Source organism: Tetrao urogallus (assembly GCF_951394365.1).
Source record: "Tetrao urogallus genome assembly, chromosome: 2".
NCBI classification, from domain to species: domain Eukaryota; kingdom Metazoa; phylum Chordata; class Aves; order Galliformes; family Phasianidae; genus Tetrao; species Tetrao urogallus.
The window spans coordinates 65,672,493-65,960,850 of NC_136814.1; the positions used below are offsets into that span (position 1 = coordinate 65,672,493).

The 288,358-nt window shown below is 39.2% G+C and overlaps 7 protein-coding genes across 7 annotated transcripts; 5 read left to right on the plus strand and 2 right to left on the minus strand.

The window, feature by feature from the left end:
* Positions 1-4,912: 4,912 nt before the first annotated feature.
* WASF1 (WASP family member 1) lies at positions 4,913-35,150 on the plus strand (the record flags this gene model as incomplete). Its single annotated transcript, XM_079550127.1, has 9 exons — positions 4,913-4,953; positions 8,407-8,567; positions 20,768-20,902; positions 27,204-27,357; positions 28,019-28,136; positions 29,001-29,173; positions 31,293-31,472; positions 32,780-33,417; positions 34,993-35,150. The coding sequence occupies 9 exons, from the start codon at positions 4,913-4,915 to the stop codon at positions 35,148-35,150; spliced, it is 1,758 nt and encodes a 585-aa protein (XP_079406253.1).
* A 20,057-nt stretch (positions 35,151-55,207) lies between these two features.
* GPR6 (G protein-coupled receptor 6) lies at positions 55,208-56,194 on the minus strand (the record flags this gene model as incomplete). The annotated part of the gene is made up of 1 exon (XM_079550005.1): positions 55,208-56,194. The coding sequence occupies one exon, from the start codon at positions 56,192-56,194 to the stop codon at positions 55,208-55,210; it is 987 nt and encodes a 328-aa protein (XP_079406131.1).
* A 27,942-nt stretch (positions 56,195-84,136) lies between these two features.
* FIG4 (FIG4 phosphoinositide 5-phosphatase) lies at positions 84,137-145,666 on the minus strand (the record flags this gene model as incomplete). Its single annotated transcript, XM_079550487.1, has 23 exons — positions 84,137-84,314; positions 95,302-95,391; positions 97,750-97,832; positions 99,522-99,717; positions 105,025-105,108; positions 105,930-106,077; positions 106,669-106,727; positions 108,800-108,938; positions 114,358-114,524; positions 118,487-118,635; positions 120,065-120,110; positions 121,617-121,733; positions 122,817-122,950; positions 125,388-125,485; positions 126,056-126,218; positions 126,483-126,583; positions 127,526-127,654; positions 128,878-129,026; positions 130,769-130,819; positions 131,936-132,092; positions 133,658-133,781; positions 134,845-134,943; positions 145,598-145,666. 23 exons carry the CDS (start codon positions 145,664-145,666, stop codon positions 84,137-84,139), a joined length of 2,730 nt encoding a protein of 909 aa, XP_079406613.1.
* Positions 145,667-146,490: 824 nt separating this feature from the next.
* On the plus strand, positions 146,491-203,170 carry AK9 (adenylate kinase 9; the record flags this gene model as incomplete). The annotated part of the gene is made up of 36 exons (XM_079532590.1): positions 146,491-146,607; positions 148,827-148,890; positions 151,008-151,060; positions 151,146-151,242; positions 155,773-155,885; positions 158,048-158,221; positions 158,649-158,774; positions 159,155-159,229; positions 160,592-160,690; positions 161,885-162,024; positions 162,106-162,286; positions 162,730-162,889; positions 164,298-164,431; positions 165,095-165,251; positions 169,200-169,308; positions 169,663-169,736; positions 175,131-175,235; positions 178,908-179,114; positions 180,620-180,741; positions 181,707-181,919; positions 182,529-182,789; positions 185,816-185,934; positions 186,396-186,615; positions 187,332-187,394; positions 187,996-188,202; positions 189,026-189,244; positions 191,853-192,066; positions 192,963-193,164; positions 193,597-193,743; positions 195,275-195,495; positions 197,277-197,473; positions 198,079-198,248; positions 199,563-199,661; positions 199,743-199,845; positions 200,776-200,890; positions 202,968-203,170. The coding sequence occupies 36 exons, from the start codon at positions 146,491-146,493 to the stop codon at positions 203,168-203,170; spliced, it is 5,280 nt and encodes a 1,759-aa protein (XP_079388716.1).
* A 1,963-nt stretch (positions 203,171-205,133) lies between these two features.
* Positions 205,134-211,551, plus strand: ZBTB24 (zinc finger and BTB domain containing 24; the record flags this gene model as incomplete). The annotated part of the gene is made up of 4 exons (XM_079550355.1): positions 205,134-206,106; positions 206,526-206,693; positions 209,963-210,044; positions 210,969-211,551. 4 exons carry the CDS (start codon positions 205,134-205,136, stop codon positions 211,549-211,551), a joined length of 1,806 nt encoding a protein of 601 aa, XP_079406481.1.
* Positions 211,552-218,538: 6,987 nt separating this feature from the next.
* Positions 218,539-227,486, plus strand: PPIL6 (peptidylprolyl isomerase like 6; the record flags this gene model as incomplete). Its single annotated transcript, XM_079549869.1, is given in 10 exon segments — positions 218,539-218,625; positions 218,998-219,063; positions 219,067-219,069; positions 219,167-219,262; positions 221,576-221,794; positions 222,910-222,972; positions 223,117-223,285; positions 224,313-224,366; positions 226,021-226,156; positions 227,375-227,486. Coding segments are annotated over 10 exon segments (1,005 nt in total).
* Positions 227,487-233,103: 5,617 nt separating this feature from the next.
* On the plus strand, positions 233,104-241,879 carry CD164 (CD164 molecule; the record flags this gene model as incomplete). The annotated part of the gene is made up of 6 exons (XM_079549981.1): positions 233,104-233,224; positions 235,043-235,126; positions 236,739-236,816; positions 239,420-239,548; positions 240,778-240,861; positions 241,719-241,879. The coding sequence occupies 6 exons, from the start codon at positions 233,104-233,106 to the stop codon at positions 241,877-241,879; spliced, it is 657 nt and encodes a 218-aa protein (XP_079406107.1).
* Between the last annotated feature and the right edge of the window lie 46,479 nt (positions 241,880-288,358).

Sequence of the window (288,358 nt, forward strand, 5' to 3'; positions counted from 1 at the left end):
CAAAATAGTCTTTAATCAAATGACCTGACAACAGCTTGCTAGGAGGAAAAAAAAAAAAAAAAAAAGTGCAAGGTAACCTGAATAATATTTAGTAATGCTGACAGCAAATTTTGCAGCTCTTACTTCAAATATTTTATGTAATAATTTGAAAGATTATCATTTAGAGCTATCACTATGTATGTGCCCATATATATAATGCAAATGCATGTTTAATTACACACATGCTTTATATTTTTAAAATAACTGCTTAAAAGGTTTAATGGAAATACAAGAGCAGAAGATGTTTTTTTTCTTGTGAATAATGTCCTAACAATAAAATGCAGTATGGCTCTACATGACTTCAATATTTCTGCATTAATATGTGGAAACACACAACGGATTTATTTTTTCTTTACTAAGATATCATTAGAGCTTGCAACTGGTTGAAGACAATGCTTCTCTTCTGTACCTATTCACAAGACTGGTTTTGTGAGTCTCCTTGTAGCTTAATACTGTATTTTCAGTACTGGAAATTACAATTCTTAAAAGTTTTTAAAACTACTCAGAATTGCAAGAGATAAGCTAGTACCAATTCATTCTACTCTAACACCTGGAAATCTTTGGAAATCTTTAATTTTATTATTTTTATTTCATGTAATTTTTTAAAGTAAGAATTTTTATTCTTACATGTTTTTTCTTATATATATATATATACGTATATATAAATTATGGTGTTGCACTAAAGCACACTTTTAATTTTTGTTTTTACTTTAATTATTTTATGTAAAGTAAATTTGTAAGTGTTAATTTTTCTTGCTATGCACCTGCTTTGTGTCACATCTATCTTAATATATTGAATTTTTTCTATGAGCCAGAAATGCAACTGTCTTAGAGCCTCACAGCCTCCAGTAGCCTGACTGTTTAGGGTAGAAACTGTTGAACTTGATATTTTGTAATAGCAGTTCATTAAATTAGTTTCTTTATTAAGATGAGTGGAAACAATTTTGCATTTATTAGTAAGATGGGCATCAGCTAAATGTGCACTTACAATGGCTGGATTATTTTGCGTGCATGATTTTTGCAGTGAATTTTTAAAGTTTGATATGAACAATTTACATTTGAAAAGCATTGACCTTAACAAGATGGATGCTGTTGGTGGTGGGAAAATTGATGTGAACAACATGGTTAAGATCATTGATGCTTAACAAACTGACTAATCAGTAGGTACTGGTTTATATTACAGAAAATAGGAGGTGAAAATAAAGGAAAAAAGATAAATTATGTGAAATCAAGCTGATTTTAGGATTGTAGGAAAAAAAAAAAAGGCATGGTTTGCAAACTGCTTATTCTCAATTGTTTGTGTTATTCATAGTACTGAAGTTTAATTCATTTTAACATAAGGTAAGAGATTGGCTAAAGTGGCATGTGATTCATGTAACCCTGTTGTGTTTTGCACCTGTGCTGGGAAAAAGAAGCAGGTATTGAACGGAATGTTTTCTCCTTTTATTTAAGATAGCTTGCGATTTTGCTCTTTACACGTGATCAGCGTGAAATCTTCCATTAGGGCTTGAAGGCAGGAGATAATTGTGTAAAAGGAATGGTAAGTGCCGGTGCCATCAGCATATTGAAGCAGCCGTGGTGGGCAACAGCCCAAACAAAACACAGAAGAATTTCAGATAAGGGTGCAGAAGCCCCCGCTGCATATGTCTAGTTGTTGGGCCCGGCCCAGCCTTCAGGAAGCCCATAGCCATGTAGTAGGCTACAGTTTGGTTCAGGCCTTACCTGACTTAACAAAAAAGCAAGTGGTCAGAGAGTCCTAAGAGACTTTCTTCTGGGCTCTTTCAGTAGAAATGTTTTGCTGCCTGCTGTTGTGCTCTGTTTTGGGACATGCAACTCATTGACTTGACTCAAACTGCAGCATTTCAGTCAATGAAAATCAGCTGTTACGCCTTTAAAACTTGAAGTAGCCAGTTTATTATGAGTTGGTATGTCTGCTTTCTACCATGGAAGCTTACTGCTGTTTGTGTTAATGAAGTTTTACTTTCCACATCAGCAATGCTACTGCACTGTTGCTAGTGTTGCTTATTGCAGGGCTTGCTACCATCACCGGAGTTACCTCAGGGACATTAAATATTTAAGATCTTTGAAAAAACTAGTCTATTATAGGTAAGACTTTTAAAAATCAACATATAAATAACTCGTGGCTTCAGTTGTTCTCATCCATAAAGTAACCCATAAGATTGTCTAGTCCAGCTGCCCTGCAATGAACAGGGTCACCTACATGTAGGTCACGGTGCTCAGAGCCCTGTCCAGCCTGCATCCACCACCTCTCCAGGCAACCTGTTAGAGTGCTTTGTTATTGCTTTGGTCATCACATTGCACGTTGGCCAAATGCGTACCAACTATTTGGAACAATCTAGAGTAGAAGATATTAAGATGTAAAATGAATTGTTGACATTTAGTCATTCTTAAACAGCAGTGATACCAACTTCATTTTCTAGCAACATCTTCTCCATTTGTTCTCTTTGACACTGATTTTTAGGTACAATAAGCTCATCTTTTTGTAGTCATCTGCAGTCAAAAATATTTTTCAGAGCAAGTTGCAGATGAGGGAGATACAAGGAAAATATTCCAAAGAGAAAGGTCTTCAGTTTGGTAATGTAATTCATTATATGAAGATTGCAAAACTGTAGCTTTAACAGCTTTCTGTTAAATTGTCAATTCAGGATGCAGTTCATCAGATGAAAGTTGATGTCACCTGAAAGAGACGTAAAGTACTTTTAGGGTTTTAAAAGTCACTGCATTGCCCTGGTAGTGTCTGAGAGTGTCCTGCTTTGCTGAAGGACCTCATGCTGCTGGGTGATCCTTGGGGTTTTACCTGCACATTGGTCTTGCAGTGAGAGCTACAGGGGAACAACCTGCATGAAGTCTTTGCACATTTGCCTGTTCATACCAGAGGTGTATATGGATCTTTTTTTTCTGTATCTAGTATAACAGTAGTACAATTCTAAGAAAATCTGACTGAGAATGAGCTTGATTTGTACAGTTTAGATAGTTTAGTTAGATAGTTTCCAGGATTCATTTTGGTGTTCACTGCTCTTTTTGATAGTGTTGGAATGTCTGATGTCAGTACACTCAAATCGTGGTGTCATGAGCAGCAAAATAAGTTTGGACCAAAATTCTCATTTGATTTTCACTTCACAGTTGATTTGTGTAAATATGTTTGATATCAAATTTTTACTAGAGTGTGGAATGACATTCTTCTAAGAGATTAAATTCAAGGAAATGCTCTCTGAATGGAAGAAAATTAATTGAAAAATAACGTAGAAGTCATAAACAAAGATGTGGGAATTTGATGAAAATTAGAGGCTGTTAAAAAATGAGTTAATGATTTTCCAATGGTAGCTGGGGATGCTATTGGTGCAGAATATTTTTGTGGAAACTTAGTTATGGAAATTCTGGTGATAAGGTTGGAATAATTTTATGGTAAGTTGAAGATATGGAAGCAAGTGAGAGAAGGATTTTTGTTAGCTGCTTTAATTCTGTTCTGAAGTCTGTCTGTTTAGCATAGATGTGGTTAGTACATGACTACATAGGCAAATAGAAAAGCTATTGCATAATCTGTTTCTTCTTCTAAGGAGGAAAAAAGTGTTAAATTGACATTTCAGACTGATCTGTTCTGCCAGCAGCTGGAATGGGATCCATTAAATCAAGGAAATGAAAAGCACTGCTGTTGTATGTTGTTAAAGAAATTACTAGTATGGTAATACCAAGCTGTAAAGATACATTATAGAAATGGTTGGAATTAAATTTAACCCCATTAAAGCAAGGGCATTCAGTGCTGCATTATTGATATGCATAAAAATTACACAGGAATGTTTTTCATTACTGCTAAGAAGTTTAGTAATGACAGAGTGTAACTCAATCAAAAGTAAACCTTCATTAAAGAAGATACTGTGATTGTGAAATCTTACTAGTCTTCTGAAAGTTAAATTGAAGTATTGTTTAATTACCATTTAAACTGCTGGGCAGATTAATTAGCTGCTTTTCCCCACTTCAGTGGTGTGCTTTCATTCTTGGTGGTCTCAGTGTGCTTGCTGGAAAACCTGAGTTGTCACTGTGACAGCTGACGCTATGTTTTCTACAAGCTACTTCTGGTTTACCATTTCCCACACATCTTGCTCTTCTGAGATGTTTCCCTGAAGGAGCGCTGGAGAGGAGATGATGATTTCTGACGGCAGTGTCACTGACTGGCATTGATCCAGCAGTGTTGGGCAGGTGCCCTGTAGCAGGTCCCTCAGCTGCAGCCAGCACTGTGTCTGCAGGCTGGGAGTGGGTTTCCAGCTGGATTCAGGGCGCTTCAAAAGATGTATAGAGAACAAGGGGGAGGAGATTTCAGAAGTGAATCTTCGAGAGATCTAATCCCTCTGAGAAGGTGCACTTCCTATTAACATCTCCATGGAGCGGAGTGCTTGCAGTATACACCAGTGCCAGTGCTTTCGAGCTGGCTCGCAGCTCTGCATGGGTGAGCGGGGAGGAGGGAGAGCTGGACTCTTAAGGCAGCCAGCCCAGCCTTCAGAGCAAGGAGGGGAGACCTGCTCCAGGCTCAGATGGTGTCAGCTCTCCTGCCTCACAGCAGGGATGCTCAGCTGTACAGGCAGGCATCCTCTCTTATATCTGGCCATGGCTATTGGCAGTTTTGTGGGCTTGAGTGGGAGCAACATGCTGACAGTCTGAGGATGAGTTTCTTTGCTGCCAGAGTGGCTTGGTTAACATAAGATTTGGGAGCAGAGGGGGAGGCAGTGTGGGATTTTTTGTTTAAAATGAGAGGATAGACTAGATAGTGATGTTCCTTTTTTTTTTTTTCTTTACTCTTTCACAGCTCCAAATCTGTATAATATGTCCAGGCATTTCAGAATTGTTCAGCTTGTGGATGAGAGCTGTATCTTTTATAAGAGAGAGGAAATTGTTTAGGTGCAGTAAGGCTCTGTTTGTTCTCCCATACTGTCCCATACCTTGTTTCATAAGCAAGGATTCCCAGTGCTGGGATCACTGAATGCCCTGGAGAGGAATTGACAGGGCCTGCTGGTGGTCACCACAAACTGCAAATACCATGTGCCCTGCAATGGGCGTATTACCAAGACACTTCAGCTGTGTGCAGCTCCTGTGGCCCAGGGGTCCACCGTTTGTTAAACATCATATGAAATGCATTTCCCTTTATTTGAAGCATGACTGAGTGGTATCTTCCTTGGTTGCCTCCTATTTCTTGTTATTGTGGGGAACAGAGAAATATTCTTTATTCAGTCTTTGTGTAATTTTCAAATATGAAGCATAATTTGGAAGGCGTCAGTTTCCTCTTCTGTCATCTGTTTCCTTTCCAAGTTCATCTGTAGTTAAAACTGGTACCTTCTACCAGATTTATGTTCCCTGTGCTGCCTTTTATTGTTCCGCAATATCTTTGGGTAGGACAGCCAGCGCTGCATTAGTCAGATATTAGAAAAATGATGTATGTGTCTTTGGGAGGAAAAAGGATGACAAGTGAATTCTCTGCTAATTCTGAAGAGGTTAATGTGAAAGAAAATAATTAAAATCTGTTGTCTTAAGTAGACTTTTATTCAGGTTCAGAGTTGTACATTCTGAGGGCCAAGGAATTCTGGCCTATTTTTTTGCTAGTCCAGCTTCTTTTTGTGCCCACTGGAGAAAACATTTGGGCCAGTATTGAATCTTCTCAGCTTTTTTGTTACATGTTCTATCCTAGAGGCAAATCAGATACTTAAGGGGCACTACATAAATGCTGTTACTTGAAATCTAACTAGCCATTGATTTAAGACTTTTTTTTTCTTGTTATTACACAGTTTTATAAAGAATTTATCACTTCAGCATATGAATATTTACAATATGCATATGCTACATACATTTTTTCATGTAGACATAAAATAAAGGAGAGCAGTATTATCACAAGATACTGTTCTGATTAAATTATGCAAAAAAAAGAACATAACCCATTAACTACATTTATTCTATTTAGTGATTATTTTTTTTAACTCTTGTAATTCATAACTGCATTAGATAAAAGGAGATAAGTAAAAATAGACATGTAAAAGAAGATGAAATTTTTTTTTTTTTTTTCCTGTGCATGTTTGGATCTCTCTGTGAAGACATACCTTCTTTGCTGTTTATACAGCAGCATCATTGAAGTAGTAATCAAGAAAGGGCTTAACTTTGGCATCAATATTTAATTGCTTCTGGAGAACATTGCTCACATATCACTTGCTGCATTACTTTCCCAGCAACAGAATAGTTCTTTTATTTTCTGTTAGGGTACTGTGATGATGAGCCTGCAGCTCAGGGTTCTTTGTGTGCTCACTGCTCCTCAGGGCTGCATGCTTCGAGGACTGCAGAGCTCAGCTGGTGGGACCTGCTCAATCTGCCTCACCTTGTGCTGCTCCCGCATATTGCACCGGGTGTATAAAGTCTCACTTTCACTGTCAGCACCTTCTCAATGCCTCTGTCAGAGGCTGTATTCATATTTGCACTTTTTAGCTTGTCTAGTAGCTAGCTTTTTAGTATGTAGGTATTTTTGTACTTGAAAGATTCGGGATATTCCTGGAATTTAAAAATATTTTTGTTTAATTTACCCTACCATATTCACACTTTTTTTTTTTTTTAGATTTTAGATATATGTTTTTAAAGTCCCTCAAAAGCATGAAATATTTGTTATCTTCTGAAGAAAATTGAGGAAGTAGGCACATTGTTGAAATGCTGTGAATTATGTCTAATCAGATCCTGGAAGCAGAAGGGACTTTCTTATGTGGACTTCAGGATCCTTCCTTGGTCCCTCAGATACAAGTTTGACCCTCAGTGATAGAATAGGCTTGTAGGAAAAGTGGCAAGGAGAAATCTAAGCAGTGAGCAAGAGGAAAGAACTCTATTACAGAATCACAGAATGGCCTGCGTTGGAAGAGGGACCTCAAGGATGATGAATCTCCAACCCGCCTGCCACCTGCAGGGCCACCAACCTCCCCATTTAATACCAGACCAGGCTGCCCAGGGCCCCATCCAATCTGCCCTTGAACACCTCCAGGGACGGGGCTTCCACAACCTCTCTGGGCAGCCTGTTCCAGCACCTCACCACTCTATTACAATCTTCTTTGAGTCTCTTAATTCCCTATTGCGTTCTAAGTCAGCAAAATTTCAACTTTACTACCGCTAACTCTAACCATCTTCATTCATATCATCAAAAAATGACTTTATTTCAACCAAGCAAAGATTCTCATGGCTAAATATATATGGTAGGGAAGATGTATTTTGTGGTGCAACATGAAGCCCTAGCTTCAGAGGTGAAACCTCTAAGCAGAGTCAAATGATCCCACTGAGGGCATAAGGCCATATAGCACCTTGTGGGTGACTTGTCCTCGGAAAGAGCAGTCTCTTCTCCAATGTTAAAGGAGGCTGAGTTGTGCCGATGCTAAGTATACCTGTTTGATAGATATCATAAAATCATAGAATGGCTTGGGTTGGATGGGATCTTGAGGATCATCTAGTTCCAACCCTCTGTCATTGGTCATTCAGAGTTGTACACAACAGATCACTGAAAAAATTTCAATTTTAGGAAATCTGTTTTTCACGAAGAAAATATTTAGTATATGATCTTAAAAATCAGCTCTAATAAGATGAGATGATACCATGCGACTTGCCCACTGGAAAACCCCTTCCAGTCAGTGCTATAGGTGCAGAAAATTGCAAGTGATTGCAGATCTGGTGAAGGCTTTTGATTAATTAAACATGGTGAAGAGGTGTGCAGGAGTAGGGTTTCTCAATCATGGAGGCTTTGCACCACAAATTTACCAAGGAGACTTTTGTACTTGAAGATGCATTCTTAGCTCATCTGAATTTATTGCCAGGAACAGCAGAGGTGGAAGGGAAAACTCCTCTTTTTCGTTACTTTGGTTAGGCATGATTTATAAGTAGTGCATAGAGAAGGAGGATGATTCCTGCTAGCAATACAACATCGGATAATGAACTGAGCATATTTGCCTTTCAGATGGAATAGGAAACAACTTTGACTTTGACTGCATAATACAAGGAATGTGAAACTGGACTTTGCTTGGCCTGAGTAAGGAAGTACTCCATCAAGAAATATAGGTGTTTTTTTTTTTTTTACTGTGATTTTTTTATTTTTCCCTGAGGGGAAAGGAAGAGTGGTTTTTTTTAAAAAAAATCTGTCATTTCACTGGCATCTGGCTAAAAAGCTGTTAAAGCTTTGAAGATAGAGAATGGAATAATCTTTCATTGGGTGAAGAAAAGGTTTGTGTACTTACAAAGCAATGAATTCCATTAATACTGTGGAGGGTTAGTAATTTAAATTGGGCAGTATCTGAATTTAAAATATAATTTATTACAATATTTTGTCTTCTTTCTTTATAGGTTTGCTGATCCTCTGATACATTTCAGAATGCCGCTGGTAAAAAGAAACATAGACCCCAGGCATCTGTGCCACACAGCTCTGCCCCGAGGAATCAAAAATGAATTGGAATGCGTCACCAATATCTCCTTGGCAAATATAATCAGACAACTGAGTAGCTTAAGTAAGTACCTTGTCTCAATATACCTGAGCTGATACATTGTACGTTCGCAGTTTCTGTGGCTGAAATATGAATTCTTTTTTCAAATTCCTGGTAGAACATTCTGGCTGAGCCTTCAATCTGCTCCTTTCTGACTAGCAACTAGCACTGACTTCTGTGGAAGGAATTTTACAAGTAGCATATCTCAGAACTGTTGAGCTGTATATTTCTGTTACCGGTGGAAATGACAGAATATGATATTTGGTAGCTAATAAAGTTAGTAATTGTTAATTTTGGAACAATTATTGACTAAGGAATATGGCATAATGAGGAATATACCACTGTTTTTGTTTTTTTTTAATGCTCTTTGTTGTCAGGTTGATTGTGTTGTGGTCATTACAAATAAAAAGTACTAGTCTTTTAAAATTAATTCAATTAAAATTAAAACCAGAAACATAGTTGTTACACAGGATATCAAGCAGCTAAACATTTTATCTCCTTATTTGTCAACAATTTTTCCCTCACTGCATCTTTTAAAGGATTGAATTCTTCTCAAGCCCTGCAAGTCTGAGGGAGTTTTTCTGCAAAGGGTGGTTTTTGGTTTTGTTTTGTTTTCTTAAAGTTACAGCAACTTTAAAAACATGTTAGGTGTACCAGCATAGTAGTGTTTTGAATTTCCAGTACTGCAGTTGTTTTTTAATCAGTAGGACACTAGTATTTTCCAGCCTACCAACACATTAAATATTAAAATGTGCATGCATATACATCCATAATGTGAAAAGCCTTTCAGCTCCATCAATATCTTAGGACCATAGGTGATGTAGCCTAATTTGTTAATTAGATTGATTTAGTTATTGGTTTGAGGGTATACTGTAGAGTGCTGTGCTTTGGCAGCCTTTCAAAGCTGTTAGTCTCTTCAGCCTAATAGGACACTCACTGAGGACACTGAATTATGTAATTGAGACAGGAATGCTTCCAGCACATACATATGAACATTATTAATGCAGCTGCTACAACAGCAAAGAAAAAAATAGCTGTTTAAATTCCTTTCAGTGAACCAAGAACATATCAGATTGGGATTCAGTAGATGTTCACCATGCATGGTCTTAAACAACCAATCGCTTAGCTTTTCAGTTTTAAAGAACACCAACTTCCGACTCAACAGAAGGGGTGTCAGTGCTTAGCTTTTTGAAATTTGGCTGCATTTGCTGTGGTTTCTTGATCTTTACAAAGGTCATGCCTGACACTGTTTTTACAACTATTCAGAAAGAAAGTGGGGTGAAAAGAACAGTTTCAGTTGTAAGGGACCTACACAGATCATTGAGTCCAGCTGTAAGACTGCTTTGGGGCTGACCTGAAAATTGCAGTATATTAAGAGCGGTATCTGAATACCTGTTAAACAGTACCTAAAGGTAGGTACTGGGCATAAAACACTTCTCTAAGAAGCCTGTTCTAGTGTTTAACTACATTTTTGGTGTCCAGAATGAACCACTCATGACATAGCTTTGTGCCATTTCCAAGTGTCCTGTCACTAGATATAAGAGAGAAAAGATGAGCGCTTCCTTGTCCACTTTCCCTCCTCAAGAAGTTGTAGAGAGCAATGAAACCACGACACAACCTCATTTCCTTCAAGCTTAACAAACCCAGTGTTCCCAGCTGCTCTTCATAAGAAGCAGTACTGCAGCAGAATGAACTTGAGGAATAAAATTAAATCCACATGTATTGCATTGTTAAGGATAGCACTTTCAAGGGAATGTAACAGTAATTATGTAAACTTCTTTTTTTTCTAAGAGGAGCGTGTGTCTACATGAAGTGTGCATACATAGTGGTGAGCCCTAAATTAGCTGTTCACACCTGGGAGGGGTTCCTTTTGTGACCTTGTGGCTCAGTAGTGGTCAAAAATACATGGAATGCTGGAGATAGCAAGAAATGCAAAAGAGGAGGGAAAAGGTACTAGTTTACAGAAGCAAGACCAGTGCAGGTCATTCTGATTATTATTTTTTTTAATACATAAAACTGATGAGCATGAGCTGTAATTCAGCTTCTTGTTCTTCTTTTGAAATAGCATCATGTGCTTATAGTTTTTTTTTTATGGCCAGTATGTATACTGACTGAATTATTGAATTATTAATGTTCCTTTTTGCAGTTTAATACAATCAACTGATTCAGTTTTTCGAAGCGTAAGTTTTTGTTTTATATTGTGTGTGTCTTCAATAAAAACATTTTAACTCTATAGTTAAATAGAAACCGTTCGGCAGAATTAACGTTATTTCTCAGCCACATTAAGAATTGCTCTACAAAAACAGATGTCATGTTATAAAGGTATGAGTACTTCTGAAAATATGTTAATCCAGAATTCTTTTAGTTTTTCTGACTGTTTGGGCTAGTAGTACTATGGATTCAAAAAGATTTGAGAGTCCTTCTGGCTTAGGAACATTGTCTCTTACTTGCTTTAATCCAAATAACCAGTCTGTACTTTGTTTTTCACTGTTATTGGTATTCAGGGAGGCCTGCTGACATGCAGGTAAATTCTAGTAGCCATCTGAGTCGTAGCCAGTGACATAGTTTTGTAGCAATGCCTTGGCAACCAGCTTCTCTGCAGTCCTTTCCATCTTGTTTTCTGTTGTTGACAAAGCTAGATTTCTCTCTGAGAGCTGAAACGCTGTGTTCTGTAGAGCCTCATCTTCTTTAAACTAAAGCTGCTTTTGCTTTTCACAGTAAAGTTTTGCAAATGGAAATGAATGTTCTTTAATCTGATTGGCAGTTTTTCATTTCTGCCTCTAAGATTTTTCTGTTACTGACCTTCAAACAGGATTAATCTTCTGCCATTAGACTCTCAGAACAAAGCATTATTAACCTTTCTTCTGATATGATTTGGACAAATAGCACTATGATGAAATCAGAGATTTCAGTGCTTATATGATATAGAAAAACAGTATTTAGAAAAGCCAAGTGTATAATTTCGTCATTTATGCAGTTTAGTCTCCATTCCTAGAGATGTTCACAATAACTCAACTGAATTAATCCAGCAGGTGGATCTCATTAGACCTACTTTTCTGCTTAGTGCCGGTGAGGCCTCATTTGGAGTTCTGCATCCAGATGTAGAGTTCTCAGTACAGGAGAGACATAGACATGTTGGAGTGCATCCAGAGGAGGGCCGCACAAATGATTCATGGAATTGAATGCCTCTACTAAGAGGGCAGGCTGAGAGAGCTATGGCTGTTCAGCATGGAGAAGAGAAGGCTGCAAGGTTACCTGATAGCGGCCTTTCAGGATCTAAAGGGGAGCTACAGGAAAGAAGGGGGACAGAATCTTTAGCAGGGTCTGTGGTGACAGAACAAGGGGAAATGGCTTCAAGCTCAAAGGGGGTGGATTTAGGTTGAATAAATGGAAAAAATATTTTATGGTGAGGGTGGTGAGGCATTGGAACAGATTACCTGGAGATGTGGTTGAAGCCCCATCACTGGGGCTTCACTTTCAAGGTGAGGCTGGATCAGGCCCTGGGAAACCTGATCTAGCTATGGTGCCCTCATTCATAGCGGATGGCCTTCAGAGGTCCTTTCTAACTCTAAGGATTCTGTTATTCTATTTTGAGCAGTGTGTGGGATCAGCTGACATTCAGAGGTCCCTTTCAGCCTCAACCATTCCATAGTTTTGGATGCTATTTGCAAGTAGAGCATGCCTGCAAAAACAATTCCTGTAAAATGACTGGAGTTCTGTGAGGTTGTTTTTTGTTTTAATATAAAATTAAAAGAGCTTTACATCAGTATGTGCCAGCTGCTGCGCATCTCTGTGCAAATTCTTAATCCTTTCATAGTTTGTTAGTTGTATTGCTTTTAATTGTTCAAGTTGAGAAAACTTTTGACCTTAAAAAAAAAAAAGTAGAAATGAATGAACATAAATAATTGTATCTTCTTTGAGTGATAAGCCCTGCCTTTCTCCCTGGAGCATAAAAACACATCAGTCTGCCTTGATCCTATAGTCAAGATTGCCAGCAGGTAATTTTTTTTTTCTCCTGTCTGTTCCCAGCTTTCTCTAACTTCATAAAAAGATCTGTCTTCTGACAGCTTTTCTGAGTGCTGTGGCAACAGAAACTCTCTGGACAGCAGCAGTAGCTGTCTGTTTCCTATCTGTTCCTTCCTGTATTTCTTGCTTTCTGATCATATCTGTTTTAGATAAATGCTTACCTACTTTTTTAGCAATATTGCAGATGTGTTAGGACTCCAGTACTGCCTGTGTTGATGTATGTCAGCCTATCATGTGTGAAGCACAACTGATATCGCTGTGCAGCTGTGCTGTTGTTAGAAGATGGATAAATCTCTTGTGTGGATGCAACTTTCTTGTTCCATTTGCAACTACCAGCCAATCTTGTTTTTCCTTTTATACAGCTGTTCTCTGCAGACAAAATGTCTGTATCACATAAGGAACATAACTGATAGTGTGTTCCCAGTCTGACACTCCCATATGGGGAGTGAAGTGTTTCTCATTTTGAGTATTTTATGTGTTCACATTATGGATATTTATATTGCAGGCATTCGGACTGGAGCTTCTATTCAGTCATAGCAAGCTGTCAGTTACCTTTTAATCTTCTACATGTGTATAAAGAAAGAGGATGCTGCTTAACACTGTTTGCTAAGTTGGAGTGCACTTTATGTTAGTGAAAACGGTTTTCAATTAATGTTGTACTTCAGTAGCCTTTCCCCTCTTCCTATCTTTTCTTTTTATTGTTTCCAAGTTTTACCATGTTGTCCTAATCAGTTATTTCTTTTTCTTGCCCCTTTTCATAAATTTCTTAGAGTAAAATGCTTAATTTGAACATGTTCTTTCTCCCCCATTTCTTTCTCTGCTCAGATTCTGACCTGCTCCAAAATTGGCCTTTGCTTGTGTTTGATACTTTTGATACCCTGGTTAAGTTGTCTGATAAATGCCTGTAAGATATTATTCTTGGTCCAGATTTGCTGGCTACAGGAACCTGATTGTCTCTTCATAATCAGACTGTCCCATTACAGTCCTTACAGTAAGTCCTTGTGGACTGCTTTTACATCTTCATAATGATAGATCCCTAATTAGCAGAGATGAAATATATGTAGTATGTGGTTTTCCAGACCGTGCTCATTCACAGCCACTGAAGTTTTCAAGGAGCTACTAACAATCTAATCTCCAAGCTAGGAAGGCAGTTCAGTCTGTTAACTTCCATGCTGTCTCCTAGGCAAGGTTGGATGAGGCCCTGGTCCTAGTGCATGATTTGGTGGTTGCAACCCTGCCTGTGGCAGGGGAGATGCATCTAGAGGATCTTTGGAGGTCCCTTCTGACTCAAACCATTCTATGATTCTGTGACTTCTAGCCACTGAGCTGAGATTGAAATGATCCTGATGAGAGGCAAGCCAAGAAAACTCGAATACTCCTTGCTTTTTGCTAAAGCGTTTAATTAAAGGAAATTAATGGAGTGAAGATCTGAAGTTGAATTAACAGCCAATGAATATATTACATTATGTGTCAGAATTAATGGAGGAAGAAAAAATACATTAATAGAGAGAACAACTTTCTTCTTCTGCTACATAAAGGGACCCTGATTATAAATGCTATGGCTTATGTAGTAATTAATTATCCTGAAAGACTATTTTCTATACTAAATTGTGTAAGAAGGAACTGTTCAGTACCTAGTGATATAATTCTGCATAGTGTGAAATATTGGGAACGGATAGAGAAGTAAGACATGGGTTTTTACTTCTGTTCTTGTTCTGTGCTTCTCTTGTTACAAAACTCACTAGACAAAAACATTGCTTACTGTGAGAATGGAATTGAAAGAAAAGAAATCAAGGGATAATAGCATGTAAGTGGGTAACAGACTGAATTCTGAGCTTATTCTTTCTGATATTTTATGAATTTCTACATCCTTTTCAAAAATCAAACACTCGGCTTGGGGTTTACTAGTAATCTTCTTGTATTTGCAATTATGGTGATGTGTTATGGTATTGAGCACTTAAAGTGCACAATTTATTTATTTAGTCAGATATCTACTTAAAAGTTAGACCGTGGTTCCTGAAGGCTGCTTGTATCGTAATGCATCTGAGGGATGCTGTTTCAGGTCTAGGTGCAGTTGAAGGGCTTAGGATGTCTTTACTATCCTTTTGCATTTCTGAAGAAAAGAAGTGGCTTCTTCCACAACCCCTGCATAAGGATTCACGTCTCTCTCTTTTCTGACAGCCTGTAACTCCATCTGAAGGTAACTGATCTAGTGTTGTAAAATGATTAATTAAAACACCCTTTCCATAAACTTTACTAATGGACACCACAAAGTATACACTAATTCAGGTGAATTTAAGGACTGGAATTTTGAGTGAGACTGCTAATTTATACCCTGATACAACAGTGTACTTAGGTGGTTCCATAGGAATTTGTATAACACCGTCTATTACTTAAACTAATCCAAGCAAATAGAGGTGTTTAATTAACTTGAAATATGTTTCAAAACATTACGTGGAGACTCGAGTTGATTTCAGTTCATCTGATACATCCTCCAGTCTTAAGAACCAGACAAAACCAGTGTTTTTTATACCATGGTATCCCTTCTTGCTACTGTACTGGCTTTGTAGAGATTATTCATCTGTGCAGAAAAGCCAGTTCTGGACAAAGGTTTAAGCAATTATAGGGGAAAACCAGGAGAAGAATGGTGAAAGATGAGAACTGTAAAACTGGTCCATAGCCTTTTCAGATTTTATAATCCATTGTATACTTACTGCCATAGTGATGAATAGGAGTTGATGATGCATGTTTTGGTAAGTTTAATTTAAAAGAATGAGGAAGGCAGTATTGTTACTTTTATTCTATTACAGTTAGTAGCTACTCACTAGTATGCAATTTTCAGCTTGTAAGTCTGTTCTAAATGTCAGGAAAAGAACTGTCCAAAAAAGGCGATCAAAACATGTACACCTTCTTGGAGAGCAGAAGGACTATGTGTCACTTGCAGGACATTTTATTTCTCTGTCACAAAAATGGACACTGACACCAGAGGGAGCTGCATTCTGGTGTTGCTTTCTTACTGCAGGTTATTACTGAGCCAATTATTGCAAGAGAAGTTGCAAAAAAATTAAGGTGTTATAATACATTCCCAAATTAAAGATTAATTGTGGTATATCCTCTTATTTAAGTGTGCTGTCTTAATGAATGGCAAAGTGATAGACTGAGAACAACAGTAAGTAGCATTTGCGGCAATGTGACTTGCCTTTTCAAAATCACAAATCTAAGCATACTTCTGATCAATAAACTAAGTTTTACAAATACAATAAAAATAAGCTTTTCACAGATGCTGAAATAATTTATTTACAGAAATCTGTTGTAATTTAATAGCCAAACAAATCACTGTTTTTTTTTTAATCTGGTATTATGTATCCAGCTGTGACCAAGACCTCAAGGCATTATTATTTTAATTGTCATAGTCATCTGTCATTCTCTTTATTGTACTGCATGAAATATGAGTAGTGCTTTTGAGCAAACAGTCCCATAATGGTGTAAGTGTTCTGTCTGTTAACAATACTTTGGTAGTACTAATTTTATGAAATTGAATTAGTTTTGATTTCTTGTTATTCTAACCTGTCATCTATAAGTTAAGTGGCATTTGAGCAACTTTTTTTGTTATTGTTAAATACTGGATATCCTACTGTTGGGTTTGAAACAGTGGGTGTTTTTTTTTTGTTTTTTTTTTTTTTTTGTGGGTTTTTGTCATGTTTTGTCATTGTTATGACTTGTAATCATATCTTTTGTAAACCATTTGAAATTGAAGATACATTCAAATGGAGTACACAAAAAAGAACAGTAAAAGAAATACTGTATTAAAAGTGTTATATATGTACTATACATAGTACTCTTTCAAAAAGGAAGTTATACATTTCTCTGGAAGCAAACATTGTTTTGCTTAGAACATTTAGTTCCGTATGCTTCAAGGTTTAAAAAAAAATAATAAATTGGCAACAGGATTGTAGGTAGAGACGTTATGGTTGCATACCACTTCAAATGTGACAGGTTGCTTTTAATGTATTTTCCATTTGAGAATTAATGTTCATAAGCATAGGCAATTATTCTGTGCAGTATGTTTATATTTGTGTGCAACATTATAAAAAGATTTTGAGACATATTATTTGGAATTGGAGCTCATTAATGAGAGATGAATTGTAAGCCTGATGAAATGATGCAGATAAACTAGCCTTAAAATACATCTGTAAAAAGTAAGTCAATGAATTTTAGAGCTTGCAATTTACTTTTTATTTCATACATGAAATTTAATAGTTGATATTAATATGTATGTCTATGAATATTACATGAGTTGTCTAATTAAGTTGAATAATTGGATATATCTGAATATATTATCAAGAATAGATTAAACCTGCTTATAGTAAATTTATATTAAAAAATTTAGTATTCCTGCTCATTTTTAAGTAATTTCTCTTGCTTTAGATACAGGTTAAAGAGCTTAAGCTTTTCAGAGTTTCAAGACGTATATAAGAAAGTCTTGTGCTAAGCGAGTTGCTAGCTAAACAGACTTATTGTTAACTTTCCATTTCTTTTAATGTGGTGTAGAACTTCAAGAAATATGGTTCCCAGAATGGCTGTGCCTTTGATTTCTTCTTACTGTGTCTAGTAACAGATGCCTCAAGAATTGTAAGAACAAGATAAGAATGTGTGATACTTTTTTCATAGAATCACCAAAGTTGGAAAAGACCTCCAAGATTATCCAGTCCAACCATCCACCTACCGCCAATATTTCCCCACTAAAACCATGTCCCTCAGTACATCATCTGAAAGTTTCTTGAACACCTCCAGGGATGGTGACTCAACCATCTCCCAGGCAGCTTGTTATGGCGCCTGACTGCTGGAAGAAGAAGAAGAAATTTTAAGAAATTGGAGAAGAAATTTTTCCTAACATCAAATCTTAATATCCCCGACAGGGGAGATGGGGAACTTGGGCTATAAAGTCTCCTGAGCCTCCTCTTCTCCAGACTAAACAATCCTATTTCCCTCAGCTGCTCTTCATATGAGTTCTGCAGAGTTCTGCAGAACTCTCACTGCTTTGTTGTCCTTCTCTGAACATGCTCCAGGGCCTCAATGTCTTCCTTGCAGTGAGGGGCCCAAAACTGAACACAGTGCTCGAGGTGTGGCCTTACCAGTGCTGAGAGTACAGAGAGATGATCACTTCCCTACTCCTGCTGGCAATGCTATTTCTGATACAAGCCAGTATACCATTGGCCTTCTTAGCTACTTGGGCACGCTGCTGGCTCATGTTCATCTGAGTGTTGACTACCATCTCCAGATCCATTTCTTCTGCACAGTCTCCCAGTCATCCTACCCTAAGCCCATAGCATTGCTTGGGATTATCATGGCCAAAGTGCAGGACCTGGCACTTGGTCCAGAACTTCATCCCACTGGCCTCAGCCCCCAGTGATCCAGCCAGTCCAGATCCCTCTGAAAGACCTTCCTACCCCCTGGCAGACTTCCAGCCAACTTGGTGTCATCTACAAACTTACTGAGGGTGCACTCAGTGCCCTCATCCAGGTCATCAACAAAAATACTGAACAGGACAGGCCCCAGTACCGACCCCATTGGGGGCACCACTCCTGACCAGTCATCAGCTGTGTTTTACTCCATTCACCACCAGCCCTCAGTCCAGTCCTGTACCCAGCAGAGTGTACCTGCCCAAGTTGTGGGCTGCCAGCTTCTCCAGAAGAATACTGTTGAAGGCAGTGTCAAAGGCTTTGCTGAAATCTAGGTGGACTGTGTCAATAGTTTTTCCCTCATCCTCCTCCAGGTAGGTCTTCTTCTAGAAGAAGATCAGATTGATAAAAAGCAGGACCTGACTTTCGTGAACCTATGCTACCCGGGCCTGATCCTCTAGTTGTCCCACACATGCTATGTGATATCACTCAGGGTGATCTGCTCCATAACCTTTTCTGGCACAGAGATCAGACTGATGCACCTGTAGTTCCCTGGATCCTTCTTACAGCCCTTCTAGATGGGAGTCACGTTGGCAGGCCTCCAATCCTCTGGGACCTCTCTGGTTGATCAGGAATGCAAATAGATGGTGGAAGGTGGCTTGGCAGTCACCTCTGACTGTTCCCTCAACTCTCTTAGATGGACTGCATCTGAATCTTTGGACTTATGACAGTCCAGGTAGAGTAGTAGTAGGTATCTTAATTTTTTCCACCTGAATCGAGGGTGGTTTATTCTGCTTCCCATCCCGGACTTCCAGGTGAGGGGGTAGAGTACCCCAAGGATAATTGGTCAGAGTTTTAAAGGCAGATGTAAAGAAGGCATTGAGAACTTCAGCCTTTTCCTTATCCTCACTGGTCACGTTCCCCATTTTCTACTATTCTCTTAGCCTTCAACTGCTTCCAGTTTGAAAACCTCTTCAACTAGCTGGGGTTTCTATGCATTTGCTGATGATTGGTGGGTTTCTTTTCCATAAGCTAGTGCTGTTGGAAAGCTTTGGTCTCTCCTGATTCAGGTCATTTATGAATATCTAAAATAGCATAGATCCCAGTACAGAAGGCAATGAAACCTCCCCTTTCGTACCTGTGAAGACCAGTTTATTCCCACCCTCTGTTCTATACCATTTCAGGGATTACTTATCCTTGCTGTGGCTCTACTTTTTACATTCTGGCTCAGTTTTTTGAAAAGCTTTGCTTAGGGACTTTCTAACTCTTGGAACTAATCTAGGTCATTGCACTCTATCCTCATGCTTGTGAACCTGATGAGGTTTCCCTTTATAAAAGCCGTGTTGACTCTTCTCTAACAAGTCATCCAGGTGGCTACAATTCAGTTTTTATAATAATTTGTACTAATTTGCCTGAATGTCAGGCTTACAGGCCTGAAGTTTTCAAGATATACTCAATGACAAAAATTTGAAACTTAGTATTGTGCTTGCCACCTTCCAGTGTGTATTATGGAGATTTTACAAATTGTTACTGATTCTGTACTCTTTGTTTTGTTAATTTATTTCGTTGATTTGTATACAGTCACTTCAGTTGCTTTGACAGGTCTCCCACAAAGAAGAGTTTTGGTGTGAGGATGTCTCTAGTTCATTGCCACACTACTGGAAGGTGTTAATTCAGCTTGCTTGCAGTGATCTTGTCTTCTCTGAGTATTCCTTTTATATCTTTGTTATCAGCTGACTCTACAGATTCCTTTTCAGGCTTTCTTATTCTTCATATGTTTGAAGGAATATTTGCTAGTAGCTTGATAGTTGCTCCTTGGATTAATTTTCATATAAATTATAAATCCCCCTTTTATAATCTGTTGTATTTATAGTTGTGCTTTTTTTCTCCTATTACTTAAGTATTAATAAATGATATGCACTAGCCTCGTGCTGACCACGTGCCATCCATGTGGTATCCTTATATAGTTGACACACCACCTGTGGCAATTTAACTTTTCCTCCTTATGTCTTTGTGTATTCATTTTTATTTATTCATCTAGACCTATTGTGCAGTGAAGGCAAAGATTTCATAAAAATATTTTCCTCAAACCAGGGAGCATTAGAAGCACTCTGTGAGGCACTCCGTCTGCACAAGAAAAATAATTACTGAGCCTTTTTCTCAGACTTGAATCTCCTTGTCTGCTGGACTAAATGTGTGATGTCCATTGAACTGAATGAAAGAAATTCTTCTTCTTTTACTTCAGTGTAAAGTAATCAGTTACTAGAATTTTGACCTGCCAAAGTATAATATATTATTTTAATGTGCGTTTTTTAATACATTGTTTCTAATGAACTTAGTTGTAGACATCTGATGTTTCATTTTTGAAAGGTCTTTTGAACCGCGGGAGAGGGAGCTGTGCTTTAAGAAGTGTTGAGATTGATTTCACATGGAAAGTTCAGTTAATGCTTATACAGAAGCAGCTTTAGATGCTGTAAATCATCCTTTTATACAAATCCAAGAAACAAATTGGTCTAGTTCCTTGGATATCTGCATAGTTCAGTCAGTTTAAACCAGCTGAATGTCTCTCTTGTAATGTATTAAATAATTCATTTATCATAAATAAATTAGAAATTACTATTTAACTTTTATTTACGTTTTTGAAGCATTCTGAACTAGCTTAGTAAGTATAGACTGTTGCAACTGATAATCATGCACCTTAAATTTACTTATTCAGTAATGATTAGAAATCTTTCTAAAGGCAAGCTCATTTTGTTTAGTATACTTGCTTATCTTTTTTTTCCTTTCCTGTTTTAGGTAAATATGCTGAAGATATATTTGGTGAACTTTTCAATGAAGCACACAGTTTCTCATTTAGAGTCAACTCCTTACAAGAACGTGTAGATCGCCTATCTGTCAGTGTTACACAACTTGATCCAAAGGAAGAGGAATGTAAGTTAAGACCTGTGTTAAAGACTTCTTATTTTGTCACTCAAACATCACCAATATGGATGGTGATTATTTCATGAAATTCATTCCATAAAATGAAAATAATAATAGTTTAAATTACATTTATAAGAACAGAGCAAAATATGACAGTGAGGATCATTTGAAACTTTAATACTATTGTGATTCATATTAATAGTATTACTTTGTAACATCATGGGAATTCCTGGGAGTACAGCTTCATTTTATATTTTTAACCTTGCTAATGATTGCCATGGTATATAACTGTTTATTCAGGTAGGGTTTTTGCATTTAACTTGCTAGCATCTTAGATTGTGTATGAAGTTATACTCCTATAGCTCCATTTACAATGGATGAATTATTCCCTTGAATTCTTCCTAAATTGCTTTAAGTAGTGTAGAGATTGGTGGCTCTGAGAAGACAAGTTACTTCTGACACTCAATAGGATGTGGCTTGTGCTTACAAAATAGAAATTTTATTGGATTTAAATAGTATGTGAGCTTTGTGATGACCATAAGAATATTGATTAGCTAATATGCAAATATGGAACTTTTTTTGCCTTTCTGGATATCTTTTATTACAGGTGGAATAATGGAAGATCCTGTAACCCCAGTTTTAAGGGTATTCTAGACCATGTGGTTAAGATGTGGAAAATAGAGCAACATCTGGTCATGAAAAATAATTTCAGATGGATTGTGAGATCCAGTTATAAAATGTAGAAAGATGTTTCAGTTCTGAATGTTTAGGTATGATAGTGATGTGTAATTCAGGAAAAATGAAGTGTCAAACCAGTAACGTGGTCTTTGGCTGTGTTCTTTTACCTATGTTGAAATTTCAGTATTAACAAAAATCAAATTAAGGAAATTTAGATTCTGTACCTTGCGTGACAGTTATTTTAGAGCAGCTTTCAAAAGACAGCTGTTAACAGCTAGTAGCAGATTTTCCACAAAACCATGACTTGCCTAGGGGAATTCTTACATAAAGGGGATTTTCCAAGTCTCTTGACAGCTGAGCATTAATCATACATACTTGTTTTTCCAATAAAATGCCATATTTACTATGATTGGATAATGGCAAAAATCCTTTTTGTGTACAGTAATAGATTGTCAGCAATTGTAATCTTTTAATGGCTATAACACACCAGATTGTTAATTTCACTTCCACGTTTACCCTGGACAACCTAGTTTCTGTTATAATCAGAGTAGGATTTACATTGATGTAACTGGTCTGGTATGGCAACCATTCACATTCCTCGAAAATTTGGAGATCATACAGTTAAAGTGTCTTAAAGATGTCACAGGACAGCAAGATGGAAATTTGTACTTTCCAGTAAGTGGCCTTTGACAAGTTTGGTTGTAGGTTTCATTACTAAATATTCATACCTATTTGATGCTAGAGAATCGCCAGAGATATTTTTAAAGACAATATATCCCTGATGTACTGGTAATAACTTTTCAAAGTACTGCATATATTGTAAGATGTATTTATTAAAGTGTATATATAAGAAAAGGGACAGACGTTGCAATTAAAGAAAACAGGGCTGCAGAGAAGTCTACTTGATCCAGTCCAGAGTGAATAAATGTGACTTGAATCTGATACCCTGGATTTGTCTCTTGGTGATTCTGTGATTCTGTGATTCTGTGATTCTGTGAGTGACAGCTCATGCATCAGAAGAACACATGCAATCCTCAGTGTCAGGAGCTATTAAATGACTGCTTTTATTAACCTAAGAAGTCCTTGAGCCATATCTAGTCTCCCTTATTCACAAATGTCTGCCCTGGATGAGGAACAGATGAGAGTAAAGAAGATGAGTAGAAAACAGTGTATTTTCTCAAAAACCAGGGATCAGGATACCTTTTCACTTTCAGTGCCCTCTTTTGAGCTTGAAATTTACAAGTTTATCACAAATGATCTTGTGTTAGCCCTGGCCTGTGCTGAAATAACTGGAGAAAGGTAATGCTTAAAGATTTGGGGAAGGCATTTGAATTTATCTCGCATTTTCCTTACTCTCTATGCAAGAATTAAGCAATTTTCAGTATTTCTGTTCAGCTAACAGCATGTGCAAAATGGGCTATACTTACAAAATGAGTCTCATTTGATAGTTCTTTGCCAGCAGGCAGTAATAAAAGATGTAATGGGTTCCTTTGGGCCCAGTGCTATTACACAAGAGGAAAATAAAAAGATTCATTTAAAGCTAAGCAGCATGAACAAGACCAGCCCAAGTCAGATTCACTGAAAAAGGTGCAGATACTTGACAGGTGTTTCTGATAGAGAAGATATAGATTTTTCTGATAGGAAAAAAGCTCTGCATGTTTAAATAGTCTGTGCGTTTTCTCATTGTTTTCAGTTAATTTAATATCTCTGTAAAGAATAAAATCAAATGAAAGTAAGATTAGAATTGTATCCTGAAGAAACTGACTCTTTGCACACAACCCTGTCACAGAAAAGCAGTGAAATAAGTGTGGTCTGTATGGACATACAGAAATTGGAGACTAGGTTAACTTCCAGATCAGTGTAGTCAGCCCACTGTGAGATTCAGAGCAAAGGATACAGTAAATCCCATTTAAAGAGGCAGCTCATTTAGGATCTCCAGCCTCCTGAAGAGGAATTTGGTGAATTGTTCTAAACTCATATTTCTATACATGGAACACATGAAATTCATCCAAGACATTACATTCATGTAATGTTTTAACGTGAAGAATAATAGTGCTGTAAATTGATTCATAATTTTGACCAAAGTCAAGGACTGTTAAATAACATTGCACAGTTGCTCCCTTTCCTAGGAACTTCGCTGTGCAACTCAGTGTTGGATTTGAGCACGTGTCCCTCTGATGGCTGAGTTCCAGCTGCTTTCTTTTTCTTCCTTTTTTTCTTCCAGTTCTTAGTCCTCAATTCATTTTGTGTGTTATTTTGTAAGTAAATCAATTTTAAATTAGTGTGTCCAAAGCTCAATAGCTCAGTGTCAAAGCCATGATTTCGCATAATTTGTGGGTGTTTTTTTGTATATAAAGAGGGATCTGGACAGAATGTCATTTGTTAAATAATGTAAGGGTTTTGTTGAGACCCACCAGCAGATTCATTGCTTGATGCAGCTGGCTGATTGTGTTCTCTCACGTGCTGCCCTGGGCTTCCTAGTGCTGTGTGCTGCATTTAAAGCAACTTCTGAGTCCTCTTAAAATGATTGCTATAGTATTTGTCTTCTCTTTATTTATTTGTAATAGTTAAGTTACACAAACTCCCTATCCAAAGATGACTTAATCTGCTGCTGTTTTTAAGAATATTAGAGAATATTGGCATTGCTCATCTTGGGGGTAAACCCAAAAGTGAGCACGATCTGTTCTGGAGAGGTGATCTCTCTGCTTAGCAAGTATTAGATCTGTGGTGAGTGGTCAGAATGAGAAACCTGGTAAGTGTTTAACTAAAGCGTGAGGATCTCAACTTTTAAGGCCACCAAGATGCTGTTTTTTGTTGTTGTTTTTTTTGTACATGGCAGTAAACACAAGTGGTGTAACACACTGACTTTTTGAGAAATGTAGGTATATGAAATTTAAGATCACAGGCCATACAAAGACTACGGTGCTAATTAGATGTTAGGCAACTAGAAGTTTAATTTTATTGGCATCAAGTTAAATCCCTGAATCACTTCCAATTCTTTCTTCAGCATCCTATGTCTTCCCTCACCTGAATTCACGTGTACAATTTGTTTGCTCTCTTGCTGTGCTAATTTGTCACTTGACCAAAGCTAAATGGCCATATGACCAGCAATGTTTCTGTGTTTTTCTCACCCCGGTGGGAAGCCACATGCATGTTGCTGCTGTTCCTCAGCCAGCTGGCAAGCTACATGAATGGCTTTGTAAGCCAAACTGTACACAGCCCAGAGTTATATGCTGTGTTTTTAACATGCAATTTAGGCAATCATTTTTTTCTGTAGGCTAGTTATATCAGTGTCATAATTCTCAGTATTTTGTGTTCTGTGTCCTTGCATTTCCTTCATAATGTAATAATATATTCAGTTGTGTTGAATGATTGCATTGAATACTGTTCATTGAATATCAATGCAGGGAATGCTTTCGGCCTCCTGAAATTCAGTTTTCTCTTAAGACCTTTGCACATTAGTCTGGTTTTAGAGAGAAAGTAATCTGCACACACTAGGTAGAGATTGATTATCCTCCGGTGTGATGTTCCCTTGTACATGATTACAAAAATTGGAAATTAAAACAACAAAATGCAGGTTATGAATTTGACCAACTGTATTTGCTCACTTGAGATTAAATAGGGAATGTGAATAGTTTATAGGGTAATATATATCTCAGGAATATGGTGCTGCATACCTCATGCGCATTTTAATATTAAAACAACTGTCTTTATGGCAATGTTCTTTTTTTATTACTTTCAGAACATATGCGGGTTCTAAGAAATACAGCAATTTATTTCTTTTAACTGACATAGTTTCCAATAAAAGAATAGTTAAAGACCTGTGGAATTGTCAAGCAACTCTGAACACGTACATTTGGTGAAATTTGTAAGACCAACAACCTAAAGGAGAAGCAGCTGAAGTATAAAAGAATCTAAAAATGGCATTTTAGACTAGGCAAACCCCAGTCTTTTATTTTAAGCGTGAACTTTTGGCAGCAAATAACAGTGCATACTTCATGACAGGTACAAAATATATGTTGTTATTTGTGAGTATAAAAGTACCTGAAGAAACACAACCTCCTAGCTGATATCCATGCATTATAGTACTTCTTTCATGTAGCATGTAAAAAGGCTTCTGAGCAGCTAATTAAAGGTATTAAAACAATAAAAAAATACAGTAACAAAATGGAATCTAAGGATAAACAGGAGCAAACTGTTCCAGCACATATAACCTTGCCAACTGCAATGAACCTCAAACAGCAAACTGAAAATCAAATAAAACCTATCTTTAGCCTCACAAAGAATACTGCCAATATGCTTAGGTAAGAAGAAAGAACATGTCAGGAATTGTAAGCTTGCTGGAAAAAATCCTGCCCCTTTTTTGATCATAGAGTAGAACCTCATCTCTGTCTGTGTATATGTACATACACTTCTATGTGTTACAGGAAAGAAGAGTAAAAGCAGCTTTCAGCTTAAACCAGTGTGATCTTAGAAAACAATTGCCAAAGGCCTTCATGATTTTCTCTAAAGCAGTGAGACAGGGAAGGCGTTCTCTCATCTTGAGTACGCAGGCACTACGGTCAGCATAAATGTGTTAGTATGTATGTATAAAATTTTGTGGGTTTTTTTTTTTTTAATAATATCTGAATGGATGAACAAAGCTGCTGATTTATTTAGTGAAGGTTTGACACAGGCTGCAAAATCCGTTTTGAGAAATGCCAGGGGCTTCACAAGTATAGTAATTGACCATCAGGGAGGAAGGCTAAGATGGACTGAGAAGGTACACTGTTCCAGAAATGGAAGGTGCGAGTTTCACTGGTCACAGTCACTTCCCCATTATTTTTTATCTAAATTTTAATGATTGTGAAATAGAAAAAGATGAAGAGGCTTTAACAACAGTAAGTCAGTGTGTTTCAAATCACTGTTTAATCTATTGAATTCACCTAGTGTTATTTTTCCTTTGAATCTTGCATAATGATAATTGATAAGTGCTTAAAAACTCCAAGTGACTCACCTGAATTAAACAGAAGAGCCTTATCTCAACTATTCAGTCTGATAAAAGCCAACACTTGACTGCTTTGATGTGTTGGAACACAGTATCACCTCTCATTAAAACTCTCTGATAACAGTACAGCGAGCTTAAGTGATTTGCCAATTTGGTATCTCAGTGGGCCTTCTTAGGAACTGCTACCTACATGCAAGGAAGAGAAGTCCTAATGACAGATAAAGGTAAAATCTATAGCTCAAGATGAGCACCCAAAACATTGTGGAGTGGGTGAATGTTATTAGGTCCTTTCAAGCTAGAGAATTATTTTAAACTACAGAAAGCAATTTGTTGAACTACCTTGGAGAGACAGAGAGAGGGTTCTGATGATCTGTCCAGGTAAGCAGAAGTTTCCTGCAAAACTAAATTCAGTGTGATATGCTGGAACATTTCAAACGTGTTTTTCATGTAATCTGACAACATCTTGTCATGTTACTATTACTAGATGAATTTATATTTGTTGAACATGCATTTGTACTGGGTGTACAATATTAGTAGTAATGCTTAATATTGATGTTCTAACTAGCATTTAGCAATTCCAGATCAAATCAAATAAAGTGTATTTAGCTTTTTTCTCTCTTTTTACATGGCCGTATCCCCTTTCAGTGTCATTGCAGGATATTACCATGAGGAAAGCTTTCCGCAGTTCCACAACTCAAGATCAGCAGCTGTTTGACCGCAAAACTCTGCCTATTCCTTTGCAAGAAACCTATGACATTTGTGAACAGCCTCCTCCTCTTAACATTCTCACCCCTTACAGGTTAGTTAAAAAAACAATCAAAACTAATTTCTAGCTAGTTATATGTAGTAAAGATTCTATATTAAGTCATCATGCTCATGTTGAGTAGTGCTGGAAGAGCCGCACTGGAAAACAGTGAAGCTGCTTGAGGAGTACAGATAAGAGAAGACATTGAACGTGTTAAAACCTTGTTCTAGTTTACTCAAATTTTACTCTAACCTAACAATGGTAAGAAAAAGTATTTTCGATTATCTGTGCCTATTAAGCTGAGTAATGCTCTTGAATAAGAACAGATGAAAACAAGTGATAGAATACATAGAAAGAAATGTCTTCAGCAGAGGTGAATATTCTTTGCTACATCCAAATCAGTCTGAATCAATAGTTGCAACACTAGCCACTCAGATTTACTTTTGAATTGTTGGACTAAGAATTATCTTATTAAGGATACTCATTTTATCTTTACCTTGTGTTAAAGTCACTTCTCTAGAATCTGAACCTTGATACAAGGAAAGATGATAAAGAGTGATGTCGTAGGAGATCAGTTTTTAACTTCTGTCTGTTCATCTGTGGCAAAATATTTCCAGGCGTGAAATAGCACATATTCTTGAATAAGCCTTTATTTTTTGTGTTAACGCTTGTTGTCGAATAAACATTATATCCTGTTTGGGTCATTGTATTGCAGGGATGATGGAAAAGAAGGTTTGAAGTTTTATACCAATCCTTCATACTTCTTTGACCTCTGGAAGGAAAAAATGTTACAGGACACTGAGGACAAAAGAAAAGAAAAGAGGAAGCAGAAGGTATGTATGTTAGCTTTGTGTAGTTGGTTGTTTTTTGTGTTGTTTTTTTTTTTTTTCCTGGAAGTGGTTCACTTGCTTATACGGTGAATTTTGGTTATGGTATTAATAACAATACAGACTTTACAGAAATATGGTCATCTTCATTCAACTGAAACTACTTTTGTTCATTCAAATTCCCTTGACTTAACAAACAAATATTTAATAATAATATGAATGTGCCCAAAGGTTTCATATTGCCTTAAAGTAAATAAAAGCAGGTTTGCCAGAAGCTATAAGAACCTATAAATCACCTACAGTGACTCAAGAAAGAGCAAAAAAGAAATAAAAAATTTTGCTAGACCACTTTTTTTTTTTTTTTATGGTACAAAACCGTGACAGTCTCACAGATGGGAAAAAAAAAAAAACAACCACCAACTGCAACAATACCCAAATGAAATCCTTATGCACATATTTACTCTAAACAAGGCAGAAATTAGCAGGAATTGAGCAGTTTGTATATATTTTCTTAAATAAGCAGTTTTGAAAAGATAGTGCTGCTTTTTTTGTTTCTTCATGATTCTGTATATTTCATACGTAAAGACAATAAGTATAACTGATTCAGCGTTTCATTTCAAGCAGTATAAAAATCTACCTAGGCAGTTATTTTCCCCTGCCTTATAAGTAACTTATGCATTAGAGTGAATCTTCTGCCTTTTACAATGCTTTTTGGTTTATATATTTGTATTGTCCAAAATTTAATTTTTGTTGTTTCTTCTTGCTCTTGAATTGGGATTGTTTTTCATTGTTTTATGCATGATGTATAAATGCAACTAGTTGAAAAATGTTGTCTTAATTGTCACTTTTGTTTGCACAACTCTCCTACAGCAGAAAAATCTAGATCGCCCTCATGAACCAGAAAAAGTGCCAAGGGCACCTCATGATAGACGGAGGGAGTGGCAGAAGCTAGCCCAAGGTCCAGAGCTCGCAGAAGATGATGCAAACCTCTTGCATAAGCACATTGAAGTTCCTAATGGGCCAGCCTCACATTTTGAATCCAGGTTTCTTTTTCTTTTTATTTTTCCTATCCATTATTAAGTATAGTTACTTGTAATGTACAGCAAATATGCTTGAGGAGTGGTAGATGATGAGATGCTACTGCTTTTCTTGAAACACACTGAAAATTATTGACTTAGTTCTATCAAAAGTCAGTTTTAAAATTCTCAGTCGGTGTATCTTTACAAGAGTTATTATTATCTTGTTATTGAAGTAATCTGTTTGTGACTTGAAGGAAATATAGTCAGTATATCCCAGTCTTGACCTTCAAAAATCCCCATTATTCCAAGTGCTTGATTTTTCTTACAGCAGACACTGCCAAGATTATATGGTGGGTGTGATGTGAACAAATGTCCATTTGGAACTCGAATGAGACCGCTGAGCTTCTCTTTACTCATGAACAAATCCAAGATTTGATTGATACTTCTGGTTATGATCTATTACAAAATCCAACCTGTTGAATTTTCATTTCACAGCACATATTTGCAGGTGGCTAAATGCAGCATTTTACATAGTATTTCTCCTGTGTTTCCTTTGGTGATGCTTGTGCAAAACCAATTCTATTTTATCAGCTGAGAAAATTATGATAAGAAAGAGGGCTGAAAAGTAATGTCAGCATTGGAGGTGTTTTTTTTTTTTTTGGAGGTGTGGTTTTGGTGTGATTTGGTTTGCTTTGGGCTGGGTTGTTTGTTTGTTTGTTTGTTATATTGTTGGTTGTTTGTTGCCCTATACAACAAAATAAACAAATAAATGAATCCTGCCCCATCTTTCACTGGCCAAGCATTTTGTTTAACTTAATAGGGCTTTCAGATACACTTAATAGTAGCAGTGGATAACTTACAGCATCTGTTGGAGATAATGTTCTGTGTCTGAGAAGTGGAAAAAGCTACTTGTAGAAAAGCTAGCTGTTTGAATTCATAAAGGAAAAATGATCTCAGTTTAGCCAGTAGGGTACTACTTAAGCTGTGGCAAAGAATGTTTTTGTGGGAACAACTTTGTAGTATCTTATCTCTGTAAACAACTCTGTTAAATAGTTAGCAGAAACATCTGCTTTCCTGCTGTCCTTTTCTTTTGTTGTACTGGATTTCATATTAGGCATACTTCTTGCAGGACTCCTTTTATAGCCAGGACCCTCACCAAGACCTTGATTATCTCAGTAACACTAGTGAAATTATGAATAATGCAGTAGTGCTTGACGGCACTGCGTGTGCAGAAGATGTTATTCAGATATAGAAGAACAGAGTGCTTTTGAATAACAGAGTAATAGTTTTGCCCTCTGATTGTTTAATAGTCTTGGATATTACACTGGTAGCAGTACGTATAAAGGTGAAATACTTCTATAAGCATTGGGCAGTGTTCTGCAAACACATTTCATCTATATTTCATTGAGACATTTAAGCAGTTATTAATATTTTTAGTTAAGTGATTAATTAAAATTTTCTAGCAGATCAGGCCCTCAAAGGGTGTCTAAATTTGCAAGTTGAATTATTTTATGCTGTCTTTATTTGCATTTAGCTGTATTTGATGTTACTACTCAATAGTAAATCTTCTTTAGATTACCTTCTTTGCATCTATTATATAGCTATAAAATACTGGATCTAAAGTAGTGTGTTCTCCAGTATAGAGAATGCTGGAGTATGGATTAAAATACTGGAATGAAGATCCTCTGACAAGATCAATTAAATTATTCAGTTGTAAATTCTACCACTTGATGGATGTTATGAAAGAATGTTACAAAAGAATGTGTTTGCTCATATGCTGGGTTTTAGGAGCTGAAACTATTACAAATATAATGCCTGTTGCATAACATACTGCTGTGTGCATATTCCTGGTTGTATTGATATGTGTACCTAAATCAAAGTAACGTGATTCGTGAACTCTAAGATCAGGCATATAATGTAGAAATTGTCTGATATACCTGTCAAAAGCACTGAGCCTTTGAGCTGCTAGAAGCAGTGGCATGGGAAATTGGATATATTATTAAAAAGTCATTAAGTATATAATATACAACATTAGTGAAGAGAAGATCTTGGAATTCAGAAACAAAACTGAAATATAAAACAGTAACAGAGAGCAATAATACTTAGATTTAACAAAGGATCGTTTTTCACTGCTTTCCTACAGATCTCAAGCATATGTGGACCATATGGACGGATCATATTCTCTTTCTGCATTACCCTATAGCCAGATGTCTGAACTTCTGAACAGAGCTGAAGAGCGAGTGTTGGTCCGACCACATGAACCACCACCACCACCTCCAATGCACGGTACAGGAGATGTGAAACCTGTGCCTCCTTGTGTTAGGTAGGTAAAGAGCGGTCAAGTCACATGCAGTCCTGTTGGGAAATTTGTTTTCTACTACCCCACTAACAGTTATGAGTGTTACTTTTGTGTGGCCCGGGTGGTACGTACACTCTGTGTCAGTCCAGCAGCCTGACTTCTCCACAGCCACAGGGCCATGTAGGAGTTGGGGAGAAGAGTTAAAACCTAAGTCTCACAGTGTGTAGTTTTGGAAACAGATGCCACCTAGCTATTGGTATTTTACCTGTGTAACCTTCTGAGGATAACTGTTTGGAAAATGTTTCTTTGAATGATGTTGGAATCTCAACATTCAGTTTTGGAGTTTTGAAAATCCGGAAATCTGACATTTGTACTACTGAGCTGTGTTTCATCATACATGGAAGGAAGAACGTACTGTGGTAAGAAGGTTAGCTGACAAAACTACGCATTCATTCCATGTGCTAACTTACAGTGACTTTTTTTCCCCTCTGTTATTTTAATTTTCATTTCTCTGCCTTTCCAGAGCTGGATACATACTTAAAATATTTTCACCCCGCTAGTACTTTTGTATCAAAAATCTTAGTTTAGGGTCAGGTATGTACAGTTTGGAATAGAGGACAGTTGAGTTGTTTCGTCCATGAGATATTCTTCTCTCAAGAAGAATGTCTTTTTACTCCCCAGGAGAATATATGCAGAATGGCAACAGTTTTAAAATTAATTTTACCACAGCAGCTGAAAGAAATCCTCTAGTGGTCTTTCTGGAAAGTAATTTTACTGTTCCTATTTGCATTTGATTCACATATTCATTGCACTGTAATGAATAGTTAGCATATAAACATACACTTCTGTAGATAAAACTGATGACCTTTAATATAAGCCTCACTCACTCTGTCATCAGACCCTAAATGTGCATTTTGCTTTTACTCATTGCATTTAGTGTTCTGGAGGGTTTGGGTTAATTGGTTTGGTTTAGGTTCTGTTGGTTAAAGCAGTTAATCAACCACTAGTTCCCTTCAGGTAAATAACTTCAGATAAATAACTTTGATTTACTCAGAGTTGAGAGGATAGAATAATACTCACCATAGGAAACATCTGATAAAGATGCAGGTTTGCATAAACTTGATTAATAGTTGGATGTGAGCAAAGGTCTGTTGGAAGACTGATGCATACTGCATACTGAGAATTTACATGTATTAACGGAGGTTACCTTGAAGTCATCATAATACATAACATTCTTTAATGGCCAGTGCTCAGTATTCTTTAATTGTAGAAATTAATCTATTACTATTTTTTTCACTCTGCTACTCAATAACTTTGTCATGTTCTTTCAGTTCTACTACTGGATTGGTAGAAAACCGTCCTCAGTCCCCAGCGACAGGCAGACCACCGGTGTTTGTGAGCCCCACTCCTCCTCCCCCCCCACCACCACCTCTTCCATCTGCTTTGTCCACTTCATCACTACGAGCTGCGATGACTTCCACACCGCCTCCCCCAGTCCCACCTCCTCCCCCACCTCCCGCTGCTGCTCTGCAGGCCCCAGCCGTGCCACCTCCGCCAGCTCCTCTCCAGATAGCTCCTGGGGTCTTACATCCAGCTCCACCTCCAATTGCCCCTCCCCTGGCACAGCCCTCCCCGCCTGTCACTAGAGCTGCACAAGTGTGTGAAGCGGTACCAGTCCACCCAGTTCCTCCTCAAGGTGAAGTACAGGGACTTCCTCCACCACCTCCACCTCCTCCCTTGCCACCTCCTGGTATTCGACCCTCTTCTCCTGTCACAGTTGCAGCCCTTTCTCATCCCACTCCTGTTCTTCACCCTCCTCCCACAACCATTGTCCCTGGCCCTCATGCTCCTCTCATGCCTCCATCTCCACCATCACAAGTGATTCCTGCTCCTGAACCCAAGCGCCACCCTTCAACTCTTCCTGTAATCAGTGATGCTAGAAGTGTGCTGCTGGAAGCAATACGGAAAGGTATGGAACAAAAAGAATGATCTCAGAAACTTAATAAATCCTCATTGGCTTTAAAAGATGGAATATTTAACATGTAAGAAGTTAGTTTAGAGAAATGCGTCTTAGCTCTGTTTTTGTTCTCTGTTCTCTCAGCGTGAAGACTGCCAAATAGACAGATTTTCTTTTTTTCAGTTTGTAATTGCACTTATCAGATCTCTAGTTTGGATGGCAAAACTGATTCTCTGTTAAGTTAGATCGGAAGAAGTGTACATGTGTTTATAGATCATCTTTGGAGATTATCTCTTCATTTCTGTCTGCCTATTTCTCATAGCCTGCAGATTGTGTAGAAGACAAGAACATTTATTTTCACAGACTTCTAGATAAAAGCAGAGCAGTTCAATGAATGTTTTGATCGTATTATCAATGTACTACGGTAACATCTAAAGGGCATCAGAAATCGCTGCTAAAGACCTAAAGGTGTTTAGATTATAGTCTGAACATGTCTCCACACAGTGGTGTTAAACAGAGCAGTTGCACTTTCCCAGCTGACAAAGTGCAAGTGAATGGCAGAGACCCAGGGCAATGTTTCCTGGTCATCCAGGGGAAGGAGTTGTCAGATCTACAATCTGACAAATCCCTGCTGCACTCTGAGTGCTGCTGTTGGACTTTGTGATATCTTTGAATAGCGGTTCTTTCTCAAATATTCCTTGAACTACATTCTTCTACTTTTCCTGTGCCTCTACAACACAGTACGGAATCTGTATTGTACTGCAATATCCATAGTCTGTAACACTTATTTGAGGTAATTTTTAATGCACATGAATTGATAACATTTGAATAGAGTAGTATTGTCTGTACCAACAGTAGTAGAGAAGACCAGCAAAAAAACTAAGGAGGGCCTGTTGGTGCAGTTTAGCTGATCCCTGAAAAAGCTTTTGACCGAATCTTGCATAAGAAAGAGGCCCAATTGCCATAGCTTAAATTCCACCCCAGTACATGTGCTATCACCTGACAGTGGAGGGGGGGGCTATTAAGTACAGGATTTAGGTCAGTCTATGGTGTCATGAATATAAATCCCCAAATACACAATCTCTGTCTTGTTTCAAATTGTGTTACCAGCATTTAGCTTTCTTATATTATTAGTGTACGTTATTTCAGCTTTGTATTTGACTTACATAATATTTTATTATAAAACAGGCTGTTGCACGTTCAAAACTGAGTTACAGGGAATTGTATCTTGCTAGGATACCCAAATAGCTTTAACTTTTAATTGAAGCCATGAAGAGAGAGTATAAAAAGTGTTAAAAACGCTAATAGTAAGACAGCTTAATCACTTAGAATGGTGCTAAAAAATATGGATGTATCTCTAATTGGAAATCAAGAACAGGATGTTGTAGTAGGACTGGTGGTCCTATCTGCAGCAGTAATTCTGACATTCCCCTCTCTAAGAGCTGACAGAGAACTTCCCCCTGAGGAGGACAGTGCAGTGTCCTCAGTCTTTGCTTTGCTGGCAAAGCACTCAGTGATTCATGAGCTAAATACTTTGTATAACGATAAAGCAGGGCAGTAACAATTCTGTGATTTGATGTTCTTCAGGTATTCAGCTGCGTAAAGTTGAAGAGCAACGCGAACAAGAAGCGAAACATGAGCGCATTGAGAACGATGTTGCTACCATACTTTCTCGTCGCATTGCTGTAGAGTACAGTGATTCGGAAGATGATTCAGAATTTGATGAAGTGGATTGGTTAGAGTAAAATTAATACATTGCTGTACGCTACAAAATCGAATGCTAATGTCCATTGTGGTGCTTGTTCTTTGGAAGTTTGATGGTCATTTCTAGTGTTTTTTGTATTCTTTTCTTTACACGATTAATCCATGTTTTTCTACTTTTCAGTTTACAAGCAATTCCTAGTGCATCTTTTGAAACTAAATGTTTTACAGTGGCTTTTCTTACACATCTCTTTCTTTGGAAGAACATACTTTGTTCCAATAGACCACTAAGTATTAAGCATGGGCAGCTGTTGGTAGAGTAGCAGTTTCAATTTTTTGGCATATCTTAACTGTGCACTTTGTGAATTTTAAGTTAATGAAGGCAACTGAGATTGACATTCCGAGGGCAGCTGTATGTACTAATGAGCCTTATTCCACTTCTGTAATGTTTTAAAAACATTAAACCTAGCTATTGAGATATCACTGCCTCAGTTACATCTGTACAATAGAAGTACATATAGTTAGCAGCACTGAACACACTGAAAGGAAAATTGATCTTTTGGGATTTTATTATTGTTTTATTGTTGTTTTTAAATAATTATGGCCTTATTTGAATGTTTAGAGATCCCCTTTCCCTTCTTCCCTCCCAGGTACATATTGTGTGGTACTATTTTTGCCTGCATAATACAAGTTTAATTTTTTTCTTCGTGAAATCTTCTGACTTAAACATGCTGTGTAACTTATGTAACTGTTAAAATAACAGTTTGATTTAATAAATGGTTCATTTTAAATGTTCCTGGTTGTTGCTCTTTCAGTGAAGCCTGCTTTTTACTGCTACAACTGAGGCATACCTGGATATCACAGATTCAATCTGTGGCCTTCAGAGGTGCAGTAAGTATTCTCTTGATTGAAGGACCTATGTTAAACAAAAAAAACAACGTATGTACTCTTATCATCAAGTGATACAAGAAGATGAAAACTTAATGTGATCCATTAGTTAAAGAAAAAAAAAGTGAGAACTTGTGGTCAATATGGTTTAAGTGTTTTGTTGGTTTTTTTTTAGAAGCTTTGGCATTGTATTTTGAGAAGTGGAGATACAGCGGTCAAAATCACAATCAGTGATAGATTGCTAAGAATATGGGTAATACTGCAAAGTGATTTTTTTAAGTACTGAGAATGTTGTGTATGTTACAACATTGAATAGTTACAGGGCTTTTGTGTTTCCATTCTCTAGAATAACTTTCTCGAGTGTGAACATAAAGTCAAAACTCTTTTGATAATGGAAGCATGAGAAGCTAAAGAGTGCTCTACTTACTTAGTCCTGGAAAATGGAATTACCAAGTAGTGGGAAAGCAATGTTTAAAGTTGGAACAAGGTTTCTGAAGGTGAGATATGAGATGTGAAGAGGGTGGATTTAGATTAGATATCAGGAAGAAATTGTTTACTGTGACACTGGAACAGGTTGTCCAGTGAGACTGAGGGTGCCCCCTCCCTGGAATCGTTCAAGGCCAGCCTGGATGGGGCTTTGAGCAGCCTGGTCTAGAGGACGGTGTCCCTGCCTGTAGCAGGGGGCTGGAATTAAATGATCTTAAGGGTCTCTTCTAACCCAAACCATTCTGTGATTCTGTGTTCTGTAGGATGCAGAGCAATTTGCAGAGGCATGTGGCTATTAGCCTGTTTGTGGGACCGAGCAAATCTCCAGAAATGCAGACAAGTAGGACTACAGCAGCTCTTCCAGCTTCTCTGTCACCTTCAGAGGTTATGCTGTAATTTTATCTAATTGAAGAATTTTTCCATTGCAAGGGTAGTGCCTTTGTTACATTTGCAGTTTTCCTTTTAGATATTCTAGATGCAGCCTGCACTGTCACTTGAGCTGAACAGCATCATGGTGCCTTGGCTGGCACTGCTCAAAGCTGATGGTCTCAGTGTGCCACCACATCTGCCCTGTAGGTGTGCTGACTGCATCTGGTATCTATGAGCTGGGTGTGTTGCATAGCATCAAGAAAGCCCAAGGGCTAGTGTGGGGAAAAAAAATTTACATAACTGCAGTTATCACATACTTGGCTTGAATATATTAAAAGTCTTGATTGATAAATGGTTGCTATTGACCTGTTTCACTGTCCAGGTGATTAATAGTACCTCTTCCCAACTGGTTCCCAGGGCAGACAAAGCACTCATTTCATCTGGTGGAGTCACAAGTTAATGAACCTTGTCAGAGAAAAGTCAGGAGTTAAATTCAGGCAGGAATTCAAAGACAGGATTCTTGGCCTTCTGCCATCGCTACAGCTTTCTGCCATAGCAACTGGTCTCCAGCCAGCGATAGCATGATTCACGAGGACTGAGAGGTGATTGTTGGATTTGAATATTTGCATGTACAGATATACTCAAAGTCAGGCCTCTGTAGTTGCTGTGATTTGTGGTCCTCTTTCTGGAGGTTCTGTCTGCCCTTCTCATTTGGTGGAATGCTGCTTGGGGGCTGCTTGTGCCAGCTATTAGCTGTGTAAAAGATTATTGATCGCTGTGTCTTGGAAGCTGCAAAATCAAGTCTCCTGTATTGAACTGTTTATAGGTTCTGTATTTACAGAAGTTAGTTAAAATCAAAGGCTCAAAGTCTGCCATGGAAATGTCTCAGTAGTGCTGTTCAGTGCAAGTGAAGAGAAAGCTCTGTAAAACTTCACACCTTTCTTGAGCTGTAAGATTATTGTTAAAAATGATCTCTCTTAAAAAAAAAAAAAAAAAAAAAAAAAAGAGGGAAAGCAAAGAACAAAATAAAAGCACAGAAGCAGTATTAGATACTGGGGGACAGAACTGCAACAGAAGACAGAGTTACAGAAGTGATCATTTAAGTGTTACATCAAATGGTAAAGTAACAGTGGAGTAATCATGGTAACACGAAATAAATAGATGAGTGGATGAGAACAAGTACTGAAGAAACCAAAATGACAAGGAGATGTAATTCTGATTCTTTTTTAGCATTACATTGTGAACAGCGCCTTTAAATATGAAGTACCATTAAGGGATTATGTAATCTCCTGTTACATTGGAACCAGACAAGCAGGAGGCAGATTTAAACCCTTTGAACTGTTGCTGGCAAAACCATCCCTTTGTGAATTCTGCAGAGGGGTGCCATGCCCAGCTCTCAGGGTTGTTGACACTGTCACAGGGCTGAGCTTTGGCATGTGCTGTGGAATGTGGGCATACTACCAGGTACCTGTGGCCCCAGCTGTGTTGCAGCTGGTTAGATTAGGTCCCTGCCATACTGGGACCAGCTCAGTTTGCCAGCTTGGCAAGCACAGGGTGCTGCCGTGGTGTAGGACTCATGGAAAGCACAAGGGCTTCCTCTGCAAGGTGGGAGAAGCCTCTGGCCCATTGCTCAGACCTGGCTGTGCCACCTGTGTCCGTCAACTCCTCCAGCCCTTTGCCATGTCTTTACACAAGAGTCTTCACGTGCTGCTTTAATGCATTACCATCTGGGGTACTTCCACCATGGTCCACACCCTCATTGCACTGGCAGGTGAGGCAGAGGGACAGCATGGTCTTTTTACCAAATCACTTGCACGTTCTCAGTAGACAGACTTTGTTACTGCTGAAACCCAGTGGTTTCAACACAGCTCTATGAAAGTATTATTAAAAAACAAAACAACAACAACAACAAATCCTAACAAAAACCCTCCAAAATTATCCCTGTTTACTGTTTTGGTTTTTTTTCTTTTTAGTGACTCCTTTGCGAGCCATTTCCTTCATCACAGATTGACAAGACCAACACATGGTTCCTTTGGGCTCCCCACATTGCTTCTGCTGTGCCTCACGCAGAGCTATGTTGCTTCTACTTTGGCTCCGCACTTCCCAACCAGCCTGAAATAACAAGCTGCCCAGTCCCCTACCCTCAACAAGAGTAGCATAGAGTCAGGGAATTTGCATGCTCGTATAGCTTAATGCTGACTCTTGGGCTGAATCTCTTTTTATGTTTTGGCAACCTTGCCCGTGGCAGGGGTTTGGAACTGGATGGGCTTTAAGGTCCTTCCAACCCAAACTGTTCTATTATTCTGGTGTTTGAAAACATGATTGGTAGGTAAAACTGAAGGGGTTCTTCCTACCGTTGCTTGTGCTCATTGGTTCTTTATTGGGGCCAGCCACCACTGCAGCCCCAATAATACCATCTGTGAGGGCTGCAGCTGAGGCTGCCCTGGGTGCTCACAAGCAGCCATCTGATGTCCTGGCTATGTATGGCCAAAAGTCCCAGGATGCAGCTCATGAATTGTTCCTGTCATTTACTTTCTGATGGGATGCTGCATGCTCTCCTTGTTGTTTTAAATTATTGGTTTTGTTGTTATTGCTGTTGTTTTTTTTTCCCCACAGGTTTAGCAAGCAAACAGTGGGAGACTGAAAAATTAAAGCCATAAAGTAATCTGCATATTATCAGCAATTACCATGAATCAAAAAACCACTTCAGCTGGTTATTATTTCCCCGATAATGTAATTCTCTGTGCTGACAAAGGTAGGAAACACTCATTTTCACCACAATAGCAAATGATTTCCTGCTGTGAGCATAATACTCTATCAAGCAGTTTAGTGACCACATAAACCCAGCTAATGAAGTTGGCATAAGATACAAGGGCTCTTGGAACAAAAAACCTCAAAAGAACTCACGTGTGCTGGGAGGGAAGATGGCCTGAAAGTTAAGCGCAACTCCCTCAACCTTTCTTCATAGGAGAGCTGTTTCAGCCCTTCGACCACCTTTGTGACCCTCCTCTGGACTTGCTCCACCAGCTCTGTGCCTTTCTTTTGCTAGAAGCCCCCTCACCCGGGTGCAATACTCTGAATGTGGCCTCACAAGGGCAGAGCAGAGAGGAACAATCCCTTTCCTCTCCCTGTTGGCCTCACTTCTTGTGATGCAGCTCAGGATGCAGTTGGGCTTTCCAGGCTGCAAGTGCAGACTGCTAGCTCATGTCCAGCTTCTTGCACATCACAACCTCCAAGTCCTTGTCCTTGTGCTTACTCTTAAGTGAGTTCCCACTCCGTACTTGTGTCTGGGATTGCCCCCACCAAGGTGCAGCACTTTGTACTTCCGTTCACGCGGGTCCTCTTCAAAAGATGAAGCACAAGCTCTGAACTACATTGGACAGAGAGCGGAGCATGCGGTTTCTCAGCCGCTCAAGCCTTCCTGAAACATCTCCACCCATCTTTATGTTTTCTGCAGCACCCCCCAACAGCCCTGCAACCTCCTGCATGTCTGTGGCCTTTCGGTCCAGGCTGACCCCTCGGCAGCGCACTTCGGGCCGGGCCGGGAGGGGGCAGCAGCGCCCCGCAGGCGGGGAAGCTCATCTCTTTCCTGCGGTATTTTCCCGTGGGGTTTCCCAATGTTTCCAAAAATACCGTCTGAAAAGAAAAGAAAATCGTGAATGCTGGGAGGTTTGCTGATGTTGCGGGCAGAGACTGGAGCGTGTTGGGGTTTGCAGAGGAACAAATCGCTGTGTTCACATCAGGCTGCTCCTCCGCATGGCGGTGGTGGTTCTGCAGGGGCTCTTACTTGCAGGAAAGCTGCATGAGAAATGCAGGGTGTTACAGGTGTCATTCCTTACAGGTCGGTACCATCCTTAAACAGCTTCAACAACTTCAGTATTTTAGTTGTGCGAAGGACCCGCTTGAACTGAACCCCTGAGAATCCTTTGGGAAAACACACAGAAGAGCTCAGCAGGGAAGCCCTGGGGCAGGAGGGGAGCAGTACCTCTGTGGTTACTTCCCTCCCCCTAGGAAGCAGCAGGCAGATGGCAGGAGCCGTGCTGAGACCTCAATGAGTACTGTGAGTCTGTGGGCTCACAGGGGCAGTGCTCTTTACAAAGGTTTGGACACCATCAGTGCAGATGTCCAAACAAATCCCTCATTTTACAAAGTCTCTTATGGTACCGCTTGATGGGCTCCTGCCCACAGGCCGAGTAAGGGCAGGTCAGGCCCGGAGCTGAGGCAGGGTGTGGGCTCTGTGCTGAGCACTGCAGCCATGTCCCCTCCTCAATGGCATTGTCCATGCGGCCCCATGCCGTGGCCTCAGAGCACCTCTGGTTCCCATTAAATTCATAACAAGCCGATGCCCACCTCGTAAAATTGCTTCTGGTAAACATTGGAACCTTCATCAGCAACCGGATATTGAGGCACCTGTGCCTGCAATTTCCTCAGCTTGTTTGGGCACAGGTGCCTTTTACAGGCTTCAATAAATCAGACTGGTTACGTTGGTTAAACTGCTGCTGTTTTGTTTTGTTTTGTTTTGATTTGTTTGTCAGTTGTCCATGGATTAGGATATTAATGTTGTACATTACTCTGTCACACGCCTTCCTAACAAGAATATTCTTAGCAATACAGTAAGAAAATGCTGTGAGAATCTCCTTCCCCTACTCCACAAGGAAAAGCCACAACAGGCAGAAACATTTCTGTGTTCCCGCAGCCTCTCTGTGGGCCCTCGCTGCAATGTTCTGCTTGTCTACCCCAGGGACAGGCATCTCTATGAACATCCTCACACGTTCCTGGTGCCGAAAGAGCCTTCCATCTTTCCACCTTTCCTTTCTCCCTTCAGTTCTTGTGTTGCTTTGCACATTTTGTCCATAGGATGGAGCTCACATGTACGTGGAAAGGCAAATCCAAATTATATTCGTCTCTATGAAATCGTTCTGCTACCACACAGAGCCTTGCACTCTACAGATATTTAGGATAGGAATGAGTGATGATTCTGCGTGGGGTAACCAGCTCCTCCCATAAGAGCTTGAATATCTTATCCTCAGTGCCTGAACATCTATGAACCCTAGCAAACACAGGTTATACAAGGCAGTGCAAGCCTGTAAAGCTAAAGAAATCCAAGCACTAGTGCAGCAGCATAAAGTAAAGGGGTTTTGGAGTTCCTTTCTTGCACAGCTCCGTAGGTATTAGGCAGCATCTGGTCCATTGTGCTTACTAAGATGCATCCTGTACAGTACTTCTCGGAGGCTCCAGAGAATGGAATATTTGGGTTTTATTTGTCTAATTTAAACTCAATAGCATGAACATCCGAACAGATTGCCTCCCTGCAGATTTTCTGCAAGACTCTTTGTCCAATGTTGCTGTAATTTAGATAAATGCCAACTTGTCTTCACCAACCTTATAACTTTGACAAAAGCAACTATTGATTTTGCCTGATGTGATCCATCCCATATGAACACACTCAGCTTCTCACTCATCAGCTTGTTACCTGCTGCATTATTACATATTGATTCGCTTATTGGCTGTGTATATACCACCTGTAGAAGCTAGTTGAGTTGTTTGCCAGTTTAGGGGATCAATCTTCTCTCTTTTACTCCAGTTTTCTCATAGCAAAGCATTTCTGTAGTCTCTCAGAGCATTATTTTTTGTTGGGTCTCATAGGTTTCCCAAATGACCTGAGCAGAAAGAGACTCAGATGATCTCTTAAAATCCCTCATATCCTGACCTCTCTCAGAGCCACAAACCCGGTCTTCTAAGGTTACAGATGCTGACTTGTGCAGATATATACATGCACAACCACCTTAATTCTGCTGCCAGACACCATTACATTACAATTACCATTGTTAATGGGAGTGTCCTAATAATATGGACTAGAGTTTGACCCCATTTGTTTATCCCATCATTCCTGATTCAATTTGCAGCCTCTACAATGTGAAGCTGATTGGAATAGAGCATGTACAGTGACCAGACTTGAGTTTCTCCAGGAGATTGCCTTCCACTTCCTTAAGTTTTGCCAGTATCAATCCCTGCCCAGCAGGTGACCACTTACACTGTGTAGGTGGGAAGTGCTCAGTCCAGCAGCAATCACCCTCCCAGTGGTCATAGATAATTTGGAATAAAGAGCCCCTCCGTGGAAATTTAGGGAGATTGAAGTTAGATGTTGGGAAGAAATGCTTTGCTGAGAGAGTGGTGCGGCACTGGCACAGCTGCCCAGAGAAGCTGTGGGTGCCCCATCCTTGGAGGTGCTCAAGGCCAGGTTGGAAGGGCCCTGGGCAGCTGAGTTGGTAGGGGGCAGCTCTGCCCACAGCAGGGGTTGGGGCTGGGTGGACTTTCAGGTCCCTTCCATGCCAAACCATTCTGTGATTCTATGATTCTATGACTATGATTCTACGATTCTTTGTTTCTATGAAATCACTTCAGATATTTTTCCTGTTTGCTGCCAGTTTCCAAACCCAGATTTAGCTAAAGGACAAAGTCTGTTCGTTCCATACTCTTTTTGCACAGTGTCTCCCAGCAAGCCCTCAAGCCCAAGCAACAATGCTGCAGACACAGCTCTCCTCAGGCGACTTCAATTTCTCTGTGACAGCCTGGAGTTCATCTGGGTGCGATCGTTAATAGGAAATGTGGCAGAGCCCCTCCTGCTGCGATGGATGATTGGTAGTGCTGTGCATGCAAGGGGGGCCAACAAAAGAAAACTCAATTTGAAAAAATACTTGTGTATACACACACAAACTCAGAGTTCAATGTTTGATTAGGAGGATGCTGACACTCTGTAGAAAATGCTTCGGGGGAAAAAAGCCCTCAGTATATTTATTCACAGGCAATTCTGCATATATGGACTTTGTTCTGGAGTGCAGATTCTGTATGAGCTGGAGAAGAATCAGCACCTGACACAGCTAATCACAAAGTTACTACAGAAGCAATGAATTGTCTGTATATCTGATATATCTGTAATGTCTAAGCACCTGCCATTTCTTTATTTGCACAGAGCAAATACAGAACAACAGTTCTGTATGTAAAGTATGTTAATAACTGCAACAGTGGCCCAGGAAAGCAGCACTGAAAGAGACCTCAAGGGTTTACTCAACCTGTCGCTCCCCTCAAGCTCACAGTGTTGCTCCCAGGAGACTTTGGTGACTTGCTGTGGAAGGCTGCCGGTGAAGCAACATTTTCAAAAATCAGAGATGGCAACCACAGGATTACAGCACAGAGGAGCTTGTGGAAGGAGTGATGAATGAGATGTCTCTCACTCTGGAGACATGCATCTTGATAGGGTGAGGTGAGGGATGGGGCAGGTTGTCCATGGCCTTGTTGCTTATTGATGTCCAAAGTGCTGGAACATCCGAGAAATTGTGATGGTTTTAAGGAGGGTAATAGAGAAATAGATATTAAGGCAAGGCTGCCTGGGAGTAATCTGAGGAAGCAAGAGCAACAACTTTTCTTCTGTGTAGAATCAAACAGAGGTGATGCCAGGACAGAATGTCTGAGTGTCATAGGGTATTGGAGAAAAGAATAGAGGCAGGATGATGTAAAAGCTGGCTTGGACCATTTAAAAATGTTTCTTTTGCCTGTGGGCAAGACAGTCATGGAGGTAAGCGTGGACATGTCAGTCTCTGTTTCTGATTAACAAAAAAAGAAAATTGCAGACCACAAAGAGAGACTGTCTGAGGGTGAATCGCCTTCACACACAAGTGAACATGGAGAAGTACCCTGTGGAGAAAAGTTGAGCATCAGCAGAGTAAGTTTGCATCCATCTGAGGTATCCATCTGTGTTTATGCCCGAAGTGCAAAACCCAAGATTTTAGGGACATAATACCCTGGGACATAACACAGAAGATCCCTGCCATTGTGTTTTTTCCTCTTGAAGGGCTTTCCAGACAGACAACAAAAGCTGCCAGTAGCTTACAGATGTCTGGATGAGCAGCTACGAGATATGCTTGTGGTAGCAATGGTAATGGGTGGACGGTTGGACTAGATGATGTTGTAGGCCCTTTCCAACCTTGTGATTCTATGATTGCAGATTCTTCTAAGAAGCAGCAGGAGACAAAGAAAGCTGCAGTTATGACAGACTCCTCGTTTTTGTTTGCATCTCTACCAGATGAACTCACACAACCCTCTTATAGTTTTCCGAGGTGCAGCAAAGGGAGAAGTAGAACAAAAGCATTAAGGGGACCAGTCTCCTGTGAGTCGACATCCTCACAGCTCCTCACAAGTGAAATCCCACTGAGAGAAGCAGGGTAAGGGTCAGGTTTTTCATAAGGACACCTCTGCTTCCTGCGTGATGAATAAGCTTCATTGACACCAGATATTAGACATGCTCTGGTAAAGCAATGAGTGGTCATTTTAGACCAAGAACAGCAGGATGGAAGTGCATTATTAGGAAGCTTTTACCAATAGAGCAGGCATCCTACAGTTAGGTAGAAAGTCCCCTCTATGAAGGCAGAGCCAAAGCATTTCCTAGTTTCTAAAAATGCCCTATGAAAGAAGAAAAATGGAGACTTTCTGGGTGGCACAATAGCTGCCAGTGTAAGGGTAAGTCTCAGCGCAAAAGTGAGCAGTTGGGCATTCACCTAAATAAGGTGAGAGGGTGGCTATGCTTTGCAGAGCTGCTGGGCCTCTATTTCCTTCAAAAACATCTCACAGCTGAGGTAGCCTGTAGAACTGATGCTGCTGGGCAGCATGGCAACTGCAGCCAAGTTGGCTAATTTTTCCAGTTCCATTTCAGATGAAAATAATGCAATTAGCTGTTCTAGTTCGCAAATAGGCAGCAGCCAATTACTCTTACAACCCTCTGTTTAAACATCATGAGTGAAACTTTATGCAATGGGTTGCTCTGCACATACCTATCTCCCAGAAGACTGTCTTTGACTGTAAGGAGCAGATCAGGACACAGGGAGAGGAGTCACATCGAGCTGAGAGGCTGCTCAAAGTCTTGGGACTGTGCTTGGCACACTGATCACATTTAATCCCCAAATTCTCCCCGCAAAAGTCTTTCTGATGTGTTTATTTTGGCAGCGTAATTCAATCAACTTTATTATTTTCTGTGGGCCATTTATAGAACACTGAGTGTACAGAAAGGTTGAACCCTAAAGTTATTTTTCTCTCGTTTTCCTTATTTGCCACTGCACATGTACATTTAAGACAAAATACTGTACTGTTTGGAGAAATCATAAATACTTTAGAAGAATCTAACTTCCTACAAATTAAGAAGAATTAGCGTGGTGTCAAAATTCAAAGATTGCTATTGAAAAGGAGAGCGGTCTGCAGATTTACTGTTACACTTGTCTTCAATTTCCAACAGAAGAAACTTCTTTTGACAACACCTTAATATTACCTAGATGCACTTCTTTCTATAAAAAGCAACACCAACTAGAAGTGACAAATTATATCTGCCTGCAGGTATAAAATCACATCTCACTGTGACGCAAAGGATAACGTGTCGCTGACGGTGATGATTAGAAAAAATCAATCATTCAAAGCGTGTCATAGTTCTAATTACATTTTATAGAAGATTCAACCTTAATTCAGACAATCTTCATTTTGGAGAATGCTTCCAGAGCCTCTCTTTCTGCCTCAGTTTTAAACGTAATTATTAATCTGCATGTCATTACCTCATCAGTGAGAATGAGAATATGGATCCATGGATATGATATGGATATGGTTATGCCATATCTCAAGAATGACAGAAGTTTCAAGCTTACTTTCAAGAGTTTTTTCCAAACTTGCCCTGAAGAACCTCAGTCTTTCAACTCACCAATAAACTGAAGCTGTCAACCAACGATCAGGCCACTTGGATACACTCCTCCCCCAGAAAAAACTCTATATTAAAAGAGCCTGGGGGTGGACAGTGAGAGACAGGAAAAGAACAGGAGAATATTCCTTCAGTTATGATTTTTCCTTTCTTCCCCTGAAGCTGCTTTATCTCCTGATTGGGCCCAGGCTGCTACCAGTAATCCTCACCCTCACAAGAGGGGCAGCCTGCAGGCTGGTGCCTGGCTCTAAGTGCTTTGGGGATAAAAGCATGAAGCAAGCCAACGCCTTGGTACTTGTGGCCAGTAAGAAAGATTTCTGAGGAGACCACATTTAGGAATATAGATGCTTAAATCCTTATTCTAATTCTGATCCTAAGTATCTAATTCTCACTTTCATGCACAGATTCATCTTTAAAAATCTGACCCTTGGGGCTGCCATCCTGAAGATTTTACATAATAAACAAAGGAAATGAATAACTGTCTTTCCCTTCCGAGTAAAGGTAAACATGCAGATATGTTCAGAATCAGGAACTCAACTAACACAGAACTATTCCTTTTCCTTGATTACATAACCATAACTCCTATTTACATGTTTATGAATAAACACGGGGATACAACTTAACTATCAAGAGATATCTCTGTCAAGAGATAAAGCTCAACTCAGAAAATGTTCCCGTAACACTCACTCAAATTTACTGTTTCCACTCAACACAACTAATACTTACGTGCACTAGCAATAGGCAAAAGCTGTGAAGCGAAGTGCGTGCAAATATTGGCAGATGTTTTCCCAGGTATTTTCCTGACATGATCATCAGCCAGATTATGAACACTTGCACAGCTGTGAATGAGATCAAAAGGAAGCTCATATTGAATAACACTTTTGCAGGGAAAAGCACCTCCAGAAAATGCTCTAGTAACAGAAATATACATTACAAAATGAAGCTTTCTGGGAATGTAGACCAGAACCATAGCTCAGATCATATCAAGCAGCATGGGAGCAATCTGTTGGTGTGGATGGCAAATAGCACATGGAAAGACAGAGGAAAAACAACAAATATGAATAGAATGTAACCAACTCACCAACAACGTCTCTTGGTTTGTGTAGTATTGGAACATTAGAATTATTGTTTCTTTATTTTAATGGTTTGGGTTTTTTCTGTGAGTTTGATGCACCATGATTAATGAGTTTCAACGTGGCAAAGGGCAAGGTTTTGCACTTGGGCCGGAGGAATCCCAGGCATTCATATGGACTGGAAGGAGTAGCCCTGCAGAGAAGGACCTAGGGGTCTTAATGGATGAAAAGCTTAACATGAGCCAGCAGTTTGCTCCTGCAGCTTGAAAAGCAAATGGTATCCTGGGTTCCATCAGAAGAGGGGTGGCCAGCAGGGACAGGGAGGTGACTGTCCCCCTCTACTCTGCTTTTGTCAGGCTCCATCTAGAGTACTGTGTCCAGGACTGGAGTCCCCAGCACAACAAAGACAGAGAGCTGTTGGAGAGGGTCCAGAGTAGAGCCACAGAGATGATCAGAGGACTGGAGCACCTCCCCTACAAAGACATACTGAAGGATCTGGACTTGTTCATGCTGGAGAAAAGAAGGCTGCGGGGTGACCTCATTGCAGCCTTTCAGTACCTAAAGGGAGCCTACAAACAGGAGGGGAATCAACCCTTTGAAAGGGTAGATAACAGCAGGACAAGGGGAAATGGTTTTAAGTTGAGGGAGGGAAGATTTAGGTTGGATGTCAGGGGGAAGTTCTTTACTATGAGAGTAGTGAGGTGTTGGAACAGGCTGCCCAGAGAGGCTGTGGATGCCCCGTCCCTGGAGGTGTTCAAGGCCAGATTGGATGGGGCCCTGGGCAACCTGGTCTAGTATTAAATGGGGAGGTTGGTGGCCCTGCATGCGGCAGGGGGTTGGAGATTCATCATCCTTGAGGTCCCTTCCAACCCTGTCCATTCTGTGATTCTGTGATTGAATGTGGAATATTCCTGCCTGCAGCCCAAATGCGTATCATAGAAACACAGAGCCTGTGTTTCCTTTGTTCAAAAACAAAAAGGAAACATCTGTTTCTAAAGGAGATGTGAAAGGACCATGGATTGTGATAGGTAACAGCCCTGTTCTGCCCCACACTTTGTACCATAAGGCACAGAGAGGTAAGATGAGTAGAAAGGGCACATCGTGCTGTTGGAAATGTCCTAGAGGTGAATACCAAGCCTGGCCTTGTGAATTATAAATTAATTGCACTCAAAAGCAGGATGAAAGATGGATCTTGACTATGCGTTATTCCTTCACAAGGACACAGTTACAGCTGTCCAACAAGGTGTCTAAGATAACCACAGCATGATTTTGCAATGAAGAAATGCTTATGGCTTCCCTTGTGGAGCATCAGCACATTGCTGGAAGGGTGCACCACATCTAGCTGATAAATCCATGTTGTAGTATGGGATACCTTGAGCCACTGCACTCTCCACCTAGTGCGGACACAAGCATGTTCTTTTCTATTTCTCTCTTTCTCCCACTACTTGTATTATGACACCATCAAAGTAGAAAGAATAAAATATATATTAATCTGCAGGAAAAAAAATACCTTTGCCAGCAGCATTTGGTGTGGACTCATCACACACACACCACACCATGGCTGTGGCTCCATCCTCTTTCTGTGTTTTTGCAGCAGAATTGTTGACATGGGCAGGCAGACACAGTGAGTGTCACTGCTGGCTCAGTGCTTACAGCTCCCCAGGCACTACTGGTAGCAGCTTGGTAATTCTAATGCGGGGTTAATGCCCTCTGTAAATGCAACTTCCCCTGGGGAGTGTTTTCCATGTATATTCAGAGGAATAAGGTTAAACACGAGGAGGGCACAGGAATGTGAGCTGGTTTGCCACCCAGGGGAGATTCGTGTTGCTCTATGGAGCATCTGACAGGAATCCAAGAGATGACTCCCACACTTCCAGCTGTCCTAGCAGCTTCCAGATGTATTAGTTTCAGCTGCGATGGAATTGTTTTCTTCAGAGTGGTTGGTATTATGGTATTTTTTTGGTTCTAGGATAAAACCAATGTTGATAACACAATGATGTTTATAGCTGCTACTAAGCAGTGTTGTATGGAGCCAATGCCATTTGCAGCAAAGAGCCCAAAGAGCTGGCAGTGAACAGAATTAGGTTAGCTGACTTAGACTGGTGAAGGGATTATTCTGCATCATGCAGAAGGAATTTTGAAAAGGATGAGAATTCATTGTTCTCTTCTGCTGCCTTGGGGGGCTAGCTGGGCACTGGTTGGTGGGTAGTGAGCAATTGCATGTGTGTGACTTGTTATGTACATTCATACATACATATATACAGATATACATATTGTCATAACTATTATCCTTTTCTTTTTCTCTATTGTAGTAAATAGTTTTATATCAACCCACGAGTACTACTGTGGCTTTCTTTCTCTCCAGTTTTCTCCCTCATCCCACTGGGAAGGGGAGGAGTGTGTGCACTGTGTGGTGCTGAGCCACCAGCCGGCTTAAACCACATCACCAAGGAAATGCTTACTCACATTACCCCAGTGAGTAACCTGCAGTGCAGAGACAGCTCACAGCCCAGTGTTCCCCACAGCATCAGCCCCACAATGAAGAAATTTACACCCAGTGGTGAGCTCCAGATGTTCTCAGCATCCTGGCAGAGCTGAAACACAGCTGCTTGGTTGCTGCTTTCCCTCCAGTGTGCACATCCCTGCCGTGAAGCAGCAGGAAGGAGAAAATGTGGTGTTTTTTTCTCCTAATCTTTTCCTTTTAAAGTGAATGTCAAGAAAAATGGCTGAAGAACTTACAAGTAGCTGTACTATCAGAAATTATTTGTAGTTCATTAAAAAAAAAAAAAAGTCCTTTAAAAATTACTGCAGCAGAATGGAGATGAGAGCTTTTATTACCTCTCTGTGTGTGATTTAGTACCTGTGGTTCATTACATTCATAAAAATATGCACATATTCAGTTTTTAGGTTTAAAAGTATTTTGTCATTTTGTTTGGCTAGCTAAAAAAGGGGTTTTGTTTGACCTGTGATTTTGAATCCTGCTGGTTTTTTTAATATACAATGATTCATACACAGCAGCCTGCGGAGTGGTTCTCATTCCATTTGCAGTGGTGTTATACCACTGATTGCAGCAAAAAACCTACAGGAAACCAAGTGCTGTGTGCTGCTTTTAGACCAGCCCCAGACCAGCTCTTGCTCACCAGAGCTGTGCTGCTCTCTGCAATTACTCCCACCAAAATTATGGAGCTGAGCACAGAGACCTTCACATATGTAAAATTGCCATAATCTGGCCTTTAGAGACATTTCGAGTCTCATATTATTTTCAAGTTAAGTAATAAAATATTGTTCAGTAATGAAAATTGGAGCTGAGGCTGAGGACTTCCCGTCTCAAAATTGTATGGTTTTCAGTGAGATGCTGTCATTATGATGCAGCCATTATTCTATGATTATCTTGGCTCATTTGCAATAGATAGAAACACAGTTTTAGTGAGCACAGACTTGTAACTTTTTGACCAATGTTGATGTTACCTACCTCAGAATAAAACAACGAAGGAATTTTTAAGGGTATTGAAGTTGGAAATTTCATTTTCTTTTCCTTTTTTACCTAAGACTGCACATCATATATCATTACCAAATGTTGAGCCTGATCCTTGTACCTAACTCAGCATACATTTTCTCCCCTGGAAGATAATACCACTGAGTTGAGGACATGAATAACAGTAAGCACATGGGCCCACAAATACAAGGAAAGATCTGTGCTCACTGGTGGTAACGGCAATTACTGCTGCAATTGTGCAGCCCTTGTGTAGACAAAATTGCCCATTGACTTGTGGAAATACAAGATCAGACACACAGTACGTGATTGTCCTCAGCAGCACTACAGGCAGTGACAGCAGAAGGACAGCTGATGTTAAGTCTGTGTGAGGATTAAGGGAGCGTGTCTTGCAGCGGACTGGCACTGGGGATTCCAGGAATTCTCGTTTTTGTCTTCCAAGACTCACTACATGAGTAAATTAGATGTCATTGGTCTGGCAACATGAGAGTCTGTGGATGCAGATAATGCAAATATAATACCATTTTCTCAAATAAATGTCTGTTGTTTCATTTGTTGTTGTTGTTTCAGTAAAAAACTCAGCAAGAAAAATACAGGTATCATGCCACACAAAATTCTCAGGCTTGCCCTATCAGGAATTGTGGATACTACCAGGGGCTGCAGCTCCTCTTTTTCTAAAGTGAGATGTTACACTGGGAGACAGAGATCACGTTGTCTACTTTCTCTTATTCTGCTCAGTTACCCCTACAGACTAGCTTTGGAAATGAAAGGCTGTTTTTACTGTAATGAGGTTGATGCCAGTACCACTCTCAGGGATGACCAAAACCGAACAAAATACCCTCTCCCCTTTTGCATTAGCCTTTCTCAGAAATTATGAGACAGCAAAAGCTTTATGAAGAGAGTATGTAGAAAAGAAGAACATTTGTACTGTCCCAATAAAATAAATGGATAACCTTGCTGAAAACAAATATGTTTCCTAGTAGTGGGGAAGAATTCTCAGGAAAATACCTTGAAATTGTTGTGTTTTTAACAGGAGTGATTCAACTTTATTTTGTAGGTAGAAAAAAGTCACAGGGAGAAGTACTAAAATAAAAGCATGGTCATGTATTTAAAATCAAATCAAAGCTAGTGTACGTTGTGCAAAACAGCGGAAAATCATGTAAGTTTTCAAGTCTTGGATTAAGTCGTTTATTGCCAAAGTAGAAATCTAAGATTTCCACAATTAATTTTTACATGAGTTGTAGCTGCTTAATGGATTTGTGGTAAAAGTAAGTTCCTGGTAAAGTCAGTGGAGGGACGTGGGCATCCGTGCTTTTCTCCAGCAGATTTTCTCTCCTTAACTTTAGTGCTCAGAAGTAGACATAAGAAGCTTCCTTCAGTAGTTTTTTCGTTTGTGACAAAGACTTACGAAATTAAAGCCTAGGAGATGGTAAGTTTTCCAGTTTTACCATACATTTTTATCAGATTTCACTAGTCCAAAGCTCTTGTTGGTTTTATCTCTCAGCAGTTAACATTGATGGTAGAGCACCTTGGGCCAAGTCTATACAAGTTGCTAGAGCAGGGCCAGGATGAAGTCTCAGTGTTCTCTGCCATCACTGTTTGGTCAAGTTGCCAGTGTAGTGCGTTGCATATGTCAGTGGATGTTTCCAGTCCACAGTTTAGTCACAGTTACCCTGATTTTGCAGAGGGAAAAGTATTCAGATGTGTTTTGTGACAGGGCTAGAAGCAGTCTTTGCTTTGTTTCATTCAGTAGTTCAGATGTATGAGATGAAAAATTCTGGGGTTTTGTTGCTTTTGACAGCAGAAAAGAGGGGGAAAATATTGCTTCTCACTAACAGTTTTACAGTTCTTAATCTTATAAGCATTTGGGCCTGTCATAAGATCTGTTTTATATCACATCTGTAACAACACTGCAAGGGTACTGTGAAGAACAATCGCAGAATCATAGAATTGCAGAATAATTTGAGTTGGAAGGCCACCTAGTCCAACTTCATTGCAATGAACAGGAACACATACTCCTTGAGTAGGGTGCTCAGAGCCCCATCCATCCTGACCTTGAATGTCTCCAAGGATGGGGCATCCACCTGGGCAGCCTGTTCCAATGCTTCTTACACTTCTCATAAAATTATTTTCTTATATCCAATTTAAATCACCTTTTTTTTAAAGTTTGAAATAATTTCCCCTGTCCTACCACAACAGGTCCTGCTAAATTCTGTCTACTTCTTTCTTATAGCCCCCTTTTAGATACTGAAAGGCAGCTACCAGGTCTCTCCAGAGCCTTCTCTTCTCCAGGATGAACAGCTCCAGCTCTCTCAGCCTGTCCTCGTAGGGAAAGTGTTTCATCCTTTGAACATTTTTTGGCCCTCCTCTAGTTCCTTTTAACAAGTCTATGTCTCTCCTGATGCCTGAATGTGCCTGAATGCATCCATCAGTTTGAACTGGTAAAAATAATGGTGATTCCTGAGTCTGGAATATAGTTTTCCAATCAGGTCACACCTAAAATGAAATATCTTTGTATTCTCTGTTAAATTTTACTTATCTCATAATACCTGTTTTCACAGTAGTACAGTATTTCTCATTACTTCATTACTGTAATACTCATACAGTATTACAGCCTTCCTGTTGTGCTGGCTGCTCCAGCAGGGAGGTGCTTGATGTATTGCCACTCATAAGCTGGGAAACTCACTAGTCCAAACTCTTTATACAGCACTATGCACACTAGATTAATCTTAAATACAAACTGAACTGAGAGTGACAAGATATCACATAGCCATAATGGGAAACGTAAGGTAACTATAAATAAACAAGCAATAATACTGCTTTTGAAATATGCTGTGCATCTTCTTGCTTCAAACAAATGTGTTGTCTGTGAATTTGAATTTGAACCTGAGTGAAGAAATGTTTTCCAAACTCTGAACAGTATTGACCTCTGATGGACTCTTTGAAGCCGCTAGCTATGGGATTATCTGAAAACTGTGTACTGCTCTGAGACAGGGAGACAGCAAAGATGCACTTAAATGATTTTTTCTGCAGTGCACTGTCAAAAAAAGGAGGGGGAGGAGCAATTCATATTACCCACAGAACTGCAGATGATAAGGAAAGTCAATGTATTATGATGTTATACAGGCTTTTAGGAAAGGAGAATTTTTTCTCCTTTTTTTCTTTTTTACTGTGCAATGTTAGACTGTAAGAAGAGCACAGTGTTGAGTTTGATTTTCCCCCACAGTTTAATAACTTTTAAATATGGCATCATCATAAATGGCTAGCTTATAAATTGAAAATGAAACCTACATGGAGGCCTGGAGAATAATTGTGATTTGTAGCCTACTTGCCTGGGTCTTTTGTTACCTTTTCAGTAGAGAATAAAAAGGAGTTTGTTCTCTTCTTTGTTCTTTCTTTGTCTAAAAGAAGAACAGAGCAAACAAACAAGCAAGCAGAAAGGTTCCTTTCTTGGTACAATATTTCATCTCCATAGTAAATGATGATCTCTATAAGTGGAATTACATGGTAAGCTTTCAAAAGTAAACAAAGGAACATTGCTTACCTGGAAAGTTTTCCATCTCACTTATTTCTAAAATCATATGAACACACAAATTTTCTTACATCTTAAATGCTTTTATTTGTGTACAAAATGTTATAATTTATCAATATTATGCAGCAAGGTATTGCACACATTCACACATACATTCCCTCCCCACAAAACATACACAGGTACAAATATAACACAAAAACCAACTCTCTTTCTCTCTGCCCTTCAGAAAGGCAACACTGTTTTGGCAGATCAGCAGCTAGAAATAAGGTGCTATAATTAAGCAGTATCAGAACATCTTCACTTTACCAATGTGATGTGCAAATTTATGTACAACCATTTTTTTTTTCCACAGAACTGAAAAGTTTATACCCTGAACACTTTCAAAGATACAAACATGTATAAAGTGCTAATATTTAAGCATGTTTTCAATGACTTCACAACAGAGTTTGAAGTTTATAACAGGCACTGTAATAATTCACTAAGTGGATTGTCAGTTGGTGCAGTACTACAAAAAGAAAAGTCACTCAGACATCGCTAGGGGACCGGGAGCGAAAGGACACTTTAGACTGAAAGCAGCCACAGAAGAGAACCCACATGGACCTCTGAATTTCTTGGTTTCTGTAGGCGTAAATAATAGGATTGATCATGGAGTTGTAGGTAGCAGGTAGAAGCGTGGCATAAGTGTACACAGAAGGGTAGTTGGGATCCCCAACCACACAGTAGATGGCAAAAGGTAGCCAGCTTGCTCCAAAAGTCCCGAGAATTATAGCAAGAGTAGACACTCCCTTTTTGGTAGCAACATAGTGTGATGCAGTCAGAAAATGTTGCTGGAGAGCTATCTGATGGGCATGTCTGCAAACTATTTTACAGATTTCAATGTAGAGATGGAGCATGATGATAAAAATGAGAAAGAAAGAGGCAGACAGCAGAGTCACATTGCTCTTGGTCAAGGGTTTGACAATGCTGCAGGCAGCGTGGTCATGGAGGCAGTTCCAGCCCAGGACTGGCAGCAGCCCCAGGCAGAGGGAGACCCCCCAGGTGCACACCAGCATAGTGTGGATGCACAGCACCGTCCTCTCTGAGTAGTAGGTGAGAGCATTGTAGAGAGAGAGGTAACGGTCGACCGTGATGGCCAGCAAGCTACTCACAGAGGCAGTGAAAGAGGCAACGAGGAAGCCCACGGTGAGGAGGCTGACTGTCTCGGAACGGATCACGTACTGGAAAACAAAGTTGAGGATGAGGCCGATCCCGGCCAGCAGGTCGGCAGTGGCCAGGCTCCCGATGAGCACAAACATGGGGGTGCGCAGGGTGGGCGAGTAGCAGATGATGGCCACCACGATGGCGTTCTCGCAGGCGATGGCGGTGCCAGAGACGCACAGCATCACGTCCCAGGGGTTGATGGGGGTGGGCGCGGGGGGCCGCGACGCCAGTTCCAGCGAGGCGTTGCCGGCGCGGGCGGGCAGCCAGGGGACCGCAGCCGAGCTCTCGTTCAGGGCCGCCGTTGGCTCCATCGCCGCCGGGGCCGCCAGTGCAGGGCAGTAGTTGTGAGCGGAGGTGCGGCGGGGCGCGGGGCGCGCATGCCGGGCGGGGCCGCCGCCCTGTCCGTGGTGCCGACCACCTCTGTCCGTGGTGCTGAAGCGCTCTGTCCGCGGTGCTGAACGCCGCAGCCCGCGGTGCCGCGAAGCTCTGCTCGTGCGCGGCTCCGCCGCCCGAAGTTTCCCCGCCGTCCCGGCCGCCGCCGATCCCCGCGCTCCGCTCGCTGCGGCTTCGGCGGCGGCTTTGGCGGGAGCGGGCGGCCGACGGGGCGGGCCGGGCAGCACGGGGCTGACGTAAATGGCGGCCCGCCGCCGGGGGCAGGGCGCTCGCCACCGGCCCGCCGCCGGCTCCTGAAGGGGCGGGGGCAATCACCACCGGGGGCGGGAGCGGCTCAGCGGGAGGCGGGGCGCGGAGCGCGGGCCCGCCGTCGGGGTTGGTGGGCGCTAGCGGGTCGGACCTTCGCTGTGCCGCCGTGCGTGCGGAGGGAGAGGTGCCGAGGGTTTCAGAGTGCAGCCCGGGGTCGGAGGTTCTTCACTGTCGCAGAAAAAGAGACGCCTTTAATCACAGCTCCCCTCCGGCTCTGCCCTCTCATGAATGTACAGAGGCTGCTGAACAGCCTCTTAGGCAGCAGTGAGGTCGTCTTGGTGTTCCCTCGCGTATTCCTTGCACCCCGTTTTTCACAGCTCTTGTGTATGAATGCTCTCAGTCCCACACTCTGAAAGGTTCGGCACAGAGCTGGACTGGGGCTGTGGGAGCATAGGAATGAACATTTGCTGTTGCAGCTTGCTCAGGAGGAACAGTGTTCCTCCTCTCTTTCATTTCCCTCTACTTCTTTGTTAAGACAGTTCTCTGCTTTGAAAACTAGCTGCAGTGTGTTTATAGGGAGAATATGGTAAGTTTTATTTCTGTGCTGCACTCACTATACTGGCTCTGAACCTGGCTGTGAGCTTCGTGTGCTGTTGAATATAAATGTTGAAGAACAGTTCTCAAAAACACTGTGCAAGAGAACCCCTACCCACAGTTATCAGTCTGTTTACAGGCACAAGCACCTGTACTGCCTTCCAAGGTATCTTCTCTGAAGTATCTTAATAGATAAAACCAAGAGTAACTAAACACTCCATGCCACTCACTATCACAGCCAATAGCAAACACATGCAGCAAGCAGAGCATATCTGTGATAGAGTGGCTTTTTTTGTTATTAAGGGAACAAGCCAAAAGGTACCCAGGTCCGGAAGAACATGTCCTGTACCTACTAGTCAGAAGAATGCGGAAATACAATCTCATCTTTGTTATTGGAACACCATGCAAACCATTTAGACATGATTTTGAAAAAATCATTAGAAGAAAATGTGCTTACTGTCTTTGACAATCCAAATGAATAAGTCACACAGGCCTTACCACATTAAAAGCGAACACTTTTCAAGGGAATTAGAATGTCAGCTTTCATTACATTCAATACTGATCTGCATTCTGAAGGATAAATACTATTATCCAGACAACCTGTGAACACTTCGTATTTTTGTAGACAAATCAAGGCATTGCTTCCAAGGATTTCTCAAACACGGAGTCTCAGATAATTTAGTTTAGAAGGGTCAAGTCTGTGCTATCTTTAAAGGCTTCATTTGGTCATGTCTGAATAACTTTGAGGCAGCCTCTCCAGGCAACCTGTGCCAGGGCTTCACCCTCACTATAAATACTATATTTCCTTTTGTGTAGTTGGAATTTCCTTTAATATAACTTGTGCACGTAGTCCTTCCTCCTGTATAGTGTCCCACACATTCTACTATGCCTAAGCAAGAATTACAATATCATTTATAACTGCAGCAAACTCACTGCCAAAAGGTTTAATAAAGATTTGCACATGTACATGGCTGAAGCACTTAGTCATGGACCCCCACTGAAGTACAGAAAATATAGTGTTACCTTATTCCTTTTTGCCATATAGAGGACAAGATCCTTATGTAAACAGCAGCTTGGACTGAAACTGAGACTGAGAACACTGGCATACTACTTCAGTAATGGATGCTACGGAGGAGAGTGACAGGAGGCAAAGTAACATCTGAGGTAGAGTGCAAATTTGGAATTGATCAGAGGAAATCCTTCAGTCTAGTCCCTAGACAGAGATGGCTTATTGCAACATGAATTAAAATGACTACAGCAGAATAAATTACTCCAAACAAATTTCAACATGGATTTTAAAAGACACCATTCAAACTTAGCAAGTAAGTTTGCGAATATGAACCAAACAGGTTCCAAAACAAAACATTAAAATCTGTAGCACTTTGTGGCATTTATAAAATGAAGAGAGAAACAAGTAATTCATCAGCTTTTTGGTAATGAAATGGGGTGTGAAACTTCTTGGTTGTAGCTGATTTGTCAAACCTTTAAACAAAATATTACTTCTGGGAAACAGATGTGTGACAGATACTTTCTGTAGCAGTCTGTATGTTATAAAGGTGTGAGACTCCAAAGGAGGTCTACAAAGATGGGAAATGGTCCAAAGAGCAAAATGCGTAAGGAGCGGCTGAGGTCCCGTGGTTTGTTTGGCCCAGAGAAGAGGAGGCTGAGGATATTCTGAGTTCATCAGGCAGGCTCTTTACTCCATGTATTTCTCTAGATTTTAACCCTTTCAAGAGGAGGATATTTTTACAGCTTATGTCATGCTCTCATGCACTGCATTTTGTGAGCACTGCTCCATGTCTTTCCCAGCTGAATTCTACACAGTGCCAAGTGTCATTTGGGATAAATATTGACCAACTCCTACTTAAATAAATGGTTGCATTTCTCCAGGAAGTATGTTACCAAAACTACTGCTAAAGATCTTTTGTCTTCCTAGTGCAGCTTCTTGCATCAATCATTCCAAGATCACTCATCAAAAGCTGAGCCTCTGCTGTGGTCTTAATTTTAATTGTTTGTAGCAAAAAGGGGATTCAAAAAGTAGGTAAAGATGTCATAAAATATCCAGGCTTGAGCCAAGTGCATTTCATTATTGAAAACTTAATAATAAGTTGCAGTAGGCAGTCATTCAGAATAATAGTTAGCCTATAGAAAAAGTACAGAAACAAAACATTTCGTTACTCCTTAAGGTTATCCCATAGACAATAGGAGGGTGAGTACATGTAGGGTATAAATGAGGTTCCCCAGCTGTTTCTTCCTGCAGTTGCATTCATTTAATATGTCAACATAAGAGCAGTGGGGAGAGAAGATAAATGTCTCACATTATTATCAAGGTGTTTTCACCCTGACTTCCTATCTGAGACTGGATCTGCAGACGTCATGGGAGAATCTAAAAAGAAAAAAAAGAAAAAAGTTATGTTCTGACAGTACACACCTATACAGAATGCATAATATAATTAAAGATTTATCTTAGAAATTTTCTGAAAATTTAACGGAATTAACATTAAACAGTTGCCGAAATAAATGGCCTAAAAATCTTTGCTTGAATTCTTCCATCTGTTCTTAAAGCTGAGCAATATTGCAGTGTAATTTTAATATGTGATTACTTAATTTCAGTTAACTATGGATTATTTTGATAGCTGATATTCTTTTAATGATTAATAAGTAGGCTGACTAAATGTTAAGCATTATTAAACATGCTTTACATAGCATGAGTTAGAACAAAAAAGCCCTTCAAAAATTTATCTTTCCAATAACATGCTGAAAATATTTAGGAGTCATTTTTCTTCTGGCAACATAAAGAAACCTTAAAATAAAAGAGGGAAGAGAGAGTGGGGATAATACAGATGGTAAACTAAGCAGTGCTGACATTTTAGAGCTTTCTATACAGCTGGTGTGAAAAGATGTTTTAAGCACTTAGGAATGCATTTAGGCACAACTTCAAGTTTATCAGTTTCCTGACTTGGCAAACTCAGCCATATCACCTGGTATTGCTGATGATTTCATTAACATTACTCCTATCTGACTGGTCAGATTTAGGCAGATATCCACCTGCAAACACTTACAAAAGCCACTGACAAAGTGAACTGCAGAGAGATTCAGCTGACTTTTAGAATCTAAATTTAATCCTGTATAATTCTTTTTCCTTTTTTCTTCCCCAGATTCTGTTTCTTATGTGGTTCTTAACTATGCTTCATGCTAAGAATGCACTGCACGTTCAGTCCTTTTTGATTAGTCTTTCAGCTGCTTGTCTTCTTGGGCCTTTACCAAGGTAAGATCTAGGGAAGTCAGTCTACTAGCATGCCCGTAAATTATTCTGCTTTGTGGTATCATGTATACAGGTTATATCTGCTTTAAATAGTGTAATAAATGCTTAATATCAAGTTTCAGGTTGAAACTCAGGTTGAAACCTGAGGAGTTCTTGAACTATTTGTTTTTTTTTTTTGTTTTTTTTGTTTTTTTTCATTAAGAAGAAAGTGTAACTGTGGTTATGTGTGGAAATGTAGAAGAACAGGTAGTGCTTTCAAGAGGTTTAATTAATGGTTCTCAAAGGGCTTTACAGCAGCTTAAAGCCAAATAAAGAAGGAGGTCACCCTGTGACAGCAGTAGTGTCTTGGAAGCATCACAAGTCGTCATTAAAACTTCCAGGTAAACAGAATCTCTTAAATGTACTCTTCTACAAACTTAACACACTGCTGACTGAACAAAGTGTTAGAAATAGTCTAGGTAGCACAGAAGAAACAGAGAAAGGGCAGACACGAGTTCTCATTAGTTCTTCCAGATGGACGGACTGTTAGAGCTCAAACCAACATTTCAAATATATTTTACACAAGCTGTATGCAATTTGAAAGCTCACACAGTCACCCATTTCTTTATCTTGGATTAGACTGTATAAGAGTGTATATCACTGAATATTTTATATATATATATATATATATATATATATATATTCTCTGTGTGTGTGTATATATATATGATATATATATAAAAATATATAAGAGAGTGTAATCACTGAAATAGAAAATATCTCATTCAGTCATTTCTACTTCTGCTAGTCCACCAGGTGTGTCTTCTCCTCCATTCCCTTTGTGTGCTGGGCTGTCATTTCCCCTAGCCTTCCCTATTCTTCCCCCATTCCATTAGTTTTGGGAGCTGCTGGGTCTGCTTATAGCCTAGGGCTGACTGTGGCATAGAGCCAGGTTATGAGCCCTTCTGTCCCTGTTCACTACCACTTCCCATGTGTTGAGGTTTCATGCTCAGTAAGGCAGAACCTCTGCCCTGGGACCACATCTTCTTAATGTTCATGACTTGAAGATGTTTATTCCCTGGGGGTTTTTGAGTGTTCTATGAGTAGCATAATCTTATATAGATGATAGATAGGTGAATGGTGAGCTGGTTTGAGAACTAGCTGAGAGGCAGAGGTCAATTGCTATCATCAGCAATTCAGAGTCTGTTTGGAGGATTATAACTAGCAGTGTTCTCCAGGGACTGGTGCTGAGTCTAGTCTTGTTGAACATCTTCATCAAGTTCGCTGATGATATGAAGCTGGGAAGATTGGCAGACTCACCTGAAGGTTGTGCTACTGTTCAAGACCTGGATAGGCTGGAAATGTGGGCAGGGATAAACCTGACGAGGTTTAACAAGAGCAAGTGTAGAGTCTTGCACCTGGGGAGGAACAACTTTATGCGTCAGTACTGGTTAGAGGATGCTGGAAAAGAGCTCTGTGGAGAAGGACCTGGGAGTTCTGGTGGACTACTGGTTGGCCACGAGCCATTAGTGTGCCCTTGTGGCTAATCATGCTAGTGGAATCCTGGGGTGCATTAAAAATAGTGGACAGCAGGTCAAGGGAGGTGATCCTCCCCCTCTACTCTGCACTAGTGTGAGCATATGTGGAGTATGGTGTCCAATTTTGGGCTCCCCAGTTCAAGAAAGACAGGGATCTTCTAGAAGGAGTCCAGTGGAGGACCAAAAAGATGACAAAGGGCCTGGCGCATCTCTCCTATGAGGAAAGGGTAAGTGAGATGTCTGTTCAGCCTGGGGTGGAGAACACTGGATGGGGGCCTGATAAATATTTATAAATATCTAAAGAGAAGTGGGATGCAAATAGATGAGGTCAGGCTCTTTTCGGCGGTGTTAAGTGGTAGAACAAGGAGTAATGGCCTAAAACTTGAGCATTAGACGTTGCGTATTACTGTGTGGAAAAATTTCTTTACTATGGGGGTGACAGAGCAGTGGAACAGGCTGCCTAGAGAGGATTTGGAGTCTCCTTCTATGGAGATATTCAAGACCTGTCTGGACATCTACCTGTGTGACCTATTGTAGGCTGCCTGCTTTAGCAGTGATGTTGGACTCAATCTCTTGAGGTCCTTTCCAGCCCGTCCAATTCTGTGAATGTAGGACACAATGGATGTGAAAGTGATCTACACCTCTGTATTGCATGCCACATATCTTTCAGTCCGCTTCATCAGGCGGCCAGACTAAGGGCTTCAGAGGAACTGACTTAGTTTCCAAATAAATCTGTAAGTTACATATGGATGCTGAAAGTGTTGCACATCGGTTTGTACACAGGCTATTAGGAAAAGCACAGTGTAGTTCACCTTTACTGAAAAACACATTTTCTGTTCCACTCTGTGTATTACTGTGGATTAGTGATGAATATACTGAAGTAAGATAAACATTTTGCAGCTTTTCCTTTCCTTCTTTCTTGCTCTGATGAGGGAAAGAAACTATCAACAGCAAATAACAGAGTGGTTTGAGTTGGAGGAGACCTCAAAGCCCACCCAGTCCCAACTCCTGCTGTGGGTTGGGCTGCCATCCCCCAGCTCAGCTGCTCAGGGCCCAACCAACCTGGTGGTCTTGAGCATCTCCAGGGATGGAGCACCCACAACTTCTCTAGGCAGCCTGTGCTAGTGCCTTACTACTCTAAGATCTAAACTGAAAAGAGAATAAGCTCAGCATCTACTTTGACGTTGGTGGAACTGTTGAGGGATGGGATGAGGGAGGCAGTGCTGTCTCAAGCCAGCAGAAACCTCTGAATGCAAAGGGTCTGCATCAGAACTCTCTCCCTAAACCCAGTATTATTTTTTTTTTTAACCTAAGCAGTGCTTTTTTTTTTTTAAAAAAAAAAAAAAAAAAAAGGGAAGATTTGACCAGATGCAGCCATTTATGTACTCACCTATTGTTTACCGTTCCCTTCCTACCCCACAACTCTCAGAGGAATAAACTACTACATACCCTACCAAATATTTGGATAAACAACTGCATGACATTAAAGAGCTACTCTTCGTAATGTAGGAACAATATTTTGAGAAATGACCAAAATCTACATCTTTCCTCATCCGCAGGCATTTTCTCTTGCATGTGCTTGCTCTGGTCCTTCTCCACACAGTCTAAATATAAAATAACCATGCTTAATCAATCCCTAATAGGTGAGTGTCCAACTGGCCCTTAATGCCCTCTGTGCTAGAGTTTGCCTCATCTCCTTAGACAATTTCTTTCAGGGCTCAACTAACCTCTCAAATTGTGCAGTTTTGTCCAAGAAATGCTGGATAGATGGTCTTGTCTCAATAAAGTTTACAAGACCATAGACACCGTAGAAAAATCTGTACTGAAAAGTCACCAAAGAAAACATAGGATCTGGTAGTTTGTGGCAGGAAAATGGATGTGAAAATACTGAAGGGAGAAAGGCTGCACTGACAGTGGTAAGACCAATTGTAAGACAGACAAAATCCCCAGTGGGAATGTTGCTCAGGGTGCTTGGTCTGGGATTTAGGCATCACAGCCAAATGTATCATATGGCAAATTAGGCATTACTTACAGACATTAACAATTCATACTTAAGCCAATAGGACCTATGATTCTTATCATGTTTCATCCTCTATGTGTTTTGAGTGCTCTAAATGTGATAAAGTCTTTAAAGAAATCTAGTTTCATTTTTCTTGACATGCCTGCTTGACAACACTTAGCAAAGACATTTCTAAGGGAATGAATTGAAGTAACTTCAAAACAAGTCTGTTATTGCTCAGCAGCCTGGGTTCATGCGAGCAGGAAACAAAGTGATGATTCTTCAGTTGAAGTAGTAAATAAGAATTGTATATTCTCAACAAATGTTGACTTGGTGTGTTATTTTATTTTTTTTTCCCCCAGTGGTGTCAACTTTATTATAGAAGCAGTTTAAAAGTAAAAGTGACAGGGTTGAAGTCACAGTGTTTACAAGGCAGAATTGAGGGATGTGGATAGCTGCATTTCTCAAGGTGAAAGGAACAACTGTGAAAAATCCAGGGGTAAAGCAACACTCAGGTTCTGGCATGCAGCAAAACCCATTGCCCTACTATCACCATCACCCTTTAAGTGTGGATGTGCTCAGCTTGGCTCAGTAAGCAGAGCCCCATATCCATTTTGCCCCATATGTGGCAGTATCCTTATGTCTTGTCTTGAAAACAATGCACCCTCTTAGTGATATAGATTACAAATTAGTGGTTGTTCAGAAAGAGGGATGATTGCTATTAAGCAATCCCTGTATTTCTGTAAACGGTTATATTTCCTGCAATGACCACTACAGTGACATTTACCCATATGCATTAGAGGTCGGTTTTCACTAGTTTATCCAAAAGTCTCAATATGTTGGCAAAACAAATTTGAAACACCATGCTGGAATACAGAAGCTTAAAAATGAAAATATGTTTTGAGTCATTAACAGAAATGACAGTTTGGAGATCAGAAAGCAGCAAAGTTTTCTGAAGCAGCAGTGAAGAGGTACAAGGTAAGGTGAGTGTCAGTATTTTATGAGCTGTTCATGCGTGTACTAATTGGTAGCATCTAGTTTTTATCTAATCAAGGAAGTGTGAATATGTGCCATATAAATTACACATCAATTGCTTCCTGCTATTGTCACAAAGATAGCAGTGTGGCAGGAGGCAGCTGAACTGCTCTTCTGGTACAACATCTTGGGAACTGAACCCCTGCAAAAGGGGCAGTCTCCACAGCACCATTCCCATTGCCAAGATCCCTGCAGCAGGTGAAAATACAGCAAGCTTCACTTGCATCCAGTGAACTGACTGAGTATCTAAAAATAACAGGTCCCTTTTTATTATTTTTTTTTTAATCCAGAAAGTGCTATATTCAGCAAGAGATAATTTGATGGTAAATTACATTGTGACAAAGAAGAGTTAATCACTGACCTAAAAATTAGCTGTTGCCTAGGTATCCCTGGTCAGGCTCTGTTGACATTTATGTTGTGCAAACAGAATGCAAAACCAACCAGGCAGATATATATTTAGGGCTGGCTATTTTATGGCCAGTTTTCCAAAGGCTAAAGTAGTGACCAGGAATATAAATGTACTGGTAAAAATGCTGATGCCACCTGGATAGCATTCAAATTCATTCTGTGGTTGCCATTGAGGATTCAGCTTTACAGATATTGTAAAAAGCTCGAAATAAACCCTCAAATGCCGCACAGTACACTTTACTGGAGAGATGCTATCCTGGTAAAAGGAAGATTCCATAATTCTATGGACAGGTAGGATGGAATCCTGTGCACCCTGTACTGGTGGCTGGTGACAGCTGGTGACTTCGTCCGTGGCTGGGGGGCAAGAGGGGTTGAACTAGGTGATCTTTAGGGTCCCCTCCAGCATAAGCCATTCAATGACTCTACAAAGATGCAAAATTAGCTCTCTCCACTGGGTGCGACATGCTGAAAACCTAGCTGATGCGGGTAGAAGGTAAATCACATTACAAAAAAACATACATTTTTCCTTTTTTTTTTTTTTTTTTTTAAATGAGACGAGATGGATGAGCATCCCTGTGTAGAAAAACACATTTCTCCAAAGCATTTGACTTCAAACTGTGTGACGTGCTGTTTAAATATTTGTGTAATGCACTGTTAACTGGGCATGCAGTGGAGGGCTGATAAACAGACTCGCAGTCAGATGGCAACAAGGAGTGCAGGGACGAGGAGGGGGAAAGTCAATGGCTCTTGCTGTCACTGATGTCTCCTAATAATTTTTTCTTTTTTTGAATCATTTACTATCAACAACCCAGAAAAATGATAAGAAAAAAAAAAAAACAAAAAAAAACCCAACAAACCCACAACTGTTCAGAGGCAGCATGAAGATTAGTAAATCTGTAATGAGCAGAAAAACAAAGTACTGTTCTAGGAGAAGTGGGATCATCTGGTTGAAAGATTGCGAGCTGATAAAATGCGTTTCAATTACAATTAAAGGCCAAGTGTGCCATTTGGGAGCAAATTGTAGAATCTCAGCCTAAAGAAGGAAGCTGTTTTATGGAAGATGCAACTTAGAGGAGTGTGGATTTGTCACAGATAGACACGTTTTCTATCTATGTTATGGGGAAAAAAAAAAGCTTTGTTAAAATATAAATTAACAGTCATTTTAAAGACATGATAAGCCAGGCTCTGGGCAGCGTGGAGGAATGAGTAGGACTAAATTAGATGAGTGCACTGGAGTGGTGGGTCTTTCCAGCTCTTGAGTTTCTTGAAGAACCACCTGGACGTGGGTCTAGGTACTCTGCTCTGGGTGTCGCTACTTGGGCAGCGATTGGATAGATGGATCCAGGGGTCCCTACCAACCTCAGCCATCCTATGATTCTGAGTCACTTCATACCTTTCCCATCAGTTCTGCAATGACACCAATGCCACAAAACGCTCAGATAGCTTCATTTCTGCATCAAGGCAGTTGCCTTCAGACCTCACTCTTCAGCTTCAGCTGCTTTCAGCAGGCAGCTTTTCTTTCTCCAGAACGGTGTCTTAAGGAATTATGTTTCCCTGATACACCTCTGACTTAATTTTAATTTTTTGTTATTACTCATGAATCGTTATTTAAGTGCAGGCTGTGTCCTCTGAGATGACATGGTGTTAAACTGTGGTCCCTTGTGGTGGAGGCATGGCTTTCTAGCTGATTGCAGGGCAGATGTGGTTCATGCGCTGGGAACACCTCCCTTTGTCAGTCCCCTACCACTACCAGAGAGTAGCTGACACCAGGGGTTTTACTGCCTTGTATGGGGTTTGTGAATTAATCACTGCTTGTTTGCTGATTATCTCGCTGCCTGCAAATAACACAGTGCTTAAGTCCTCACAATTTGACTCTCTGGGCTATGTTGCTTCCAAAAGGGCTCCCACCAATGAGGAGGCAATTTGTTGCCCTTTCTCCACCTAGGCAGGGGATATGGGTTTGGGAGCAGAGACCGGAAAAATACCAGTGCCAACTGTTCCCGGAGTGCGTCAGCAGTATTTGTATGGGACAATAGGCAAACTTGCAAGCTTCTGATCCTCAGCGGGTTTGGGGCTGGGTTTTTTTTCCCCCACACAGATGAACCCATTACTGAGATGTGTCTTTGTGTCATGAGCTTTGTGTCGTGCTCCCACTGCCCAGTTCACTTACCCCTCACCTCCTTGAAGTGCAAGACTGACTGAGTGCAAGGTGGTGGCTTCACATCTCAGGTGTGAATGCTGGTTAGTCTGTACACTGCCTTCAGGTCAGTTTTTTCCGCTGTCTGCTTTGAAAAAGAAAACGTGTGCTTGATAATGTACTTCCGTGCAAGTGTTACAGTCTACATCTGTTGCATACGCTTGCTGTGTAATGGTGTGTTCCCATAGCAACAAGAATTAATTTAATGATGTTATTAGGCCCTATTTACACACACAGGAAAAAGAACAAGCCCAACTCTTCAAGAAGACCCCTGTGAGAACATGATAATATGTATGAATTTCATTGTGACTGCAAGACCCTGATTTTCACCTTACAGACGCAAACCCAGAAGCTGATAAATCAACAAATTCACCACAATATCGAGGCCCATCACTTTGGCAGCATTGCAGTGGGAAGCAGGAAGCTTTGTCAAAAGAAAGCCTCCATTTCCCTTCCATGGCACGTCAGCTAAGAGGCAAAGCTGCACTCAGATCCCCTTGCTCTGCAATAGGGTGCTAGGCACTGCACTCTTCAGTGTTTTGTCTGCTTCATCTCATTGTCAGTGTCTTTTTAACAGCCTTTGTTTCATCAAAAAAACTCCTCAATCACAAATCAGGGGTTTCCACAGGACCCACTTCTTGTTTATTGCCTTTCTGGCAGTCCCAGCCTGCGTTACACGTTAGTCAAATGAACTTCAGTTAGAGCCCATCTTCCATCTGCATGTTAAAACACTAATACTCAACTTTAAATATCTCATAAGGATCTATTCAGTGATACTAAGGGTAGCATCGCTTACTCAGAAATCACTCTGAGCAAATTGTTTGGTGACTTCAGATTCAAGCTTAGCTTATCATTCACATCTTGTGAATTCCCAGTGGGAGTTAAGATATGGGAAAACAACTCCTTTGTCTTTATAGTAGCCACCAAAAAATGACACTCTTTTGACATATTTTAAACGTGGCGTGACAACGCTCAATGGGTTTTATCCTGCATGCCAGTAGCTCTCCAGCATACAGGCACTGCTGCGAGTGCATGTGCCCCCTTCACACTCAATGTGACCACTGACATGTCCCAAAATCAGCCACAGGGACTTCCTTTTGTGTAGCACTGCTAGATTAGAGCAGAATTTTCTGTATTAGTTGTAATGATTAAAACATTTTTTTCCCCCTATATGTAGTAAGGATTGCAATCAATCTAAATTCTCTTCACTGGGACACACCTGCACTACATGTCTGACAGTCATCAGAGTGGTGGTCCCAGTACTGCTCTCATGAGCAACACTACCCATTACATGCCTCCATTTCTAACCACTCAAATTCCCTCTTCTTTCTGTCTTTTGCAGCAGAAGAAACCTTTAAAAAAAATCCTGGAAGTGAGCAGCTGAATGATGTGAGAGGAAAGGGCACCTGCTGAACATGGGAAGAAGGTAACGGGAAAGCAACTGGGAATGATGAAGCCTTTTGCTCCCCGTGGGGATGTGAGCTTTTCCCCTTGGGTCCCTCTCCAAATGCAAGGACTGCTTCCTGGCAGCTAGTTATGGATACAACTACCTGAATTTATAAAGCTCCCTGAAAGGAGGTTGTGGTGAGGTGGCGGTCAGCCTCTTCTCCTGAGTAACAGTGGCAAGATGAGAGGGAATGGCCTCAAACTGTGCCAGGGGAAGTTCTGGTTAGGTATCATACCAAAGGAGCAGAGGTGGCCATGGGGGATGCTGGCTTTGGAGTTTTCTCCCAAAAAGAATTCCAGAGGAGTTAGACTGAGCTTGTTGCCTCTTGCAGCAATGCCCCCAACCCAGGTGAAGCTCTTTTCAGCTTGCCTCAGCCAGAACACAGGATGCTATGGCAGAAAAGAAGGGATCATTTTCACCAAAGCAGCTGATACAAATTTGGCTTTAGTTTGGTCACTTTCCCAATGTGCTGTTATCTCTTTTATCCTGTCTAAATTGAGATTTAATACTTGGAATGAATCCACGCACCAAAAATATCCAGATACAGGGAGAAAAGCACTGGGTGAGTCACCAAAAATCCAAGCTGAAGAATTTGAGAATGCATTTTAATTATGTATAACAATAATTCAATGCTACCTGCAATGCCTTTAATTACATGGTCTTTTATTTTTAGCAAAAAAAAATAGACTTTCATTTATTTTGGAGTACTTTGTTGTTAGCATAAGCAGCATTCAAAAGGGAGGCTGAGCTGTAACCATTAGAACACTATTTATGATTTTATCGTTCCACAAGTTTTGTTGGTTCTTGCAAGGTCAGAGATGGGACGCTGAACAGAAGAACCAAAGTGATTATTTTAAAGAGATTGCTGTGCTGGGAAGGAACAGCAAGATCTGAGTGGCTCGGTGCTTAGAAATGCACTCTGGTCCTCAATCTGATTAATAAGAGACACCATACGGGGCAGAGGCAAAACTGCTGAGTGTTGAAAAGCTGTTTGCAGGTCATGTCCATTTCCAAAAATCTGCTTTTGAACCTGATGGCTTAGCAAATATTCATTTCATATTAAATATCCCTTTCAAAGCCTTAATGCTGGAATATGAAGATCTGATATGGCTGAATATAAGCACTTAAATAAAGGTTGTTATTTCCAGGTCTGCAGACAAATAGAAAAAATCATCCATGTGCTAATATAGGGTAGCAGTGTTCAAAAGATGCTGAATGAACTTATTAAATGCTGATATGGTGATCTGTTCCTCTCCCTTAGATTGCTGCAGGCCCATCTGTCACAGCTTGCTCTGACACTGTACTGGGCAGACCTCTGGAAAGCCCTGTCCCTCTGTGGGGATGCCTGGCACCTACTAACTGCTTTCAGTGCAAGTCCAAGCCTAAAGCGACAGATTTTAAATACACTCACATAGTTCAGTGAAATCAGGTTGTTGTGCTCCAGTCTTTCACTTTAGTGTAGGTGAAAGAAAAAAAAAAAGTAGTTCTGATATTGCGTATTCCCTGTAGTCAAAAACAGCTGCTGAGGTTTTTTGTGCTTCTATCACTTCAAGCAATTAGTGTAAATCACACGTTCTGTTGAACACCCCTGAGGTCTGCCAATGGTAGGGTTCTTGTCTCTCTGTCTGGGAAATTGTCTCCAGAAACACTTATGCTGTGTGCAGGGAGTCCCACACAAGCCAAACACAGTGGCTAGGTGCCTAGGCACTTGTTCTGATGGCCAGATGGTCAAATTGTTTTCTTCTGTTCCCACAAGGTTCAAGGAACAGACAGAGAAAATGATGCACTCACATCAGGACTGCCATCCACAGGAATGATCACGTGCATCGGTACAGGTTAGGGGCTGACCTGCTGGAAAGGAGCTCTGAGGAGAAGGACCTGGGTGTACTGGTAGATGACAGGTTGGCCATGAGCCAGCAGTGTGCCCTTGTGGCCTTCAAGGCCAATGGGATCCTGGGGAGCATTAAAAAGAGTGGCCAGGAGGTCAAGGGAGGTGATCCTCCTCCCCTACTCTGCCCTGGTGAGGATGTGTCTGGAGTACTGAGTCCAATTCTGGGCTTACCAGTTCGAGAAAGATGGGGATCTCTTAGAAGGAGTCCAGTGGAGGGCCACAAAGATTATGAAGGGCCTGGAGCATCTCTCCTGTGAGGAGAGGCTGAGAGACATGGGGCTGGTCAGCCTAGAGAAGAGAAGGCTGAGGGGGATCTTATCAATTAATATCTAATGGACAAATGCGAAGCAGATGTGGCCAGGCTCTTCTCAGCGTGCGCCCAGTGACAGGACAGGGGGCAATGGTCATAAACTGAAACACAGGAAGCTCCCTATGAACATGAGGAAGAAATTATTTACTATGAGAGTGACACAGTTGCCCAGAGAGGTTGTGCAGTCTTATTCTCTGGAAATATTCAAAACCTGCCTGGACATTTTCCTGTGTAATCTACTCTAGGCTTTAGCAGGGGGGTTGGAGTAGATAATAAAAATCAAGTAATAAACCATAAAATACCCCTCATTGGATGCCTATAAGGATTATAGAATCCAAGTCCTAAATCCTGATGCTTTTAAAGTTTATTTAAACCCAGACACAGGAGCACCAGTAGGGGCTGACAGTAGGGCTGCAGTGCAGTGCTCCTGTAACTGTGATATAGAGCATGTTACTTTAGGAAAATAATGCTTTGCCATCTGGTTCTTTGCTCCAGCTCACCTCAGCTCAGGGGAAATAGCAGATTACAAATATGGGAATTAAATGTGGTAAAGCACAGTCCACCCAAAATGCATGTTCTCTCAGGTTCATACAGTAAGGGATGTAAGGTTGGCCTAAGGAGTGTAATGGTGACAGAAGTCACAATCTGAGGTGTTCCCATTGCCTGTCAGTTGGTGTGGTCTCATTCTCTCTTTCTCCTTCCCTTTCATTTTAAAAAAAATATTGCTACTGAAGAACATAGCTGAGCTCTGTCACTTCCAGCACTTGGTGTCAGTGGGAAGAGGGAGATGCCTCAGTCCGACTTGTTCATAAGTATTTCAGTATTGTCACTGATGGACAACCCAGAGGAGGCAGCTCGACAGTAAGCTTTCGGGATCCTAATCAAAGCTGAAGGACAAGCATGAGATCTTAAAATGCTCTTTTTTTTTTTTTTTACTTCATAGAATCATAGAACCATAGAATCACAAGGTTGGTAATGACCTATAAGATCATCTAGTCCAACTGTCTCCTCATCACCATTGCCACCACAAGCACTAAGCCATATCACGCAGCACATCATCCAGACGCCTCTTGAACACTGCCAGGGACGGTGACTCCACCACCTCCCTGGGCAGCCATTCCAGTGCCTGACCACTCTCTGAGACAAAAAGTTCTTCCCAGCAATGTTGCAAAAATTGCCCAAATCAACTAAAGCTGTCCTACGAAATAGCAAGTCATCTGGCTCCTGTCCCAGGTGGGATACAGAAAAATTGTGTCTTACCTAGTTAGGGTTGCAATTATACTGAAGGGTGGACCATGCCTTCATTGTAGCAGACAACAGACAACAATACACATGGAAGAACTGGCAAAAAAAAAAAAAAAAAAAAAAAAAAAAAAAAAAAAAAAAAAGCTCTACATTTTTTGCTGCTGCTCTACCATAACAAATTTCAGCCTGAACAACAAGTTTTAGTAAAGATGTAGCAATCAAAAAAAGAAGGTTCTAAAAATCATTAGGGAAAGATAGTGGTGGTCCTTGCCACTCTGTTGCCACTGAGAATCAAAGCTAGAAATACAGTCATATGCCTGGAAATGTTTCATAAGTGCACACAATTTCTGGGATAAATTACACACCAAAATGTAAGGGTGCAAGGTCTGTGATGGAAGCTCTGGTAATGGTTTTGCCTGTGTGCACAGTGTATGATGGATGATGGATAAGCTGTCACAGGACAAACACTCTAAACCAGGCTCATTTTCAGCTCAAAGGAAGTGAAAGGTAAGTCAAACCACTTAAAATGTAAACCAAATGCAAGTCCTTGCTTTTCTATTGAGTAATCTTAAAAAGAAAATGTCATTTCTGTCATTAGTTCTTGATGATTCATACTTTACCTGGGCTATTTCATACTGGGTTTTGCTGACATTTTCCACAATAGCCTCTGTCTGGTTCTGGCTAGGTCAACAATGCCTCTATTCCCTGAAACGAAGTGTTAAGCTATTGACCAGACACTATCTTCACTGTGATTTCTAAGTCACTAGAAGCCGATTTATCCAAGCAGGCTGGCCCTCGGTGATAATAGAACTAACTCAATTTCAGAGAAATATACACCCTCATTTTTTAAAGTTAACAATTTTCTTCTCAGATCAATGTATGGTTTATAGAACTCACTGCTTTGAGAGAAAATACAGTTCTTTATTGCCTAAGCAGAAAGTTATTTCATGTCTGATACGATTGAGCCTTGATTCTTCGAACTCAAAAAAATTATTCTGTCCCTTTACAGTTACAGTTACAGGTCAGATGAGGAAGAAAAGAAAAATTTCTTTTGCAGATCCATCCTGGATTTCCCATCAATCTAAATGTCAACAACAAGTCAACAACAACACTGCCTATTTCTGTAGCTGTATGCCCAGTTCTAACCAGCTGAAACTGAGCCAGAAACCACACTGTTGTCCTCTGTGCCCTGCAATTCTGACAGCCCCTCCATATCAGTGCATCCAATATTTGCCTTCTCCTCCAGCACACCCCTTGATGAGGGCAGGAGGGGCTGGTTGTATCATGGGCAGCTGAGCTTCCCTCTCACCACCTCCCTGACTGTTGTTTCCATTTGTTTTCAGCTTTATCGAAGCTTAACTCTTTTTTCTTGGGGAGCTGAGGCACCACTTGGTGGGGAGGTAAAAATAGCAGGGAGGAGTTAGGATATAAGAGTGAACCATGTTAGTGAAATATGTGGATTATTAACACCAGGCAGATGAGAGGAAGCCATACTAAAAGGAGAATAGGGAGAAAAATCGCATCCCATTCCCACCAGAACCAGAAGATATCAGGGAAATATCAGTGTCACTCTCCTGTTTTGACTAGATGGTGCAGAACAACTCCATTCACCCGGTTCTGGTCACAGACCACCTAAACAACATGCCAAAATTGCATGGGCAGCTGGGTGAGAATATGAGCAGAACCACAGAACAACTATTGAGGTAATTGTAAGAGAAATAGCAGGTGGGACTTGGCCTGTGTCTGGTTCCACATGTACCACACAGCTCTTGGCCCTTGCAGATCCCTGAGCAGTGCCCCACAGCATGCAGAACAGGTCAGCCAGTGTGTACCTGCATTGATCCCCTGCCACACACACAGTCTTAATACAGTGGCTGTTGAGCTGGGCTTTCCATGTGGCCAGAAGCGTGGTAAAATGCTATTTATCTCACAACGAAATGCTGCTTATTTTGATCAGCATTCAGGTTTGATGCTGTCTAAAAACCGTCAGCATGAAAGGCAGCTTGTAGATAGCTACTTTGTAAGTGTGTACAGATCATAATCCTACTGGATACCGGGAGACTTTATCTGTTTTCTAGGTCACTTACAGCCTCTTTGTAACAAGACAAAAGCACTTACAAAGAATTCTTCTTTTCTATAAGCCAAACCACTATTTACAAATGTGAAAACTGATGCAAAATGATTTTATCCATCCCTACAAATAAGCCAGCATCAGAGCTAGGAACCAGAGAGAAGATCCTCAAGCTCTAGCCCAGAGCTATCACTGGACCACACAGTGTTTGGCAGGAATCCCACTTCAGTAACACTAATACTGAATATCCATGCTCTCCACTGGTACAAAAATAAAATATTAGCAGAACCTTTAAAAGATTACTCATCACATCAGTCTGTGAGCAACAATACAGGATTTGTTTAATCCCACGTGAACTGCAGACATAACGCTCAGGCTCTGGGCAATGGCTTTTTTTTCCTTTTGTTTCCTACACTGCTTTTCTTCATGCTCTGTGCCAATACCTAGAAATGACAGCTTTGTTGTCTGGCTACCTTGCTCTGTCCAGAGGTAGTCATTGCAAAGCCATTATTCTCAGATGTTGAGGTGGGAACCAGGTGGACAACAGGAGTACACAGAAAGGAATTACAAGACAGCCTGGGTTCTGGCCAGGAAAGAGTTCTTTTACAAAGACCTTTCTTAGGAAAATGGTTGTGTTTTCTGCAGCAGTAAGTGAATGGAAGACGGGATTCACATATATTCTTTCTCTTATTCTTACCTTTGCAATATCAAAGATTTCACAGAAGACAAGAGACATCAATAGTTTATGAGATTTCTGGTGTTGCTAGAATGATGCCCCTGGTTAAACAATAACCTCACTGCTGTTCAAAGCAGTGCCGCTGGACAATGTAAGGAAAATAACACACACACTGTACTGCATAATTCTACTGATGTTTTACAAGCTTTTCATGCCAACATTTTAGGGCTTCACATTATTCTCACTGAACTCAAAGCAATATTCCCACAGCGTTCAATGTGGTAAAGACCTGGCCTTAGAGATTGGTGTCCCTAAAAATGATTTTTATCTATGAACCAGAGACAGATGTACTCTCCTAGTTTCCCTCTGCTATCTTTTTCCAAAGCAGAAGCTCCACAGCAGTCTTTGCAGTGAAGCAAAAGGCAGCCCTTCATGTTGGTGTCACTTCACATAAAAGATGTTATGTCAGAACTGAGCTGCAAGCAACAGCTTTTAAGCACATGAAAGCGAGTAGCAAATCTCAAAAAAGCCCTTTAGGTTACTGAAAAAAAGATCTGAAATAGAGTCTGTGGAAAATGGTATGCCAACAGGAATAAGCTACTGTAAGACAGAGGAAGAAGAAGGGAGGGAGGAAGGGAGAATGTGAGCCCAAGGAGTTTTACTAGCTGCATGGCAATAAGCGCGCAGCCAGCAAGGAGGATGGTGGTGGTCCTGAAGCTGAGATTGAAAGAACAGGTGCTACAGAGTAGTATCCTGAGTATGTTCTACCACACGGTGAAGGTGGCAAAGGAAAAGGATACAAAACCTTCAGATCAATTCTTTCCATAGATGAAAACAGAAGATTTCCTGCTTATGTTCCCTTCCATGCATGTTTTGAGTTACAAATAGGTCAATATCCAAAATGATCCTGAGCCAAATGGAAGTGTGCTCTTAAATCACAGCACATAGAGGAAGAGCACTGGCAAACCTGTTCTTGCCAGCAAAAAGAAAGGAACTGAGAAAGAAATAGAGAAACATGTATTCGATATGTTCAAAGCCTCTTAATTTCTTCATAGAGGCACTTGTAATTGCTCCATACACAGAAGCTGAAAAACACACTGAAGTTATGAAAAACACACTTACATTAAGGATAGGGAAGGTCTGCGTGTTTTTTTTTTTTTAATTTATGGACTGATCAAATAATTTGCTCAAGCTGAATGGTTCCTTTGATATAATTCATACTGCAGGCATACTCCACACTTTGTAGAGTTGCTTTGATGATTTTATTTTTTTAATGGAAAGCTATCATCCATCAGAAGATAAAAACATTAAACTTTAAGACATCTCATGAGGTCACAGAATCACAGAATGGTTTGGGCTGGAAGGGACTTCAAAGACCATTCAGTGCCAGCCTCCTGCTGTGGGCAGGGACATGTCCCAGTGGACCACTTTGTCCAAAGCCCCATCTAGCTTGGCCTTGATCACCTTCAAGAATGAGGCACCACTTCCAAGGATGGAGAAAAAAGCTATGTTCTTTGAAAATGCCTCTTATCTCCTGCTGTTTCTACCCACAAGCCAATACAAGCTGCTGTTTCACTGAAGAAATCCATCCACTGGCTGTGCCTTGAAATAGATTTGTGCAGAGATGGCAATGCTTAGTCTAAAGTATGTTCATGCAGTTGAGAGGAAGAAGTGCAGTAGGGAACATTTCTTACCTTCTGGAGAGCCAGACAAGGACACCTACCTCCTAGTGGATCACTTGGACAGCACACATCTGCTGATGATTTCACGTGGCTGTATGAAAAAGCAGAGACATTTCCTAGAGACAGGTTAAAGTTACCAGAAGGTAAGAACTGCTTTGCATTTATGTCTTCTTGGACCTTTTCTGAATAGCCATTTCTCTTATAGTGATGTAGTGAAGTGTTCCTAAAAGGGATTTCAGGTCAGGCTGCAATTTGAGTCATTCACAACCTTTGAGAACACGGAAAGAGTTTTAACTTCCTTTATTACCTTCAGCTTCCCTTTCTGCCAGACAACGTCAACAGCAAAATCACTGGGCCTCTGCTGAGGAAAAGACTAAACAGAAGAAAAACACATGAGGAAATACATTTAGGAATCTAATTTTAAATCAACTCAAATCTGTCATGCAGAAACAAGTAAGCAAACTAATACCTACAGAATTAGAAAGAAATACATCCCTAACTAAATTTCTCAGCTTCAGATCTACAGCTACAGAGCTGAGATGGTGAAGAGCAATTCTGTGAACCCTCATAGCAGGAATGGTGGCCTGGAACCATGATGTTGGAGATGTGGAGAAGGATTTACAAAATCAGCAACGGAAAAGATATGTAGAATGAAAGCAGTTGAAAAAGAAGCCTGTTAGTTAAAAGTCATAAGAGAAGAGCCCATCTAGGAAACAACTGAACCAATGCCGTGTTTGTGCTCTCCATAGAATGCTGTTTATACAACATTTAATAAAATGGGAGCATGAAGCAAGTGTGCAGTGTCAACTAAAACAAACCAAGAGATTCTGTGATCTGTTGGATATGTACAGTATTGAACATCTGAAAATAGGATAGGCAAGGTAGAGGAGGGGTCACACGTCATTTACATGGTTGAGAAGTTCCCCAGTTGTGACCACTTCTTTCTGACCAAAGCTGTAGCCAGCCCAGTCTTCAGCCTTGGGCATCTTCATGTGCTGGTGGCAGAGCAACATTTTCATGCATGAGTGAGTGGGTTTTCTCAGCAGGCTGCAGTGAAAACTAATGCACTACTCAAACCCTGCCTTCAAGCATAAAACATTAAAGGAGTGGGAAGTTGATGGGTCTGTAGGTCCTCTGATGGTGTAAATGTTACTGGAAAAGTCATTTCATAGCATACGTTCATCAGAAATCCAAGCCAAGGCAGCAGAAGGAGAACATGCTAGCAGCAGGCAGAGGAGAAGCTGTACTAAGCTCTGTGAGTCCCAGGGTAGCTATGGATTGCTGGTCCCTGTTTGAGGCTGTTTGTTCCTGCCTGTGTCTATGGTGGCTGAATCTTGGTGGTAGCCTTGTGCCACTGTGGGTACCACAGCCCTCTCTGAGGACATCGCACAGCACCAAGTGGAGAAGCTCATTAATGAGAATGCCGGTACACAGAGAATGACAAATGCGACCTTTGGAAATTCAAATCAGGCTCAGCACGTGTATCCTCCCAATGCTGCCGTGACTCCTGCCAGCGTTCATGTGGCTGTTGGGCATGTCTCAACCGCAGGCTCTCTGCTTACCACACACGTGCTGAGACCCAGCCACCTGCTTGCCCCACATGTCCCTGTGCATGTTGGACCATGCTCGCATTCTCAGCAGGACTCAGTAGCACAGCTTGCTCCGGGCTTTGTAACGCCAACCTGCCCACTTGCCTGACAACGTGAAAGCAAACGATGTGCATGTGTCCGAGCTCATGTACAGCTTGTCCCTCAACGCCTTTCTGCAGCTCCTAGCAACTAAATTGCAGTCGTCTTTGCTGCTCTTCCTTGAGCAGCCTCGTGTTTGCTCAAATATCCCTCACCAAGGTCCAAACCAGGCAACTCAAGCTCTTATGTTCCCTTTTTCCTTCTCCTCTTGTCTCACTGAGATGCACGCTCCTGGTCTAAAGCTTGCTGTAAAGGACTGCTATTTATGGGGAGAGAAGGAAGGGCAAAAGGAAAAATACATAGAAGTTCACCCAGACCATGTGGAAAGGTTATGGTAATTTAGAGGAAAAAGGATTCCCTCCCACATGACAGGACCAACTCTTTAAAAAGCTGCCTCTGTTAGGAGAGGTTTCACTGAGGGTCCCTTCTCCTGCTGAGCAGAAGTTTGTGGTCCCACAAAACACACTTCTGAGCTGGGGAAAAGAAAAGCTCAAATGAGTTTTAAGCCCAGCATCGTATTTTGCAACTAGAACTTGTGTGTCCGGAGTCCGTTATTCAGTTATGCAAGCAGGGAAAAACTGGGAAGAAAGTGACACAGAACATTTGTTGTTTCTATGAGAGAAGTCATTGTAGGATTTCTGGGCTGTGGAGAATGTCTGCATGCAACGAGGTGAGTTTAAGCTTAACTGGGAGTAGAAATCTTGCCTTTTTTTCTTAGTTCCCTCTTTTTCTTTCCCCTCATCTTCATTTACATTGTATTTCCAGGGAAGTATTGGGAAAACTAAACAAACTAACAAAAATTGAACTCACTAACATCAACTCTGGATATATGAGTAATAAAACAAGCAAGGCAAGGTAATAGAGATACTGATTATACAAAAGAAGTGTACGTACTGCTCTCTTTGTCTCTTCACCATGCCATCAGAATAACACTGGGTTATGTTTTTACCACCGTAAGTTATTATCGTGGGTCACTGGAATTGGAAATCACAGGAAAGCACACGTTGGGCACCATCCATTCACAGACAGGTGACAGAAGGAAGCAGGTGTGCTGCCAGAAACCCACATCTCCTGTCCAGCACCCACAAAGTGCTAATCTGAGCTTTCTTGCTTTCCAGGCTGCTGATGCTCAAGGTTTTTGGTTGCTGCCGGTGATGATGTTTCATTGTATTTTTTTTTTTAAATCTTGCAGAAAATATTGCAAGGCAGGCACATTTTTGTTCAGTTCAGTAACTGCTCAGTCATTGCTGGGGTTCACAGTATGAGATGATGACCACAACAGCTGCTGTGGGCTGGTATTGCACCATGTATCTACTAGGGGGACAGTACCCTTCAGATTTTGCATGATCACACTATTTTCTATTGAAATCATTGTCAGTTTCAGTGCCATTTAGGAACTCTATTCTAAAAGAGTTTACAGTTATTGAAGCAGAATAACCTGACATTAAATGTGCAAACGGTGACTCATAGACACAAATTTTCAATGTGTTAGTCACAGGCAAACACCCCAGAGTGAAAGCGGGGTCACAGGTTTATCCCAAAGTCTAGATTTACCATCTCATTAGCAGCTTTGTGTAGAGTGTGCCTGCAGTATTTAGGAATGCTGCTCTGACCAGGAATGCTTATGGTGAGTATTCACAAGGCTAATTGCTCAAGGTTTGTCAGCAGCTGTAGGAAACTGGCTAACTACCAGGCATGCCTGTTGTCACAGACCTCCCATGTCTGCAGCAAGCGCAGATTTTCACTCAGAGCATGGTGGTGCACACATGCTAAGTGTAGTAGCAGGGAGGTGAAGGACAAGGTATGGCAAACCAGAGGGGATGAGAAGGGACTGCTTGAAATGCTCTTTCTCATTCAGAACAGCTCTTGGCTTTCTCTGGAGGGAAAGATTTAAGCGATGCCTACAGTTTGCTTAAGATCTACTCACATCTTGTACCCGAGCAGAGCGCTCCTCACAAATATGTTAATAAGGCACAGAGAGCCCAAAAGAGATGAGGCACGTCTATCACCACTGCGGGAGGCAGGAAGGCAGGCAGGGCGGGTGATGGCACAGGAGGGAGATGGAGTGCTGCAGAAAGCAACATGGCTTTTCAGTATTTTTTCAATGAAAGAACATTCAGGGGGTTTCAGGGAGTTTTACTTCAGAGAGTAAAAGGAAGAGAAGAATATTATGGGAAAACTGGAGCTTGTGGCCCAGTTCTGGGTAAGAAAAAGGATTCTGAACCGTTGGTCATAAAAAATAAAAATAAAAATAAAAAGAGGAAGTACAATTAACAAAAAATTAGACAAAAAATAGAAAAAATAGGGTGACAAAGGACCTTATATCCTTATGATAAAGTAGTACTTACATTGATACAGAACACAAAAAAGAAGTGCTCTCTGGAGGCCAAAGGTTTTTCAGGGGATGCGAAGGTTGCATTGCACTCACCATCTCATAAATGCTGTGTGTTGCACAGGGATGAAGACTATTAATGTGACCTCTACTGCAACTGTAACACTTAAAAACCATACTGGGCTTTAGCACAAGCAGCACAATTCCTAGAAAGGGAAAATGTGTCAGGGCTGTCCCAGAGGGCTCATTACTTGCCCTGAACGTAATGTCTGAATTATGTCTGTCTGAATCTCATCATCCCATCTCTATCCTTCACCGATGAATATATTAAAAATAAAAGAATTTAAATGCTATACACAAAGCTCAGATAGATAAGCAGCAAGCATGCATTTCTCCTAAAAAAATACAGTAATTCCAAAGCTTGTTTCTAACACCTTTTCTCAGTACTGTTGTGCTTGATTCTAGTAGGCAGACTAGCAGCTGCAAGAGTTTTCTTTGTAACACTCAGATTCAAGAACTCCAATAAATAACTGCTGAATATCAATACTTGCAAGGGCTGCAGTCTTATGACCTCACTTTGTAACATATTGTGCTAGTTTTCATATAACTTTTATATCACCACCAAAAGTGGCAACTTTTCAATTAGTTTTGTTAAACACATACAAGAGGGAGGGAGGCATCTGGGAACCACGCACCTTTTACCTTTTCCGTATCAGTCTCCTGGTGATCACTTGGATTCAAACTATAGCAGCAAACGGAACTCCATGCATAATGAAACACTCACACAGCTGTTGAAGTTGCACTGTTTTATCTTCAATACTGTGTGTGTTGGCATCTGGGGAGCGCTGGCAAGGTGAAGCTCTCATGGAGCATGAAGCATCTTCTGAGGGAAACTGTTGCTTCACCTGACTGCAAGGAGCACCAAAAGCAGATGGTTTGACAGGTCACGTGAATTGGAGTTTCTTCTAGCACTTGGCTGATTGGTGTCTGCACAGCTGAAAGAACCTCCCTGGGATCCTGTGCAAAAATGTCAAAACCTCCACACCAAAATGAAGAGCAACCATAAATATTACCTCAGCAGAAAGTACAGTGCCTTCACCTTCTCTCCACCAGTAGCTGCAGATGTGTGCACATTGCAAGGACTGTGTTTCAGCCTTTCTGGAAAGGAATTTGAGTGGGTGAAAAAAAAGTCAGTGGGATTTGCTAGTGGGAGCAAAACTTACAAGGAGGAAGGGCAGAAGCATCAGTATGAACAGGGTCACAGAATGCAGCTTTAGGACTGGCATCAAGAGACCACTGGCTCAGAAATAAGAGTTCTAACCTATGCTTGTGCCTCTTGAATCACAAGAAATCATGCAAGAAAAGAAACCAAAGCCATTAACTCTGTGTGTACATTTTGGTATTTTATTTCAATGCACCCTTCAGAAACACTGAAGCAAGCAAAATTTTGTGTGAAAAAAAATATGTATCTGAGAAATGTAGTATCTGTCCATACAGCATAATATTAAATTAGATCATTACTAAATAAAGTCAAAAGAGACCATGTTACTCTTCACAGCCAATACAGCCCATTCCTTTTGTGTTTATACTAATTTTACCCATACTTTCCTCAGTTTCTGAAACGTGTGTCTCTTAAGAACTGTTAACGTGGCTGAGAACTGAATCTTATTATCACAGGAACAGAATAAAGTAGGCAGACTTAAAGGCAGCATCTCTGGAATCTTTGGTATGACTGGACTTGTGTTGGCAATACTAATCAATTAACAACAGTGAATGGAAATGGACACAGTCATCTTTTGGTAGCCTAAGGTACCACGTTCTCCCACTGTCCATACAGTGAAATACACAGGCTGCACAAGCAACCGACATCTCTTCCCTTTATCCGGTGAATCTCTTCTCTTGTTGAATTACTGACAGAAGTGCTACTTACTGCAGGAGATATGCAAACATATGCGAAATACGCTTGCAGCATGCAGCCAAAAAATCTGGGGCAGCGGTCTGCAAGCAATTAACTATGAACACAAACATGTTCTCTACATCTAGTACATGCAGTTGGCTGACATTCCCAAGATAAGTTATTCGGAGTTATTCCAGAAAATCCTGAAATACAGATTGTAAGAGCACGTGGAATAACATCATCTGTCAAGGATGCTGCTGTTGCTGTCAGTGCTCTTCAAGGCAAAAGAGCAGATAGCAGCGTTGGGAATTTTAGCTTGTAATTACAAATCATAGGGTTTTTAAATTTTATTTTTCCTATTTGAGAAACATTTTGATCACAAGGCCAAACCAAATAGCCTACTTCAGATACCTGCTTCTCTTCATTCTTACCTAGTGCTGGACATGATGTTGCCTAAATCCACCTCCTGCGTATGATCATCCCAGCTGATCCAGGCTCTATACACCAATTACCCGTTTCCTGGGGAGGTTGTAGGTTTGAACCTACAGCACCTTACAGAAAGCACTTTACACATGCACAAATACGGGGAAAAAATCTGGTGCAAAGGGGGTGACACCTATCATACAGTAAAGACACAGGGTGGTCTTGAATCTCCACCAAAGTCCAAATAGCACTCCCTCATTTATGATGTAGTCACTGAGAGGTTCATCTCAGAGTCCTACTGGAAGCTCACGATAATTCTTCACAAGCCGTTTTCACCCTCTCTATAGCATGGATTCCGTAGCCACGAGCATAGGAAGGTTTAGTTTTCACACAAGCAGACTTGTTAGTCTACAGGCAAATTCTGATTTTGACATAATTTTTTCTTTTGTTTAAGAAAGCAGCAAAGTACAAGCACTCATTTTGCCAAAAATCTCAAGAAATATCAGAAAACGCTTGGTTGGGTTGTTTCCTGTAATGGAAGAAAGGAAGAAAACATTCTCTTCTCATGTACAAATCATTTCAACTTCATGAGCAAACATAAGAATGTAAGAAATTAAGATAAAACCCTAAAGATGCCATTTTTTTGCCATAAATCACTAAATACTTTCCAGCAACTGCAAGTACTGTGATTATTCACTTAATCTCTTAAGATAGATGCTTCTTTTTCAGCTGAAAAACAAGTATTAAATCACTGTTTTTCATATAAAGCACAATACTATAAATGTGTAACAGCAAACCAGTAAATAGAATTGTAAGATAAAAGATTTAAGAAAATAACTTTATTATTGCAAAATAACAAAACTAGAACTCCTTTCTAAAATTATTTTCACAAGCAATCACTACTGTAGACTCGATGTGAGAATCCAGCTCATATTTAGAGGTATCTGTTTCGAATGTACTCTCTGTACATGAGGAAGTCATCTTTTCCCAAGGGCTGCATGTTTCCTTTTCCAGCCTGAATGTGTGCATGAAAAATTTCTATTGATTTCCTATCAGCTCTCGGAGGCTGGACTTCATAAATATTATCTTGAGAAAAGGAGGAGATTGGTATTCTGGAAGAAAACACACAGAATATTTGAACTTTAAATAAGACAAAATTGCAAAGTTAAAGAGAAGTATTCATTTTCCTTGAAATCTTATGCATGAGAGTCAATGGAAAGGTAGCTTGGCAGTCAATAATCCATTTACCTAGATTGCTACTGCAGGCCTGGTAAGACCTGATTTCCAAGTAGGGTAATTAGGTAAGATGTCACTAATCACATTTCTGGATACTTTCTGTATTTCCTTCACTCTGTCCTCATTTTTTCCATCCTTCCTCAGTTCTTCTATGATCAGTAGGCACCCGAGCTGATCTGTGCCATACATTATAGCAGATAATGGGAAAACTTCATTGAACTACCCACTCAGTAGCAATTATAACAAGCAAGACATGACTTTCTAAACTAACAAACAGAAAGGATTTATCAGATAAGAAATGTCCATCTATCTATAAGGAAACAGATGACTGACTATCGGCAACAACACTGTATACTGGCACAGCTGATATCTCCTGAACTTATCTTTTAAATAGCTTCATACAGCACATGTTCTCTTTGAATACTAACATTTACACCTACTCATCTTCTGAGAAATACATGTAGTCTGAAAGTTTCCAAGAACCTGAGTACACCAGAACTTTTCTAGGCACTGTTGTAAAATCAGACTCACTCATAAGGCAGAAGCTGGCCTTCTCACTACAACTCTGTAAAACTGCATAGGCAGCAAGAACTGACTGTGTCTCCCTGTACTCTGGACTCATAAGATCACGTCTGGAGTGCTGTGCCCAGATTAGGGCTCTCCAGCACAAGGCAGACACTGAAATACTTGGATGAGTTCAATAAAGGTCATCAAAATGATTACAAAGCTGGAGCACCTGATGTATGATGAGAGGCTGTGTGTGCCAGGTTTGCTCAGCTCGGCTATCTTCTACTGCCTAATGGGAGGTTATAGACTCCATGGAAGTAGCCTCTTTGTGGAGTACATGCTGAAAGGACTGATTTCAAAAAGGACAAGAAAATATGCAATGTGGGATGTCCTGATCACGTTTAAGGAAACATTTTTCCACTGTGAGGGTTGTCAAACACTAAACAAGTTGCTCAGAAAGACTGGAGACCCCCATCCATAAGGACACGAAAAGCTCGAGTGTACGTGGTCCTGAGCAAATTAATTTGGGATTTGACCAGATGGCCTCCAGGATCCTTTCAAATTTAACATATTTGATGGTTCCAAGCCAAATTTTTTTAGTAGAAATGCATTCTCCAAAATCAACAACAAAGTAGTAAGAAAACTATTTATACACAATATATAATAAGTGAATAAACACAAAGTATATGTGCAACAATTTCCATTTTTAAAGCACAAAGCTATTACGAAAGCAATATTCATAAGTATAGTACGTGCATTTCCCAGCAATACTTCAATAATTTATTTATAAAACACTCCCTGACTTTTACCTGCTTGATAGCAGAACAGTTTGGATTCCACAACAGAACATTTAATGACTAATATGTCAACATCTGAAGGTAACCCATGTTAACTTTTTCTTCTGTTAATATTATTTGATTTAGAAGAAATCTAATTTTGAAATGAACTGCAAAGAAAAACTATCTGACAGAACTATGAGTTATCCAGAATAGTGGATGCAATGCACCTATAATTCCTAAGCAGGAGAAATAGATCATTTTTCAGTTATTAAAAAAATGGCATACATGCTTTGAAGAGTTCTCTGAATCATCAGTTCTCATATATTTGTATTTTTTGTTTCACCTGGAAAAGCTATTTTAACTCTTTAGATAGGCATTAACAAACTACTGCTTTATAAAACTCTCTGTAAACAATGCTGCCCAAGCATTCATTACAACAAAGATTTAAACACTTTCTTACCACCATATACACCGAACACTTTGATAAATCAATCCTTTTCTTCTATGTCAGACCAAAATTTCATGACATCTACTATCCTGTTTCATGAAGCAACTAGTATCAGTGCTTTAGAATAGCTTTTAAAAACAAAACAGGTACTGAATAATCCCATCTCCAGAATATTTATCAGTCTCAGCACCAGAATTTAGGAACTATATGGGATAAAATTTGAAACTGGACTTCTGTTTCACGAGAAGCAATTTCCAAGGTATTCACTGATTTTTCTAATATTTCTCTGAGACACATAGAATCCTTTGGGGAAAAGTTCTACTACTTGGTTGTGTCTGATGTGACATTCATTTGATTTGAGATTACGTGCCTTGGTTGCTTGTAGTTCTTAAAGTGGAAGAAATGGTGAACAGTCATCCTCTATTTGCCTCCTCCGCATCACTATTATGCAACCAAATGTATTTTATCTCTCCTCATACGTTAGCTATTTTCTGATCAACCTCATCATCTTGTCATTTATGGAGAGTTCCAAAGCCTACCACATCCTCTTCAATAACGCATTGAACAAAACCGCCTTTAATGACACAGATTTTTTTTAAAAACTAGCTTTTCATTTGCCATCTAGTACGTTAGCCACTGAAGACAAATTTTCTAAATACATTACTTAAAAGTATACTGGGATAACAAGCAGCGTCTGAAAAACAGAATGCTATTGTTAAAGACCATATCAGTGTATGCACACATTTTTTGGACTCAAAACTTCTCAGCTAAGAAATTACAGCAGCAACTTTCTGTCAAAGCTGATTATTTTCAAAAGTGAGCATCAATCAACCCAAATGCAATAAAGATTCATCCATATTAACATCACTAAATTCCACAGAAACTATGATTCACTATCTAGATGCCCCTCAAGAAATAAGTTACTTCTGGGTGTGTAATATCCTCCTTTAAAGGGAAAATACAGGGAACTCTGCCTTCAAAGAATTGGAAAATTCAAATGAAGGTAAAGACCTTCTATAAATGAAATACAGTAATGTTCCTTTAGTTGTACTATGAGCATGAAGTAATGCCTGCAAGGTCAATCTGGAAAAAGCCCCACTGATTCTCAATCAACTGGAAGAGAAATGTGAAGAAAAAGTTTAAGTACACCAGCAAATAGAATATCAGACATTCAAAACCACCCAATATTCACAGTGTAACAGCAACCAGTTAATTTCCAGAGGTGAAAAATAGCAAGGCTGCCTCTGAATTAAAACTTGGTCAAAACAGACCAATGTCAGACAAAAGAAATGCTAAAATAAAGGCTTGAATTCATCTTTCAAATCTCCATCACATAGATTTTAAGTCTGTGTTGAAGAGTCAAAAAATCAGATTTCTTGCAAAAAAAAAAGTCCACAGGAAAATATTTTTCTTCTGGACTAAAAGAACTTTTTTTTTTTCTTTTAACCGTTTTCAGTTTCTAAGAAAGGAAAAGTTAAAGGTCACCTACTATGTCTAGAATTACTTAGGACAGCTGGCTTAACTTCATTAGTATTTTTAAGAACTTAAGCATAAATTCTCCCATTTATTTGATATATAGTATGAAGGGACAAAGTCAGAAGAAAAAGCATCAAAGCTTTTGATTTTAAACAAGATGGGACTACAACAGAAATTTCCTTTCAAGCCCTTCTGATCATCTTCCCAAACTCATCAAATAATTTATACTTCCTGACTACAAAATACAATGTTACCAAGCAATATGATATATATAAAGTAAACTACAATTGCATAGAATTAATATAATAATGCAAAGAAAAGGTTTTTCAGACTATTTGGGAACTGAAGATACAGACTGGACTCACAAAAAGTTTACACACCTAAGCCACAATACTTTCTGATTTTACTATTTTTCAATAAGTGCACAGTTAGAATACATAAATTTGTCTTCTTTCTTGGAACTTGGCTGAATGGCACAGAATATTAATTGTTCAGGTGTTACAACTACAGTCCCCTAAAAACGACACATTTAACTTAAATCCAAGCTTTCCTTAATCCTTGCTGTTATTCAGTAAAGTTGCCTTAGAAGACACTGCACTCTTCATCTACAAGTCTTAAAATATGCAAAATTTATGTAACACAATTTCAAGTCCAAAGCACAGCTTTAATCAGTGATTCGGCCCTCAAATTTCTACTGAAGCCAATCATGGAAACACAGCTATTTCAGACTATCACCAGCTAATTCAGCAACATGCCAAGAAATCCCTTTGACTTATATTGGACTTTAACAGTTATGGAATGGTTACCACTTGAAGGCATCTCTTTTCTAAACTTTTAATGATAAATTTAGATTGGATTTAACAATGCATCTTATCAGACAGACTGTAAAATGCCTTAGGGTACAATTTTTCTCTTCCCATGCTATCTTTGTTTAGCATAGTGGTTCCCAACTTTTAAGCAGTCTTCCGAAAACTGTCAGTGCTTACACCTCCCTGAATCTGCCCCTTAATATCTTCAATATCATCATCCCTTCAATCCTTCTCCCATTAATTTAAGGGACTTCTGCCATAATCTCTTCCTCGCTTCTAAGACTATGTCTACAACCAAAGCTTTCTTGCTCCCTTTCTAATTTACGGGTGGACACTGCCAAACTCCCTGCTCTTCATGACACTTGTTGGCTGCCAAAGGGGCAGTGCCAAAAGTAAGTAAGCAAGCCAGGCCAGCTCACTCATTTTAAAGTCATTCAACAGTAACACATGATGATGCACATTTCTTTGGGATCTTCAAAACAGCAGAAAGGCATTTGAGCTGGCCAATACCAGTTTAGTTTAGTTCTAGCTTAGTTTGCCTCTGCAAATATCATCTATGCCATAAACATACTTTTCACCAGTTGGTCCAGCATTCCTATGGTTAAGCGTGCATTAAAATTTCCTGCCTTGCTTCGTGTTTTCCATATAAAATATTACTTTGTTTTTGAGGAGTATCTTAGCAACATTATAGTGCTCTCAGAAAGGTAACTGCAGTGTTTTAAAATGAAAACGTAATTGCCTCTTCTTTATAATGTAATTACTAAATGATGATCAATTTAATTAAAAATTTGATAAGGGCTTTTAATTCGCAGAGTAGAACACTTGCTGCTGTAATCAGTATTAGAATTGTTCTTTGGATCTCTAACTTCTGAAACAATATGTGTTAGATAGTGATAAAAATGTAAATTCTGTGAAGAAAAGCCTCTTATGGGAGGAATTTCAACAAGTATCTCTTCAAGGGCAAATCACGTGAATTCCTAAGAAGATAAAACTGTGATCCAATTTTGAATAATGGAATTTAGTTCTGTTCATCTATTATTACTACAGGTGAGAAAACAAACTAAAATTTGTTTCTACTCTTAGAACTCTACTCATTGAGAGAGAATAAGTGCTCACCTTCTAAGAGGTAAAGAAGGAAAAAAATAGATTACAATTTGCTGGTATTGCAGCTGGTCATTTCTGAAAAAATACAGCCACTACATATTGCTCAGGTCTGTGTTATGGTAATATAAAGTCGCTGGTCATCCAGAGAGTTTGGCTGCACACCTAAAATCAATTTTACCAAGTTGTAGACAGAATTTGCTATGCTGCATCACAGAAACATTTGGTCCTTCTAGAATTAAAGACATATATATAGCCCTCACAATTTTGCAAAAAGTGAAGTCTTAGTGCACAGACTGTATTGTCATTCTTCCTTATTTAGAATTATTATAATGTATATTTATACTGTATATGTATATGTATAATGTAAAACTATGTATTATAATTCCTGTTGAAGCTTCTTAACCTTAGGATTCTGTGGTAGTACAACAGAATGTAAGTACTACAACAGAATATAAATTAATAATAAAAATGTAAGTAAGTTATCTGCCTATATGATTAAGATAAAATTTACAAAATGCTGCTTTAATGCTTCTCTTAAACAACAACAACTCTTGTGTCAAAAGAGCTGAAACTCTTCTGAAGAGAGCCTGACTCACTAATATGCTCTTACCAAATCAGCACTTTGTTCTGTTTTTTTGTTGGTACTTGCATGAGTAATACTGTAGAATTTCCACTTTAAACTTCTAATTTTTTTCCCCAACGGTGATAGTTTATCCTCAGCATCGCTATCATATACTGCTAGTTGATTATAAACACTAAAGTAGGCGTTTCCACAATTGGTATCAAACTCTAGTCCATCTGAATTTATATCTAGATGTTTGTAAAGTAGATCTTTTTCAAAGAATCCACAGCTTCTGCAGATACTCATTTATCTATTTAAAGCATTTAAACTAGCAAACAGCATTTGATGCTAGCACACTGTACAAACTTAATGTCACCATCTAACATTGAAAAGATGTCACTTAATCAAATGCAGCTGGCCTGTATAGTCCACTCGAAAGTGCAAAAAAAACAAACCAAAACGTACTACACTAATTTGATGCCATCTCTATTTATTGATTTGTTTCTAAAGACATGACATTTCTGAAGCACTAGTGAGTCAAGTCATTTCCTAAGACTTGAAGAAACTGGGACAAAGTGAATGTCATTTTGAACATTTAGTTACTAAATCTCAATTGCTTCAACATATTAAAAATATCTTGAAAGAACCGTGAGTTCATAAATGCCAGTTTTGATTAATAGGCACATATTAAACTGTAAATGTTTATAGAATGCTTGTACAGTCCACTCATTTAAACAAAGGCATTTCTCCAACATTATTTGCATAGGAATCTTTCGAATAAGTTTAGTATCTTACTAGAGATAGGAGAGCACATTATTTATGCTTGGCTATCAAATAAACCTGAGACCTTTTATTTCTATGGCCTCCCAATAAAAATTGATTAGAATGTAAACTCCATGTCCTGAAGGACAGTACTCCTGACATGCAAAGGACAGTTACTTGCACAGTAATTGTGACCAGGCTTCACAATATTGTCATTTCACTAGGAGTTTGTTGTCTTTACAATAAAAGAAGTGAAATATTCTTCAGTTCTTACAAAGTTTCATACTTAGAAGAAGCTGTGCATGGTGGTATGCTGAGCTCACAGTACAGCAGTGACCAGAGAGCCACCATAGTAATTCTTTTTCAATCTGTAAAGAATATCTAAAGGAGACAAAATGTACTCTGTTGCCTTATTTGAATCCTAAGTATATATATCTGACCTACAAAACTTGCAAATTGAGCTATTTATTTATTTGTTTTCCCTAAATGGTAGCCCTTTAAATTGCTTACTGAGGTCTTGAAAGAGTCTTCAATTTTTTTTTCCTCTCCTTATGCACAATTCCCTACAGACAACAAAATTTCAGTCACATTCTTCAGGAGCAGAGAAGACTGAAAAATAGGAAACCTCCATAACAGCATACGCAGTTTCAAAAGTCAAAGAAAGAAGAACATCTCTTTACACAGTTACACACTTCAATGAGAATTTTCCAATCTACATTAGGAGTAGGTTGCCTACAGTGCAGAAAAGGAATCTGAGAGAAGGTGAGACATCTCATACAGAAAGGTGATCTCTGAGGAGCCTTTTAAGTAGGGAAGATTTATGCTGACCTTGCTAATTCAACAGTTGAAGATTGTATATAAAGAAGTCAGGAGATAGGACAGGACAAAACAAAGCAACTAACCAAAAAACACACATAGTGGAGTGAGAGCAAAGAAAGGGAATACTGTGTTTAGTTTTGGAAAGGAAGAACTTAGATCAAATGTGAGCATTTAAATTATGGCGTTTTCTGTTTTTTAATTTAAGCAGACATGCATAAACAAATGGAAAATGATGATTAAATCAGATAAATGCTGATGGTTTTATTGGCAATATAACATTCAGCATCTCAGATGACAAGTCTACCAAAAATGCTACGCTAATCTAATCTACACTTTCTATTCTGAAAAGCTCAGAGTTCAGTGTTGACAGAACAGATGAAAGAGAAGATTATTCTTCCTACATACATGAGGATCTGAATCACATGAACTTTAAACCATTTTCACAAGGTCCCTGGGAAACAACACCAAAACTTAACAGCAACTAGATAAGAGGTCCTTGTGATTTAAGTTTAGTGTAAACAAATAAAAATGTAAAGTTTGTTAACCTATGTTTTTATAAATATTTATAAGAATTCTCTGGCTTGTGAATAAATGTTTTTACTGAAATTCATGAAACTTAACTTTTTCTGACATGAAACAACAAATTAGGGTGCTAATTTGAAATAGAGAATGCAAAAAAAGCACTGTACAATCAAATTACCAGCTTGGTTAAGAATCCATGACAACTAGTAATTTTCAAAGTCACTTGTTGACTAATTATTAATGCACTTTGATTTGCCTTCGTTTCCACTGCCAAGAAGCCATTTAGGATATGTTTAATGTAAAATAAAAATAAAAATAATAAAAAAAATCTATCTACTAAATCTTCTACAGATACTGTATTCATTTACTTCTGCTTTTCAACAATAAGGACCTCACTCCCTCTAAGAATTCCTAGGATTTGAATACACAGAATGATGAACAAGCTCAATGACAACTGTTTGTTTTGTGCAGTTATAAGGAAGTGATAATGCCATGTTTGCTTAGCAAATATAAAGTCATTTTTTATCTAATCTTCTAAGAAATAGACCTTATACTAACAAATTCATAAGGAAGTACTGAAGAAGGGAATTTCTCTAAATGGATGAAATTATTTCCAAAACTAACCAGGGCTGTAAAACACTCAATGATAATTACAATGTGTTCTGCTGTATTTTTAATTATTTTAAAGATATTAACAGATTAAAAATACTAAAGTAAAACAATCAGCAAGTTAAAAGGAATAGAAAATGCAGGGCATTTCATTGCTCTTTGAAATTTTCCTAATTTCCTTTATCTGGAAACCAACAGTAAAAAAGCCCATGCACTATTTGAGCAAAGTTAAAAGCTAACTTGCATATAATAATTGCTACTCAGTATCAGTCATGTCTGATCAATACAGGAGTGACAAGCAGAATCTAAGCAGTCCTGATTTAAAATAAAATTACAAAATTTAACATTAAGAGAATTTAGAAAACATGGACTGTATATCTTTGAAGAAGGTCCATTTTCAAAGGTTTAAGGAGAACAGAGCTCTAGCCCATCCTGCAGATGTCATTAAACTTTCCTCCTGCTTGGGCCTCATCTGTGTCAGAATAGGGCAGTGGATTCATTAAAGTTGGTGCAAGTGTTGTTTGCTATTCTGCACACAGGCACTGAAGATACCTTGTATCCCAATGTATGCAACCAGCTAGTCTTTACAACAGGAGCATTAAAGCATATCCACAGTCTTCTCCAGAAGAGCTACAGTGAATCAAAACACTCCATTCTCCCTTCAGGAGGAAATCGGATTTCTTGCACTCCCAGACAGATGTAAGAAGTGCATTTGGAAAAAATGATTGAAAGTATGTTTTTCAGCAGAGTTATTTATATCAAACTGCAAAGAGCAGTAGGAAACCAGGTACAAGTACACAATGTCAGCCAGAAGTAATTACACCGCAGTACTCAAACAACCCTCTCTTCAGATGCATGGCAATACAGTGTACCAAAAGAATCACTGTGGTCCTTGTTCAAGTGTCCATTTTTGCTTCTAATCCAGAGGAGGTTCTTACTATTTTTAGGTTATATGTTTCATTATATGTTCACAATACTCTGAGTTTAGTATTCTCTGAAGAAATTTCTGGTTCAGAGCACCAATTCAAATGTTAGAACACAGAGAGAAAGCTTCCCTATTCCAAAATTGAACAACACGCTTTGAAAGAATGGCTCCATTGATGACCTATGTTGAAAGAAGATTCTGTCGCCACCCGAACAGTATTTCAAAGTTTTAAAAAGTTGTTAAAAATGCAGAACTGGCAGAGAAAGATGGTCTCTATCATTTCCAGAGGAGAAGTGACAGGAGGCACAGCTTTGTGTAGTCTGTGACTTAACACTACTTTCTACACTTAATGCTACTCTGAAATACATGGAAATTACTCTAGGGAAAGTTAAAAAACAAATGTCTGAACCCGCCCAAGTGCCACCATAATTATATGCACAGATTCTCTTTAATGTGTTTAATTTTACAGCAGCATAGCATGGGGAATAATTTACTCTAAGTTTAAGGGGTAGGAAAGGGATGATTATCTCCCACAGCTGTCACAAGCATGCTGGGAGATTTTGCAACTACACAAAAAGAATCACCTCTATGAGCAGCAAAAATATTCTCATTATTATAAAATGATTTCTTAATAACCATTTCATTTCAATACACTTAGAGTTGTCCTTTCATTTTAAAAACAATTTTACAGTTTGCCAACTTACTACTTTAATTTATTTCATTATGAAACTACAGATGCATTCATCTACAAAGTGTAAGCTTATTGATGGCTGTTTAACAGTATTTCATTTCAATGGTAAACATGAAATTTACCTACTGTAACAAATAAACCATTAAAAAATATGCCTCACCAGCTCTAACGCATGGAATAACTATATAACACAAAGCAGGCAACCAAAAAAAGTCCATGGAGATGCTTCTGAGGAAAACGCAAACTCAACATGTTCTTTTCTTTACTTAAAATGCATGACATACTGATTTTAGCTAGCACATATCTGCTGACTTTAGTGGCACAGATACAGGCACAAAACAAAACAGAAATCCACTCCTCGTTTGCCCTACCTTTTCCAACACCAGGCATCCATCAAAGAAATAAAAATATGAAAATATCCCATGTGACCTCTCACGACTCCTCAAATGTATATTAAACAAATATATGGCATTCAGAGCTTTCTCAGAACAAACAAACTCAGATGACTTCAGTCTAAAGACTGAACTGCATTTCTCAGATTTTTTATGCAGTGTATGTAAGCCAATCAACTTCTTTCAATCTAACTCTTTCAAAAGCAATCACAGCAATAAGGAATTGTTTTTTTTACACTCTATAGCTTCAGCATTTTGCATAGAGATAACTGCAAATCATGGTAAGATTTTAAGTCACAAGGGAGAAGCTGGGACCTGATTCTTCACACTACACACTGATCCCTCAACAGAAGTTTGACTCTCTAACAGTTTAAGATAAATTTTACCTGATAAACTTTTACAGGTCTAATGAAAAAAGTAAAAACAAAGAGACTAAGGGAAAAAAGAAGAATACTTACAAATTTATAACCCTATCCAGCTGATGTTTGGAACAAAATTGCTGGCTGCTCTTATCTTGCTTGTGTTGACTCTGTCCCAGCTGAACAAACCTGTGAGAAACAGTTGATAGGAGAATAAATCAAATGTAAAAGCAATACCTCCCCAGTGGTACAAACAATGAGTCTTTAAGTAGTGACCATAATCTACTTCTGGAGTAAACAAGGATTTTTAAAACTACACAGTAGGTGCATGTGAGAATTCCGCAGCTTTTTCTAGCTTGTAAAAGGTTTACCTATTAATTGCTGTCATGTAGTATTTCATGGGGCAGAAGAGAAGACTGAGAGGTGACCTCATTAATGTTTATAACTATATAAACGGTGACTGTCAGGAGGATGGAGCCAGGCTCTTCTCAGTGGCATCCAATGATAGAGCAAGGGGCAATGGGTGCAAGCTGGGACATGGGAGGTTCCACGTAAATATGAAAAAACATTTCTTCACAGTAAGGGTGACAGAACACTGGAACAGGCTGCCCAGAGTGGTTGTAGGGTCTCCTTCTCTGGAGACGTTCAAAACCCACCGCATTCCTGTGTGACCTGATCTAGGTGTTCCTGCTCTGGCAGAGGGATTGGACTAGATGATCTCTCAAAGTTCCTTCCAATCCCTGACATTATGTGATACTGTGATTTTGTGAAACAGGCATCCATCCTCCAGTAGTTAAAATAAAGAAGTTAGAGATAAAGGCGAAGTTAAGAACTATCAGGAATAATGAACCAAGTGATCGTATAACATCAAATCAGAAAAGATCAAATTGAAATAAAACTGCCTTCACAAAAACAAAAAAAAACAAACAAAAAAAAAAAGAAAGGCTTCTAATATACAGTAGTCACTGTTGTTACACTGTTAGAAAAAAGAAACAAATGCACAGAAGCTCATTTCAACGCATGCCTTACAGGTATTCTCTTTAACATATTGTGTTCTTCTGAGGTGATGTAGTTCCCTTGAACATTTTTTCAAATCCCATTAATGCTCTTGACTGATCAGGTGTTTGAAACATTGGTTTGTTAAGCTAATATGATCGACTGGCACTCCTGGTGTCTTGCATAAGCAACTCCTCTCTTGGCAACAGCATTTGCTGTTTTAGTTCATCTGTAACTGAAATCATTCTAATTCAGTTTTGGTTAATAAAATATCAAAAGGTTCACATTCATTTCTGACTCAGGAGAAAAAGATTTGAACCAGGTTCTGTTTGGCTTCATTGTCATTCTCCAAAATTGAGAACAATAGCTTAAACACATGTTCTTAAAACAACTACTACATAGCCTGTGCTCTATGTTGGCTTACAAAAATTCAGAACCAGTGCTCCCTGATACTACAGAGTCACTGTATTTCATTGGAGAAGCATACTAGTAATTTACTCATTGCTCTGTGGGAGTTGGCCATCCAAGACACCTGCAGACACAGTAACAATAATCAAATATAGTACGAAAGTCCAAATTACCCTTGAAATAGAAGCAGAAGTTTCTGTAGCTGCAAGAATTTAGTTGGAGGTGGGAGGTGGTATCTTGATACTTACACAGCCCCCATCTCCAACTGCTCACAGTAAGCCAGCAGCTCCTGAGAAGAGCCTGCACATGCTGTGCGGCATGCTGCCTCACATTGTAGCAGTTTACAACAAAGTGCAGGAACTGAGTGGGAATTTGCTGGACCACCTGAAGAGCCATATTCTGTCCTGCAATATGCTCTACCTTACTCTCATTTCCTGGACGTATGGCCCAAGATCACATAATCACTTATTAAGAGCACGTGGCAGCATGATGCAGTTCAAAATGAAGAGCGCATTGTTACTAAGCTTCATGCTATATACCCACAGCACATGTATTTGTATGCTGCCATTACATGCAACTTTGACAATGGCAGCAGCCAAACTTACTTCTGTCCTCTCCTGAAACCCACTGTAGAAATATCTGGTACCTGAATATCCATGCTCCTACAGTGGGTTACCTACTTCCTCTGACTATTTCATCAGCTTTACTGCCCAGAGCCAATACCAGGAATATTTCTAGGAATATATTAATTGACAGATACTTCTATTGAAGTATCTTTCATTTAATTTCCATATTGCATTTGAAGACAATGGCATTACTTGCACTGAATTCAGAGTTGAAACAGACATCTGAAAACAGTTTGATTTTAAAAAACAATAGTATTTGGATATCACCAAATCACAGTATCACACAATGACCAATGTTGGAAAAGACCTACGAGATCATCCAGTCCAACTGTCCACCTATCACCAATAGATCTCATTAAACCATGTCCACAAACACAATGTCTAAACATTCTTTGAACACCTCCAGGCAGCCCATATGTCTAAGATAAAAAATACAAATATGTTTCATCAAAAGAAGCACTTTTGATGAGATTTCTCAAATCACCTTTTAATTATTACAACTGGAAATGTATCTCACCTAGCATATATTGTGATATCATCTTCAGAAGGAACATCTGAAAGATTAACTCCGTATACGTCTTTAGTGGACTGAACTACATTCTGAAACATAAGAGCAAAGATTCAGACTGAGGATACTGTAGTAACTTCTAAACACAAGCCTGCTTTCAAGAAAGAAGTTATTTCCAAAACTGAAAATTCAGAAGTGTAGGCAAAACCAAACAAGTTTCTCATATACACAGCAACCGTAGCTTGTGCAAGCTGCATTAAATAAATTACTGCATAAAATAAATAACTTACTACAAAGTTTCCTCAAGACGCTTGTTCAATAATAAGGTAAAAGATTCTTGAACGATATCCCACCAGAAAAGAACAAGATATCAAGAATTTATATTAATAGAGCACTTATAGATGTATGTATTATGTTGAAATTAAATAAAGAAAAAACTATATTAGTTCAGAACTTGCTCCCACATTTGCTTTCATATTTCCTTTTGTCAATTCTGAAATAACTATAGTCTTCAATAAAATAGAAAACTATTTCTATTCTACAAGTTACATTTTACAAGACAGCTATAATAAGGAGACAATGACCATGAATACCTCACTATTGTCAGTGTTAACCTAAGGGGTTACTGACAAGGCACATGCAATTGCAAGTGTGTCAACTAAAAAGATAGATAACTTTCTTTTAGTTCAAAACAGTAGAACTAAACTGAGCCTAACTAAATAGGTAATCCTTTTCAGCACTGCAATTTCGATGAGCAATAATGAAAACTAGCAATGTAAATTATGAGTAAAATTTGATGCATGAAAAGGTGCAGTAAAATGGAAAATATGTCCTCATCTGCATTAACAAAAATCAGAACAATTCCTCCAACTGCAAGCCATTAAAAGCCAATGCTACCTTATATTTTGTATTTAAATGTATCTTTCATGTAAGCATGTTAAAATTCTTAAAGAAATACGTTAGGTATGAGTTTTAAAGTGTACTCAATACACAGAAGGAAAATCTGAAGTGAAATATCTTGTTCAATTGTTCAGTGGTAAGAATCATGAAGAAGATAGGGTTGGATTTCTGTTAAAGCAATAATCTGTAAACAATCCGAATTGCTGGAAAACCTGTACTGTTTTTCTGACACAATGAAAGTTTTCAGATAACACTGTACTTAAACAGAAATAAATGCACTTCTATTGGCCTAACAGGTAACCCAAAATCTCCAAAATTAATACCACACAATTTCATAGTTATAAAATTGTAAATGTTTATTTATTTATTTATTTATTTATTTCCTAATTCAAACCATTTCATAAGGGAACAATTTAAAACTCTGCAGATAAATCAGGGCGTGATTTGGTCAGACTGGAGGCAGAGCTCAGGATCTCAGATCCGTACCGTGATGTGAGTCAAAGCATGATAAGGGACAATGATCAGAAGTATACTACCTCTTTGAACTAACCACTACCATACAATACTACCATAGATATATTTTGTACAGACTACACTTGACCTGGGCACTTTCAAGTGCTGTAAGCGTACAACATTGTTCTTCATTCTTTATAAATGTTATTTTCCTCTTTAAGCTATGTGAAATATGTAGTGTAATAGAAGATTCTTACATAATAGTAAGAATAGCAAAGTTTTATCACCAGTTTTGCTAATATCTATCGGAGATCATTTAATTTCTCTGTGCCTCACTTCTGCTTGTTCTGTACTTCTTGCTGCTTATAAAATATTAAAAAATGTGAATTTTAAATTCATGCTTTCTTGCATACCACAATATTTCCTACCTCAGTGATTTTGGTGTTATCTCCTGCATCAGTCACCTTTACTGGGGTCGAACGTTGAGAAACAGCACCTTCATCTTCTTTGTCTGTCCCAGAATCATCTTCAGAACTACTTGACACTGCCTCCTCACTTGGGGGTGGAGGAGCACTAGCAGCAGTTTTGCGCTGCAGTACAGTTTCTTCTCGATTACTTTTGTTCCTATAGAAGATAGAGAGTATTTATGAAATTAATTGAACATTAATAGTAAGTATTTAAAATTCCTAACTTTGGTTACTGGTTTACTAGGGGATAAGAGAAGTTCTACCCTGTGAAGAAACTTGCTGCTCATCTTTTGAATCCCTTAATTGATTTAGTTTTCTTCAATCTCTTCTTATTCTTGAGCATGTGAAGAGTGCTCACAGGATTATGCCAGCTTTTCTCCACCAATTCTCCATCTCTTTACTTAAATCCTCCCATACTGTGATATTAAAATGTATACATAAAAATTGAGACATAACGTCTTTAGTTTTGTTCTGGAAAAACATTTCAGTTGCTGACTAAAATTATGTACTTCACTAACTCTCTTATTCTCCAGCCTCTAATCTTCATCAAAAACTTACTTTTTTCTCCTCTTCCTTCTCTATACCTCTTCCCCTCAATTCAGTTCTCCCTCAACGTTTCCTTATGGGGCATGTATTTCTCAAGTTAAAAATTCTAGTCAATAAAAAGAGACTTATTTGTAAGAATCTGTTAAGATGCAGCATCTATCTTTTAGCAGACTAACACAGGGTCTAACTGTGTTAAAGCTCTGAAAGGTGTGCATTACTTTACCCATCAGAAACTGCATCATCCTTACATTCTCTACATCTTTTCCTACTGGCCATGTGCATGCCTTTTCAACTCAGAAACCACCACAACCTTTCCAGGAACTCTGGAGGAAGAGGGATTGGAAGGTAGATAGTGAACGTGTTAACAGACAAATCAGGAAGACCCTGTGATGGTGTGTTCCCCCTGCTCACTCCTTGCTCCCCTTGGCTTCTTTCCTCAATTCTCTTCTTCAGTCTGGCCTTGCTTACAAGGTGCTTACTGCACAGGAAGACAATGAACAACAGTACTGCCAATACTCTTGCTACAACAGATTAACAATCATAAATCTGTTTCAAAATGGAGACTGATGGCAGACCTCTGGTTCAACAGCTGAGGACCAATTGAGCCTGCACCTAAAAGGTGACCTATAGGGCAATCATCTTATCCCCATAAATAGTGAGGAGCCCAAGAGCATACTTTGAGCTCTCCTGCATGGCACCTGGCTGCACATCATCTCCCCTTGGGCAGGGTTTTCTCTTGAGATTACTGCATAGAGAACCCTTACACCCCGATATCGAGGCCTCTTGCCGATACAGATCCTTGGTAAGTGACTAATTGTTTTAGGTTTTGTTAGCCTTGCTAAGATCACATCTTAGATTGACTGTAAGCTTTGTTAGTCTTGCTAATTAACTGCACCCACACAATCCTGTAGACATAAAGCACTGATCAAGTCTGGGACTAGGAGTGGATTCAGCTGCACTTAGGCTACTTCCCTGCATGGTTCAAGGAGTTTAGAAAACAAGGGAGTTCACTCTGAACCTTGTTACTCAACAGGAGTGCCTCTTGTTGCATACATTTAGCCCTACCTTCTATGTAAGTGTATCCAGTCATCTCCAATCTTCATAAGTTCACAGATTCAAAGAATCGCTCAGGTTGGAAATGACCTTAAAGATCATCAAGTCCAATTGCAACCTAAGCATACTACCCTAACTCTAACAACCTTCCACTAAATCATGTCCCTGAGCACCACATCCATGCAATTTTTAAACACATCCAGGGATGGTGACTCAACCACCTCCCTGGGGAGCCTATTCCAGCGCTTAACAACCCTGTTGGTAAAGAAGTGTTTCCTGATATCCAACCTAAACTTACCCTGGTGCAACTTGAGGCCATTTCCCCTCATCCTGTCACCTGTCACCAGTGAGAGAAGACCAACCCCACTCTCACTCCAATCACCTTTCAGATATTGGAAGAGAGCAATAAGGTCTCTCCTCAGCCTCCTTTTCCCCAGACTAAACAGCCCCAGTTCCTTCAGTCTCTCCTCATAGGACATATCCTCCAAGCCCTTCACAAGCCTTGCTGCCCTTCTTTGGACTTGCTCCAGCACCTCAATGCCCTTTCTGTATTGAAGTGCCCAAGCTGCTACCTTAGTTACAATTAAGCTTTGTTAAATCACTATACTGCCTCCATATTATATCAATAAATATATTCTAGCTTCTCTCCTATGAGTGCAGTATAGTGCAGATGTTTTCCATCCACAACAGACTCTAAAGCAAAGTATGATAAGAGGCTTCGATGATAAGATGCAGGTGGGTGAAAACAGTAGTTCAGGTTACAGCTCTAATGCTCTCAGCAGCAAAGGCATGGAGGTCGCTAGTGTCACTTGAGTTCCACTGTCAGAGCTGTACATTTGCAAACTCATACAGCAATTTATCTCTGTAGTGAATTAGCTACACTTCCCATGTTTTAGCTACACATGTAAACAAGAGGCCTCACAAAGGTTATTGATCTGAGACCACCCCTCGCTCTATCCTAAGTACATTAATGCATGAGAATTCTTACAGCTAGAATGAACACCTCAGAGGGAAAAAAGCCACAGAGTTTAAGTTTATTTTCAGACTCAGCAGTAACTGACATCTGCTTAAAGAAAAATATACAGAAAGTATCAAATACTGTATTCTCCTCAGAAAAAATTAAGGAGGTTATATTCTCTGCTTTTTTAAATAAGGTGAAGATCACAAGAAAAGCAGAATGAAGCAAGTAGCCAAACACTAATAAGAGTGATATCCCCATCCCACTGCCAACACACACACAAGAGAATGCCAAGATGTAATTGTCTTAGGGACAGATGAAAACAGAATATTACATCTTTCAGAAAGATTACAGTAGATCAGAAGGTCCTGAAACAAAACAAAACAAAACAAAACAAAACAAAAAAGGCCACCATTCCTAGAAGCCTTTTAAAACAAAAAAGAAAACTATTTGTTTCAGTTTTAATTTAAAGCGCTGCAAAGTCTATGCAAAGTTGTATAGCAAACTATTCAGACAGTAGGTAGAAAACATAGTCTGCTTGGCCAGACAGATAAGCCTAATGGAATATTAATCAACTTAATGAGGAAAACAGCATTGACATGTACTTTGCATTTTGTGGGAAATGTCAAGCCCTGTGCTTTCAAATAGCTGTAGTGAGCTTCCCCAGATATGAAGCAGCACTTATCATTACCGACATGGGAAACAGAGGGAAGTAGAATGAGATCCTGTGTATGAAGTAGACCCTAGTAAACACTAGTATCAGAAGAGCAACACTACAATCTAATCAGTATCTCTGAAGCAAGTTCAAACACACAGCAGTATGTGGTATTTCAAAACAGGAATTCAGTATGTGCAATTTCAAAACAGGACTACAAATATAACTCCTAGATACTAAGATGGAGATAAATGGTAGTTCCTTATACTTATTCAGATTGAAAAAAGAGCTAGAAGAGGATCATAATGGATTTGGTATATTCAGTATTGTGGAGAAGCTTTTATTGAAGAAGAAATCTAGATATGGGTAAAACATTATTTCCCTTTTTCTGGTCAAGAACCAGTGGCATCATCTCTACACAAAGGCTTCTAGTACAATGGAGGAATCAAACAAGAGGGCTGGTACTGTAAAATTATGATCTATTATAAAACAAATGTAATTCTGGTATCACAACCTGATCAGGACAGTTAGGCATATGTCCCACATGCCTAAAAAAACAGAGAATTCCACTGATAAATGCTGTGAATCTACTGATGTCAGTAGTACCATTGTACAAATAAGGTTGTTTGTGACTTAAGAAAAGCAATCATATCGCTGTGTTATATAGTGCTTATAATCTAAAGGTTTTTTCGTTTTTGTTTTTTTGTTTTTGTTTTTTTTTGCATTCACATCCTCTTTAAAAAGAGGTGTACTCTTGCATTTAGTAATAAATTCTCTCTCTCACATAATAGGCATCTCTAAGGTAAGGTAGAAGTCTTAAGCCACATTTTACTCCAGCACACAAGCCAATGCATGGCAAACCTTATGAGAAATACCCAGGGAGTCCTGGAACATGACTTCGATCCAGGTGACTATCCTACAACAATCCCTCAAAATCACAGCAGAGAGCTCAAGAAAAAGCTTGAGAAAGATAAAAACATTAAGAATTTCATGCTGTATCTGGAGATAATTTAGTGCAAAATACCAACATTATTTCAAAGGAGAAGAATGAAGCTTGACTTCAAAATCACCCACACTTTCAGAGTTCTTTGGAGAAATGAACTGAATAACTATAAAACAGTCTTTCTGTTTATTTCCAGGAAACATTACTAGAATTAAATCACGCTCTACTAGCGATAAACCCAGACCACTCAACGTTTATTAACAGTGAGTCCCTCAGGGTCAAAGCATGACAGATGTTATTTATGAGACAGGCAAATTTTATAGCTTATAACAGGGCGTTAAGTTTTCAGAAGAACTTACTATATTGTGACAGAACAGGTTTAATCATTACTGATAAAAGGTTTCCTTAATATGAGGTATCTAAGGAAGAATGAAGTGGTTCAGGAATAATCTTCATAGCCCTTACGTGATATTGCAAATCAAACAGAACAACAGAATAAACAGAATAACAAAGCAAGTTCAGGATTCAAAAATAGCTAAATGAGGCATTCAATTGTCTCAGTAACTGTTTTGGAATTGTTTTATATCAATTTATAAATTTTATACAAATGTTTTAATAAATATTTTTCTGTAACACTTAAATTTTTAATCAAAGACCATGTGGAAATTGGCAGTTACTGCTGTTTGAAGATAGCATCTGTATCCTTTAACATGCCAGTTTAATGAAACTGAATGATAACTTACAGAAGCATTTTAACTGTTTTTTTTATAATACAACAAAACACATGATGTTTGACAAGTCTCTCAGACATATGGTTTGAATTTTGAGAGGTCTTGTATGGAGCCAGTGGTTGGACTTCATTATCCCTGTGTTCTCTTCCAACTTGGGACATTCTATGATATTATGTTCTATTTATACGAGATTTACTCTTCTTTCTTTTGGAAAAAGGGGGAAGAGGAAAGGGGGAAAGGGGGAAAGGGGGAAAGGGGGAAAGGGGGAAAGGAAAGAGACAGTAATGGTACCAAGAGATGACCAAATTTGAACAGCTTCTGTATCTTCATTCTAGATAAAATTACCTTACAGGTCTCTCTTAAATAGAAAAGATTAAACAAGCCTGAATAAAGAATTCCCAGTATCAAGTACAAAACTAAAATTAGGTATGATTTTCAAAGTGTACATTTCCACAGTACTCCAGCAATGATTTTTTTATTTCCCATTTCGCAGAAAATACACTCCACATAGTGTTCAATCTTTTCATTACAATTTCACTATTGTTAACTCGGAACAAAATTTGTTATTTCTAACTTACCCCAGCACTGATTTTCCAGTTTCATCAGGTTTACGAACAGTAAATGGACTTGGATCAATCCCCATATTCTTTGGCATAAAATCCCTGGCCAAAGAGGAAATAAAATATCACTGTAAGAAGAGTTCAAAACAAAACCAAAACATCTTCTAGAAGAGCCAACTCTAACATCTACCTTTGAATTAAAAAATAAGCACGAAAAACAAATTAATCATTACAAGTTATGTAAATGTAAAACCCCTCAGTATTTCAAACATTTTCAATGGCACCATTTAGCTTTGTGAAGCAGCTGCAAATTTTGCCACTTGCCAAAGAGGATAGAGCAATAGCATACTCCTGTACTGAAGAAGCCCTGTGACTCATATGCATTGTTTTCAAAATGCTGCCAACACTCAAATTGGGTCAAAAAGCTACGTGAAACATAATCTGTCTGGAAGTCATTAGCTAAAGCGTGATTAAGATTATGCTTAGAATATCTGTCTGATTGCTGCCAACAAAAATTATCAGGCCAGCTCTAAGAACCACATGAACTGAAAAAAACAGCTGTAAAATTCAAGCAGAACAATTACAAAGCAATTGCTTTGGAGGTACCTTCCATGACCTACTGAATCCACAAAGAAAAGCCCATTTCTCAGCCTTCAAATGCCTACACATTAGACACTCTGCAGTGGAAAATAATTTTAAATTAATTAAGTGCTATCTGGACAGAAATTTTGAGCATTGTTGAGCATCGCTTTTCCTTTTTAACATTATGATTTAACTTCCAGAATTTTGCTAAATTTGAGGTTTGAAAAAGAAAAAATCTAGCATGTTACCCAGGTTTAAGCAAATAAATGAAGCACACATTTAATTCACACTATATCTACTTCCAGTTAAGCAGTTCTAGTCCCAAAACAACCCAAATATACCGTGTAGAATTGGTCATTGCTAAGCAGAAGGTCTCATCAAAGCTGCTCAACTCATACGGCCGAAAAAACTCATTATGGATATCAATTTCCTCTTCATACTTGTGGAATTTCTTCACTGTTAATTTGCGTCTGTTTTCAGCACATGTCACTGGGGAAAGGAAAAAAATTATCTTCTTTACCAACCATAACTGACTCTGCAGTAATCTGATTACATAGCCACCCTACTCGACATTTTTCTATAGCCATAGTCCATCTAGGACAAGAAAATATGATATAAAAGAGATGCAGAGCACATTTTAATAAATGCACATTATCAATCACCATAAATTGATGTCTCTTGCTGAAGAAAATTCCTCATAAAATATTCTCCAAAGTAACCCAGAGAAATAAGATATAGTAGCAAATCCTTATCTGCAGCAGAAATATTACCACTAACATAGACTATAAATAAATTTTAACAAGAAAGGAAAAAAAGGAAAAAAGAATGATGTTTGTCCTGACACAAACTTATGGAGGTCAGGTTTTAGCTACATGTTTGTATTACTTAATTCTTCAACTCTAGAGTTAAATATCTCTTGCATCCTGCACCCCATTGTTCATCCCATTGTTGAGGAAAAAATACATAGTACTTAACTTTTTCTTTTTTTTAAAGGATTTGAGGTCTAAAAGAATTACAAAGCTTTACTGACTAAAACCTCTTTAAGATACTCTTAAGGCAAGAAGCAAATACAGTTCCTACCTTCATCAAAAGGAAGAGGTAAATGCTTTAGCACACCTGTCGTCCACCAGTAAGTATAGCTGAATGGAAAATACAGATACACAGTTGATATAGATTTGATCTTGCATCCAGTCTAAACATTTGCACATAGCAGTTATCCAGCCATATCGAGTCCCACTGGTAAACATTTCCTTATAAATCAAATGTGAGAGGAAGTAAAGAATTATCCTCAGATGGATGCTCTCCATAGATTCCTACCCTACAGCTTTGCACTGAGGGCATGAAATATAACCACATGAAGTCCAACTCAGCACTGAACTAAGTGTATTTTCAAGTGCCTTACCTATAGTATTGAAAAATTAAGCTCCTAGAACATACAGAAGGTAGCTGGAGGAAAAAAAAAAAAAAAGAACAAAACACAAAGCAATGTGGTAAGAATACTTTGTATGTTGTGTTTTTGCTTTTTTGCTTTGACCAGAGCAAGAAAGATTCCAAACTCTACCCAATCACTATTTATTTCCTAAAAATTAGGAAAAGAGTATGAAGAAATGAAAGCCATTTATCGTAATAAAGAAAACTAGAAGATCCTCAAGGCAACTCACTTCTACACATGGAAATACGTTTTAATGTGACAGCTGTCTGTCCCAAGTATAAGAACTGCATGTTGTTATAATTAATAGCAAAAAAGTGGGCCTTTTTCTTATTCAATATTTCTGAAAAAAAAAAAACAACAAAAAACAACAAAACAAAACCACTAAAGGAAGTGAATGTAGTATTCATAAAATAAAGCACTGTTAATCTTTCATTCATATTTACATGTTTTCATTTTTCTCAAATACACTTCAAAATTTTCTCTACACTACTCTGAGTGTCTATTACTCCATTATTTGGGCTTAAAATATATTTACTTATCTTCACTGATTTTACTTCAAATATATGCATATTCACAATGTTGTAAGGGCCTTAATTAGAGAATATAGCCGTTATCTTCACCAGATAACAGTGTAGCTGCCTGGAGCAGAAACAACATGTGTACTGTGGTGCCCAGAGATTGACTTGTTAGTGGGACTCCACAAACTGTGCCGAACAGTCAGGGCAGCACATTACAGTCCTAACAACTGTGAATGTCCTGAACAGGAAAGAATGAGTTATGAATGAAAGGCCCATCTCTTGATGAAGGACTACATCAGGTCATGCAAGCAAGCTAGTTTTTCCTTTCCTGCAGACCCATCTGGCATTACTAACATGAGCTAGCATCAGCAGAAGGAGAAAAGGATTGAAATTTAGAAACTGTCGTATCACATGCTGACTGCCCCATGTGTTAATGGAATAAGCAGCCAACCAAGACAGGGTTGGACTCTTCTCTAGACAAAAATCCAAATGCAGATATTCACACCTACCATTTGTGATATGGAACTCACAGAATGAACAGAAATATAAAGCAACAAAATTCATAAAACAGATGATGTAGTAACAAGTCTAGTACTGTCCTTAGCCTTAAAATGGAAAACCCTTTTTAGACACAGTATTTACAATCCTTAGTGAAACCATTTCACATTCTAAAGCAATCGCTCTAGAAGTTACTCTGTAATTTTTGTGCTTTAGCTCTATTATCTCTGTATACCACTGCACAACTACAACAGGATACAAATGAAGAAAAAACATCATCAAAATAGGCCAAACATGGCTGAAAGGAAAGTAACAAATAACAGGCTTCGCGGCAAACACAGCTGCAGACTAAGGGCACTGCATGAGAATATAACCAAAGTTTGTACTAATAAAAACACTAAATACCACACTGACTTAATAAATCTAACCATCAAAAAGACATTTATACACAGTTTAACAGAACAAAGATAGCTGTACTTCTGTAAAATTGTTTAGTATTTCACACTGCAGGACAATTTTGTATTAAATGAGACTTCTTCTTCAACGCTAAAATAAATCCTTCAAAACAGCAGCGTCCAACACTTTCTGTAATCTCCTGAAGAAAGTTATTTTCTTTTATTTTTTTAAGTGCTTGCAAAAGCTTAAAATTCATTAGTTATTTCAAAAAGAAAAAAAAAAAAAGTTTTCAACATGCTGATTAAATTATTTGGTTAGCAGCATGCTATTAGAGCTATACCCAACAGAAACCAGAATATCAAAATACCTTCGCCTGGTCTGTGACAGACTGAGGGTGTTCTTGTGATGCAAATAGAAATCAGTAGGAAGTTCCCAGAGATGAGGCTTTCCTTCCATAGGCTTGAATACTCCGAGGAACAGATTGATAGATTCTTGCCTGTCTGCATCTGTTAGACAAGACATACAGTTAATGACATGCAGAGCTCAAGCCCACCGAGGCATCTGCTTACTTGTTAGACTTTCTCCTCACACAACAAACATATAGTTCCTAAGACTCCTACAGAGATCTCTGGGCTTCAAACCTATCAAAACTTCATTTAGACCCCACTTTCTGCCATACTGCAGTGCACATGCAGTTGGTTCCAGGTTTTTCTTTGCTTTTCTAACAAAGAAGAGACAAATGCTCTGCCTTGGCAGAAGTAAGACTCAGTCTCCCCCTTGCTTCTATGTGTGTACGCACAAAGGATGTGAATGTATTTTTGAATGTGTCAGGGAATGTGACCTATCCTGATGAATTTACTGCATACCAAAAGTTCCGTTACAGAAGGATCAGCTAGTCCAGAGATGTGATGGAAGCCCAATCCTTGGAGACATTCAAAGTCAGGCTGGACTGGGCTCTGAACACCCCGATCAGGCTGTAGATGTTCCTGTTCATTGTAGGGGAGTTGGACTAGACGATTTTTAAAGCTCCTTTCCAACTCAAATTATTCTATGATTCTACGAAAGGCGAGTTCATTAAATCAAACAAGAACCAATACAAATCATCAGTACATATAAATTATGAAATCTTTTGGTTTTCTTGAATAATTCATAGTAAAATGATTAAACTTCATTAATACCTTTTAAAAGTCTGAACTTTTTTCTTGTAGACTGAAATTACCAAAATATGGGTTTCTCTCACCATATTCTAAGCTTCAAACTACAGAAGGCAAATGCTAAAATCCAGCAGTTAGCTACCACTGCAGACAAACAAAATGCTGTTTGTCTACATTTTTTAAATTTTGCTTGCTATTGAACTGCAGGTAGGATGAATTATAACAGATATGTGAAAAATTCGGAGTCAGATCAGGATGGTGAACCATAATGAAGAAAGCTTTGCAGGCAGACATGTAGCAGCAGAGGATGGCTCGTGCAAAATATATCCAGAAAAAAAAAAAAAAGGAGGAATATGTGGAGAACTGAGCTCTACGTAAGCTCTGATGAATCAGCAAGTGGAAAGCTCCTCTCCATTCTTGTTTGCATTTCAGTATTTATCAGACACAGAATAGTTCAGACTAGAACTAGTGATGGCACTACTCCATCAGCTCTTTCCATGCTACAGAAACAATACTAAGAGAGATCAGTGCCCCTTAAGCAACAGACTTCATCACATGGATAAACTGTGAAATTTCAGTATACCAAAAAGCAGATAAAACAACAGGTAGAATCCACAAAGCAGTGGGATGACAGCAAGGACAAAATTGGTTCCCGGTCCACAAAAGTATCAATCAAAACGTCCTTTCTCCTAAAATACCACCATCTCTTCCCTCCATACAATGATGGTTTGTTTTTTTTTTTTTTTTTACAGGGAATTAGACACATGACTAGATGTTCTATGTAGAGTTCCATATAGAAATCTGGTAACAAGATTATAGAAGAGTAAGGAACTTGACAGGATGGGTACATACGGAGGTCAATATTTGGATGTGGTATCTTCTGTATAAAGCAGTCACATGGCGAAACAGGGCAAGGTACAAGGAAAAGGGAAATAAAGCAGAAATTCTGACGCTGCTTGGCTTCACTTCCCAACTTAAAGGAACTTTCATACAGAATCTGGCTTTTTCCACCTTTTCTTTCCACTCACATTCTTTCCAGACACTTTTATTGCCCTCTCAGAGTACTTTTCCTAAAGGATATTTTATCTTCTTTCTCGCTTTTCACTTTCTCTACTTTGTTAAGAAGATCAATTTACAAATGCTAAGTCTTCTAGACACTGACACTCAAAGCACACATCAGTACTTACGGTTTTCAGGACAAATTATTTTTGAGAAGACATGTCACACTTTAACTACCTGTGTGAGGTTTACATAGCAAGGTTTTGGTAGCAGGAGCAGGCCCTGGGCTGGAGCTGTAACCTGTGGATAAGAGCTTGTGGTGGGGCAGGAGAGCCCTGTGGGGTAGGGAGCTGTGTTAGAGCAGTGCTTGAATAACTGCAGCTTGCGGGAAACCCACATCGAACGAGCTGGAGAAGGATGGTGAGCAATAGAAAGGACCCCAGATGGAGCAGGGGCAGAGGAGGAGCAGCAGAGGCAAAACATTATGCACAACCCCTGTTCCCCTGTGCTGTTCAGGGGAGCAGTAGAAGAAAGCAGATAGGGAAAAGACGTTTTTAGTTTGCCTTTAGTTTTCACTGCAATCCATTGTTACTAATTGGTAATAAACTAAATATCTTTCCTAGACTGAGTGTGTTTTTCCTGTGAAAGTAGTAGATGAACAAAATTCTTGCCTTCATCTCACCTTATCTTACTTTTCTCCCTTTTACAGAGTGTGGCGCTAAACAAAATCCAGAAAAGCAGTCTATTTTGTGCATAAAACTTAGAGGAATCCAAAGTGGAAAATAAATTAACAAGAACAAATAGGTTAAAACTAGTGGGATATGGGAACGCTAAAAGGCAGAGACAAGCCTCCTTTGTTCATTTACCATTGTTTCACCTGCCAGGAACAGGAGGTATTCTGAAATTGTTAACTAAATCAGAGCGAAACAAGATAATTCAGTTAAAAACTGTGTCACTACTTATATGACAGATGCTAAAATGAAATAAAGCAAAATGAAATTTCTTCTGTGAAAAACAGCTTGAATTTAAACCCAGACCAATTGAATTAACCAATTAATTATCTGAAATGTTCTATGGCAACAGTTCGTTAAAGCATTCTTACCTTTCTTCTGTAGCAAAGAAATGACTGCTGTTAAATGTTACACTGCCAAAGGATACAAACTCTCTTTTGCTTTTATTGTTTCAGCTGTACTGCTGTGCTTTAAATTCAATAGAAATACAGGACATTTATGAGAAAATGTCTCTCCACTGTTTTACTTTTCAACTCAATTTCAATGTAGGTAATAAAATATACCATTAAAAACGTTCTGCGCGTAAGTCCTCAGGCAAGCACAATTACATTTGTGAATATGACTTGGAAAGCAGACAGTTAACTGGAAAGGAGATAATCCTTCCACTCTCCCCACTGTCTTTTTTTAAGGTTTGAACAATTTTATGATTTAATTTTGAACAAATATAATGAGAGCTTTTGTCTTTGAAACATTGTCTGGAGAAAAAAAAGGATATTGAACTTTTCAGATCAATTTTCTTATCTTGATGGAAAATATCTCATTTCAAAAATAAATATATAAGAACGTGTCAATACGCTGGGGAACACAGACAAAAGAGCAAACAGGTTTACTCACTTCATTGTTAGCATTGACTGTTATAATTATCTACAAGCAATAGAAAGACTGCACCGATTTTTCAAAAGATACTGCAATGTACGTGTATACTAGCACATTTTAAGACCATTTGAGAAAACAGGAACTGAAGGGGCCATTTAATTGAATTAGCCAAAAATAATCTACTGCTCTCAATCTGAATTTGTAACTGCACTACATGACAAATTACTAAATCATGAGAGATTCAACATAATTGGGATTATAAGATCCCATGACTAAAAGGGTATAGTAATTAAGTTTATTTTCATACAACACTAAAAGGTAGTTTACTATGTCCAGCCCTGTCTGTGGATAAACAGATTATTCTAGATTCCAGAAGCTTATTATGCATGTAGCAAATCCAGCACTGAAGAGCTCAATGTCACATTATTTTCTAAGAGGCACAAAGCTAATGTTTTTCTATTTCCTTTTTTTTCAATCGCAAATGAAAGAGAAATAGCAGAATACAATGAATCAGAATGCCTGTCTGAGATGGTCTCGAAGGAACATCTAGTTCTCAGATGAATGAACTTCTCGTATCTGATATAACTTACTTGTTTACAGCCAAGGTAATTCAAACAGCTGAGCACCCAAACTAAACTGCACCCTATGCTGTTTTCAAATGCTAGAATTAAAAACATGCATGCAAAAAAAAGTCAGAGTTTTTGCCTAAATCCATAGCATTTTTTCAAGTTAACATAAAAATCAACTGTCCCGTATTTTCAGGAAGAAAATTTGACTTTCTTCTACGTTTGACTGACTAACCTGATCTTGAGAACATTTTTAACTCTCCATTTTCTATTACATACGCAACATATTACAAATTCATACGTACAAAACAAATCTATAGGAAACGATGCCACATATCAAGACGTAGGTTCAAACTGCATTTGGTTATCATTCTTAGAAGCCCAGGCCTTATCTTGCATTAGTATCTGCAGGCAAATCTCTTTACCATCACATTTTACTTTTTCTCATCTGTTCAACTTAATTAGTAGTGAGCCATGAGGTCAATGGGAAAAAAAAAGTGACATTCTTAAAAAATGTAAATTGTCACTTTTTTTTTTTAATGATAAACAAACAAAGCAAGAGTAGCTAAGAGGTTTCTCTTAGGAGACATTTAGCAAGCCGTGTGTGATCTTGTGCTGAATCTGACACAATGTATGACTTCAAGTCAATCACTGACATTTTCTGCATCTGCTACTACTCATAAATAATATTAATAAGCATTATAAATAAGTTTCTCACATCAGAAACAAAGAAGTGCAGGCTCACAAAAAGGATAGGATTATTTTTATTTTAAAGGACAGATAATGAGAGCAGAATAGCAAATCAGAATCTTCTTCTAAATCTCTGCAGAAACCTCTGCTTTCTGAGATAACTTGAATAATAAAAAGATTTCTCCTAGTTTATTGCAGTAACACACAAGGAGATGCCACCTGAACAGCAACAGGCATGCTGAACAGTGGATCTTTAAATTTTATTGGGGAAAAAAAAAAAAAGAGTGTGCTAATGTTTTACAGCCTATTTATCTCAAAAAAGTTTATCTACTCGGTGGGGAATGTTTTCTTTTAAATTTATTTTATTTGCCTTTTCTACCACAGATTCAACAGTTAGTAGCTTCTACCAATGCAAAACAATTATTTACATGAGACTGCATTTTGTTTGAAGTCCCCAGAAATATCACATGCAAAACAAAACAACAATTTTAAGAAATACTCAATTTGAAGCTTCCTATTTGTGCTTAGAACTTATTTTTGCCAGTTTCCTTTTCTTTGTTGAAACCATTCTCCCCATGACTTTAACAGCTCTGTAACAGTTACCTGCTTCTCTACTGAGCTGCAAATATCACTGCAGTGGCAGTTTCAATGCTACCTGTGTACATTTGCTAAAGAGTTCTCATATCTGTTAAATAACTTTACCAAATAAGGCTGCATGATACAACATGCATTTGCATAGGATACACCATAAAAATTCCATCAAATCAGAATATCAATTTGATGCCATCTGATTTTACTGAATTATTTTCAAATTATTGTACAGAGAATCACTGCTATAAGATCATAGTAGTGATTATTGAAGCATGATGTTTTCTAAATTATGGCTCAAAAGAAAGCACTGAAATGTACCTGAAAAAGCATTACTGTAATATCTTGAGAGCGTTTGCATAATGTCTTTGGAATGCTGAGTCCATGGAGCTATCTTCCTATAGGTTTTTACCCTGTGAACAAGCTGAGAACCTCCATACTGCAGGGAAAGCGTATCTCCATGATCTTCATATAATTCTTCAAATAATCTGAAGGAGAAGAAAAACATGGCATTTGTCAACCTGCTTTTAAGAAAGAAAGAAGTGTAACATTCAAAATTGCATTTACAAGTAAAAGCACTCCGAAACATGTTAGATACCTTCATACATAGAATTGCTTCACTGCATAACAAGCAATACATTTTCTTCTCCTTTCAGTTTACAAAACAAGTATTTCATTAAAACATGTTATCAATAACTTGTTAACACTGAAATTTAAAAGTATGTCTTTATTCAGATAAATATGTGAAAATTATATTCAGTTTTAGTAAGTGGATTAGGTAAGTATACTAAGACTTTCAGCAATTTGGAACACATCAGAATGCATTCACTCCACAGAATATGCACTTCTGTAGATTCAGAGAGAAGATTAACACATTGCATTAGCCCATAGGGAGTAAACAAACAGTATATCATCATAAACTAAGGCATTTTAAATATGCTAAATGGGACAGAATGTGCCAATATCTCAAGGCTATGTTTTCTATTAAGTTCACTAGGAATTAAGTTAACGTAACTTTCCAAAAACTACCTAATTATAATGGCTCAAAGGTATAAAAAGTAGGAACATGACTGTGAGAAATGTGAAGGGCAGTCACATACAATTTGCTAGAGCTGAAAAATGTGCGGTAAGAGGGTAGAGTCAGCCATTAAGATAAACAAGGAGAACTAGTCAAAAACAGTACTGTTCTCAAGAACCAAGACTCTAAATTGAGAGCTGTCCAAGCAACAAAAAAACCATCAAGAAGCAGCTCTAGCACAACCAAAACATGAAGATCATCTCAGAAAACAAGGTCAGGAAATGAAGTTATCCCAAGGAGCTGGCACCCAGTCTAAGAAAACAAATTCTCAGAAGTGGACCCTAAGGCCCTGCCTGAGCAAGACAACCACAAGTATGACATATAGCAAGAAGAAGTTGAAAATGCAGTCGAAAGGAAAAAAACACCACCCTTCTCCTTGTCTTGTAGAAACTTATTTCATGTCAATATGCAGACACAGTAACTCAGGCATATGCACCTGACCTATCATAATACCTAAGAAAGAAGAATCCATTCAGGAGTGGAGGAGAGGAGAGAGCAGAGGAAATAAACAACAAACCAACAAAAAACACATCCTTAGGAAAGTTCCCAATAAAAGACTAGTGCTGCACAAGCAACCCAAGAACCATCCGACTGAAGTCTTCCTCAAAAGATTCAAGATGAAGAATACTTATGTAAGCAGCAAAACCATTTCCAAAAAAACAAAACACCTGTCCAGCAAATCTTCTGCCTAAGGTCAAGTACAAATACATCTGCCTAACAAAAAAAAACAAAAAATAAATTCACAAACATATGCATGGTATCATGAGCTGTGAACAGTTGCTTGAGAGCATAAATACTGCCTGTTTCTTCAGTTTAGGTATGTTAGTTTCTTTTAAAAGAATGAGAAAGACAGAAAACCCTGTCAACTAAAAGCTAAAAATCCCCATATGTTCAAGGCAACAATTGGCAGGAGAAAGGAAAATACCTCTCAGAAATTTCCCAGTCAGCCATGGGACACTGAAGAACTGAGTTGCAGTGACCTTGCAATAAAGGTTCAGAGGAAGCTGACAACTTGAAATTCATTGAGGATGTTGATCCACTTGATTTGGAAATAATTTGTAGAATTAAATTAACCTTCCATAGCCTCAAACTATTAAGCCTGCAAATAGACAAAGACTAGCCTTCCGTGGAGAAAGGTAGTTAAGTATATACAATCAAATAAGCAGCAAATGTACAAATGCTCTGGGAAACCTCTTAGATGGGACAACTACTACATTAGAGGGATTGTAAAGAAATGCTTGCAGAAACGGTCCTGCTCAATTAAATCATAAGGAAGAAAAATCCTATTAGATATAATCAGACTTCAAGATATATGTTTTTTCTCATCCTTTGGGAAAACTAACCCAAATAAATGCTAACCTCAGAAATAAAGCTCAACAGAGATTCTGGATTGTAGCCAGTGAGACCATATGAAAAATCATAATTAGTATAGTGGACACTCAAACTGCGATGAAAACAATAGTTAGCAGTTTTCCAGACACATTATCTTGATTCAGGATGACAGTGTGCTGAATACTAGTCTCTCTGGTCAGTTAGAAGAGTGTAAATGAAGAGGAAGAGTATCCGGCAATCAGATACTTGATATGGGAAAAAGAATGCAGTACATCAAAGTGAAAGACTGAAAAATGGAGATGCATCACAGCCGATGCTTCTCTTCAAAATCTATTGGATTATGAACACAATTTTGTAGTATTTCTGAATATGGTAATTCAGAAAAAAAGTCTTCACAGATGAGAAGTTTCAGAGAGGTATACACGTCATGCTATGAAATGTGTAATAGCTAATAGCTACATTTCAGAGAGATTATAAAAAACACGATATCCAGGAAAACAAGAGGAAGCACCTATTAAAATCTTAACTATAGATGGAAATTTGGGTGGCTGGAAAGTGGAGAGGGAGCAAGAGGGAGAGAAGTTAGACAGCAAACATGAGACTATTGGAATAGGAAGCAACAGACAAAATTTTGGATCCCAAAATAGGGGTGAAAAGGTGAAAGGTAGTAAAACCTAAGGAATGCTTGAGCTGATGAAGTAAGTACTTGTTGTGAGGACAACATAGTGTGGGTATAAGAGACTTGTCCATTTCCTGATCCCCACTGGTTAGAGCCCAACAGATCCAATTGCCAAGTCCCTAGAGGGTTGCACAGCAAGTGGTAATTGCAGCAGCAGTTGCTTCCCAGAGGTAAAGATGCAGCACCCAGCAGCTGGGACACACAGGATAAGAAGCATTGTGAGCACACCATGGAAGCCAGCTGGCCAGTGAAAACATCCCAGCCATCAGACAGAGGCCAACAGCCGCCAGTTGCAAAGTGAGCCACCACACTGTGGCACCAACCAATTGCTGGAAGCTAACTGAGGAGAAAGGACAGAAGCTGAAGGTACATCTTGAGTAAGGTGAGAGGAAGAGACTGAGAGAAATGCATGACCGAGGACTTGATCATTTTTTGAAACATGAGTTACTTCTCCACATTGCAAACCTAACAAAACACTAGGCAATGACAGCAGTGAAGCCATAAGTTTCATTGTCATGACTGTGGATGTATCAGGAGGGTGAACCGCGATAGGACAAGGGAGAATGGTTTTAAACTGAGACAGAAGAGGTTCAGGTTAGATATTAGGAGGAAGTTTTTCACACAGAGGGTGGTGACGCACTGGAACAGGTTGCCCAAGGAGGTTGTGGATGCCCCATCCCTGGAGGCATTCAAGGCCAGGCTGGATGAGGCTCTGGGCAGCCTGGTCTGGTGGTTGGTGACCCTGCACATAGCTCACTCCTCTCACTCCCAGAGCACTGCAGTTTAAATTGATTCATTTTTTTAAATAGTTTGAGGGTGCTCGAATAAGTATAATTACAACCCAGTTGGAGAGAACAGCTTTGCTGAAAACTCCTCTCTTCAATAAACCAAAAAGCACGAAATTTATCAAAGGAAATGTAGGAAATATCCAGGTGAGATGCACTTCCATAAAAATATCAATTTGGCATTCTGCAGAACAGCACATACCTATTTCAGTTTTTATTCTCAATTTACACTTTGCATCAACCAAATGAAATAAGTGTTATTTTTATGTTGCATTTATTTAAGAGGGAAACTTTTCAGTCTGTGTTTAGTTATATAGAGTGAAGTCAAGCAGCTATTTTGTAAGAAGCCTAACTAACATTTCCAGAATTGGAAATTTTCAGTGTGACTGGATTTTCTCAAAACAGTTGAAGTATGAATTTTTAGACTTAACTGAATAACTACAAAATCATTTCAATAGAAAAAGAAATGCACTTTTCCTTTTTACAGGCAGCACTTTACCCAAGTAAAGTCTCTTTACATAAGATCAAACAAACAAATAAAAAAAAGTCCACCACGACACAATTAATGTATCTTACCGAACAGCATCTGTATCAAACTGTAAATTGGGCTTATCGATCAGTCCCAGCGAATAGAGTTGGTATGCCAAAGCACATTTTCCTACCATGAACTGGGCTGTGTTAGTACGATCTAAACAGTCCACACAATTGGTTCGGAGAACTCCAGTCTGGTAAAGCAATGCAAATAAGAGATTTGTTTGGTTTTTTTAAAATTAAGAATTTACCATATTCATTATTACTACCTTTTCTTACTGTCCAACTACTTGTCAAATCTCTCATATTGGATTTTATGTCAGTGCACAGAACTTCAATCAAAGACTTTTTATATCTAGCAATCTATATTACTGCTATAAGGTCTACTTTCAAAATACTCTTTCTTCAACCATTACTGGAACTTACCTCAGAAATAAAGTGTTACATCAGTGAAGATCTTATTTTCAACTATGCTCTAACTACTGCATGTAACAAAGCACGCTGTCAGGTTGCTGTGGTTCTACTACGATGGTGCTCATATTTTGAGCTTTCCATATCTCGTGCTTGCACCTCCACTCTTCAGTTTCATAATGCATACAAATTTATAACATTAACAGATGCTAGACACTCCCACACAGTAGCATGAGTGATTCTTCTGCTCAAATATATTTATGGCTACATCTGTGCTAGTTATCTAAACTTTTACTGTCTTAATGAAGAAGCACATTTTGAGTGTGACTCACAAATTGTCCATCCCAAGACAAGATGAACCATGATGGAAATGCTTACACAGAACACTTACAGTGACTACCTCAAAGCTCATAGACAGAAGAAATCATATCCTTAACACAGGTAAACCTGCAAGGCTAACATTGAGAAATCTAAATAGCATTTGTATTCATCTTTATGAAAACACATCCGAGTGTTCAATTAATAAAGGAATGGTCACATCCTTTCCAACTTAAGAGAATTTCAAAATCATGAATAGCAAGTCAAAAGTCATTAATGTTTCTCAAAATATGCCCAGTGTTCAGAGTACATAACCATAACACTAAGGTATACATCTGTTACTTTGGAATTTATCACACTGCACTTTTCTTACTACAAAGAAAAAAAGTATTTCTAGTTGTATTTTCTTTCAGTGGCAGAAATAGCAATGATGTACAGAATATTCAGCAGTGGTAAAATTGTAATTGCTAATTTTTAGGTGTATGAATGTAACCAGACTTAGGAATGTTTATTCCTCATCCCTCCTGTCTAATATTATATTACATAGATTGTTAAAAAGTTGCTGTTTTATCTTTTGCTCTACGGCTACTACTATAGACTATGTGAGTAGTGGAAAGTAGTTTAAAATCCAAACACTTCTCAGACTACATTCAGCAAAAAATACAATTCCAGTAGCATAAAGTTTTCTGGAACTATCCAAGAACTTCAAGCCCTATTTCCTATTTAGGTTTCTTGCATGGACTGCAGTAATGCTGTTTATTCTATTATAAATGTTACTTTAAGAGAGTAAGCTGTGAATCAATCATTAAGTATCTATGTGAATTATTTCACTGACACTTTGGGAAGATTTAAATCCCTACATCTTTGAATTAATAAAGTCTACTATCTTACTACCTGCAAGCGGCCAGTGGAAATAACACAGCCTCCCAGTTCATTCCACCTAAAAGAGAAAAAAAAGAGAATAACTTTCAAATAACTTTTAAAAAGAACAGGCCATAACACATATGAATCTGCTCAGTAAAAACAGTGGCAATTAAATCCTGCTGCAAGGCAAAATTGATATCACTGAGCAGCAGAATGCAGTGAAAGCTCTGTGCATTAGCAAGATATAGTTAAATTGCATTGTTAAAAACAAAACTTAGCCTTAAAGTAGAAAGTTTCTAAGCTATATAGAACATTCCCTCCCTAGAAGACAGAGGACGAGCCATACAAGCCTGCCTTGCTCCATGAGGTCCTCAGATTAAAAACAAAAAAACAAAAAAGCTACAGTGCCAATGACTGCAGTGACTGGAAGGGAGAGGCAAAAGACACACTGTAGTACAATTGATTGATTTAATTCTCCCCTTCACACTGATTCTAGGCATACATGCTATTTATCACCCAGTTCTTGTTATTCTGTACCGACCATATCTGTACCCAAGAGGCAAAGAACATGAATTTGAAATCAAAGACATTTTGAGATAGGGGAGCAGTTATGCTTAATGCAAGTACAAGTGAATAACTGAAAATTTTCATGTTAGGAGCATAGCACCAGCCTGACTGGAGAAATGGTCTGACAAGCTTATATATACTACTTTTAAGACTGATTAGACTACTTCTACAGGTCACAGCATTACATGGACAGATCGATCTCATTCATGCTATTTTGCAGTTGTTACATTTCCTATACTGCATGGCACAGAAGCTCTAAAAGAGCCTCAGATTTTTACTTCAGATTGTTTCTAAATGAAGGTGGGCTAGAAAGGCAAAAATGCACCTAATGTATAATAAGAATGTCTGTTTGGGCACTGATGAATTAGATCACTATGACAAAGATTTGGAAAAAAAACAACTTGGAAGTTACATTATTTCTGAATTTTCAAAGACTTAAGAGGATTCTGCTGACTGAATCATTATATCTCCACAGCAGTCAAAACAAATACTGTTCCTATAATTTAATAACAAAATAAAAAAGCACAACTTTTCAGTTTTGTATGTATGAATAGCATAAAAACCAATTGGAAAACACTGGACTATCTTACATTTCAGTCCTAGGCATATTTTTCATACACCTTAAAAGAAGTCTCTTACCAAATTCCAAATGTTCTCTTTGTTAAAATCTACCCCCAACTTTAGGATCCCTTCGGTAATGATTAAAAAAAAAAAAAAAAAAAAAAAAGCTTTATATAAATACAGACAACACAGATTACAAGTTACGAATAATGGTTTGATGTAGGAATTCATTACAGTGGGAGAACAGCAGCGTAATAAAACAGACTATAAATTTTTAGATGTATTAGTATTTCATAGTACCTGCCTCTGACTGCAATTCTTTTGGCTATAACTCAATAACAAAGTACTCATGTTAAATGAAGTCTCAAAATAAGAAATGAGCAATAACAGAAATTGCAGACAACTCTCCTAGCAATAGACATTACTCATCATGCATGTGTAAGATTATACATACTTTTCATCTGGCCGCAAGACATTGCAGTAGGAATCAGGTCGATTTACAAAAAATCCAGTTTTCTTCACTACACTTTCTGCAATCACATTCAATCTATCAAGGACATTGCAAAGTTTGCTGGGGAGAGAAAAAAGATTACACAATAAAGATATATTAACAATCAAAAATTCTGTTTGGAAGTCTTTTAATAACAAAAATAATTTAAGAGAAGACGCATCACAGTTTCATTTATCTCACAGCAACAATGCCTACCCTTTTCCTACAGCTTAAAGACTTAGAAAGCAGCCTTTGAGCAATTTTGTTCAATCATTAATAAAACATTTTATGTAACACAAATGGAATAAAACACGTAAAACTCCTTGACTATAATATCACGCTCCTTTTTTCCCTGCTGAAGTTTTTGTGATTCATAAAATAAGAATATGACAGAAATTGATAAATGATTTCATTAAATGTTATGCCTCCACATTATTTGAAAAGTATTGTCATTCAGTAACATTTGTTTCATGTGTGGTCTTCACACTTTTCTTCATTGCTCATTCACCTCAGGGCATCCATCCATTAGATGAGGCTTGAAATGCAAATATTTTAACAAGAACTTTAAAAACAAAGTTATGTATAAACAGTTAAGCTTTATTTCTTTTTTTTAAGCAATTGTTTACACTGAGCTTGAAGGATTAATTTGAAATGTTTCTACAGGATCTGCTTTCCAGAAAATGTACTTTGGAACTACATGTTAAAGCAGAATCATTCTCAGTATTCATTAAATTTCCAGTAAACTTCTTTAGGTGGGTATATGTGTTACATCTCATTTGCATAAAAAAATTTATCTTCAAAGCTTTCAGGTTCTTTTTTGCATGGGTACTTGGGTGGATGCCTATATAAATAAACACCAAGCTTAAATCTAGAGGGGAGATCTTTTAATTATCTAGTATCATTCCCCATATCAGATAGACAATAAGCTTCCTTGGCATTGCTTCATACAGAACCCAAGAACTTGTGTCTAGCATACCTTCTGAAAGGAAACCTAGTCTTATTTTGAGATTTGCTAATTAATCATAAAACAAATTGAACATAGACCTATCTGTGCACAATGCCATTTTAGAATGAAAAACAGAGTGTGAAATCTAGTCAAATTTAAGGTCTCATCCAACCTGAACAATTCTGCAGTTCTATGACACAAATAATGACATTTTCTACCTTTTTGTGTACTTGGCCATATCCCAAGGAATATATATAATTGCATGCTCTGGGGGCAAAAATTGGTTCAGATATGTCACAGCAGCAACAAGTTCTTCGCTAAGAATCCTTTCATGCTTTCTTTTTTCACGTTCCTTCGGCAAAAAGAAAAGGAAGAGAATGTCAGTACCATCATCAACAACTACCTGTACAGATCCATATAGAGGGGTGTCTGTGTGTGTGAGTGTGTGTGCATGTATTACAGACTGATATTCTCTTACATGGACTCTTTAACCTAGACTCCAGTATTTGTTCAGTATGAGTTCAGTATGAGGCAGAAACAAGATGAACAAAAATAATTTGTTATGTTAAACAATACATAAAGGCAAAAAAAAAATAAAATCAGAAAACGAGCTTTTGAATTTGAAGAGCAACATCAGAATAATATTAGATTTACATTAGTAATATTTTATTAAGCAAAATATTTGACCTGTTTTAATTAAGAATCACAGCAGTGATTCAGCATACATATCAGCAACAAAAAGGTTGAAGTAGAAAGCTAAAAAGTGCCTGGAGCTTCCAAATTAATCAGTAGATTTCATAAGCTCTTCCCAACCTAGAATATCTTAAATGAGGAAAAACACCTTTTTAAAAACAAAAAACAAAAAAACACCCCAACTATTAAACATTTTGCTTGTTAAAGAAACCAATAAATAGAAAATAAACCAGTTCATCCAGCAGCTCTGCACACTCATTTTAAAACAGACTCACGTTCCTTTTGTGAATCAGTACATTCTCAATCTATGCACAGCACTGTCTGAACCATCTTAAAGCAAGCTCTGTCACTTTTGAAAAAGTCTCTGAACTGAAAGCTGGGCACAAGAATATCCCGTTAGCTTCTGGAGTACAAGGGGGCTCAGGTGAATTCTCTTCCATTACTGGCAGAAGATGGGGAACAACAGCTTTGCAAGATTATGAAAACATTTAGAACTTCATAGCCATTCCCTGAATATACCGAATGTTTTGGCACTCTATTTAATATGGCTTTTCTCTCAACTTAGTCCAAACTAAAACCTACAATGAACCTATAACAGATCAATTTAAACTCATATATAAGAGCAGCCATAAATAAATAAATATATAAAATGCAATTGTTCACAAATTTCTAGGAGAGAGAGGTGAAGTGTGAAATAGATTTACATTTCATCACCCTCTAAGAAATCAAAAGCTAAGCATTTCTGTCTCTAGTACTTTTAGTTTTTGTGTAGAAGCAAGAGCAATATGCACACAAGGTGACTTATTTATTTATTAACTGGAACATAAAATAATAAAAGTGTTTTAATTTTAGCATCCTAACACTGGGAAACCACAAAGAGGGAGAGAAACGGATGCATTTTTAGCCACAGTATCAAAGGGCCTGTGAATAAAAGCTTATAATGACTCATGTGTCAAGGTCACGTGAGCCTAGACTCACACTGTAACAATGGCCTTTGAAAGCTATGGCTGCAAGAAATAAAATTATTTTCTTGTCAACAACTGCTATCATAAGTTGATTCCACAGACTCTCAGACAATCTTAAAAGCCCTCTTAAACAGGAAAGCTTCTAGAAATAGAAAATAGGTTATCTAGTTGCCATTTATTACAATTTTGAGTTTTAAAAGTCTTTTTTTAAAAAAAAAAAAATTTCCCTACTTTTATTACGTTAGCAACAGACTGCACATGCACAAAGAAGGTTCTCTTTTCTACTGAATATAATTCTACAGTGTGACAAATGAAAAGGTAAATAGCATTTTTAAAAAGCCTAAAAAGAAGTAAGAAAGAAGTTCAAATGAATTTCAATATATTAAAACAGAATGTGGAAACAGTTCACTAAAGGAGAAAAAAATGTAGTAAGACAGAATTCACTGTAAAATTATCAGAAGAAAACATCCAAAAAATTACGGAAACTCCAGAATAGGAAACAAACCACACAGTTTGCATTTGGGCAGTGCTTTCAGAGTTTGAATTTTGGGTGGTCCTACATGGAGCCAGGAGTTGGACTCCATGAGCCCTGTGAGTCCATTCAAACTTGGGATATTCAATGATTCTATGAATTAATGCAGCAATAGAGTAGCTTCCCCATATGCTCATTCTGGCACTACCTGTTAACCTGCACAGGATGCCTCAACTTTCTCTCCTGATCATACATCCACAACTGTATCTGACGAAGCAAAAAAAGTAAGGATATGTCTTTACCATAATATTTCAAAGAACTCAGATATTTTTCAAGAAGTCTGAAAACATTACTTTGCATGGAACCACAGTTTAATAAGAAGTTAAAGGAAAATTTAGTGGTGAAGTTATTTTGACTTACTCCATTTAAGGGGAAATAGTAAGAGTCTGAGAACAACAGTGAAAAGTTGTAAGAAAACTATAAAAATGGGAGACAATGAAGAACCGTAGTCAAAGCAGTTACAAGGTTACGTGCTCTCTTGCATAGCATTAAATTTATGAAGAAAATATGCCACTTACAAGCTAACATTAGTTCAGAGCACAAACAAAAGTACACAGAGATTCTACAGAAAACATGTAAAAATATTCAAAATACTGTACCTTTACAAGATTCAAAATAATTATGGGAGAGCCAAATCTCTGAAGCATTTGGTCAAAGTGAAGAGCAGCAACATGTGCAAAAGGATCTGCTTGGTCCACTGCAACAGATACATATATTCAGGATGATTTTCCCTTAAAAGTACTCTACAAAAAGTAATTACTAATTCTCTAAAGTGATATGATTACATACTCTCATTTATTCATGCAAAACCCTCCTTTTTCAAGAAAAGCAACATCTTAAAGATTTCATGAGCTAGTAACAAAGATCAGTTATTCTGGCCCCACTAAATTTAGTCCAAATGCTTTCCACCATTTCCAACAGGTACGATATTATATCCAGAACCCTTTAAGATAAATGCACACAGATGAGTAAGCACAAAGAAAGCTGACATCTTCAACCATAAGTTTTTTTGTATGGCATTTCTGACTTTTAAGTTTAAAACAACGATTTTTTTTTCCTACTTGATACCAGAAAATGCAGCTGTTCATATGGTTGAATGTTGATATGCCCCCCCGTTTATCATAAAGAACACTGTTCTACCTTAAATCATAGCCTCCCAAAGAACAAATACATTGGCAGTCTACTCATTTTCACAAGTTCAGTTTTCACTTACTCTCTCAGGTGTTGTGCTAGCCATAATCTATCACAAAGAATAATTAATACATACGTGTTATGGGTGGCTTTGGCATCATAGTTGAAATATCTTGAGACCAGTACAGAGGGACAGAACCTCGAACCTGAACATAGGAAGAATAACTCCCCGCCGAAAATGACATGACTGAAGCATCATAAAGTATTTGTTCAGTTTCCACTTCATTAGCAACATCTCCCTACAACAAACAGAAATATGCATACTGTGGAAGACATGGCATTTCAGAACTGTGCATTATGGAGAACTGACCATCACAGACAGAGTATAATTAAACAGTAAGACACCAAATCATGGTACTAATAGCTTTCAGTTACTGTGAAAGACACAACGACCCTCTCAACATTTCAGTTCACCAATCAGTCATTTTCAAGCTTTCCATATTATTAGCAGGCCAGGGAAAATTACCATATACCATACCAAACTGAAATCACAATTGATTTACCTCACAGTTGGCTCCTCGTTTCAGAAAACGTGTTCCAGCAAATTTGCTTGATCTTCTGGCTATCAGAGTGACGTATATAGGACGACCGTAAATTAACAGTTCTTCAAAGAGAAGTTAAGGGTTACATATCACACAAAACTTAGAGATAAAAAGTTAAATTATCAAGTGACTGTGTCACTTTGTGCTGCTTCCTTATCATAAAAGAGACCCAAAAAAGAGGGAAGAAGTCATCTTCTCATCAAATACACATAGTGAAGATTATTGTCAAGAAATGCCTTTAGGCATAATGCTGGTAGTTGGGTCGACCCACATCTACCACTTCAAGTAAGACCAAAGATGAAAAAGTGGTATATAAAAACAGACATACCTGTCTGTCTGAACACCAAGCCAATGACCAAAGCTTGACAAGAATGAAAAAGTAAAACTAAATTTTGCAAAGACAACTCTAACCTTAGCTTCATAATTGTATTTACTTTCCCAAATATTTTCTTAACATGCTTCTGAATTAACATGGGATTGCTGATGATCAAAATCTACTGTCCCCACAATATACTAATCTTTACAGCTAAGATATTAGGAATGAGATATTAGTTTGAGCTTTTTCTCCTATTATTACCCACATAGACCCATTTAAAATAATTCCACAGTAATCACAAAGGTCTATCATCAGCATCAACAGAAACACTGCTGAAACATACCACCCACTGCCTTGCTGTGCTCACATCCACTGTTTGGTCTCCATAAATACTGAACAAGTAGCAGTGAGTGTCAATGTGTGCCATTTTTTCCAAGAATTCAATTCCACCCTTTGCTCCAAACACACTTCCATTTTGGATGCCATTTTGTCAGACTGCTCCTCTGCTGTCATCTGTCACACATCAACAACGTGTAACAGAGTATTGTCAGGAAGGTTCAACCTTTACTGCCATAACGCCCCAACACTTACCTCTGGCGCTGTGGGCCAACATAATAGTTCATTGTATTTCACACAGTCAAAGTTTTTAAATTGATAACTGAGATTTGTTTCACGAGCAAAAGGATACTTGATTGTCCACAGAATCCATGAATGATATACAGCAGCCAATCACGATGAACAGAATTTTTTACTGCCTCCAGAAGCTTCCCGTTCCACACATACTTTTCATAAGGTTTACTGCAAATTCCAAAAACACCTAGGGATTTGTCACAATAAAAAATGCATTAGCAATCAAGAAACAAACTCAACCACATTGGACTGTTGTAAAAACATAAGTTCATCGCATCTTTATTTTGATTTTTCTCTTGGCTGCGACTCATCATAATGTCTACTCATGTTCTTGAAGTTTGCCAAATATAGATAACTTCAAATACTTGTTGAACCTCTGCATTTATTGAGATCTATAATTTTTCTGCAGCTGCCAGCCCCTGTAGCCCCTGTAACATCCTTTAACAGACTTTGCAGAATTTTCTGATAGGACTTCATAAGATTCAATTCTATGTGAGCTCTGGAAGACTGCGCTTAACCATGGCCCCCTTTAAAAAAAAAAGTATTTCTTTCCCTCTTCCATCATAAGTTAGTCTGGTTTTCTTAATATACACCAACATCAAGAAATGCAGCTATTGTTGAGTCATGTATTAAAATTCAATTTTTGATGTATTGGAACCTGAGTCCTTACCCGTTTCAAAAAATAGGATATTATATGTTTAAACAAGGAAAAAAATGGCGCATTACCACTATTTAATGACAGTGCTTTCAGACAACCTGTATGAATCGCAGGACAATAAAACCTAGAAACATCAACTGAATGAAATTCAATACTGAAAATTTAGGGAAACAGGTTTTTTGTGGGCTGTTTTTGGTTTTTTTTGGAGGGGAATTGCAAAGCATAGAAGAGAATACAATTTTCATTTCTGATTAGTGATTTTATGAGTATTATATGCATATATCAGATCCAAAGTAAAGGCTGTAGTTTTCAAATGAAATTGATTTTTCTTAGGCTTCCAGATAGTACTTAAGACATCAAGTTGATACTACTGTCATACAATTCCTCTGTCATCAGTATTTTCCAAAATGAAACAAAAAAGGTTTATTAGGACTTAAAAAGTTATTGATTCTTATTATGTTTGCAATTCATTCCTACTGAGTCCTACAAGTCAGTTCAATAATCAATTGCTGGAAAATGTCAACATGTTCAATTATCTACCTGAGTTGCAATATAAATTACCAAGCTATTAACCATCTCTAGAAATTGCATTGTTCAAATGTCTAATTGGTGCTTTATATAATCTTTTATTAATTCACAATTTATGACAGTACTGATCAGTATAGAAGAGGTTTCTAGAAAGTAAAAAGTGGAATATATTCTAAATGAAATCATTATCAACAATATTTGCTTAACTAAACATATTTGCTTACCGCTTCCACCCTGTGTTGAAAGTCCTTCATCTTCAAATATATCAAAACTTTCTTGTCGGGTCTGAGTTGTTTCAGTTTTTAATATCTCAAGTGGCATTCTCAAGACAGTAAGATTATACTGAAGAGAGTGAGATAGATCATAGCTGTAACTGATAGACAGTTAACATCTATTAATAACTGCAGAAGAACAGCTGTGCTTTTTTTTTTTTTAATCCTAACTCCCCATCCACACTTTTATTTAACACAGAACTGTATTCTCCATTAAAAAAAAAATATTTAAACAAAACACACAGATGCTGATTCTACACTGCCAAATGGTAGAGATGGTTTCCAAAAAAAACTTTATTAACACAGAAATTACTCACGCTACAATAGTTTAAACTGTACATTCTTGTTGTATTTGAAAACTGGACATGCCTTTTGAAAGAAAGCATATCTGAAAACTTTCTTCGCTCTGTCCCATAAAGCAGTCCAGAAGATCAAAATTATCTATTCCATTAGAAATATCCAAATATGTTACAAACAACCTAGGATTTAATACATTTAAGTAACAACCTCTAACTAGTGCTACAAATAAATAAATAAATAAATAAATAAAATAAAAATTGGTCCATAAAAACTTTCTGTCCTCAAATTTATGACTATGCTATAAATACATCCTAAGAGTGGAGTCTGATAAGCAAAAGCTGTGGTTTGGGGTTTTTTTTGTTCTTGGTTTTTTGGTTTTTTTTTTAATCAGTTCCATAACAGTTACAAATTCTGCATCTCATGTCTTTTACACTGACAACATTATACTTGTTACTAAATTTTGTATGTCATTAGGGTTCTTTTCCCCATGAAGAAAAATGCAAGGAGATTTCCATTTTAGCCTAAGGCAGCATCAGTGATTACTGGTTCTCTAGTTAAGTTCTAGATATTCATTAATCATACTTAACAAATTAGTAAACAGATTTATGGCTGCTACTAATAACATCTAATTCAAACATTCACTACATTTTCATGAACAATTTAAATTAAACTGGTAAATGTGTTTATCAGACAGTTTTACATGAAACGTCTTCTTGTTCCTCTAGGCAGAACCACAAAAATACATGTGCTGATAATCTCCAAGTTGATTTTAAAATGGGGTTGTTTAATTCTAGGGCTTACAGAGAAGAAAACAGTTTTCATGCAGTGAGAAAAAAAAAAAAAGCCTTCCCATGCAAAACCATGAAACAGACATGAAACTTGGGTAGGTTTCTTCTTCTTCTTAGATGAGACATCTATTTCTCTATCTTTGTTTTGGAACCAAAGCAAAGCTCTATTTCTGGGAAACATGATCAAGAAAGAAAAACTGACAAGACAAGCAAATGAGCCAAAATACACTATTTTCAAAGTGAGCATTATCTATTTAATTTTTACGGTAAACAGAATTGGGCAAAAAGAAATCACGTTGTTGTCTGAGCTGCAGAACTGTATCTATTTCAGTTCAATGTACTTATACTTACAACTGCAAGAAAACAGTGAACCCACAATTCCAACGATACTCAGCTCTACATTTCTCTCTATTCTACAGATTCTTCTCCAAATTCACAAATCTCCACATGGAGATCATGCACGGACTGACCAGGTTGCATATCAAACAGAAGAGATTATTGCTGAGCACACATTGCAGCTTTTCTATTGGTGAAATACTAAATTTTACTATTGACCCTCTACCCTGTCACTAATACTTCTACAGCTTCAGTAGAGGCTCTACTCCTGTTTACGCCATTGAAGTAGAAAGTAGGTTCAAAAGACAGAAAATGGACAGTGTGATCAAATCTGTCTTACTTCTCTAGGATAACAACCTAAAAATGTTGATTATCAAAATCAAGTGGAATAATATTATTGGTAAGAAACCAATACTTACCTAAAATAGAAGTTGCTAGAAAGGTCCACATTTTGAAAAATTCTCAGGTACCTAGAAAATAATGCAAGTTATAGGGAAAAGTATTACTAACTAGATAGACTAAGAATCATTCCGGACCCCAGCAACAGAAATATCAATTCTTGTTGTAAATTCTCTAGCTATCTTATTGCAATTGTTTTGATAGCCAGGTAATCTCGCTAGAACATCAACAATGGGATTAAATTAGTAGTCTTTTTTAAACAGTATCTATGTATGTGTATACTGTTCTTCAGGCAGTTTCAGATACAGCTGTAGTTCTATTTTCTACAAATGTGGGTCAAAATTTCTAGCGTTCACAAAAGTAAATTTCAAACAGCACTATATAACAGTTACTGATTTTCAAAGCTATTCTCAAATGAATAAGTATCTGCTTCACCCATTATCTCAGAAGAAACCATAACACAACCTATGAAAGACCACAGGTACTGAAACTGATTACATAATATGTTCTGTTAGATTTTAAGAGGGGATACTGAGATCATATTAGCCATATCTTAACATGGAAACCTTTTTAATAGTTAATAACACCTTCATTTATTACCTGCCGTCAGTTCATCATAGTCTATCACAACTCCTAAGTTATTCACAGTTGGTAGAGATGAAAAAGCAGTTTACTGATACTATTTGATATTATTTCATAAAAGCCAAGTTATCCCACCCTGATATAATCAGTTTCAGGCCCAGATCACAGACAGGAAAACAAAGCTAAACTTATCTATGGGTAAACTTGTCACCCTGTATAACACCTATGTTCACGAGACTCTGACAGTACAGAAAGATTAAATTAAATAGCCTACTCAGTACTTCTTGAAAGGCAAAGAAGATCTCTTCGAGTGAGATAAACATGAATGAGTGACTAAAAACAGGACAGTATACTCAAACAATATAAAACAGTACTAGCTAGCATCACAGTGCCTTTGTAGATCAACATGCTCTGAGACTCCAGGCTAGAGGCCACAGAAGTTGTAGACCTTGCTCACTCCATTGTTCTGCACTGATTTATCAACTAAAATAAAATGATTTGAATGACAGAACAGAAAGAAATCCACGACCAAAACATCTACTTGCAGCTCCTCACTGCTTGGAAAAATATTCAAAAGGTACCTGTCAAATATTACCATTACTTACCTAGCTTCATCAGGATGAGTGACTCTTACAGAGTCATTTGGAATGTATATCATGTTTGTATCTTCTATTTTGTATATTGCATGACCTCCAATATCTGCCATTTTTCTTCTTTTTGTTATCAACACAATATAGTAGCCTTCTAAAAACCTGACAAAACCTGTTGAAAAAGCATTAAAATGCCATTAGTTGGATGTTTGCATTGGTTTGACTGTAGTTAGAAAAACCATCAGAGCTGCTGAAGATTTCAATTTTTTTTTCCCTCAAATTTAGAAGAATGTATACACAAATAATGAAAAAAAACATTGATAGACTCTTGCAATCCACTCCTAGGCATTAGAAAATACAGTACATAGACTTCTAGCTATATTCTGATGCTTTTTGTCATGTTTTCACTTTTTTCCCCCTTCATTGTGCGTATTTTCAATATTAGCAGGATAAGACAGATTATTCTGAATGAGTTTCTGACTGCTTAAGGCACTTGCATTTGCTTTTTATAGGACTCACATTGTTAAAAATGAAGCATAGCCCAAAATCTACATTTTCCAGAGCAAGGAGGAAATCCAGTCTCCAATTTTCTTTCTAGGTTTATGCATCCTCTAGTAGGGAGGAGCAGAAAACAAGAAAAGGATTTGAGGGTATGACAACTTCATTCTCTCTCTCTCTCTCCTTAGCAGCGGGGAATTAAATCCCTTGTCTTCCAGAATCTCCCAAGAATGATCCTTTCAGAGCATTAAGGGCAATCCTTTCTTGCTATCTGCTTTTTCAGAAAACATGCTTCACCCTGCTGAGGTCTAGAAAATGCCGGCTCTGACTTCACTGATTAGAATTAAAAAAAAAAAAAAAAAAAAAAGCGCTTCTGAACCCTCCAGATTCAAACTTTCACACCACAGAGGATTGTCATACTTCTTTATTGAGCTTCTTTTTGAGATGGCTCTTACATATCATCTGGAAAATGTGTAACAAAACATTAAATACAATAAAAATGTATAAATTCAATTTAGAAAGAAATACATAAACATCTCTGAACCAAAATTTATTTCTAGTATAAATATAATACAGGCAGTGATCCAATGGTACTAAGTTTAATTAACTAATAAACGGTATCAATTAGCTCTTGGAAGGTAGCACTTTGAGGTGTTGCCTTAAAGAAAGAGCCTGAAACTCAGTAACTGCTGCAATGCTAACAAATATATCAGTGTGGAAAAATAATCCTTGCTTGCATTTATATTTAATTTCCTTTGCATTATAACTTTAAGAAGGACAAGCAAGCATAACATGTTCCTCCCTGTCAGTATTAGAGGCTGCAGTATGATAGAATGAACAGCAAATCTTTTCTTCTGCCTTACTATCTCTCTCCTCAGAAAAATGGTCTCACCTCTGTAAGATAAGGAGACCCTACTGACAGTAAGCAACAAAGTCTTCCATTGGAAGCAGCTAGACTTTCTGTTGCTAAATAGATGTCAAAGCTCCTCCTGTATCCTCCAGGTAGTGAAATCATCTATGTGAATAGTCCTTACTCTTTGAATCTTGCCAAATTTTATCCTAAAGTCCAACTGGGAACTGAGGCACTCTGGAATTCTAGAATTCAGGGGTCCATTGTCCATGCTCTATGTGTAAATCTTTGGTTAAAAAAAGTTAAAACAAGGGAAGGCAGAAAGACCTATAGTGTGACACAGTAAGCCTCACCTCCATAAGAATGTAACAAACAAACAAAGCACTTACCTACTATACCAAAAGCAGATACAGCTCGGGATAACCCAGATGAACCCTTCTGCCCAATCTTTGTTCTGTTCCCCAAGTCTAAGCGGCCAAGAAGTTCCCTCACCTCTTGTTGTGTATACACATGCTTTAAAAGAAAGTTCCTCAAGTTACTGCTTTGGCAGCTAAATGTTATTTCATTCAGTCAGAAAGAGGTAGAATTTATTTAACATAGCTTAAACTATATCTCCTGTTTCACTCCCACAAGCAAGTACAACAAGATGTTATGCACAAAACCTGTCATTCACAGCAACAGTAATATTCACAATCATGTAGGAATTCAGACACCTCTAAGTCTGAAGTGTTTAGATTTTAAACCATAACCTTCTTGGAAAAGAATCCAAGTCTTAAGATTCTTGTTGCTGCTGTTTATTTTCCTTCTCATGTGATATATCAAAAACGCAGAAAAATCTGGCTTAATAAAAATTAAATGTATTTAGCACTTAAAATAGCACAACCAAACATAACAAAATCATTAGGAGAATATACATCATCAACTGAAGACCCCGAGAAATTCTGATTAAAGTGAATGTGCTTTTTGGAGATCTTACTGCTACACCCCATGCTATATATGTTCGTTATTACACTAATATTGTATGCATCTGACATATGAGCCTGAGAGAGCTGGGACTGATTGGTCAGCGCTCTGAGAGCGCTCAGAGGAGATCCTTCTGTGTATCCTAATGTGTATCAAAATCCTAATAGATCCTGATGTGTATCAAAATACCTAATAGAAGACAGTAAAAAAGACTCAGCCAGACTCTGTGGTATCCAGCAAAGGGACAATTGCCAAAAGAGACAAATTGAAATAGAGGTAAATTCCATTTGAACATATGAGAAAGCTTCTTCTATTGTGAGGATGGTCAAACACTGGAACGTGTTACCCGGAGATGCTGTGAATTCTTCATCCTCATCCAGAAATGATTGGGCTTTGCCCTGAGCAATCTGATCTAGTTGTTACTGCTCTGAGCACTGGGGTTGGAATAGACAATCTTCACAGATCTCTCCTAACATCAACTTCCTATGACTGTGATTCTGTGCCAGACACTTGTTAAACAGATTAAATACACACCATTTAATTACACATACCATCTAATATACAGTAATACTTGGAGTAACTGGAAAAAATAAATAAATAGAGAAGCACTCACCTTATCATCAATTATAACTAAATCCTTTGGTTCAGTGCGATCTATTTTCAAAACACGGTACTTGGTTTCTGCATGATTACTTCCAACAAGAAAATACCGCTAGATTAAAAAACAAAAGAAAAAAAGTCAGAATATTACATAATATAAAGCCACCAAACCCCATTTTAACATACTACATCAACGATGCAATTTATACAGCTTCTAGGTTTGATCCATATCATTGGATCATCAAAAAAGCAGTATTTAATCTGGGCTATTAATGTTCTAGATGTCAATACTTTGGGTAAGTACATTTGTACACAACCAAACTTTGCAGCTTAAAAGACCTCATTCACTCCAGTGTCCAGAGAAGAACAAAAATTAAAAACTGAGGGAACGTGAAAACTTGCTTAGAGAAGAAAAGATACATCTTACGCAAGGCACTGTCCAACTAACTTTTGCACCAGCATTAACTATCTTACTATTTCCTATGTGGAATTCAGCAGAAGTTCATAGACAAATGTGTGAAGTCTTAAATTAGTTTGCCTTTCCCAGTAAGCTGCAGAAATGTGTAGCTCAATTGAATGCAGTGTCTTGGTGACACTGTTAAACAAAGAAATACAAGAATAGGCCAGCTAGGATGAATCAGCGTCCTTCTCCACTGAGACACGAGTTGAAACACTCTTACAAATTGAAAGATAAAAGAACTTAAATTAAGAGGTAATCTGATGAGAAAATGCTGAAAAAAAATGGGTGGAGGAAAGATAACAGCATTCAGACAAAGGGAAAATTGGAAAAGAAAGAAAAATTAGAAGAAAAATAGAGGGGGGGAGATGGCACAAATAATAGAAGTCCTATGTTTCATAGACATTCTTCTGTTGAAAAATTTCAAATGAAGAAACTTTCAATAAACGGTTTGGTTCTGACTGCAAATAAGAACACATACCAAAAGCTGTGTGGTGGTCTTTGCAGAAATAAGGACCCTGTTTATGATGAGGATCATCAGACCTTATTGAAAGAAAAGGCCTACTTTGAAATCAACTGCAATTCCCCAGATAAATAATCTCCAGTTATACAGCTCTTCATTCTAGTAGGCAATGAAGACACTGAAAGAGGCAGTTTTGATGTGTGATACAGAATAATGAACAGAATAATGGGCACCAGCAGACTCAAAACCAGATTTCACATTAAAAGAAAATCACTCAAATAACACAAAAACAATGCTATCATTTTCCCAAAGTTGTTATTCAATTAAAAATTAAGCCACTTCCATAGGTTCCTTGCATATGCAAAATACAAAAGCTCTGACCAATGGTGATATAACTATTTGCACGTGATTCAAGACATAACACATCAGGCGTGTTGTCAGGTTGAAATATGCAACACCAAGTTTCCTGTGATTCAAATGCACACAGATACTAACTGACACGCACATGCTTTTGTGCAGTACAAACTACAGTAGAGCAACTTCATACAGAGAATTAAATTGCAAAGAAAGAGACAAAAACTTGTAAGAAAGAGGTCTAATGTGTGTGTGTTTTTTTTTTTTTTAACTGGAAAAATGCATCATTTACTTTCACTTTGTCATACTGCTAATGAAGAAAATTAATGCAGAAATCTTCAAAACTTCTAATGTATGTTACATATCCGTTGTCCTGCACTTAACAGGCCTTCTGAAGTTCCTTTTGAAGAAAGAAAAAATTCAAATACTTTAATAGTGCAGCAGTTACCTGCCTTTTTTTTTAATTATTATTTCCAATGATAAAATTCTTACCAATGTTCTTCCACAACACAAGCTCTTTTGATCAACAGTGCTGATTCAAAATACCACTTTAAAATAAACATTTCTCGTTTAAAATATCAAGGAAAGACTGCAGATGAATATATAGTATGTCTTATTTAATGGAAACAAACTACAAGCGACTGCCTAGACTTAAAAGATGTAAAACTAAGTGTAGATTACAGAACTGATTTGCTATAGGCTCCTCTCATTTCACTAATCCATTTAATCAGTACGATGCTACCACACAGCAAGATGTAACTCATAAATAATGCCCAGCCTAGGAGGAAAGCATAGCAAGTCCATGTGAATCTATGCAGCCAGTTCTAAACTTCAATAGTCACATGGATTCAAAGGTGTGGGAGAAAAAAATCAATAACAACATTCACACAACAAACAATTTCATAATTTACACAAATTATTTATTAAGAAAAAAGCACTTTAAGAAATCTCCGACAAAGAAAGGCTGAGGGAGCTGGAGTTTTTCAGGTGGAAGAAGAGAAGGCTCTAGGGAGACCTCATTGCAGTCTTCCAGTACAAAAAGGGAGATTAAAAACAGGAGGAAGACATTTTGCGCTGTCTGATAGTGATAGGACAAGAGGGAATGACGTTCAGTTAAGAGAGGGGATATTTAGATTAGAGATACAAGGAAATTATTTACTTAGAAGGTTGTTAAGGTGCTGGACCATGTTGCCTAGAGAAGCTGTGGGGGTCCCACCCCGGATGTGCTCAAGGCCAGGTTGGATGGGGCTCCGGGAAGCCTGAGCTGGGGGGTCTGCCCATGGCAGAGGGTTGGACTTAGCAAGATTTTGAGGTTCTGTGATTCAGTGAACTGCAAAAGGGAATGCTGCCATCACCTTGATGCACCTCATACACAAACATTGCAGAGCTTACTGAGTGGTTGGGCAGCCCAGTTCTGCTCTTTACTCTGCTTCATAGTGACAGCTAAGAAGCCCCCCCAGACACACCTTATTACAGCCCACCCTCGCTGAAGCCCTTGGCACAGGAAACCATTCCCTGCAGATCCATTATACCCATATCTGCACTTCCTGGGAAGGGAATCGCAAGGACAAGCAGCTGGCAGGACACCAATCACATAAGGCTGAGTGGCACAAAGGTGGAGGATGGGGTTGTCCTGCTGCATCACCCACCGGAAATAAACACCAAGCCACCGAGCCAGACTCTTGCTTAGACCACACCATTACAAGTTTTACTTCTTTATGCAGCAGCAAGTAAATGGGCAGAGAAAATATCATATTCATTTGCAACCCACAGATAATGAATCAAGCTTGTACTTTAAGAATAAATTCTGCTTTTCTGTTTACAGAAAAGAATCAACTGAGGCCAAACTATTTTATGCAGCCCATGATACCACAGTACAGGTCAGTGATGTCTCCTTGTGTCCTGCTCATTACGTAACATAATTGCTCCTGCAAGTGACATCTATGTTAACTGACTTATTATTCTGAATTAAAATATGACAGTACAGCTTCAGTTTGTCCAAATGGTACCTGGAATCAAAGACCATATTTAAGGCTGAAACACGGCACATGACACCCAGGAAGACAGACAGACGGACAGAGTTTCAAATGCTACTACCAAGGAAGTTTGGTTGAATACTTTTCCCATTTCCATTTTAATAGAAGAAAAATACATCAGGGAGCGCTATGAGAAATGCACCATTCACATCAGCTTGGTGGCCACCAGTGGCTCAGCTGTAGGGCCAACTCAAAGTTCTGCTGCTTACAGTGGTAGCAGAGGGATGGGTTAGAGCAGAATTTGACATCTGCAGACTGCTGCAGCTTCTGCTATAATGAATAATACTTCAAAAGTACTCTTTGAATTCTTTTAAGGACTAATTTACAGGGGCTGTTTCAAATTAGAAAGCTAGGTTGTATGTGTTAAGGAAAGTCAGTTGAGAGCAGAAGCAAAACGTCAATCAACAGACTTGCATACATCACCTTCTTAGAAAGCCACGCACTGAGAAATCTCCATTTAGCAAGTAGGAATCTTAGACACTGCATGTTACAGGATATTCTTATAGAAGTAATAAAGAAGAAGAACTGCAATAATCTTTAAATTTGGACTAGTATTCAAAACTAGGATCCCCAGATTGGACTTCTAACTTGGAAAGTTTTGGGGAGTGCTAACAATCAACAACACCAGAGCTGTCTGAAAAACATGATATATCAGCTCATATTCAACCTTTAAGATCTGAAATTAAAACAAAGATGATATGAAGACTAACCATTAAAAATTAAACAAAACCAGACATTTCTGGATGATACAGAGCAAGAAATAAAACCCTATCAGTGACATGTATTTCAGTTAAATTTGCTATAACATGAACACTAGGAAAGAGTAAAGAAAAATGCTAAATCAACGCAACACTGTGTACGGATCATCACATAAATTAATTTCTAAGGCTGCAATGCAATAGTCAGAAAGTAAATCAAAACTCAAACTGAGTTGTACAACTCAAAATGAGTTGTACTGCTCACAACTATTTTGATTAACAGTTATAATTACAGAAAAAGAAATGAGAATTCACAGGTAAACTGCAGAAACCTTTCTGGGAGTTTCTATTTTTACTCAGTTTATTACTCAGTTGAACCAATAAATGCGAGCATTTTCAAAACATTTCAAACAACTGCACTCTACAGCAAACCCTCTGTGTTTAGATAAATAAACAACCTTGACAAAGAACTTTCTCAACAGAACAGTACACAAGAGAAACTGTGCAGCCCTCCTCATACTGCTGGATGAACGTGGATGCCATTCAACCATCACCGAAGATGAACCACACCGTTTCCCAGCTTAGTCTGCCTTGGCCTTTACTGAAATTTGTTCACAAGTGTACCATGCAGATGCTTGCCTACGAGATCTGGACTGAAGCTTCATCTCACAATTATCACTAAGCAACCACAAGATGGGAACAATCATTAGTCACCTTCACCTGAGACTAAGTTTTATCCAAAGAAATCTAATTGAAAAGCTTTACACCCTCTTTTATCGATCTTTTGATTCAGCCAAACCAATAAAAATAGCTCCTTCTAAAAGGAGCCTAAGCAAATAAGAGAATTCTTGCTGCAAACTGTTGTCTATAAAGGAAGATGAGAGTTCTGAAATCAAACATTCTCTTTTTATTTTTCCTCTTTTAACAAAATTGCTTTGAACTCCTAGTTTTAAATTATGACTTGCTTGTTTGTATAGGCTAATTGCCATTAAGAAATGTTAGCACCATGAAGAAATTCTATTTCATTCATCAGTTAGAAAAATCAGAGTAGGTCCTCTCCATTCTTTAGGAAATGTCCTCCTGCCCAAGCACACGGTCCTCCACAGGATGCAGTGTGGAGATCTGCTTCACCAGGGTCCTCCCCACTGTCTACCTCACGTTTCTACCCTTTCTCAAGTGTGTTCTCCCTGAGGTGTCACCATCACAGCTTCAGAGGCCAGCCCTTCACTGCGGAGGGGCCACTGGAACTGGCTGCCCTAACTTCACCTCATAAAGGAGCCCAAAAGGTCCCTGCCAGCACCTGAACACCTGCAATCAATGTAGGAAGATATTTATGGATCAAACCAACAGCTGAAAAAAAAAAACACGCTGGGTTGCCAGATGAGTGATCTTCATGTGAAGACTGATGTTGGATAAGCACACCACTGGATCTCTCTGCTTACATTTCTGCTTAACTAAGCAGCACAATGGTAGCCATCTCCTGCTGCCAAACATCCACCTCCCCTTCAGAGCAGGCGTGAAATTACGCAAGAAAAACTTAGCCTCTTCCTCTTTGTGGTAGTTTTCATATATACTGAACTTGACTGCAGATCAGAAATTCTTCATGGTATAAAGAAGGCACTGAATAAGGATAACAAAAATATGGGCTCAACTATAGGAAAGAAGGAAGAAAAGTAATTGAACTTAGATGCAAGACACAGCAAAACCTGCACTATATTCCATTTCTCTATAGATCCCACAGCTATTATGGGAGTATCTTTGATCTTGTACAAACTAGTGGAATGACACAGAAAGAGATGATAAAGAATGAAAAGATGTACTGAAAATAGCAAAAACTCAGTTGGCATGATGTGTGCTTCCCATAAGCTGTTGAAGCTTATATTTTCAAGATGGGAAATTTTAAACCACTGCATTTAAAACACCATTCTGGGGGCATGCATGAATGGCTACTCATTCTGTATTATATCTGTTATATTATATCTGTATATTATTTATATCTGTATAAAGTCACAACATTTGGCAATTCCCTTCCAACCCAATGCAATCAAAGCTTGCTTTTTGTCCCAATTCAGACTTTCCTCTTGCTGCTTGCAAGACTGAAAGACTGAGAGTTTTAAGATTCTCTCTCCTAATTTTCATTTAAATTTATTAATTATACATCTATACATTTTTCCTTTAGCCAAATGAATCTCCCTTTTTTAACATCTATTCTGATGGAATGCTTTTAGAAACATAAATAACTGGATCCCTTTTCAGCACCTCATCAATTAAAAAAAATATGATCCTTTATTATAATAATAACTAAATATTCTTTATCCTTTGCACCTCCTAAGAGAAGGCTAACACCTGTGTTACTCATTGAACCTTCAGTGTATCCATTCTAGTTTTAATTCTTATTTCTTTAATGTTGAGGAATAGAAAGTATACACAACATGCCATACGAAGTCTCTTCATATAGATATATTAGTATTTTTCTCATTAAGAACCATAATGCAAAAGATCACATCTGCCTTTTTCACAGTTGTACATGAGCAGCTAAGCCTCCCAATTTTTCTTCTGCTAAATTACCCAGATCTTCCTGCTCTCTTGTTTCTGAATTAATAAACCCCCACAAAACTTTTATGGTGTATAATCTGCCTAAGGTGCACTAAGTTTCTTAGTATACTATTCTATTCCAAATTATTTCTTTTATATACTCCTGAGGGTTATCATTATTTCATGCAATCTTGTGCTCTGACTACCCTAATTATTGGCAATATTTCAGAGCTCGCCCTCATTCGAGGCCAAGATCATTACTGTAATTGCTAAAACATATTGGTCCTAAAGCAATTACTCGGGAAAAAAAAAAAAAAAAATCACCCCCATGAGATGATTCCTTATTGAATCCACAATTAACTTCTCTAATAACCTCCCTTCCACTAGGGAAGCTATAGACTTTCCTTGTGGTGCTGCACATCAGTAGAGTATTTGATTTAAATACGTCAGGCCATCTAATTTTTAGATGAAGATATGCAAAACAATCAGGTTAATCTGCTAGCATCTTTGAAGTCTAGACTGCACTTTACGTTATTTACCTCCATTTTCAACTACTTTTCTACAGAAAATTATGCAGGTGTGGATTAAATATTCCATTTAAGTTCCAGTCACAGCATCACTCCTGACTTGAACAACCTGTTGAAAATAGTTACAGTCATTCCACTGTTTAGCTAAATGATTCTTCTTCTCTCTCCAAGCAGGCCCATTCTCTTTTTGTTCTTTTCATACCTATTTTTCTTACCTATTTTTCTTCATTCTTCCACTGTATTTCAATTTGTGACCATTTAACCACAAAATCCTTACCATACTGCTATACAGAAAAGTGGACTCACAGTAAACCTAGATCTGTAAGAGTATTACTCTCTTGTTGATCTAGTGACTACATGGTGACACCCAGGATAATATATATATAGGCATACTTACATATCCTTCTAAACTTGTCGTATTTTCATCAGTGTTATTCCACCAAGCATCTGCTAACAAATGGTCCTAGACCTCACCAGTAGATTAAATTCTCATTTTATTGCCCATATGCCTGGCAGTACGCCAAGATATTTAAGATGGAAACAATATTTTCCTGAGCTTCACAAAATTCCTTCTCTTGCCCCAAGCCTGTCCTTTGCTCAGCTGTCATTGCCTGAGCATGGAATACCAATACAGAGGGAATAGTACAGAGTCCAACTGAGAGGGGCTCTCATTCATTGATGAATTCACTTGAGAGAGATACAATTTCATAGCAAATACTAGCTAGAAAATTATAATAGCTAATGGAAATTGTTCATTATTTCTAACATTCTTCAAACATATTAAACATCTACAGAAATAAGTAGCTTTTTCTGTCAGATCATTTTCTTCAATAAAGCTTATCCCATTTAACCGCAGCTTAAGATATCCACGTCCTTTAACCTTGTTTTGTTCATATAAAATCTTTCCAATTACTTTTAAGACAAATAAAATAAAGAAATAAATAAACAAGCAGTCACAGAGTTATCCCTGGGAGTGGAAGGCAGAAAAATCTACAGTAATTATGCAAGTCACATTGCTTAATAAACTGTGGGAGTCATTTGGATACTATGAACATGAAGGCTGTAGCAGAACCTGATTAGAATAAAATAGTATTAATTAAGCCTCATAATATTCTGAAAACAGGTAAGTGATGTGATTTTACAGAGACGGCACAAATTGATTTACACAACATCAGACTAACTCAGGGGAATGACAATTTCCAACTAAGTGGCCTACAGCTTTCAGGTGGGTTTTATCTGCAGGATACACACAAGATCAATCTTCTCCTAGATAAGAAAATATTTTTGTTTCACATTGCTGAAGCATCTTTACTGCCCTCTGGTGTGCATTTCAACAGTAAATATATGAATAACTGAAAGATTATTGACACTGATCTGAATACAAACAGTTTCAGCTCATTTTCTTGACTACTTCTGAACAAGCCTTCAACTTGGCTGGATGAGCAGGAGATACAATTTAAATCTCCACGGTATTTATTGAACCAAAGCACATGTTCAAAAGGTCAGTCTCAGAAAGTGCCATAAATATAAGTGTTAATGGAAAATAAAGAATTTTACTCATTGTTATTTCAATTGGCACTGTGAATTCAGTTTTCCTCACCTCTAGGAGTCTTTCCTGTTTGACTCCATTAATTCTACTATATTTTTTTCCCCTCAAAAAGAAGAAAAAAAGACTTTCTGAACTATTTCTACTTTCCATCAGTTTTGTCTCTTCACCACTCCCAACAAAGGCCTTTTACTAGAATGAGATATACCCTCTGTGTTTCTCCCACTGCTCACAGTCTAAGTCATCCCTTCCTTGTCTTCTCAAAATCCCCCTAAGGAATCTTGGGGCACAGTTTCATACACCTTGTATCCGATACAAAGTTTGGTCCCTGCACTCCCATTTCATCTCTTGCATGCGTACAGCCTTAAGGAAAAACAGAAGAGCAACCTGAACCAGGAGAAAGCTATTGAATTTTATGTCTGGGCGATGCTTCCGTCATATCAGTGACTAACTGTCACAGCTGGGAATTTCATGATTATTAGATTTGATGCAAAGGAGGCTGCATGGGCCAGAGCAACCTCAGGGAGAAGAAGTGGGAAGTTTTGTCAGCAGCCCAACATGACAATGAATCATTTGTAACAACAAATTTTCGTCTAAGATTCTCTGTGATTCTGCCAAGTCACAAGTTCTGTTTTGAGTGCCCCAGGACAAGAAAGGCATTGACATAGAGTGAGTCCAGCAGACAGCTACCAACATGATCAGGGAGATGGAGCACATGGGAAGAGACCTGGAAAGCTGGTTTTGTTCAGTTTTGCTCTCTAAAATGATCCAATGAGAAGGCATAGGTAACACACCAAACACATAGGTAACACGCCAAACTCTTCACAGGGGTGAAAAGACAAGCTGCAGTGGATGTATGTCAAATCACACAGGATTGTAACTCAGTGCAAGGATTTATTTATTTATTTTAATCACAAGGGTATTCAAGCTCTAGCCTAGGTTCTCTACAAAGGCTACAGAATCTCCATACATGGAGATAGTTCTAACTCAGTCCTGAGCAACATGCTCTAGCTGAGCCTGCTTTGAGCAGGGGCTGGACAAGATGATCACCAGAACTCCATTCTAACCTACGTGAGTCTGTGCATCAAGAGTTTTCAAACAATCATTCCAAAATGATTCATATAGCATTTGGCCTATTCAAAAGAGTACTAGAATCAGAACTTCAGGACTCAAAGCACTGCAGTTTGTACTAGTACAGTATACTTTTTGTTTTTTAAATAAGAGTATATAGCCACATTTAGGGAAAATATCTACATCACAAGCAGTGACTGAGGGAACAGTTTTGAGACACCACTATACAGTTGAAACATTTCCAATGCAAATGCAGATCCAAACACCACTGCCTCTCACAGCTGACCAAAGCCTCCTCCAGAGCTCAGGAGTGCTGCTTCTCCCCTTACTGCACACTGCAAAGCACGGGCAGACCAAAGCCTGCCCACTCAGGCAGATACTGCCTCTCCCATCCAACATGAAAGAATAAGGTACCTAACCTAGTTGATCCCTCCAAAAGGCCTACAGGATTGCAGCTGACAGAACCCTGGAGCACAATATGGCCTCCGTAAGCAGCAGGGTGTCTCTCAGACCAAGCCTTAAAGCTCAGCACAAACTAAGCCATCTTCCCTGAGTTGTTCGGTGGGGAATCAGCACAGCAGCACAAACCTGTCTCCCAGCAAGGCTGTGATTCCTGTTCTTCGTGGCACCAGGCTTCTTTTGGGCCTACATGTGCATTCAGACATATTTTCATGAGGTTACACCGCGTTCACCACGAAAACCAGAGTTCTGTTACCACTGCAGGTAACACTTACGGCTAATATTGCATTTAAAGACACGTGTCTAACTCCATCCACAACTATCTTTGGCATAAAACCACCATACTGCCAAATGGACAGAATCAGAGAATGGCCAGGGTTGAAGGGACCTCAAGGATGATGAATCTCCAACCCCCCTGCCAAATGCAGGGCCACCAACCTCCCCATTTAATACTAGACCAGGCTGCCCAGGGCCCCATCTAATCTGCCCTTGAACACCTCCAGGGACGGGACATCCACAACCTCTCTGGGCAGCCAATTCCGACACAGACAGTGGGTCGGGAGCTCCAGGCCAAGCAGCAAAGCAGTGCTCCCTCGGCGTGCTCACACCGAGCTACTTACAGCCCTGGTCTCGTACAGCACCAGCTTCTGCACTGAGCTGATCAGAGGGGCGGCGGTCGCCGCCGGCATGGCGGCCCCGCAGCGCTGGGGCCTCGCCCCGGCCCGGAGTCGCGGCGGGGGGCAGTCAGCAGCTACGGGAGGACTGCACGAGAAGGAGACACTGCAGGGCCGCAGACAGCGGCACGGCCCAACCGGCGGCACTGGCAGAAGGCGGAAGGGCCAGAGCAGCTCCGCGCAGGCGCTCACCGGCGGGCGATACAGCGCCTGCGCTGCCGCCGACGGCTGGCGGGTCTCAGGAGCAGCGCGGGACCGATCCTCGGGGCGGCTGGGCGGCGCGCCGGGAAGGAGGCACCGCGCCGGTGGCCCCGCGGGCGGGCAGTTCAGCACTAAGGACAGCTCCGGGGAGAGACCCGCACCACTCTGAGCTCCGATTTGGCGGGGCGGAAGGGAGAAGGGGGCGGGGCTATCCGGACGGGGCGGGGCTCTCCTGTTGCCGGGTGACGGGGACGCACACACGTGATGCTGCCGTTGCAACCTGGCTGCCCCAGGACTGCTGGGGAGGAGAGAGCCGTGGCACGGCTGTTTGGATGGTGAGTGTCGGAGCTGCTTTAAAAACGGCTACAGACAGTTGGAGAGGCAGGAAGAAAGAAGCTGTTATTAACATTCATATGGCAGCAGCTGGAGATGGGGGTGTTCCAATGGTGGTTCTGCAGAAGCAGCTCAAGAGCTTATACAAGCTGTGTGTATCTACTGAATGCTTTTCCTCCTTATAGCATCTTTCGTTACTGAACAGTTTGCCTTATCACATTATTATTTTTAAGTATCTGCCTTTTTATACATATGTGAACTATATTTTATAACAAGCTTTTTTTTCTTCCAATCTCAGGTAACTTATGGCTTCCCAAGAAGAAAAACAATCTCAACCCTTCACAGACATCTTTGATGAGGATGAAGCTGAAAAATTCTTTCTGTTGTCCAAGCCCACATGTATAATGGTCCTTGGAAAGCCTGTAAGATGTCCAATAGAAATTAACTGTTTTCCTTAGATACACTGCTAGCAATTTTCCTTCTCTTTTCAAAAGCATTAGTGTAGGGACACTGCAATAAAACAGGGGGCTACTTTTTCATCTTTTCTACTAAGCAAATTCTGCAGATTGAGGTAAAGATTCTGATCACATCTAACAAGGCCAATTTTTTTGCTTCAGTGACTACTCAACTACTCAGGTGTGCTAGAAAGTGGTACTCCTGTAATGAAAAGGCACGTATTGGGAAATATCCAAAATACTAAAAGTTCTCCTAATGGCAACTGGATTGTCTTTATGTTATTTTACTATTCTAATTTTTACTAAATTTGACAGGTTTAGGTTAGATATTAGAAGGAAGTTTTTCACCCAGAGGGTGGTGAGGCACTGGAACAGGTTGCCTAAGGAGGTTGTGGATGCCCCATCCCTGGAGGCATTCAAGGCCAGGCTGGATGTGGCTCTGGGCAGCCTCGTCTGGTGGTTAGCGACCCTGCGCATAGCAGGAGGGTTGAAACTAGATGACCATTGTGGTCCTTTTCAACCCAGGCCATTCTATGATTCTATAACAAAGACATAAGTAGGCATGAAAGAACCTTCAGATTAATATACTGACTTACAGACATGCAATGGGATATTAAATATTTTAATGATCTTTAACATACTTATATGCTATGCAATTGGGAGTAAACTGAATTCCATCTTGCTATCCTGATGAGTTGTGCTGTACTAGAATTATAATTCAAGATTTCTCTTCTTTAAAAATAATTTGCGGTCTATTTGATTTAGAAAAAAAAATGATACTTCGTGATTATGAAGTTCTCAGATTTCTTCCTCTCAAGTGTAGAGTATTTGGGGGGTGTTTTACATTATCTTTTTAGTGTGCTGAAGTAGGTTCTAAAGAAGTGGAAGTCTGCCTTATGTCTGAATTGAACCTGGTAGGCACTCAAGCATACCACTGGTGCTCTGTAAGCTGTTTTTCTCTTAATGTCCCTGTCTCTAAAAGTACCGTAAGAGCACTCCACTTCCATTGTGAACACAATGTTCTCAAGCAGCTTTGTGTGTGATTTCATTAGGTACCATAACACAGTTTGAAATGACCATACAGAAATTTGCAGAGAAGTGATGTGCACCTACAATCAACCTACCCTTCAGTGCAAATTGACCCACCAAAGCACACCCCAAGTCCCTCTGAGTGGACCACACCAGATAGCAATGTACACCCATCCTGCATTTTGCATTTTGCTAGTACATATTATCAAAAGACAGTGGCAGATTATATCATGGGAAATGTCTATAGAGCTGAGATGCAGATACAACATTTCCTTTCTTCAGACTTCTTTCACCAGACTGAAGGGCTCCCAGTCCTTAGTGTGTGTATAGTTATCTATTATTTCTACAGCTTGGCTCCAGCATAACGCTCAGCTGCAACTCTTTCTTATGACCAAAAGGAGAAAGAAGCCAAGGAGTTGTTCTCCAATTGGATGAGATGCAAGCATCACAGTGTGAGAGCATAAGGTTATAGCTGAAAAGTGAACCTCAGTCAGCATGAGACTTTAAAAAATGCATTCAGATCTGCAGAAAACTAGAGTGGTCTGGCTTGTCTGGTTTAAATAAACCTCAGTCTTGTAACTTTCTATGGAAAAAGTAGCTTCACATTTTTAGAGACTGAAAACATAAAATGCTCATTGAAAGACAATCCGAAAAACAGGAAAGATTCTCTTTTGAAATCATTGCATTCAACAAATGATTGATATTAATACTAGACAGATATACAGTTTTTAACAAAGGATTGGAAACAAGGATTTTATCTGTATCTAAAACAGATTTGTGGAGCAACTAGGGCAGTTTTTATGTATTCATTGTTTTAGTAAGAGAATACTATCTGTATGTCTCTTAGAGATAACTGAAGAGATTTTCATCATAATTTGCTTTGGGACTGAAGATAATAAATTTCAGTGTTACAGCTTCTCACAGGAATTTATGGGCAAATCATAGCTGAGCTTTAAACAGAATTACTCACTAATAAAGTTAGTACTGTTACTTTGGAGGTACTCAACTGCAAAGGGCAGTAGTCATGAATTAGCAATGCTAGGAAGTGTAAAATAAATTGTATTAAAATGAATGTTTATGTTTTTCTAGTGCATAAGTCAGAAGTCCCAGTCCTGATGGCTGATTTTAACTGTTTTTATAATATTTTTCTTTTTAAGGGTTCTGGAAAGAAAACATTAGCTAGAAAACTAGCACAAATATGGAAATGCATTTTAATAGAAGGTAAACATGCACTTTGTTTGGAATGTTGTATTAAATTCATTATACCTTTTGTTTTAGGAGATACATGTAACATGACAACCAACTTACATCCTCAATCCTGTAAAGTGATTCATGTGATTCTTTTAGTTAAGTGGAGGAAGATGATTGAAGTCCAGGGAGCACAGAGATTTTCTGAAACAGACCATGAAAAAATAGAAGGATCTTCCCTTTCTGTGTTTGTCCTGTGCCTAATACAGGGTGGGGGTGGAAGGGGGGAGGAGGGAAGGGGCAGTGAGGGGGCGAGGAGGAGGGATGTACTCCAAGAAACAGAAGCATAGTTTTTATATCAGTGTAAGAAATCATGGAAGGAATGTAGTTGGCACTTTCAAATTTCTAAAACAAAAAAATCCCAATGGTTTGTTTCAGAAGTCATAGCTAAGCTCTCTGATTATGCACTAGAATACAAGATACAATTTCATCTGAGATTGGAAGGGTCCTTAATGCCAATCTGGTTCCAACCCACTGCTGTGGACAGGCCTGCCAACCTGCAGCTCAGCTGCCCAGGGTCCCATCCAACCTGGCCTTGAATGCCTTCAGGGATGGAGCAGCCACAGCTTCTCTGGGCAGCCTGTGCCAGCCTTACCACTTCTGAGTAAAGGATGGTAACGTCTAACCAAAATCTCCCGTTTCAAGTTAAAGTTATTTCCCCTTTGTCCTGTCACTCTCAGACCACGTAAAACATCATCTCCCTCTTATTTATAATCTCCCTTCAAGTACCAGAAGGCTGCAATGAGGTCTCCCTACAGCCTTTTCTTCTCCAGACTGAATAAGCCAAGCTCCCTCAGCCTGTCTTTGTAGGAGAGGTTATCCAGCCTCATCAGGTTATCTTAGATCAGCTCTTCATCTCGCGTGTGCCTTAACATGTCTTCCAGGTGGATCTGCTTCATGATCTTCCCAGACACAGATGTGAGGCTCACCAGCCTGTAGTTCCCCAGGTCTTCCTTTCTCCCTTTCTTAAAAATGAGAGCAACGTCTCCCTTTTCCCAGTCGCCAGGGACTTTACCTGAAAGCCATGACTTTTCAAATATGATGGAGAGTGGGTTGACAACCACAGAATTATACATCTAATTGTATAAAAATCTGATTTGATGGGTTAACCCTGATATTATGAATTAACCATTTCAATATCTATTTTCATTACATTTTTTCTTTGAAGTGTACCCTCAGTATTTTTAACTATTCTAATAGAAGCCCTCTAGTGGACATTGTAACATTTCATGTTTGTGTGAATATAAATGAAGTATCTTTATCTTATTTTGAAGGCTTTGGATTATAATATGAAAAAAATAAGTATGAAGAAAGCAATTTTTACCTAAGTAAATATAGAATTTTTAACTAACGAGATTGATTAATACCTGGTCCAAAACATAGGTTAGACTAAATTCAAAATGAATTCATGAATTAAGCCGATCCATATTGCTCAAATGTACTTAAACCAGTATTAATAAATATCTACCAAGTTGTTTTTTAAAAATCTTAGGCAGTCTATTGTGGCAATATAATCTTTGTCATTTTAAAGTTTTTGTTAATGATCACTGTAAATCTCGCTTACTGCATTTTTATGTCCATGTTTTTAGTTATTTGTAGTAAATTCAGACAGCATCTTAGTTTTTTTTGCTCACTATGCTTCTACTAATCTTTTTTACTGTGATATATCCATGTGTGTACATACACACACTTTCCTTCAACATTTGCTAATGGCTTGTTTTCACTGTGAATATGAAAAAAATTCAACATGCAGAATCATGATTTAGCTCAGAAGGGAACTTTAGACATCACAGAGTATCACTAGAGTGTCAGCCAGAGAAGATTGCTCAAGGATATGTCCATTTGAGTGTGAAATATCCCCAAGGGGTGAGACTCCACCATCTCACTGGGCAGCACTTTCAAATGTTTGACCACTGACATAATCATAATCAACCCAAGGGTACAGAGATAGCTGACTTAAGCAATTGCATGTATGTATGTTTGTATGTATGAAGGTATATATATGTGTGTGTGCCTGCATTGACGTATCTGTATATAAAATAAATTTTATGAATTGTATTAACTTTATTCTATCTGATGTGCTTCTGCAGCTTTGGAAGTAATTCAGATGAATATTCATGAAGAAACAGAATATGGGCGTAAGGTAAAAAGTGTAATCTGACTGTAAATTTTGTCTCATTCTTGGCAAATATACATTGTATAAGGCTATGTTTTGCATTTTACCTTAGTGTCAAGAATTGCTTTTCAAAGGTCAAAGTATTTCTGAAGAACTTGTTACAGAAATGATTCTGAAAAAGATTGAGTCACCAGAAGTTGCACATTTTGGTAAGTCTACTTATAGCCTGAACTTCCAAGAATAAGCTAACCACAATTTTGTCAAACTTTGCATCTATTACGGCTCAAATATATGTAATGGTATGTTAGACTGTAGCCCTTTGGTTGTGCACCTCAGGTTGTGGAACATCTCCAAACAGAGAGTGTATTTAATGATTATTTTTCCAATATCATAGTTCAGAATGCATCATTCCAATCCAATGTTAAGTTCATTTTGAGAAGATGAATGTTAAGTGTTGCAATCACTCTCATTGGATAGTGGGATGGTTTCATTTTAATATAAAGTTGTGGGATTTAACGAATTTTGGCTTGAATACTTTTGTAACAATAAATAAATAAATAAATACCAGCAAAATATTTTAAACATTTAAGATATTGAAAAAGAAGGAAAAGATTATTTGAAGTGTGAGGTAGTAAAGTCTACACAACTGTTTATTCTCTTTCCATTTTCTCACTGAGACTGGGTTATGAGAAAGTAGTATATTTTTCTGGCACAGACTTTAATTTGAAATGTCCATTATAGGGAAGAGTCAGGTATACTGCCAAGAACATGTCAAATTTCTACTGCTCTGAAAGCCAGCAAGTTTCAGTAAGCTTTTGGTTTTAAAGTTTTTATTTCTTCTCTGGACCAAGACTCAATATTCTACAAACGAAGCAGTCTTACCTGGTGAAGCCAGGCTTTTGGAACAGTAGGCAAATACAGGTAAATAGGGAAGAAGCAGAAAAAAGGAGGAGATGGGAAACAGACATTTGAATGAAAATGCTGCTATTATTCTGTAAGGTCAGGGCTTTAATAAAAGCCTAAGAGAAGTCTGTGTAATGTGAATTTTCTTCTCTGACTCAGTCTGATGATGAATGTCTAAGATGTGTGTATAACAGAAGACCACAGAAATCCTATAGACTGTAAACATGAGATGGACAAATTTGGCTCTTGTGGCTGAGCCATTTTTTATATTACAGATCCCCAAAATGGGGATGTAGTGGAACAGACTATGTCCTCGTTATTTTTTCTAGTAACTAGAACTCATCTCCAGAACCAATTTTTGTTAAGTATTTTCCAGCTTTAATTACTTTTTACTTGGCAACTATTATCTTAATATGTAGATTGCTTTAGAAGTAATGCCTTCTGTTTATTTCCATGGAAACTACAACAGATACCAAGAGCACTATCTGATACTCTATTTGATACTCTATTTGATAGAGCACATTCTCAGCTACAAAGCACTATTTTTCAGCACAGGCACTACCATTATGTATGCATTTTCACCAGATGAATAAAAGCCTACATGCCATGCTCATAAAAATCTGCACCAGCAGAGATGACCCACTGTTGCTTTCATCACTGCTGAAATGCACCACCCACTGCTTCACTGTGCTCACATCCAGTGTTTGGTTTCCATGAAACACTCAGAAAGCATTTATGAATGTCAGTAGGCGCCAATTTTTCCACATGGAAAAATTCAATAACCCACCTTAGCTTCATCTGCATTTCCATGTCAGATTCCATTCTGTCAGACTGCCCCTCTGCTGCCATCTGTCATACAGCAAAAATGTAATGCAATATTGGCAGGAAAGTTCAACCTCTACTGCCGTACCACCAGCATCCACTTCTGACATTGTGGACCAACATAACAAAATAGGAGACATTACTTTCAGAGAAGCCTTTGTATATTCTTCTTACTTGGAAATAAGCACATTCTATCTGGGGAACCGATGTGCCAGAGGTATTAAGAAGTGCTGAAACAACTGGTAATATTTAAAATTTGTAAGTCACTATATACAGAGTTTAATTCTTTGAGATCTTAATGAGGGCAAATGTGAAACTGTTAAGCTATTTCTCAGAATAAGAAGTGTCTTAAAAAAAAAATAACGAGCAAGCTTGTGTTTCAGGATTGTAGGTAAGAAGTTACAGAATAATAATCTTTATGTAGCTGGCATGCTTGCTGTTTTTTTAAATAGAACAAGAAAACCATCAAGTTCGTATCATGTTAGCCTAAACAGTATTTGCAAAAGAAAATTATTTGTCCTTTTCACAGGAGAAAACTGATCAATTCATAGAATCATAGAAAAGCTTGGGATGGAGAGGACCTTAGAGCCCACCCAGTCCCAACCCCTTGCTATTGGCAGGGACACCCCCCAGCTCAGCTGTCCATGGCCCCATCCAAACTGGCCTGGAGTGCCTCCAGGGATGGGACACCACAGCTTCTCTGGGCAGCCTGTGCCACTGCCTCACCACTCTCTGAGTAAAAAATTTCCACCTAATATCGAATCTAAATCCCCCTTTTAATTTGCAAGCATTACCCCTTGTTCTATCACTATCAGACAGTGTAGAACATCAGTCTCCCTCCTGCTTTTAATCTCCCTTCAAGTACTGGAAGCCCAGCCCCCTCAACCTTTTTTTGTAGGGCTCCATCCCTCTGATCTTCTCTGGATAGCTCCACATCCTTCTAGTGCTGCCTGCCCCACACCCAGACACAATACTACAGAAGGGGCCTCATAAGGGCAAAGGAGGAGGGAACAATCACCTCCCTCAGCCTACCCATCTTATGATGCCACTCAGGACACAGATAGCCTAATGGGTTGCGAGTGCAAACTGCTGGCTCATATTCAGCTTTCCATCCACCAGAACCCCCAAGACCTTCTCTGCAGGGCTGGTCTCAAAGCGTGATTTAAATCAAATCATCATGAAAGTTGTTGATTGATTTATTAATAGTAAGTTGTTAACTGACAATCAGTGAACTGGAATTCACTGTATGGGTTTAGTGTCAGCCATACCATAGATACATCACAAGATTAAGCACTTCCCAGATGTAAACACTTACAAATTGCTGAAGTCCTAAAATTTGAATATACTTAAACTTGCAGGGTTCTGCATGCAAACCTTCTCTCAGAGTTGGGTGGGTATTAGAAGCACATTCCTTCTTTTGAGAGTGCATTCTGTTGGAAACATGGGTGCTCCTGCCTCATGTGTGAGTGCCTTCTGTTGGAAACATGGCACACATGCTCCTGCCATTTCCTCTAATCTAATCCATGTACCATTGAGAAAGATCCCCAGAAGTTTCCACATGCACACTGGAGGTGGGTCATTGCTAGTTGAAGCCTGCTCTGTCATACAGAAATGCAAGTTGCTTGCAGCACTTGAGATGGAGGCTGCTCTGTCAGGCCTAAACAGAAGTTGGTAATGCTGGCCAATCAAGACTGGTTTGGCTGCTGTTACCTTGTTCTCATTCTAACGTCTTTTCCCTCAAATTGTAATCTTTCCTTAGTGTTTCTTTTCCAGCTGATTTCTCCTTTTCTCAAAATCTCCTAGTAATCTCCTGCTTACAGTTTGATCTGTTTGATGATTGTCTTACGCAAGCTTCTTCATTATTAGTTTCCCCCAGCATCATCAGCCTGGGGTAAAGTAAACAGTTTGGGATAATTTGCATATGTGTAGCATAAGATGCTACATTCACATTATTTTCAGGTCAGGTGTTGCTAACTAAGTTTTTATTAGCAGAAGTCGTGCAAGCTTTCTGCATCTCAATGCCTGCTAGAATCTTCTGCATGTATCAACAATCCAGAATCCATGTTTTATGTCTCCCAGAGGAATGACTGCACACTGTATTCTCTCTTACTTAGGCTCTTCCATAAATTTTACATCTGTGGCTGTAGGCTCCCCAAAGGGAGAGGAGTCTTCAGTTCTAGTAGCTGAAGCAAAGGCTGCTGCTATGTTTTTGGGTTGCATAGACCGTTTCTCTGACGGAATATTCTCATCTTTTTTTTTTTTAGTTTCTCACTGTGGCTTCATGAACACTGAGTTCCTCATGATAGAGTTGTTATTGTACTGTATGCACTTATTGGTAGTTACAGTACTTCCCTGGGAACTTGAAGCCACGGGTAATAATATTTCTGGGGCAGTGCATACTAATACTAGGGAAAATGTACCGTTACCACCATGCCTTTTGTGCACAGTCAGTGTCTTTGCTGAATGGGACTCAACGTTGTTAATCCTGGTTGTATGGATTGCCAAGTTGTTACGTGTATAGTGTGCACAGTGCCTCCTCTTGAGAGGATTTAACACCCAGGAGCACAATGTATATTCCACAGAGGAGTTCAGGGTCCTTTCATTGCCAATGCAAGCAATGGCTTTTAAAGGTTATTGTGGCTATTTTTGCAATATCTTTCACAATGCCTTTTAGTGGCAAAAAATGGTCCCTAAAAGCTTATTTTCTTTTAGTCACTATAATATGAGTTAGGTAAATGAAGTAGATTGTCTGAATATGATCCTTAATGTCTACCTGTTTCTTATATTTCTCAGCTGAGTTAACAGGCTTTCAAAGTCCTATATTATGTTGAAAAAAATACATTTATGTATGTATTTAATTTGGAGGAGACATAGGTGTGTATTTTTTTTAACAGTGTTATATACATGGTTTAAAATTGTGCCACTATATAGATGTTACCTCTGAAGGAGATAAGTATAACTACTTATATATTTATCATAACTTTCTGAAAGATTTATTAAAATGTATTCTGCAGGTTATGTTCTCAGTGGATTTCCTTCTCTCTCAGAGGAATATATGACTGTTTCACAGCAAATGGAGAAAATAAAAAATCTGAAATTAAAACCAGATTTCCTGATTAACATTAAGGTAATGTCACTTTCAGTAACTTGCTAGTTACCTAATTATTAGAAGACTTATATACTGCATAAGTCAGAAGATAGTATTTTCTCCCATGCTTTTGAATATAGCAATTATTGAGAAGGTATTAATTGTTCTCTTTTATAGTGGAGTAGAATTCCACTTGTTTGTTTTATTACAAGCACTAAGCATGTAAAATAATGAGTATTTCCTATAACTCAGTAAAATCTACAGTTCTTGCATTCCTATTGTACAAGAATGTACAGTCATGAACACACCCTTCTTCTTGCAGTGTTTCATTTATTAACTAGATTCTTTCCTCATACTCTGAATGTGTCGAATGCTCTTCTGAGACAACACTGAATAGTGAGCCTCTGGTATTGTACTCCAAAGTTTTTGTTCTAGTTGTCATATCTACATGCTTTGTCAGATGCTAACACTTCATCATGGGCTAACTCTGTCACTTTGCCAGGTTTGAGATAGTGTTTTAATGACAAAGTTTTTACATTCCTTACTTTTCAGACTTAATCTGTTTGACGATGCATAGTCAAAATGCTTGAACACCTATTTCAAACTTTTTTTTCTATTCTCTTGGAAAGATCATAAAAGACCAGAGAAATATATTTTTGTGCTGTTTTCCAGTTTGCTTTTATTTTTTTCAACTACAGGAGGTCAATCTTTTATTTAATACCAGATAGTGAGGAACTCCAGCTCTTGAAAATTCATATTGTTTGGTTTCACATGGAGTAGTACAAATAGAGGAGTGATTCCATCCACACTGTTAATAAAACAGAATTATTTACTTCATGTTCTTACATCATCTTCTCTTCTGAAAAGAAGACTGAGACTGAATGTTTATTAAAATCTTTGGCCCAAATTCAAATAAAAATTTTGCCTTCAATTTTAGTGTTTCAGCTGTATTCACAGACATGTCAGAATGGTAACTGTTTTCATTACATTAAAAAAAAAAAAAAAAAGAAAGAAAGAAAAAAAAGAAAGAAGGGGCATAGTAGATTACCCTAGAACAATCAAATACTGTTGTTACAGACAAATCTAGAGAAGCTTTGTTTTCCTAGAAAAGTGACAGAAAACCTTTGAAAAAATATCTGACCAAATTTCTTCTTCCCTATTTCAAGATGTGCTATGTCATATGGCAGCTTATGAAGGCCATATGTCTCTTAGAGCAGAAATATAGAAATATCCCGAAGTATTGTTGTATTTCAAGGGATACCTTAGGTAGTTGTGTAGTATGCCTTTTGCTAGCTGATATGTGATATCAGAAACTCTGTCTTCCTCTGTAGAAAACAATTATCCCTTTTTCTGTCACCTTTTGAATTCACTGACTGCATTGCTTTCTTGTCATCTCAGATTTTTCACTCATGTTTGAAAGATAAATTTTAGTAATTCAGAAGGGAAGGAAAATTATTTATCATGTTCCAAATACAGTTCCATGGTAGAATTTTAAGATATCAATTTTAAGGCTACATCCAGATTTACTCGTTGCCCTGGTTTCTGCCACGACAGTGTTGATAGCAAATAGTTCTATTTCATTTCCACATCTCTCCCTCATTCCATTTGGGAGGGTGGGAAGGAGTGATCAAAGAACTGTGTGATGCTTACCTGCCTGCCAGGTTAAACCAACCACAAGATCTGTGTCTAATGTTAAACTAATATATTCTGCAGGGATTTTTGCAAAAAAAAAAAAAACATGCTTATTCTTCCAGAGCTTCAAATTGCTGAAAATCTTTAACCTCTGAGACAATAGCACTATATTTTTGGTAAGAGTAAAGATCTACAAGGTCAGAGGTGCCAACTAAAATTGATTTAGCACTGACTGTAAGAGCAGTCAGAAGCCTGTCTGCAAATGAGTTATTCCTGAACTACAGCTGAAAATTACTTAATATGGCAAAATGTGTTCAAGTAGTAGCTGCATTGTTGATACAAAATGTGAAATGCTGAAGGGGAAAAACTTATTAAATATTTTATTTTTGCCCCAAGTAATTTTGCTGTCGGTGAATGTTTTTATTTGCTTAGAAGGTGTTAGAGAAGAAGTTTAAGAATTCAAATATTTGCCAAAGAGTTTCCCATTCCCCATATTCTTCAGGTTTAGGAAGCATAATATGATTATAGCAGTACACTAAATACATTTCCTTTTACATATTCCTTGGTAGTGTTCAGACTATGACTTATGCCAAAGAATATCAGGACAAAGGCAACGCCCTGATTCAGGGCAAGTATATCAGAGGAACCAGTGGGATCCTAATCTTATAGAAAAACAAAAGAAAAATAGTGATCAGCTTGAAGAGGAGAATGAAGAAGTTGAAGTTGAAGAGATGGAAGAAGAGGTAAGTAATAATAATTTCTAAAGAGTGTAAAGTATTAAAATGTACTGCAGATAAAGCAGAAATTCCGACATTCTAAAATATCACCATACTAGATCATGAACTAATTTTGCTGAGTTCTAATCTTAATTCAGTTTCTGTACTTCTTTAAGCAATGTGGAGTAATTAAAATTAAATTGATAGGTTAATAAAATTAAAATTAAAATGATAGGTTTAAATAACAGCAAATGCTGATTAATGTATAGCTCAACCTAGAGTCAGTCTTGAACTTAAAAGTCACTGAAGTGTTTCTTGCCCTAAGTTGAAAGGTTGGATCACTCACTGAAGTACTCCAGAGAATTATTATATTTACTTCTGGTTGTAGACAAAATTTAGTTTGGTACATTATTTCATTTCTTTACATTGAAGTATTTAACTTTTGCTTCCTCAGATTGTGCAAGATTCACTTACAATGCCAGAAACGATTCATCAGTTAGTGCAAAGGCCTGAAGATATGCTTGAAAATATAAAGGAAAGAGTTTGCTTGTATAAGGATACAATGCTTCGTTCTTCAGAAGTAAGGAAAAAAACCAAAACATCAGGATGATGCTTAACCAAAGACTGTTTAAAATATCATACAATACTTTCAGTTTTTGTTTGTTTGTTTGTTTGTTTGTTTTTATTTGAGACATTTCATGGAGGTGAGCACAAGGCATGCTACAACATTTCCCCAAGTTCTGAAATACATACTGAAATCAATAGTACAAAATTTTCATATCAGATTGTTGATTTTATTCTGGAATCCTGAGATTTTTTAAGACATCAGTTCAATGAATCTTGATTTTACTGAAATCCCCAGTAGTTCAAGCTTGGATACTTACAGGAACAAATTGAGCTTCAGTGTGATTATCTGGTTAACTGTACTCAGATGATGAATGTGTCTTTGTTCTTAAACAGGATTTGATGGCTGAACAGGATTCACAGAATCTTATTGAACTGGATGGAAATCAGGAACCAGATGAACTTCTTGCTGTAAGTAAGCTATGTACCAACTTTATCAATTTCCACTAGCAATTAATTTCTCATTTCTGTGGATTGCTTGCTTCCGTAAGATGTTAACAAATTCTTAAGTTCAGCATAAAACTCACTTAATTATTATTAAAAAGCATCACTTTTGAAATGTGTACTTCTATTGCTCTGTAAAACAACTATACAATTTGCAGAGCTCCAGGCTTTCATGTATGGTACAGGGCAATATTTTCAGGTAGACCACAAACACTTTTATCCTTCTCTTGTTAATGCTTTATAGCTTGTATTAGTCTCAAGAATAATTACAAGCATGTGAAATTAAAACATTTTTGGTATGATACACTTACAGAACTGGCTTAACGTGCTGGTCTCTGAAATGATGACAGAATTTTTATGATCTTGGATACTGCTTTACAGTGTTTTACAGTGCTTTACAGACTTCCATTATTTTCCCTTTGACAGTTCTGCTGAGTCTTTGTATTCAGATTCTTAGCTTTTAACTCAGGAACTTATTCTCCCTATTAAAAATTACAATGATAAAATTTGATGATAAATAATCTTATCGCGTGCCGCAGCTGTAAGAGTTGCTTTAAATATGAATCTAAAATACAGAGTTGAAAATGAAGGGAGAGATTGTCTTTGACAGTGTAGAAGGTGAGCTGTTCATGTACATTCTCCTCTCCTGTTCGAAATGAATTAAGTGAAGTTTTGTATTTAAATTTATGCTTGACCATGTCCTATGTCCTATGGATCATACAGAAAAGAAAAAAAAAATCACATTCATTTGCACAGCCAGTATATGAAATTTCATCATATATGATTTGAGAACATCACAACCAAAGGTTTATATAAAATGCAATGAAGTTGTTTAATGCTTTCCAATTATTTTACCTGTGAATAAGGCAAAAACTATTATGGAACTATTCCATGCAGGACAAAATCAGGTTTTTCATTTCAAGAACTCTTGCATTCCAGCAAGATTATATTTAGGAAATATTTCAATTAAATTAATTATCATTTGGTTCTCATTAGCAGGCAGGATTAAGTATCTTTTTAAATACATTACCCAAAGTTGTATTATTTTCAACTGTGCATAATATTCTGGATGCCTAAATTAAGCATTTAAAATTATTTAATTAATTAAAATTACTTAAAATTCAGCATTTTCCACTGCCTATACTCAAATTTGTAAAAGTTTATTAGAGCTCTTCTGAATAACTATCAGTGCTCCAAGCTAGAAATCGGATCTCGGTGTATAGGTGGCCATTACATAAATAATAAGTTGCAATTTAAAAAATACTTCAGGGATCCTTTCAGATCACAAAGGCAGTTTTGACTGGTGCTGAGTCAGTTATTTCTTTTCAGTCAGTAGTAATTCGACTTCAGTCAATGGGTGTTCGAAATGGAGCTCCTATAATTAGGCTTCAGAGTCGGCAAGAAGAAATGCTGGAAGGACTGGAAAATGTAAGTGTGTTTTTCTGAAATGTGATTGATTGCAATAAATATTAAAATAGTTTTTATTTTCTGTGGTGAACTTACACTATAACATCTTTGTTTCATTGCAACCAGTTTGTTCTGCCATGCAATAAGGGCATATTTTGCAGCTTCACAATCTAGAAATGCAAATTTAAGATAATTGTGGAGTTGAAATCCACCTAAAACTTTGAAAAAAGATCTGCAATTAATAAAAATAAGTTAGGTGATCTTAATTACATTTTTGAACAAAATATTCGTTTCAGGAATGAAGGAAGAATAATTTGTTTGAAGAAAATAAACAATCAATTTTATCTCTTTTAGATTAAATACATTCTATGTTAATCATTTATCATATCACCTTTGTCTGAAACGTCGCCAGTTCTGCTGCATTCTTTTTGAGATTTGAATAATAGAATGCACATAGCAATAAAGAGGAGAGCAGGATTTATGTAGTAAAAGATGTACCTAAATGTTTTATTCTCTTTCCTAAACATTCAGTTTGTTTTTCTGTTTGCTGTTGGGCATTGATCAAATAGTGTGTATTGTATTGTAACTTCAAGATCTATTCTTGAGCAATAAGAGTCAATAACAGCTCATTATTTTCTATGTAAAACTGTATTTTAATTCCCAGCTTCATAGATTCTGAAGGCTCTTCAGCAGTTCTTCATAGCCAGCACTTGTCTGTACTATTCTGGGTAAATTAAAGTAAACAGAAACTTTAGAACTCACTCACTATTTGCCTCCTTTAATAGATCTATTACATTTAATCTTATCACATTATGTTTCTGTGTCATTAAAAGGAATATTTTGGTCTTGCTATTCCCTTATTTTGGTCCTTTCTTCATCCCTTTTAGAAGAAAGCTTGGCCATTTTCTGTCTTCATCAATAAATGGCTTATTCGTACCTCTTTATCTTTTTAAACTTCTGGAAATAATTATTGAAGCCTACAGGAACTATTTTAAGTACTTTTTGATGAAACAAAATTTAAAACCTGAATAGTTTATCCTTAAAGTCACACTACGATTCTGATATATGTATATCTTTTTAAAGCATGATTTAATTTTCTGTTTAGATTTGCTTGCTCTCCAGTAAAGTACTGCATAAAGTTAATTTTCATACAACAAGGCCCACATCACTTCAGGCAAAAATTGCATATGCACTTATTTCTGTTTTAATAAACAGGATGAGCTTTTCCGTGTTCTGTCATCATTCAAGCTAATAGCACCCAGATACCGATGGCGTAGAAGCAGGTGGGGACAAGTATGTCCTGTGGCTCTAAAGAAGGGTGATGTTGTAATGGGAATGCCAGATTTGGCTGTCAGGTGAGTGGAATTTGACACTTACTTTTATTTCTGTTTTTTAAGACAGCTGTCTAAATTTGTTTTCTTCTCTTCCGTTTGAAGTTTTCTAGGTAAAATGTACACGCTGTCATCCCCAGAGGCACTGAAAACATTTATGTTGAATCCACGCCCTTACTTGTTACCACCAATGCCAATGCCTCCTTGTAAAGTTCTAGTATTTGGTCCTCCAGTGTCAGGGAGAACCACTATTTGTAATCTAATTGCAAGCAAATACAAAGGAAAGGTAGGTTTATATATGTTTTATGTAACACGAGTATCAGCTGAGATTTAGGAGTCTGTTAAATACATTCTTCTTTTTGTTGTGTCATTAACATAAATACAGCAAACATTAGCAAACATACTGCAAGCAGACATATTATGCAAATGGTGATTCAGTGAAATTCATTTACAAAAAGTACATATTTTTCTCGTCAGTGTCACACAAATATTTGTCAGTTATTTATCTGAGCAAAAGAATACTATGAATATATAGACATGTATAAATTAATTCAATGTAATCACAAATTAGAAAATATATTATGCACACATGAAGAACCCACTTAAATTACATGTAAATTTTTCTGAAATTTGCAGAGTTTTTCCAAATTCCTTTCACTGTATAGTTGGTGGGTCCAATCTTGTATGTGTCTTCTGTACTATTTATATTTTTTCAAATAATTTCCCTAGGTTCTTGATATGGCTGAACTCATTCAATCTCATGTGGAAGAATTAAGAGAAAAAAACATTGAGCAAATACGAAGGGATGCAATAGAAAAGGCTGTAACAGCAGTGAAAAAGAGGTTTGAAGAGGGGAGCAGTACAGAAGAATCTGCTGTCATCCCAGAAGGTAAAAAGTAAATGCTAGCTATTCTAAGCATGCTATTCCATGTCGTCACAGTGTCTTGCCAATTAAAAAATGAAAGATAATCTTGTTCTCCTCACTTACACTTGTAGGACTATTTCAAATTTTTTTCCTTCTTGCTTATTTTGAGAAGCCTAAAAAGAAATTATTAATTTTGTCATATCTAGATTAGTTAACTTAGTAGTACATTATTAGTGTAACGAAAAAAAAAGCCAGTAACTTTTGTAGGGGCTAAGTAAGTGATCTGATAATAAGTTTGGCATTTTCATTTACATTTTGTCTTTTTATAGCATAAGAACATTGGAAACTGTTTGATTGATAAGGGAATAGGTGTACAGCCACACACACACACACACACAAAACATCTAAATTAAGAGAGGACTGAAATTAAGAATGTGAACTTTTGTCCCTTTAATGTGAGAAACTTAAAAGCATGCTGAGTTTTAATTATGTTGTTGAAATATAGTAAAACAAATGATTTTAAACATGACATGGTTTATATATACTGGGTTTTATTTTCGTACAAATGAGACTGACATCTCATCTGAAGCAAGGAAGGTTTATTAGGTAGATCCAATTAATGGATGTTGATTTAAAATATTTATAAGGATCTAAAATGGAAATGAAATAAACGTGCAATATGAGGTTATTTTTACAAATTTGTCTTTTTAAAGAAAAACAATTGTTCCTTCAGTCATGCTTTTCTTTTGACTTTTATGTGCTTTAACAGGAAAAGATATAAAAGGTTACTGAAGAAATATCAATTTCTTTGCATGGAGAAACAGAGTTTAGTATCTTTAGCAATGATAAGGGTAAAATCTGTTCTTTTCTTATGGTTGGTTGGGTTTTGTGGATTTTGTTTGTTTTCAGTTTGGAAACACTTAGAAAGATATTGTCTCTTTCACAGGGAGCTGGTAACTTGAAAAAAACTCCACACAAATTAAAGCAGCAAAAACAACATGTAAAGTTGTGCATGTAAAAACAACAATACAATCACTGAAAAATATTGACATCATTACAGGGAGTAAATATGACTTTTTTTTCTGATTGTTAAAAAATTTCAACAATTGCAGTCCATTGTTTCAGCCATTAATAACAAAATATGAATCCAATATGAATATTGATATACTGACTTGAATTATGATTTGTATCAATTTTTTTTTGAACAGGAGAATTATTTTAAAAGATCCTATAACTTATCATTATAGGACATCCCCCAGAAATGCTTCCAGAGAGACTATTTGATTCTTTTACAATACTATTCTGTAATATTGCTTACAGTGACTGCTACGCTGTACTGATGCTGTGATTGCATTTCATTGCCAAGTAGTTCTTCCTGATCAGAGGAGAAATATGAAAATTGTGAAGTGCTTTAAAAAATCTGTTTTGTTAGAAATGTCGGAGTTAACTGCTGACCACCCAGAAGTTCAAGCGGTGGTGGAAGAAGCTGTGAAAAGGGCATCAAAATCTGAAGTGACGTTGTCACCTGAAATACATGCAGAAATACTGGAGAGAGCTATTGCAGAGGTAAAACTACAAGTGCTACACAGGAAAGCACTTTCTTTGTAAGAGGAGTCTGTAATATTTTAGACATTATTAATATATATTCTTAATTTTATAATTTGTAAGATTGGTCACATAGTCTGAAAGCTTATATTGAGTTGATTAGAGATTGAGTAAGAGCATGACAGTCAAATCTATTGAAGGCTAGTATAAAAATAATATGTATGTATTAGCCTATATCTTGTAAAGTTTCTGGGCTATAAGCTGTCATAGACTGGGAGAATTTTCTCAGGGAAGTATCACAGTATACTTACCCCATTCTTACTTATTTAGTCACTGTCTAAGATCTCAACATCAGACAAAGTGTTTGAAAATAATTTCATTTGGAGGTTCTCCTAGAATCTTGAATAGGTTTAAATTCGTGCACTAGCTTGTATGTCTTGAAATTGGAACCTAAACTGTTTATAGGTAACCCTAGAAAATGATTGAACATCCATCTGTCTTTGTTTAAAATGTTTTTATTGAACTCATATATATGAAGTTATAAATGTCTTTTTATTGACATGATGTTACTAATAAACTAAGAGTGATAACATTTAGGAAGTCATTTGTATTGTACAGTCTTCTGAAAGATCTCACAGTCTGTATTAGCCTTCTTCTGTTACTGAACTTGACATTTTATAACAGCTTATGAAGAAGAATAAAGACAGGTTTCCTGGTGCTCCAGAAAAAGGAGGATGGGTAGTGGATAACTATCCTCTCTCAGAAGGTCACTGGTCAGCTTTGTCAGAAAGAGGACTTCTGCCTGACACTGTTGTCTGTCTTAAGGATACAGAAAATGATGGTTAGTAAATGCACACTTATGAAACTTAACCTTTTTTCTGTGTTGGTATTTGTACATAAAGCACATTTTCAATTAAAAAATGGTAATTGTGGCCCATTTATGAAGTTTTGGAATCTACCTCAGATTTCTTACAATTTAGATTAAGAGAACTAACAGAATTAAACCAGAAATACTTTATAAAAGCAGTATTCTTCTACATACAAATCTGTTTAAAATCAGCACTACTAGTAAGTAGCACTGGACTCTCACAGACTTTCTGTTGCAGACTTTTGTATTCTCTGTCTGACTGGCCATCAGTTTGTAATGTGACTTTAGCCACATTTCTCTGTGCTTTCCTTACCCTGCTTGTAAAAATTGATTATGGGTTACAAACTTCCTCTGCTTAAGAGAAAAGTGGGGAGTACTTATATGCAGGCGTACCTTGTTCTACATCCTGATGACAAAAACAACTGAGGAACTTCCTACCCAGCTTGATACAATTGCTTAATATCCATGAATTGAGATGAAGAGATTTTACTTTTAAGGTTTCAAGCAAGAAGGAAGGTTGCTATCACATGTGAAAAACTAAACAGTTTCATGTATTATTATAAGTTTCGCTTGCTAAATCATGTTTTAATGGATTGATTTATATCACACAGCAAGTTTCATTGCACAGTGACAATTTCTATAATCATTACTTGCTCAACCCAATCCATTATCAAAATGCCTTTCAGTAGTAAGAACTGCTCTTTAAGAAAGGCATGTCTCCACCTACTTAGTGTACAGCTAGATGTGAGAATTGGTCCAGAGAGCCTTTCAATCCCTTGTCCCTGAACAAATCAAGCGTATACAATTTCTTCATCTTATCTTCACAACTCAGCTACAGTACCCAAATGACTTGTGAAATGTTATAACTTCTTAAACATCTTAACTGTAGCAGAAATGCTAAGTCATGGATTAAAACAGTGATTGAGCACCTGTTGGAAGGAGCCAACCCAAAGGAGCTCAAGTATATGCAATGAACCTGAGTGACCAGGAGGGGTGGAGCCAGTATCCACCCCTTCCCAGACCTCATTTAAGGGTTGACAGTGGAGTTAAGGGTGTCTTGTTGGAGATCTTTGCCTACTTGAGGTATTTTGAAGGTAAGCTTGTACTTACTAAATACAGACTTAAACAAGAACGTTCTAGGTCCTCTGTATGCCAGCAAATCCTATTTGCTGTTGCTTTTACTCGAGAACTGCTCAGAGGGAACTTCAGGATGTATTACCCTTTGCTTGATCTTTGCTTCCTGGAAATTTCAAAAATGGTAGAACAACTACGAATGTAGTTTCTATGATGCTGTGCGTTGTCCTTTCTTTCAATGTCAAAAAAGCACCTTAATTTATGTAGCTGTCATGAAGTAATCTAATGTTAATATTTACAATAACAAGCAGAACAACACGATGTAATGTTAACAGCATGTATGATTAGTTAATACTAAACTGCAAACAGCAGTACAGTTTTAACCTTTTCTGTGGGGAAAACTGAGGTGGGATAGATGCTTTTGAAATTATTAACTCGTTCTCCACTTCTCAGAATTGAACCATTTAATGTATTAACTAGGTAAACTAGAAGATTCACTAATAGTCATTATTCTACATCAGAGATTTTAGGAGTAAATAACTCATCTTGGAAACCATATTGATACCAGTCAATAATAGTTGCCCTTCTATTTACCTTTTAGGAAGGGCAGACTTGCGGTCCATTGCAGAGGCTTTCAAATGAAATGTAGATCTCTTTAGGGCTTTTGAAGTGTTTTTTTTTTTTTTTTTTTTTTTTTTTTTTTTTTTTTTTCCCCCCCTGCTATTGCCACTAGCTCTCAAAATTTAACTCTAGATTCTGTATTTTACACGATCTTTGTTTATTGTACTTTATTTCTGTGCTTTACATTCAAGCAAGCCATGACCTTCTGTTTCTCCACTCAGATAGTTGGCAGATTCTTTAAAACCTAAGTATAATCCTTCCCATCTAGAAGTGAGACATTAAAATTCAAAATTTATGCTCGCAACTCTGATGTTACCTGTTTGAACTAACACTGCTATAGTTTTTATATCACATAGCAATAAAGACTGCTTTCTTAATTGGTTGTATGTTCCATTTGGTTGTACGTTTCAGTAGATTTTAAGCTTGGAAGGAAATCTATCATTCAATTATTGAGTTGATAGTGAAACTATAGACTAATTTCATACCTGGAACTGTATCAGACTTTTATATAAATCATTGTTAGTTTTATTTTTCCTCAAAGTTTCATTCAGGGGTGAGAGGAAATGAATTAATTTTAAATGATAAAAGTTATATTTTTACTGTCTCAGCTTGAAACAAGCAATGTGCAAATTGAATACAAGACATACTATCTGTAGTCTACCATAACAATTCAAAGTGAAATGCAATACTTGCATAGCAGACTCCAGATTGCATTAAAACAGGACACTGCAAGAATACTGTTCTATCAACCAGAAGCAGGTCAGCTGTCTAAGAACCTGTTCTGTTAGCAAGCTTATTTCTGGTTAATACCAGTGGTAGGTATTCCTAGATCAGCCACTTGAAACATAGCTAACTTATTATCAGTTATTGTAAAGGCTTATTAGCTACTTGCTCCATTTTATCAAGTAATTCTGAAATAATTTATCAGCTATAATAATATTTTTCCTTTGAGTGAGGGACAACATATGCTGGTATCCAAAGAACAGCAAATGGTTGAAATTCTAGACTCATAAATAGTACAGTAATTACGATTCCTGTAGATGTCCATATGTCCATAACATATGGAATAATTAATACTGCTTGGCACTGCTGCTATTCATAACACTTTGAGAAAACACAAGGTTGGGGAAGTGTATGCCTGGGCCACCAGGTAAGGCCACTGAAAGCTCTTGTGTTTGGTTTTTTTTTTTTTTTTTTTTTTTTTTTTAGCACTATTCAGGCAGATTTACCTCAATATGAGTTTTCAAACTACATTTTGAAAATGCCCTTTACTCACCCTCCATTTTCTGAAGTTATATTTAATTGAAATAATCAATTTTGTGTAATGCCATTCACATGAAATTATCATCTGCTTCAAATGGATGCAGACTCAATGTTCCTAACAGTTAAATAACTCAAACTTTCTTAAAAATTCATATTTTTCTTTACTTGAATTGAGAACAATGAAAACATGAGATATGGAAGCAATGAGTAAGGTGAAAGACCCAAGTTCATTATATCTGCTATATGACTTGTCTGAAAATTTTTGCTTATACCTATGTTCTCTTGAATTCAGCTACTTTGTTTTTTTTTTTCACTGGGTTGACATCTTGATTTGATTCTCACTTCTTTCTGTCACTGAATAATAATGTAGTACTGGAGTTTATATTTTCTGCAGTATTTTGAGTCACTACTTTGTAAAAGTGCTCCCTGCGGTAACCTAAATTAGCATAGCTGAACTGATTGAAAGGAATTTCAGCCACACAGCCATCAATCACAAATCTATTTGCCAAAGAGCAAACAGTAGAGCTCCTGGTATGAGCAGCATATTCTTCCTTTCTGTCAACCAGCTTTAGTGGTATATGTATGTGTAATCTTTGTATCTTTATTTGAATGTTTTTCATTTGTTTCTTCATAGTTTCCTTTGTACGCAAACAAAATAAAACAAAATAAATGCCAGAGTAATGAATGATACATGGAAGTATAAGATAAATCTTCTCAGTGCTCTATTCCCTTACAATCTTAATCATAACTATTTTGTATCCCAGACTCATTTTATTAGATGCTTGAAATTGAAAACAAAGCTCTAACACCTTAGGAAGCAGAATTATAATATTTCACTGGTGTGTATACTTTTTCCAGGCTTTAAAAAGAAGTCATAGAGTTGTTTATCATTTTTATAGATCAAAGAATTTCAGGCTGGTACAGCTACATACAATTAATTATTGTTATATAATTCTATTGCAGGAGGCTGTATATTACACAGAACATACCTAGCAAATAAGGATGAAATTAATTCTAAGATCTTGAGAAGACTAGCAGATGAAGCATTAAAAAAGGAAGAAGAAGAGGAAAGGTAAAATACTCAGTCTTGGAACATTTGAAATTACTACAAGAAAATTCCAGCCTTGCTTTGTATTAAAAGTATCAGTGCATTTATTGATCAACACAAGTGCACTAAAAAAGTATATTAAGTATAGTTCTGGTGGATATGTAATAATCAAGTATGGGTTAACTTTGAGAGATATCTTTTTAGATTAATACCTACATGGCAAAAGATTGGTTTGCTAAATTCAGTTTCATCAGCCTTTTTGTTACAATGGTACAGTAACATTTTAGATTTTTAGATTTGATTTTTATTTTATTTTTTTGTTTTATTTTATTTTTATTCAGTAATCTTTGTGTAAGTCTAAGATTAATAATCTTTCACTTATGGAAGGGAAATGCAGGAAATGCTGGCACCAGAGGAAGAAAAGCAGTCTCAAGAGGATGCTGAGGAGAAAGGTGAAAGCATTTATCACTTGACTTTGTCTGTGTTTCAAATGATTGAGCAAATTCATATTCATGCAGATCTTACGGGTTTGATTTTTATTTTACATTCAGCAGCTAGAAAAATTATTTTGTATTGCTATCTGTAGATGCTTCGCTAATTTGGGCACTCATTTTTATGTAATGTTCTTAATGGATGCTGCAGAATAGAGATGTATATTAAATCAATCAGCACAGTTATCTTTCAATAAATCTGAAGGGTAGAACTCCATCTCCTGTCTAGTAACTTATTCTAAGTAGGTTATTAATTATCTTCATACTTCAAACTCAAAATCTGTATTAGTTAGAAAACATTGTTAGAATTTAGCAAACAGCTCATCAGAAAATGGTGAAATGTGCTAGCCTCCAGAAAGCTCAGCCTGAAGCAGTAAAAGGGGAACTGAAATTATTTCAGTAGTGGGTCTGTTAGCATGTGTTAAGAATTGCTCAATCCAGTAGCAACATATGTTACAAATTGCCAAATTCAATAAGGCGCTATAGGTGAGGCTGCTGAGCTCCATGTCCCCAGGTCCAGCTAGAAATGAGTCTGAGTACCTATTCCCAATCTCCTTTTCATCCCCTTCTCATCTTATCCATGCTTGTTCTTCCCCAGTCTGCTTTGATCCCTTTTTCTTGCTTTTGTGCTCTTTTGAAATACCCCACATAACATTATGAGTCTCAGAATCTTGAACTGATGTTCTTAGTATTTCCTAATGAATCTCACTCCCCTGTAAGGAGTATCACAGAACCATGGAATGGCTTAGGTTGGAGGGAACCTTAAGGATCATCCACTCCCACCCCCCTGCCTTGGTCAGGGTTACCATCCCCCAGCTCAGGCTGCCCAGGGCCCCATCCAATGTGACCTCTAGCCTCACAACTTCTCTGGGCAGTCTGTGCCAACATCTCACTACCCTCTGCTAAAGCATTGCTTCCTAACATCTAACCTAAACCTACTCTTTTAGTTTAAAGCCATTTCCCCTTGTCCTGTCACTATCAGGTGGTTTAAAATATTGGTCCTCCTCCTGCTTGTAGTCTCCCTCTCTTAGCCAGGAAGAGCCTCTCTGGTTGAACTGCCTATTGGGTCTTATGCCCAGACAATGCCTTCATCATCTTCTTCCAATGACCCTGAGGGAAGCTGAGTTGGGGTTATGTTTGTTCTGATTAATAATCAGTTTTCCCCAGTCTCTTTATCATTCCTCCACTCATTTGTGCTTATGGAAATTAGCTTTCCATAACGTAACCTAACTATTAAGAAAGGGGAAAAAAAAAAAAAAAAAAAAAGGAAAGAAATGAAGTTCCTAGTAATTTATTGTTTTGAGTATAGACTTTCTATTTTTACTACTTTTTGTATTGAGCAGAGCTACACATTTTTGTTTTGCCATTCATTATTTCTATAAATTTTCTTCTTTATACGAGAATTATGCTATGCTTTGTTTCTAATAATGAGAATATAATTGTCCTGGTCAAGAATGAGTACTGTGTGAGGAATGAGATTTCGGAGGCAGGTTAACTGTCACAAACAAGGTGGATTTTTGGCATGCAGACAATTGTCAGTCAGGTTAAAATTTAGAGTTAATTCTGTTTAGTGTCAGTGCTTTTTGACTTCAGTAGTTAAAATAAATAAATAAATAAAAACTTGCAAGATTGAACTTTCCTTTTTGCCTTCTTTAATCACTGCCAACTTCTTTAGGAGAATGTTTTTGTCAGATTTGAATCTGCTGTCAAGATGAAATTCCATGCACAAGCATCTGCTTCCATGTTAAGAATGAGACTGGAGACTTAAGAGGATTTTCTTTCTCTGCTGTGATGTCCCTAGTAGACTAAATTATCACCAGAGCTGGATCTGGAATCAAAGCTGAAGTGTATGCTAGAATTTTTTATCTTCCTTTCAAGTAATATATACTGGTTTGGGACAAAAGTGATTACGACCAAACTTCTGTATTGTCAGTACATCTCATATACTTGTTCTTTCTTTATCCAGTCTGGCATTTATTTTACTTATTGTCAATGGTTTTTAATATATAAACAAGGACTAATGCTAAATATACTGAAGTTAATAGCTTTTAATTTTTAATTATGTAGCAATTTACTTACTCTCTGCCAAAGTACTTTAGCTTTTTAGGGTTCTTTCAGTTGAATATGAATTTAAAAAGATTTCTACTATGTAACTTACAGTAATTTCCATAAAAACAGCTCTTCCTCAGAGTGAATGGATTTAAAGTATTAAATATAAAGAGTCCTAAAGGGTTCCTATATTGTCTCAAACAACAGAGTTCAGCTTAGTTTTAATATAAAATTTATTTAGAGCTGTGCACATCAAAACAAATTATTAATGATAGAAGTAATTTATTAATGATAGAAGTAATAACATAATAGTGCTATCAACATGTGATAAGTCCTTGACCAGAGAAAATCATGTTTTTGTACAACTGCAGTTGATTTCAGTAATCAAACACTGACTCACCAAAGCACTTCAGTCCTGTTGCTCTTAGCCTAACATCTTTTATTTCACATGTAGTGCCATCAGCACATTGACTGCAGCTTTTCTCCCATGTGACATGTCTTTATATAAGTATAAATGAATTATATACAGTTGTTTTTTGTGGCAATTATGGTATAAAAATGAGAATTAGAAAAAACCTACTCTGCAGCTGCAATTGTGCCCTTTGGATGTCATGTAAGTGTGTATTTCAGTAATTTCAATCTTTGTAACATCAGCAGGATGTTGAATTAACTGGGATTTGCTTTAGGATTGAACATATTCAGATTTATAATACTATCTGTGTTTAAAAAGAAAAAGTAATGAGCAAGGTACTTACCTGTCTCTTAATGAGACTAAAAGTACCTAGGACTTTGTAAATTTACGAAATATATTTAAATGAGTTAGGAAGTGAAGTTCAATGCTGAAAGTGCCCATGAAGCACACGTGTGCACGCACATAGAAAATATTCAGTAACACTAGCTTGTAATGCCTAGCTGAAAACCATGGCCCCTTTTTCACATTTCATTGTTTCCAGCTTAAATTACTTTCAGGAGTTTTTATATTGTTTATACACTTTTCAGCAGCTTTGTGTGAGTATGTACCATAAGACAGCTATTAAACTTCAAGGGAATATACTTTGGGCATTGTAAAATAATTACACAGCTTCAGTAGAGGCAGAGGGATGTGGGTTCATTCCAACCTTCTGGAGATTGAATTTGTTGCACTTATTTCCTACAATGCTTTAGCAATAAAATACCCCACACAACTGATCTTGTTCATTAAAGCAAACAGTTGTCATCATTTAGGGCTTTATTTTCTGTATTTTATCATCAGCCTTGCTTTTCTGCTGGAAATTATCTTCTCATTTCCGCAGATTCCAAAGGAGCAAATTTATGCCTATGCCTCAGTCACAGCTAGAACAAACCATCAGGAAGAATTTCTGTGCTGAGGACATCTTCAAAGACTGCCTTGGCATCCTGCTCTAGGTGTCCCGGTTTGAGCAGGGGTTGAGCCAGGTGGACCTAGATGTCCCTCCTAACCTCAGCCCTTCTGTGATTCTGTACTATTGATCCATCTCTTTTCTCACCTTACAGATGGTGGAGGATTGAATCAGTGTCCATTTCTTTAGCTTTTAATTGTGTTTTTGCTTTTTAATCCTTTTGTGATATTATATTTAGTAAGACATTTTCAAAAACAACAGAAATAAGTGTAATGAAGCCTGAGCTATGTATCTGTAGCATTTTAGGATATTTTTTATCCAGTCTTTGAAGAGAAATGCTTTGTGGGTTCAGTTATAATTAAAACATTTACCAAAGGGTTGATATATGCCTTATTATACAGCCTGTAAATACATTTGCTTTGTTTCTCTTGGCTGGCTTACTTCCTGGTTAAATTTTTCTCTATCTCTAAATTGAAGCTTTTCAATAAGCATAGAGACTGAACAAGGATAATTTATTAGTCCATAGATAGAGAAATAGCAATACAGTTGTACCACCAACTTCAAAGCAAGCTGTAGTGATACTGAATTCACAGGAATTGTTTGTTCAGTCTTTGAGAAATATTCCACGCTCTTCAAAGCCACCTTCTGGTCTCCTTCATGAGCTGGACACAATTAGTCTAATCAGCATGATAACAGTGCTTTAGGTGGAGAAATTCCAGATCTTCAAGCAGAAAAGACATAAGCAACTTTTTTAATTGGATTCCAAATATCATCTTCAATTCTTAAATTTTTTCAGTCTCTTATTCAGATAAATAAAGGCTAAGAGACAGTGCAGCTGCATTCCTTCTGCATAGGAAGGAACACAAGCCTATGTGGCTTTTTTAGCATCTATGAGAAAAAAACTTTTTCTCAACTAACTTGGTATAATGTTTTGTCTATCTCTTTCTTGTTCCTGTACAGCACCAATCTTGTAAATGAAATCTCTCAAATACTCAGACACACTTTGAAAATCAGACATGCTCAATTTCTCTGCCAGTACTATTTCCAATGATGTTTCAAGGATTGTCTGTGATTAAGTTATGTATGCATGTGAGGGTTTATGTGATGTCAGCCTTAAAGTATCTTTCATTTTGCTTATACTTTTCTGCATGTCTGACAGCATCCCTGAGGATATCTAAAGGAAATAAAGAATGAGCAAAAGATTTTCTTGCATGTGCTAAAGGCTGTGGCAGTTTTTCTGCTAATTTTCTGCTAATCATGTAAGAATGTGTTTGTTTATGAGATACATGAAGTTCCCTGATACTGCGCCAGTCAAGAATTCAATTTGCCAAAAAGAGCTGAACATGAAAACAAATGCCATAATTTCAGATCTTAAAGTGCATGTCTAATGGGATTTGACTTTGGAGTAGTTTAACATATTTAGATGTACTAACGGTGTTTTGCTACCGAGGGTGTAAGCCAAACAAGGCTTGTGGAAAAACGTAATATTCTTTATTGGCCAACTCATACAATCAGAAAAATTGTACCAGCTTTCAAGGCACAAGCCCTCCTTCAAATCTGAAGCACTGTCACCCAAGAGGAGCTGTTCTGTAGCGTGTTAAGTGCCCTCTTCTGCACAGTCATGTTTATGAGTGTAGTTAGAGCACAGATCACATAGCTTATATTGAATGAAAAGTACTTTTATATGAAAGCACTGGATTACATACAATATTTCTTTGCTTTACACTTTTGTAGCATCTGATAGATGGTCTATCTTTACACAGATCAGATTGTAAAATGTTTCAGGCAGTCTGCAACACTTAAACATCAGAGGAACTAATGCATTTTTTTGCTGGTGGTCAAACGTAAATTTTGCAGTGTGATCTAAAACTATCTTTATTTCTACAGTGCCTCCATCATCCTTCAATGGTTTTGTTAAAGTTACTAATGGTTTTATTTCTTCCCACAGAATCTGCTGATGATGATGATAAGCAGCTTTCATCTGAAAGTGAACAAACATCTCAGAAACAGTCCAGTGATTCTACAGATTATAATGAAGAATCTGAAGCTACAGGTTGGTCTTATAACACATCTAGTCTCTCTTACTTGTTAGCATCATGAATTGTATGCTTTCCTTTTCTGCAAGTTTTTACTGTATTTGAAAATGGGCTGTGAATGTAATTCCTTACCTTTATCTTTTACGGAAGTTTATTATGGGTCAAGTTCAAGTTATTTTAATGTTTATAAATGCAATTAAAGTAATATTATGTACACAGTATTATCCATTTTGAATGCCAAAACAAACACACTATTTCCACTACCGTGTGCAGTCTAAATTAATTAATAAGTCTATACAGGAAACTACAGAAATAACAACATAAGGATTGCTAAACTTCCAGGTTACCATGGCCTCCAGTTTTCAGAAATCCATGGGCACTTTTACAGCATGAAGTGAAAACAGGGAAAAACGGTTAGGAAGTCACTGTCATGAAGTATGAGCAATAGAAAACTAAAGGGAAGCTGAGAGAATGAAAAAAAATACCAGGAAAGAAACAAACTGCGGTGTCCACAAAAGCTGTGTGTGATTTTAACAAATTCCAGCTCTACAGCCAATTTTCAAATTAATATAAATATCCACATTGATAAAAAATGACAAGTCCATTCCGTGCTGCAAGGAATCCTGGAAAAATGGGAATGGTTACATTTGAACTTTGGATGGGAATAATGGAAATAAGTCCTGTATTTTTCCTAATAATCCATTCTCCTGCTATCAGCGTTCTAGATTTCACATGGAGTCATGTTTTCCGCTTTTGGCAAGAGGTAAAATTCTGCTGCAATTGCCTTCTCTCAAAAAAACACTTTGAAGGTGACTCATCTTCAATAAGGACAGCTAATTTAGTATCTAAAACTATTTTAAATTTTATCTATTAGAATTTTTAGAATATATTCAAGTTCAATAAAGAAATCCAGCATAAAACATTTATCTGTAAGTAGAAAGATGTTAAATGTACACATTTTTTATGCTTTTTTTGTCACCTCAATCACTATGCTTTAGAAGAAATGGACTTAATTAGTAGACAAAACTGCTTTCTCCAAGCACCATAATTTAATACGTGCAATATAAGGCTGCCTACTTAGTGCATTTTTCTGTAATTGGCTAAAAATTATCTGGTAGCATATATTTATAAGTAATGGAAAGTCTGTATTAAGTGTATTACAGGGTCTGTTTGAAAAAGACAAAAGAAAATGCATTCATAATGAAATACATATTAGTTCCAAGGAAGGAAAGTATCAGCATTATCCTACTTTATGCCTTTCTGTTTATTTTGATAATTAAATCCTTAGCAAAGAAGGCACTCTGGCTTCTGTCTCAGCTTTGATAGGTTTGAGAGCGGTTTGGGATGGGAACTTCCTCATCTTTTTTGTTGTTGAATATGGACTGAGGGCAGAACGAGTCATATTTAATACCAGCAGAACACTGGAAGAAAAGATACATTAATGCCTCCCCTTTCCCAGCAACTTACATGGAGAATGTGGGGGCAGAGAGCCTTGGAGGATCATTTGTCTCTATGGTAACTGCACTCAGTAAGAGCAGACAAGGCAGGGAGCAACAGAGTATGAGAGACTAGAATGGATGCTTCTGTGAAAGCTCAGATTTAGGGGTGTGGAGAATTGTCTCACATCACCTCTGTTACAAAGAAAAGAAATTGACTAAGAACAGCACAGTTAGATAGACTGACACCTACTCTGCAGGAAACATGCTTGGATTTTTAGATGCAGTTATTTTTTAGACCACTACATTCTTTTAAAGATGTTTTTATTTGCTATGTTTTTTATTTCTTTAAAAATATCTTCTTAATGTAGATCACTTCTGTAAGCGGAATGTTATAACTCGTATCTCATAGCAAAGGCACAGTTGCCTTGCTTGAAAGTATTTTCAGTCTCTTTGGTCCCCAAAACTCATTTTGGAAAAAAAAAATCAAATTCCAGGGAGGCAATGTTTTTATCCTAATAAGATTCAATCTGGGATTGTCCCCGTTCCCTAGGGATGTAAATGTTTCTCTAGTTTGTTTACAGAATCACAGAATGGCCAGGGTTGGAAGGGACCTTAAGGATCATGAATCTCCAACCCCCCTGCCACATGTAGGGCCACCAACCTCCACGTCCAATGCTAAACCAGGCTGCCCAGGGCCACATCCAGTCTGGCCTTGAACACCTCCAAGGACAGGGCATCCACAGCCTCTCTGGGCAGCCTGTTCCAGTACCTCACCACTCTCTGGGTAAAGAACTTCCCCCTGATGTCTGACCTAAATCTCCCCTCCCTCAACTTGAAACCATTTCCCCTCGTCCTACACATATCAACCCTTTCAAAGAGTTGATTCCCAATCTGTTAATTCCTTGAGTATGTAACATTCACAGCTGGATAAGTTTCCTTAAGCAAGAAAACTCTCAGGCAGAGGTAATATGATTGAATTATGTCTATTAAGTAGAGAACCAAATTTAGCATGAATTGTGAGTGTTCATGAAATTAGGGTCATGTGGAAAGACCTCTATTGAGTGAATTTGTTACTGTGTTCAATATGCTGTCTCAGATGATGCCGCGTATTCATTTAAATCCATTATTCTGCCTCTATATTTTCAAAATTTCATTACCCACTCAGAACTGTAAGGTTTTCAAAGGGCAGAACTCTAAAAGATGCTCTATTGAATGCTAGATCCAGAGAAAACACGTTACTATCTTCTATAAACTACTGCTTTGAGTAGGTCCGTGGTTCACAAGGAAGCACACATGATTTCTACAGTGTGAATGTGCCAGGGATAACATGTGCAAGAAGCAGTTAGTGTAACCTAATTATGTATCCTTTACTTGTTTCTTGCTATCTATGTCCCTAATGGAATCATCATTACGTAACACATTAGTGCTGCTCAAATTTATACAGATGTCACCTGGCTATCTCTCTACCTCATTTGGAATACATCACTGCAGCCTGAAACATAATTAACTATGGCATTTGCACAACTTGTATTTTAGTGAACATAAAAAGGGAGGTAGTTTCATGTTCCTATTTAGAACCACAGAAGTAGAGAGCAGTGTCATTGCAGGGAATAACAAATGTGATGTCATGGGCATTTAGCTTAGTAAAAAGCAAATGGTCATAAACGTTTTCAAGAAAATAATTCACTTCTAATTGTGGATCAGACTATGTGAAGTCTTCAAGGTGTTTCTGCTTGAAGAGATACCCGCTTGCACCTTTGGACTAATAATCATTCAAATGGAGTGAGGGTTAGCCACTGAGATATCAGGCTAATATCTATGTACTACTCAAGCTGTAAAATGAGGAGATGAATTGCATTAATTATTCTTTGCCATAAAAGATCCACAAAAATACTTGCCTAAATGCTTATTTGTTAACTTCTTAATTAAAAACGGCTCAGTTGCAATAACGTTTTGTCATTCACATTGGAGACAGCACATCAGGAGCTGCTAGCAGTATTTAATATGGTTGCATGGGCAGGGCTGTAGCGCTGCCCCATTTAGGTGCACGGCAGCCAGGGGCATGGGGACAGCAGTAATATTTCCTTTAAGATAGTAGCTTCATTGGTAGTTTAACCAAGCATTTTTTGACCAGGCTCTATTTTGGAAAATTAAACGTGAAATTTGTGGGTTCAGCAGTTCACAAGAGAAGACTGAGAGATATTCAGTTCTAATCTGAGCATCAACTTCTGTACATGATTTGATTTTCAGAAATCATGCTGCCTGAGTTTGAAGAGAATGATTTGCTAGATATACCAGAAATGGAAACAATTAAAGAGAAGATTGACCTCTTCATGAATGACTGGCAAACAATGGAGTCAGAAATCAAGCAGTCATCCCTAGTTCAGGTTGTTGCTTTAGAGATTGCTGAGCAAACTCCAGAAAGTCTGCTTGATCAAATTATCTTGGTTATGGAAGGTAAGTAGTACTGTTTCTGTGATTTACATTTAACACACAAAGAGGGATTTTGGAGAGTTTGTATGATGAATATACTAGAGGAGAGGTTATACTGAATACTCACTTATAGGAAGTGGGAACAGAACATGCTACATTCTGTTGGTGACCTGAGAAGCACAACTGCAGCCTTTAAGGCATTCAAAGATTTGGGAATATAAATATATTTGAAATATATATATGCTATACAAATATGTACACAATTTGCTCTCTAATCATTCTGACATCGATTTGCTTAGTTACTTGCCCTATCTTTTTATACTGGGATAAGTGTATGAGAAATGGTCAGAAAGTAAATGTTTACTAATGTATGATACCTGTTGAAGTCAGTAAGACTTTCAGTGTGGTAATAATATACCCACTTACATATGTCATGTTTCAAGACTGAATTTTTACAGTCTTAATATTGTTTTGACAAGTACACTTTCTTTACGAGCTCAAATCTCCAACAATTTTGAGTACTGGATAAATAATATTAATAACACACTTTTCCTATGAATTCATGGAATTCAATGCAAGTGTAAACTAAAACATCTGTTCTGCTAACTTTAAAATAATAATTAAAAAAAACATGATTTTTTCTCAATAAATAATAAGAAAGAAACTGTTGTAAACATTAATGCCACTGTCTCCATCTATTTGCATAATACTTGTACTCAGAAAGCCCAATGACAATACTAGTTTACTTCAGTAGAGAAGTAAACCAATTTATTAGCGATTCATTTTTTGGAGGAATCAATATATTAGTAAGTGTAGGCTGCTCTAAAAGTAATGCCTCCAATTTATTTTCATGGAAACTACAACAGGTATAAAGAGCACAACAACACTATTTGATAGAGAAAGTTCTACCGACAAAACACTTTTTCAACACAGTCACCACCATTAGCTATGTGTTTTTGCTAGTGATGGAAAAAACCTGCATGCCACCCTTGTAAAAATCTGCACTAGCTGTTCATGGCCATCAGAAATATGGCTTTCATGTCACTGTCACTACCCCCGCTGCCTCGCTATGTTCACGTCCACTGTTTGGTCTCCATTAACACTCAGCAAGCATCAGTGAATGTCAGCAGGTGCAATTTTTCCTACATGGAGGAATTCAGTGGCGCACCTTTGCTTCATCTTCACTTCCATGTCAGACACCATTGTGTCAGGCTGCCCCTCTGCTGCTATCTGCCACACAGCAACAGCACATAATGGAATACTGACAGGAAGGTTCACCCTCTACTACCGTAGCACCACCACCATCCACCTCTGATGGTTTTTTTGCCAACATAACATAACAGGAGGCATTACTTTTGGAGCAGCCTCATATGCTTATTTCATATATGTGGAAAGAACATTTGTTCTTTGAATAAGAGAAACTGAATGATTTACTGCCATGTGTGTGCTTGCTTTTATGTATGAAGAGAATATGTTTTGATATAGCCAAGTGAAAAATATGAAACAGGAAACAAAATTAACCTTTTCAGAACCTTTTAAATATCATGGCTGGGAATTATCTAATGAAGACTTAGACGAGGAAGCAGAAGACCTAGCTGCTGAAGCAGAAGCTATAGAAGATAATGAAGCTGAGGAAGAGGAAAATGAAGAAGTAAGAATGCTGACTTTATCTACTTTAACTCAGTTGATTTTAACTCATTTTCAGCTTGATCTGTACCCCAGATAAATCAATTTTTGCATCTGGTTTTGTATGATCCAGTTTTAGCCTTCTTTGAGAATAAATGTAATCATGTGCTTCAAGAGGAGTTTCATTGTATTTCTCTGATCTGGCTGATAGATTTGATTCCAACGAGAAGCATAAATGCCCCATGCTAGTAGAGAGAATGCATGTTTTGTCAGGTGGCAAAGAGGGGTTTTATTAAAAAAAAAAAAACAAATGTGATCTTTAATTGCTGTCAATTAACAATGATTCTGTGAGCCTTCACATAAACTTTGGAAGAGGCAATGTAAAAACCCTCATGTTCAATCCTCTGCTTCATCTCAACTATTGATAGTTTTCAAATGCTAATTTTAATGAAATTTAAGTCCTAGATTCACCCTTATTTTCATCCTATATTTAAAGATGCCCATCCCCGCATTTAACATTACAAAATATCTGTATACTGTACAAATAGCTTTTTAGAACTTAATTTTATTGGATAAATAGATTTCATATTACCAGCTCTCACTGCCCTTTCTGAAAAGTCTACTTCCTTCTTTACATTTAGAAGCAACAAAAAGTAAGTTTCAAGAACACAACAGGAAAAGATTTTATTAGATACTCCTAACCTAATTTTAGTATTCAACAGCTGACAATGATGTTATCATTTGGAACTTTGTACGGTCATTCTTTTCTCACTAATTATCTCTCTACGTTGGACAGTTTGTTTTCTGACAGAATCCAAAAAAGGCATGTTTTTATAGACTCATGTCTATCTTGAGTTACAAGAGTTAGAATGCAGTTCTCATTCAATGCTCTGGTGACACATTCAATATTGGTCTAATTTTCTTGATCTACTTAACATAAGTAAATGACTGAATTCGAACAACTTTAAAAAATTTTCACAATCTTTTCAGGATGAAGAAAAATCTAAGGAAAAGAAAAGACACATGGGAGACACGAAACACTTCTGTCCGGTCAGTCTGAAAGAGGATTATGTCCTTTATCCAGGACTGTCTGAACATGCAGCTAAATATCGAGAAAAGATTTATTACTTTTCAAATCTTGAGTACAGAGAGAAATTTCTGAAGAACCCTGAGGAGTATGTGGCTCACAAAGAACCGTTACAGGTGAGAATCTTTAAAACTGTTTGAAGCATATAACAAATTAAAATCACTACTTTCCAGATCCATCTACAATTGTTTATCATATCTGATTTTTTTTCTATGAAATGACTTGTATATCACACAAGTACCTGAAAAAAATGAAACGCTGCTTCCTTAGTGACTTTACAGTGTATGTTCAAATTAACACATTGAATTTATGATGCAGATACAGTAGAAAAGAGAATAAGGGCACACAATAATCATGTTGTGATTTACGAATCGCAGTTATTACTACTTCTATTGTTTTAAAGTTCTTTGTTTTTTTTTTTTTAAATAGGTAGAGGAAAGGTAAAATAAATGCATGTTTACTGGAATTATCTAATTGGGATTTCGTTTTTACTTACTGGTATCATCTGCCATGGTGTACTTGTTAGCTATTTCAGAGAGCAGGCCTGCTTGGAACTGTAGAATAAGAGCTGACAAAAGTAAAATGCAAAATGATCTGTTTTTCAGACAATTTTTATAATGATATTTTGGAACTGAAAATCAGTAGGAGATGCACTGTGGAGTCCCAGTTACTATAAAATGCTCTTTTTTTTTTTTTTTTTTTTTTTTTTTTTTCTTCCCCTATAGGCTCCTCCCTTAAGGGTGTGTTTGCTGGGGACACATGGAGCAGGTAAAACTGCTTGTGCACGATGGCTAGCAGACAAATTTGGCATTTTCCATATTCAATTTAAAGAATATCTGCAAGAACTGCTCTTACCCAAAACTAAGGAGAAAATTGGTCTTGATTTTGATGAAGAACCTGAAGAAGATGATGATAAAATTGAATTACAGGAACTGCAAGACTTATCTCAGACCATAACTAAAACGGAAGATGATGAAAGCAAACAGGTAATAATCTGAATATTTTTGTGTCTGTAGGCAGCACAACTGTTTTCTGAACTGTCTAGCAGTTACCTATAAAATTCTAGTCAGATAAAAATCATTTATGTTAAACTATTTACCTGATAAAGTTTGGAAATAACAGTTCTGTTACAAATATTGACAATGCTTTTTCACTTTCTTAAGAATGTCACCAAAATTCTCCAAATCTTTTTAATAAATTATATGTAGTCTTGGTTTTTTTTTTTGTTTTTTTTTTTTGTTTTGTTTTTTTTCCATTTGTTTGTTGGTTTTTTTTTCCAAAATAGTCAAGACAATTGCTAAAAGGAAGAAAAAAAATGTCAGAATGATATGGGGAATGTGTGAAGATGCTTTTGGGAGGTCAGTTTATAACTTGCTTATCACAGCCAAAAATATGGCAAGTGTTCCTGGCACTGATGTTTATTGCTGGTTCTCAGTCAGCAGTATTTACTTATTTTTTGGCATCAAGACAGTGTTCTACACATAAAGGATGCACTTCTGTTCGTATTTTTGTCCTCATCAGCTTTTTATCTGCTGGTAAGCAACCTTCTTCGATGTATTTTTCTTTCTCAGACTCATTGTAAAGTGCTTTATGTGATGGCATGGCCAAAGCACAACTGACGTAATTACAGTTCACTATAGAAAGCTGTTCATTGGTCTGTGAATAGGGTAAAACCCTAGCAGGCAGCATCCAAGATTATTCCTCCATAAGCATTTCTCTGAGTATGATTACCAACACTATCCTGTTTTCTAGTGTTCTCCAAAATCATTTGATTTCACTTTCACTTTTTGGCTTTGGATACAAGCTAAGTGGATGTTTGATGGCTACCAGCATTGAATAACACTCTTGTAGTAGTAAATATCTAGTCATCTTAAAGACTAATTTCAGACCAGGCAATACTTTAGAAGCAAATCTATTTGTCTCCACCTTTCCCTTGTCCCATCTTCCCCTTTTCAGTTCACATGGAGCAGTTTCAGAGTGTATGAACTGAATCCATCTTGAATGAAACTAAGCTCAAGCACATGCTTCAGAAGCATGCCTAATGCATTCCATCTGTTTATGGATGTTCAATCCACAGGGACAGATCAGATCTAGGCCTAAATGTTCTTTCAGTCTATGTAGTGTATATATTGGGTCATTAGCACCATTGATTTTGTTCTACAAAATTTCTGCTATTGTGCCTACTATTTGCTGTTATAGAGATAACCTATATATTCATTTAAATGTGTTTTTTGTTGTTGATTTTTTTCCTGAAACATTGCTCAATTGTTTAAGAAGCAAATTTGCACAATTAGGAAGTTACAAATACATTCTTGTAATATCTACATAAGCATTCAGATGCCCACCGAACTGGTATTTTATTATGTGATCAGATATTAAAAAAAAAAAAAAAAAAAAAAAAAAAAGGAAATTGGAGATTTTCAAAATGAACAATGAATTTTATCAGGAAAATGCATACTATTAACAAATGGAAACCTTGTGTGTGTGATTAAATGACCCCCCCTTATACATATTCCAGTGGAGAAGGGACAAGATGTTGGAGTAGGTCTAATCCAATCCTGTGGATTGACTGTTGTTCACTGGAAAAACAGTAATTTTAGGAAGACCCTCTAGAAAACACTTTCGAGTTTAGTTTTATATGAAGCGAATATAGCTGATGCACTTCAAGTCCTCTCTCTGCTGTGAAATAAAGGCTTGAGATGCTTGGATGTTTGTTTGAAAAGTACCCTATTATTGCGAGCTAAAATGCTAATAAAAATATACCCTCCATGGGCAGCACTCCAAGACAGATGGTTATTTGTACAATCTTTTATTTGTATATTGTTGAAATTGAATCTGTGGATAAGTTGGGAGGTGGAACAGAAAATAAGGCAGGACTTAAGAGAGCACTTCTCCCTTGCATAGTTAGACAGTTCACTGTTGTTCTGGAGAAACAGATTTATCACAGCTTCTTCTACAAGGTAAAATTACTAGATAGTAAGATTACTTGGTAGTGCTTACTTCATTACTTGACGTAAGATTACTTGGTATTGACCTCAGATTTATTTTGTACCTAACTTGAGACCAGACATGCTAATCCATAGTCACAGTTAGGTACTACATCCAATAGTCACCCCTTTGGGATCAGCTTTTAGAGCAGCACCTCTCTGTGTTGTCTGCAGGCAGCCCTCAGGCTGTTTGTGAGGCAGCCAATAACGGAAATTATTGAGGACAATACTGGAAATTAAAGGTGAAGAGGCTTCAAAGTATACTGTATTCATGGTCACCTTGGAGACTGCTCTTAGAGAGTCATTTAAGCATAGCCAACAGGACCTGTGCTTTATAAAGCTAAATTGTTAAGTAATGTTACAATTTTTGTCGTCTTTGTACTATTATTTTAATATAGCTTCCATGTGAAATTAAAGAAACTATCATGTGTTTTCTGAGTTTCCAAGGCTTACTTTTACACCTATTGTTTGTAAAGAGGCAGGGTAAGTTTAGGTTGGTCAGGAAACACCTCTTTACAGAAAGAGTTGTTAAGCACTGGAATAGGCTCCCCAGGGAGGTAGTTGAGTCACCATCTCTGGATGTGTTTAAAAACCATTTGAATGTGATGCTCAGGGACATGATTTAGCAGAGGGTTGTTAGTTAGGGTAGTATGGTTAGGTCATGGTTGGACTTGATGATCTTTAAAGTCTTTTCCAACCTGAGTGATTCTATGATTCTGTGAACTGATTAATACCAGTAAGGAGCAGATACTTGTGGGAAGGCAAACTCCCAGTATTGCCAGCACCAAGGTTGTCTCTTTCAACTTGATGGAAAATTGCCCATATTCTAGGGAAGAAAACACCCCCAAGCATGTGGACAATATCTGTAATGTATTCTATGCATTAACTTTACGTATAGCGTACTATGGTTAAATGCAGCAAAAGAGTTAAAGAATTTGTATGGCAGCTCTTCTTGCTTTTTCTCTCTTTTTTTCTTTTGTTGCTTCTGTTGTTTTTCATTTGTTATGGATTTGGTTTATATAAAGGAAGTGGAGTTAACTGATGAGGAAGAAGCTATCAAAGCAAATCTAATGGATGCTCAGCCATTACCTCCAGAAGTACTTGACAACATTGTTCCTGATTGGTGGAGGAAAGAACCATTCCGGTAACTAGAAGTACATCCCCTCTTTCTTTAATTAACCTGAGGAAGTATATCATCCATTGTGTCCACAATGACAAAAGTGCTATGACAGATATTATTCAAGTAATACTTGGGGCATCTTCTCTTTGAGAGCATCAGCTAAGGGTTTTGTAGCTATTGTTTCTTGGGTCAAACAAAGTACATTAAAGGCACAATGTATTTTATTTATTTCAAATTTATTTTAAAATATCATTTTGTCTCTGCACAGTAAAACCTCAAAATAAATTTGTTACATTAATCTGTAAGAATTAAGATATATAGTGAAGGATTATTCTTACATCATGAAGATACAATACGTGAAATCAATATTTTCAAAATGTTATTATGCATTTAATAAGGAAGTTTAAAACAACTTTTTTTAATTCTGTGCATTTTCATTTTCACTTTAAACTACATCGATATGTGATTATATTTTTTCCAATTAGGTCCACAGGATTTATACTGGATGGTTTCCCTCGTACTTCAGATGAAGCCCAGTATTTGTCAGAACGAGGACTCTGTCCTGATGTTGCTGTTTATATCCATGTAGAAGAAACTGACATTCTTGACCGTCTTTTACCTCCACGTCTAAAAAAATGGAAAGAAAGACAGCATAAAAAAGCAGAAAATAAAAAGAAACTGAAAGATCTGAAAGCAAAAATAAAGGTAGGTTTTCACTCCTAAAACTCACAGAGCACTGAAGAGCACACAGAGAAACAGAAATGGAACCAAGGAGATACAGCCCCCAAATCAGATTTAACCCAGTGGACAATAAGAACTCGGGGCTCCTTTTCTCCTCTCCTCCCACATTAACGCAGCCCAATGCAGGTAATGTATGCACATGTGTAGTTATCCAGTAGGCCAAGTAAATGAGCTGTGCTGCCAGACACCTGGCAGGGCAAGAGTATGCCGTGCACCTGGGAAGTCCTGGGAAAAAGGCAACTAGGGGGAGTGAGGTAGGTAGCATGGCCAAAAAAGTCAACTACAGCACATTACTGCTGTTGCATCTCAGCTGTTGTGCTGATCTGTGTTTTCCATAGTCTTACTTTATAGCTGTGTGCCACCTATATGTTTAGAAATTCTGTGGCTTACCAACAAAAAGATGATAATATTTTCAGTGCAAATAGAATCACAGTCTTTTTCTCCCCTAATCTCATTCTCAGAAATTGCCAAATTAATTTTATTAAAATTTAGATACGTGTTCACGTAGAGCATGCAAAGGTAGAGGGCGCACAGGCAGCAGTTTTTAATATTAAAAGCAACTGGAAATAGAGCTCTAAAGTGAAAATAACAGTATTGATTCCAGTTTCTGTTACCAGTTCTCACAGTAGAGTTTTTATCAGCAAATATCATTGTCTTCTTGCATCTTTTTTCACTAATAGAATGAGAAGATTGCTAGAAGAAGGGCAGAACTCCTAGCAGAACAAAAAAAAAGGAAGGAGGAGGTAAGAAAACAAAAGCGTACAAAACCTATTTAAATAGAAGTGTTTGCACTCGTATTGTAGAAATTTCTACAGCTTTTACTCACAACTTGTAGAGCAATGTGGAATAGTAAATATGTGGTAGACTGCCAGAAACCTCTGCTTTCCAAAGTAATTTGAAAAGTTGTTGAAATTCATTTAGAAACCTTGACTCATTCCACTAAAACCAATTCTCAGTATGTGCTGAAGTCAGCAAAATGCTTACGAATGCGTTTAACTTACCTAATTTGTAAGTGTAAGAGTAGCCCTACTAATTGCAATTAGGCATTGGCTTTAAGTCCCCTGTTAATACCAAATGGAATTGTTCCAGATTTCTGCCCAAATGCAATTACAAAGGTACGATAGCACAATGCAACACATCTGTAATTCCTTTTGAAATACGATTTCAGCATTTACTAGATTTTTGCTTGCAATAAAGAATGCCCCTAAAATGTTGTTGAATGGTTTAATAATTTCTTGAATTAATGAGTTTTATAATTAAAAAAAAAAAGCAACAAAAACTGGAGTAGTATACGTTCCCTCAAAGCATCTGCATATAAGACATAAAAGTATTTTACATTTATAGGTTTTAGCAGATGGGGAAAATTATGAAACCAGTGAGGAGGAAGACGAGACTGCAAATGAAGACATTGAAGCTATACTTGAAGAGGAATTTTTCGAACAAGAAGAAGAAGAGCCTGAAGAAGAACAAGAGATTGATGCTGTTGAGCGCATGCAAAATGAGATTGTAGAAAGGTTTGATTCAGAAAGAGAAAGCATAGAAGGTGTACAGGTACCTATTCCATTATGTTTTTTATAAAGCTATACGATTTAAAAATGGTATTATAACATATGGCTATGATACAAGAAGTCTTCATTTTTATTTTAGTTGTCAGATTTCAAAGTATAAACAATATTGCTGCTGACATCTGAAAACTGTACTGAGAAGTTTTATGCTTTAGAAAGTGTAAAAATTGTAAGAATAATAGGTGAATTGATGCTGGCAGCCAAATTTGAAATTCATATGAACAGTATTTCAAATATACTTTTCAAGGCAAAATTCTAATAACAGAATTACATACTGGGACTACATACTGTTACATAATATTCCTTAGTTACAGCTTACTCAACATTTTCCCCATTGTTCTTTTTTTTTAATTCCAAGAATTTTTAATGTGTTTATGAATAAGTTTATATAACTTAATACTTCTGATTCATGTTCCAAGGTTAACTAATTCTTTAATTTAATTAATTTATGGTCCCACTTGACATGGTGCAATCTTCCTCTTTTATGGTAGAATAAATCACCTTGAGAAGGGAATAATGGTATTTGATTATTTTTTATAAAATATACTTCTAAAGCTTTCACTTATCATAGTGGATTCCTTAGTGTGATTTATTAGATTTTCAATTTCTTTTAGAATATGGTGATACTTAATATAGTCTGACTAATTTAAAGCTTCAGTGGAGAGGAAGATCGGTTTTCATCTCAAATATTGCTGATTTACAGTGACTGAGAATGTGCTCAAGATATTGTCAACAGTTCATAGAAAATCTTATTGAAGATCTGAACATGTTTATCATTTCTAATATTTTGTTATTTTTTCATTGATCAGGAAGAACTTGAAAAATTCTTAATACCACAAATGGAGATCAGTGGAAGACGGAAGCTGCGCATAGTACGCTACCAAATTTATTGCAAGCTGAATTCTTTAGTGGAAAATCGTGGAAGCATTTTTGAAAAATGTTACCCAATAAGTTTGCCAGTTGCACATAAGATGTTAGTTTTCTCATATAAATTTCCAAGTTCTTTTGGTCAGTGGGATCCAATCAAGGTAATTATCTTGAATAGCACTTATGAAAGTAATGTTACCATAAAATGTATATAATATTATGTATATAATATTAAAAACAATGAGTCAATATCAAATAATACCAATAATACTTAATCAAAACCATGTAGGTTGCTTCAAATATAATGCCTCCTATTAATTTCCATGAAAACCACAACAGATACAAAGAGCACAACAACACTGTTTGGTAGAGCAAATTCTCAGATACAAAACACTATTTTCAACATAATCACCACCATTAGCTATGCATTTTTGCCAGTGATGAACAAGAGCCTGCATCCTATGCTTGTAAAAATCTGCACCAGCGGAAGTGGCGCACTGTCTCTGTCGCAACTGAAATGCACCACTCACTGCCTCACTGTGTTCACATCCACTGTTTTGTATCCACCAACATTCAGCAAGCATCGGTGAATGTCAGTGGGTGTGACTTTTTCCACATGCAGGAAATCACTGACACACTTTTTCTTCATCCTCACTTCCATGTCATTATGTCAGACTGCCACACAGCAACAGCACATAATGGAATACTGAAGGGAAGGTTCACCCTGTACTGCTATGCTACCACCACCATCTCCCTGTGATGTTGTTGGCCAGCATAATAAAAAAGGAGGCATTACTTTTGGAGCAGTTCTTGAATCAAAACCACACTACTGAATATACACAAAATACATCAAGCCTTGGTATTATGAATTGTTAGACTATGTAAATGGCCACCAACCCTCAAAGTAGCAAAAGAAGTAAAACACCGTATGTATTAACATATTGAATGTTAAATGTGTTTAATTCATCGGCAGTAATATGTATGAATGAATATGTATGAATTTTAAAGAGCAGTAAATCTAATTTCATACTTTCTAGAGATCTGGAAAGTTGAGGTCAGAAAGTATTCATGTCTATGTATACCAAGTGAAATTCTTATTGGTTCCTATATGCTAGACCTTAACAATCAACCTGTTAAAGTAACTACATTTTTGTTAATCCATTTCTCCAATTTGTTCATTTGTGCTGTGTAGTGGTTTTTTTTTATTATTATTATTTTTAACCAACTAAAAAGCAATAGTTGAGTTGGAAGAATGAAGGAAGACCTAGGAAGCCATTAGATGAAATCAGAGAAGCGTGCTGCCAGTAAGAAATGCACATGCTATCAATAAGGAAAGAAAAATAGGATCATTTTGAGGATATTTTATGATGTACAAATGAAATGATTAAATTGATTAAGGACTAGAGGGCTTTTTGAAGAAGGGCAGGTAGAATATATGGCGACTACATTTAGATTAAATTGAAGAGGGGAAGTAGTTATGCAACTGATTAGATAAGCAGAGAAAGATGATGAGCTGAAAGAGGATTGTGAGCAAATATACAGTAGATCAGACTCCAGGCATTCTTACAAATTGAAGGCAAGCACTCAGAAATGACTTTGTGTGACAATGGGAACCTAAGAATTAGAGAAGGTCTGTCAAGATAATGCCATGCAGTAAACAGACTCTTATCTTACTGTAATAAGATCATCTTATTTGTAAGTTAACTAACTATTCAAAGAATACTAATAGATTTGTTAGGTTTGATTTCATTCTGCAGAAGAAGCTGAGTTGGCATCTCCTCCTTATTTCATATGTATTGCCTATGACTACTGATTTTTTCCTTAATACATTTCAGTTTGCTCAATACAAGCTCAGATTTACTGGACTGTGGATGCCAGGATTCACCCTGGAGGCCTTTCAAATAAATACAGTCACTTTTTCCACATACTTTTTTTTGTGGAAGGACAGCAATAAGTTACACATCAGTCAGTAATAATTTCACTTCTGAGTCACCTTTGAACTGTCGGGTGAATGCCATCTGGTCTTTGCAATCTTTTTTCTACAGATGTCTCTAGTTTGTTCTAAAAACTTCTGACACTGTAAGGCGATTCCTCAAAGAAAGGCAATAACAAAAGACATGACAAAATTCTTCCATAGCAGTGGTGCAAGAAATTCATTTAGTATTTCTGCAATGACCAGTTTTGTCATTGGTGCTTCTCTTGCATCTCGATTAGCCATCAGCTCTATAGACTTCCGACTGGTTGTCTCATGTGTTCAAAAAGATTCCATCACCAGCCTATGTATTTTATTAGCTTTCATTAGTTTTACATTTCATCACAGTGTATGTATTGGTATTCTTTTCCATTTTATTCGTAAAATATTCTCAGTGTATCTTCTACTGTCAGGCAAATAATGTGACTCTTTTGTAATTTACAGAGACATTATATTTATTTATTTATTTATTTATCCTTGATAGAAATGTCATCAATTCTTTGAAAATTGAAACGTACTGTTATACCTCTGTGATTACTTTTCTGATAGACAGAAAGTGTTATGGTACCACCTGCTGGAAATAGTGAATATTCTTTCTCCCCTTGGTGTCCACCTTTTTGTACAAAAATTGCATATAGAAATTCCACAGACTTGTACAAAATCTGTCTCTATGCATTTCAAAATACAGAGTGCAGTTGGTACTTCTTTACTTGCCCATAAAGCTACTTTTGTAGGATGGAGAGTGCGGAGGCTATGCCAAATCTAATCAACTGCTTCATATTTTGTATGTTCTGCAGCTAAACGAAGGAGAGATAATCAAGCCAGCACAAAACTATGAAAACACACTCTTTCCTGTAATTCATCGACAGTATGTTTATTTTTTTTCAAGTAAAAAAAACAGAGAAACATTTATGAACAATCCCATCAAATATATTTGTCAGCCGAAGCCTAAACCACCTGTGCCAGTTAAGATTGCAATCGTGGGACCTCCAAAATCTGGGAAGACTACAGGTAGGAGCCAATATTCTCTATAAAGCAGAAGATTATCTAATGATTGAGACTGTGTCTGCCATGGCCACTACTAAAAAAATCATGAGCCTTTAATATGTTAGGTCTTCCTGCTTTTCATGCTAGGCATAGAGTCCTACAGTTACACTCTCTACTGTATCATTTTACAGCCAGGTACTTATGCATTTCCCATCTTAATTTTATTCCCAGCTTCTTATGAAGTTGTTACTGACATAGACTGGTGCTTAGAAAATCTAGACTTGTATTACTTAAACATTTTTTATTATTTCTAGTTATTTTCTAGTTGGTTGTTATTTCTTTCAATCAGTATGATGAAAAGAGTATTTCTAGGATTGTGGACCAGAACCCAAAATTCCACATCTACCGCTCTGTTGCCTCTTCCCTCATCTTCCCTCTTTTTTCTTCTCCTTCCATGACTTCTTCAATCCCCAGGTCTCTGCTTTTAACTAGAGGAGAAGAAAATTCAGCTTAGATCACAACTTAATGATTAGCTTAGAGTGCTAGAAAAAGAAGAGAAGGGTTTAAATGATTTCATATTAAAGAGGAAATTCTAACCGTATTTCCCATTTCCAGTGTGAGTGATATGAAATGTCAGGCTGTTCTCTAAAGGAAGCAGTAGAAAAAGTGTATTTTCTAAGATATTTACTATGGCTGCTGAGGTTTGAGATAAACTGAATAGTGTCTCTCTGCACACATGGAAAGCTTTGGGTTCTTAAAGGATCTAACCAGAGCTAGGTACCTGTTTATCAAGGTTACGTATGGAAATGACCCAAGGAATGAGCACTCAGCTTCTAAGGCTAAAGATAGGCTTTAACAGACTGCTTGGTTTTGATGTTGTCTGCATAAAAGCTGTTTGTTGAAATCAAAATGTTTTGCAGTTGCCAAGAAATTTGAAAATGTGTATGGACTACGTAGGCTGAGCATGGGAGATGCCATACGGCTCGTGTTAAACAATCAGCCAGAGAGTGAGTTGGGGCTTCAGTTAAAGTGGCATCTTCACAGAGGGCTGACCGTACCTGATGAGCTGGCCATCCAGGCCCTGGATGTGGCTCTGATGGATCGTGTGTGTGCTACCATTGGGTAAGCACAAAGTCTTCTTTGGCCTTCTTCTTTGGGGGAAATCAAATCAATTTATTTTTCACTGTAAGTCAATTTATTTTTTACTTTAAATTTCCTTCTCCCAATCCATACAGGCATTTCAAATAGTTAAAATCATGCTTCTGAATGATGGATATGTTGGAATTTGGTAATCTGCCATACACTTACATTATTAATCTTTTGCCCGTTGTGTATTTAATTTATTTTTTACTATTTCTTATTGTCACTATTTTATTGTATTAATTTTAACTCCTCTGAGAGAAGACTGAGTCAAGTCAGGGCAGCACTGATTTAATCGCTTGGAAGCAGACTTCTGTCTCCGTTGAGAATGTACTCAGAGTATACGTAGCCTTAATTATTAATTAGTAACTGACTTCTTAGAAAAACTGTATTTCTGTTTCTTGTTATATGCAGAGTTGTTATTGATGGATACCCTGTAACGAGAAAACAAGTAAACCTCTTGGAATCAGCTAGAATAATTCCTGTGAAAATCTTTGAGTTAGAAATGGATGCAAAGGAAGTATTCAGAAGAGCTCTGCTGGATAAAGAAAGCACAAATAGGTAGTGATGCTCTCTGATACTTTTATTCACATAATTTTGTCACCTCTCTGTGTGCGTGCCTTGGTGCAGAGAGGTTACATTTTACATAATAGAAGATAAGGGTACCAGGCCTTGCACCGTCTAATGCTTTAATTTCCATAGACCAGAAGCAGAGACATAAGTTGCCAGAGAGACTGGTGGCATTCTCTAGATAGATCCCCAGAGCGCATGACTGAGAGGATGTAGATAAGCAAAGGCATGCACCCACTGCTTAGTTTAATTGATTTTATTGAAACCATTATCAGAATTATTATTAGTTCGCTGCTGCTGCTGAAGTTTATTATTCATCAGTTCAATTATTACCATCATAAGAGAAATTGATGCTTCACCTAATGAACTCTATTCTTTAAGTTTTTTTCTTTTAAGAAATGTGGAAATAATGTATATTTTAATAATGTACAATTTGTGAATTAGTCAACAAACTAGAAACTTAGAAACAAACTGAAATCTTTGTTTGAAGAGCCACTTGTTGTTTTTGAAGAAGAGCAGTAAGTAGTTTATAAACCAACAGATAATTAAAAAGAACAGAACGTTCAGCTTAAAATTGAATTGTATAAGGACCTGGTTCTCATTAGAGGAAGTGTTTCTAAGAAGTTTCAAATAGCTTAGAGCATTATTGCTTGTCCCTTTCATTTTGCCTCTTGTTTTATCAAGTAATCAGTATGATACATAATTGTTTACTAAAAACTTGAAGACAATTTGCACTGCCAAAAATTAAATTAATGGTATCTCTTTGAAAATATTTACTTTAACATTTCAATTCTAAATATCAAACTGATTATATTTTATAAGTTTAAATATATAACAAATGTGCAGTATTTCTGAAAAGTACAACTTACAGAGAAATGAATCCTATCAAAATAGAAGTTTATATCTACTTTTAAAAATCTTTTAAATAAGAACCAGTGCAGTAGATGTTTCTATGTTCAAGTGAAAATTTCTCTTCTGGTCTTGAGTAAGATTTCTAAAGGTTAAATAGATTATTTATGTATATACATGGAAATGTGACAGATATACAGTTTGCAAAATGTATCTGGGAATGATGGTTACTTCTTGATTTCAAGTAATATAATTTAAAACTAAGCCTGTTTCGCAATGAATTCATTTGAAGAGTCTCGTAAGATTTTGTAGAGTAGCATTTCATGGTATACTGATAGTGTGTGTCAGCTAGAGTGTGCTGACACATTCAAAAAGCCTTTACAGAATGTATTTGGGACATAAACAGCAAAATATTTGTTTCTGAATGTAACTTCCTGGTCAGCAACTTATTACTGAAATGACAATGAAATTCAGTATTCTTAGTATGGAAGTTGTATTTCTCAAATATGATTTATAATTTCAAATAAGCAAAATCTCAAAAAACAAAACAAAACAAAAACAGACAAACCAAAAAACCTTGAAATGAATTCTTATATTTACATTCAAATTTCAATGAAATGATTTAATCTTCACATTCCTATTAAGTCAGCGCTATTTTTTTTGTTCCCTTCAGACCTTCCTACCCTGTACATGACAGCTCACAGATTCTGGCAATTAAAAATTCCTACTATAGGCAACATATTGATGCAATTAGGACTTATTATAAGAAAGAGCATCAGAACTGGTGCGTGATTGATGCATTTCAGAGCAAGTGGTGGATATGGGACAGAGTTCTGCAGGAAGTTCAAGTGATTGTTAAAGAAATCCAGATATACCTGGAAAGAATAAGAGAAGGTAAAGAAAAACAAAGTTGCTCAGAATAATATTCATTTAAGAAGCTGTAATGTAATGACTGTGTTTAAATTCAACTTAAACTTGTTTTGGATGAAGCTAGTTCTTGGGCACACACATGCTGCAAATTCCTTGATATCATCTGGACAGAGCTTGAGAGGTATTTTGATGACAGCAAAGAAAAAAGCAACTATAACTCAGCATACAGTCATCTTCCAAAGAACTAGGTAACATAGTACAGCAAAGAGAAATCAGCTGTGATTTTGCAGTCCACGGCTCTTGTCTACAAGGCTGACAGGACAGATTCTCAACTTTAGTGATAACATGTTAATATGGCACACATAGTCTGCAATTTATATTATGAAAATAGTGATTTCTCAACTTCAGTGATAACAAAAAGGGAACCCCAGCATGTACAAGGGAATTATGACTTGCAGATTTATTGATGTGCTAGTAGAGGAAAGGGAAAGGAATGGAAAAATATTAACTATAAATTCAGAATTAAGGTTAACTGTGCCATTTGAGTTAATTTCTGTATGGAGGGATGAAAACCATTTTAGTCTAAAATGGCATGGCTCCCACTTGAATTTGCATGTGTCAGTTTTGATCAAGGTTAAGTGTGTGCCCTTCAAAAATGCATGTACTGTTAAACAGGGATTCTTCTAAAAGGCAAACTTGTCTTATCTTCCTTATCTCATACTCATCTTTTGGTCTTAACATTTCGGTGGCTGCACTATTATAAGTATCAGTCAAGAGTCAAAAGCTTGGGAAGAAGAGTTTTAAGTAGCTTGGGTTTTATATGACATTTTGTTCAAGATTTTGAATATATTTTGTCCAGACAGATTGTAACATTTGCAAGATGTGGATAAATAAACAGGAAGCTTTCCTCAAGCCTTGTACTCTTTTTCAACAATGTAAAGAAATAGAATAGCTGAAATGTTCCTTAGCAACACAAAGGAGTAAAACAAATTATAAATAACACTGTTCTAGGGAAAACGTACTAGTGTATGCTAAGCATGCACCGTATGTCATATAATAAATGACTATTCCAGTAAGTAAATTCTAGAAAATTTTTATTACAATTAACTGGTAAATTGAGTTGCAACTTCATTTTAATATTGATAAATAAAAATTGCTATTTTGGTTTATTTCTGTTATTACATATTTTAATATGATAAACTGTAACATTTAAACTGTGATGTTTTTACACAGAAATGCTTTATATTTCTGTCTTCCGTTAATAAAATGAATGATTAAGGAGGGCTGGAGCATCTCTCCTATGAGGAAAGGTTGATGGAAGTGGGCTTGTTTAGCTTGGAGAAGACTCCAGGGAGACCTCATTGTGGCTTTCCAGTACTTTAAGGGAGTGTATAAACAGGAGGGGGAACGACTGTTTACGAGGGTGGATAGTGATAGGACAAGGTATGTGGCCTTATGCTTTTTTATTTTTTTTCTTTTTTTTCTTTTTTTAATTTATTATGCCATATAAGGCATATGACTAAAGCATAAGTCATAAGTGAGACAGAAGAGGTTTAGATTAGATATTAGGAGGAAGTTTTTCACACAGAGGGTGGTGACACACTGGAACAGGTTGCCCAAGGAGGCTGTGGATGCCCCATCCCTGGAGGCATTCAAGACCAGGCTGGATGTGGCTCTGGGCAGCCTGGTCTGGTGATTGGTGACCCTGCACATAGCAGGGGGGTTGAAACGAGATGATCACTGTGGCACTTTTCAACCAGGCTATTCTAGGATTCTATGATACCATTGATTATTTTTGTTAACAGGAAAAGCAGCCAGCATTGCTGATTTATGCATCACCCCTGAAGAGCTGCAGTATCGGCTGGGAGAGTTTGGACAGTACTGTCCTGTCAGCCTTGCAGACAAGGGTGAACTAGTTGACTGCTCTGTAACATCGTCACTACAGTTTGCTGCAGAGTTTCGAGCACACTATTACAAAATGGCTTCACAGGAAGAATTGAAAGTAAGTGTCAAAAAGCTTGTGTGGACTGAATTACTGAGAGAGGAAGCATTGTTTCTTGGATTCTTTGATTCAGTACAGAAACAAGCAAAGTGTAATTCAATTTTGACTAGTTTTATTAGTATTCTCACTTTTGGTTTGTATACTTTGCAATCAAGTGTCCAGTCAGATGAAACGTAGCAGAGTCCCGTTCAAACCTGTGCACCTCTTACAAATGGACACAGATGAAAGATTAATTTTAAAGCAATCGTTTTCTCCTTTCTCCATCTGTTTGGTAGTGGGCTGGGGGTAGGAAACAACTAATGGTAACAATGGATAGTGATAGTGGTGGGTGGATAGTGATGACTTCAACTGAGAGTGGGTTGGAAAACAAATCAGTTACCCAAGAGTAGCAGCAATGCCAGCACATTAGGAGAGGTGATGTAGAAGAAATATTGAAATTGAGTGAGCCATTCTTCTGGAGTTTGACTTACTGTAGAGAACCTGCTTTAGCAGGGGGTTTGGACTCCATCTTTACAGGTCCCTCCCAACTCTGCAGTTCTGTGATTGTGTGGTTAACAATCTTATAGTGCTTTTTTCATTATAAAAACATTTTATTTCTTCTACAGAAATTCTTGAGCAGACCAGAGATTTATGTGCCACCACTGGCACCTCACCCTCTTCCACCTCCAGATAAGTTACCACAAAAACTGACAGCAGCAGAAGTGAAGGCCTTATTCCCTAAAAGTGCTGAAATGCAAGGATACTGTCCAGTCACTTACCTAGACGGAAAACAGAGGTACATCATCACTATTTTTATAATACAAATTGCAGACTATTTGTCCCATATTAACATGTTAATGAGGAAATACTTTGAAAGTACTTTTTAAAAGTATTCAGGGTTCGGATAGGGAAAGCAATCACAATCCTCTACATTGCACCTGTGGCTTTGGAAATCTACATAAAATATCCTTTTGAAACATACCTGACTACTGGTTTCAGACTGAAACTGGACAGCTTGCACAGTAAGTAAACTTCAAGTACAAAATGTCAAAGTTGTGGGACCTTGGAAGGCTTCGTTGAATGTGAGTTTGCATTCCACTCCTGCCATAATTCCACTTCAATATAAAATATAGGTACATAGCATTGTCTCTGTCTTCCTTATGCTTTCAGCTTTCACAGGAAGGAAAGCCAAGCATGCAATGTGGAAAGGAATGGCACTAGTTATACTGTGAAAATTGGAGATAAGCAGCACACCTGACCAGCTTTTTTCCAAAGCTTTTGCTTCTCTTCTTCATTTGTTTTCTTGCAGTGATGGGCACTAAAAACATTGGTGCTTTAGCTGTTATAAGATTCTGTATTAGTCTTTATTTTGAGGCTGAAAGCCTATCAGCTCCCCTTCCTTTGCAGTGTAGTCTAGAGAATTTCAAGTAACTAGGCTGAGCTACATCTGAAGCATTTTAAATATCAGTTCCTGTACACCTGTAAATGAAAGAAGGAAGGCTGGATGTTTTTCCAAAACCCTTGAACAACTGTAAGGCAGACTTACCTAGTGGAGACTCAGGTTGGCCAAATGATCCCCTACTGAAAATCGAGAATGAAAAATTTATAGGTCATCAGTTCCTTGAGCCTAGGATCATTTATTTTGTGTTTTGAATAATGTCAATTGATGTAAGCCTGTGCTTAAACAGAATTGATTAAAATGTATGGACCTCTTTCCCCAGAGCTGACTAGAGATGAGAATAAGCTTCACCATAAAGTCACACTTATTTCCCTCAGTATGCAGTAATTTCTCATTGAGGTACAACCATTAACAATCAATTTTGTGCTGTCCAGTCTTAATCTTTTAAATAACCACAGTTGGCATTTTATCTAGAGTGGTTCAATGAAAGTCCATTTATAAGCAGATTTTAAGGCAGGGACTCACTCAGATTTTGATCCTTGTAGCTGCCAGTAATGTAATGGAAGCATGGACAACCTGATCACTACTGTTTTGTAGTGCCTGTAATTGCTGAATTACCAGAAGGCTCTCAGTGTCTGGTGAGTTTAGAGCACGCAAGTGATGCTTTACATTTCTTCTATATTAATATTCATTCTTCCTCTGTCTCTTCAGATATGAAGCTTTGGTGCCTGGCAACACTGAGTACGCTGCAAAATACCAGGATAAGCTGTATGTTTTTGAAAGTGAAGAAAAACTTCTGAAGTTTATGAGGTGAATATACTAGCTGCACTGCAAACTTTAATCATGTTACAATTTATACATCTCTAAAGCACTTATTTTTTATCTGGTTAGGTTACCAGAGAAGTATTGGAATCTGAAGCTTCCACATAAGCTCCCTCCTGTAAGGGAGCCAATACTACTCACTGCACTTCCTGTGGCTGGATACCTTGAGCAGGTCAGTTGTTGCTTCTTTTTTAAAAAACATGATTTTGCAATGTATAGCATACACCAAACTGTGTGTGTTTGATTAACACCAGTTTTGATTTGTTGTTGTAGTTTTTATTGTTGGATGGTTGTTGGGGCTTTTTTGTGGTTTGTTTTTTTTTTGTGTGTGTGTGTTTTTTTTAATGCACTATGAGTCTTATGATTCCTAATGGGACTGTATTAAATTGCAAATAGTGTTTTTAAAATTGAGATAAATTTTTAGAACATTTAAAATAAGAGATACTTGTATTTTTAATGGCAAAAACAGCAACAAAACAAACAAACAAACGAGTATATTCACCAGAGGGAAATAAGAAACTGCAAAAATAAAAAATAGATTTTAAATCTCTTTTGCTTATCATATCTTGTAACATTGCATTTTGCTTTTATTTTTAAAACTAGGATAGTCCCAAGCCTATATCTGGAGTCATTTAAGGATAGCTGGTTGCATTTTGAGACGTGGTTATGAAATAAAAAGATGATTCACAGTCACTTTCCTCCCAGTTTTATATTTGGTTGTTCACAGAATCATAGAATGGCCTGGGTTGAAAAGGACCACAATGATTGTCCAGTTTCAACCCCCCCTGCTGTGTGCAGGGTCACCAACCACCAGACCAGGCTGCCCAGAGCCACATCCAGCCTGGCCTTGAATGCCTCCAGGGATGGGGCATCCACAACCTCCTTGGGCAACCTGTTCCAGTGTGTCACCACCCTCTGTGTCAAAAACTTCCTCCTAATATCTTACCTAAACCTCCACTGCTGGGGATTTTTGGTTGGTTTGTTTGCTTTATCATTAGATATCATCTTAGATACTTAGATTTGCTTGACAACAGGATCTGGATTTTGACATGTTTTTCTTTTAAATCTTTGTGATGGTCTTCCAAAACTTCTATTTCCTTAGGGAGTAGCAATTTCTCTAATAAAAGCTCTGAATGAAGTAGGATGCTTAAAGCCAAAGTTCCCATTTCTAAGTGTAAGAAGAACTGCCCTCCTTTTTGTGGCCTGCCATCTAAAAGGTAGTGTATAAAATAAAATGTAGTAAATTAAATAACTGCAGTAAATCATGTGATTCAACATTGATAATTAATGTCTATTGTTTTCTTAATGCCCAAAATGGGAAAATACCATTATAGTATAGTTTAAGTACTCACTGCCAAGTTTCTGGGGAACATGCATAGAGCGGGGAGAAAAATAAGGTAAATAGGATAGGCAGATAGATAGGCTCATAAATAATGAGATCTGAATAACATTTTATCACCAACAACCCAGTAGTCTTGATAATATTCCTAACATGGATCAACGAGTTTTGAAACAAAAAGATTATTTATCTAGGGTGCACCAGATTTGCTGGAACTAGTCACAAACGACTGGAATTGTCTTTAAAATGACTGAAATCACTGTGATTGAGGACTCCTGAAATATTATCTGGAAGTTTCAGAGTGCTCTGTTTCCAGTATACTCCTAGAGATTTCTTCAGCCCACCGGTTTTGGCTTTGATGAGCCAATCTGTCTGGTGATCTGCCTTTTGTTTTCATAACTTTTTCCTTATATTTCCAGATAGTTGCAATCTTTATTATGTCTACAGTTTTTCACATTCAGTGTTTCCCCTTGCAGCTTCAAGAGCCCTTCACGGTTTTCTTGGACTGCCACAGGCTTTTGCTAGTGTAGCTTTGTTAAGGAAGACCACTGAGCAGCATAGGCACCATACAAGCCCCTTTATAAATGTACAGTCTTTGAACCAGAAAAAATGTTTCTATACTGTAGCTTGCTTTATCTACAAAATATCTTTTTTTTTTTTTTTTTGTCTTTTTTTCTATTGTTAGTCCAGCTCCTAATATAATTATGTCCATGCTTGGAATGCTTTTCTTATATGTTGCATTATTAAATCAGATGATGAAGTGAAAATGTTATGCAAGTGCAACAAAACTCTTCTCATGTACTGACATTTTGACCACAGGAATCCAGGAAAACAGGTTTTCCCCTTCTAAGACTGTGCAGAACTGTTTCAAACTTTAAGACATAGTGTTCTAGTATACTGAAAAACCTCCTTTGCAAATATAGCATTACTTATTGTCTCCTCAAAGGACTCGTGTTGTTCCTGTTCAAAAACATGATTCAAATGCTTCATGTCAGGGCCCTTTGTGAATGTTTCAAACCCCATTTCTAACTGAAGTAAGAAATGTCACTGCACCCTCTTATTTCACATTCAAATAGAGAACAAGAAACAGTGGTCTAGTTGCTCCTGCAGCTTTCCTAACAATCCTGTATTGCCTTCGCTACCTGAGAAGAGAAAGTGCAGGTCATCAATTATAAATGAAGAGAGATTTACTCCTGGAAAAGGAGTAAGAAATTGCACATCCCTATAGTAGTGCCTTAGTGCCCTTCAGACTTAACACCTGTAGAATAAGGCTGTCTATATTTTAAAGTGAAGTTTAAACTGAAGTGGGCTGAAGTGTTCCATAGCTCTTTGTGCTGCTCAGTCTTTGTTATGAGATATAAAATACCATCTCCTAGGTTATGGTTAGGATTTGTCTGTCCTAAGCCCCTGACTGCCCTTTGCCTATGTAACAACAACAGACACTCTGAGGGGTGGCACTCAGCACTAATATACCCCAAAATATGGTTTAGGGCAGAGGTAAGAGGAAAGAAGCATTACTGTCCTCACTGTAAACGAGGCTTTGACATTTCCTTCCTCTTCTGAAATACTGGAGATATACAGTCAGCTCTTGATTTTTTTATGGGCAAAATATTTAGATCATAGATAATTGAGCTAGGATGCAGAAATTCCAAAAATGATGGGGAGCTCGCCTGGCTCTGGGCAAACGGATTAGTTTACACACGGAAATATGGCCATGCTACGTTTGCTGAGCTGCCAGATGGCGCTCAGGAAGACTGCACGCTGCCCTGATTAACCCTTTTGCGGGATCGAAGGTTTTGGAAGGGATCTGTTTCCCTCACTTTCGAATGGAACTTCCCGTGTTCCACTTTGGAGGCCTCTCGCACTGTTACCCGCACGAGACACGGCTGCAGACTCAGTGCTATCACTGCCCGTGCCGCAGCCGCAATCTCACGCAGGACTCTCTGTTCTCGCAGCGCACAACGCCCGCAGCCCGGCGCCCAGGAGACAGGCGTACCGCAGGCGGCTGGCGCGGCTCGGCGAGCACTGCGAGCTCATCCCCTACCTGGGGAGGGCGATGCAGCGCGAGTACATGGAGCCCCAGCACCGACCGCTCGGCTTTGACCTCAAGCTGCAGACCTTCCTGTCGCTGAAAGACGCCAGCCCAAGCTTCGTCTAGTTCGGACTGCGTTGTTGTTTTTTTTTTCTTTCAGGTACTGTCTTTATTAACCCGCGGAGCTGAGCTGTATGCCGCCGGGACAACTGTTAGGCCTACAGCACCGCTAAACTTAAAGCTGAAAATAAAACGTTTTCCTTCCAAGCGTGCTGCTATAGCTCTCTCCGCGCCCACCTACACCCGACGGCCCCGCTGTTGGGGCGGTCGCTGCCGCCGTCCGACGTCACGGCGCCGGAAGTTGCGGCGGCGGCGGTAGCGGCGGAGCGGTGAGTGCTGGCCCGGCCCCGGCGGCCTCGCACCGGTCCCGAGCTCTCGGGAGGAGCGGCCGGGCCCGGGCCTAGCGTGGGGCCGGGCGGGAGGCGGGCGCGGCGGTGACCCTGAGGTCGCTTCTCTTCCTCGGCGTGGGCCGCGGGCCCCGCTCCCCTTCGTTGCCCGCGCCGCACGGGGTCTGCGGGCGTTGCTGGTGCCGGGAGGCGTGCGTTGGGCGCGGCGCTGCTGGCCGTGCGGCTGCAACCCCGTGCGTGCTCTGACCCCGGTGTGCTGGGTTAGCGTGCCCGAGAGCGGCGTTCCGCGACTGAACGCCGAAGTCCGTCCTTCCTTCCTGTGATCCCAGCCCATCGCATAGGTTCCGCCCGACGGGGGAGATTGTGAGGGTAGGGGATGTAGGGTCTAAGGAAAGGTTATTTACCACGAGGGTGGTCTGACACCGGACCAGGCTACCAGAGGGTTGGTTGGTGCTTGTGCTCCTCTCCTCAAGAGGTGCTTGGGCAGTGCCTGCAGTGGCACGCTGTAACTTCTGGTCAGGCTGGGCTGGGTGGGCTTCATGGGTCCCTTCAGCTGTGCATGGGATTGTGCTTTAGCTTCGGCATGAGCTGTTTGGTGACTGGAGCTGAACGGCTTGTGAGCTGCTCTGCTCACCCTTAGGTGTCATCTGAGCCTACTGTGTGATGCTTCGTACAGCCTTCCTGCAGCTGGTTAGAGCTGCTGCCTTCACTGAGCACTTCATAGGTGTTCATAGGTGTACTTCTGTCTAAAATACAGAACCTATAACTTCAAGTGGCAGGTAGTTAAGTCGTTTCACTTTTGGCTCAGCTGACCCTCAGGAAATGCCCCATCCCTGGAGGCATTCAAGACTAGGCTGGATGTGGCTCTGGGCAGCCTGGTCTGGTGGTTGGTGACCCTGCACATAGCAGGGGGTGTTGAAACTAGATGATCATTGTGGTCCTTTTCAACCCAGGCCGTTCTATGATTCTATGATCCTATGATTCTAGCATGGGTCTTCCTTGTATTTTCATTTTCATTTCATTTCAGAATTCTTCTGAAATTGCTTGATCCTCATTATTTATTAAAGATAGATTAACAGTTAACGTTTGGCATACTCAGCCCTATTTTAGACAGAGATCTTAAGAAAACAAAAACAACATCCATAGGGTGAAGCTTAGAAGGTGAGCATTCTGAAAGATCAGCTTTCAGGAAGGCACAGAGTTCTGCCAAACCAATGCTGGTAATGTTTTATTCACAATCACAGGATTTCAGGGCAAAATAGGGCATCTGCAGCAATGTGGCTGTGGTTGACTTTTTGTTTGTTTGTTTGCTTCTGCTTAGGAGCTGCGAACAAAGAGTTCTGTTTGTTTTAGTTGTGAAAGAGGAGTTCTCAGAAGGGGTGGCCATACAGTTCGTGGTACATTAGAGCTAAACAACTGAAACAGTTGGCTGTAACTGATCTAGGAAGAGGCTATCTGTGGTCATTTGTTAGGATTTTAAGACATTCTGAAGAAGAAAATCTCTGCCGGCATTAGAGCTGACTTTATACAAACAGTTCAGAAGCTTCAGAATTGCTTCAGAAATTGTTGAACTCTCTTGACTAATGAACAAAATGATATTTGATGTCTTGTAACACTGACTTCTAAGATTTGTTTAACTTATTCTGTCCTTGCAGGTGCCTCCTTGCATATACACAATAAAAATGGCAGAAATGTCTCCTGACCCTTCTGAGAAACTGGTCGTCATCCACTCCAAAACTCACAAACATACCGTTCTAGCTAACTTTGAAGAACAAAGGAAGAAAGATTTTCTTTGTGACATTACTCTAATAGTGGAAAATGTGCAATTCAGAGCCCATAAAGCTTTGCTCGCTGCCAGCAGTGAATACTTTTCAATGATGTTTGTAGAGGAGGGCGATGTAGGGCAGTCGATTTACATGCTGGAAGGAATGGTTGCTGATGCCTTTGGAGCACTGCTGGAATTTATTTACACGGGTTATATCCATGCTACTGAGAAAAGCTCGGAACAGATTATAGCGGCTGCACAGCTCCTGAAGGTGAACGACTTGCTGAAGGCCTACAGTGAGTACCAGGCCAGCCGCAGCCCCGGAGGCACACTGCCAATCCCTTCCAACAGCAGCACCTCTGTAGCGCTTACTGCAGGTGACAAAAAAAGTGAAGAGCTGCCCAAGCGAAAACGGGGGCGACCGAGGAAGATCAATATTGTCCAAGAGGAAAAACCAGGAGCAAATTTTGCTGAAGATGTGCAGCTGAAGGAGAATAACTCGATGCAAAATAAACAAAACTTTATGAAAAAAGACATGGCAGCAGAAGGAATAGTTGTCAGCGATCAGGATCCAGCAAGGAAAGATGCAGAAGAAACAGAACCTGCTGGTGGATCAGAACCTGCTGCCAATCTGTCAGCTGAGAAAGATGAGAATTGTGATCCCAGGTCGGAAGGAATGCAGAGTGCTCAGAGCCGTTACAGCAAACGTAGGCTAAGGAGGTCAATCAAACTAAAAGATTATAAACTTCTTGGTGAAGAGGATGAAAAAGGACTGGCAAAGAGAACTGATGGAAAAAGAAAACGTACGGGTTCTGAGGCTCGTTGTAAAGACTGTGGCAAAGTATTTAAATATAATCACTTTTTAGCTATTCATCAGAGAAGTCATACAGGTAAGCGGTGAGAGATTGTCTCTTTCAGTAGAGGATTTAGTGCTGTTGCACAGTGTGAGCCACTTGTTGAAGTGTGGGCTGTTGTCTGTAGCAAGAGCTGCCCAGAAGAGCGCACCAATCCAAATTGTTATGGTGTGTTTCTGAAACTCTCTGCTGTTTTATTCTTATCAACAGGCTTCATAGCCTTTACATCTTATCTTGATTCCAGTTTAGGTAATCATTTCTCTATTCAAACTTTGAGTAATATGGCAATACTTGAATAAATTTTATTGCCACGTGAAGCTTTTCTCTTTCTTTTCATTCTCCTTATCACTTTTAAGAAGTCATTTTATGTAGATAATAGATTACAGTGAGTCTCACTATCAGCTTAGAATATTTATTGGGAAGTAATGCATCTACGCTGATAAATCTGATTTTAGGAGAGCGCCCTTACAAGTGCAGTGAATGTGGCAAAGGCTTTTCCCAGAAGCACTCTCTTCAGGTCCATGAGCGGATGCACACGGGAGAGCGGCCGTACACATGCACTGTCTGCAATAAGGCTCTGACAACAAAGCACTCTCTTCTGGAACACATGAGCCTACATACAGGTAAATATTGCAAGGCAAAGCTAACGCCATCTCCCTGCAAGAATATGCCTTTGTAGAAAAAGAAGTATTTCTGCTCTTTCTTGTGTGTGTTGATTTTTTTTTTTTTTTTTTTCCTTTTTATACTTATGTTAGATGTGGGTTGCATTTTAATAAGTGATTTTCTTCACAGGGCAAAAGTCTTTTACATGTGATCAGTGTGGGAAATACTTCAGCCAAAAGAGACAGCTCAAGAGCCATTATCGAGTACATACAGGTATAACGAGCTTTAGTTTAAGAGCTGGCTGACAGTCTGTGCTGATTTGTCCTTGTAAAGATCAACTAAGGCTGAATATTCTTCTTCAGTGATGCATATAGGCTTTGTTACCATGATACGTGATATCTCAATGTAACAATGAATAGGATTGAAAAAACAGAATAGTGAATAATAAATGGAATGTCTACAAAGGTAGCTAATTGAGGAAGACCCTTCTGATGTTTGAAAATTGTGCTGTATTTACCATAAAACGTTTTAGTCCTGCAGCCCATGTTGCATACATGCTGAGAGAGAAAGTATGTTTGAGGGGGGAAATAGTTCTCAGTTCCCTCTTTCACTATGCTAAGAATAAATAGAGAAATAGGGGTGTGTCATTCTGCTGGTTTGTATGACAAGACAAAGACAAGGCAGTGAATCACCTTTTGTTTTATCTTCGTATTATACCAAAGTGGTTATTTTACAGGAAAGTGCTTTAACAAAGATCACAGAAGAGATAAAGGGGATCACTTATGCACTGACACTTTTTTTATTATTGCGACAAGGCCGTTCATTGCCGGAATGCAACCAGTGTCATCGCAAATTCATGGATGCAGCTCAGTTAAAGAAACATCTAAGAACACATACAGGTAATAATGTCTGCTGTTGTGTTGGTTTTGCTTTTTTTTTTCACTTGAAATAACACAGACAAAACCATATATGAGGCAAGGGACACTTGTTTCTCTGGGTAGAGCTTTGGCTATGCTTGTGCACTATGGTGCCTGTTTCAAATTAGGAGATAAGATATCAGGAGTTCATAATAAGCACAATTTAGCTTGTGTTACAACAGCACAGAAGCGGTACCTGTTATAGGAAGGTCTTTTTTTTTTTTTTTTTTTTTTTCCCTTAGAAAACTGCTGCAGAAGATGTCAATTAGTTTTCCCGTGATAAAATCGTGGAGTGGGAATTTAGTTTATCTGGGTAGCCACATGCAGCATTTGTTAGGCTGGACATAAGCTATTGTAGTAACAGAAGGCGCACGTCCTAGAGTGTACGTCCCCCTACTCCAGTCTGTGGGAGTGGATGCTTGCGGAAATGCTGCTGATCATAAGAACAGTCTTTTCAGTTTACTGTTTTATTATGCTGCAGTAAGCCAGATGCTGGCCACAGATTGGCTAGGAGGGATAAATTAATGCAAGTGATGTCAAAAAATGTTCTAAGACTTCGAAAGCAAGGTGATACTTGAATGGCTGGGAAACATCAAATAAAAGTGTTGATGTAACCTCTGATGATGACAAAGCATAAGATTCTTAGAATACTTCTCTTTGAAGAGTATGTGCATAAATGACTTGTATTTTTTTTTCTTTTAAAATAGCTGTAAACAGTGGCAATAATTTCTTCCCAAAACTGGATTCTTCTTACTTATATTACTTGTAGAGTGTATACAACATCAAACTGATAAGGTCAGAACTTGTGTTCTTGGGTGTTTTCTGTTTCCAGGCTTGTGTTTATTTGCAATACTTAGAAATACTGCATTTTCTCTTGAGGACAGCACAGTTCATTTTGACATAAGAGTATGTGATGCTGATAAAGCTCTATAAATGTAATGGGACATGAACGTGGTGGTGAGAAATGAGAAGGATCGTCATGGTAGCAAGGTGTGTTGCAAAGACATTATTTCACTGAATTCTAGCAGAAACTGATTTGCAGTCGATATTGCTTCCAGAAAAGAGGCCAGATGCCAATATTGTCAATACAGAAATATAAATTGATCTGTTCCATCTCAAAAGCAAGGAGTAAAATCCTAAGGAACCTGGAGGTCAGGTGTTAACATTGATATGACTGCTTTGGCTGCAGTTTTGTAGCACTGTGCATAATAAGAACACAGACAACTTAAGTAAATTACTCCTCTTTTCATAGGAAAGTTGGTAAGCATTGCAGTTCTAAAAATCTTCATTGCCAGAATTCACTGTGAATCTTCATTGAAAACTGGCTATTGCCCCATTCCGAGTTTCATTGTGCTTTGGTGGCATGGGTTACCATGGTAGTGATCCAGATTCTCCTAATTAGTCTTTTAAAGATGTTGCATGCAACAAAGAAAACTTGTGGTGTGAATTAGCTTTGGTTTTGCTGGGTAATATCTGTTTTCTTTTAAGCTTTTTGTTATTTAATTTGGTCACTCTGCTTCTACTCAATTAGACACAAAAATTCCAAATGCAGTCAAAACAATAACAAAAACAATTTATTCAATCCAACATAAGTTATTTTTTTCTCCAGCTGTGTTAGATAAATAGCATGACTTGGATTGGAGGAAACCTTTAAACATGGTCTAGTTCCAACCCCAGTGCCAAGGGAAGGGACATGGGACATATTCTCAGGGCATTGCAGGTCTAGGATGAAGTCTGACTTGTTAAGATAAAACACTTTGGGTTTGGAAGTATGGGCTTACTGATAGGCACAGTGTTCCACGTGAGCCTGGTGCTGTCTGCTAGTTCAGGGGCAGCGTTTTTCAAGATTCTGTGTTCCATGTGGACCATCTTCAGTCACCTGCATCTGCCTTGGTACATTTTTTGTTGCCCTGAGGGCTTGGATCACCCGGCTGTCTGTCTTCATAGAGTGATGTACCTTTAACATTTAACATTTTATACCCTTATAAATGAGGTATATGAGGCTATACCCTTACTGATGAGTTCAGTTTCGGATATCCATACTGACCATTGGCAGAAGCATGATCATGCTTCTTGACATCATGACATGCTTAATAATTTTGTACAGTGAAATGTCATAGAATCGTAGAACATCCTGAGCTGGAAGGGACTTGCAGATTTCATTGAGTCCAACTCTGGGCTCCACACAGGATGAACCAGTATTCAAACTTTATGTCTGAGAACACTGTCCAAATGCTCCTTGAACTCCAGCAGTTTGGGCCATGCCCACTGTCCTGGGCAGCCTGTTCCGTGCCACCACCCTCTGGAAAACAACCTTTCCAAAATGTTTTTAAGTACTAAATGAGAACTGATGTCATGTTTCTTTTTGATAGGTGAGAAGCCTTTCACTTGTGAAATCTGTGGCAAGTCATTCACAGCTAAAAGTTCTCTTCAGACTCACATTAGAATTCACAGGTAAACTATGTCTAATTTTCATTACGTTCTTTAAAAATATGATTTCTGTTCTGATACCTGTATCTTGTATTTGTTCAGTTACAGAGTGTTCAAGTCTTGTTTGCATTTTGGATGGATGATTAAAGACTGACACTTTTGTTTAATCTAGTAGTAGAAAGTGTTGTGCTGTTCAACACTAGTGTAGTAAGGTGTTGAAGGTATTTCTTTTGTGCATTGTGTCTGTTTAATGATGATGCGCTTACTGCTGTGTTATTTATGCAAAACTTTATACTGTAAATATGTAACAGCAAAATAGCAGCCATAGTGTAACAAGATTATTGGAGCATTTTCCTGTTTTCCTGTAGTCTGTCACATTTTTTACCACTTAGGATGTTGGCATGGGTAAAAGCTGTATTACATAAAGGCTTTTCCAATGTGAATTGGAGAACTGCTGTGAGCCTTATGTAAAAGAATGTATTTCCAGTCTAATTTATTGTCCATATGAGATAGGCAGCAATTTAGGAGTTAGAGATTTCCTTTAGTTTTAAAGCTAATGCTGTTAATAAACATTTTATGGTAGTGCTTACAAGTAAGTTGCATCCTTGTCAAGATGCAGTAGCAGTTTGTACCTCTGGTATTAGGACAGAACTGAAGTTGTGTTCTTTCTGTAGCAAAAGAAAATGAAAGCATTGTGCAGTTCATTATTTTGAACAGAAATAGAAAGTCAAACAGAGAATACTTGATATGTTCTATGTGTTCTTATGACAGTTCTTATGTGTTTATGATGCAGCAAAAGAAAATAATCATTTCAGTTTCTTTTTCTGTATTAAGCTGCATAAAGCAGCACTTCAAAGCAAATATTTTCATGATATCAAGTATGTTCTTTTGCAGGGGAGAAAAGCCATATTCTTGTGGGATATGTGGAAAATCTTTCTCTGATTCCAGTGCTAAGAGAAGACACTGCATCTTACACACAGGCAAAAAGCCTTTTTCTTGCCCAGAATGTAGTTTGCAGTTTGCTCGTCTGGACAACCTGAAGTCTCACTTGAAAATTCATAGCAAGGAGAAGCAGTTTCAAGAAGCCAGCACTGTTCCAAGCACCAACACTAATTCAGAGGAAGTGAGAAATATTCTTCAGCTGCAGCAATATCAACTTGCCACCTCTGGAGGGCAGGAAATTCAATTGCTGGTTGCAGATGCAGTGCATAATATAAACTTCATGCCTAGTCATAATCAAGGCATTAGTATTGTTGCTGCAGAAAGTGCCCCAAATATGGCAACAGGGCATGCTACTAACCTCACGTTGCTTGCTCAGCCACCACAGCAGTTGCAAAACTTGTTGCTTTCAGCTCAGCAGGAGCAAGTGGAACAAATCCAAAACATCAGTGTGATGGCAAACCAAATAGAGACTGCTCAGCCTGAACAAATGCACGTCATCACCCTTTCCAAGGAAGCACTAGAACATCTCCATGCTCATCAAGGGCAAAATGGAGAAATCCATTTAGCAGGATCTTCCCATCCAGATTAGCACATGCAGCTGGCCCAGGAATCAAGTCAATCGTCTCACTCTAGCCAAGATACAGTTCCTTCACACTGAATTAGTGAAGACTACAATTAAAATGTATATATTTCTGAATCCTGCCAGGAGTCTTTGTCAGTAAATAAGTCAGCTCATGAGCATCTGTGTGGGAACTGTTGAGTCATGGCCTGAACCACTGATTAATCACCTGAGGCAAGGACTGGATCAGCCGTTGGAGCACAGGTGAAGGCAATTCAGCAGTGTAACCAGAAGGAGTGGAGTCTGGTTTCACCCCTCCTAGACCCCATTTAAGGACTGACTAACACTTTTCAGCAGCATAATCTTACCTGAACATGTCTTGGTGAATTTTGGTGGTGACTTTCCATTTTCTTGACCTTATTTATTTTAGACTTTTTTTATTGTTATCAGTTGGTATTTCTCCATCATTTAGTCCATACCTCACTAGCAAGTAAAGCTTTTTTTTTCTGTGCCTCACACAAATCCATGGCTCCTGGGCAGTTACTTGACCCCTTATTTGCATTTCCATGTGATGTTCTAGGGAATTGTACTTTGCTGGCTGAAGAACAGTGTTAAGATGTCTGCTGATCAGAAACTACAACTTCTCTGATGGAGTCAACAGTACCTGAATTACTGTCAAGCTTAAGATAATGAGTACTATTTGCAAAGATAACGCCTTATATCTTACATCTGATGAACTTTCTCTTTATGAGTTAATGTATAACTTCTCTGTGACCATCCCCGTAAGTGCATTTTGATTTATTGAATACCAAATTTGGTTTGAGTTGAAATTATTTAAGCCTTTGGTTCTGAGTTGTCCTTTCTGTTCATGGTACTCTTGAAGAGTTTTGCTCCTCAGAAATGCTTCAGCCATTGCACTTGAATGGTGGCAGTGCAATGCAGTGGTTATTCTGGACAGCTGAACAGCCCACATTCTGTTAATTCCACCACTCGCTCGCTGTGTGACAGTGAGCAAGGCAGTTGACCTCTGTGCCTTAGTTTCCCATCTATGAGGTGGGGTAATGTTCGCGCACTCTGCCAAGCACTTTGAAGAGCTCTTGATGTGGAAGGCACTGTCTACTGAAGTGCGGAATTCTCTTCCTGACAGGCCTCAGTCTAAGCTTAGGAGCCAGTTTCTATTTAAAGTGTTATTTTTTTGTACTTTTGAGAGCAGAATGTAATGTTACTTTTAATATATGTTCAAGCTGGTAATTGTTTATGTCCCCATACAAACAATGAATGGAATAACTTCAGAGCATAATGAGCTATAGAAATGGGGCATATTGCGTTAAATTGTACGGCTATTTTTGTTGGCTAGATTAGATGTGTACAGATTGTTTTTAATGACTGCTGACAAAAAGAGATATGACAACTTAATAAAATGCCATGTCAGAGTTTTTGCTTTGCATCCAAGTTCAGCTACTGAGAACATCTCACTTAGTGTACTAATGTAAAATCCAGATAAAGGTGCCACTGCTACTTAAAGCAACATTCTCAGTCCTTACTTTGGTTTTAAACTGTTGTGATTTACATTGACATTGCTTTTACAAATGAAAAATCTAAAAATTCGGGGATTACCAGGTAAAAACAAAACAAATTTATTGTGTGCTTGGCACACGAGGGAACTGGGCTTGTTCGGTCTGGAGAAGAGAAAGTTCTGGGAGGCCTTCCATACTTGAAAGGTGCTTCTAAGCAGGAGGGAGGCTGACATTCTGCATGGTCTGATAGAACAAGGCAAAATGGTTGTAAATTAAAAGAGGGGAGGCTTAGATTAGATATTAGGAACAAATTCTTTACTCAGAGGGTGGTGAAGCAATGTGGCACAGGCTGCCCGAAGAAGCTCTGGGTGCCCCATCCCTGGAGGTGCTCAAGGCCAGGTTGGATGGGGCCCTGAGCAGCTGAGCCGGGGGGGTGATAACCAGCCCATGGCACAGGGCTGGAACTTTAATGGTCTTTAAAGATCCCTTTCAACCCAAGTCTTAAGATTATTGTGCTTTTCTGTATGATTGACCAGAGCCACTTGTGCTGACCAGTTTATAAATGACTGAACAAGCTAGGGTGGAAGGGACTTCCAGAGTCTATCTAGTCCATCATCCCGCTCAGTTTTGAACATTTCCAAAGATGGAGTTCCACAACTTTTCTAGGCCACTAGTTCCAGTGCTGGACCATAGTCATAGTGGAAAAAAAAGGTTTGTTATGTTTAACTGGAATTCCCCATGTTCTGCTTTGTGTCTGCTGCCTCTTGTCCTACTGCTACACCTCTAAGAAGTGTCTGGCTCTGTCTTCTCCATGCCCTCCATTTAGGCTGCTGAAGACAGCAGTAAGGTCCTCCCAAAGCATTCTCCTAAGACCTGAACAAACTCAGCTATGTCAACTGCAGCTTTTTAGTCACCTTGGTGGCCTGTTGCTCTCATTCCAGTTGTCAGTGCATCCCACAGCAGAACTCTAATTAGGGTTTTCACCTTATTTTTCCCCCTTTCGGAACAGAGAAATGTAGTGTGCATGTTTTCTGTCACTAAAGAGAAGCAGCATTTGAGATAAATAGTCTGATGGTTTCATACTAACAACTTTGATGTTTATCTACAGTGCAGGTAATCTGAAATACTGTAGCATGTAACCACAAATACTGTCTTGTCATAATTTTGCAGAAGCAGTTGCACAGGGATTGCTAGGTGCTTTTTTGTCTACAGTTAAAACAAGTGTTTGGTTTGGAATTCTCTTATCCTTTTTTTTCTACCAAATTACTCAACAAGCAGTGTAGGAATGAACAACACAGCAGCAGCTAATCTTTCACTCCACATTGCTTAAGCTGTCAGCACACGTTTTTGCTTGCACTTGAGAAATTATAAGCTCACGTGGCTTCTCCTACCACAAGCACTACTTTCTGACACCATTTTCTTCATTTGTAGTGAATGCATTTCTGTTAATGCTGAAAATAAATCTCCTTTGTGTGCATTTTTAAGGCTACAACTGAAGCCTAAAAAATTGCTTTGAGTTTTAAAACCAACCGGCAGCTTTGCTTTTCAGTCCAGCTGTCAATAATGTCACTAAGAACTGCTTAGCAAAAAACCTGTGCCCTTAAAACTGTGCTTCAGAGCAGCTCTCTTCAGTGTCTTTACTCCTTAGCTAAAATAAACACCTTAGCTTCTCATTTCCCTGCACAGGATAATCTTCTTAGCAAATCCATCCCATTGCTTACTATATTAAAATGAGGTTAGGATTTTGGACTTAAATGCAGGAAAATAGGTAACTACTGAAAGATCCGCTTTTGTGAGCAATTAACAGAGTTTTATGTTGAGGCCACTACATTTGTGAGTTTCTCAGTCCATGTGACCTCTAAAGTGATTTTACTATTCTTTCAAATGCAAGTTTATGAAAAACTGTCTTTTTTTTGCTGAAGGTTTTAACAGATTCCCCAGGTGAAACTCTAAGCAAATTCCCATGGGGTTCCCACTCTGCTGAAGTGTGTGCCTGGCTATTGTGTGTGTGCTTACCCTCCTTCCTAATTATATTCATGCTGGAGCTGTAAATGACACTCAACCTCAGCAATCTAAAGTTCAAAAGGGTATGCAGTTCTGCGTCCAGGAGCTGAGATGCTGTCTCTGTGTGCCTTCTGTTTTTGACAGATGAATATGAGAGCATTCATGAGCTGTGAAAACAAATTAGGAAAAGCTTCAGCTTCGCAGGTTGGTTTTGCAGGTTTTTTTTTTTTGTTTGTTTGTTTTAGTTTGGTTTTGTACTTGTTTTACGCTCTTTGGTGCTCAGAAGGACAACCAGGGGAGGGGTTGTACAGCAGTGCAAGAAGAGCTGTCGACTATCTCATGAGAAGCTCTTGTAAACTGAATGTTTATGTTTAGGCTGAAGCTGGGGATGTTGAGCCTGGCATTGATCTTGTCAGTTGTTCAGGAAAGAGACTGGCTTGCTACCTGCAGTAAAACTATTGCTTTCCAATTCTCCTCCTTTTCGAGGTCCTTTTCAAGAGTGGAACTAGTGATGCTGTACTTCCCACAGCTGTGGTGTAAGGACCTCTTTCAGCCATGCTTCAGGGGTTTGACGAGGCTGCTTCTCCCAGACCTGTGGTTCTATTAGCTATGGGAGTCCTACACAATCCTTCATCCATTTTCAGATCTTCCATAAAAAAATGGTGAACAATGAATGTTTTTTTACAACAGGTGGACCACTGCTCATCTCTGGCCCAGGCAATTCTTCCCAATGGAAAAAAAAAATCCAGGCATATTCTAAATGTAACAGCATCTCCAGCATCTCACTGCGGTATGCTTGCCACTATTTCCTGGCTAGTATTTTAATCCCACCAAACTGAAATTACTATTGGAGTAGGTTCATTCCTAGAGGGCACTTCTCCTGGCAGTGTACAGCTTGGTTCTTCCCATTCTTGAAGATCACCATGTTGTTTGCTTTGACTGCTGGCTGGTAACAGCAGCATTTCCTCCACAAAGTATTTACCTGACAGCAGCTGGTACAAAGCAACAGTGGTTGCTTTCCTTCGCAGCACGCCCTGTTGTGGTTCAGCAGCTCTAGCAGAGGAGCTGTGCAGCATTTCCTCTCCACCTATTTGCTATGAAGCTCTTTTGTATTTGTGCCTTCAGCAAGTGTTAGTCTTTCCCTAGCTTCTAGCTGGGCACTGCTGCAGTCATTGGGCTGTCCTACTGCTACTGGGTGCCCCTTCCAGTTTTCCTGCCAGCACATCTTCATTTCAGCCTGGAGAATAGAAGGCTGAGAGGTGACTTGATAGCAGCCTTTCAGTATCTAAAGGGGAGCTACAGGAAAGAAGGGGAAAGACTCCTTAGCAGTGTCTGTGGTAATAGGACAAGGGGACATGGCTTCAAGCTCAAAGAGGGTAGATTTAGGTTAGATTTAAGGAAGAAATCTTTTACAGTGAGGGTGATGAGGCACTGGAACAAGTTGCCCAGAGATGTAGTTGATGCCCCATCCCGGGGAACATTCAAGGCAAGGCTGGATCAGGCCCTGAACAATCTGACTTAGTTGTGCATGTCTTTGTTCATTGCAGGGGAACTGGACTAGATGATCTTTAAAGGTCCCTTCCAACTCTAGGAATTCCATGATTCTATGTGGCAGCTCTCACTCAGTGTTGTGGACAAATCCCATCTGCCTCTCTCTCAGTGTCTCCTCAACGCTGTCTTGGACTGAAAGGAGCTGCAGTGGCAGCAGGCACAGCTGGTGAAAACACCTTGGAAGAGCAAGCCATCAGAACCAGGAAGGGAAGCTTGGGTTTGTGCATGCATTTCAAAGATCTCCATGTTTCCAAGAATGTCAGCTGCATGGTCTGTGAAAGGATCATCTTTTCAATGTACTGTACACTGCTTGCACCTGCCACGCTCTCCCTCACTGTAATTCCCACTCTCAGGCGAGCACAGGGCTGTGTGAACAAACTGCTCCATGAGCTCTTAGCTCCCACAAGCCGTTCACAAGCCATTAAAGTACTGTCACTAAGCTTCCAAAACAGTATCATATATATTTGTGTATTTATTTATTTAGAAAATAAAGAAAAAGGAATAGGAATCAGTCTTATCTATGCATGGAATTAAATTTCAGGAACAGTGAGTGTAAATTTAAGCGCACTTAGGAAATAATGGCATCAATTTTTTGTTTCAAAATAGTATGCGGTTGATTGCTTTGGGTTTAGTTTTTATGTTTTGTAGTGCGACAAGAAGGAAAGAGGCATTTTAAAAGCCCAAACTTCAGTATGTGTATCAAGGTAAATATAGAGAATAATGGAGACAAAGAGAATATTTTCTGAAGTGTATCTTAGTTTATATTTGACTCTGGGTATGTTGCTTAACTTTGGGCTTTATATAGGGCTACTACAGAAGTTTGGCTGGAGCACAAGCTGTATGATCATTCTACTAAAATTAGGCTCTGCTTGCCACAGGCTGCAGAAGCTTTGGAGCCATCATGCTGGCCTGAGGCAGGAGAAAGAAAAGAGCTCCCTTTTCCCATTCCTTTTCCTTGATTCTCTCTTTCCTCATGGAATCTAACAAACAGCTGTAGTTGAATCCTCCAACGTGCTGTGTTTAGTTAGAGTCATATCTCAGCTTGTTCTCTGTCACTCTTTGTGTGAGTAGTGCAAATTAAAGCCCTGTCTCTATATGGGATTTTAATATGTCAAAAGTGATATTTTTTCCTATTGGAAACATGAAAAAGCTAATAGCTTCCTCTGTAACATGCGACCCAGCACAAGTGAAACAGCAGCAACTCCAGCTGAGCCCATGGCCATCCCACAGACTGCATTTGTGTTGGATGGATGATTTAGCAGAAAGTGACCAGACGTGCGAGGGCAGCAGAAAACTTTGCTGTGACAGCCACGACCCCTCCAGAACTGCTTTGTGGATGCACTGTGCTGTGTTCAGCATGGGAACCGTGATCTCACATGCCGCTGCAGCGTGCTGCTGGGAGCTCCCTTGGGGCAGATGCTTCTTTATCAAGGGTGGTACTAAGCTGTAGATCTCACTGCTGTGGGACTTTTCCAGATATAAATAAATGCATACTGAAAAGATCCACTGAGGGGGAACTGAGTGCTAAGGTACTGCAAAACCCCAACGCAGCAGCTGGCCGCAGGCTGGGAGGGCAATGGGGAAGCAGCAGTGCTGTGTTTGCTCCCCCGTGCACCTTTTGCTGGGCATCTGCTGTCAGCCACTGTCAGGATCAGGATTCTCATCCCAGGGCAATCCTTTAAATGCTGCAGCATTCAGGGGATCAGTAACAAGATCTGGGTGCCAGCTCCTGCAGTTCTGTAAGCATGTGTTGCATGTCATCCACTTTTTCTTTCTCCTCAGTAAAAAGAGAGATTGGGCATTCCCTAACTTTCTGTAGAGTTCTACAGGATGTATGCATGCTGCAGGCAGGCTCTGCCCCCCCACCCCCTTCCCTTTCCACCCTCCTTTCCCCCCCTCCTTGCTGTGTTGCCATGGTGCTGGGCCCTGTTGACAAAGAGTTGCTATGGATGGTGAGTGGCTGCCCTTGGTGGTGGAGGTGACCGGCTTGCTCCAGGACACAGCTTTCCACGTAGCCAAGTGCACAGCAGAGGTAAATGGGAGCAGTGGGGAGTGCTGGAATGAATGGAATTGGGGTGGGAGGGCCTGGGAGCCCCAGGGATGCTCCACGGAGCTGGGGATAGCTGAACAGTCCCACACAACACACAGTAGAGCCATGCACAATGAAGTCCTGCCTTGTCCCACATCCTCGCCCCTGGGCTCAGTCACCTACAGGACTGCAGCTGTTGAAATGCATGCAGAAATGCAGCTGATGACACTCAGATATCTTTGAATGTCTTGCTGCTTGCAACTATCTCATGTGGCAGAGGAGGAGAGTGTAATTCATATCTGTGAAGCAGACATTTTTACAAAATCTCCCACAACATTTGTGAGCGGGTGTTCAGAGCAGTTTGTGCTTCTGCAGGTGCCAGGAATTACGCCAGTGCAGGACGGGTGTAATGCAATCATTGGACTTACTGAGGATTTGGCTTAGGTTGTAATTAATTAGGGAAGTGCAAGCATGGATAGGATGGATGGGTGGAGCTATTATACTGCTTGTAAGCAATCTGTTTTTCCACATTTGGTATATCTAGGCACTGAAGCTGAAGTTTCCAAGCAAGTTTGCAGATCCTGTAGTACATCCTTTATTAGAATTTGCATGGAATGAATATTTACAGAAGAAAAAGAAGGTAACTCTTACAACTATTAGATAGTTGCATGTCTATAATCAAGTAAATCTTGGCTTATGAGTAATAGAAAATCCTGAGTTGGAACGGACTGTATGGATCATTAACTCCAACTTCTGGCTCCACACAGGACTCCCTAAAAATGAAAATATATGTCTGAGCATGCTGTGCAGGAGATTCTTCAACTCCAGCAAGCTCAGCGTTATGACCAGCCTAGGTAGCCTGGCAGCATGTTCTGTGCCTGATCACCTTCTCATGAAGAAGCTCTTCCTAACATCCAGCATGACTCTGCCCTAATGCAGCTCCATGCCGTTTTCCTAGGTCTTGTCCCTAGAAAGGTAAAAGTCCAGCTTAAATTCAACCTGGCCACTGTAGTAAAAGAACAAAAACCTTTTTTACAAATATATTAACAGTAAGATGAGGGCTAAGGAGAGAAAAATCTGTCTGCTACTGGATGTGGCAGGGAACGTGACCACTGAGGATAAGAAAAAGGCTGAGGTTCTCAATGCCTTCTTTAGATCTGTCTTTAAAAGTCAGACCAGTTATCCTCAGGATACTCTACCTCCTGACCTGGAAGTCTGGGATGGGGGGCAGGATAAACCACCCTCGATTCAGGTGGAAACAGTTAGAGACCTACTACTCCTCCCTCTGGTGGAGTGATTCCCAAGCAGCTTTCTACCATCTGTCAGCATTCTTGGTCAGACAGAGAGATCCCAGAGGATTGGAGGCTTGCCAATGTGACTCCTATCTGCAAGAAGGAAAAAAGTCATAAGGAGGATCCAGGGAACTATAGGCCTGTCAGCCTGACCTCAGTACCAGGAAAGGCTATGGAACAGATCATCTTGAGCAAGATCCCACAGTATGTGTGGGACAACTGGGGAATCAGGCCCAGCCAGAATGGATTCACAAAATCAAGATCTTGCTTTACCAGCCTGATCTCCTTCTCTACTTCTGTGATTGAGTGACCCACGTGGTGGATGAGGGAAAGGCTGCTGACATAGTCTACCTGGACTTCAGCAAAGCCTTGATACTGTCTCCCACAGTATTGTGTTGGAGAAGCTGACAGCCCTGGATGAGTGCGCCCTCAGTTTAAGTTTGCAGATAACACCAAGCTGGAAGGAAGCGTCATCTGCCTGAGGGTAGAAAGGCCCTTCAGAGCCTGGACAGGCTGGATCACTGGGCTTAAGCCAGTTGGGATGAAGTTCAAAAAGACCAAGTGCTGGGTTCTGCACTTTGGCCACAACAACCCTGATTAACGCTACAGGCTTGGGGCAGAGTGGTTGGAAGACTGTGAGGAGAAAGTGGACCTGGGGCTGTTGGTCGATGCGTGGCTGAACATGAGCCAGCAGTGTGCCCAGGTGGCCGAGAAGGCCAATGGCATCCTGGCTTGTATCAGAAATAGTTTTGCTAGCAGGAAGGGGACTGTCCCTCTGTACTCAGCTCTGGTGAGGCTGCACTTCGATTACTGTGTTCAGTTCTGGGCCCCTCATTACAAGAAAGACACTGAGGTCCTGGAGCATGTCCAGAGAAGGGCAATGAAGCTGGTGAGAGGTCTGGAGCACAAGTCTTATGAGGAACAGCTGAGGGAATTGGGATTGTTCAGTCCGATGATGAGGAGGCTCAGGGGAAGACTTTATTGCTTTCTACAGCTCCCTGAAAGGAGGCTGTGGTGAGGTGGGAGTTGGCCTCTTCTCCCACATAACTAGTGATAGGACAAGAGGGAATGGCCTCAAGTTGAGCCAGGGGATGTTCAGGATGGATATTAGGAAAAATTTCTTCTCCAAAAGAGCTGTCAGGTGATGGAATGGGCTGCCCAGGGAGGTGGTAGAGTCACCATCCCTCGAGGTGTTCAAGACATTTTTAGATGTTGTACTAAAGGACATTTTTGAGTGGGGAAATATTGGTGGTAGGTGGATGGTTGGACTGGATGATCTTTGAGGTCTTTTCCAACCTTGGTCATACTATGATTCTAACAGCTCAGCTGTGCCCCTCCAGTCCCTGTGAGGAGCTATAGGCCACCATTTGGCCCCCCCTTCATCTCTTCTGCTCTGGGCCAAACAAACCAAGAGATCTCAGCTACTCCTTGCTTTACTCCTTGCCTCAGTTGCCCAGCTGCCGTGCCAGCTTTCCCTTCCAGCACACCTCACCAAAACCGCTGCAGATTCTCTGGGTTAGCAAGATTTATGAGTTCAAAAGTAGGAGAAGCACAAAAATACCACAGGGCACTTTACCTTGTTTGTACAGCATTACCAATTGCATCTTTACTAAATGTGAAAATAACCCCTTGAGGCTCTGTGCTCTCCCTCTTCCATGCAGGAGCTGAGAGGCGAGGTGTGGGGATATGCCTCCCGCGTGATGTGCTTTCTTAATGGAAGGCTGCTGGGCGATGAGAAGGAGTTGCTCAAGTGGGCCTACTGCAAATGGGGCTACCGCGATTTTAAGCCTGAGGCCCTTTACCAAGCAATCACGGAGGATTTCTACACCAAACACCTGAAGAGCAGCCAGGCAAGTAATGTGGTTTTACAAGAGTGCGAGGTGTGTTAACCAACTGAGTGCATTATCACAGAATCTCAGAATTGTAGGGGTTGGAAGATACCTGTGGAGATCACTGAGTACAACTCCCTGCTAAAAGCAGGTTCCCTACAGTAGGTTCCCCAGGAAAGTGTCCAGGTGGGTCTTGAACATCTCCGGAGAAGGAGACTCCACAGCCTCTCTGGGCAGCCTGCTCCAGTGCTCTGTCACTCTCACTGTAAAGAAGTTTTTCCTCACGTTCATATGGAAAGTTCTGTGTTCCAATTTGTGCCTGTTGTCCCTTGTCCTGTCACTGTGTACCACCAAAAAAAGCCCAGACTCATCCACTTGACTCCTGCCCTTTAGATATTTACAAGCATTGATAAGATCCTCCCTCAGTCTTCTTTTCTCCAGGCTGAAGAGTCCCATGTCTCTCAGCTTTTCTACATAAAGGAGATGCTCCAGATCCCTTATCATCTTTGTGGCCCTCCACTGGACTCTCTCTAGAAGTTCCCAGCCTTCTTCAAATGGGAAGCCCAGAAGTGGACATTGTACTCCAGATAAAACACAGTACTCAGTTGAAGCACAGCAAATATCACACTGATTCCATGTGGATTTGAGCATAAAGGGCAGTGCTCAAGAACTGTCCCTCTTGGTGGAGTGATGGCTGTTCTTGCTAATTCACTTATCCTGCCCATATTATATCCTGCCCAGGGAGGTGGTGGAGTTGCCGTCCCTGGCAGTGTTCAAGAGGCGCCTGGATGAGGAGCTGCGAGATATGGTTTAGTAGCTTCTGGTACTAATAGGAATGGGAGGGTGATTGGACTAGATGATCTTGCAGGTCGTTTCCAACCTTGCGATTCTGTGATTCTGTGATATGGGCCACAACAGCACACAAACAAGTACAGGGTGAAGATGGTTCTAACACTGCAGGATTATTTCTGCCCAGAAGAGTGAAACATCCTTTGCCTCTTTGTTTGTTTAAACAAAGCATTAGGAATATGGTTCTGTGCTGACCATCCCACAGACATGCTGAGATGGCTCACACTGAGCTGCTGGCATTGACCTGCGTTAGAAAGGAAGGGCTGCACTGAAAGTTGTCCTTCATCTCACTGGATTTGTTTTTCTGGCTCAAACAGCACATGTTTGTGTATTTGGACATAACCATTGAGGAGCAGCCCATTGGGACACTTCTGTTTGAGGTAAGTGGCTGAGTAGAACAGCAAAAGCAAAGAGAAAAGATACCAAACATTGGGTTTTCACTTCCTGAGGGAAAGGAGGCTGAAATCTGGACAGCTGATGTCAGTTATGAATTTCATATTTTTTCTCTCATACTCATTTTACAGCTCTTTTCTGATGTATGCCCCAAAACCTGTGAGAATTTCCGTGCTCTGTGCGAAGGAGGAGTGATGTCTGCCAGCAGTGGTCAAGAGCTCACTTACAAAAATTCCTGTTTTCATCGGTTTGTAAAACCCGTGTGGATCCAAGGAGGAGGTGCATTTCCAAATGTCCTGAGTAAATTTGGGTCACAGCAGAACTGGGACAGGATGACCAGCATGGGTTATAGTCCAAGCAGATGTAACCGAACTAAAGCTAATGTCTTATTAAGAGCAGGATAAGATTTTAATACATATGAAAACTAGAAAGTTTAGCCATCTCACTCTCTAAATAGAGGAAATGTATAGATAACTTGTTCTTTTTATTATTCAACACTTCTTCAAAAGATCTTTCACTAAGTACTTAGAAAACTAAATGAAAACGCTAAAACACTAGGAATAGCCACAGGAAAACATATTACTTGTTTTATTGAGAGATTAATTTATGAAGGCACTTAGTCAAGTCTCAGAGCCACGTCAGACATGCTGGTGAGCTGCTTGAGCAGCAGAACCATGCCTGGAGTCAGGCACTGAGTACAGAGGAGAAAGGCACTGTGAAGATCTCATAACAGAGGCTGTCTGACACCCTGAGAGAGGACAAGATAGAGAGCTGTATCAGAAGAGATTGCCTTCATTACTTTGGTTAATCATCTGTCTTACCTACCTGTATTTCTTACCCACGTTTGCCCTGCTACACCAAGTGGGACTGCTCAAATCCATTTTTAGTTTATACTTTGAAGATGAACTTTAAAAGTCCAAGAATGTCTAAGCAGCTATCTATGTAGTCCACAAAGCAATCTAAAATTATTACCTTGCCCATCAGAAATCTTTTTCCATTTCTCTTTTACCAAATCATTTTTCTCAGGCCAGTTAGCAGTATTAATCTGCCATAACATCATAGCTGCATTTTCCCCCTTCCTTGCTCTAACCCCACTCACTGCAACCGATGCCCTTCTCCCAGCCTGCCCCTACCTTGGCTGATGCAGTGATCCCTAAAAAGTTCTCCCAAAAAGTCTGTTAAAATGTTGGTATTAAAAGAGTAATTTTGGCTTCCCTGGAAGATGGGCAACTCATGTCTCCAAGCTCTGCTGGAGCCATTGAGATAACCTTGAGCTATGCCCGTGATCCACCTGACCTCTGATCATTACTCCATGTCTACCCAACAGACATAACTGGGAAAGGAGATGGAGGCGAGTCAATTTATGGTCCCACATTTGAAGGTACGTTCTCTAAATTATCTCACTGCACAAATGTCAAATTTCAATAAAAATCAAGCTGTTTATTCGATCTTACAGAATAACCTGAGAATTTCCCTTTGTTTCCCTAGAGGAAATGGTTTGATTTTCAGTGAGATTTTGGCTTAAGAACTGACTTGCAGTCTTGGTCCCTGCACTGGATGCTCAGCTCCACCAGTCCTTTTCCCCACCAAAATCAGGGCAGAGGGTCACCTGCCTGCCTGCTTCAAACTGCAAACGCTCACACAGAAGTGGATTAGCTGCAGATCTCCAGGCAGCTGATACCTTTTGCTTAAATATGTTTAAAGTAATGGAAGTGAGTTGGCTTTAACTCCAGATTTCCTGGATCTCAGGCAGCTTTTAAGGCTCGTGCACACCACATGCATTGCCACTATCAGTTCTGCAGCTCCAAATGTGAATTACTTTTGAATCCAACTGAGTGCAGAATGCCTATAAAGCTGTGAAGGTCGGGAAATGACAGGTGTGAGCAAATTTAACAATAAATGTTCCCCCTGCTGATAGGAAGTAATTAGATATAAGGAAAAAAGAACATTATTACATGCAATATTTAAGAAAAATAATCCATGTAATTGACATAGACATTTGGGATATTCTGTTTGGATTAAATGCTACCCATAAAGACATTTTAGGTCAGCTACAGCGCTTCTGAAACTGATTTATGCTCTCTTATGTAAAAGCTTTCTTACTGACAGCGTCACTACCAATGTTACACTTGAGCAGGCTGGGCAGCAGCCAGCAGTGAGATCAGAAGTGCCAAGTGTCGCTGAAAACTTTATTTTCAAAGGCAGCGAAGAGCCCGCTTCCACCTCGAGGCTATGGGACCAAGCCAAAGCAGGCTGGAATTGAGTAGCCAGGCAGGTTTGAGCTCTGCTGCCCAGGGCTCTGGTTCTTCTCCTTTTTCTTTAAAAGCTTCACATTGCTTTTCATCCCCTAGCAAGGTGTTCACTTGGGTATGCCTATTTTAAGGCGTAGATTGCTTTCCGAGTTCTTCCTGCCAAACTATTTACACAGAGGGCAGAGGACAAATATCTTTGATATATGCAAGCAGTGACAGATGCCTCTGTCAGATGGTGAAACTTTTCTGCAAAACTGGGTGGCTGGCACGCCTCCATTCACTGCAATGCCTGCTGAAATTAATGGGACGCAGCTACATTTTACTGTGACAAGCTCAAAGTACTGAGGTAATTACAGAGAATCACTTGGACAGGAGAGCCGTGTCATAGCACAAAGCATTCTAATCCAAAATTAGACTGCTGAAGATGTTTTGCAAACCACAAGTCAGCACTCAGGGAGTAACAATTCAGTTAACATTTAATTACCGTTTTTATGAATCAGCTTCGGAGAAAGGGTAAAAATTATTTTAAAAAATGATAAAATCCAAATATTTTAATTGGCTTCTTTGCTTGCTTGAGAACTGAATATTAGTGGGAAGATGCTTCAAGGAAGGACATTGGTTCATACCAGACTTTACTAACACTTGACTTGATGAGGGACCTTTGTAGAAAAAGGAAAAGGGCGAGTGGGAAAGAAAGACATGGGAGGTCATGGGAGCTGGAAGCAAAGAGGAACAGAGAAAGCAGTACAGATTCTGCCTTTTATCCCTGAACTCTTTTCCCAGATGAAAACTTTGCCATCCCTCACAAGGGAAGAGGAGTCCTTGGGATGGCTAACAAGGGCCGCCACAGCAATGGCTCCCAGTTCTACATCACGCTCCAGCCAGTTCCCTACCTGGACAAAAAATGTGTGGCTTTTGGGTATGTATGCACAAGTTTGCATCTGCTGCAGCACATAGGTTACCCTAGCTCTGCAGGACATGGCAACTGCAACATGGATATCTCTGGCCAGGGAGAGGATGGATAAGTCACATTTGATGTGTCTAGTAACACCCTTTTTTCCATTTATTTGCCCTGGCCTGGCTTGATCAAGCTGGAAAACCCAACGGCAAAGCTAAGAGAACTGCTGGAATCTCTCAAGGACAAAGGCTGCAAAGAGGTGCTTGCATAGCTTGGTGTCAGCTGAAGGTGTGTCCTAATGGGCTTGGAGCAAAGCCTCTAGTTTCTGCTCAGCCCTCATGGCCAAGATAAATTGTTTTAGTGAATGTCAGTCTCAGTAAATTAATGCAGGGCTGGCTCTGTTGGGATTTTTTATTTATGAAAATAAATGTAATGAGGATGATCATTGCTCTGTGCAGTTTGCTTCAGAAAGAGAAATCTGCTGTGCTGCTTTCATGTCGCTGTTACAGATAGTATTTTGGAAGGACATGAAAAGCATGACTGCCTAAGCTACAGTGAACAAGCCAAGTTGGTGGCTGCCTAGATAGATTTCCAACCCATGGTGTTTACCTTCAATTCCTGCCTTGCCACCAGCTGTGTAATCTGGAAGGTGCAGGATCCTTGAGCACAATTGACCTCTGTTACGAGGCTAATCTTTGCAGGACAAGCTCTTAATTAACATATAGAAAAAACTGGAAAACATTTTCTCTTGTAGCCATCTCACTTTCAAAACAGAGGAAAAGTTCAGATAATTTGTACTTTTAATTATCTAAGCCTTTTTCGAAAGATCTTGAAAACTGTAAAGATTGCAGAATGTTGGACTGTTTTCAAGGATTCAGGTTGGCATTGCAAAGGGAGGAAATGAAAGGTATTTCTCAGGGAAACACTTCCAATAACTGTCACTTCTGATAACATAGTTTTTTACTTCTTTCTCCTCAAAATTAATGGCCATTCGTAGCTGGTACAAGACTTGTTTCTTTAAATAAATGTAACTGCCATAACTCAGTATTTTCATATCCCCTAAAAAGCTAAACAGCAACTATTTTATCAAGAACCAATGGTGTTTTTTACCCCATTGTGAAGAATAAAGAGCAGAGCCCGCCTGGCTTTGTTATGGTGGCTGCAGAGCTGGCTTCAGGGACAGGGGATACTGCTCAGGCAGCAAAGGTGGATCAAAGCTGCTATTCCTCCCTACTGCAGGCAACTGATTGAGGGCACAGAGGTTCTCCAGCAACTGGAAACTGTACCGACATATAATGAAAGGCCCAGAGTGGCCTGCAAAGTTACGAAGTGTGGGACTTTCCAGCCATGATCACCAACTGGTTTGCAGCAAGGTAGAGCACTGATTTCTGCTCAGCTTTTTACAGACCTCGACGCCTTTCATGTAAGATAAAATAAACACTTCTCGCAAATGTGAATGTGTTGGAATCGTCATTTTGACTCAGTTTAAAAAGTGTTTGTAGGCTGTTAAGAGCACTTTTATATGAGCATAGAGAAAAAAATGTGAACATAAAGTATAGAAAAAGACTTCTGCCAGTCTGCAGTTTCTGGATAATAGCTTAGTATGATTATATAGTGACAGGCAGACACAATACTGCTGGAACACTCGCAGAGGGATAATGCCAACCAATCTTGGCTAAATTCTGCCTCTACCACCAACCTCCACACAGCACAAAGTGCAGCACCACTGCCCAGCACAGCTCTGACTTGAAGTGTAGCCTACATACTGTAACTCAGATATATCAGAGAAAGGCAGAAAAAAGTGTTTGCAGGACTGAGGTATCTCTGAATGCCAGGCATTTGACCCTGCAGCGACTGCTGTGAGCTAAAATAAACACCTTTGAAATTAGGCTGAGCTACTTCAGGCAAAAATGAGAAATGTTAAAACAGGTGTAAGTTTCAAGTGATTATTTTTGATTAAAGTCATTATTGTCACTAAACCAGAGTAAAATCTTGTTTATAAAGTTACTGCACAGAAGGAAATTTTAAGGTTACCTGTGGATGAAAATACGTAATACACAACTGATTGCTGGTGTTGATGATCTCATACATGCAAGGTGTCTCTGACGATCTGTGCAGAGCCTGGGTGCTGGTGGTCTCAGCAAGGAATGGCAAAGAAGCACTAAAAGAAGAAAATGAAAATGCAGCCTGGAGAGAGGCCACAAGGAAGTGCACAGGAAGCTCGTAAGAAAGAACAGCAACTCTGAGAGCTGTGTCAGGGCTGTGCAGACACGGTCAGCTTACTGATCTCCAGCCTGTATTTCCAGCACCACACAGAGACTGTGCCAGGGGGAGCGACCTTTGCTCCTGCACTGAGCTCTCTGTGTGAGCTGTTCAAATCTGCAAAACGAGGCCATCCAAGTTGGGAGAGGTGGAATTAGCAAAGTATGAGGAGAAACCCATTTTTTGTCTGAGCTTAAGATGAAATTTCAGGAAAAGCAGCATTCTGATGCTTCTTTGCTAAATGGGGATGAATTTAACAAATTGCTTAGCAAGTTGGTTAACATAGTGCTTGAAGAGTCCGCAGACCTACAGTGATCCCACATGCTTTGAGGGAGCATAATGAACACCTTCACTTTAGCAAGGGGATTCAGGTTTTTCTTCAGTTATTGTGAGAAACAAAAATTTAAAATATACAGACATGTCTGCAGATGGCTAAGGAGCTGTCAACACATTTTCTTCTTTTATTCTCTAAATAATTCTGAAACCTATACATAGACCACTGCAGAGGAACTAAGTTAACTGAAGGCAATTTTCAAATCAAACTGTCTGGAGAATAATTATTTTTACTTCAAAGTCCTGTGGCAAAGGTGAAAATAAACAAAATAGAACAGTATATTTCCTGACAAATTTCTTTTCATGAGCAGTGGAGAAAATGCTGTGACAGGGTACGGCTTCAAAACTCAGTATGGGGATGCAGATTAACAGCTCCTATTTTTTGCAAGGACTTTAAATCATATGCACATGTCTGAAGGTGAAAGAAAAGTCATTTTAGTTCTTCTGCAGGTTATAGAAGAAAATTCTAAAAGGACAATTCATCAACTTCTTATTTGAAGACAAGTCATTTGTTACGTTTCTATTTACTTGGCTTCTGCACTGAGGCCTGTCTACAGCCCTCTTACTGAGCTACTTCAAACTTTCAGTAGGCTGTATCCAGAGGGCACAGGAAAAGTTCTCTACTGCTGTCTGGCTTGCTTGTGGCAGGTCTGCTCTGCAGCATGGCTGTATCACTGTGTCCCCAGTGTCCCCACAAGAGCCTGAACCAGAGCACAGCGTGTGCTTCAAGTCCAAAGGACCTGACCTGAGCAGCAGTCGGGGCACAGCAACACTGCCCTGGAGACGGGCAGTGTTCGGGATCCCGCAGGGTAGCAAAGGCCTGCTCACATCAGGCATCAGAAAGCTGATCCTGTGCCAAAGAACATCGATCTGACAAAAAAGTACAGTGGCTGGGTGTACAACATACTGGGTGGGGGACAACTGGTTGGAGTTACACCGGGTGGAAAACATTATAACAAAAGGAGGAGAACGCAACCAGTACATGTTTTGAATTTTAGGCATAATGATCCTGCAGTCCAGAAACAATTACATTGTTTGTATCTGTCCGGACAGGACGCTCTACCAGCAAAACTGTGGTGAAATCCTTCATCCAGTATTGTAGGAGGTCACTTAAAAGAAAGTGTGTCCTTCAACCCTGCTTCTCCAGTTGGTGCAAGTTGGATATACTTGAGGAGGTCAGGGTGATGAACAGTAAACAGAAAGGGAATAATCTTGTTCATAATGTTAACCTCACACCTAAAAGTTGTGTTTTATCACATTTTCTTTTGTAACCCACATCTCTGATGGATGCCTCGTGTTCTTTGAGAGCCTGTCCAGCACAGTGGGTGGGTCTCAGCTGCCCAGGAGAAGGGTTTTGTCCTTCTGCCCCATCTCACCTCTCCCCATCTCAATTCTCTTCTTGCACCTTTATATAATGGTATGAAAAATCCAAATGCACTTTGGATGGCGTATTTTCCTTGTTAAAACATCAACTATGTCTTTACATTTCATGTATACTTGCCATGCAGATGAAATGACACTTTGGAAATGAACACAAATATTTGCAAACTGAACCAAATACATTTTCCTTTCAGTTAATCTGCTATTTTTACTTCTACTCACTGCCACCATCCCAAACTGTGGGACACTCCCCCTGGCACCTCTTCAGAAGCCCCATCATTACATCATGCTCACCACTATTGATGCAGGGTGATCTGCTGAGATTTCTGGGCATTTACTACATTTCAGATGTGCTTCCCTAAAACGGACATCTGCAGTCCCTTAAGTTTTACCCATTTTTGCCAAGTACTTTACATATATTTCCAGTAACACAGTGGTTGCATCCTGACATTCAAAGCAGAGGTAAATGCTTTACTAACCACTAAGTATATAACAGTGCAATGAGAAACGAATACACTGATGAGTCTTGTATTTCAAATCCAACAACAACAACCCCAACTGCTGTGGTCCTGCTGACCATATTCCTCAACAAAGTCCCGAGATGCTGACTGTAAGAAAAAACAGACAAACCACAGTTATCACTCACTTGGATTCCTACCAGCCCCAGGATTACAGGACAGACATATTTTCACTCACTTCTGGAGACAAGCTGTAGCTGTAATTCTTGCCCTGACAGCAGTCCTCTATTTTTATTTATCTACTTTATTTTCTCCCTGTTTTCCACATGTATACACACTGTTCTTTATCAATCACATTTAACATATGTCCTCTTTGTTTTCAGTCTAAAAAGGGCAGAAGTTTAGTGTGCTGTCCTCATGAAATGCAGGCTGCAGCCAGCATGACACTTCATGTTAAGCCTCACTAAAACAAAACACTGTACAAACTGCTGAAAATAGACTTAGTGCCATAATCACAGCATTGTAGGGGTTGGAAGAGACCTCCAGAGATCACTGAGTCTAACCCCATAACCTGCAAGAATTGCAAAAAGAGAAAATGTGAGCTCAAATAATGCCTGATGTCTGGTGAAATCACAACAGATCACCCAGTCAATGATGTCCAGCAGGATTCCATAAGATATCCTTTGTCCCAGGGCATGAAACCCTCTGTGGCATGGCCAGGACGGATGGGAGGCAGTCACAGGAAGCTCCCACCTTCTACATTTGCAGCACATGGCAGTATCTATTTATGCTGTTTTGTTTTACATTCTTCTGATTCAAAGTCATAGCAGAAACACTGTATTTTAATAATGGCTGTGTAAACTCTTTCTTTGCATTTGAAAGCCAGCAATTTCAATCATTTACAGGAGTAAGTGGTCTAAGTCACACTGGCACTTCAGCAAAAGCATGTGCAGGCTGAAAGGTCACTACCAGTGAGTGTGATTTCTTTACCTTTGTCACTTTCCAGAGTTGAATTCAAAAGCCACTAAAATTCACAGCCAAAAAGATCATAGAATCCTCTGAATTGGAAGAGACCTTTACAGGGCCATCTAGTCCAACTCCCCTGCAATGAACAGAGACACCACAGATAGATCAGGTTGTCCAGAACCCTGTCCAGCCTGATCTTGAATGTCCCAGGGAGTGGGCTTCCATCACATATCTCAGCACCCTTTCAATGCCTCACTACTCTTATGATAAAATCTTCTTCCTTATATCCAATCGAAGCCACTTCCCCTTGTCTTATTACCACAGACCCTGCTAAAAAGTCCGTCCCCTTCCTTCTTATAGCCCTACTGAAAGGCCTGTTTAAAGTCTCCCCAGAGCCTTCTCTTCTCCAGGCTGAATAGCCCCAGCTCTCAGCCTGTCCTCAGAGGAGAGGCGTTCCATCCCTTGGAACATTTCTGTGGCCTTCCTCTGGGTGTATTCCATCATTTGGATGGATTCCAACAGGTCTGCATCTGCCCTGTACTCAGGACATCACATTTGGACACCCCAGGTCATCTCACCACAGCTTCTGAGAGGTGCCTGCTTACATTCATTTTCTCTGCTGTTTTCTTTGCAACCTTTCCCTGGAAGACTCATTTGCAGGAAGGCGATGCACGAGCCATCCCACACATCGCATAACAGCTTGGAGAGAAACATCTCCACCCAAATCATGAACTATCAGTAGTCCTCCAGAGCCTTCCAGAACTCACGACAGGTGGCTCATCTTAAGATTTCAATGTTGTTCTGGTCTCCTGGCAGTATAACACCACCTGGCAAGAAAGGAGAATGGAAGATTAAGTTTATAAGTTTAGTTGGCAGCTCATTCCTTGTTATTGTGCAACTCAGCTCATGCTTAAGAGAAACAGCGGAATTTTCCCGATTTAATGCATCTCATTCATCTCTCCTTTCACCCCAATGGCACCACACTAAAACGTGCTCTGGAGCTCCGGCTTAGCTCCCCTTTATTAGAAACAGCTCTGTATGTTTCCCTTGGTTTCCCAACATTTGCCTGTGTTGGCACTGCACAAGATGTGGAGGCAGATTAGCACTTTTATTTGCAGGTTCCACTGCTGACGACATACGTTGATACAACTTGCTTTAGGAAGAAGAAGGACAAAAAAAAAAAGGCAAGAGAGGGGCGAAAAAGAAAAGAGGGAAACTCGGTCAGCCCCTCATAGCCCCAAGGGAGTAAGGGATGCCCCTCCAGCCAATCAGCGTCCGCCGCTCAGCGGACCAGGGGGCGTGACCATCGCAGGGGGCGGGGAGGCGTTGACGGGCAGCACGTGACGCGCGGGAAAAGCTCCCGCAGAGCAGCCGGGGGGCGTATAGGAAGGCGGAGCGGGATGGAGCGCGTCACCTCGCAGGCAGGGGGCGGGGCCGGCTCCCTGGGGTGCCGCCCACGTGACGCGGCGGCTCTCGGAGGGTGCGCGGCGGCGGGCGGGAGCGGATCGGGTAGAGGGGAAGCGCCGACGGGCGGGAGTTGCCGTTCCTCGCTGTGCCGCCGCCGCCGCCATGGGCCGGAGAGCCGCGCTGCCGCTGGCCGTCCTTTGCCTCGCTTCAGCGCTCTGCGGGCTGGCGGTTGAGAGCAGTTGGACGCAAGCGCGTAGCGACGATACCGCCGCGGCGGCCGTGGGTGAGTGCCCAGCGCCCTTTCCTCTCGCCCCCCCTTCTCTCCCCCCCGCCCCCCCTAGCCCTTACGACGGGGCAGCCCTTCCTTCCCTGCCCCCGCCTTCCCCTGGCGCGCCGCCTCAACGGCGGCTCGGTGCACGGAGCGTCCGGCGGAGCGGCCCGTTAGCGGGGTTGCGGCTGAGTCACGGAGGCGGCGGCGGCTCCTCTCCGGGAACTCGGCGCTGGCCGGGCTGCGGGCGGTGCTGACGTCACCGGGGCCGCGCTCCCGCCGCCGCTCCGTGTGCTCGGCGGAGGTCGCGGTCCCCGCGGTGCGGCGGGAGAGGGCGGTGTGAGCCCGAGCTGTGCTGCACTCAGCCTGCAGCGGGAAGAGAGGGTCGTCGCCTCGCACGCTCCCGGGCTCGGAGTTCGCTGTTTCCCCGCAGTTCGTTCACAGAGTGAATAACTCAGCTGGCACTCCGCTCTTGAAACCTTTAATTAAAAAAAAAAAAAAAAAAAAAAAAAAAAGTCAGACTGTCGATCCCATAGTTTAGAAAATGCGTTAGTCCCCCGTGTGAGTCTGGCACGGAAGGGAAACTGAAAGCTTGTGCCAGCCGGCTGTGCTGCATGGCCTGCCTACGCGTGAGGGCTTCCCAGGGGCCAGCTCTGTCGGAATGGGTGCTGCCTCACTGCCCAGAACTACAAGTGAATTTAATTATTTTTTTTTCCCTGAAATCCGCTATTAAGGAATAGTCGTATCGCTGTTGAAGTGGTTCTAGTGCTATCTGTCTAAAGAGAACGAGGCAAGACTATTGTGTACCTTGCTGGTAGGAATTGGCAAAGGTCTTTTTGTATCTGCTCTCAGGAAATGGTAAGTAAATAGCACAAGCGTTTCTAGTCTGATCCTGCCATACCCAACAAGGGCAGCTGTATCCAGGCACAATTCCAATTACCAGGATACTGAATTAGAGAGCTGCTATCTTGATTGCCAAAAATCTGTGATTAGCCAAATTCCCTTTGCTGGGGAGCAGGATGGAGAAAAGCAAAGGGTTACCCATGGGTTTGTGGAGCGGGTAGTATTATATTCAACGAGTTGGAGACTGCAGTAGTTTTGGGGTTGCTTTTTTCTTTTCTGAGTATGATGACTGTGACTAAGTCTTAATCAGAACTAATGTATTGAAATTGGAGATTGGGGACAGAGTTGATTTGTTCCAGATACTGGCTGTGTTGACACTGTGGTTTTAAGGCTACGGTGTTGGGCTGAGATTGACATAAAAACGCAGCTGGACTGGTTGGGTGGCTGGCTTCTACTGTGATCAAAGCAGGGATAGTCTGACTTCTGCCTGCCTTTATATGCGTTTGTGCATGATGTCCTTTAAGCTCTCGTCTTTATTTCCCTTCTGCTGCTTGTTTTTTTAGTAGCCAGCTGTATTACTTAACGGAGAAACACAATCAAAAGGAACCAAGCTCCTCATCTGAGCCTTTAATAAGTTTCTGCAATATAAATTTAGTGGCTTTGGTAATTTCATTAGTTGCATATTTTTGTCCAAATTCACTGTTGTTAGGTTACTTGAGACGTAATCTTGATGTATATGTGAGGTCTGGTTTTGGGCTATCGGTAGTGCTGTGAGGGGAAATAGAAATGCTTTTAACAAGGTACAAACTAACTTTTAGGAGCACTTGGCTCAATGTGAAAGATTGTGCCTTAAACTGGGAGATCTATAGATGAGAATTTACACCTCTAAGAACTGTTTCTATGAGCTCGCTCGCTCTTCTTACAGGGGTTGTTTTGTCCTAATCTGTGTATCTGTTTTCTTTTTTCTTGGGCTTTTTTTTTTTCCCCCAGACATCTGTGGAAATATTTCTACATGTAGTTCGTGTATTGGTAATGAGACACATGTAACAGGCTGCAAGTGGATCAGATGTAACGGTAAGGAGGACTGTGCAGTGCAGATCCTTTAACCCAACTAGATCTCATGTATTTATGTTAACATTCGCTACTGCAAATAGATTGTTCTGTTTGATAACCTAAGACAGCATTAACTCATAACTTGCATCTGTTGCTGAGCAGATTTGAAGTTCTTAGGTGGAGACACCTGAAAATGTTCAAAATAATCCTAGATTTGTAAGGCTTCTGATTTAAGTCTGTGCTGTTGATTAGCTAATGTTTTCCAGATGGTTCAGAATGTTAATAGAGCAAAGTACCTGTTTGTGCTTGCTCTGAAGGAGTTGAGTGGATTCTGAGAGGCAGGTGCGTCCTGATGCTGCAGGCTGCAGTCCTTTTGAGGTTATCATAGAATCATAGAATGAATCATAGAATCATAGAATGGCCTGGGTTGAGAAGGACCACAATGATTGTCCAGTTTCAAACCCCCCCTGCTGTGTGCAGGGTCACCAACCACCAGACCAGGCTGCCCAGAGCCACATCCAGTCTGGCCTTGAATGCCTCCAGGGATGGGGCATCCACAACCTCCTTGGGCATGCCATATACCTGATCACAGCCACTACTCTGGAATTGAGAAGGAACCCATTAAATGAGATTAGTCTTAACTAAGTAGTGTTCCTAAAACTATGAATTGCATCCCACTGAAAGGGGTGTGATAGAGCCCCCAAAATGTAAAGCATTGGCTGGCTTCATTCAGAGCTTTCTTTTCCCTATTATATGGAAGATGGATATAAATACATTTAGGTGACCTCTGGTGCTCTCTTGATGAATTGGCAAAGCTGCTGTTGACAATGTCGCATGAGGACCACAGCTTTTCTAAGGAGAATCATTCGTACTTTTAAAATGAGGTAGATATAGATCAAGTGATTTGAGTAGAGAATGGCTTGACTGCAATAATAGTAATGTAGATAGGTAGTATATGAAAGCCAAACTGGTTCAGGACTGATGAAAAGAATTCTGGATGTTGCTTGTCCAGCAGAGGCATTTTTACAGGAAGATGCTCTTACAAATCCTACATACGTTGTCTGACCAGCAGGCACACATGCAGCTCTCTCAGCTGGGTTAAGTAAATTCTTTGAGGAAAGGATGAAATCCAAGGCAAGGGAGAGAGGCACACAGGTGGCAAATAAGCAACTGATGTCTCAGTATCAAGGATCTATTGGAGAGCTGGGGCTATGTTTTTCACTGCATGTAGAATTCCTCAGACAGTAAGGATTTATGCTGTTCCTGCGGATAGGAAATATTTAACTTACTGTCACAAATATTAGAAAAACTGACTAATTTTATAGGCCTTAAAGGAAAAGTACCAAGCTATTCTGTTAGAGAAAAATAGTGTTTAACCAAGGAAGTATATTGCTTAAATGTGACAGATTCGCTGTAGTGAAAAAAAAATGAAAAAAAATATATGAACCTCATATGACCATAATTTTTAATCATTAATATAATAGTGAGGTCGTGTACATGGAAGTGGTTTTAATGTTATCCTGGCTAGAAGATGGTGTTTGGTTTATCCTGAGAACGATTTATTAGCATTTAAGAACAATCTCTAAATGCTTTTTTCTTAATTGTGCTGATTTAAATACTCTTGTTTTTACAGATTCGCAAATGTGTGTAAATGGAACAGAAACAACTTCTGAAGCGTATAAGAACTGTACAATTGAAAAACAGTGTACATGTGAGTATTTTAATGCTATGGAAGCCAAATATCTGAAGTATAACAAATCTCATTTGCACCTCCTTAATTTGTTGAGCTTTAATGCCTTCTACCATTTACATATGATTGTACAAGTGTGTAAGTAAGCCCTTTGCTTCCAGCTTAAACCTATGATATGATATTAAAATGCACAGTGTTATTGTTCATTCAGTAACTGCTGTAGCTTCAAGAAACTTGACGTATTTGAGTAGACAAGTCTGTTTGCCTACTTACTGCCTTGGTTTCTTAGGCTGAAATTTCCTGTTAGGTGTAGCCTTGCCTATTTGGAAGTACTTTAAAGATGTTAAGGAACTTCTCAATCTATTTAGGAGAGTGAGCTTTGATTTAAACAAAACTTGTTTCATGTGCTGAATCAGTGCTTCATCTGAGATATAGTAAATGGGAGGAAAAAAGGTAGCAAATCTGCTTTGTTAACTTCAGATCTTCGTGCAGTCCTGAAATGTATGGTCTGGGTTATAGAACTGCACGTGGAGCCTTCATGCTGGTCACGTGTTTAGTTTTTGTGCTTTTCATTAATTTGTGCTTTCTGTGCAAAGCAGATCTGTGAAGTGTGAATGATTTAGATTAAATCTAGAAGTTTGCTTTTGTGGAAGCTGCCTGATCTTTCTGAAAGCTGACAAGAAATAGATTTTAAAATAGAATATTCTGGTTTTAAGACACGGGGCAGAAAATGAAAAATTTGCAATGCTCTTGTCTGGATTAGCTAAAGAGTGCTGCTGGAAGAGGCTGGCTCACACCAATGGGGATGAAGCTTTCATGCTGCTTCTGGTGGTAGTGGCTGGTCAGAATGCTGCTGGGCTTGAACTTCTGTGTTATTTCTAAAACTGTAACAACTGCTCCTTAATCAGTGGAAAATTCCAAAGTACCAGTTTTTTCAGTGCTTTCCAAAAATAGCATGCTATTAAAATGTTTTGTTGTATACCTAAGAGTAGCATCTCTACCATCTGTTCATATTAAACCTTGTAGCGAGGCTACTGGGATGTTGCATTCAGTTTCTGTATATTCATAGAAATTTAATTGTAACCTTTAGTAGAGAATCTTGTTTGGTATCAGAAGAACCTGTATACCTCATCAGCTCTCCATTATCCAAGGTAGAAGAAAACTAGTGTACCCTGAGTAGTGTGATTTGTATGGTACAGCCTGTATCATGTTACATCTGGCCTACTTTTGTGCATGGGAGCTGGCAGTGAGCAGTGTTGCCATGGAAGCACTGGGCTGTAAGTGGGCAGGGTGATAGTAGCATCACAAAACTTTGTCCAGTAGCTGTTTCCTGCCCAGCTTCTCTTGCTGGCCTCTGCTCACATAGCCCGGTCAAGCTGGAGGAGCAATGGGCCTGGACCAACTGTGACAATCCTTCTCTGTAAGTCAGCTAAAATCAGTTGGCTGTAATGTGGGTGGTTGGGGAAAGTAAGATGACAGCTCTGCTCACCAATCTTTTCTCCACTCCCCAGCTAGGACTGATTCCTCCTGCTGAGTATTTCCATTTTAACAGAAGAGTTGCATTAGAATCATAGAATGGCCTGGGTTGAAAAGGATCACAATGCTCATCTAGTTTCAACCTCCCTGCTATGTGCAGGGTCACTAACTACCAGACCAGGCTGCCCAGAGCAACATCCAGCCTGGCCTTGAATGCATCCAGGGATGTGGGATTAGCACTATCCATTGTTAATTGGATTTTTTTATGAGACAGTGTCATGGTTCAGCCCTACATTTTAGGGGTTGCAATAGAAAAACATTAAGGTGGATCTCAGCTGGTCTACTTGATGCAAGTAGAACCGAAAGGAGTGCTTATTCTGGTGCATCCAAATTGTGTCTGTAGAATCGGGCTGCTCTGGTTTTCTACTGTGCAGAATTGCTTCAAGATGCTGAAAAAAAAAAAATGAATTCTAAAGGCTTTTGGACATAATGGTGTTTTGGCAGGAAGTTTGCTGAGTCATGAGTGTTAACAGTGTTATCAAGCAGCAGGTTAGATGAGCTGTCCACGTGGGATTAGCTGCGATAATGCAGTGAACTGTAGAAAGTTCTTTACTAGGATTTTTACACCTATACTAGCAACAGCCATCAGAATAGACAGCTTTAGTTAAACATTCAGAGGATGACAACATCCTTGAGGATGTCCTAGTCACCACTCCCACCTCTGGATTCAGCTGTCAAACCTCTCTGACTTCTAGTTGGCCTTAGTAGGTCGCATTCACTCACACCTCCAATGAGGAAGGGAAGCAATACTGATTACCCAGTTGGCTACTGCATAAAACCTATGCAGTTTGCTCATGCAGTAGTGCTGTTCTCCCTTTTGGTTTGCTTTGAGGAATCTTAGTTGATGTAGTCATCAGGGATGTTGTACACAAATTTGCACCATGAGGTTGAACACGGAACTATCTGCCTGTGACAATTTTTTTCATCTATTCATTTCAAACAACTTGTTCTTTGTGGTGTTTGTAATTTCAGATCAGAACTGCAATAGTATTCAGTGTTATATGAGTCCCTAGAGCTCAGCCTACTACTATTCTCTAGTTAAAAGCTGTCATTAATGTTTTTTAATGCCACTTTTTATTCTTTCATAGCTCCTACATCTGTTCCTTTTTCTAATACTACTACGCTGCCTTCCAATACTACAGCATCACCTTCCAATGCTACTACAGCATCTTCCAATACCACATCTGGTTCTGTTACCACAGCTCATTCTACCACAGGTAATATGAAGAAACGTGACCCGGGGAGCCCATGAGCGTTAAATGTGTGAGACTGCTTAGCAAACAGCTGAGTGAGCTTGAAAATGTAGTGCCAGTCGCAATGCAGTATGCATTGCTAAGGTTGCTTCTGTTGTCCCTGGTAGGATGGCAGGAAGCTAGGACTTAGTGAATGAAAAAGAGAACGAGGGATTTTTTTTCTGCAGATCACTGTGGTAGCGTGGCTGCTTAACATCTGAGGTATGAAATAACATAAATGATTGCAAGGCCTGGAGGAAGTGAACTGTATAAACTGTAACAGTGGAAGTGTTTCCTTCCAATATTTTCTCAGTGGTAATTGAGTTACATTGGTCATTTCCACTAATAATGAGTTTCTGCAGATTGGCTTTTTGTTATTCTATCCAGAATCTTTTGTTCTCCTGCGTGCTGCTGTCTTAACAGTGAAGTTTTAAAAATCTTATCCTTGAAAGCATCCACTGCTTAAAGTAGCTGGGAGGTAACTAGAGTTGGTGCTTGAGGGCACTCACAACAGCTTACAGCATAAAGTGTCAGTGTACAGTGAGGTGACATTTAGCTTTGAGCAGAAGAACAAATGCTGGCACTTATCCCAGGCACATAGTGAAATACTCATTAGTTAGTAACACTAATCTTGTGGGGTGGGAAAGGCCAGAGACCCGTAATTCTGTTTTGATAAACAAAGTGTTACGAGACAATCTAGCTACAGGTGAGTGTTCACACATTCCAGTGATGTGGTTGTCAATGAATTTTTGGGGACAAGTGTTCAGTATCCAGTATTTATCTCCTGCCTAGAGGTACTACATTTAAGTATTTATGTACAATAAACACTGTTTCTAAAGGCTAGTTATTGAAAATCCTTTGCCTTGATGCAGCTGTCTTGTTTCTTCTTCACATACCAACATTTATTTTTGTTACAAAGGTGATTTTTATTTAAGTGAAAAATCACTGATATGTGAAGAACCTTGAAATATTTGGATAACAACCATGTGGTTAGGCTATGAGCTTAAATAAATAAATCCTTCTTGCAGAAAGCTGGCTTAATGCCATGCAGCTGAACATCTGAGTTGTGTGGGGTACGCTCTGAGATCAAAGCTTATTCTCACTGAAGCAAAACAAGATAAATCATTTATGTAAGAACTTGCACATTTGCAAACTTTGCTCTTGAAGCTCACTGTATGTGCACACTGTCTGAATTTAAGTTTTCTCTCAAACAGCTCCAAACATCACCAATACCACTACGCTTGCTCCTGTATCTACAACTCCCATTACTTCAGCTGCCAAAACAACCAGTGTTCCAGGTAATGGCTATTATTAGTATACTTGAAGCATAAACCACTTAGACATTCATGTTAATTAAGAAGTGTTGTCTTGAAAGATGCTTAGCTTTGTGCCTAATTTAACTTTGTTGAAGTGACATAGCAAGGTAACAGCCTGTGCAACAAGTCTAGTTGATGAGACAATGTCAGAAGCACATTGGTCAGACTGTATAAACTGACCACTTCATGATAGCGTGACTGGAAGTTGCTTGTAAAGGACTTATTTTGAAAGCTCTTCTTTTATCTTGCAGCATAATAACGGAATACCTTTATTTATTTAAAAAAAAAAAAAAAAAAGACATCCAGTGATGGGAATAGGAAACTTGTAATATTCTATTCTAGCATCTGCCTGGAATATGCTGTTTCATGAGAAGCTGTGATGAAGTGAAATCTGTTAGAAGCAGGTGGCTGTTGCTTCTAGATTCATGTGTTGTGGCTTCAGTTGGTTTCTTTACTCTGGGAATTATGCTTACAGGAGATTGAAGATGATGTGAATTCAGGCACAAAATTGGAACAAGCAGGGAAGTCTGGAAAATACATTTTCACTGACCATATACATATACAATATTATACTTCTGTGGAAAGGAGGAAGACTTGCTCTGTACTGAGGTCCAAAGCAGTCTGGCAATAATGGCTAGTCTTTTTGCAAACATTGCTTAATTAAATGACACTGCAAGTGCTGCTGCAGTTGCCAGCAGCTGCATTTAGCCATACCTTTACTTTTATTTATGATGTTTGAATGTTTTGTCTGAGGAATCTCAAAAAATACACGAAGCCACTGCTAAAATTGCTTAAACTGTAAGCCTTGTGAACTCTAATTGCTGTGTGTTGTTTGGCAGGTACAAATGCTACTGTGACTCCTGCACCTTCTTCGCGCAAGTCTACGTTTGATGCTGCCAGTTTCATAGGTGGAATTGTCCTTGTTCTGGGTCTGCAGGCTGTTATTTTCTTTCTGTACAAATTCTGCAGGTCGAAAGACCGAAACTATCACACACTTTAGGACCTGTCACTTTATAATGGACTAGTAGCTCAATACCTGTAGTTCACTGAACCAAAATATTTTCTGTTGCTCATGGAAGACAGCAGTTCATAATACCCTTTAAATCTCTAAAAGAAGACTTGGAAAGAATATTTTTGCAACATTATACTTGGCAAGAGGTAATGTGAATCTCTCCAGCAGGTTTACTTGCAATATTCTGCATGGGTTCTAATGGCTGTCTTTTCTTTAGTGGCTGCTGCTGTGGGACTTTTTTTGATATGCCAAATGTAGATATTTGGAGATTCATTTTCAGTGGCGACACTGTCTTGAGTAGATAATCTCATGACTTATTGTAAAGGCTAATTTAATCAACATTTGATAAAAGTATCCCTTCAGTTTTATCAAGAAGTGAATTATTGGTGACTGACTTCAGGGAGTGAAATACCATTTGTACTAGCTTGTAACTCGCACAGTGTGCTGCTAGAAAGGTGAGCAAAATTGTAGAAGTAGATAATGTCTTAGTGGAATAAAAAAACCCATACAGATACTTTTTTTTTTTTTTTACACAGGAAAAAAAAGATTGCTAGATAAAATACTGCATTCCAAACTGAAATCCTGCATCCTTTCTAACTAATGCTGAAGGTGGAGAGGATGTGTATGGGATAATTCTCATAAAGAGGAAATGAAAATCAGTGCCTTAAATGACTGAAAATTAGTACGCTGCAAAAGTGTCCCACCTATCTCAAAGATAAGTCAAATATTTAGGTACTAGCTTTATATAGGAGAACAGAAACTTGAGTATGTGTGATTGAGCATTCCAGTTTCAGAATCTTTACACTGAATAACTGGCCCTTATTGACTGTTTTTGAGGGTGAGGGAGCATGGTACAGTAATATTCAGCTACAGGCTAGCTTTAAGTTGTTTACCTTTTTTGTTCTAACATGCAAAGGCCAACCATAAAACTGAAGTGATAAAGTTCAAGATACTGTTCACTCCCTGTTTAAAAAGGCAACAATTTGTATTTATACTTGAACTAGTGTTTAGGGAAATCCTGACTTTTTTTCTTGTTCTTAAGCTTACTTGTTAAAATTTCATTTCAATTTTTTTTAACCTTTGTGTGTGTCTGCTTGCTGCAGGAGCTATTCAAAGTAATCAGAGAATCTGCTGATTTGAGTCAGGATTGCTGTCCTGGTACTGCCAGGACTGTTTCTTTTTCCCCAGCCTCATTCCTGCTATCAGTTTTGTATGACCTTGCAGTGAACTGTTTAAGGAAATCTATTCAGCCAAATGCTACTTTTTTTTTTTTTTTTTTTTTAAACTTGGCTGGATCACCCCTGTGATCTGAGAGTAAGCAAAAGGTATGTCATTGCCAAACACCTTCAAGAATAAGCCCACAGGAAAAACTGAAGTACAGATAAAATGAAGCAGTGGGTATAGCACATGATGGTAGCTTTTGATTATACCCCTTGATCATCAGAGTGATCTGTAATACTGTCTTATTAGCTCTGATCTGACTAGAATTTGGCACCAATGCAAAGAAAGGATAACATTAATGCAGGTAACCGTCATGGTAGTGTAGCTTAGATATTGAATAAATTGTTTGCAAATTACTGAAGTGCACAATTGCTTTTTGGTGTTCTTCTAGTTCAAATGACATTATTGTGCTGCATAGAAAAACTCAAATTACTATCAGAATACAAAATTTATTCACAAGTACTGTATCTTCGAGTTCATGAGCTTGTGGTTTTCTAAACAAAACTAAGACAATCAGCTCAGGTTCTTTAAAACAGAAGTGAGCAGCCAGCTTCCAGCAACAGCGTGTGGGTTAGATGGTATAACCTTGGCCTTATTGTGAAATCATTTAATCTGCCCTTTCCCTATCTCAGAACTATTTTATTACATGTTTAAAAAGATATCCATGAGCTTGTATTCTGTGCTTTGAAGTGAGCCAAATACTCTCCTACAGCGTGACAATTCTCAGCTCAGCAAAGCAAACTGTATTTCTAGTACATACATGTATGTTTGGCCTCCAAGGGCTATCTTTTGGGAAAACTTGCAGAAAAATGCTAGAGAACACTTCATAGCATGGAAGACTTTGCTGCAAAAGCATTGCTCTGTAAAATGTTGTTAAAATGCTTATTCATGAGCTATGCTAATTCTGATTTAAGTTGTAAAGTATGTTGGTAAAACAAACTAAAATAATTTTTCAAGTGCCTTAAAATTGCTTAATCTTTATGCCTCAAATTTTATTTAAAAGGGTAGAATGAATACCTTGCCTTAGTTACTAAAGTTTTCTTGGTGCCAGCAATTGCTACTTTCCAATACTTTAGGAAACCCAGGGTTTTTGATGTGTACAGATGCCAGTCTCAAAAACTCAAGCTTGTACTGCATCAATTCAGTTGCGTACTGGAAGGCCTGCACTGCACGTTGGTTGCTCATTAGCCTTGCCAACAAGATGTAATCCACAGTTGATAGAGTTGTGGCTTCAGCTTTTCTCGTTCAGTTGTCTGGGGGAGGGAAGGCTGGATTATACATCATCACCGTGTGCTTGGCTGTCTCACTATAGAAATGAATTGCTCCTCTGCGAAACTGCAGTATCAGCTAATCTGTGCTGTGTACTAGCAAATAACCTGAAATAATAACTTGTAGTTTTTTCTCAGCCTTGTGTTTTGAAGTGGAAGGTAGCTCATAGATCTGTAGTTGCATTTGCCCCTGAATCGGTTTTAGGCACTGAACTGTAGTGACTCTTCAAGTTACCTGGCTTTTTCTTGAAGCCAGTTGTGCAAATAGCAAGCTGTTATCTTATGAATGTTCTTTGCAAGTGTTGCTGTAAAAGTTTGTTCTGTCTTCAGTGGAAGAAAACTGAAACAGTTGTAATCACAAAACCAAATTGATAAATAAAATCTGTTGAATGGAATTTTACTTGTAAACTTTCTTTCATGTGAGCATGACTGTCTGCCAAGTTTCTGGAGATAAGAGCTGTTTTCTGTGGCAGTTCAACACCGAGGAAAGCAGGGGAGTGAAAAGTTTGACAAGTTAATCTAACTCTCTGAAATAGTTTTAAGTTAGCGCTTGGTGTGTACAAAATATAAATTCAGATTTAGAATGGTCTTCACAATATATTTTCATTTTAGGTCATGTTTTCTATGTTAGGTGAACCATTTCCTTGCCTTAAAGCCAAAGCACAGCCTTGTGATTATTACTTGTTCCATTTGTGGCAACCTGCAAGTCTGATGCCTAATGCTCCGCTTTCCCATAGCTATAATACTTGTTAGCCTGTAAGGTCAAGAGGGGCTGTGTTGTGTGGCACCAGGCAAGCTGTTAATAATGATCCTCTACATCATAGCATTCGTTCGTGTTAAGATCCCTAGTTTTCATAAAACAAAAGGCATTGCTCTGGACTTTCTCTCTTAATTACATACACAAAGACAAGTGTTTGCTAGGAAATAATTGTCAGAGTATGCTTGAAAAAGAGAACTGAGAGCATGCAATTATGTAGTAACACTGACTAAAACTGAACAGCTCTGAGTGAACTAACCTCGGTAGTTTCACACCATGATTTTGATGGTTTTGAGAGTTGTGAATGTGTCACAAGGGTCGTACTGGCATAACTCAGTCTGTTGTGAGAAGTCTTCCAAAACTGAAGTACTTGTGCTTCAGGAAAAGCTGTGTGGAAATGGAGTAAACCTGGAGTTCCCCAGTGGGTTTAAAATTCTGCCTTCCAGAGAATCATCCGTTATATCGTGCAGTTGGGGACTGTATTATGTTTTTGTTACAATGCAGCAGTGAAAGCTTATGTGGGATTTATTTTTCCGTATAGCACCTGCCTTACTGCTTTTCTTGGAGGGAGCTTTTCTCTAGACAGAGCATTCATTGAAAATGCATCTTTGAAACACCTTTAAATGTTGCTCTATTGAGTTCCAAAAGAAGTATTTTCTCAAGATACTAAAATTGTCCTGGGACATCTCTTTCCTTTTTACCACTACAGCGGTATATAAGTGCTTCTTACTGGGCATAGTGCTCTACTTCTAAATTGGCTTCTGGTTCTTGGGATGGGCTACAATCGACTTGATAGCTTCTTTAGCAATGTTTGACTGTAGATAATTCTCAGTCCCCTTTTTATTTTAAGGCTTTAGAAAGCAGATGTATTATTTGTAACTGCTTCCACAGTATTCTGATTGCTCTGTGACTAGTTCTAATGCAGCACTGTAGTGGCATGCTTGAATGAAATAAGAAGGCTCTCTTCAGTGCTGGTGAAGAATGTCAGCCTTATTCTAGGAATACTCTCTATATACTGCAAGGTTTCTAACAAAAGTTAGATTTTTTTTTTTTATTAGTGTTTAAACCAATGCAATGCTGTTAAGGGTTGCCAGAATTCTCATTCTAGGTCTTGGTTATTTAGAAATGAGTAATAAGATGTCCAGTTACTCATATCCACAAGCATCCAGCTTCTAGATTCTGAAAAGCACATAGGTTTGAATAGTAGCTCATCATCAAAAGTTGCAGTACAGTTTGACACATCTATGAAAAACAAACAGCTCTGACTCTTTTATTGGCTACTTTATAAAAACAAGCATTTTTGACATGCAAGAGAATTGCAGATAATGATGTATTATCTACGCAGTTTTCTCTTTTTTTAATTCTAGTAGTATAGCACTGTGCAAGGAGCTGTTCTTTTCTAGGGGGAAGAGGGAGAAGATTCTAGGAAGGTAGAGATGCTGACATTTCTGATGATTCATTTTTAAACATTAAAGATTCACTCTAAGGCAGCAACCTCTGGGAGTAAAAGCAGTCAGCAGACAGGATGTGGTGTTCTAAGGGTTGCAATAGGCAAGCAGTTTAAAAAATAATAATATAAAACGCCTAACATCAACAGTTTTGCTCTGAGAACTTAGCTATGCTTTGCACTGCCATGTTCCAAGGTTACTGCAATAAAAGGAAGCATTTTAGTTTTGACTGATATCTTCATTGAGCTACACTGTCTGAGAAGATAGAACAGGTAATGCTGCTCTTGCTTGGAAGGATGACCACTCAATACCTGAAGCAGATCAGTGGATTAACTGACCACAGCTGGTACTGATGCTGCATCTAAATATATGGCATTGAATCAGCAAGTTTGCAGATGACACCAAGCTGAGCAGTGCAGTCAATTCATTGGAAGGAGGGGAAGCCATCCAGAAGGACCTGGACAGGCTGAAGAAGTGGGCCCATGAAAACCTAATGAGATTCAATAAGCGCTTGGGTTGGGGCAATCCCAAGTATTTATACAAACTGGGGGAAGATCTCCTTGAGAGCAGCCCTGGAGAAAAGGACTTGGGGGTCCTGGTGCATGAGAACCTGGACATGAACCAGCAGTATGCACTTGCAGCCTGGAAGGCCAACTGTGTTCTGGGCTGCATTAAAAAATGGGTGGCCAGCAGGGAGAGGGCGGTAATTGTCCCCCTCTGCTCAGCTCTTGTAAGGCCCTAGCTGGGAGTACTGTGTCCAGGCCTGGGGCCCCCAGTACAGGAAGGACGTTGAGCTCTTGGAGAAGGTCCAGAGGAGGGCCATTAAGATGATCGGAGGGCTGGAGCAGCTCTCCTGTGAGGAAAGATTGAGGGAACTGGGATTGTTTAGCTTGGAGAAGAGAAGGCGCCTGGGAGACCTCATTGTGGCCTTCCAGTACTTGAATGGAGCATATAAACAGGAGGGGGAATGGCTGTTTATGATGGTGGATAGTGATAGGACAAGGGGGAATGGTTTTAAACTGAAACAGGAGCTTTAGGTTAGATATTAGGAGGAAGTTTTTCATACAGAGGGTGGTGACCTAAGGAGGCTGTGGATGCCCCATCCCTGGAGGCAGTCAAGGCCAGGCTGGATGTGGCTCTAGGCAGCCTGGTCTGGTGGCTGGCCATTCTACGGTATTGAAGTATACACGCACAGCACTGGGGAGCTGCTGCCTCCCTTTGATTTGTGTATAAATTGTACTTCTCTTTAAGACTGCCAACTCAGCAGTAATTTCTAAAACACCCTGGGCTGACTAAAAATACAACTAGGTTTACTTCCAGACCAGCCTGTGTTCCTGTAGCTGTGCGAAGACAGTAGGAAGAGATTTTTCATTGAGGTGTGGCAACAGCCTATCTGCCATACTCTGCTTCCATCTGCTAGGTACCTGAAAGCATAAGCAACACAGAGTCACCAACCACTGCATGGTACCCCAGGCTGGGGGGAGTTTCCTGGACTGCTAAATGCTGCCACCCCCCAAGTCCCTCCATTTTTCAACAGTATGAAAAATCAAGTGGAAATGTTTTCCTTTTTCGCTAGTCATACACAGTGGTCACCTTGTCTTTCAAGACAATTCTGGGAAGGGATGGGTGAAACCTGCCTGGGTATACATGCAAGCCACAGCTTGCAAAGTAGCAAATGAGTTACTTGTTTTGCAACCCTATCAGACTGTTAACCACCAACGTCAGTGATGCTTACTGTCTTCGGTCTTTGAGTGTTTCTTCTTTTAACGGTGCTGTTTCTTGGATCAGGATTCAAAGGCTCCTGCTTATAATCCTCAAGCTGAGTGAATGCTGCAGTCTTGTTATTCCGGACCTGAGCTGCAGAACCTGGAGTGTTATTGACAATACAGTTAAAGTGGAATTTGAATTGAATAAATTCCAAGGCTGTTGTTTCTGATGTCTAGCAAAATGAAAAACACTCAGGCTAGTACTAACAGTAGCACACTTCTTAGTCTGGAAAAAGTGGTTTGTATATGATATTCACACAAGGCAGAACAAAAATTATTTGCAGTGTTTTTGTGTATCAGCTCACCCGAAGCCCTTCTCTTTCATAGTGATGAGAGTATGAACACTTATACCCCCAGTAGTAGATGGGTTAATGAAGCAGGAAATTCTTGCTGCCTCATCATGTACATCTACTCTCCTTGCAACTCTGGCTTTTGTGGTACTGTTCAAAGTTAGGATGAAAAGATGCAGGAGTGGAGTAGTTTATAATACATTCCCTGGCAAATTCTAAATTTCTAAAATTCTTCCAGGATTCTCAAAAGCAGAGGTGCAGCCACTTAATGCTACCCCTTCAGACACTATAAAAAGAACACTGAATCAAATGCTGTGGTTGCCATTACGCCTAATATCAACTAACAGTCTGGTACCTGAGTACAGCTTGGGGTCTATAAAGGTAGTTCCTAGAGGTAATTTGCCCCATTAAAAAAAAACAAAACAAAAAACCTTTGCCTTTTCAATCAAAAAGAGCTATTGCAAATTCTGTAGGACTGAGGACGGTTAGTGTTACTCAGATTAATAGCAAAGGAATAGAACTGTATTACTCAGATAAATACAAAAGACAGATTTTTACATAGAAACCACATACATATATGTGTGCATTAATTAGTGATACCTCCCTGTGCTTTATTTCTGCAGAATTGTTTCATATAGTGTCTTAGCAGTGTGATAAGGAGCATTTCTCAGTTTTCTCAGGCAGGAATAATTAACATCTTCCCTTCCTGCAGAAGGAAACAATAACTGAATTTGTGGTACTTTATTCTTCACAGCATAGAAATTCACCTTGAAAGCTTGTTGTTGTTTTTCTTATTTATTTATTTGGTGGGGAATTTAGAGATTGCCCATCTGCATGAATTTGTTAAACTGAAAGGGCAGCAGGATTTTGCTACCATGGAGAAAAGCAGCCAGTTCAGGCAGGTAGGAATAAAAATCCTTAATCACTGTTCTAAGGTACTTGAATTATGTAAGCACTGTAAAAAACTAAAACAAAGAAGAAAAGAAACAGCAGAGATGAACAATTTCTGGTAAAGCTTTAAGTTCCAAATTAAGTCAGTTAAGATCTGAAAAATTCTCACTGCTGTTTTGAGCTCCTCTAAAGACACTTAGAATCATAGTCATGCATCTCCTTGAATTACCAGTTTGGCTGCCCCTCACGATGTGTAAGCAAGCTGTTAGAAGACCAGAGCCACTAATGAAGCCAATTTCCTACCACTTGAGATCCTTGGTTTTCTAACTGTCTCCTCCCTTGAATGTAGCCCCACTCAGATTTCCCATGATATTCTTACAGTGCAAAAGATGACGTGAGCTGTGGTTGAAAGCTATTAATGTGGGACTCAGTGTTTCTTGTGCTGCTTGAGCAGCTGCAGTGAAAAACGGCATGTGGCTTTTGAGTTCCAGCTTTTCCTCAAGATTAGTTCAGGCCTTTCTCTTCCACCTATATACTTTCGATATGGAGTAGGGCTTCTCTTTCAGACTTGGCTGAAGTTGCCAATTGGTTCAAAGGTTAAGGAGGGATCCAGGAAGATGGCACATAGCCCATAAGACTTACTGCCCTGAGAAAGCAGGTTGCAACATACAATCTATCTTTACCTGCAGTCACGTTCCTCTGGGAAACTGCAGCTTCCAGGTCATAAACTTGACATGGCAGTTCATCAATGTTCTGGAAGGCCTCCAGGTTCAAGCTGATCTCTTGGGTTAACTGGCTTCTTATCTGAAAGGTGGTAAAAGGATTAATGGCAGCAACAAAAATTCATCATCTAACAACTCTAGCTCACAGCAGGGGCCTAGATTTAAAGGAAGGGATGTTGATGTCCTGTGAGCTCTTGTGAAAGAGAGGCCATTGCTTCCATAATTACAGTTTTGCTAAACATATCTGTGAACCCCCTGAAAGCATAATACAACAGAAACAGGGCAGATTGCCACTTTGGTTATTGTTTAATAGGAAGGCATCGCAGGAGGAAAGCAAAAACAATACAGAGAACTTTTCTTACTGCTCTCTGTGTATAGCCCTCCCTCCAATTCCAGGGCAGACTTGTGTGAAAAAAAGCAAGTGCCTTTTGCTCATCTCTCTTGAAGACTGCATAGTTTGATAACCAAATTTAAATATAGAGCTTATTGGTGTCAATGATCGTGTTGGTGCTGGCTGAGGCTGCTGTGTGGTAATAAAACCCTCCCTGCTGCATTGCTGTTGTCCTTTATGCTCTCCTTGAAGCTAATCCAGCTGTTGGCACCTCTATTTTCTTCATGGATTATTTTGTAAGCACAGGAAAACAGTTCAGAGCCCCATCATGGACTGAAAACAAATCTGTGGCCTCATGTCCACAGCCACTACTTTGGCAGAAGTCTTACTGCCATATGATTTTGCTCAGAGAATGTGCCAGCAGCATGAGGAATTATTCCCAGCAGAATAGCGTTTGTCATTCTGACTCTTTCTGCAGAATGAACAGTCAGTGCTTTCACCTTGATGCCTCAGGAGACTGAAGACAGAATGCATTTGCTTGGCTTGCAGGAGAGGCATTCAGGTACATTACTAAGTTTTTTCTCTCTAGATCAAGAACACGAGGGCTAGCAGTCTCCAGTGGCTGCAGAGTTGTCAATTAGGAGATTGATTCCACTAATTAAACTCTAATCAAGTGGTTACCAAACTTTTGTTTTGCAGACTACACTACAAAAGAAACAATGCATTTTTCACAGCAAAAGGATCCACTCTACCAGTTGTGCTATCTCTACAGTTCTTTTTACAGGGGGATAAAGTGGACCTTGTTACTCAGTTATACTAAATTCAGGATTAGCAATGCAGTAACCAACTTATCAGTAACCAATATATCAGTTTGGTACCATGGCATGAGTTCAGTTAAGACTCGTGCCATTTCTGTGCCCAGACTGAGTTAAAGCTGTCCCCTTCCCCATCTGTTCACTTGGTAGTTCAGAATTTGGGAAACATTGGTGTAATGGATGCGAAATGAAGAGGTAAGGGCAGAGAGGGGAAGTCCCCACCAAGATTGCCAGGCTGGCTGGAGACACAGAGCCTTGCCTCTTTGGGCAAACCGTGCTCCTCTAAGGGAGTCAACCCAGCTGTTGAGGGCTGTGCACACATTCCCATTGCACCAGAACCTTACATAAACTCCCAAGTAGTTTATTTCTAAAATAATGGGAATAATAGCCACTTTCTAGGGCAAAGATACTGAGCCAAACTCAACAGCAAGGCCCTGAGAATTACCAGAAGCACAAGATGGCACCCAAGGGTGGAGCATGGAGCACCCAGCCCAGTGCAAAGGCTCCTAACTACTACTGTAACTACTATTAACTCCTACGTAACTACTGTAGAATTCAGGTCCAGAGCAGTGGGAAGGCTGCTCTGAAGTGCTGTGAAAGTCACACACTTGACAGGATATGCTTAGATGTGCTCAGACAGTGTTAGAACTGGAGACGTTGCTCCAGAAAGGTTACTTTCTGTTCTTCGAATGTGTATAATAATTTACCTGCTGCATAGCTGTTTGGGCCCTTTTTTGTTGAAGTAGTCCTGTTTTAGAAGGCTTTTCAGCTTCCTTCACCAGGCATTTCAGTTTCTGCTCTTTCTCTTCCATCTCTTCAAGCACTTTCTCCATGTTTTGAGCTTTCACCACGCTGAGAATTTGTCTTTTCCTGGCTTCTTGTGTCTTCTGATGTTCCAACAGCATTTGTTTCTACAACATGAGATCATGAACGCTTCAGACTTGGATTGCTTCCCCCAGTTTTCACACATAGCTTTTAGATTTCTTAATGGTGTGACCAGTTCTCAAATGTCATCCCCAGCTGAGCTGAATAAGGAGAGACCCCGTCCCACACCGCTTGGTGTTAAAGAGGATTAAATGTTGTTGACAAATCTGAATTATTGTCAGATCTTACCAAAAGAGTAGAATCAGACCTAAATCCAAAAGAAAATCTGTTTTTCAGGAACAGAGAGTGCAAGAGAAGGGTAAGTGGGAGACGGAATAGTGTGATTACAGCTTGTGAGATCATTGTGATCATTGCTTGTTAGAGAGAAAAGCCTCAAAACAATGTTCGTGTTTTGAACTTGTTCAATTGCAAATAAACAAGAAGGCAGTTGGTTCCAATTTCCTCAGTTTGCTGCAATTTACTTTCTGAAAGCAGCCTCTGGTCTGCATGTGAGACTTGTCTTCAAAAGCAAAGCATAAACAAGGGAAGGGAGGGAGGTGAAATGAGCACATCTTTTTCAAACATTGCTGTTTATATACTGCATGCAGAGAAAACCAGCAACTGTGGCTGTATTTCAGGATGTTTCACAACAGAATGCAATGGTATGACAAATCCCAGCTATTAATTCAAGCCTTGCATACAGCCAAGGGCTGTGGAATGAGGTCTGTTATTCGTAAACACTTTCATTGCTATCTATACCAAGGAAAGAAAATCAGGAAGAAGAGAAAGAAGCAGAAGCTGGAATAGAAGTAAAACTGAAACTGAAACCACAAAAACTGCTGTTAAAAAGGCGGTAAATGCAGTGGATCCTTCAGAAGTTGACAGCTTGTCAATTCTGAAAACCAATTTACCATTCAAATGCAATCCCACACCAGTGAAAAACCTGAACGCAAAGTCAGAGCTTAAAGCATTCAGACCCCAAAAGTTTTTCACTGGAGATCTCTAAGCTGAACTAAGTCTGAAGGTTCATAGACCAAAAAGTTCACAACTGAGCATCACATCTGACATTTTAGTAGCTCAGGTTGAAAAGACCTTAAAGATCATGGAGTCCAAGCACAGCCCAACCATCCTACCCCAACTCTGACAGCCCTCCACTAAATCATGGCCTTGAACACCACATCCAAATGGTTTGAAACACAGCCAGGGATGCGGACCCAACCAATCAGTGTAACTCAACCTCACATGCCCCAGCATTTACCTTAATTACCCTTCTACCAAAACGAGTGAGTTGGTTTGGCAAAACAGTCTTTTCCAGAAAGGCATCCAACCTTGACTTGAAAGTGTTCAGACATATTATCATTTCTATGATTATTCACGTTTTTAAAACATCATTGCTCATTTCCAATTTTCAGTTTGACATCAACTTCTAGGCACTGCCTCTCATCTACACCTTTCCCTAAGCACCCTTTAGTCTCAGCTATTCTCTCCCTACAAAAGAGTCTATAGAATATAATCAAGTCATCCTTCTTTTAGACAGGCACAATATATAAATTCCTTTGCTAGACTGTTTGCAGTAGCCCTCAAAAATCATTTTTTATAATCCTCTTCCACACCTTCTCAATCTTTTCTCATCTTTTTATAGTGCACCCTGGAACCAGAGGCAGCATTGAAATGTGCTCTACATAGATACAAACCCATTTTTAATCTATCTATGCTATTCTGCTTTTTATAAATCAAAAGATTGCAGCATCCATCCTTTCCACTACCACACTACATGGTCATTCATTTGCCTGTTGTGATCCCTGCCCTTTCCTGGGCTGCAGACATCCTGCTCTGTAGAAATCTTGCTTTCCATCTCATTCTTCATCTAGTTACACACTACAATCCTTCTTGGAGAAATATTCAAATTACCAAGCTCTCTGTACGATTCTGTACACTTGCTTTGCCTACATCATTATTCACTAACTGTGAAGCAACAAATTCACTAACATTCCTCCTCAAATATGTCATTGGCAAACTTCATACTCCATAATTTTTATTTATTTCCACACCACTGACTAAAATCTCGAATACTGACAATTCTGCTACCAACTCCACTAGAAATCCGTCAAACCATTTTCATTTAATAAAAATAATACATTTCTAGATGTCAAAAAACCTAGCTCTTAATCCATTTAGCATTTTTTATAGGTACTACATAATATATTAAAATTTAAAATACAGAAGGTGTACACTGCTAACCCAACTGTTATAAGATTCTTCTAAATACACATTATATCTCTTGCATTATGCTTATATATCTAGCTTGTAATCTTATCAGGAGAATGAAGTGAGGTTGGTTTGACAAGGCTTATTTTCCGTAGTTGTCTTGCCTGGCATTAATCAGGTTGCACGTGAGGGGTGTGCTTTTCAGTTTGTCTGTGAGAAATGAGCTGTTCTCCATGCTTGTGGTAGCAGTGATATATCCATGAAGCTATTCAGATGACAAAAAACATGAAATGATTTTTAATGACAGCATCACTGAATGTCTCCTTGAAATCTAATGATGGGGTGCAAGACTAAGAACCTTAAGATTTCTAACTTTTTTTTTTCTTGTTGTGGAATAAAATACTGAGCATCTTTTTCCTCTGCTAAAATGTATATCCAGCATTATTGACAGCATATGTGCAAATAGTGCCTGCAGCTCTCATTTTGGTGTAGGACTCAAAGTCTTTTTTAGAAATGCTACAGTTTTTCCTAGTTCTACATGCAGTGGTGAAAAGGCTCAAATGAACACACTATTTCTGTGCTATGAAATACATATCTAGCTTCAGTAATTGTACTACACATTTGATTTTGAATTCGTTTCTCTCCTAAAATAACAGTATGGAAAATCCTCATTAAAGCAAGCGAGGTGGAGAGGAGAATTCAGTTTGCTATGCTGATGAATCAGGACCCATTTAATTCAGATACCTGCTTATGCAGCTGCTCCTTTAGCTTGTCATTTTCTGCTTGAGATTTTTCAAGAGCTTTCCTTGCAGACGTGAGCTGACCCTGCAATGAAGTCACCTCTTGTTCTGCCATCATCTTTGCATTAAGACACTCTTTTTTGTTTTGAAGAGCTTCCTGCAGACAGAAAGTACATGATGGGAACAGTTATAAGAGCAGTGATTTTCTCTTCTACATCGTGGTAGATTTCTTAAAAAGTAATATCTAAGAGATTTTTAGTAAAGTAGTATTGTATTGTTCACATTTTCTTCTATCAAGGACTGATTTTTAACAATAATCTTTCATACAGCACTACTGCATATCTTTACTTGGATTCACAACAATTCAAACTCTTGTGTGTAAAGAAGCTCAGAGCAAAATTTGATCTTCCTTACGCATTAGAAAGACCTGTCCACCAACTAATCTGTTTACTCCTTCATTGTCTGTAAAGGAAAAATGTGTGTAATGTAGCTTGTTTTCCTTCTAGGCAGGGTCTTTTTGTTTGTTTTAAACACAAACACAAATGTATATTTATATGCACGCTGTTACATCAGGTACAGATTTAATGGCCTGCCCTCCCTGTTTTCCTGCCTGGCAAGAGCCAGGTTCAGCAGCTTCTGCACTTGGAGCAGAGTACAGGCTCTTAGATCTGCAGGATCACTGCAGAATCAGACACAAGAAAGCTCTGTCTCAGTGAGATGAGCTACTTTATCATTTTAAAAAGACAAACTTCCCCATTTATTTTTCTCAGTTTCAGACTTTTCTTTTAAATAGCTCTTATTTAAATCTACAAGTTTGCAATAATTCAATCCATCTTTGACTGATCTACACTTAATATAAATTAATAAGTCATTCTAACAATTCAGCATTACTGTGATATAGCTGAACTGAACACATACACATCCAGCTTTATTTGACTTTAAAATTAACAAGCATAGAAAAGCCACTTTGCTTTCACTCATTATAAGTCAGCAAATATGATCCTCTCTGCCCTCCATTTATTTGACATGTGTGGCTAATTAACCTACAGGGTAATCAATAACTTGTTTGTTCCATTCTAATCAGCCTCATTTAAAGCAGCGAGGCGCTCTTCTATCCGTCCACCTTCACTTTAGTTTAATTCAGTCATTTTTGTGCTTCATCTCATATTTCTGTAATTAAATTTACAAAGCTTATGCTGTGCTTTGCTTTGTTTAAGCAGATACCAATTTCAAAAAGAAAAAGAAAAAAAACAACAAAAAACCTTCAGCACCTCAAAAGCATTTGGCCTCATTCGTTTTCACTTCGTGTCTGCTTGTCTTCTTTTTTGACATGATTTCATCAGTTATGAAATAGCTTATTTTGATAAAGTGTCATAGTTACTCTTCTGAGTCAACAGCAGAATTAGGAATACTGTAGGCTGCTCGCCCTTCCTAGATTCTGTCATGAAGAAGGCATCAGTGATTTGTCTCACGATCTTCACAGCTAAAGACCACCCTTACATCCACAACTTACAGGGGGAAAAAGAAATCAGCATTTATACATAAATCTTCAGTTACCACCATAGCATATAAGCTCACTGAATAATAAGTCTGACCAATCTGACTATTAACATAGTAGACAATTCAACATGAAACAGAGATGCAACAATAGGAAGTATAACCTCCTCAGCGTTTCTCAGCTGTGCAGAGAGCTGTGCTTTCTGAGTGGTGTGTTTCCAGCAGCTCAGAGTCCTCAGCTTGCACACCAGCTTGCTTAGGCTGATATTTTCATCCTGCAAGAGCTGCAGCTGTTCCTGCTAAAGAAGACATCAGTAAGTGCAGACACCCACAAAGATCACATTCTCCAATAAGTACACATGCTTTTGAAGTAAGTACAATTGTGAGAGCATGCGACTATTTGTATTTCATTTTAATTCTCAAGTGTTCAAACTTTGCTGTTTGAAACAATGCAGTCTATGGCAATAAACTTCTATTACCGTGTCTCCAGGGAAACAGGAAATGTGAACATTGCCAGAAATTGAGGAACATATGAAAGAAACATAATCAAAAATAACAAGCAGGTATGTCCCTCAGAAATGAAGCACTGTTAATGATGATAAACACTGTAATTAAGCCAGATGGAGATTCTGGTTCATGCAGTAGCAGTAGCCTGGTTCACCCTAACTACAGTGTACTCATTAAGAACAAAATTAGAGGATTCATGAGAAGTATAGTCATTGGGTTTTGTTTTCTTTGTTTAAGAAAAAACAAAGAAAAAAGAAAAACAGAAGTTTTTCTACACTACACAAAAAAACATAGAAGCAAGGGTCACAGACGACCTCTGGAGGCCCAGGCCCCAGGACACCTGGTTGAACCTCCTGCTGAAAGCAGGACTGTTAACAACACTAAGCCACATCCACTAAGGTCTTGTCTAACCACATCCTGAAGAACTGCAGAGGTGGAGCTCTCACAGGCTCCCCATACTGCTGTACCAGCCTCCTAATGAAGGTTTCTTGCTGCCTGCCATGAACCTCTCTCACCACAGCCAATGTCTGCAGCCCCTTGTTTACCATCTGCCACTGCCAGGAGTTTGGCTCCAACATATTTGTGGTTTCCTGTAGGTGAAGGCTGCTTCAAGATCACCTCTTTCACCTGACCAAACCAGGTCAGCTCTCTTAACTTCTTGGAGGCAAAGTGCTCCACACTGTGCCACTGGTCAGTTTCTCAAACATCCCTCTCCTACTGCTGCGCTCCTTCAAAGGGCTGTGTGCCAGGTGCCCCCTTGTCAGTGCTGGGTAGAATAACAATACCCAGCTGTCTTCTGGCCATTCTCAATGTACCTGTACCAATGCTTTGGGCTGCACATCTCCTTCATAGCTTTTATTGCAAGGCTTTTGTAAATCCACTCCTCACATTTTTCAAGCTGTCTCTGCACTGGAGCTCTACCATCTAGTGTCCACTCACTTTCTTATCCTGTGTGTCTCATATTAGCCTTAGTAGCAGCTGGGCTTTGCCCTTCCTAATTTCATCACTATGGGTCTGAACTCTGAGATATTGTCTTTGTTGCCTGTTCATGCTTTCACTACTTGAGTATCTCTTTTTGCATTTTAGTCCTTTAAGAAAATCCTTGCTATGTCAAATAAGGTCAAGTTTCCATTAATCTCCTTGGTCCACCTGCATAACAGGGCAGCTGATTACAAAATCTTTACAGTTTTCTTTTAAAAATCAACCAGCTTTCCTGGTCACCTTTTTCCCTCATGGCAGTTTCCCAGCAACTTTCCCTGCTTAGCAGTCCTCCAAAAATGTCCCAGTCAGCACTCTTGAAGTTCCAAGTCCTTGCTCTCCACCATAATTTTACAGTCTTCCTCCTGATCCTGAAATCATTTCATAATCACTGCAGCCTCAGATTACACCTATACTTACCACCAGATCTTCTCCATTTCAGATCAGCAGCAGAAATATGGATTTACCCTGGACAGCTCTTTAGCATTTGCATTAGCATTTAGGATATTATTACTAATGTGGTCTAGGAACTGGCTATGCTTTTGCAATGCTTTGTTCTACTTCCAGTAGACTTCCAGATGGATAAAACCTTCAGGAAGACCAAGGTCTCAAGCCAAAAACATTCTTCTTAGCTCTTGGTAGACAGGACAACTGATTTCTACTCTTGACCAGGCAGTCTGCAGCAGATTCTCATCACAGTCATTAATCATCACCAGTATTCTTTCTTCCTCTAACCTTGACTTGTAGAATTTCAGTAGTACGTCTCCATACTCATACAAGATCTCAGTCCAGGGAATGAACTCCTCACACAGAATGTAATTCTTGCCTGCTGACCCTTCTTAAAATGTCCTGTAGCCATCCATGCCCATGCTCCAGCTGTGCGCACCAACTCACCAAGTTTCTGTGACTCTGCCCACACCACAAATGTTTGTCTGCATGTGAGCTTCCAGCTCTCCTTGTTCACTGCTTCGGCACAAAATACTTTCCACCTGGGAATGTGGAAGTTGCCCCGCAGCCTTCTCAGACATGGACTTCTTCCATTTCCACAAGTTTCTCATTTACTGCTGAGCATACCTATTCCCCAGGCTCAGACAGAGGTTTAAAGCTCTTCTCACTGTGTTGGTATTACATTTTTATCCTGCTTTACAAGCTTCTCTGCTTAAAGAGATCTGCAGGCATATTTGCTTTAGACCGAGGTATTTAGCCATGATCCATTTGATCTGATTTGTATTCACTGACTGACTAACATAGTTTCACTACAAATTGAACTTTGCTGAAGAGAGATATGTTTGACTCTAAAAGGGATTGATTTGGAAATTGTATCCAGGAAATTACTTTCCAGGCTTTAGTTTGTATCTCCCAGAATATCAGCGTTAGGGATACTTTCTCAAAACAAATTTGAATATATATTTGATTTTAAGTAACCCTTAATGGAAAAAAGGATTTTGTTCCCACTTTTTATGTGAACAGCTTGCACAATAGTCAGATCTATTAACACATTTATCTGGCTCACTCTAACGTCCTTTCGTGTTTCCCCCATTCAAAACAGACAATGACAACAGATGACAAAAACAGTCTGACATATGATTGAATACAAGCTCACATTTATACTTGCACAGATCTAAGTTCAACCTCTGATTTTCACCTACATAGAAAGTATGGAGTTAGAGTCAAAGCAGAGTTCCTGTGTTTAAAACCAAATTCAGTTCAAATACATGCTGATACTCAGGATCTAACTCCTGGACGTAGTCTAAAATTTCTGTATTTGGAGCACAACACCCAGTCAAAGATAACTGATTCAGAACATTCCAACAAACTAGTAGCCGTTAACAGAATCTAGTAATGGGCCACGATGTCCAAGAGAGAATGCAGTAACTTAAGGCAGCCTAAACAAGTTCAGTCAAGATATTATCCTTGTGTTTATTTACAGGCATATTTGTTTCCTTACTTTAGACAAGTGTTCTTCCAAGTCATCATTAGTTTCAGGGGAGCCAAACTTTTTCTTCAGATCAATCATATTGTCAGCTCCTTCCCTTCTCACTTCACTGATGATTTCAAGCACTCGTTGCTCAATGCTAAGTCGATAGACGTCCAACTTTCCCTGCAATCACAAACAGAACCCATTAGAGACTAAATGTGCACATATGGGAAAGCGATATTCAGAAGATTTCAGAAGTCTCTCAGCTACAACCAGATGGTCTTTTCTTGATAATTATTTTCCTAGAGTCAGTGTATCTGAAAGACAGAGCAATACTCTTTTTACATCCAGACATTGCAAGGAGTGGAGTTAGAATTGTATCATTAGTCACCTTATTGGCAAGCCTGGGAGGTAGGCATTCAATGGAAGCAGTCGCACTGTGGTGATAAAATAGACATTCTGGTGAGAAATTGACTAACCCTCAGTATTCCTCAAGTCACTAGTGTCTTGACCACAGACACTGATGGGCTTCTGGGCTATGAATCAAAACCCTGGGGATCAGTTACAGGCAGGTGCTTGAAAATATGATGTTAGAATCTGGCAGTTTCTACAGGCAAGAATGGGGTATCATTATTTTTGTAAGTAATGACATGATATTGCTGGAAAGAAACTTGAATTACTTGTGGACTACCTTGAAAAACAAAGGCATTGTTAGAGTGAGCAATATTATTACACACTGGACATAAAGTTTTCAAGAATAATAATGTAGAACATTACAAACTGAAGTATTATATCCAAAAAGTTCCAACCACAGTAACTAAAAAGAGCTTCCATCACTCTCTCTAATTGTACTTGTTCCATTAAAACTATGCCTCCTATCTCGGAATAGGTACAGAATTTTTCTTACCAGACATTTTTACAAGATGTTTCTATGGTATGCAGCAGGAGATAAATGATTCATCCACTCATCCACCTGGCACACCACAGCAATTTATTCCTTTGAGTACTACACATACTGGCAAATTGTCAGCAGTGCAAAAAAGATTGGTTGTGTACCCCTCTTATTCTGTACCTACTTTTAGATGGACACATGTCCCAAATAGGTTCCGCACTAATGATTCATATTCATTCCGTACTTCTTTTCTAATCTTCTCTTTGAGACCAGCATTTTCATCCTCCAAGTCAGCGAGCTGGGCTCTGAGAGCAGTTATTTCCATAATCATCCCATGACTCAGCCTGGCAATCTATCACAGCAGAGAAAGGGAATGAGCAAAGCTAAAGATGAACAAATGCCATTGCCTAGGAGTAAACGATTCAGAGCTCTGAATGTGGTCTGTGGTACAGAATTAAGTATCAGAGTGACAATATCTTCTGAGTGGCTAGGTGATAACCTATAACCCAGTGGGTGACTGAAACCCATTGATGCTGTGTAATAATCTATTACATACATCTCTGTTGGTTTTAGAAGAATTTTGACCATTTGAGACCAATATTTCAGGGGTACAAATGTCATTCATACATACAGTTTCATACTTAACCTTACGAAGTCCGTTTGTGGTAATCAGGAAAGAAAGATGTCCTTAGTAGCAGGTATAAGAACTGACAGGAGGAAATGTGAGTGCAGGAGAGAGGAATAGGAACAGAAAGTAGAGAGCAGGATTAGGGAGCAGGAGAGAGTCTGATTTTGGTAGAAGCTCCTGTGCACAGCTCTGCTCTGCAGGTGAGCCTGACCTCCTGTAGCTAATATCCCCTACCTCTAAAGGGAAAGCCAGAATTGTGACCAGGCTTCATTTGGTAATCTGTGAGGTAATGTACTTATCACAGCACATGTGCCACCTGCTGATAAGCTTGTACATACAGACCATTTAATATGTGATAAAAACTATTATATGTTCTATTTGTTGATATTTGACAATTAACATACTCCCAGAAAGGGCATGCAGGTGAAAACAAATAGGAAGGTGCATGGGAGAACTTAAATAGTTTTAAATGACAGAATTTAAATTTCACTTGGGTGGGTCATAGCTAGATATAAATACTTGTTCATTCCCATACCACTGAACTGCATTTACAATCAAACGAGCAGAGTGGAGGAAAGCTAAAAACATTCTTAGCAAGTTACATTATTAAGATAACAAATAGGCACTGTAGCGACAGCCAACAGCACTGTCTGCTTTTAAGGCTGCCTGGCATCTCTGCATGCCAGATCTAAGTAATGAGTGCTAATAACTTCACTTTCTCACTGAAATGTTCTGTGTCAGTTTCTTTTTGACTTACAGCAAGCATAACCTAGAGACGTCTGAAAATGAACGTTGGAGAAAATACATGTATTCTGACCCTGCTGAAAAATTCTGGTGATCTCTGTGCAGAGCACTGGTTTTCCTGTTTTTGATGTGTTAGTTTTTTTGGGGGGGGAAGGTTGTAGGTTTTTTTTGTTTGTTTGTTTGTTTTTAAATTGATGAAAAGTTCATAAAATCCTGAGTTCATAGGGGAAAAAAATGAAATGAAACAAAATTTTAAAAAGTCCACATGGTTCCTTTCTGTTCCCTAGAATTCTTCTTGGCTTTGAAACAGCCTACCCTTCCATTATGACTGATTATGGCTGACCCTTTCTCATGATTTCTATCACCTCTACTGAGTATCTGAATGTGTCCTTTCTTGTAGTAGCCCCTTAATTGCTGTAGGCCTGTGAGAAAACAATCTGTACTAGGAGCAGGACATCTCTTCTGAGGTTGAAGCACAGTCCAGAAACAGTAGGATCTGCCCAGGATGGCCAGTGACAAGGGATGAGCTGTCTTGTCCTTGAAGGAAGTGGCAGATGAGAGAGAGAATTGGTGATGGGCTCCAAAAGGGGAGGGGAGGATAGACTCCAGTCCCACAGACTCCTGGAAAGTCCTAATGACTTCCCATATCTTTCCACTCAATTCAGATCTCACACTTTTCTCATCTTCTCTCTCACCTCAGCCTCCCAGACATGCAGACAGGACAACGAAATCAGGGAAGAAGAGGGGTTGCTGACAAAATACTTTAAAGAGAAGAATATGGGGGCAAAAAAAAAAAAAAAAAAAAAAAAAAAAAACACTGGAAAGAGAATGAGAAAATGGGCCAAAAAATGAATAAGAAACTCAGAGAAGAAGAAATGAAATCTTCTAGTCAGCAATGAGGACAGATGAGAAAATGAACCCAGGAATCCAAAATGCGCATTGCTGTGCAAGAGTCCCCGACACCCAGGCAGTGTTCTCCATACTGCAGGAGACTGTGTTGATGGAACCAAGCCTCCAGCTTAGTTAATAGATTCTATGGGTATTACTGATACCACAGCATGGCAATTCTGATTTATTGGCTGGATTTACTTCTTAAAAATTCCACCCACACATACCATGTACTAAAAATCCACAGCTGAAGCTGCAAAGTCAACTTGAGAGCAGTTGTGTATGGAACCATAGTGCAGCCTACCTGCCTCCTACACTGCAGTATAGCCTACATGCCTGACACACTGCTATTTCTATCTCACTGCATATGATTGAATCGCACCAGGAAAACGCCTTGTGTAGGAAGAGAGGCTCATCAGTGGAAGTTTAAGTTAAAAGGCTACCAGCATATCATCCCTTTTGGATATATAGCAGAGAACAGCAGGCTATTGCTACCTTTGCTTCAGGTCATCTTTGTTTCACAGGTCTTTCTGGCATGACTTCTGCCACTGAACACAGAAACAGTGGTTCCAGGGCCCTCCTACTTCTCTTCTCAAAGACTGTCACCGTGTCTTCACATAATGATACTCTGTCCCAAATGGGATCATCAAGTACTAGCTTTCAACACACCATAATCACCTACCTGTGTCAGAGACATATCATTTTGGTTGCCACCATCCTCCACAGCATGCAGCTCCTGAAATGATGAACAGAGAGACACAGTGACTATGTCTATACAACAGCACAATTCTGCTTCAGCAAATTCCCAGCCTGACAGCTTGACTTCCATTTTTACTTAGCAACTACTTCCCACCCAAAGAAAGCTCCTTCTCCAGTTCTGAAAAGAGAAAAATCAATGCTCTGAGCATACTTGCTCTTTTTGGTAAAGTAGACGGCGCAGCTGCTGGAGGATATTTTCGTAAAACATGGAGTAGCTCTCAAAGTTGCTGCGTTCTCTGGCCATGATGTCACAGCCCAGCACAGTAAGACACTGTTGTAAGTGGTTTCTCTTAAAAGTAACCTAGGAAAGCAATACAGGAAATCTTACAGGTTGCCTGAATCACAAGTTTCTATATACAGCATATGTCAAAATGAAATATGGCCACTTATTGTAAATTAAATACTTCTGTGGTATCAAAATGAAACAAAAAATATGATTATTCAATGTAGATGTTTTTATGCAATCTAGAGCTTCACTGATTTATTTGGAAAACAAATGGGTCAGCTTTTTGACTGGTTCTACCTACAACTGTATAATGTATTTAATTTCCATCTGAAGCTAAAAGAGAATTTTCAGTAGAAAAATGAATTTACCAGCTCAAGTGCACACCTTCCCTTCTCTCAAAAACCCCCATGCATTGTGACTTTTAACCAGAAATGGTCATATTGTCATAAATATTTTCTTTACATTTCACTGAAAAAAACCCTAAAACTGCCTCCCAACATCTCGCAGGGACCTGTGATTTAGCACTGACCAGGGAAGAAGAGTTTCGGCTGCTGAATCCTTGCATAAAGCTCTGCAATCCTGCACTGCAGTTGTATATCAACCTCCAGCCCTAACTCATCCTCACATTATTACAGTTCTGAGATCCGAAATAAAGCTGTCACAAGGCAGCAGGGCAGTACATGAGCTCGCTGCCAACACTGCTATTACAAAACAACATAAGCAGAATAATCAAAAGCTTAATAAATGTGTTTCTCTTTTAGGTCACTGATTGACAAGAGCTTTAATAAACAAAGCTATAAACATAATTTAATTATTACTCAGTAAATGCAGAGTATGTACCTCTGTATCTGATCCTTCATAGTTTTCCATCAGCCTTTGAACAAATGTTTCAACTATCTGTGGTCGTATAACAGAGAAATTTTCTTTCATTACTCTGTGTTTCCAGAGCTCTGCGGGAATAGAGGGAGGAAAAAAAGACAAAAAAACAGTGGGAATCACTGTCACAAAATATTGATCCTTCAGTAATCCCTAGGATTTGACACTGGGTACACCGTACAGCTTAGGTTTTCTCAGCTTTGCTAAAATGTTTACAACAAAAAGTAAATGTCACTGCAAACAGATTGCAGAGGCTGTGCTGAGCTGCACTATCAAATTTGTTCTGGTATCAAAGCCAAAGTGCTAGTTCATTATGGACCAGTTTTGTCAACAATGACCTGGCCCATAGCTCTGCCTAGGAGTTTTCTGTAAATATTGAGAAAAGAACATGGATTTTGTGTGAGATGGAACATTTCTGAACGTAATTATCACTGCCTGCAATCTCAACCAGTAGCAGGGCATATTTTTTGTCCCTTTTATTTCCACTTTTTCTTTGTTTTACTATACTTGCCTGTGAATATCCATGATATCAGTACAAAGCAAATTCATAACTTACTAAAAGTCTGGCATTTAAATTGCACTGCTACGCCTAAAATATCAACACTATTAAAGAGAAAGGGAGAAGTAATGTCTTATCTGTCTGTTTCAAACTGCTTGCAAACTCAAGAATAGTTAGTGTTCAGTGCTTTTTTGCAACACTGTCTTTGTAATGATTATGGTTGAACATTCATTTATAATGAGGAAGTGAAATCTTCTGTTTAAGGAATCTAAATCTGACACCATTTTCCATCAATTACACCATCCCCGTGGTTCAACTGGTCACTGGCCTCTGCATGGGGATGCAGGGAGCTGAGACCAAAGCCCCTCTCCTATTCACACACAGGAAAACTTTGCTTCAGTATGCACCAGGGCTGCTTTTCCACTCCCAGCAAGGGTGTTTTAACTCTTCTTACCAGTAGGGAGGCTGCTCTCTTGTCTGGCTCTTTCAGATATCACTAGAGTCATCTCCTGCTTAATCTTCTTCTGCACATCATGGATCATGTGGATTTCCAGGCTTTCCAGAAGTTTTTGAAGCTGGAATCAGGTTTCATAGAATACAGAATCATTAAGGTTGGAAAAGACCACTAAGATCATCTAGTCCAACCACCAACCCATCCCCACTATGCCTACTGACTATGACCCTCAGCATCACATCTGCATGTCTTGAACACCACCAGGGATGGTGACTCCACCACATCCCTGGGCAGTTGTCACAGTGCCTCACCACTTTCTGAGAAGAGATTTTTCTTAATATCCAACCTGAAATAATTTAATACTTAGCTCACACCAGATCTCTTTATAACTCCTCTTGTGAACTATCAAAAGCTACCAAATTAAGCCAAAACAAATCTACTCTTTCCGTTCTTTCCCAAAATACAGTAGTTTCTGGTACAGTACCAATGTTAATAAATTTTTGGGGTGATTATGTGCCTACCTCTGTGCTACACATGCTTTGGACTGAGGCAGGTTCTCCTGTTCCTGTGGACTGTCCCAGGACTCACACCTCCCTCCACAAAGACAAGGTGCTGCTACAGACTGTACCCAGACATCCACATCTTTCAGACGTGAAGATCCAGATCCCATAATATCCTCCATGTTACCCTACTGGACTGTAGTGCACCCATTATTAATTCTCCCCTTACCTGATACACTTTCATTTCAGTTTCTGATACTCCTCTTGGAGGAAGTACATGCTGAGTGCTTGTGACAGGCTCTCTGAAGTCCTCCTCAATGCCCATTTGCCTGGCCATGGCTTTCATGGCTGGGTGCAGAATTTCTGTGCTAGAATCACCAAGACATGGGTATTTCTCACACATTTTTTCTCAAAATGACTGTGTTTACATGTACAATCTTTGGACCTTAGCTTTGCTTTTCCTTCCCTACCCCCTTTTGCTAACCCATGCAAAATATGCAGTAGTCCCACTCAACATCCAAGAAGGGCAAGATAATCTCTTCTTTGTGGAACCTGTCTTCTTACATAGTTCAGTAATCTCTCCAGGTTTATAATAATGCTAAAAGAAAAGTGAGGGGAAGAAAAAGAGAGTCAAACAAATAAATCAGGGAGATCTGATCACCTGTAAGCACATGGCTATCACTGTCAGGGAAGCAGACCAAAAAACTCCCCCACCTCCTCTGCCTGCAGCCCTTCATTCCCAGTCATGGGTTTGCTAAGTGCTTCTGAGTGCTGAGTGCCAGTGCTGATGCGCCCTTTGCTCTGAGAAGTAGAGGAGCCATTAGCAAGGCATATATACCTCGTTAGATTTTACTACACTTTAATCACACTGCCTTTTAAATCCTTGATGGCAGGACACACAAAGGTTAGCACATTGCTGAGGGAGAGGGAAGTAGGAAGTTCTCATCTGTGCAAGGAGAGGAAAGCACAGTGGGACTTGGGGGTACAGCATGTGCTTTAAAATAGCCCCATTCTCACAGCAGGGAGATCACCTGCTAGGAAGGAGTTGCTACAGCGGCACAGAAACTCCTCCATGCATTTCTTTCTCCATGCTCCCCTGCATGACAGCTGTTTTTCAGCATCTGCACAGATTTCACCCTTACTGTGTCATCTTATACTTTCACTTTCTTTTGTGTGGTTTCCAGGGACAAAGCTTTTTAAAAAGCAGCGTTCCATTTTCTACTCCCAGAAGGGCCTCTCATGGAAATCATCCAGATTTTTGTTCTTGACTTCTCTGAGTTAAGCCAAGTAGGGGGGGTTGGAAGAATTCTGCTAGAATTCATCTAAAAGGCTTCTCAATTTTCCATTTATTAAAGCACTGAATTTAACACTGTTTCTGAGGCCTGAAATTCAGAGGTAGGTCACACAAGGGGGAAGAAGGCACTTGGAAAGCAAGTTTTCAGCAGAAAACAATCTGAATAGACATAGAAAGAGGGAGAAAAAACAATCATATCAAAACAGGAAAGAAAGGTAGCTCCCAAGCCTTTAGAGAAAAGCAAAAGCACTAGATCAACCAGGAGCAAAAATAAAGATACAAATTTCAAAAAACACTAGTGAAAGAGAGTGACAGGAGGAAAATGGGTGAAGAAGTCAGAGGTTTCTCTCATTTATCATCTTTTCAGTCACTTTGGAATACTCCTGCATCCTTACCCATATCGCTCACAGAACTCTTTGTAGAGAGGAACTGTATTGATATCCTCAGTCCTCAGCTTGAGCCGGCCCCATTCTGCCTTTAATATTTCCAGTTGTTTCCATAGCACCAGAAAAGACCTTAGCAAGTTACATGATGTAACTGGATCATGATGCCTCAGCAGAAGTTTGCACATCTTTTTGCTGCTCTGCAACCAGTTAGCACTTGGGTGAGTCATCTCTTCTGAGTTCTGCTGAAAGTTACAGGGAAATCTTTTGCCTCAGAAAGCTATGGTATGCTTTTCATGTGCCTTTCTTTGCTTAAAAGCATCTCATGCAATGTAAAGTGGAATGAGATATGTGACAAACTCTTCCATATACAGAACTTACAGCTAGTCTGCACATCAGTGTCCTTCAGAGCACAGCAGAGGAAAAAACAGGGACAGTTTTGATTGCAATGAGTACTCCCATACAACAGAAATGGGAATAAAGGTGCACAGAAGTTAAATCCTTTGTTTACTGCTGTTTTCTTCAAGTGAATATCTTCAACAGCAACACTGTGTTATCTCTAACTAAAAGTATGACTACAGAAATCAAATTCTTAGCTCAGATCTTCAGGAAGTAAACCTTGAAATAACTAAATTTGTCCTCTTCACGTTTTATCACAAAACCGATCAATATATCTGCTTTCCATCACAAAGCAGTTTGAATCTCTCCCCACCCACTGAAAAAAAACCTTTGTTCCAGTTCTGGCAAGTGCCCCCAGCTGCCATCCCTCATGTACATGTCCACAATACATGACAAGCTCTTCTTTTTTAGACAGTGGCCAGGCTGCTCCTGTCTGCTTGGCAGTAAGTAGTTCTTTCTAAAGAAAGAGTTGGATCTTTTGTGGGCTGTGGGGAGAAGTCATGGCTTTCTCCAGAATTCTGATGATAGCACCAGGTACTCAAAGGGAGACTGTCACCAGCACTTCTCTCATGAACACTCAGGGTTTGTAAGAGAGAACGCTGTTCTTTTGGCCTCTTACCAGATAGTCAGGACTAGGTAAAGTTATTACAGCATACTTCAGTTCTGAGTCTCTTAAGTTCACAGAGATTTGCTTGTGAAACCTAGAGGGAGGCCTAGACAGAAGGTGCATGACGCCATACAAACTGAATTGCCAGAGGTACCTGCTTACTGTTAGCTAACGAGGCTTGACAATCAGCATGATCATCCACAGCAGAGTCATCGTGGTTCTGCAGGACATCCTCCATTAGAAACTGCATGGCAGCTAGCTCCCCATGAGCAACACTCCGGTCTGCATCATTCAGGTTGCACAGGCATAACTGGAGGGGAAGAGAGAGGCTGTAAAGGTTTATTGCTCAGAGCCCAACAGTAGCAAATCTGAGCTACTGTGATCATGTGTCGTTTTTCTGTGTTATAAGCCCAAATGAAGTTAAAGCTTTTAGCACCATGGTCCTAAAACACATATACATAAAAATTATTTGATTCTTTAGTTCTAGCATAGCAGGAACATGACAATTAGAGGTTTTCTGTCAACATAAAACACTCTGCTCTGCTTGAAGTAAGATCAAATAAAGTAAATGGTAGAACAGGCTTTTGAATAGAAAAGGGAGATATGTTTTTGGTTCACTTTTACTCTTAAGAAATGAAGATGAGAAATGAGACAGTATTTGTTTGTTTTCCTCTTGCATTGTAGATTGATTTTGGCTTTGTGTCTTTGGACATAAGCACAAGGATGCTGTACCTGCATGTTGTAATTTAAATTAATTGTGTTGTTGACAGTGACTGGAAACAATCCTTCATCCATTAGGAATGTCCTCCAAGGAAAAAGCATGAGTGTCTAAAAGATAAGAGAAGACTGTTCATAAAAAAAGAACAACATGTAACTACTTATGAGAGTCCCATATGATATGATCAGGAAAAGGCAAACAGAGGCCAAGCTGCTTGGCAGGTGATACACTGCTTTCATTTTGAAAGTAGACTGTGTATTAGAAAAGAAAGAGGCATTTAATATTTCTCCTTGGGAAGGAAGCAGTAAGAGTCATTCTAGAGTGTTCTACTTCTGTCTTCACAGATAGCTCCTAGTTCCCTACATTGTGTCTGTCAATCACTTACTGTTGCTCATATCGCAGAGGCATCAGGACAAGGCTTCCCAAGGAACCTACATCTAATTCATCAGTGATGTTGAGATTTTGCATGCAAGTACAAATGTTGTTTCTCCATTATGCTTTGTTATATGTCACTGTCACCTAAATCAAGGTGAGAGTGGCAGAAGATTTTATTCCTGTAACTTGCTGTTCAGGAGAGACATTTTTAAAGGTAAAACAGTATTATCAAATAATGGAAAATTAGCAGGATGGGATGAAGATGAGGAAACATGAAGTTAGCATGATGACCCAAAACTGCCTGTTACCTTGGAACATGCTTATATCACCAGCAAGACTCACTTTTACTTCCCTTAGCATTACACCAGCTTTTTTGTCAGTGTCATTCAAGGTGCTCCTTTAGCTCCTAAATAGCTGATCTGGCATTGTGTAATTCTGCACAGTGCTATAGCTAAGAAAGCAGCAGACTTAACTACTTTATCTACAACCACGACAGACATATTGGGCAATGAAAACTGCTTCAGGTGATGAGAAAATTCAGAAAGATTATTAGCCAACACAGAATGCTAGAAATATCAGCAGAATATAGATAGGCAAAACATTCCAACACAGAGCATAGAGAATAATTGCATTTTGGTGACACCAGTTTGATTATATTCCAACTTAATTTTTTATTATTCGCTTTTGTAGAGTGTTTTCTAGAATCACAAATGACAAATCAAGTTAGTAAACCTTGATCATGGAAATGTTTTTAATTAGCTGTTAAGTTCTTTGGATCGGGGTTGGGAAGAGTGAGCACCCCAGCAAGAACTGCAGAGTACTTTGATCTCCAGGGAGCTCAGCACAGAGGAAGAGTGTCTTTGCATGTATGTTTTACTCACTCTGCAGCTCTGAACATCCAGCAGCTGTGGGAGCCTCAGCTGTGCAGCAAACACACTTGGAATCACAGAGTTACTCAGTGGAGGTAGTGCATGGTATATCCTGTCTGTAATACTCTGGTAGGCTGAAACATTCCCAGAGGACAAAAATGTCTCCCTGTGAAAGAATCCAATTTTTTGTGTTTTAAAGAGCTGAGATTGTTTAAAAAATTCTCAAAAAGTTCCTCAACAGAATCCCTTACCTTCTCCTCATTATAACCTGACATAATAGTGAGTGACAGCATTCACTGCAGATGTTCCAATTAAAACAAACAGATACAACCCTTAGTGATGTAGATGCATGTGTGAAAGAGCATCTGACCGGGGGCATTTACAGAAAAACATACGGTTACAGTCAGGTAGCTAAAAGATGCAAGAGCTCTATTACCTATTCCCGATACTGGGAAAATTTCCTCTACAAAGTGGGACAGTCACTAATACTTTTCAAAAGTGCATACAAAGCTTTGGATTCTGAATTACAGGTTACCCAGGGTCCAGAGCTGAGTTTAGCAACGACGCTCCCTGCTGATTTCCCATGAGACCCGGTCTCACACAGTAAGTGCTGGGCTACACAGACACAGAACAGCCTGGCTAAGCAGCAGGAGCTGCCAAACCAGCAGTGCTGTTATACCACATGTATATATTGCTTCTGGGAGCAACTCATAATGTTTGTACTGCATTGTGCTGTGCAATCGCACGCATAAAGCTGTTTTTTACTACACTTTATGCATCATGTAAATATGTCCTTCAACCAAGCTTAGCCATAACTGCCATTTCATCACAGCCTCTCTATCATACTCAGTTCTCCTGTATTTCATTCACATGCCTTTAAAACATAGAGCCCATGATAAACTGGTTCTTGCAATAGGAGAAGCAATCGGTTCCAACTCCTGTAGCTGCACATGCTCCTTTGAGTAGCAACTCTAAGGAAAAGATCTGTTCTTTTATTTTTTTCACACTCACAAGCGCTCTTAAAAATACCATGCAGTTCTTATCAGCTGGAGACTAACAAAGGAGTCACAAGGACAAATAACAGCTTCTGGAATTAAACTTAGCAAAGATGTTCATACGAGATTAAGTGTGATGTATTGCCACACTGTATGCCCTGGTGTGAAGAAAATGGAAACTAATTGCACATACAATATGAACAACCTGCTGTAGGGAATATGCTTCAGCAATAGGCTGGACGAGATGATCTCCAGAGGTCCCTTCCAACCCCCCATGATCTTGTGTAATAAAGATGAAGAATAGGACAGACTGTATTTCTTTATACTTCCTTTTAAAGCATGGTTCCTCTTGTGAGGAAAAGTTTTCCCTTACCAATTGTCCTTACAGTATTTCAATCAGGAAAAAATAGAAACAAAAGCACAAGAGTGTTTTATCTCTGTGTGAGTGTCCAGAAAAATCCTTAGTCTGTAAATACATACAGCTACTGGGCAATTTCACTGGATAGCATGAGTGAGGTCACATTGGGTGAGATCAACAGTCCCTCCAGCCCAGAATCTTGTCTCTCAAAGTGAGTTCATGAGAAGGATGCAAAAATCAAAACAAGCATATGCTGCATTTCCCACAGATATTCTTCAAAAAATTGTAGCTCACGTTTCTTCAGCCAGAGGTAACTTCTGAATGTTTAATAGCCATTGGTAGATTTCTCCACAAGCCTGTGCAGTCTCACTCTGAGTCCTATGAACTTTTACCATTGTGTCCTGTAGCAAGAAATCCCACAGTCTAATTACAAGCCATCTGCAAGAGCTTTGCTCAGAAACAGCTATCTGTTGTTCACCTTCGATGCACCTTACGCTTAAGAAGACCATGAAGCAATCTTTGTTCCTCATGTGCATTCGACTCATGGTTTTACAGAGCTCCACCTCAGCTGTCCTACTTATTCCATGCAGTTCTGAATCTTTGATCATCTCTGTGGCCTTCCTAAGTTCTCCGTCCTTTGTGCCCTCTGTTACAGGGCACCAGAAGTGCACAGCCTCATCAACATTTATTTATTCAGCGATTTAGTGTTCTTATTTTCGCTCTCCATATATTTCATAAATTGAATTGATTTTTTTTTTTTTTTTTTTTTTTTTTTTTGTTGCTATTGCGCTGAAATTCTGACAGAACTATCTATCACAACTCTGAGATTTCATCACGGTGTGGTAATGACCAAGTCAGAGACTGTCATTTTACATTTTGGGAATGCGTTTTTTCCCCCAGGTGCATCATTTTATGCTTAATGACACACAGCGTTCCATCTATTTTATTTTTGCAGTCACTTAGTTTTGTAAGGTCCTTCTCCAGTCAGCCCTTGCCCTGGGCATCCTGGATATCTCCGTGTTATGTGCACACAGTATCACCTCAGCCTCAGTCTTGATTTTATGTCATTCTTGCCTGCACAACATAGTGTTCATATTTTTTTAACCATAGAATCTTTTGAGTTGGAATGGACTCTTTTAGGACATCTAGTCCAACTCCCCTGCAGTGAACAGCAACATCTACAGATAATTAAGGTTGCTCAGTGCCCTGTACAGCCTGACTGTGAATGTCTCCAGGGATGGAACATCCTCCACCTCCCTCAGCAACTTGTTCCAGTGCCTCACCACTCTTACTGTAAAAAAAGCTTATTCCATATGTCCAAATTAAATATCTTCTCTTTTAGTTTGAAACCATTTCTCCTTGTTACATAACCACAGACCCTGCTCAAGAGTCTGTCCTCTTCTTTCTTATAGCTCCTCTCTAGATATTGAAAGGCCACTATCATGTCTCCCCAGAGCCTACTCTTCTCCAGGTTGAACAGCCTCAGCTCTCTCAGTCTGTCCTAGTAGGAATGGTGTTCCATCCTTTGGATCATTTGCGTGGCCCTCCTCTGGATGTGCTCCAGCAGGTCTATGTTTCTCCTGTACTGAGAACTCCACATCTGAACACAGTACTCCAGGTATGGTCTCTCCTGAGCAGAGGAGAGGGGCAGGATCACCTTCCTCAACCTGCTGGCCATGCTTCTTTTGATGCAGCCCAGGATACGGTTGGCTTTCTGGGCTATGAGGATACATGGCTGGTTCATGTCCAGCTTGCCATATACCAGTATCCCCAAAGCCCATCCACAACTACATCCACAAGTCTATGGGACCTGGTGAGATGCACTCCACAGTCCTGATGGAACTGGCTAATGTAGTTGCCAAGCCATTCTCAGTGATATTTGAAAACTTGTGGCAATCAGGTGAAGTCCCTGGTGACTGGAAAAAAGGCAACATCACATCAATTTTTAAGAAGGATAAAAAGAATGATCCCAGGAACTACTGACCTGTCAGTCTCACCTCTGCGTCAGGAAAGATCATGGAGCAGATCCTCCTGGAAGCTATGCTAAGGCATATGGAAGGCAGGGAGGTAACAGTGGAGAACCAGCATGGCTTCACTAAAAGCAAATCCTGCTTGGCTAACCTAGTGGTTTTCTATGCAGATGTAACTACATCAATGGACAAGGGAAGAGCCACTGATGTCATCTGTCTAGACTTCAGAAAGTCCTTTGACATGGTATTCCACAACATCTTTCTTTCCAAACTGGAAAGATATGGATTTGATGGGTGGACCATTCAATAGATGAAGAACTGGCTGCAGGATCAAGTCCAGAGAGTAGTGGACAATGGTCAGTGTCTGGATGGAGATCAGTGATGAGTGGTGTCAGGAGTCAGTTCCGACATTAACAGTGAGGTTGAGTCCACCATCAGCAAGTTTGCTGATGACACCAAGCTATGGGGGGTGGTTGACAAGCCTGAGAGATGGGATGCCATTCAGTGTGACCTAGACAGGCTTGAGTAGTGGTGTGTTTGAAACAAGAGTTATTATTTGTCTTAATGTCTCCAGCAACATTGTTCCTGAAAATGATTGTTGGGCTGTCCTGAATCATTTTTCATCTAGCCCATCACAGTTCACAGTCACTTTTATTTTGTTCTTTGGAATGATACTTCCGTTTCTTTAAGGATACTTCTTTCTTGCTTTAATGATCTGTTTAATCTTGCTGCTTAGCAATGTCAGCATCCTCCTACTCTTTCTTAAGTCTTTCTTTACATGTGGTACACATTTCTTGAGTACCTCCAGTATGTCTCCAGAGTCTCCATGCCATCTGTAAGGATTTAACTCCTCCAGCTTATACTTTATTTCTTCATCAAGTTGTTTGGGTTTTTTTGTTTGTATGTTTTTGTTGTTTCCCTTTTTGAAGCTGATCTCAGCTATGATGATATTTATTTGGCTTTCGCTATTCTTTCAAGGATGCTTCTTGCAAACATGCTCTTAGAGAACAGTTCTTTAGCTGTAGCAACTTGAACTAGGTCATGCATGTTATCCAGAACCAAGTCCAGGAGTTGTTTCCCTTCTGGTGGACTCCCACACCTGGCTGTAGATGCCGACACCCCTAATTTAGTAAACTATGAATCACAACATAAAGGTGCTGTAATGATCAGATAGTAGGACAGCTATACTTGGACATGGTGTATCAAGATCCCTCAGTGAAGCGTTTAAGGATTCTCACTAATTTTGGTGAATGCCAGGAATTACATTTCTACCCATACTCAGAGTGGATTTCAGGGACAAAATTTATATTAATCTTTCCTACTTTATTATTTTCTTCCCTGGAAACAACAAAAAAATATCTCTAAAAAAAAAAAAAAAAAATGCCGTATCTATTTCCAGCAAGCTGTAATCCCTACCGTAGTCGATGCCTGATTGCTGCATCAAACTGTAGAAACATTACATCTCTGTGAGCAGCTAGCAGCTGGGCTACTTCGCTGGGATCCTGAGGATTCTTGAGGCTGTCGATCATTCTCTGTATCTCTTGCAGTTCAGTCCCTGCAGTCCAAGAGCAGTAGATTTATCAGATAAGGTGTCAGGAAAGGCACATGATAACACCACAGTCCTGTAAATGCTTTTTCCACCCAGATATTTTGCATCCCATTATTTCCTGCTTTTTTTTTTTCCTGCAGACAGAAGATGAATGGACTTACATCTTCCCTAGCTCTATAAAAACAGGCTTTAAAATAGAGATTATGGTGGGTGGAGAAATATGAAGATGTACTAAGGCCATAGAGGAAAAGGCATAAAAATTAAAAGTTACAATTATCTCAAACAGTTCTTTCATTATCTTTGCCAATTAAAAAGTCAATTATTATAAAATGCCAACAAGGCCAGTGGTATATTTCATCCTATTGGTCATCATATCAAGACTAAATTTATCAACAGGAGCAGAATCAGATCCTAAGATGGCATTTTATGTACTCAAAAGACCCAAATTAGTTGTTACTGGATAAGGAATGTCAGGACAGCTTTTCCAACTACTATCGATAAAATGGTTTTGTAGTTCAATCCTGCAAGCTGATGAATATTTTTCTGCTGAGGTGCTGAAGTTTTGGGTTCTCTTTAAGCTTAACAAACTTCCCAAAGGAGTGGGCCTCTCTTAGTCAATATTCCCACTGGAGCACCCATTCTCACTTGCTGTACACAAAATGTGAGCACGGTGCTGGACTGCCTCCCAAAGCACATCCACCACAAAAATGATTTAACATCCAAGCAGCTGCTACAGAAACCCAACGTTCTTTCTGTCAGGATACAGAAGCTGCCATCAATTAAGTAAGTTAAATGTTCTGATCTGGGAGAGAGGGAGAATATTCCTGAACAACAGCAACAAAAAAGATATTTTGTCCAGGAGCAACATAGTTAAATTCTATCTACAAAAATCCAATAGAAGAAGCAGCATAGTTCTGAGGACTCCATCACTGCATGTATTTTCTGTTTTAAAAGCAAGGTACACATTAAATACGTCTGAAATTCAAGTACCTTGCATATAATATTCCTCCTACATTTGATTACGTGTTTTCTCATTGCTCACTGCGCTCAGCCTTCTGTATTGTTTGAAAGCTCGTTAAACATGCTAATTTACATGAGCTTTCTCACCCATACACAAATGAAGTTACTAATACTCACTTAATGGTGCAATGAACACACACTACAGAACAGGCAGTGCTTTTTGTTGAAAATAAGCCCACTTCAAAATCACTCACAAGCGTGGTATTAAAATAAAAGCTATATAACAAGTGTTTATGATTCACTGAGTCCTTTCTTCCCTTCCCTAAAGAAATTTCAGGATGTATTCAGAGTCGATAATAAAAATCTTGCTCACAAAAAAAAAAAAAAGAAGGAAAAAAAAAAAGTGGAGGCAGTAAAAGACAAAGTAGAGCATTTACATATTTTTCTCAATTCTTGTATAAATTTGTATCTTTATCAAATCGCCATGATTAATTTTTCATCTTCAAAAGGATGCCAGGACAGAAGGGAAGCTGTGTAGGTGTAGGTTTTACCCCTGAATTGTGCCTGAGCAATGGCAAATCCGCAGACATATGAATGTAAGCATTCCTAGTGGTATAGCAGCAGCCCAGCCCTGCATCTCACACACACACACATACAGAGCAAGAACTGTACATAACGTGTATGTTGTGAAATTCCCACTCACTGCACTGCAGGAATAATCCAGGGGCTGAAAACAACAAATGCCACAACAAAGAGCACTTCAACTCCTGGGCCAGCATTCTCTCCTGTAACTTCAGTTGCCTATTTATCAGACGTCAAGTTTAACTGCACTCCTGCAACATTAAGTAGAGGAATACAGGCAGCTACAAGGAGGGCTTTATCCTGTTCACTGTAAACACATCTTAGCTTGGGATGAGCAACTGCTCTAAAGGTGTTTCCAGAGAAGGTGTCCTGTGATAGCAGGGGCACCCCGCGAGTAGTCAGACATCACAGCTACATACCCAGCCAGTAACGTGAAGCTAGACACGCCCCATTCCTGCACTACTCTTAAACATGAACTATTATTAGGTGATCTGGTACTGCTTCCGCACAAAATGATGTTTGTGCAGGATGACATGCACCACATCTGTTTTAGCCTTTGGAAAGAGAATCAAGTGACAGATTTACTAATGGAATCAAAGCCAGCTTTTTTTTAATCTGCTGGTTAAGACAAAATCCCCACAAGCTGACCAGATGGCTTAACAGAAAATTGCAAGAGGAGGAAGAGCAATTTTTGGACTATATTTTCTGTTCCCTTCTGGAGCAGAAGTCACAAACCTGGTAGGTATGCTGCTTTTCTGTAAGACTGCGACAGATCTGTGCACGGACTTTAAAAATGACACTCCTTCATCAGAAAAATGGAGCGGGAAGGGGAAAAAACAGGATGGAATTTTGTCTTAAGCCTTCTGTTAACATCAATCTCACACTTCCTTTGTTCCTTTCTCATCTGCAGCATTTCACCCTCATTCTGCAGATTTGGAGAAATCTACCTTGAACAAGCAGTACCTGCTACTTACCAATCCTTCCAATCCCTCCCCAGTCTGGAGTCAGAGGCTCTGGGTTTAAGGCACAAAAAGAGCTTGGTGAATTTCCTAACTGAGCAAAAGCCAGGAGATAGGCAACGACATCATGAAATGCACCAACAATTTGCAGGCTTAGGCGGAGAGCTTTGAGAGCAGCCTGCAACCAAGACACACACGCAAAGAAAAAATCATTCAGACAATTGGCCTTCAAAAAATACATTAAAGTAGGAAATATTTTTGAGCAAGTGTGATTTTGCTGTCAGCTGTATCACTTGACTGCAGTCCTAGCGATGGATACACCCAGATCCAGATAACAGGATCTTTGCTGAAGAACTAATTTTTACATCCCATCTACTTTCCACTACTGAGGAAGGAAGGGGAGCACTAATGGATGCTGCTACTCAGACACATTTGTCCCCTGGCCACAACAGCTGTCACAAAGTGAGACTTCTCAGGATGGTCCCCAAGACAGAGGTTTGTGACTGCAGCCCTAATTCAAGCTGGATGATCTGCATGGCCTCTCAGTCCCAAAGATCAGCATCAAGTGCAGGGTTTAATTTAGGCTCAGGGTAGTGCTCACATCTGTCAGTGTACCATCTGGTGTCACAGCCTCTGGTTTAGAAACTGCTACCCCGGTGCCTCACAATAGTCTTTTTCACTGTTTATTTCTCTCCAAACAGCTTCCTTTTGCTGGAGGCAGAAGAGATAGCATGAGGAAAATGCATACAGTTTCCTTCCCCTCACTAGAGTCTTCCCTGCAGCACGGCCATGGTAAGCCTGGGGACCTCCTTCTCCCTGTCCTGTTTCCTCAGACTGAGAGAAGGAGGTAGAGAAAAGTAAAAGCACATAAAGGCCATGATCTGTCACTTCTATATATGAGGAGACAAATACTAGAATAGCTCAGCTGGAAGGCACCCACAAAGATCATTCCGTCCAACTGCCTGACCACTCCAGGACTAACAAAAGTTACAAATTAAATGTCTCTTGAGCACAGACAGGCACAGGGTATCACCCATCTCTCTAGGCAGTCTGTTCCAATGTTTGACCACTTTCATGGTAAAGAAATGTTTCCTAATGCTTAGTCTGGTCCTCTTCTGGCACACCTTTGTACCCTTCCCATCCTGCCATTGGTACCAGGAAGCAGAGCTCAGCACCTCCCTCTGCTTCCCCTCCTCAGAGAGCTGCAGATAGGGGTGAGGTTCGCTCTAAACCAAAAGGACAAAAGGTCTCTCCTTCCTGGCAGGCACTCCTCATTAGCTCTCTTCATCACTGGCACCTCCTAGTTGCACCCAGATCAAAAACACTGACATATTTCTCCACCTCCAACAACAAGAAGTACTGTAACGCATGTGTAAAGATGTGAATGGTCTACCAGCTAGAACAAAATCTCTTTTACCATTAGCAAATACTGACCTTCTCTGAAAGCATCTTGAACATAATCAGCACTTCAGTAGGGTGAGGGATGAACCACAAATTAAGGAAGGTGCATCCATCTGGGGACAGCAAATAGTGTGGTCGAGGATGGAAGAATCTGAGTGATTGCAAGAAGGAAGAGATGCTTAGCATTTTGAAACTCCATTTCTCCTTGACACTTCCCAGAAACATGTATTTTTTAAGTTTGATGAAGCTGTTACTTGGACATAGGATTTGCCTCTAAGTTTTGGAGCAGGTGTGTTTTACATTATTTAACTTTGATGTGTAAAATACAAGCTAAAGGTTGGACCTAAAAAAACTGCTGAATTCAACAGAAATTTTCTTTGGTTTTACAACCAAGTTATAAAACACCTCAGTTGAGAAATTCTACAGCAGCACTTTTGAGTTAAGCTCAGCCACCTACTCCAGTGGCCCTTGTGTATCAAAACAGTACTGATTACTGAAAATTGACAAGAAAAGATCAGGCTTGCAGAGATGCACCACAATATGCTCTGGAAGGGACATCATCTCAGAGGGAGCCCAATGACAGCTCCTCCAAAGACCTAGCTACTCCATCCAAGGCACCAAGAAGCCCCAGTCCTCATAAATCCCAGGAGATGTGAATTGCATTCAGCACCTGTGGGAAGCAGACACAGGTTCGGAAGAATTGCCCCCTTGCTCTTCAATGCAAGAGGCAAAGAAGCAGAGTGCAGTTGTTTTACCTTATTTCCCCAACTTTGTCGTCTTCAAAATTAAAAAACATTGATTTATCAGAGCCAGGCCCCTTCCCACCATGTCAAAGAAAATTAGTCTCCAAAGAGTGACCAACACATCTAATTTATAAAGCTGGGATGTGAGCTGCTCCGTGTAGGGCACTCAGAGCCTCTTACCCAGGAACGCGCTTCAGCTCTGCAGAATGGGAGACAGATAAGGCAAAGCAGCAGGCGTACAGATAGATACTAGATAATTGTATTAAAAAAATAATGTGCAGTTACTAGTAGGCAGCCAGTCTTCTTTTTTTTTCTTTTCAGTCTTTCTTTTTTTTCAAATACATTTATTGTAGGAATAATGTACTCCCCTGTTATTATATACAAGGTGTCATTTCTTGTACATGAGGTACAATGTGCAGTCAGTACATTCTAAAATAAGACATAAATTCAGCCTGGAAATTAAGCTCAGCTTGTTCTGAAGTGAGTTTTACAGGGTTTTAAATCTTGATATATGTATTTTTTTCTTTTGTCTGCGAAAAGCAAAGCTGAATGCCAAAAAAATAGACCTTTGGTTTAGATGGGATGGAGGAACAAAAGGTTAAATACCCTGTGTTGTAAGCACGGAAATTATATTTGGGCAGGGTTTGTTTGACCAGCTGCCTCTCACTAATTTTTGCAGAACAATGGTAAGCAGAAACTGCACCGAAGGAAACTGCAAGTGACACTTTTCAGAGTGAGAGCAGCACTCACACTGTATAGCTTTGTTTCCTCCTCCTGACATCACAGCCTGTGAACAACACCAGAAGAGAGAGCAAACACGGATGCAGAAGCACACATGCTGCCCAGATGCGTTGTGTCTTTACAGAGTTGAGGGGACAAGGGCTAGAGTCTGTCATTACTGCCATGCTGCTCCAGCACACTGTGCTAATTACACACGTGGCTAATTTGCAGCCACGGCTGCAATGGAGCCCAGTGGTGTATGGCCCTGGCACCTTGTTTCTCCAGGAAGAAAATAAGGACATCTCATAGCATCGATGTGAACATGGGTGCTGCCAACCCCAGCACCACTAGACTAGATATTAAGAAGAAATTCTTTACTGTGAGGGTGGTGAGATACTGGAACAGGTTGCCAGTGAGGCTGTGGATGCCCCCTCCCTTGAAGCATTTAAGGCCAGGTTGGATGGGGCTGTGAGCAACCTGGTATAGAGGGAGGTGTCCCTGCCTGTAGCAGGGGGATTGGAACCAGATGATCTTAAGGGTCCCTTCCAACCCAAACCATCTCTCAGGAGAACACAACATAATCCTAGCTAAAGCCTAAAAACCAAACCCAAGATATGCTATATTTGGTCACACAGATCCTATAGCATCTAAAAGTGTACGGCTAAGAACAGTGACCTAGTTGTTCGAGTTTTTTAATGCCAATCTAGGAACAAAGAAACAGGCTGGGGGAAGGGAAGGACAGGATGATACTGCTGCACAAAAACCACAGCACCACATTTTCCTCTTTCTTCCTGCTTCTCACAGTTACCTCTAGGACAGCACCTGCTGAAGGACTCTTTCATTACCTTCTGTATGATACGACCTGCACTGCACCTGAGTGCTCCTGCCCTTTTCTCAATTCTGCTCACGCAGGGTTTCCTGGTGAGGGTGGGCACAGGGCAGGTGCCCACAGCCCCCCCCTCATCCCACTGCATCTGGGCTCTGCAGCGAGAGGTGGCAGAATTGGCAGGACAAGGGGCTTCATCTGGCCAAACGCAGGTGCTTATCATATGAGCACCTCCCTTTACCGTATGAGTTGCTGGAGAGAGCCAGAGGCATTGCTAGGACACAATTCATATGGATCTTAAACAGGTCAGGTGCATGACTCATCCTTTTAAACCACCTGTAGACACTGTGGGGAGCCTTATCAAAGACAGGCATCTTAAGTTAGATAGGCTCTTCTGGAACATTTCTGTTGATATTAATGAACTTCAGGCTTTTGAAAATGTATAGATATGCAAATATATTTTCATTATAAATATTTCTATTCTCATTTCTTCTGCATCTTTTCCAGAATCTGTCATTCCCTTTGCTCTTTATTCCATTATTCTTTTTTTCCCACCGTTCTTCTTCTTCCCCCCATCAGTCTGCCTCCACCACTGCACTGAACAACCATCCTGCAGACCACATCCACATTTCTCCCACCCATCTGCTGCTCCTTCCCACTGGGAGGGATGGAGAGCACACGACCTGCTTCAAGTGGCCAGCAGCCACAGATGCAGGCAGCGCTGAGGATTGCTTAGAAGATAAGAAAGCAATTGAATTAACATCCTACTACAACGTTCTAAATGCAGGCAAGATGGAAGCTAAATTTCTGCTTTCATTATAACAAATTGACAGTTGCTGTCTACACAATGCTTCTTAGCTCTTGCTAAACAGCAACAGAAAATGAAACATTAACCAGGAGTAACTGATAAGGCAAGGATGAAAAAAGTACAGAAGGGTTGAGAAGGCAGGATCCACTTTTAATTAAAGCCTCTCCTACTGCTCCCTGCAGCTAAGATGACTTTCTAGCACAAACGCCCATTTCTGAGCTTCCCAGGAAAGGAGTGAGGCTGAGCCAGGGGCGTGTTGCAGCCATATCCACACCAGCTGCTTTCCAAGCACTTCCATTTTAACTGCCTCCAGTAGGTAGGGGTTTGCATTTCACTTGTGTTACAAGTTAAAATACTGGTATTGCACTTTTTGAAGAACTGTAGAAGTATAATCCTGTAAAGTATTCCAGTGCATTGAACCATTTACTTGCTGATGAAAAGTTACAGGACCAAGAAACACAAGCCACTCTCTGATAAGAGTGCATGATGTTGGATATCCCACCAGAGGCAGTGTTCCTCCATTCCTTCTCTGTTGCAAGACAGATACATCTGAGATGCACCATAGCCTTCTTTGCTAGATGTCCCAGGTGTAGCAGGTAGCACAAAGACAGTAGGAGTTGTAGGTATTCTTAGACATTAAAGGTAAAGGCTATAGATCTACAGGTTCTGCAGCCAAACTCAGCTTCTCTCAGCTGAGAGAACTCAGCTCTCAGCAAATAAATCATGTTTGATTTAGCCCTTGCTAATAAACTAGGTTAGAGAACAAAACAGCTGCTGTGACAAGGAACCTCTCTTGGTTCCAGCTCCCAAATGAGTTCCGAGAAGTGCGACCATGAACTGTCACCCCGAACTGTGTGAATGCACTGGGTGTGAGGGGTAGCCTGAGCTTGGAACATAGTAAAATAGTTTGCTTCTAGGATTTCTGTAATGTCTTGGTACCATGTTCAGAGAAAGGTCCTTCTAAAACTAATTGTCTTTTATATGGCCTATGTACAACTTTCTGTGATTGTATGCAAAATACTGTTGAGCTTAAAAGCTTTTGAGGACATCTGAGATGGGAGTACAAAATGCAGTGACTTAGACAACATGTAATGAAAGTAGGAAAATACTAGAAACAAAAGACCCACATCTCAAGATTGTGGTAGGGCTACTCCCCAGCAACTAGAAACCTGAGCTACCTAAGGCTGGTATATATCCAAAAACCTACAACTGAGATGGAGTTAAACAACAGAGAGATGTCAACAATCCTGTGGTGAATTACAGGGTTGAACCATACTTTATGACTTGTTTGGCTTGTAACCACATTCCCAAGCTTTGTTATCAGAACTAAAGCTCTTGATTGAACATTAACAAATACTCTTTTCCGTGCTTGCAACTGAGCCTCTCAATTGCTGGGGAGAAGATGAATAAGAGCAAAACCAGTGTACTTGGGTGACTACTTTCACATCCCAAATCATCTGCTGGCTGGTGCTAACTTGGTCATCTCAGAGGCTGACGTACAGTCAGCAAAAGGGCTTGCTTAAGTTTTGAGGAAGGAGATCCTTGTAACATGGCCAAACAAACGTCTCTTTTGAAAGCAGCAGATGATTTAGGGTCACACCCTTGTCTCCAGTGCACTCTTCCTCTCCCTAACTTCTGACAAGTCACATGCCTGTTACTGACTTACTAACAGTTTTCAGTTCAGTCTTAAATAAAGAAAAAATTAAAGGACAGGACAATAACTTCAATACATATACTTAATCACTGAAGCAGAGGATTTCCATCCTGAAAACGCAGTCCTCTACTTGTTTCCTATAAAATACAGTTTTGGGACTAGAGGCAAGAACATCTCTGAGGTTTTCCTCCGTTGTATGCCAGCTTTTGCAGGAGACTGACTGTGCACATTCTCTGTACATCTAAACTGCTTGCAGTCTGGCAGAACACACTGCTCAGAGCACCCTTAGGCTATCATTCCCCATACAAACATGTAGTCATTCACATTTGCTAAGTAATATGCACTGATTGAGGGCCATGGCCCCCAGAAACACATTTTCAAAGATGACACAAACCTGGGATCAGCTGCAAAGTTTTCCTTTGACTCTTGCTCTTTTTTTCCTTGAGAGAGTCCAATTACAAAGTACTTGTCTCTGACAACAGGGAAATCATCTAAGAGGCTTCTTAGGCTATTGTAGAACGCAATGAGCTGACCTCTCAGGGCGTGCTGGGACACACGCTGATTCATCCTAAAAAGGTGTAACATATGATTAAAATACACAGTATTGTGCAGGGCATCACCTTCCCAAATAAGTACTGTCTTTGTTGAACCTAACACCTTTCTGTAAGGACATCCCTTACAACTTCTCTGCTAAAAATTACAGCCTATGTTTCTTCCATAGTAAGAAAACTAGAGGGATAAAATCAGTTTCTTCCATAGTGAGACAACTAAAGGGATAAAAATCACTAAAGTGGCATTTAGGACCCAAATAAAATTTTGGCTTCTCATCAGATTAATGTCTTTACAATGGTCTAGAAGCATCCACAAATTAATACATCAACTGCTTTGTGGTAGCTATTGCTTACATAACAATAAGGAAGCTGAAGCAGGAAGGAGAAAAGCAATCTGATGAGTTAATTGCAGAACTGCAATTAGACGTTGTGACTCTGAGTCAGATTTCACAATCACTCAGGCAGCACTGAAAGTCCAGCCCTGGCTGAACACTACCTCCAGACTGACCTGATCAGCCTTACCTACATCTTGGATAAGCTGTACCAGGGTTGGAGGTAGCCTGCCCAGTTTGGTCCACGCTTGTGAAACCGAAGGGTGAGCTGCAGAATTTCCCTTTCCCATATTGTACAATTTTACAGTGCAATAGACATGTCTTAAAAATCCAAGAGTCTACCTTATTTGCCAAACATACTGAAACAGCTGCCCTACTTGCAGCTTGTTCCAGGGCTCCTTGGAAAAACTCTATCTGAAACTCTACTTTCTTCCAAGTTGTTTTACAAAGTAGATGAAAATCACAGGACAGTACATCAACACTATTCCATTCTCTTATCCACTGTGGATAATTTTCACTAATTTTGACAATATTTCATGGCCTTTCTGCACTTGACTCACTCCTAGTAAACAGCCCCTTCCCTTCATAAAGAAAGTAAGTGGCATATTTCCTCCTCATCCAGCAACTCATCTTGTACTGCCTGTAACATGATCTCTAAACCACTCTAAGTGTTTTAATTTTCCTTATTTTGCAGAATGGCCTACAGGTCTATTCATAATATTCTGAAAAGAAAGTTCATAAGTTCATATTATCCACACGAAACAGAAAGCCCCAGCACAAGAGTTATGTTTAAAACATGATGTGTTTGCATGGATATGTCTATACCAGATATAAATTGATTATATGCTAGACATACAGTAATTTTCTATATCAGATATACTTACTTAAGACAATATTCAGCAATAATGTCTCTTTTCAGTTGCAGAATTTCATCCTATAATGAGACAATATTTTCAAGTAGGACTTAGATGTGCTGGAAATCTAACAAAGCTCAAACTATTTGTTACATTACAACATTACAGATATCTCAGCATTATAATTCCAAAACTGCAAGGAGGATAAATGTTGAGAAATATTTCAACCAGAATGACAGATAAAGCCAACATTTAAGGCAGTCTTGTAAATAAATCCAGAATTATTTTATTCACGTTTGGTTTACCTAATTTTGTTCAAAATTTGTGTAACATTTCCCAAAAGAGTTTGCAGCTAGCAGTTATTTCCTCATACACACATCTTGCCTACTGAGTTGGCAAGGAGGTTATGACAACATTGAACTAAATAAATTCTGTTGACATTCAAAGGTCTGTGCAGAGAGTTTGCTTTTTACTAACTATTAAGTTCTTAATGACCACATCTAATCTAATGTACTCAGCAAAAGATACAGAATCACAAGCAGCTTAATTCAGGATCCATGTATTCACCTTTATCTAGGCACTGGATAAAGAGTGCAAAAGGCCATATCTCTGTCTGTCATGGTATTTATACAATTTTCTATGACTCTCAATTTCTTCTAAAATAGAATGATTATTTTTAAAAAGCTGCTAGAAATAGTTATGGTAGTAAGCCTTCCTCATGCAGTGGCTGTCTCTAGTTAGAACCATTGTTGGGTGATTTGTGCATAAAAGCCAAGAACAGTTCTGTACCCAGTATAACTATAGTCACAGAATCACAGAATCATAGAATCACAGAATGGCCAGGGTTGGAAGGGACCTCAAGGATCATGAAGCTCCAACCCCCCTGCCACATGCAGGGCCACCAACCTCCCCATTTAACACCAGACCAGGCTGCCCAGGGCCCCATCCAGTCAGGCCTTGAACACCTCCAGGGATGGAGCGTTCACAACCTCACTGGGCAGCCTGTTCCAGCACCTCACCACTCTCTGGGTAAAGAATTTCCCCCTGATGTCCGACCTAAATCTCCCCTCCTTCAACTTCAAACCATTTCCCCTCATCCTGCAGTTACCAACCCTTTCAAAGAGTTGATTCCCCTCCCCTCTGTAGGCTCCCTTTAGGTATTGAAATGCTGCAATAGTCAGAATTTGCTTCCTTATTATAGTCAGAGTTTACCTCTTACTTAGTTTGGAAATAGTCTGTGAGCAAACCCTGCTAGTGACCACAGCCTTTAGTTAGCCATGTGACTGCAGACTGCTGTTGCTTTTCATGTACGTGTCTGTCACGAGCCCCACAGCCATACCCACAGGAGAGCATGAGGGAACAGCATAGCAGAAGAAGGTTCTCTTGAGTACCTTCCACCTTCCCTAAGTTGAGACCAGCCTACCGCTGAGGTAAAAATAAAGCATTTCTTAAATATACAAAAATTTTTCTCAGAAAGGGTGGTGAAGCAGTGGCACAGGCTTCCCAGGGAGGTGGTGAAGTCCCCATCCCTGAACGTGTTCAAGAAACATGTGTATGTGGCACTCAGGGACACGGTTAGTGGGCACGATTGAGATGTGCTGGTGGAGGTTTTTTCCAACCTTAAGAATTCTATGATTCTGTGAAAATTTGCTATTTCCACCTCTACAATACAACTGCTGGGCTTTCTCCTCCACTTCCATGCAGCACATCTCAAAGCCACTCTCCATGGGCCTTCAAGTCACTCACTACAGATGCTGTGAGGCTGCAGCCCTGAGCCTGACCTGCACACCCTAACCATGTCCCAGCTTTGTAGCCTCCTCCTCCTCATCTACCATCACAAACTGTTCACCAGTGCTCAGATAGCCCACATGCA